We start from the raw sequence: 288358 nt of genomic DNA on the forward strand, positions 1-288358 counted from the left end.
CCTTTGCTTGGGATAGTGGGAGCAGAGACTCTTAATTTCACCAAGGATGGACTTTGCATTTCTCATGTATATTCTCCTTGGATTATATGGGTTTTAGGACAGAAAGGGTGGCAGAAAACATTGTTATACTATATTAAATGGAAACCTAGAAGATTTAAAGTTTTTGAAGGTTTAATAGCTTTGATACAATTTCAACTGAAAAGAGTGAATTCTGTAGTCACGTCAAAAATTAGTAAACTACATTTATAAGAAGGCATCTGAGCTTATGATTGGCATTTAATTAGAATTAAATGACATGTTATCAAGTGTAATATTCTTCCTTTTGATCAAAGTCTAGTGCCTGTTTTGATGAAGCCTAGGCTGGCAGGGGAAGCCAGGAGAGGGGGCAGCTGGGACCAAGAACCATGTTGGGTCAAGTCAGACTGAAAGGATGCACGATGGTACTACATCTGCCTCCTAAACAAAGTGAAAACTTAATGGAGAATTGAAAACCAAAACCAGACCGAGGCCTGACTACTCAGCAGCTCATCCTCACATAGACTTTTTTTTTTTATACTTTAAGTTCTAGGGTACATGTGCACAATGTGCAGGTTTGTTACATATGTATACATGTGCCATGTTGGTGTGCTGCACCCATTAACTTGTCATTTACATTAGGTATGTCTCCTAATGCTATCCCTTCCCCCTCCCCCCATGCCCTGGTGTGTGATGTTCCCCTTCCTGTGTCCAAGTGTTCTCATTTTTCAGTTCTCACCTATGAGTGACAACATTCAGTGTTTGTTTTTTTGTCCTTGCGATAGTTTGCTGAGAATGATGGTTTCCAGCTTCATCCATGTCCCTACAAAGGACATGAACTCATCCTTTTTTATGGCTGCATAGTATTCCATGGTGTATATGTGCCACATTTTCTTAATCCACTCTATCATTGATAGGCATTTGGGTTGGTTCCAAGTCTTGCTATTGTGAATAGTGCCGCAATAAGCATATGTGTGCATGTGTCTTTATAGCAGCATGATTTATAATCCTTTGGGCATATACCCAGTAACGGGATGGCTGGGTCAAACGGTATTTCTAGTTCTAGATCCTTGCATTCTCACATAGACTTTTATGGCTTGGTCACTTGGGACAATCATTTTACCTTCAGAACAACAGAGTTTTTCAGAATTGAACTGTTTGGTAAATAGAAGAATCATTGTATGTCTTCATTATATATGTAAAGAAAATGAAGTGAAGATTCTGGTCTCGGTAGAAGTATTTTTCACAGAATTCAGTTTATTTTTGTTTCTTAAGAACAGCTAACCTAAATTTAAAAGTTTATTCAACTGGTATACAGCTTTCTGGGAGCATATCACTTGACGTAGCATATGTGAGCAGCGCCTTGCATGGCTGGAGGGGAAAGAGCAGACCCAGGCCCTGTGAGATTAAGGGGTGGGGTTGGGGGCAGTGGAGGGGTGTCCCAAAGGGTGAGGGGCCTCCCCGAGACACTCAGAGCTGATTGGTGCTTACAGAATCGCTCACGTCTGAGACAGTCATTTCCCCCACACTCTTCCTCCTCTACCAATGTGCAAAAAAATATGGCTGTTGTCTTATGTCAGCAGTCCTGAACCTGGCTGACCACAAGATCCCAGAAATGTGTGCTTTTTAAAGTATTCTTGGGGGATTTTAGTGCTCAGACAAGTGTGAGAACCACTGTTGTAGGTGAGTCCTTTTTATTTACTGCCCTTCTGTGTCTCAAACCCAAAAAAGTCCACCCTGCTGAGTCTGCCACCTAAAAGCGCTTAAGGCAGAGCCATTCCCAGGACCATGATATGTAGACTCTATCCTGCTGCTCCTTAATTTCTTCATTAGTTTATTTTCACACTCCTACCCCAATGATCTCCTCCTGCTTCCTTTTGTGTCCAACTTCCTTTCTTCCTTCAAACCTCAACTCAAGGGTGAGTCAAATCCTCTGCAGAGTGAACTGACGCCCTGCTCTAATGTAGACATCTCTCATCTACATTCCCATCGCATCTTGCAAAACCTTTCTAGAGGACTGGGCTGCACCACGTGGACTACTTCTTCTTCCTCTTTTTCTTTTTTTTGGAGATGGAGTCTGGCTCTGTCACCCAGGCTAGAGGGCAGTGACGTGATCTTGGCTCACTGCAACCTCCACCTCCCAGGTTCAAGCGATTTTCCTGCCTCAGCTTCTCTAGTAGCTGGGACTACAGGTGCGCATCACCACACCCAGCTAATTTTTGTGTTTTTAGTGGAGATGGGGTTTCACCATGTTGGCCAGGCTGGTCTCAAACTTCTGACCTTAGGTGATCTGCCCGCCTTGGCCTCCCAAAGTGCTGGGATTACAGGCATGAGCCACCGTGCCCGGCCACATGGACTTCTTCTCTCCAGGGTCACCCCTGTGTCTAGTAGGCGGTCACTAAATGGTTGTTGGATAAGAAGTTGAATGGGTGCTTCAGTGGGTAGACATCCTTGTCAGCTGAAGAGGACGGGAGGAGCTGTGTGGAAAACATGGGTTCTGAGTGAGTTCTGCTGAAAGAAAGGGGAAGATGGCCACGTGGGAGAAAAGGAATTGAGTGTTAGGAAGTTTTGTCCCTGGGAAGAAGCAAAAATAGAGCATGCTCTAGTTTTTGACATTCAGGCCATCCTGATCAGTCTGGAGAGTTTATAGAGGCTGGAGAGCATTGAGAGAGGAAATAATTTGACATTGCAAGGCAGTGTGGAGTCCTGAAGTGCAGCACAATGGTGGGCACTCTTGGTGCTCCATCTAGACGCCCTTCTGACCCCATTCTCTTCGCCAGGGCTGTGTACGCATCCCCTGTATGTGTTTGGTTTATAGCAAATAAGGCTGCCAGGGTTAGCAAATAAAAATATAGGAGGCCCATTTAAATTTAAATTGCAGAGATATAATAAAGACATTTTAGTATACGTGTTTTCCATCCAATATTTGGAATATATATATATATGTGTATATATATATGTATATATGAAAACATTATTCATTGTTTATCTGAAATTTAAATTTAACTAGGCATTCTGCATTTTATCTGGCATTCTCACTGCAAGCAGCCCACAGCTGTGACATCCTTATGAGGATGGTTCTTTGACTAGGGGCTGCCTGCTGCCTGGCCTTGTAGAGACCAGAGGTGTCTGAGGGTTTACATCCCCTTGGGGTCAGCCAGAGCCAGTGACTCATTGGTAAGGCAAGTACGAAAGCTTAGCATGGCTTCAGAAAGGGACGAAATCTTTTTTTTCCATGTTAAGATAGTTAACTAACTTTAAAACATTTTATGTATGTATGTATGTATGTATGTATGTATGTATGTATGTATGTATGTATGTATTTGAGACGGAGTCTCGCTCTGTCACCAGGCTGGAGTACAGTGGTGCCATCTTGGCTCACTGCAACCTCCGACTCCCTGGTTCAAGCGATTTTCCTGCCTCAGCCTCCTGAGTAGCTGGGATTACAGGCACATGCTACCATGTCCAGCTATTTTTTGTATTTTTAGTAGAGATGGGTTTCACTATTTTTTATTTATTTATATGAATTTATGAGGTACAAGTATCATTTTGTGACATGCACAGATTTCAGGGCTTTTAGGGTATCCATCATCCACCAGAACATTGTACCCCCATTAAGTAATCTCTCATCATCCACCCTCACCACCCCTACTTTTGAGTCTCCAGTGTCTATTATTCCACACTCTATGTCCACGTGTGCACATTATTTAGCTCCCACTTATAAGTGATAACATGTAGTATTTGTCTGTGTCTGATTTGTTTCATTTAAGGTAATGGACTTCAGTTTAATACATGTTGTTGGAAAATACATAATTTTATTCTTTTTATGGATCAATAGTATTCCATTTTCTATATATGCCACATTTTCTTTACCCTGTTTTCTGATCATGGGCATGTAGGTTGATATTCATAAAGATATTCACAATATCTTTGCTATTGTGAATAGTGCTACAACAAACGTATGGATGTAGGTAGCTTTTTTACATACTGATTTCTTTTCCTTTGGGCAGATACCCAGTAGTAGAAGTGCTGGATTGCGTGGCAGTTCTATTTTTAGTTCTTTGGGAAATCTCCATACCACTTTCCATAAAGGTTGTACTTATTTTCATTCTCACCAACAGTGTAGAAGAGTTCCCTTTTTTTCTACATCCTCACCTATATCTGTTATGTTTGGTCTTTTTATTAAAAGCCATTCTAACTGGTGTGGTTTTAACTTGTGTTTCTCTGATGATTAATGATGTTGACCATTTTTTTCATATGTCTGTTGGCTATCTGTATGTCTTATCTAGAAAAATGCCTATTCATATTCTTTGCCCACTTTTTAATGAGATGATTATTGTTATTTTTTAGTTTAGTTGTTTGAGTTCCTTGTAAATTCTGGATATTAATCCTCTATTTGATGCATAGTTTGCAAATATTTTCTCCCATTTTTCAGGTTTGCTGTCCACTCTGTTGATTATTTATTTGGTGGTGGAGAGCTTTTTAGTTTAATTAAGTTCAAGATGGGAAAAAATCTGAAATGCATTTATATATCAGGGCTCCCTGTGGCCTCAGACGGAGGCTGTGACTTTCCCTGGAAATTTCCTCCATGGCCTGCCTGGTTCCCATTCCTCTCCCTCCTTGTTCCACCCCCTTAGTGGTCTGTCCTGCAGGCACTTCCCTAATAAATCATGTGTGCCAAAGTCCCCAGCTCAGGGTCTACTTCTGGGGGATCTCAACTAAGACATAGCAGAGTGCAGCAGGAAAGAGTTTTGGGATTCAAGTCTGAAGATCTAAGATGCCCCATTATTTAATAATCATATGTCTTGGGCAAATATTTCTCAACATTTTTGAAACAAGGCTAATATATCCATTTTTAAAATCACCTCCTCTTCACACTGTGCTGAGGCAGGGATTCTTCCCCTAGGGTTATGGGGATGGTGAAACACACAGCACCCAACACTGGACAGATGAGATTGACAGCACATTATCAATCACATAGACTCACAGCCCAGGGGAAGGCAGTGCCACATGCCATGAGGGCCACACAGTGATTGTGCTTGGGAACAGGATGAACAAGCAGGGGATGTAGGAGGCAGGCTTTGTGGTAACAAGAGGGTGAGGTGTGCCTGGCTCCTGCAGGAGGCTGAGGCTGGCTTGTCTGAATAATTGCACAGGCTGGCAGGGAACTGACACCTGCCACTCCTGGATAGGCAGGGCCTGTGCCAGGCCCTTGTGACAGGGAGGGTTGTTTGGCTCCGGGATCTTAGCTGTAGGAGTCGAGTGCGTGGGGAACTTGGAGCTAGGCCATTTGGGGCCTCCCAGTTTCACCAGATGACCCGTCAGCACCTAATCTTGAATCTTCATTTCAGACCTTAAGTTACTGCCATCCCCTCCTCAGAAGGTTGTGATAATGACAGAGATGGGATCACAATGTAAAATCAGAAAGCACTTCATGAGCAGAGAATGTTGTAAGGAGGAGAGCTGGAAGCTTTCAGGGATAACTTACTTTCTTTCCATACCTCAAATCTGAAATTTTGATGTTGCTTTACAGCTATACATGAATGTTTTAAGTCTGCCACTGTGAGTGTGGGTGAAGCAGAAACCTTCAGGGTCATTGCTCATCTGTAATTCAGCTGTGTCCTGCTGCCTACCTGCCAAGCTGCACCAGGCTGAGCCCCTGACAGCATGAAAGAGAATTTCTTACTTAGGTTGTTCTCTTTTTTTCTTTAAAAGAAAAAAAAATCCCTAAATAAACAACAACAACAAAAAATCCCTCCCCCCAAATATTCCCAAAGAACTGGGGGGAAAGTCACGTTAGTACCAGATGTAAAAAATAGGGGCCAAATACAGTATCACCTTTTAATTAAAAAATCATTTTTATGTTCAACTGTCACAACCCTTTTCCTTATTTAAACATTTTAAATGAAAACTAGAGTGTGAGTCTACTCCCCAGATCCGATGGCACTCATAACCCTCCAGAGAGTAATAGCCACGATCAATTACATGGTCGACTTGCTGGGCGTAATGGGAGGAATCTACCCAGGTAGTGGAGCATGGGGAATGTGAAATGTAAGCGCTGGTGAAGCATTTTACTCGGGCTGAAATAGAAGCAATTCAGAGCTTCGGGTGGAATCTTTACTCTTGATTTATAAGGGGAGATTAAAGAAAGAAGCCATGAAGTAATGCTTTATGGATTCGTAGATGAGGGCATGGAGCAGAATACAAAATGGAAAAAAAGTTTAGCCCATAGTCACAAGGCCTAGATTTGAGTCCTGACTTTATCAATTACTAACTCTGCAAATTTAAGCTGGTCATTTATCCTCCTTGGGCCCCAGTTTCTTTCTTTTGAGATGGAGTTTCGTTCTTGTCACCTAGGCTGGAGTGCAGTGGCACAACCTTGGCTCACTGCAATCTCTGCCTCTCGGGTTCAAGTGATTCTCTTCCCTCAGCCTCCCGAGTAGCTGGGATTATGGGTGCATACCACCAGGCCCATTAATTTTGTGTTTTTAGTAGAGATGGGGTTTCACCGTGTTGGCCAGGATGGTTTCAAACTTGAACTCTTGACCTCAAGTGATCGGCTCGCTTCGGCCGCCCAAAGTGCTGGGATTATGGGCATGAGCCGCTGCTATGGGTCCAGCCCCCAGTTCCTTTACTTATAAAATGGGTACATTTTTATTTGATATTAATAGGGAATCCCTATTACTCTCACTGGATTGGGAGGGTCAAATGATACAAGATAAGAAAAAATATTGTGGCTTTTTTTTTTTTTTTTTTTTTTGAGATGGAGTCTCACTCTGTTACCCAGGCTGGAGTGCAGTGGCACAATCTCGGCTCACTGCAAGCTCCACCTCCCGGGTTCACACCATTCTTCTGCCTTAGCCTTCCGAGTAGCTGGGACTACAGGCGCCTGCCACCATGCCCAGCTAATTTTTTTTTATTTTTAATAGAGATGGGGTTTCACCGTGTTAGCCAGGATGGTCTCCATCTCCTGACCTTGTGACCTGCCCACCTCGGCCTCCCAAAGTGCTGGGATTACAGGCGTGAGCCACCGCACCCGGCCAGAAAAAAATATTGTTTTAAGAACTGTACATGCATTATCTCTTTTTGTTCTGTTATCCTCAGTGGTAGCTGTGGTAGTTTGGGAGATGGGAGTTCCGTTCATATGAGAATCTGGGGAGGGATGTGAGGTATATGTTTTAGACTTCTTCTCAGCCTAAAGAGTATCCAACATTGACACATCGCCAAACTGAATTATTTTCCTAAAGAAACTTGAAGTCGCCATGGAGGAGGAGGCAGCTGGAGACCACTCAGCCACACTGCCGCGCAGCAGGGCGGAGGTGATTCCTACAGCGTGCATTATAGATTAAGGAGCTGGGCGTCTTGGGGAGTTGCTAAACAAGGGTTAGCCAGGGAGAAGGTTTAGCTGCCTCTCATCTCTTACCCCTGTGCAGAGGTCAGGGGAATCCCCAGGCCAGGGGAATGCCTCTGTCCAGGGGTAAGAGATGTGAGGCAGCTTACCTGTTTTCTGCTTGAAAAGGGAAAAAATTGCAAACAAAAAAAACCCTAACCCCAACCCCAACCCCAACCTGAACATGCCGTGAGCAACTTTCCAGAGAGGAGCTGCCTCTGCTCTCCCTTCTTATAGGGCAGCCCAGAGCAACCTTATAAGTAGGAGGAAAGAATGACCAGGTGGCCATTCAGCAGCTGGATTAAATGACAGATGTTTACAGGAGAAATCTGAAAGAAACAGCTGTCCAAAGCCCTTCGTGCCGGGCGGGGAGCTATGGGTCTCTCAGGAAGCTGAGGTGCAGTCCATGCTGCTAGGAACGAGGTCCCCAGCTCAGTCCCCTGAGGTGGCCCTGCCTTGTCAAGGCAGCTGTGAATCAGCTCCCCGGGCCGACCTCCAGTAGCACCGTGTGCCACTGCCAAGTGCTCATGGGTGTGCTGGGAGCTGGCGTTGCTCACGGGGAGCAGGTGAAGCTGCTGCTGGAGCCGTCTCTGGGCACTCGGGTCAGCCCTTTCTCCAAAGCGCACTGGCACGGGATGTGCAGCAGCCGCAATGGAGACTCACCTGGAAAACATCTATTACTACCCTATAGGAGGCTGTTCTTGCCTTGCTACTAAGCAATACCTGAGGCTGGGCAATTTATGAAGAAAGGAGGTTTAATCGGCTCCCAGTTCTGCAGGCTGTGCAGGGAGTGTGGCGCCAGCATCTGCTCTGCTTCCCGGGGTGAGTCAGGAAGCTTACAGTCGTTGGGGGAGACAAAGGGGAAGCTGGCGGATCACATGGCAAAAGCAGGAGCAAGCAAGGAGGGGAAAGAGGCCACACGCTTTTTAAACAGCCAGATCCTGTGAGAACCCACTATGGAGAGGGCAGCCCCAAGGGGATGGTACTAAACCATCCATAAGAAATACACCCCCAGGATCCAGTCACCTCCCACCAGCCCCATCTCCAGCATGGGGGGTTACAGTTCAACATGAGATTTAGAGGGACAAATATCCAAATTATATCATGCCCCCAGTTCACGGAGCTGTGAGCAGGGCTGTGGGCTCAAAGGTAAGCTCAAGAATGGCCTCATGTTGAGAAAGAGAATCCCCAGGTGCCGGGATCCCCCCCCCACCACTCCACAGCCAGGTGAGAACAGGAAGGTGCCTCTGCCCCTTCCACAGCCCCTGGTGTACCTCTGTTGGATGTAGGGCCTCCCTGGAGAGCTGCTTTTTCAGAGGCCAAGCAGAGCAAGAAGGATTTGTGTCTGTGTTTTCCTTTCTGAAACATCGGGCATGTCAGCAGCAGCGGGTGCAGTGAAGCGGAGCTGCCTAAGAGACTTTGATGGGGCGATCGCCTGTGCGGGCCTAGGGAGGGCTCTCCTCCCAGGGCAGGGGCACTCACTTGCACAGCCCAGAGCCACCCCACACTTGATCTCCAGCTTAAACTTAAAGCACATGCAGTCAACACAGTTGTTAGGTTTTGCAAAATAACCCACACACCATGGGCCTGACACTCTTATTTGTTCTGTACCATCCTCTTTTTTTTTTTTTTTGAGGCGGAGTCTTGCACTGTTGACCGGGCTGGAGTGCAATGGTATGATCTCAGCTCACTGCAACCTCTGCCTCCTGGGTTCAAGCGATTCTCCTGCCTCAGCCTCCGGAGTAGCTGGGATCACAGTCCCCCACCACCACACCCAGCTAATTTTTTGTATTTTTAGCAGAGACAGGGTTTCACTATGTTGGCCAGGCTGGTCTTGAACTCCTGACCTCATGATCTGCCCACCTTGGCCCCCCAAATTGTTGGGATTACAGGTGTGAGCCACCGCACCCGGCCTGTTCTGTACCTTCTTACTGAGTGACTGATGTGTGAAAAGCCGTGCATCTTTAATACATACAACTTGATGCATCTGGGGATATGTGCACAACCATGAAACCCTCACCACCATCAAGGCCATAAACATATCCATCACCTCCCAGAGTTTCCTCCTGGTCCCTTTATTATTATTATCACCAATGTTATTATTACTTTTTGTGGTAACAGCAGCCTTGAACAACATTGTGGTAGACCTCATGGATCTAACATATTTGCAGAACACTCCATCCAACAGCAGCAGGAGACACATTCTTCACAAGTGCACATGGAACAGTCTCCAGGGCAGATCAAATGTTAGGCCACAAAACCAGTCTTAGTAAGTTTAAGATTAAAATCATATCAAGTATCTTTTTTGACCACAATGGTATGAAACTAGAAATCAATACCAGGAGCAATTTTGGAAAAGTCACCAACATATGAAATGAAACGAAACACTTCTTCACAACCAATGGTTCAAACCACAACCGATGGGTCAAACAAGAAATCAAAAAGGAAATAAAAAATTATCTTCAGGCAAAGGAAGGTGTTATGTAGCTTTTTAATAGGACCTTCTGGGTGGTGTGAACCCCTCAGTTACACACCTAGATTTCTAAAAACTAATGGCATTGAGAGGGGAGAGAAGGCGCACAATTGACTTCAGTGTGAAAGTGTTCTGGGGAGCAGAAAGGCAGAGAAACGAGTCATAATGTCAGGTTGTCCGAGGCCGGCAAGGCTTTATCTTCCAAGGGATCACACAGTGCTAAGAAAATGAGAAAAGGGAAGGAGTTTCTGAATGAGTCTGCTGACTTGCCGAAACCTGAGCTACGAACACTTGGGGTCAGGAATAATAACTCCTGTGCTGGGATATTGGGTTTTCCGTCTCTCCTAGCTTCAAGGATAAGGTAGTGGAGTTAAGTTAACCCGAGGTCTTAATTTTATTAAATGATCACTGCGGTGCAGTGGGTTGAATATGGGATTCAGAAATAGAAGGTTTGGCTTCATTTGGTCCACAAATAGTCATTGCTGTGTTCACAGATTGGTACACAGTGATGTATAATAGCGGAGACAGACAGATTGCAAGCTCTGTGACAGCGATGACGAACGTGGGACGTGAAAAAGCATGGTGGGATGATCCCGGGCAGGAGATGCTATTTGCTTAGTCATTTGTTTATTCATTCATTCAAATATCTATGCACTTACCAGGATGTGCAGGTACCATTTTGGGCATTGGAAACACAGCAGTGGGCAAAACAGACAAAAAAAAAAAAGTGCCTTTATGGTGTCGATGATAAAAAATAAAACAGTAAATGAGATGGATTTTGCTTAGTTGTGTCATGGAGAATAACTACGCGGGAAAGGAGAGAGGGAGTATGGCAGAGATGGGAGGGTGGCATTTTAAATAGGGTGGTTAGGGGAGAAGGAAAGGGTGGCCAGGGGCACCTGACCTGTCACTGGGCAGGGAGGAGCTGAGGACGCCGGGGCTGTGACCTCGGCCTGCTCCTCTGACCTTGTGCAGCCTCCTTTCCTCCACACCTGCAGTGGTGGCCTTACCTCCTTCGCCAGCCCCAAGGGCGTGAGACAACCAGAGGCCTGGAGGATGAGCATGCGCTATTGGAATGCCAGTTATCACCAGAGCACGACTTTGACATTTGATGGGAATAAATGAAAATGTTGAAAGGCTGTGACAGATACTGGAGGCTTTTCTGAATATTTGAGTAGAAGTAAAATAACAGAGCCCCGCGGAAAGTTCACACCAGCAATCAGATAAGGCAAAAGTCAGCAACTAATACATAATTCCAAATTAAACTGTCCGCTTGAAGGGGGCCTAGGCAGGTTAGGCCCGGAGGCAGTGTTAGCCTTAGAGATGGGATTCCGTAAGAAAGGTTAAAGATGTCAACACAGCAAGCGTTACTGAGAGCTCATCCAGCTCTGTGCTGTGGAAGATTCAAACAAAGCAAGATCAGGTAAGAGTCTAGAATCTTAGGAGATAAATGTGACTCAATAGCTTTAGAGAAAAACAGAATAATTCAAGACTTCTGTCTGAACTCTAAGATTGGGGCTTGGGGGATAATTCCCGAGCACACAAGGCTAGAGCTTGATGACTTACATAAGTCCACGTGTGATCACCCAAATACTTTTGGGGCGGATATTAATCTTTGAGTCTGTATGGATATGAATTCAAATATAGATAAGGCCTGTCCAGCTCTTTCAACTATATTCGAAAGCTTGAATTCAGGAAATGAATATAAGCTGGGGGCAGAACACTAGGCAATGTAAAGTACTGTTATCCCTCAGTGTTCATGGGGGATGGGTTCCAGGACCCCCATGGACCCCAGAATCCACAGATGCTCAAGTCCTTTCTAGAAAATGGGTGTAGTATTTGTGTGTAACTATGCACATTCTTCCATGTCCTTTAAATCATCTCTAGATTACATATAACACCCAATACAATGTAAATGCTATGGACAGAATTGTTATGCTGTATTGTTTAGGTAATAATGACTAGAAAAAATGTCTGTATGTGTTAGCACAGATGCAACCATCCATTTTTCCCCCGGTATTTTTAATCCTTGGTTGGTTGAATCTGTGAATATGGAGCCCACTGATAATAACATAAAAAACAAGATTCTTATTCATGATTTCATAATTTTTAGGACCAGCTTATTAACGTTCAATCTTAGGTTCCTGAATTTTGGCAGTCTGCCAATTGGGTGATTCACACTGGCCGGTGGATGGGATTTACACTCTGCACTGGGGGCTGCAGAGGACCTAGAGGAGAAGGGAGGAAAAGGACCAGCCATGGGGGAGATTTTGGGGGTCTGCGCTTAGAGGGTCAGTGCAGGTTTGGAGGAGAAGGGGGGGTGAGGGTCTTGGGGTGAGTGGTAGGAAGGCCAATGAGTCAGGTGCACAGGCTGCACGCTGTTCTGTCCCCCTAGCCCTCCAGGCTCGGCACTGTGGACGCTGTGCTCCCTGAACATGCAGTTCAGAACATGACTTCTCCAGTTTGATAAAGAATCAATCATTGGTCCAGACCCAGCCACCTTCAGCCATCACCAAGAGGCAGGGCAGTTGAGGAAATGGGGTGGGGTGGAGGGGAGGGAGAGGTGGGCACAACAGCACTAGCTGCTTTCAAAACTCATATAAGGCCCCTCGTGGTCCTCAAAGCCACTGTGTCACGCTGAGGGAGAGCAGGTGGGGAAGTGGAGGCGGGAGAAGGGCAGGACCGTCCTGAGTGGCAGGGCTGCCCGAGGTCATCAAGTGCATCTGCAGCAGCCAGTTTGCTAAGCTTTGCTAAGTGCTCTGCCACGTGCTGCCAGTATAGACGCAGAGAACTCATCCGGGAGGAGACACCAGGCCTGCGAGAGAGCGATCCACTAAGATCATGCAGGTGTTGCCCAGTACTGCCCCGGGAGCTGTGTGGCTCTGAATTGATGGGTGTTGTTGGAAGGAAGCCTATGTGGGAAAAAGTCACGAGGGTGGGTAGGGGGCTTAGGCTGAGCAGGGAGGGGGTGGGACATACACAGACAAAAGGAAGGGGTGACTTAGAGCCTCCTGGATGAGGACAGGTGAGGAGGCCCACCGTCCAGAGGGAACAGGTGGCAGGCAGGACTGCAGCCAGATTCTATAAGACATGGTCATACAGAGCCCCGGCTTTGGTTTCTGATCTGCAGACAAAGGGGAACCACGTGAGATATTGAGCCTTTACATGGCGCAGGTAAGTGATTCCAGGAAAATCCCCCTGAGAGCAGATTGAAGGGTATTTCAAAGAAAAGAGAAGATAAGGGGAACCAGATAGGAGGCCATGCAGCAGCCCCGAGTGACGTAAGTCAAGCCAGGAAGGGGAAGTGCTGAGTGATGGTGCACAGGTGCCTCTGAAGGACTTGGTGGCCCTTTGTCCAATCCTGAGAGTAAAGGAGGTGGAGCAGAGAGCCCTCTGGGGTTTCAAGGCTAGGAGAAAGGCTGTCCATTAAATGAAATGGGATCTTTAAAAAGTCTGGATCTTGGCCAGGCACGGTGGCTCACACCTGTAATCCTAGCACTTTGGGAGGCCTAGGTGGGTGGATCACTTGAGGCCATGAGTTCAAAATCAGCCTGGCCAATATGGCCAAACCCCATTTCTACTAAAAATACAAAAATTAGCTGGGCGTATTGGCACACGTCTGTAGTCCCAGCTACTTGGGAGGCTGAGGCATGAGAATCCCTTGAACCCAGGAAGTGGAGGCTGCAGTGAGCCGAGATTGTGCCACTGCACTCCAGCCTGGGCAACAGAGCGAGATTCCGTCTCAAAAAAAAAAAAGTAAAAAAGTCTGGATCTTAAAATGATAAAATAAGGATTAAAAAATAAATAACATTGCAGTGTTTTATCAACCTAAACAACAAACAGAGGCTCTCTAAAAGAAATTTGTTTGGAAATAGAGCATTTGCTATGGGAATCCACATGCGACAGTAAAGGGCGTGTGTATTCAGGGAGGTAAAAGAAGACAATGGTTTTTAAAGGAGAAAATGAGATTCCATAATTGTTTTGAAATAATTATCCTTGGCTGCAAAGATCAGTAACAAGGACAACATTGGTCTGAGGCTGGACAGGCAGTTGCAGGGCAGATGGTCCTGGAGAAGTGTTTTTTTTGTGTAAGGTTTTGATGTGCGAGGTTATGGTTTTTGCAGTCTTTTGTGATAGTTTTCGTTATCAGACATATATGCATGAGAACCCTCTCTTCATGGTCTTCCCCGGCTCTATTTGCCAGGTTTTTCCTAACATTAGTGACTTCATTTTGATTCTGACAACATTCACAGTTTGTGATTACTTGATTGATATTATTAACGGCTTATCTTGACTTGCTATTCATGTTCACAAAATTAGATAACTTGGATTGTCACTGTTTCCTCCTTCTAATTTCAAATGACAATTCTGCAAAATCTGTTAGTTTTCCTGGAGAGGTCAGGAAACTGCCACCCTCTGAGGAGATTTCACCAACAGAACTATTTTGATTGGATTGGAATAGGGTTTTGTTTAACTGAGTAATATAGGAATGCTTTATTTAGGAAGGCATGCACACACAGTTGGCCAAAATCCTGCCATTCTTATGAAAGGACACCAGCCTGTTCATTCGTTACCTGTCAAGGGCATTTGGCTCCAAATCCTGGTCTAATAATGTATTCGTACAGCTGTGGAAGATTCCCCTCTGTAATCATTTGATCTCTGCCTCAGCACCCATAGTGGACATTGTTGGCTGGTCCCCAGCAGTAACTTTCCCTTTTCCATTCCTAAAAGAAACTCAGGTTTTGTTCAGGTGTTTTCACCTCTTCCTCTCACAGTCCATGTGCAGCAGGGAACCATGGTCCCCACGCTAGATATGGGCCCTTTTTAATCTATGCCTGATTGTGCTTCTCCTCTTTGCCCATGATTGGTTGAGGAAAGGACATGTGATCTAATTCTGGCCAATGGGGCATGAGGAAGGGTTTCTAGAGCCTTCTGGAAAAGGAAGTCCCTCACTTGTCTTGGAAAAGCTGCTGGAAGCCACCGAAGTCTCTCTTTATAGCTATTCTGAAGAAGCGCTGAGCACACATGTGTCTGTGGGGGAACCAGCCTCCCCTTTATAAACAGGGGAGAAACAGAGAACCAGTATTTTTGATACCATCATTGAGCTGCTGAATTAACCAGTTTGGACATCTGCCCTACCTGTAGACATCCAATTACAGGGCCAAATAATTTTCTTATTGTTCCTTTCATTTTAATTCAGTTTGAGTTCACTCATTCTATTTACAGTCAAAAGTATACTAATGTCCATCACGCCTTTTCAAGAAATCAGTAGTTTCTTGTGCTCCATACCTAAAATACTCCAAAACACTTTTTTTCCTTGTCATATGAAAGGTACAGAAGAATAAATGATAGTTTGTATATTTTCATTCACTTCCCGAAACATGGCACAGAATTAGACATAATGTAAATGACCAGCCACAGGGAGGCACAAGAGCTCTCTGTTACAACATGTCCTTTCTAGGAACAACAGGAAAAGAAAATTAAAATCCCTCTGGCTTGGGGAAAAAAGGAGGAATCATTATATTTTTAATGGTGTCATTGAAGGTCTTCCAAAATACTAGATGAAACTATTAACAACCTGACTTTTACATTTCCACCAGTAGTTTCTGAAGCAATATTAAAACCTCTAAATTAAAACTAGGAGTGATGAAGAGATAGAGACAGAGATAGATTTAATAATCCGTGCAACTGAAATTAGGGCGTTTGCAAACCCTAAAATGTTGGGAATGTCTAACAATGATTTGAAAATTAGATAGTGGCCTGGTTGATTTCATAAAGTCCTTTGCCTTCCTATAGCCTTCCCAACTGAATATATTAATTTATAGAATAAAAAGCAGATTTGGAAGCTCTCAAAGCTGCACACGGTCATTCTTTCTAGTGCAAAGACTCTTCCTCCAGTGGATAATCTGAGTCAACGTGGTGGTAGGCACAAGTCTTTGTGAAGATAAAATTAGATTTTCCTGTGACCGCTCCTAAAAATGGCAGATCATATTGTTTCATTTTCTTCGTCACAGAGTCCAAGAGTAGATAGCTGCAATCCTGAAAAACGCAAGCAGCATTTTTAACATTTTAGATATTCCTGAAACGCAGGTGCAGATGTGAGCGAGCAGGCGCTGAGCAAGGCAGGAGATGACTCAAGACTGCCGCGTGGTTCTTTCTGCAATTTGCTGCCGTTGCAGGCTCTGACTCTCTGCTACCCTGGGCAGAAGCATGCGATGAATCGATCTCAGTGGTAATTTCAGCCACAGAGCTGGGTGCGCAAGTGACAGAATTGTGCAGGTGGACAGGCCCACTGCGAATACAGAAAGGAGAACCAGCAAGAGCCTGTTTGACTCGGGAAAGACAGCGTCCTGAGGCTTGCACAGCCTGTGGGACTGGGGAAATCTCTCCACTCTCAGGACAGACCAACCCCCACCAGGTCCTGCATGCCGAAAGATGCAGACCCCCCTTGGCCTTTGGGCTACGAGGGCAAGTAAAACCACACGCGAATGCTACAGCCCCCATGGTCCGTTACCTGTGCCCCAAGAGCTTCTCTCCCCTCACTAACTCTTACTCCAGACTTAGAGCAGGGTCTAAAATGGAAATTTTTCCATGGATGCTGACTTTTGTCAAAAGCATATTTGAAAGGAACTTCACGTTTGGGTTTCCTTTAATCTCTCATTGTATACAATACAAAGAATGGCTGTGTTCAATTCTGTTAGTGTTTATTTCCAGTTCCATGGCAGAAACCGTTAACATTTGGAATTACTGCTTAATCATAAATCCCTGAAGAAGGCTTTAATCCAAAATTCAATCAAAGCAAGAAAGCTCCCTGTACATATGGCCTTTCTGCCAATCTTTTCTTCTGTATACATTACTCGGGAAATGCAATGTGAAGGAGAGATGCAGCATCGATTAGAAATGAAGCAGGTGATCTGGGATGATGTGCACTTGAAGCCATTCATCTCTCCGATTCAAGAAAGGATTTTACATTAGAAGCAAAGATGCGAAGAGTGAACAAAATGTTAGAATACATGTGTCGGAAGATGTGATTAAAGTTACATCCTTGTTTAACCAATATATTAGATTTAATCAATCCCTTAATTCCCCAATATTGTAAACATTACTATATTCAGAAATAATTAAGCTCTACAAAGGACAAAAATATTTAATATTTTTGAAGACTACCAAAAAAACAAAATAAAAGCAGAGGTGCCACAGGAATTTGGCAAAGACAATTACATCTCAGGTGCAGGCGAGAATAGGTCATTCTTCTGTTGCCCTCAATATATGTCTCTGAAAGATGGAAACCTGCGTTTAGCTTTTTTTTTTTCTTCTGAGATGGCGTCTTGGTCTGTCACCCAGGCTGGGGTGCAATGGTGCGATCTCGGCTCACTACAACCTCTGCCTCCCGGGTTCAAGCAATTATCCCGCCTCAGCCTCCTGAGTAGCTGGGACTACAGGCACCTACCATGCCCGGCTAATCTTTGTAATTTTAGTAGAGACAGGGTTTCGCCATGTTGGTCAGGCTGGTCTCAAACTCCTGACCTCAGGTGATCCACATGCCTCAGCTTCCCAAAGTGCTGGGATTACAGGTGTGAGCCACGGCACCCAGCCTGTATTTAGCTTTTAATAGTAAATACACATTATTTGACTTTACAGTACATGAAACAAAAACAAGACATTTAGGAAGAAGAGGAAAAAGTTGGGGTTAAGGTTTTTTTTTTTTTTTTTTTTTTTAGGGTAATCAGGTCCTAGAGACAGAGGGAAATTTGAGATGGATACAGAGGAGTACACCCAGGAAATGAGCTTCTCATTGCTTCCATTACATCAGGGCCAAGGCACCTGGATATAGAGTGGGCTTTTGGATTCTCACAGCTGTTTTTTTCTGGTCAGTGGGAGAGTAGACCCACTTCCTATCAGCCTCCAGTCAATACTCTACCCAATGTCATTCTTCTTTGGTCTGGCCAATGCCTGTGCTGTTCATGAGACTTTGCTCAGAGTCCTAGATTCCAAATACATCATGGTACCCTTTGGTCTGGAATGCTACTTCCAAATAGATTTCATTAGAGGAAAAATTTTAGGGCTGGGCCTGGTGGCTCACTTCTGTAATCTCAGCACTTTGGGAGGCTGAAGCTGGCAGATCACCTGAGGTCAGGAGTTTGAGACCAGCCTGGCCAACATGGTAAAACCCCGACTCTACTAAAAATACAAAAATTAGCTGCGTGTAGTGGTGCGCCCCTGTCATCCCAGCTACTTGGGAGGCTGAGGCACGAGAATCACTTGAACCCAGGAGGCAGAGACTGAAGTGAGCTGAGATCGCACCATTGCACTCCAGCCTGGGTGACAGAGCAAGACTCCATCTCAGAAATACATAAATGAATAAAATAAGAAAATAAAATTTTATGAAGGAGTTCCAGTCTTCTTCCTGTTAATTCCTCAAGACCTAGTTTTTGAAGTAGGAGATACAGTATTCCCTAACCCACTCTACACACACACAGTCTGCTAAAAGACCTGCCAGTGGTCACCCAATTAATGCAGCATGGCAGATAGAAGACCTCTCTCATCACTCTCAAACGCCCTTACATCCGACTTTTATTAATGGTTCTCCTAACCTATATGCATGATCCTTCTGCCTAAAATGTCACAAGCACCACTTTCTCCAATGCAGCCCCTTCCAGATCCCATCAGATAAACTACAGAACCTTCCTTGGTCCCCAGTGGTCCCTTCGTAAGCATCCATCATAGCGTGGCTATGTGTTAACTGCTCTCGTTTGTGTGTCTGAATCCTTCTCCTGGATACTAAACCTCTCTAGCACAGATGCTGTTTATTTTCATCACACTGTCCCTGGGGTGCTGTCCAGAGTCAGGCACATAAGCAGTTCTTCACTGTGCTCTGATGCTTGAAGGTTGCCTTGTAGGGTTACATCTTCCTCAGCATGAATGGGGAGCAGTGACACAGGTGCCTCCAGCCCTCTGGTGTCCTAGAGAAATCCCAGATAATGAAAATCGGCAGCAAATCTCTTCTTTTGATACTGATTGTACCTAAAAGATCTCCCTCCTAACCTAAAAGATCTCCTTATAGTTTTTCATAAATGACACATGCCTTAGGACTAAACATGTAAAAAACTTTAAAAGAATCCTAAAAATGGCTTTTCCCCTTGTATTTTTCTGAACACCTAAATCTTTAAGCCACTGGTGAGGTGGAGCACACTGGTGTCTGTGCTGGCAGTGGGGCAGTGGGCTACAGTAGCACAGAGCATGGTGTCAGAATCCTAGCAGGGTGGGGGATCCTGGTGAGGGGCCTGGCATGGGGTGTTGGAGCTTGAGGGGGTGAGGAGGGTGTCTATCCAGAGGAGGGAGTACAGGCTGATGTGGGAGACTGATTGCATTCAAGGGGACTGATCAGTGAAGTAAACACATTAAAGATATGAGAAGCCAGATTTCTTACTGGAGAAGGGGGTTGCCAAAATGGAGCTACAGATATGGAAATGTGTATTAGTCTGTTTTCATGCTTCTGCTAAAGACATATCCAAGACTGGGTGAATTACAAAGAAAAAGAGGTTTAATGCGCTCACAGTTCTACGTTGCTGGGGAGGCCTCACAGTCACGGCAGAAGGAGAAAGGCACATCTTACATGGCGGCAGGCAAGAGAGAAAATGAGAGCCAAGCAAAAGGGGAAACCCTGGAAAAAATCATCAGATCTCATGAGACTTATTCACTCCCACAACAGTGTGGGAGAACCATCAGCATGATTCAGTTATCTCCCACTGGCTCCCTTCCACAAGTGGGAATTATCAGAGCTACAGCTGAAGATGAGATTTGGGTGGTGACACAGCCAAACCATATCAGAAGGGAAATAGCTGGGATGAATATTGCAATGTTGGATTGACATTGGAGGTATTTGTGCAAACAAATAATTTGTATGTATGAAATGATTTTATATAAAGAATATATAACCTATCCATATGTATGAAAATATGGACATACGAATAGTTAAAGGAATAAATACAGATGTAAACGTGTATGTTGTACGCATAGACACACAGATATTCCCTAGTTCTGTCCACTGAGAGGAACTGGGAGCAGTGACACTCCTGCTGCAATGAGCACTCCAAATGCCCAAATTTGGCTTCTAAATATTATTCTCCACAACAACGAGCTACGGCTTTTTGGAGAAATGGCTGATACCAGGACTGGAGAAGAGAAAGTAAAGGTGAGAATGGACCCTCCTGTTTGGCCAGCAAACAAGAAAGTGCTCAAAGAATGATGGGGATAAGCCAAAGGGACACAGAAGCCATGTAGAGGACCTCCCACTGCCCACATCAGAGGGGATCTGAAGGTCAAATAGGTAATGATAGTGACAGATGTTAAACCATTGAGTAAAATAGAAAGCCAGGAGTTCATACCAATATAAATAGACAAATAAATAGATTGAAAATGTGATGAGGCATGGATATTTACACAGTTTCAGAGTATCTCCCCACAAAATATTTATTAATTACAAAAAAAGGAAAGAATAACTTTACATGAAGAAGCCTGGAAGATACCATCCTGTCCACATGGTCAGAGTGAAATCTCCAGCAATGGAAGAAATCCAAGTCACGCGGCACCTGAGGGATGCAATGAGGAGAGCACAGGGTCATGTCTGAGCTGCTGCGGCCACAGATGTGTCACCAGGATGTAACCACAAGAAAATGCCAGGCAAATCCAAACTGAGGGCCATTCTACCAAATAATTAGCCTGCAATCTTCAAAAGGATCCCGTTCATGAAAGTCAAGGAAAGACCTGAAAATTGTTTTAATTAAGCATACATAAAGATCAATGATAACGAAATATAACGTGTGATGTTTGAACATTTACATTACTCTTGTTGTAAAAAATGTATCAAGGCAGCTGGCAAAACTTGAGGGGAGTCAAAGAATTAGATGTTGGTGACGTATCACTGCAAGTTTCCTGATTTTGATGGTTGAATTATGGTTATGTAAGAGACCATCCTAGGTTGTAGAAAATACCCACTAAACCATTAGGATGGCAACATACTCTCAAATGGCTCAGAGAAGAAAAGAGGTTTTTTCTTGGTACTGTGTTGCAGTACAAAAAGTTTGTATGGCAAACTTTCTGTAAGGTTTAGGTGGTTTAAAAAATCAAGAAGGAGAATTTAAGTCTATGAAATGCTTTTACATTTATTATGTCTTGAAATTTTTGCAACAACTCTTTTGACAAAAAACAAAATGCTATCATTATTGTTTCAGACATCAGAAAAGAGGGTTCATGAAGTCAGTTAAGTGGCACATTCAAGGCAAAATCAGATCCTCAACCTGGGTCTCATAACCCCACATCCATTCCTTCTAACTGCATATTCTTTACTCTCGGTCCAAGGGATGCTCCCAAGGACCAGGCTAGGACAAGACACGTTAGGGTAATCACTCTGTCGGGTAATGGCTCTCAAACTTTTCTATGTTTGTAAGTCATGCAGGGAAGCTGTTTAAAATGCCTATTTGTAGTTATCACCCTTAAAGATTCTGATTCAGTAGTTTTGGAGTAAGAACCAGAAAATGTTTTTTTTTTTTTTTTCTTTTCTAACAAGCATTCCAAATGATTCTGACATAGGTCATCCCTGGGCCAGACTTTGAGGAACACTGAACTTGATTAATGGTCTTCAGTGGCTACTGAAATAAATTTAAATCAAATGCTGTGCCTGAGGTGTCATGATGGAGCCACATGTATTCAGAGCTAGGAGGTGAGGTGCACCTTCCGACTAACTGCAATACAGTCTTCACTTCATTTTAAACACACGAGAATTAGCAACATATAATGAAGTCATAGCACGCAGGCATTCTAAGACTTTAGGCGGGCTTGTCTTGCATCCTAGACAAGAGAGTTCTGCAGGAGACAGAAGAGTTAGGAGCTTAGAATCAGAGAAGTCCCTGTGAAAACCACCTTAGAAGTATTTCTTTACCTTGGAAAATCCATGTTGTTTATCCTCTTTGGAAGTGAGAACAATGATTATTCAGAGCTTTTTATCCTTCTGCTCAATGCCGGCTAAAGTATTCCCCCTTTAAGTCTTTGCATGCAGTAGAAGGTGGTCTTCAAAGGAAGCATCGTCTGCTGAAGACACTTCCAGGAAGAAGGAAGATTGTTTTTACCAAGGAAAATCAGCTTGAAATGTTTTAAAAATATGCAGAATGTCTGGGAGTTCTTCCAATACGCTTATGTTTAAGGTAAGCACAGCATGAATAAAATTACACTTCAGGAAAAGAAAAAAACTCCAAAAGTTTCTAAAGTATTTAGTGGAGGAAACACTTTCTTACTGAGAGAGAGAGAGGGGAAGGGAGGATGACGTTTGATGGAGGAGAAGCGGCAGCACCTTTGCCCTTACCCTCTTAATAGTTTGAGAACATGACGGTTTTCTGGTTTGGCGATGGTCCCAGGTTGAGCCTCATCTGTACTCATTGCTGGGAGTTGAACATGACCATGCATGTCTGCAGAACTGTTCTATAGGTTGGGCTATCAGGAGCCTATCTGCACAGTGCAGAGAGGAGAGTACTTTGCAACCATAAAAAAGGATGAGTTCATGTCCTTTGCAGGGACAAGGATGAAGCTGGAAACCATCATTCTCAGCAAACTAACACAGGAACAGAAAACCAAACACCGCATGTTCTCACTCATAAGTGGGAGCTGTACAATGAGAAGACATGGACACAGGGAGGGGATGATCACACCCTGGGGCCTGTCAGGGGGTGGGCGGCTAGGGGAAGGATAGCATTAGGAGAAATACTTAATGTAGATGACAGGTTGATGGGTGCAGCAAACCACCATGGCACATGTATACCTATGTAACAAACCTGCATGTTCTGCACATGTATCCTCACCATGCAGGTGAGACCCCCCCACACAGAAGGAAGATAGGGTTGCTGTTGTGTAAGACCAGGAAGGGAACATGGGACTCCAGTGTGGGCGTCCAGTGTGGGACTCCAGCGATCCACTTGGCACCCCTGGGTACTCCCTTGTCTGATTGTGGTTGCGAATTGACAAGAATAGCAACCCTGGCCTAAACTATGAATGATCCTCAGGGGCTCCCACCCCTTTAAGCAGGACTGGATCATGTTTAGTTCCTCAGGCTGCTGTAACAAAGTACTCAGACTGGGAGGCTTCAAACCACAGAACTTCATTTTTTCTAGAAGTCTGAAAACACACTGTCAGCAGGGCCACTCCCTCTGAAACATGCTGGAGAGAATCCTTCCTTCCCTCTTCCTGTTTGGGGAGCTCCTGGAAATCCTCGACTTATGGATGCATCTCTCTAATTGCTACCTCTGTCTTCACATTGGCCGTCTTCCCGCTGTTTCTGTGTCTTCTTTTCTTATATGGATGCCAGTCATTTGGAATCAGAGCCTACTCTTCTCCAGTTTGGCATCATCTTAACTAATTACATCTGCCAAGACTCTATTTCTAAATAAAGTCACATTCACAGGTACTTGGGTTGAGAACCTCAGCATATCTTTCTGGGGGACACAATGCAAATCCAAAACACCAGGTAAGCCATTGAGAGCAGTAGAGGTGATGACAACCGAGGAAGAAGGGAATTTATAAAGTGTAGTGAAGGAGGAAGATGATGAGGATGAGCTGCAGTTGCATGACAGGGCACAGCTGGTGCCATTGACCCCCATTTCTCAAGCTCCCCTCAGAAGGGGAGGCTCAGGGGAACTTTGGGGAATCTTCTCCATGTACATGTATGGAGGTGCGTTGGGTGGACATAGCCACCATGGAAGTGTGCCCCCCACACAGACCTCAGCCACCATGGAGGCGAACCCCACACAGACCTCAGCCACAATGGAGGTGAACTCCACACACAGACCTCAGCCACCATGGAAGTGAACCCCACACACAGACCTCAGCCATCACGGAGGTGAACCCCACACATAGACCTCAGCCACCATGGAGGTGAACTCCACGCAGACCTCAGCCACCATGGCAGTGTGCCCTACACACAGGTGTCAGCCACCGTGCAGGTGTGCCCCACGCATAGACCTCAGCCACCATGCAGAATTTATTCAGCTGCAAGAAGTGCAGTCAACTCACGACGTCCAGTTGTCAGCACATTCAGAGTCCACCTTGCCTTTCAAAATGAGGCTGCGCTCAACCTGAGGGGCCCCAGGCCATTGCTGAGCTCCACGGTGAGAGGAGTAGAGTCTCACCACTTCTGCCCAGAACCTCCGATGGGCAATTTTTGCCCCGAAGCCCCCCATTGAGTTTGCAGAGACTTTATCAGTGCTGTTCCACAGTATGAGATGATATTCCATCTTTCTTCTTCTCTCTTTATCTTTCGCAGGCACTCTCCCCTACTCACCACTCCATAAATCTCTGTCACTCCTACCTCCATCTCAGCATGTGCTTCTCAGGGGCACAAGCGTGACACAGTGTGTCAGGTGAGAATGATGGGTTGGGGCGGGGATGGAGCTGCCTGCTTCACATGTGGCTCCTTATTTCCCTCCCAGCTTCTGTCTCTGGGTATACAAATCTCTTTACTGTGTCTTTCCAGTTACTCAGCTCTCTTTCCCCCTCTCTCATTTCTCTCTACCTGGGATTCTATGTCCCATGACATGGAAAGATACACTACCAAATACAATCATTCAGTTGAAGTTTATGACCACTGAAGGCAGAGTAGGTAGAAGTCTGTGTCACACAAACATGAAGCTCAAACATATCCTAAGCACTGCTTGAAATGATTACTTGGCAAACATGTATCCCCTGGGGAGCTACCTCATTCAGTTAAGAATTTTCTTTCCTTGGATACAAACCTGCCTACAAGGAATAAAGAATTATACTTCTGTTATTATTAATGCATATTTAGTGTGAATATGAGTTTAATCCAGAGATTAAAAACTTGGAGCCATAAAGTAAATCTTGTAGAAGACAGAATATGCTGACATTTTAGTGAATGTTAATTCTGTTTTAGATGGGTGAGGTTTTGAAACAGTTGATTTGATTACCAACATGCTACTATTAGGTTGGTGCAAAAGTAATTGCGGGCCAGGCATGGTGGCTCATGCCTGTAATCTCAGCACTTTTGGAAGCTGAGGCAGGTGGATCACTTGAGGCCAGGAGTTCAAGACTAGCCTGGCTAACATGGCGAAACATCGTCTCCTACTAAAAATACAAAAATTAGCCGGGCGTGGTGGCGCGCACCTGTAATCCCAGCTAGGCAGGAGAATCGCTTGAACCCAGGAGGCACAGGTTGCAGTGAGTCGAAATTGTGCCACTCCATTCCAGCCTGGGCGATAGAGCAAGACTGCCTCAAAAAACAAAATACAAAAACAAAAAGTAATTGCAGTTTTTGCCATTTTTTAAATGACAAAACCGCAATTACTTTTGCACCAAACTAATACTATTTGTTGGATGCATCGATCGCTACTTAGGAACTGAACTGAACTGGATGGAACTGCACCATGAACATCCTGTAGACATTCACTGTTGGTGGTGAAACGAACAATCACAACATTCCATCAGTCATACTCATTGTCTTCTTAGCTGTCACTCATTAGATCCCTGCTGTGTGTGAGATATGCTAAGAAAAGTAAAATATGTTGTAAAAACAACAATGCAATTACTGAAATAACAGCTAGCACAAACTCCAGTGAGAATAAGATAATATGATATTTCATCACTATCCAGTAATTTATGCATGGGAATTACAATAATATGAATTGATCAGTATGACCAATTTAATTGTATCATTTCTGATCCTACATTGGGATAGGCTTAGCAGCAGAGGGGAACCCTAAGGTTAGTTTCCTGATCTGTGAGTCCTATGGTTTGAATGCATGTCCCTGCCAAATGTTGAACTGTGATCCCCAATGCTGGAAGTGGGGCCTGGTGGCAGATGTTTGGATCATTCATGTGGGCAGATCCCTCATGAATAGCTTGGGTCAACCCCTTGGTGATAAGTGGGCTCTTGCTCTGGGTTCACATGAGATCTTGTCATCTAAAAGTGTGTGCCCCCCGTTTCTCTTTCTCTCTTGCTCCCGTTCTCACCGTGCGATGTCCCTGTTCCCGCTTTGCCTTCTGTCATAATTGGAAGATTCCTGAGGCCTCCCCAGTAGCAGATGCTGCTACGCTTCCTGTACAGCCTGCAACGCTGTGAGCCAATTAAACATCTCTTCTTATAAATCACTCAGTCTCAGGTATTTCTTTATAGCAGTGCAAGAACAGCCCAATACAGTGAGGTAAGGGCCTTTATGGTAGGAAGGGACAAGGGGAAGCTTCTGAAACCCACTCACGTTTGGAGTCATTACAGAGATTAGTATCACCAAAAATAAAGGATGCTGGATGGTGGTTTCAATCATATGCCCAATTAATTCACCAGCCAGGCTTCTGTAAAAACAGGATGCATCATGGCAGGTGATAGTAGACAATGATTAGTACCTAGGTTGTAGCTCCAGTCACAGCTGCCACGCTGGCTCTGGGTCTTACTAGGGGGGCATCTTCACTGGAGTGGACCAACACAGCCTCTGCTGTTTGATACGTGGTTACTGACTTGCAAATGTTTTCTTCTTCTCTTCCTTTTTATTCTATCTCCTCCTCCTCCTCTTTTTCTCCTCCTCCTCTGCCTCCTCTTTCTCCTTCTTCGTTAAGACTAGCTCTGTTAAGATACAATTCACATATTATATCATTTATCCACTTAAAGTGTACAATTCAATGGCTGTGAGTATATTCCATATATGTGCAACCATCACCACAGTCAGTTTTAGAAAGATTTAATCATTACAATAATATGAATTGATCAATATGATCAATTAAATTGTATCATTTCTGATTCTACATTGGGATAGACTTAGCAGCAGAGTGAACCATAAGGTTAGTTTCCTGATCTGTGAGTGATATGGTTTGAATGCATGTAAAAAAGAAACCCTGTATCCTTTATCCCCCTATCTCCCTAGCCCCTCCCTGCAAGTCCTAAGAAACTACTATTCCAAGTTCTGCCTCTATAGAGTTCCCTGTTTTCATTTCTCTTAGGTAATTACCTAGAAGTGAAATCAAATGCTTTCTTCTTGGTAGTAATCAATAAGGAAGATCAAAATCAGTTCATCTTCAGAAAGGAGAAACAGTTTCTCATTCTCTGTCTTGCCCTATGGCTATGTGAACTTTTAGCTGTTTGTTATCATATATTCCAGAGAGACCTTGAACATCTCAACATTTCACACACTGCCACACTAATCCATAGTATTGATGACAATCTGCTAATTGAATCTGATAAAACCGAAAGTAGCAGGTATCCTAAATGCTTTAGTAATTCGTAAGTGAGAGCATGGCAGTGAAAACCCCGGGAATATTTGGGAGGCTGCCATATCAGTGAAGTTAGTAGGGGTCTGATGGTTTGGGACATGCTGGGATATCCCCTGTAAGGGGAATGAGAAGTTATTAAACTTGACCCTCTTACTGATAAGAAAGAGGTGTGTGTTTGGTGCGCCTCTTCAGATTTTGGAGGTAGCATAAGCACTTTGGAGAATATTGCCCTGACCCACTTATGGGCAAATGGGAAAGCTGTCAGTGTTTGGAAAGACAGAACAAGAGGGCTCAGTGGACAGTTCAAGGCAGGTGCAAGCTGCCCTAATGCTCAAGCATCTTAAACTAGGAGGTATGGCGGTGCTTGGAACGTCCACATTGGGTCGGAATGCTCTGAAGTCGGGAGAGGAGCTGTAGACAGAACTCTAGGCTTCTGGAGCAGGGCTGTGCCTGGGGCAACAGCGAGCTACTGTCTATTGGAGGAACAGCTCCCATGTGTGAATTCGGTGTAAACTTACTATAGCCCTGCCCCTTGAATCAACTGGTTGGATGAGTGCCTAAGCCAAAGACAAACCTACATGCGAGTCACTAAGCTGTGTATCAGAACAAAGGGGAAATGGTTGCCGGGCAGACCAACAGCCAGTGTCTACTACCAGCAGCCCCTGGTGGCAGCTGTACCGTTAAGAAGGCAAATTAATAACAGTACCTGGGGTGGGAGGATGCTCATCTTACTCAATAAAAACTGCATTCAGGTAGGACTTTTTGACACTAATCAGTTTGCTAATTATAATTATTTTCATTAAAGCAGGTGCTCAAAAACTTTCCACTTAGCAATGCGTTGTTGATGGTCTGAGTGACTGTATGTGGCTGGGGGCTTTTTAAGTTCAATTTCCTGATGAGCCTTTGATCAATAATTTGAAGCAATTAGGGTCAAGTTCTATCTGGATGTAGTTGTGCTCTGCCTCCATTCCTTTTCATTCTGTTGTTCTGTGAACATGAAGCTGCCCAGCAGCTGCCTTAAGGAAGCTGTGCTGGGCTTGCATCAGAGTGGCCTCTTAATAATTTGCTCGTAAGGAATTTAAAATCTGTGAATCTTCCTTGACTTATTAGTAAAGTGGGGGTAGTACCTAATGCCTAGGGATACTGAAGGTTCCATGAGAGTGGGAAGCACCTGCCTTGTGTCAAGTTATGGTGGGAACTTAAATTCGATTGGCCTGAACCTAACCGCTGTGGGGTCAACATGGGAGAAGTGGGCAAGGCTCAGTGCTATTCAGTGCCTGTCTTCCACTAGGATATTAAGACTCGGACAGTGTGACTCTTGATCTAAGACGAGTACAGTATGTCTGCAAGCACGAGACACCAGGGGGAGGTATGTTCCTACCTAAACATAAGACAAATTGTTAGCATAAAAAGAATTCACTTGTTTAGTGAGGTTTGAGATTGATCTCAGTCAATTGTATACTGGAGCCATGAAAAGGAGACAATGGCTCCCTAAGAGGCTGAGCCTCTTCATGTTGTCATCGTCTCTGTTTCTAAGCCCAGCTATAACAAGTCAAGTGTGTGCGACTGGGAGGGTGCACAAATGCCCCTCCCCTGCTGGCCAATGATTGCTCCTCTCACTGCAGCACCCTTGGCTGTTTAAGGAACCCTGGGCTCAGATAAGGTGTCCAGCTAAGTATTTTTGGATTTATTCTCCAAGAATCCAGACAAAGTCCTTAACAGGTAAGGTGAGTACAGATTGTGGGGCACATTCCCACGTTTTTATGGAGTCCCCTGACACCAAGCGGAATTTTGAATTCGGTAGCACCCTCCATTTTCTGATTAAGTTGGAACTTGGAGGTTGCAACTTGCTTAAGTTCACTTGGCAAGTCATCAGCACAACTTGGACTTGACTTCTGGCCTGACTTCAAGCCTACCCCAGTCCATGATGATCTTACCATAGCAGCGTGCTCTGAGGGACAGCGCTCAATTCCTACCCTGGGCTCAATTCCTACTCCCTGGGTGCAGAGGGTGTAAAGTGGGAAGCCTCTAAAATTACGACTCTTGACTTTCCTGATCTACAAGATTCATGCCATCCATTGCACTTTTAAAATGTAGTGTTTACTTTTGAACAAAGAGATGCACATATATGTTTTAAAGAGTGAAATTATTTTACAAAGCCAGTTATGAGAGAGAATATTTCTCCTCCTCCAGTATTCTCCCCAGAAGCTATCACTTTGAACTCTTCCAGCATATTTTATTGGTATTTACATCTATAACTCCAATTATCATGCTTATATTTCTGCTTTCTAAATGTTTCAGCTTTAGGCATTATCTTGTTTTCCCGTTAAGAAAGCTGAGGATTTAGCCTTTTTTCATCCAATTTCTCCACTACTCTATATACACACATTTGTTCTGTTTCTATCTTCCCAATATGCTATTAGTATAATTTTAGTTAAATCACATGTTGGTGTTTGTATTACTATGACTATGTAAATCTTATTAGAGCTGGGCTCTGTAGCATACTATGATTTCTTTTCTTTTTGATACAGCATAGCTTCTTTCCTTGCTTCCCTCCTTTGTTCCTCCCTTCTTTACCCCTTCCCTCTCCCTCCCTCTCTTTTTCCTTTTCTTCCTTCCCTCCCCTCCCCTTCCTTCCCCTCCCCTCCCCTTCCCTTTTCCCTTCCCTCTCCTCCCCTTCCCTTTTCCCTTCCCTTCCCTTCCTCCCTGCTCTCCCTTCCCCTCCTCTCTCTTTTCCTTTCTTCCCCCCGGCCCCGCCCACTGCCACATTCTCCCCTTCCTGCTCCCTTCTCCTCTTGTTCTTCTTTCCTTAATATTCTGGGTACTGATCATTCATTCAATCCCCAGTTCTCTCCCTGTTGTGCAAATCTCCTCTCAAGACATTCACATACATTAGGCAGAACATCGCTTTCATCTTCTTGAATAGATGTCTCCTGCAGCCTTCTCCAGCTGGGTGGCATCATCCTCCTTTTGCTGATAAGAACCAGGAAGAGAATGATTCAGAGCCACCGGGCCAGCCAGTGAGTGGCTGTGGCTCTTATCCAAGTCCCTGAAACACACACATTTATGCCAGAAGTCAACTTTGTGTTGCATCGGCCCATTTGTTCCATTATTTGTCCTTTCCTATAAGCCAGCGTGTCTCTAAGCATATCAATATCTGGCGTCCTGTTAGTCCAAATCCCCATTGGCTTTATTTGCATCTGCTGCTTGAGGGTTGGGGATATAAATACCGACCACAAAGTGCCTTCTCAATCTTCGAAGATAAATTTCATCAGTATCCAGTAATTTATGAGTGGGAAATAAGATATTTATTTGTCTTTTTCTGGTACATTTGTAATGAATGTGTATGGAAATTTGATATCAGAATATTTAATTTCCAAACATGTCTCACTCTTTAAACATCCTAACTGCAGGTGGGAAAAGGAGATATTATGCATAAAAGTTAATAACTTAAGAAATCTTATTACAATGCTTTATTCTATTCAGAACTCTTTCACTTATAAAATTGCACTTGCTTATCACAAGCCTCTATAAGTTAGATAAGAAGGGATGTATTATTCTTTACACCCAGAGATATGAACTAGTTCAAATTCAAGTTTATTCAGTGACTAAGATCACACTACTTACACTTTCAGGATTTTGGCCTCAAAGATTCCCCTATGTGAATACTGGCCCTAAAAATACAAAAATATCTGGATGTGGTGGCGTGTGCCTATAATCCCAGCTACTCAGGAGGCTGAGGCAGGAGAATCACTTGAACCCAGGAGGCAGATGTTGCAGTGAGCCGAGATTGCGCCCCTACACTCCAGCCTGGGCAATGGAGTGAGACTCCGTCTCAAAAGAAAAAAAAGCTAGAATAGAAACTCATAATATACGACCTCTTCTTTTCTCCTGGCTCTATCACTCCCATGGCAGTCTATCATGGGGGAGGGAGGGAGACCAGAGGCTGCTGGAGAACGTTGGAACCCTTTTGGTGGAGGGAAGTTAAGCACAGTGGGATGCGGACAGCTGAGCTTGGGGGATTTCTATTTCAGAAAGTGTTGGCTGAACATGGCTATTTTTTACTGAGGTGAAATTTATGCAACATAAAATTAACCCCTTTAAGTGTACAATTCACTGGCATTCAGTACATTCAAATGTTGTGCAACCACCGGTTCTGTGTAGTTCCAAAACACTTTCCTCACCCCAAAATAAAATCCTGTGTCCAGCTACCCCCATCCCCGCAACCTGCTAGCTCCGGGGAAATGCCAATTTGCTTTCTGTCCCTGTGATTGATCCATTTTGGATATTTCATACAAATGGAATCATATAATATCGGTCTTTCACTGGGGCCTGTATCAGAACTTTATTCCTTTTTATGGCTGAATAATATCCCATTGCATGAATATAAACAATTTGTTCATCCACTCATGCACTGATAAATATTTGGGTTGCTTCCACTCTTTGACTATTGTGAAGAGTGCACCATGCACACTCACATATTTTTTGAGTCACTTATATATTTTCAGTTCTTTGGGGTACATATTAGGAGTGGAATTGCTGGTTCATATGACAATTGTATAGTTAACTTTTGAGGAACTGCCAAACTGTTTTCCACAGCAGCCACACCACTTCAAACTCCCACCAGCAACGTCTAAGGGCTCCAGTTTCCCCAAATTCTTTCCAACACTGCTATTTTCTGATTGTTTATTATTGCCATCCCCATGGGTATGAAGCGGCATTTCAGTGTGACTTTGATTTGCATTTCTCTAATGACTAATGGTGTTGAACATCTTTTCATGCGTTACTGGCTGTTTGCACATCTTCTGAATGTAAACTTTTAACAAAAGGTATTTTGTCATCTTGTAACCATTTTAGGCAATATTTTCAGGATTTAGGAAATTCAACAAAGCCTCAATAATGTGCATTCCCCCCATAACCTGTAAGTAGACATAGGATCAGGGTGGGATGGGATGGCTGGAAATAAAAGACCTACGCTCTGATGTTCTCCTCCACTTCCACCCTGCTGACTTCTTGCCGGGCAGGCTGTTTTGAAAACATTATCGTGCACTGAGCAGGAAACCTTAGCTTTTCTACAGTTCACACATTATTTTCTCTGGCTCTTTGTATATCTAGTATCCTTCCAAATAGGTGTATGTTTAGGACAGAGCTGGGCACAGCTGTGCAGAGTAATGAAGCTGGGGTCCCTTGAGCTGCCCGTGATATTGCTTCAATAAAGAGAACTCGGAATGCAGGCTGTGGCATTACACTGCATCCCATTTAGTCTCCTCATGGGAAACTCCACTGCTATTTAGCTCTTCCCGAATCTTGAGCTAACAATTTTAGACAAACCATGAATTTGCTGGGGGTCAGGAGGATGGTGTATTCTCAGCTTCAGATAGGCAGTAGATATAAAATAAGTTAGCTCCTACCTTCTTCTCAGTAGTCACTGAGAGCATGACATGCCCCTACTTAAACACCTCCCCTGGCTGCCCCGCTCACGGAATGAAATCTGTTTAGCATCCTGCAGGCCCCACGTGGCTGCCCCAGCCCTCCCTCCCACGGTGTCTAATACTCAAACTGCCCCCTCCAGGCTCCAGTCACATCAGCACAGTTTATCTTTTACATATTTATTTTATTTTATTTTTTGAGATAGGGTCTAGCTCTGTTGCCCAGGCTGGAGTGCAGTGGCACAACTCTGCTCACTGCAACCTCTGCCTTCCAGGCTCAAGTGGTCCTTCCACCTCAGCCTCCTGAGTAGCTGGGACTATAGGCGCCTGCCACCATGCCTGGCTAATTTTTTGTGCTTTATGTAGAGATGGGATCTTGCTATGTTGCCCAGGCTGGTCTCAAACTCCTGGGCTCAAGTGATCCACTTGCCTTGGCTTTCTAAAGTGCTGGGATTACAGGTATGCACCACTGTGCCCGGCCCCACTTTCTATTTTAAACCTGCCAAGGTGTTCTGCCCCAGAACCCTGAATATGAAACTGTGAAAACACAGCCTTGGCCAGCACATGCCCCTGTTCGTTCTGGGTGCGGAACACCCTTTCCTTCATTCTTCTCCTCCAGGTCTAACCAAGTGACATCCCACCTTTGAGAGGCCTCACCTTACCCTCCACATCAAAAATAGCATGCCTCTTCCCTTGACTCACAGTCCCATCGCCCTGTTTTCTGAATTGCGTTGATCACACTATATAGTACAATGCTTTAATGATGATGTCTTTGTTATTGCTTGTTTTGTCTTCCCCAGTAAAGCAAAAGCCCCTGAAGGCACAGACTCTGCTCCTTACGGCTCTGTCCTCTGTGTCTAGAATAGTGCTTGCCCACAGGAGGCTACCAATGAGTGTGTGCTCAAAGAAAGGCTGGGTCACGGAAAGTTGTCCAGCAGTAACACCAACATGGAATTTGGGCCCTTTCTTGCACATAGCACATGTAAACAGAAAATAGAGCAGGGCTGTGGTGGGATTCTGGAATAAGTAGACCTTGATCTACCCATCAGTCTTGGCATCTTACCCTCCTGGTACCTGGAGACATTGCTGGGGTCCCCGTCATCCCATCCTCCATGGCCCAAGGGACTCCTTGGTAGGTAGGACTTCTCCTGTAGCTCAGGGATCCTGGCAGTGACTTCAAAAGGTTGCTTTTCCACCTCAGACTTTGTGCTGACACTTCCTACCTCCCTGCTGTTTTAGTGGCAGCCTTGGGACTTCACAGCAACTCAAAGAGACTCGCCGAGAAGACTTTGAGGACCCTATCATAGTGCACAGTGGGCACAGATGGCAGCGTTGGAGCAAGTGTATATGGGCAGCTGAGGCTCTATCCACAACACTGTCAGTGTTGTGTTTTGTAGCTTAATAGTCAAGGCTTCCTATAGGAAACTATTTTCCAGCACTGTCAGGAATGGGATTCCCATGAGTGTGGGTTGTACATCCCATGGTTGTTCTTGGCATCCAGACTTATGCAGATGCCTCTGTGCACGCCACCTGGGTACGGACTAACACAATGTCAGCTGGAGTGCCGAGGCTGTGTGTGACGGTGGAGGATACGGGCTGTGGCTCTCAGCAGTGCTTTGAGATGCTGGTCCCCTGAAACACATTAAAAACCCTGCAGCAGCCTACAGGATTTACTTTTGATGTTAGCATACGGCTGGCAAAAATTTCATAGTCAGCGAATGATTTTTTTGGCAGTGTGAATGTACACAGTGTGTGACACTCAATTTACTAAACTAGTTTATGAAACTTTTATTTTGGTCTTCATGATGCCACATCCTTGTTTCATGAAATAATGACTTTTAAAGTGGTTGCTTTAGTGTCATAGAGAGAACTTGAGTGTGCATATTAATCTTTTTTTCAAATAAAGGAGAGTAAAACATCGTAGCTGGTTTTAGTAATTGTTGAGTATATCAAATAAAATGCAAACATTTGTGGAGAAATAAATGAGAGGCAGATTTCTTTTTTCTTTTTTTTTTCTTTTTTTGAGATGAAGTCTCACTGTATCACCCAGGCTGGAGTGCAGTGGTGCAATCTCGGCTCTCTGCAACCTCCGCCTCCTGGGTTCAAGTGATTCTTGTGCCTCAGCCTCCTGAGTAGCTGGGATTACAGGCGCCCACCACCACACCTGGCAAATTTTTGTATTTTTAGTAGAGACGGGGTTTCACCATGTTGGCCAGGCTGGTCTTCAACTCCTGATGTAAGGTGATCCGCCCGCCTCGGCCTCCCAAACTGCTGGGATTACAGGTGTGAGCCACTGCACCCAGCTGAGAGGAAGATTTGTAACACAGCCGCTCACTGTGTGAACTTGGGAAAGTTACTCAACTTTGTCTTAGTGTTTATCTGTCAAGTGGGTCAATTTCTGTTTAATCACCTTGCAAGATTTTTGTGAAGTTCCTGCTAGAGAAAATTCAGAGAGGAACTACCTTGTTTATGGCTGCACAGCTGGTTAGTGGCAAAGCCCGCATCTAGCTGAGGTCTGTCTGGATGTGAACTCTCTCCAGCTCACACCAGCATGTGCCCTACACATCCGGTGCTCAGGAGGGAGGCTGTTGGGTTTCATTTAATGGTCAGAGGAGAAAACCAGGTGACAGCCGGTTTCAAGACAGCGGAGCTTCAGGCAAGGTTTGATATGCAGGTGCTACAGGCTGTGCTATCCCAGGGCAGAAAGCGATGGAGAGGGCAGGGAGCAAGGGTGGGGAAGAAGTCCAGGTCCATGTGAGGGCATTGGCCCTGCTTTCCTTGGAGCTGCTGGGAGACACACTGGGTCACTGTGCTTGTGCCCTTGCTTGGCCACATGGAAGAAACCCCATGCTTTGCAACAGTCAGTTTGGGAGAAGGGAGAGCAAGTTTCTGTGCCCTGTCTGCCCTTGGCCTCGTGATATTGACCTGCCCTGCCTCCTGGGGTATCAGCTGCTCCTTGAGCTGCCACAGGGAAGGCCAGATCCTGTGATGTGGCGTTTCACTTGCATTGTGGACGTGAAAGATGGTCAGAGACTCTGTGTGTTCTGCTGGTGGCTGGGAAGATGCACTGGTTCTGGCCAAAACCCTGGCCCCTCTGAGGAGGGCATTGAACAGGAAGGAGGGATGAGGTGCAGGATGCACTGGCCTTCAGTGTCATTAGGCTGAGATGTTAGCTAAGACAGGTAAGCAGCCCGGATCCAGGGGACAGAGGAGGCGCAGGGAACCTGAGAGCTGCCCAAGGCTCACCTTTCAAGCTGCCTGAGGGTTGGCATTGGCATCGGTGAGTATCGGACACACCATATCCTGATGCTGTCTGATAAGGTTTAGACCAGGCAGTAAAAATCCTGTCCTTGCGGCAGCCGGAGAGTTCCAGCTTCAAGTCTCAAGAGTCTGATGTCTGTACTTTAAAGTAACTTTTAAAAGGCTAAAAAAAAGGACTCTGCTCATGCCTGTAATTCCAGCACTTTGGGACGCTAAGGCGGGCGGATGACGAGGTCAGGAGATCGAGACCATCCTGGCTAACACGGTGAAACCCCGTCTCTACTAAAAATACAAAAAATTAGCTGGGCGTGGTGGTGGGCGCCTGTAGTCCCAGCTACTCGGGAGGCTGAGGCAGGAGAATGGCGTGAACCCAGGAGGTGGAGCTTGCAGTGAGCTGAGATCGTGCCACTGCACTCTAGCCTGGGTGACAGAGCGAGACTCCGTCTCAAAAAAAAAAAAAAAAAAAAGGACTCTGGCACTTTTGAGAGATGGGAAAGGAGCTGCTAAGGTCAAATGCAGTCTGTGACTGGGCCATACACATAGTCAGACTCACATGACATACAGAAAATTGGGCCAAAGCATGCCCTTCATTAAACAGCTTTCTCATCCACCCTCCAGAATTCCAAAAATACCTCCCCTGGACATTGAGTTGAGGCAAACTTGGTGTCTGTAGCAGCTGCCATTGTCCAGTGGACGACCTTCCTTTGCTTTAAGATGTAATATCTTAGACTTGAGGCGCTGTACTAGACACTGGACATGGCAAGGAGGATACAAGAGCACATGATATGTAGGCCTTGTTTCTGTGAAATTCCAACTTGGTTATCAGCAGTGTTAGTGGGCTGTCAGGTTAGCTTCACCCTCCAGCTATATATATATGTGTGTGTGTATATATATGTATGTGTATATATGTATATATGTATATACACACACACATACATATATGTATATATGTATACATGTATATACACACATACATATATGTATACATACATATATGTATATATGTATCTATATTTACACACATACACATATGTATATATATGTACACATACACATATGTATATATATGTACACATACACATATGTATATATATGTACACATACACATATGTATATATATGTACACATACACATATGTATATATGTACACATACACATATGTATATATGTACACATACACATATGTATATATGTACACATACATATATGTATATATATGTACACACATGTGTATATGTACACACACATGTGTATATGTACACGTACACACATGTGTATATGTACACGTACACACATGTGTATATGTACACGTACACACATGTGTATATGTACACGTACACACATGTGTATATGTACACGTACACACATGTGTATATGTACACGTACACACATGTGTATATGTACACGTACACACATGTGTATATGTACACGTACATATATGTGTATATGTATACACACGTACATATATGTATATATATTTTATATATAAAAATACATATGAGAAATATATATTTTTTGAGATAGAGTCTCACTCTATCACCCAGGCTGAAGTGCAGTGGTACGATCTCAGCTCACTGCAACCTCTGCCTCCTGGCTCAAGCCGATTCTCTTGTTTCAGCCCCCAAGTAGCTGGGATTATAGGCATGCGGCACTGTGCACAGCTAATTTTTGTAATTTTAGTAGAGACGGAGTTTCGCCATGTTGGCCAGGCTGGTCTCGAACTCCTGACCTCAGGTGATCTTCCCACCTCAGCCTCCCAAAGTGCTGGGATTACAGGAATGAGCCACTGCGCCTGTCCAGATGAGGAATATTTGATGGGAAAGAGGATGGGCGCTCAGGAAGCGGCGTGTAGATTGGTCTTTAACAGATAGGGGGCAGCAGAGAAGGGTTTGGCACCTGGTGATGGGGAAATCCTCTGCAGGAAGATTGAGGCATGAACAACCAGCTTTTACGTCCGGGTTTTGTTGTGGGCTCTTTGACTGTGGGTCGTAGGCTTCCTGCGTTTGTGGTCTTTTCCAGACAGACAAGGTAGATTTTTATCGTGGGAAGAGTTTGGCATCTGGTGTCAGAAAACCTTGGTTTGAGCACTGGCTTCACCCTTGACCTGCTCCGCATCCTTGGTCACATGGTCCAACCCGAGTCTTTCTCTTACATCGTGAAGTCGTAAGGAGTGAAGGAATGTATGGAAGAATGTTTGTCAAGATCTTATTATTGTTTTTGTTATTGGAATTATTCTCTTATCTCCAACTGGGACCATATCTTTTCCTGTCTGCATTCCCCAAAGTACAGTCTGCCTTAAAGCTTAGTAGATGCTAAATAAACACTTTCTGGCCGGTTGATGGAACAGGATCCCTCCCTTTGCTCCCCAGATTTTCAGGAATATGCCCTGGCCTGTTGGTGTCACTTCCCAGTGAAGTGCTAGGGTGCTCCGAGGTCACAGAGTGTTGCTCCTGTGGAAGCCTTCCCCTTTCATCTTGCAGAGAGGAGATGTCTCTTCATTTCAGTGGACTCTCACTCTCAGATTCTGGGAGAATTTTGTTCTCGTCATAGTGAGTTAGCTGACTTGCGTGATTCATATAGAAAAAAACTCACTCTGAATTTAACGTGATAGGCTTGTTAAATGACAACAAAGTGGTCACCAAAAGTGCTGTGCTGTAACTTAACCAGAGTAAACCTGATGGATGGAGGCAGCACCTCCAACTAAGCTGAACTCTATGACTTCCTTGTTTATTCAGTCTGGATGATAGAATTCATATCCTCCCAGTGCTCCAAAGAATACTACATGGGAGGAGGCTCCCTGGCTACATCAGGGACGGTAAGGCTCATGATTCTAGCAGAAACACCTGGATGCCAGAACTATTGTTTTCCACTGGCTTTGTGTATTAGCATTATCTCCATAACCTTTCTGTAAACTCTTTGAAGACAGGAATGCTGGCTGCTGGGAAGGATGGAGAAAAAGAATTAACACAAATGGAACACTTGCTTATTGAAAGAAACACACGTGGTCACCCAGAGAGGATATAATCATTCAAAGAAGAAAGTGGGAAATGAGAGAGAATTCTTAGGATACATGTAAAGCACACGCCAGTATTCAAAAGCCACAATACTAGTATTCCAATCAGGATCAATTTCCTTTTGATGTGTTAATGCAAGAAAACCTTAGAATGGAAAACATAAATGCTTCAAAGAGCTGCTCAAAATAGTGGAAGTAGAAAAGGTCCTATTTTCCCCCACCCCACTATCTATATTTGTGTGATATGAAAATGCTTTCCAACTATATTTAATAACACTGTACTGTATAAATAAAATTTGCTAAGAGTAGAACTTGTGTTCTCACTACACACACACACACACACACACACACACACACACACACGGTCATTATGTGAATTGATGATTATATTAATTCGCTTGACTATAGTAATCGGTTTACTATGTATATGTATATCAAAACATCACACTATACACCATAAATGTATACCATTTCAATAACATTTTTTAAAACCCAGAAATAAAAAATAACACGTAGTATGGTTGTATATAATTTATTTAACTAGCCCCATAGATTATTTCAATTATTTCCAAACATTGTATAGCTAAAAGACATAGTTATTAATATATAATTCCACACAAGTGTAAGGATAAATTTCTAGAAATGGAATTTTCAGGTAAAAGAAATTTGCATTTGCAAGATTGATAGATCCTACCAGATTTCTTTCCTTAGAAAATATACTGGCTTACTCTTTTATCTACAGTATACTTATGTTTTCACATTCTTGCAAACACAGTGTTATCTTAATTTTTTTTTGCAGTATAACAAAAGGATTTGTTATCTTAAAAAATATTAACTTTGACATGCTTGTTAGACATGGAGATGTCTGGTAAGCACTTATAAATAAGTTCCAGGAGCTCAGGAAGAAAGTTAGACTTGCAGATATAAATGTGGTTGTATATAGATAGTAATGAAAACCATAGGACCAGATGAGGTCACCCAGCACCTGAGTATAGTTAGAGAAGAGGGTACCTGGACCTGCAGTGGCTTCTTTCATAGACTTCAGTGAGCAAGTCCTTGGTCCTTTTATGAGCTAATTGTGTTTCATTGATTTGGTGTTTATCTATGTGCCAAAAACACATGTTTCATTTATTATAAATTCATTACGTCTTTCTGTAGGGTTTGCCCACCTGTGATGTTTGTATGTTGATAAGAAATACCCAATCAATAGAGATAATTTGATAAGAAAGAAGAAAAAGGGAATAGTTGCAGGATTAAAGTTCATGAGTAGATGAGAGAGGGTGGGATCCATTACCTTTGCCAGTGCAAGGATTGACTCTAGGTAGCGGAGGTGTTCATTTCTTAGATGAGAAAGAGGAACATTTGAGCACAGATTTCTCTTATATTTCGTTTATCTATTTTGATAGAATTACATTGAATGTATACATTAATTTGAAAGAAATTAATGTAATTAGTACATTGTATCTATTCATCCATGAACAAGGTATACCTCTAATCTGTTTTTTCTTATCTTATTGCACTTGCCATAAGACTTGGCATAAAAGACTGCCAATGTATTTTACTGGACTTTATTGGAGATATTTGATGGAGATATACTCAATAAGTATGTTTTTCAGAGATTTCAGGTTAGGGAAGTTCCTTCTATTCTTGCTAAAACATTTTTTTAAAGTTAATTTTTTTAAACAGCTTTAATGAAGTGTAATTTACATATCACAAAATTTGCCCACTGTAAATGTACAATTCAGTGATTCTTAATACCTTTATAGAATTGTACTGGCATCACCACCAGCTAGACTTAGAATATTTTCATTTCCCAGCAAGTTCCCTCATGCTGTTTGCGTAAAACATTTTTCTGATTGTGAGTTAATGTTGAATTGTTTTTCTGCATTAAAATGAAAATAAAAGAAAAAATGCTTTTCAAGCAACAACTTTTCTCATATACTAGAAACTAAAAATAAGAGTCGACTTGATAATTCTAAAAATAGCATGGGAAAATGTAAACTCATTATGGCAGGGAGGACAGCAAGCCATTCACGAGGGATCCAACCTGATGGCCCAAACACCTCCTACTAGGCCCCAACTTTAACGATGGGATCACATTTCAATATGAGATTTAGAGGGGACAAACATCCAAACCATAACAATACCCAATAGAAAGTTAAATGTTAAATAATAGGGAAGATAATGAGCATCTTTTCCCTCCGCTCTCTGTTAAGGGAGATGTGCCTAGTGTTTCTGCATTATGTAGGATGCTGGTTTTGGACTGAGGTATATACACATTTCCATGTGAAGGAAGTATCTATTGATTCCTATTTTATTAATGTACTTACCAGGACTAAATGTTGATTTTGTGGGCTTTTGTTGGCATTTGATCTTTTCTATACCTATTAAAAATAAACATATGATATTTTTCTTCTTAGATCTTGAAAGGTGAATTACACATGCAGATTTCTCATTATAGAGCCATCCTTGCATTCCTGGAATATATCCTATATAGTCATGATTTCTCTTTTTTTATCTTTCTTTTTTTTATTATACTTAAAGTTCTAGGGTACACGTGCACAACGTGCAGGTTTGTTACTTATGTATACATCTGCCATGTTGGTGTGCTGCACCCATTAACTCGTCATTTACATTAGGTATATCTCCTAATGCTATCCCTTCCCCCTCCCCCGACTCCACGACAGGCCCTGGTGTGTGATGTTCCCCTTCCTGTGTCCAAGTGTTCTTACTGTTCAATTCCCACCTATCAGTGAGAACATGCAGTGTTTGGTTTTTCGTCCTTGAGATAGTTTGCTGAGAATGATGGTTTCCAGCTTCATCCATGTCCCTACAAAGGACATGAACTCATCATTTTTTATGGCTGCATAGTATTCCATGGTGTATATATGCCACATTTTCTTAATCCAGTCTATCATTGTTGGACATTTGGGTTGGTTCCAACTCTTTGCTGTTGTGAGTAGTGCCGCAATAAACATACGTGTGCATGAGTCTTTATAGCAGCATGATTTATAATCCTCTGGGTATATACCCAGTAATGGGATGGCTGGGTCAAAGGGTATTTCTAGTTCTAGATCCTTGAGAAATCGCCACACTGTCTTCCACAATGGTTGAACTAGTTTACAGTCCCACCAACAGTGTAAAAGTGTTCCTATTTCTCCACATCCTCTCCAGCACCTGTTGTTTCCTGACTTTTTAATGATCGCCATTCTAATTGGTGTGAGATGGTATCTCATTGTGGTTTTGATTTGCATTTCTCTGATGACCAGTGATGATGAGCATTTTTTCATGTGTCTGCTGGCTGCATAAATGTCTTCTTTTGAGAAGTGTCTGTTCATATCCTTCGCCCACTTTTTGATGGGGTTGTTTTTTTCTTGTAAATTTGTTTGAGTTCATTGTAGATTCTGGATATTAGCCCTTTGTCCGATGAGTAGACTGCAAAAATTTTCTCCCATTCTGTAGGTTGCCTGTTCACTCTGATGGTAGTTTCTTTTGCTGTGCAGAAGCTCTTTAGTTTAATTAGATCCCACTTGTCAATTTTGACTTTTGTTGCCATTGCTTTTGGTGTTTTAGACATGAAGTCCTTGCCCATGCCTATGTCCTGAATGGTATTGCCTAGGTTTTCTTCTAGGGTTTTTATGGTTTTAGGTCTAACATGTAAGTCTTTAATCCATCTTGAATTAATTTTTGTGTAAGGTGTAAGGAAGGGATCCAGTTTCAGCTTTCTACATATGGCTAGCCAGTTTTCCCAGCACCATTTATTAAATAGGGAATCGTTTCCCCATTTCTTGTTTTTGTCAGGTTTGTCAAAGATCAGGTGGTTGTAGATGTGTGGTATTATTTCTGAGGGCTCCGTTCTGTTCCATTGGTCTATGTCTCTGTTTTGGTACAAGTACCATGCTGTTTTGGTTACTGTAGCCTTGTAGTATAGTTTGAAATCAGGTAGCATGATGACTCCAGCTTTGTTCTTTTGGCTTAGGATTGTCTTGGCAATGCAGGCCCTTTTTTGGTTCCATATGAACTTTAAAGTAGTTTTTTCCAATTCTTTGAAGAAAGTCGTTGGTAGCTTGATGGGGATGGCATTGAATCTATAAATTACCTCGGGCAGTACAGCCATTTTCACGATATTGATTCTTCCTATCCATGAGCGTGGAATGTTCTTCCATTTGTTTGTGTCCTCTTTTATTTCGTTGAGCAGTGGTTTGTAGTTCTCCTTGAAGAGGTCCTTCACATCCCTTGTAAGTTGGGTTCCTAGGTATTTTATTCTCTTTGAAGCAATTGTGAATGGGAGTTCACTCATGATTTGGCTCTCTGTTTGTCTGTTATTGGTGTATAAGAATACTTGTGATTTTTGCACATTGATTTTGTATCCTGAGACTTTGCTGAAGTTGCTTAGCAGCTTAAGAAGATTTTAGGCTGAGACAATGGGGTTTTCTAGATATACAGTCATGTTATCTGCAAACAGGGACAATTTGACTTCCTCTTTTCCTAATTGAATACCCTTTATTTCTTTCTCCTGCCTGATTGCCCTGGCCAGAACTTCCAACACTATGTTGGATAGGAGTGGTGAGAGAGGGCATCCGTCTTGTGCCAGTTTTCAAAGGGAATGCTTCCAGTTTTTGCCCATTCAGTATGATATTGGCTGTGGGTTTGTCATAAATAGCTCTTATTATTTTGAGATACGTCCCATCAATAACTAATTCATTGAGAGTTTTTAGCATGAAGGGCTGTTGAATTTTGTCAAAGGCCTTTTCTGCATCTATTGAGATAATCATGTGCTTTTTGTCTTTGGTTCTGTTTATATGCTGGATTACATTTATTGATTTGTGTATGTTGAACCAGCCTTGCATCCCAGGGAGGAAGCCCACTTGATCATGGTGGATAAGCTTTTTGATGTGCTGCTGGATTCAGTTTGCCAGTATTTTATTGAGGATTTTTGCATCGATGTTCATCAGGGATATTGGTCTAAAATTCTCTTTTTTTGTTGTGTCTCTGCCAGGCTTTGATATCAGGATGATGCTGGGCTCATAAAATGAGTTAGGGAGGATTCCCTCTTTTTCTATTGATTGGAATAGTTTCAGAAGGAATGGTAGCAGCTCCTCTTTGTACCTCTGGTAGAATTCAGCTGTGAATCCATCTGGTCCTGGACTTTTTTGGTTGGTAAGCTATTAATTATTGCCTCAATTTCAGAACCTGTTATTGGTGTATTCAGAGATTCAACTTCTTCCTGGTTTAGTCTTGGGAGGGTGTGTGTGTCAAGGAATTTATCCATTTCTTCTAGATTTTCTAGTTTATTTGCATAGAGGTGTTTATAGTATTCTCTGATGGTAGTTTGTGTTTCTGTGGGATCGGTGGTGATATCCCCTTTATCATTTTTTATTGTGTCTATTTGATTCTTCTCTCTCTTCTTCTTTATTAATCTTGCTAGCGGTCTATCAATTTTGTTGATCTTTTAAAAAAAACCAGCTCCTGGATTCATTGATTTTTTTGAAGGGTTTTTTGTGTCTCTATTTCCTTCAGTTCTGCTCTGATCTTAGTTATTTCTTGCTTTCTGCTAGCTTTTGAGTGTGTTTGCTCTTGCTTCTCTACTTCTTTTAATTGTGATGTTAGGGTGTCAATTTTAGATCTTTCCTGCTTTCTCTTGTGGGCATTTAGTGCTATAAATTTCCCTCTACACACTGCTTTAAATGTGTCCCAGAGATTCTGGTTTGTTATGTCTTTGTTCTCATTGGTTTCAAAGAACATCTTTATTTCTGCCTTCATTTTGTTATGTACCCAGTAGTCATTCAGGAGCAGGTTGTTCAGTTTCCATGTAGTTGAGCGGTTTTGAGTGAGTTTCTTAACTCTCAGTTCTAGTTTGATTGCACTGTGGTCTGAGAGACAGTTTGTTATAATTTCTGTTCTTTTACATTTGCTGGGGAGTGCTTTACTTCCAACTACGTGGTCAATTTTGGAATAAGTGTGATGTGATGCTGAGAAGAATGTATATTCTGTTGATTTGGGGTGGAGAGTTCTGTAGATGTTGATTAGGTCTGCTTGGTGCAGAGCTGAGTTCAATTCCTGGATATCCTTGTTAGCTTTCTGTCTCGTTGATCTGTCTAATGTTGACAGTGCGGTGTTAGAGTCTTCCATTATTATTTTGTGGGAGTCTAAGTCTCTTTGTAAGTCTCTAAGGACTTGCTTTATGAATCTGGGTGCTCCTGTATTGGGTGCATATATATTTAGGATAGTTAGCTGTTCTTGTTGAATTGATCCCTTCACCATTATGTAATGGCCTTGTTTGTCTCTTTTGATCTTTGTTGGTTTAAAGTCTGTTTTTATCAGAGACTAGGATTGCAACCCCTGCCTTTTTTTTGTTTTCCATTTGCTTGGTAGATCTTCCTCCATCCCTTTATTTTGAGCCTATGTGTGTCTCTGCATGTGAGATGGGTCTCCTGAATACAGCATACTGATGGGTCTTGACTCTTTATCCAATTTGCCAGTCTGTGTCTTTTAATTGGAGCATTTAGCCCATTTACATTTAAGGTTAATATTGTTATGTGTGAATTTGATCCTGTCATTATGATGTTAGCTGGTTATTTTGCTCGTTAGTTGATGCAGTTTCTTCCTAGCCTTGATGGTCTTTACAATTTGGCATGTTTTTGCAGTGGCTGGTACCAGTTGTTCCTTTCCATGTTTAGTGCTTCCTTCAGGAGCTCTTCTAGGGCAGGCCTGGTGGTGACAAAATCTCTCAGCATTTGCTTGTCTGTACAGTATTTTATTTCTCCTTCACTTATGAAGCTTAGTTTGGCTGGATATGAAATTCTGGGTTGAAAATTCTTTTCTTTAAGAATGTTGAATATTGGCCCCCACTCTCTTCTGGCTTGTAGAGTTTCTGCTGAGAGATCTGCTGTTAGTCTGATGGGCTTCCCTTTGTGGGTAACCCGACCTTTCTCTCTGGCTGCCCTTAACATTTTTTCCTTCATTTCAATTTTGGTGAATCTGACAATTATGTGTCTTGGAGTTGCTCTTCTCGAGGAGTATCTTTGTGGCATTCTCTGTATTTCCTGAATTTGAATGTTGGCCTGCCTTGCTAGATTGGGGAAGTTCTCCTGGATAATATCCTGCAGGGTGTTTTCCAACTTGGTTCCATTCTCCCCATCACTTTCAGGTACACCAATCAGACGTAGATTTGGTCTTTTCACATAGTCCCATATTTCTTGGAGGCTTTTTTCATTTCTTTTTACTTTTTTTTCTCTAAACTTCTCTTCTTGCTTCATTTCATTCATTTGATCTTCCATCACTGATACCCTTTCTTCCAGTTGATCAAGTTGGCTACTGAAGCTTGTGCGTTCATCACGTGGTTCTCTTGCCATGGTTTTCAGCTCCATCAGGTCATTTAAGGACTTCTCTACGCTGGTTATTCTAGTTAGCCATTCGTCTAATCTTTTTTCAAGGTTTTTAGCTTCTTTGCGATGGGTTCAAACTTCCTCCTTTAGCTCGGAGAAGTTTGATCATCTGAAGCCTTCTTCTCTCAACTCGTCAAAGTCATTCTCCAACCAGCTTTGTTCCATCGCTGGCAGGGAGCTGTGTTCCTTTGGAGGGGGAGAGGTGCTCGATTTTTAGAATTTTCAGCTTTTCTGCTCTGTTTTTTCCCCATCTTTGTGGTTTTATCTACCTTTGGTCTTTGATGATGGTGACGTACAGATGGGGTTTTGGTGTGGATGTCCTTTCTCTTGGTTCGTTTTCCTTCTAACAGTCAGGATCCTCAGCTGCAGGTCTGCTGGAGTTTGCTAAAGGTCCACTCCAGACCCTGTTTGCCTGGGTATCAGCAGTGGAGGCTGCAAAACAGCGAATATTGGTGAACAGCAAATGTTGCTGCCTGATAGTTCCTCTGGAAGCTTCATCTCAGAGGGGTACTGGCCATGTGAGGTGTTAGTCTGCCCCTACTGGAGGGTGCCTCGCAGTTAGGCTACTCGGGATTCAGGGATCCACTTGAGGAGGCAGTCTGTCTGTTCTCAGATCTCAAACTCCGTGCTGGGAGAATGACTACTCTCTTCAAAGCTCAGTTGGAAATGCAGAAATCACCCTCTTCTGCGTCGCTCACGCTGGGAGCTGTAGACTGGAGCTGTTCCTATTCGGCCATCTTGGAACCACCCCCCAGTCATGATTTCTTAATATTAGGAATGTCATTGATTTTTTGCCATTATTTTATTTTAGATTTTTACATTGATAGCTGTAGATGAGATTGGTCTGTAGAATTTTGTTTTGGTTCAATCTTTAGGAGAATGAAATATCAAAGGTACATGCAATTCTTAAAGAATTTGTGAGTTTTCTTCCTTTTTCTGTTGTGCTCTAAAATAATTTAATAGGCATTAGGATAATGTATTTTTATAGATTTCTCCGTGAAATCATTTAGGCCTAATGTTTTGAGGGATATAACTTTTAAATAATTTTTTCTATTTCTTTTCTGGAAATTAATATTAACTTTTTCTCAATGTAGTATATCTCTTTTGGTATTCAATTCTCCCAATATTACGTTCTCTTTTGTTAAATAAACAAGTGTAAGCTGGGTGCGGTGGCTCATGCCTGTAGTTCCAGCACTTTGGGAGGCTGAGGTGGGTGGATCACGAGATCAGGAGATTGAGACCATCCTGGATAACACGGTGAAGCCCTGTCTCTACTAAAAATATAAAAAATTAGCTGGGCATGGCTAATTTCACAGGCACATGTGCCTGTGATCCCAGATACTTGGGAGGCTGAGGCAGGAGAATTGCTTGAACCCGGGAGGCGGAGGTTGCAGTGAGCCGAGATCCCGCCACTGCACTCCAGCCTGGGTGACAAAGTGCGACTCTGTCACAAACAAACAAACAAACAAACACAAAACAAGTGTAGAATTTTTCCAGTGTAGAATTGTAATTATATTACCATTTCCTTTAATATATGTTTTTTGAGGCATTTTCTTAGTGATTGTCCTGGGGGTTATCATTAATCTCTTAATTTGTAAAAACCTAGTTCAGGTTAATACCAATTTCACTACAATAGACATAAAACTTTACTCCTATGTAGCTCTGTACCCCTTTTATGCTATTATTTTCACAAATTTCACTTTAATATATCATGTGCCTATCAAGTTAGATTTATAATTATTGCATTATGTAGTTGGGTTTTAAAATAGATTTTAAAAAACGAATTGTGAACAAAAAACTACATTAACACCGACTTTTATGTTCACTCCTGTGGCCATCTTTTTTGTTTTTGAGACTGAGTCTCATTTTTGTCACCCAGGCTGGAGTGCTCCCTGCAACCTCCACCTCCTGGTTTAAGCGATTCTCCTGCCTCAGCCTCCTGAGTAGCTGGGATTACAGGTGCACAACACCATGCCCAGCTTATTTTGTATTTTAGTAGAGGATGGGTTTTACCATGTTGACCATGCTGGTCTCACACTCTTGACCTCAGATAATGCACCTGCCTTGGCCTCCCAAAGTGCTGGGATTACAGGCATGAGCCACCATGCCTGGCCCATGTGGCTATCTTAACTGGTGCTCTTTATTTCTTTGTGTGGACTCACGTTACTGTTAGTGTCCTTTTCTTTCAGACTAAAGGACTCCCATTAGTATTTCTTGAAGGGCTGATCTGATAGCAACAAACTCATTAACTTTCTTTTTGGGGGAAATGTCTTAAATTTCCCTCCACTGTAAAAGCAGCTCTATTGAGATATATTTCACATATCCCCCAGTTTCCCCATTAAAGGCATAACATTCAGTGGTTTTTAGGATATTCACAAATATGTGCCACCATTGCCACAGTCACTTTTAGAATGGTTTCATGATCTCAAAGGGGAACGATTTATCCTTTAGCCATCAGACTCCTAAATACAGTCTATACAGTTTGGGAACAATTGATTTGGAACTCTGATCTGAGTTTTGTGTGATGATTGGGCTTAGATTAAAAAGGGTTGTGTAAAATTCTGATAATATTTCCTATGTTTCCTGAAACTCTGCTAAGAGAAACTTGTCACAACTGGTATTGTGAGTAAAACAACACCCATCGGGCGGCCCCCTTGTCTGTCCTCTTTCTTGGATGATAAAGCTTTTGTCTTCACTGAGGTCCAAGCGAGCAGGAAGAAGAGCATTTGGCCAGGAGACTACTTGGCTGAGTTAAGTGGGAGTGGCTGCAAGGTCATCCTGGTGTTTGTCAGTGGGATGCTATTGCATTTTGGGTAAGACGACTCTCATTGGGTTGGTCTACCGTGTGTATTTCAAAGTGTTAGGCATCTCTGCCCCCTCTCTCCTAACATCAAGTTTTCCCCCATGCATTTGCTCCACAGCAGTACTCTAAGATTTCCACATGTCCTTTGGGGGTTGGTACTATCATCTAGCAAGTCCTTTATGTCAACCTCTAGAAGACACTCCTGAGCTTGGAATGTGATGTTACACACACACACACACACACACACACACACGTATATTTTCTGGGATCAAAGCTTGGCAGCTTTTTGAGATTTGTGTACGGCTCCCTCTTCCATGCACCTGGGTCTCTGAGTTTGCCTTAGGATTATAAGTGATCTGGCAATGCATTGACTTCGTTCCATCATTTGGAGTTAGAAATTGTTAAATCTGGACTTTGAATCTTGAGATACCTACCATTTTATTATTCATTCCCACACCAACTCCTACCTTCTCCCAAATAAATGTCTGTGCCTCACATTTGCTTTTAATTGCAATGGTCTTGAAAAATTCAGAAATCCCTGAGGGTAGAAATTTTTCATGTGGGATGGTGACATCAACTCAAGACCTTTTGTAATATGAATGCTTTCAAAGTAATGAAGTCTTGAATGTTTTTGCTTTCAATAAACCAACCACTGAAACAGCATATAATGTCTCCAAAGTTTGTCCTTCTGTCAGTGAGGCTATAGCAACTCAGTAATACTGAATATCTATTAATTCACTTGTGTTGAGGCCTAGAAAGAACTTTACGTGTTCATACCTTCATGTCTTTGGTTAAGCTGATAATGTGTCACTCCCACCTCCCATGGACAGAACTACCTTGAGAAGAAGTAACTTACAGAAGGTCATATATTTGCAATAGGGCCAGAGTTAAACACTGACCCCCACCTTGTCCTCTGGCAGCCAGGTGACTCTTGGAGAATTAGAGAATTCTCTTCTTGTTGCTGCTCACAGAACAGCCAGCCCATCACTGAGTCATTGGGGTAGCATGCCAGGATTATCATATAACTTACCCGGTTGAAAAATACTCACTTGGTCTCCTAGGGCACAACTCACTCCAAAAGACATACTTCAAACCAACGCATTTTACAAATATATGTAAACACATCTTAGCAGTTAGTAAGTACATAGAATGCATCCAAGACCAGTTGGTTTCAGTTCCAACCTCTGAGCCTTTGTTAGGCTATTCTTCTTGCCTAAAAGCTGCTTTTAGAAAATCAGTGACCACTCGGTAGATGATATGATATTGTTTGAATGCTCTTGTTTTTTCTTTCTTATTTAAAATATTTCCAACTCCTATTTCAAAGTGTGACTTAAATTCTACTTCTCTCATTAAACCCTGTCTGATTATGACACCCTCTAACGAGCTCTTTTCCTGAGTGTGTTTACTATATTTAACATCTTTTCCATCTACTTGAGCACTTAAAACAGCGCCTTACACGACAGCATCTCTCTAAGCAGCTGGCGGGCAGAATGGTTTCCATATTCCTTGTAGAACTTGCAAAGGAGACATGAAGTACTCAGGTGAGATTTGTGTGAAATTCCAGAAAGAATTCTACCTTTCTGTGCCGGAATTCAAGTTTGCTTACTTTGTTTTTTAAGTGAATTCCTTAATACATATCTACGATAGTGTCTTCTTAAGCATCCCAGGACAGGGGTCGGTATCATGGCTGTGAAGTGCAGTTTTGCCTTTTGAAGCAGAGGAGCATTTCTGCCTGCTCACTATCACAGATGTGTTTGCCTGCCCCCTTTTATCTATGGTCTTCATTTTAATTTGTTTTTAATTGCCTATTTGACACACCTAGCAATTAAGGTGAAATGGGCTCTTTGACAAATGTGAGAGCTTTTAAATTAGTGCTAATTGCTTTTGTTAATTAAAAATAATGCTTTATATGGTGTTATTGGTATTCTCTTACATGAAACTGGATTAATGACTTCCAATCAATCCCACTACAAAGACCTTTCTTTGTAATCACTGGGACTTTAGGGCATGAAGCTCCTGCAGCACGAGAAAAGATGGCTAGAACTTCAGGACGAGTGAGAAGGGAGATGGGTGAATGACAGCACAAGGCTGGTTCCGTTGCTGGCTCTGCCCACGCCCATGCCCACTAATTTGGAAGTTCACTGAAAGCCACTGTCTAGGGGGTGGTGTGGGCTGCTGCATCAGTCAGGTTTCCCACAGGAAACAGGTGACAGACTGGAAGCAGGATGATTTGAGGGGGATTTGATAATGGGACTATTTACAAAGTTCTGGGCTGATTAAAAAGGGCAGCAATGGAAAGAGCTGTCACCAACCTTAGGTCAGAGCAGGGAGGGGAGGGGAAGATCACCGGAGCCTGGTACCTGGAACAATAGCCTCATGTAGCAAAAGCTGCTTTTAGAAAATCAGTGACCACTGGTGGACAGTATGATATCGTTTGGTGTTTGTCCCTTGCTACGTTTGTTGTTTGTCCCTTGCCACGTTTGGTGTTTGTCCCTTGCCATGGGAAATCATTTCTATCACAACAAACACACGCTGCTTTCTGGATCCAGCACCCTCTGGAGTGTTCCCACCTGCACTCGCCCCACTCCTGGCAGTACTGGTTGTCTTCCCTGATTCTAAGGGCAGCTCTTGGTCTGGGATGGCCCTTGGCGTTACTGTGAAATGGGGTGAAGGCAGGCCTTAATTTTCCTTCAAAAATCGGGCATGGAATACCACCCCCCACCCTCATGGCATTGGGCTGGTGGCTGTCTCCAGCCAAGGGCAGAGGGTTTGAAGAGCAACTCTATCTGGCCTCCCAGGAGTGAGCATCTCCGTCAGCTGGGATGGTTGCTGGCCAGCACTCCCTGCATCCACTTCACTTGTTTATGTAGATAACTTGGTAAACATAGACAAGAATACGATCCCACACATAATCTCAATAGCTAGAGAGAGGCATATTTTGCTTATTATCTCTCCCCACATGCAGACTGTATATAAATGCAATCCTCTCACGCGGTTCTCCATCTGCCCTCACCTTCTTCCCTCCCTTCTAATGCGCTCTGTGTCATGGGGACCACAGTTTTCAGGATGCCTTTAGCATTGATCTCCATCCTGGTTAGGCCACCGGGAGACACGGGGTAAGACTGGAGGGCAGGAGGAAGGCAGGCTGCAAGGTATTATTCTCCCTCACCTTGGCACAGGCAGTGGCACCTGCTCTGAGGTCTGGTTCTGCCCCACCTCCTGGTCTCCCAGAACAGCCCACTACCATGGAACTGTGGGCTTTGCCTGCTGTTGCTAGCCTTGGGTTGCCTCACCATTCCCTGATAAATTACCTAGAGATGGACTTGCTGGAAACCAATTTCTTGTAATGCATGTCCTCTGTCTAAAACATTTAGAATGATTTTAACCAATACCCAGATTTAGGATCTGAAGGTTGTTTCTTACAAGGAGCACTGAGCCACGACTGTCCTTTGTACCAACTCTCCGTGCATGTCCATGGTTATTTTGTAAAGCTAAATTCCCAGAGGCAGAGGAATTGCTGGCTCCAAAGGTTTAACATTTTTGTTCACCTATGGCTATGTTTTCTTCCAGAAAGTTTTCACTGGCTTATACTCCCATTGCTGATCTTTTCTTGGTCACTAACTGTAATTGAAGCCCTCACTGGGTTCTCTGATTTGCAGCATTGTACATCAGACTGTGCAAGGCTGCAGACAGTGCCCCGTGATGTGAACCCTGGTCCTCAGCACCGTGCTTTGTACAATCTGCACAACTGTTCCCAGCAGTCCTGCTGATCCGAACACGTGGAACATGATGGGATCAGGCCCTGCCTACCATGCAAGAGCCGCTGAAAGTCAGAGTGCTGCACAGATGGAAAGGCTGTGGCCGAATTGCCTCTCGCTGCCCATGTGTGCATAACTGTTCCTCTGCCATCTCTCATGTCCCAGTCCTGATGGGGTCTCCCTGGTCCCAGTTCCTCCTCTTCCTAGAAGCTGTCTTTGACTTTATCTAGACACTTTCTCAGGTAACCTCCTATGTGCTTGCCCTGTTTCATGTACCCATGTCTTGCTGTTCCGTCTCCAGGCTCACTTTCTCAGCTGGGACACGCCTGACTTCCCCCAACGCCACTGTCTTCACTCTTCCTCTCGAAGTGCTTATAATAATGCTGTTATGGCAGGCTTGCTTGAAAAACCTATTCCTTTTTCTAGGATTCTGGTGATTATTCTTCCTCCAGAGTCCGATAGCCTACTCTTTTCTTGAGGCCCAGCGTATTTTAAAAATAGCTTTATTGAGGTGTGATCGATATATGAAAAACTTTTCATATTTAATGTATGCAATTTGATGGGTTTGAATATATGCATACACTTGGGAAACCATCATTACAATCAAAGTAATAAAAATGTCCATCACCTCTAAAGTTTCTTCCTGCCCCCACCTCCCCTTTTGTGGTAAGGACACTTAACCTGAGACCATTTCTCTTAACCACCTTTTTAAGTACTGTTAACAATAGGTGCACTGGTGTACCTTAGAGCTCCAGGACTTATTCATCTTGTATAACTAAAACTTTATACACCTTAGTCCACAATTCCTCTTTTTCCTGTCCCATAGCGTTGGCAGCCACCATTCTACTCTCTGCTTCTTTAAGTTTGACTATTTTAGATATGTCATACAAATGGAATCATGCAGTATTTGTCCTTCTGTGACTGGTTTATTTCACTTAGTATAATGTCTTCAAGGTTCATTCATCTTGTTGCAAGTGGCAGGATTTCCTTCTTCTTAAAGGCTGAATAATATTCCATTGCATCCATATGCCATACTTTCTTGATCTAATTATCTATTAATGAACATTTATGTTGTTGCTACATTTTGACTCTTGTGAATAATGCTGCAATGAGCACAGGAGTGCAAGTATCTCTTCAAGATTCTGATTTCAATTTTTTTTGGATACGTACCCAGAACTAGGATTGCTAGATCATATGGTAGTTCTACTTTTAAGTTTTTAAGGAACTGGAGACCCAGTGTATTAATCATGTTTTCAATTTTCTGTATCTTATGATGTTTGATATCTTAAAAATCTTACAGACCAAGGAAGAGACTGCCTCTCCCAGGAGTAGCCATTTTTTACAAGTAACAGAGGCTTGGTCCCAGATCATGACTTTCCTATGCAAACCAACCAACCCAACTGCCTCCTTACCAAACTTTCATACACCAAGCCATTTTTCCACCTGCCCTAAATCACCCAGGGCCAGGTATCAGGCAACCAGAAACCACCCTACAGCCCCAAGTTATTCAAACTTGCCCAACTTTGCCAGGTATAGCAAATAAAAATACAGGCCACCCAGTTAAATGTGAATTTCAGATCAATAACAAATATATTTTTATTGTCAGTCTTTCCCATGCCATATTTTGGGCATGCCTATGCTAACATTTATTTGTTGTTTATGCAGAAGTCAAATTTAACTAGGCATCTTATGTTTTATTTGGCAACCCTACAGCAAAAAACATTGTATTGTTTTCCTGCAGTGTAGATAATGCCAAGGGGCAGTGTGCTGTCGTTAGTAACCATTGTCATGTGAATTTATGGAAAACAATTGTTATCTTAAAGTAACTTACCAATCTACCGTGGCTTCCCCCACCCACCCCCAGCCATCTTCCCACTTCCTTCTCTCCTTTCCCCCCCATCTCACCTCCATTTCTCTCTTTATTTTCTTTAATCCTCTCACTGTTCCTCTGAGGGTTTGAAGGAAGTCTTCACAGCATCCTAAACCACATGCACAATGACTCTAGAGTGAATCTAGCAAAAGACACGTTTTTAAAGGCAATCTTTTCTGAAATGTCTTTATTAAGATATAATTCACAGACCGTAAAGTCCACCCATTTAAAGTGTACAAGTCTTTGATTTTAAGGATATTCACAGAATTGTGCAACCAGCCCCCAAATCTAAGTTTAGAATAGTTTTACTCCCCCAAGGTTACTGTACACATTAGCAGTCACCCCTCACCCTCCCTTCTCACCTAACACCTAGGCAACCGTTTCCTATCTCTATAGATTTACGCATTCTGGATATTTCCTATATGAACAGTCACATAATATGTGATCTTTTGTGACTGGCTTCTTTTACTTATTATGATGTTTTAAAGATTCATCCTGTAGTTGGCTGTGTCAACACTTAATTCTGTTTTATTGCCAAACAGTATTTGATTGCATGGATATACCATATTTTTAATCCATTCATCACTTTATGGCCATTTAGATTGATTTTGGCTATTACGAATAATGCTCCTATCAACACTTGCGTGCAAGTGTTTGTGTGGACATACATTTTCTTTATCTTGAGTGTATTGCTAAGAATAGAATTTCTGAATAATGTGATAACTCCATGTTTAATATTTTGATAAACTTGCAAACTGTTTTCACACTCCCACCAGTATGAGAATTTTGATTTTACACATCCTCACCAAATCTTGTTATTATCTGTTTTTTTTTTATTATAGCCTAGAAAGTGTGAAGTGGTATCTCGTTGTGGTTGCAATTTGCATTTCCTGATAGCTGACAATATTAAGCACTCTTTTATGGGCTTATTGACCATATTTATATTTTTGGAGAATTATCTATTCATACCCCTTGCCCATTTTAAAATTAGGTTATCTGTCTTTTTGTTGTGAAATTTCTTTGTGTATTCTGGATATAAATCCTTGTCAAATATATAATTAAAAATGCTTTCTGCCATTTTGTGGATTCTCTTTTCACTTTCTTGATAGCGTTCTTTGGTGCACAAGTTTTTAATTTTGATGAAGTTTAGCTTATCTAATTTTCTTTGGTTGCTTATGCTTTTGGTGTTATATCTAAGAAACTATTGTCTAATCTAAGGTCACAAAGAATTGCACCTATGTTTTCTTCTAAGAGTTTTGTAGTTTTAGCTCTACATTTAGGACTTTGGTCCATCTTGAGTTAATTTTTGTATGCGTTGTGAGGTAGAGTCCAAATGTATTCTTTTGTATGTATATATACAGTTTTCCTAGTATCATTTATTGAAGAGACTATTCTTTCTCCATTTAATTGTCCTCTAACCCTTGTTAAAAATCAATCAATCGTAAATGTGAGGCTTTGTTTCTGGATTCTTGGTTCTATCCCATAGATCTATATATCTATCCCTATGCTAGGACCATGCAGTCTTGCTTACTGTAGCTTTGTAATAGTTTTATTTTTTTATTTTTATTTTTTGAGACAGGGTCTCACTCTTTCATCCAGGCTGGAGTGTGGTGGTGTGATCACTGCTCACTGCAGCCTCGAATACCTGAGCTCAGTTGATTTTCCCACCTTAGCCTCCTGAGTAGCTGGGACTACAGGTACGTGCATCACTATGCCCGGCTAATTTTTTGTACTTTTTATAGAGATGGGGTTTCACTATTTTGCCCAGACTGGTCTCAAACTCCTGGTCTCAAGCGATCTGCCTGCCTCAGCCTGCCATGGTGCTGGGATTACAGGCGTGAGCCACCATGCACAGCCCTGTAATAGGTTTTGAAATCAGGAAGTGTGAGTCCTCCAACTGTTATTTTTAAACACTGTTTTGCTTATATTGGGGATATTGTAATTATATTTCCATATGAATTTTAGAATCAGATGGTCAGTTTCTATAAAAAAAAAGGCAGCTAGGATTTTGACAGTGATTAAATCTGTACGTGAATTTGGGAATATTGTCATGTTAATGTTAACTCTTTCAAGGCATGATCACAGAATATCTTTCAATTTATTTAGATCTTTAGTTTATTTTAAAAATATTTTGTAGCTTTCAGCGTACAAGTCTTGCACTTTTTTGATTAATTTTATTCCAAAGTATTTTACTCTTTTTTTGGTGCTATTAAAATGAAACTATTTTCCTAATTTAAATTTGAGATTGTTCACTGTTAGTGTATAGAAGCACAATTGATTTTTATTTTCTTATACAGAAAGAGGTTTATTTGGCTCACAGTTCTGCAGGCTGTACAAGAAGCATGGAACCAGCATTTGCTTCTGGTGAGGGCTTCAGGTTGCTTGCACTCCTGGTGGAAGGGGAAGGGAAGCCAGCATGTGCAGACGTTAGTGGTGAGAGAGGAAGCCAGAGAGAGAAAGGGAGGGAGGACATGTCAGACTCGTCTTAATAGCAGGCTTTCATGGGAACTAATAGGGCAAGAACTCACTCATTACTGTGATGATGGCGCCGAGCCACTGATGAGGGATCTGCCCTCGTGACCCAAACACCTCCCATTAGGCCCCCAACTCCAACATTGGGATCAAATTTTTTTTTAAACATTTTAAAACATTTTAAAATTTTAAGTTCTGTGGTGCATGTGCGGGATGTGGAGGTTTGTTACATAGGTAAACGTGTGCCATGGTGGCTTGCTGCATCCATCAACCCGTCACCTAGGTATTATGCCCAACATGCATTAGCTATTTTTCCTGATATTCTCCCTCTCCCTGACCCTCTACCGACAGGCCCCGGTGTGTGTTATATCCCTCCCTATGTCCATGTGTTCTCATTGTTCAGCTTCCACTTATAAGTGAGAACGTGTGGTGTTTGGTTTTCTGTTCTTGTGTTAGTTTGCTGAGGATAATGGCTTCCATCTCCATGCATGTCTCTGAAAAGGACATGATTTCATTCATTTTTATGGCTGCATAGTATTCCATGATGTATATGTACCACATTTTCTTTATCCAGTCTATCACTGATGGGCATTTGGGTTGATTCCACGTCTTTGCTATTGTGAATAGTGCTGCAGTGAACATACACATGCATGTGTGTCTTTATGCTAGAATAATTTATATTCCTTTGGATATATATTCAGTAATAGCATTGCTGGGTCAAATGATATTTCTGGTTCTAGATTTTTGAAGAGTTGTCACACCGTCTTCCACAGTGATTGAAATGATTTACATTTCCACTAACAGTGTAAGTGTTCCTATTTATCTGCAACTTTGCCAGCATCTGTTGTTTCTTGACTTTTTAATAATTACCATTCTGACTGGTGTGAGATAGTATCTCATTGTGGTTTTGATTTGCATTTCTCTAATGATCAGTGGTGTTGAGCTTTGTTTCATGTTCATTGGCCACATGTATGTCTTCTTTGGAGAAGTGTCTGTTTATGTCCTTTGCCCACTTTTTAAAAAATTATTACTTCAACTTTATTTATCTTTAAATTTTTTATTTCCATAGGTTTTTGGGGAATAGGCGGTTTTTTGTTACATTAATAACTTGTTTAGCGGTGATTTGTGAGATTTTGGTGCACCCACCACCTGAGCAGTATACGCTGTACCCAGTGTGTAGTCTTTTATCCCTCACCCCATTCCCATACTTTTTTTCGAGTCTCTAAAGTCCGTTGTATCATTCTTATGCTTTTGCGTCTTCATAGCTGAGCTCCCACTTGTAAGTGAGAACATACAATGTTTGCTTTTCTATTCCTGAGTTATTTCACTTAGAATGACAGTCTCCAATCCCATCCAGGTTGCTGCAAATGTCATTAATTCATTCCCTTTTGTGGCTGAGTAGTATTCCCTCATATATACACACCACAGTGTCTTTATCCACTCATCGATTGATGGGGATTTGGGCTGGCTCCACATTTTTGCAATTGTGAATTGTGCTGCTGTAAACATGTGTGTGCAAGTATCTTTTTTGTATACTGATTTCTTTTTCTTTGAATAGATACCCAGTAGTGAGATTGCTGGATCAAATGGTAGATCTACTTTTAGTTCTTTAAGGAATCTCCACACTGTTTTCCATAGTGGTTGTACTAGTTTACATTCCTACCAGCAGTGTAGAAGTGTTCCCTTTTCACCGCATCCATGCCAACATCTATTATTTTTTGATTTTCTGATAATAGTCATTCTTGCCAGTGGTAAGGTGGTATCACATTATGGTTTTGATTTGCATTTCCCTGATCATTAGTGATGTTGAGCATTTTATCATATGTTTGTTGGCCATTTGTTTATATTCTTTTGAAAATTGTCTATTCATGTCCTTAGCCCACTTTTTGATGTGATTGTTTGCTTTTTTCTTACTGATTTTTTTGAGTTCATTGTACAGTCTGGATATTAGTCCTTTGTCAGATGTATAGATTGTGAAGATTTTCTCCCACTCTGTGGGTTGTGTGTTTACTTTGCTGACTGTTCCTTTTGCCCTGCAAAAAGCTTTTTAGTTTAATTAATTCCCATCTATTTATCTTTGTTTTTGTTGCATTTGCTTTTGGGTTCTTAGTTATGAAGTCTTTGCCTAAGCCAGTGTCTAGAAGGGTTTTTACGATGTTACCTTCTAGAATTTTTGTGGTTTCACATCTTAGATTTAAGTCCTTGATACACTTTGAGTTGACTTTTGTATAAGGTGAAAAATAAGGATCCAGTTTCATTCTCCTACATGTGGCTAGCCAATTATTCCAGCACCATTTGTTGAATAGGGTGTCCTTTCCCCACTTTATGTTTTTGTTTGCTTTATTAAAGATCAGTTGGCTGTAAATATTTGGGTTTATTTCTGGGTTCTCTATTCTGTTCCATTGGCCTATGTGCCTATTTTTATACCAGTACCAGGCTGTTTTGGTGACTGTGGCCTTATAGTACAGTTTGAAATCAGGTAATGTGATGCCTCCAGATTTGTTCTTTTTGTTTAGTCTTGCTTTGGCTATGTGGGCTCTTTTCTGGTTTTATATGAATTTTAGAATTTTTTTCAAGTTCTGTGAAGAATAATAGTGGTATTTTGGTGGAAATTGCATTGAATTTGTACATTGCTTTTGGCAGTATGGTCATTTTTACAATATTGATTCTACTTATCCATGATCATGGGATTTGTTTCCATTTGTTTGTGACATTGATAATTTCTTTAAGCAGGGTTTTGTAGTTTTCGTTGTAGAGGTCTTTCACCTCCTTGGTTAGGTATATTCCTAAGTATTTTATTGTTTTCTGCAGCTATTGTAAAAGTGGTTGAGTTCTTGATTTGATTCTCAGCTTGGTCACTGTTGGTGTATAGCAGAGCTACTGATGTGTGTACATTAATTTTGTATCCTGAAACTTTGCTGAATTTATTTATCAGCTTTAGGAGCTTTTTGGAGGAGTCTTTAGGGTTTTCTAGGTATACTATCATATCATCAGCAAATAGTGACAGTTTGACTTCCTCTTTACTGATTTGGATGACCTTTATTTCTTTCTCTTGTCTGATTGCTCTGGCTAGGATTTCCAGGAATATGTTGAAGACTAGTGGTGAGAGTGGGCATCCTTGTCTTGTTCCAGTTCTTAGAGGGAATTCTTTCAACTTTTCCCCATTCAGTATTATGTTGGCTGTGGGTTTATCACAGATGGCTTTTATCACATTGAGACATGTCCCTTTTATGCCAATTTTGCTGAGGGTTTAAATCATAAAGGATGCTGGCTTTTTTCAGATACTTTTTCTGCATCTATTGAGATGATCATGAGATTTTTGTTTCTAATTCTCTTTATGTGGTGTACCACATTTATTGACTTGCATATGTTAAACCATCCCTGCATCTTTGGTATGAAATCTACTTGATCATGGTGGATTATCTTTCTGATACGCTGTTGGATTTGGTTAGCTAGTATTTTGTTAAGGATTTTTGCATCTATGTTCGTCAGGGATATTGGTCTGTAGTTTTCTTTTTTGGTTATGTCCTTTCCTGGTTTTGTATTAGGGTGATACTGGCTTCATAGAATGATTTAGGGAGGATTTCCTCTATCTTGTGGAATAGTGTCAACAGGATTAATACCAATTCTTCTTTGAATGTCTGGTAGAATTCAGCTGTGAATCCTTCTGGTCCTGGGCTGTTTTCTGTTGTTAATTTTTTAAATTACCATTTCAGTCTTGCTATTTGTTATTGGCCTGTTCAGGGTATCTAATTCTTCCTGATTTATGCTAGGAGGGTTGTATCTTTCCAGGAATTTATCCATCTCCTCTAGGTTTTCTAGTTTATGCATGTAAAGGTGTTCATAGTAACCTTGAATGATCTTTTGTATTTCTGAGGTGGCAATTGTAATATCTCCTGTTTCATTTCTAATTGAGCTTATTTGGATCTTCTCTCTTCTTTTCTTGGTTAATCTTGCTAATGGTCTATTAATTTTATGTTTTCAAAGAACCAGCTTTTTGCTTCATTTCTCTTTTGTATTTTGTTGTTGTTGTCATTTCAATTTCACTTAATTCTTCTCCGATCTTGGTTATTTCTTTTCCTCTGCTGGGTTTGGGTTTGGTTTGTTCATGTTTCTCTAGTTCCTTGAGGTGTGATCTTAGATTGTCTATTTGTGCTCTTTCAGACTTTCTGATGTAGGCATTTAAGACTATGAACTTTCCTTTTAGCACTGCCTTTTTTGAATCCCAGAAGTTTTGATAGGTTGTGTCACTAATATTGTTCAGTTCAAAGAATTTCTAAATTTCTATCTTGATTTCATTGTTGACCTAATGATTATTCAGGAGCAGGTTATTTAATTTCCATGTATTTGCATGGTTTTGAAGGTTCTTTTTGGAGTTGATTTACAGTTTTATTTCACTGTGGTCTGACAAAGTACTTGATATAACTTCAATTAAATTTATTGACACTTGTTTTGTGGCCTATCATATGGTCTATCTTGGAGAAAGTTCCATGTGCTGGTGAATAGAATGTATATTCTGTGGTTGTGGGGTAGAATGTTCTGTAAATATCTAAGTTCACTTGTTCCAAGGCATAGTTTAAATCTATTGTTTCTTTGTTGACTCTCTGTCTTGATGACCTGTCTAGTGCTGTCAGTGGAGTAGTGAAGTCTTTGACTATTATTGTGTTGCTGTCTATCTAATTACTTAGGTCTAGCAGTAATTGTTTATAAATTTGGGAGTTCCAGTGTTAGGTGCATATATATATAGGACTGTGATATTTTCCTGTTGGACCAAGCCTTTTAACATTATATAATATCCCTCTTTGTCTTTTTTAAATGCTGTTGCTTTAAAGATTGTTTTGTCTGATATAAGAATAGCTACTCCTGCTTGCTTTTGGTGCCCATTTACATGGAATATCTTTTTCCATCCCTTTACCTTAAGTTTATGTGAGTCCTTATATATTAGGTGAATCTCCTGAAGGCAGCAAATACTTGGTTGGTGAATTCTTAATCCTTCTGCAATTCTATATCTTTTAAGTGGAGCATTTAGGTCATTTACATTCAACATTAGTATTGAGATGTGAGGTACTACTATTCCATTCATCCTGCTATTTGTTGCCTGTATACCCTGGGTTTTTTTATTTTTATTTTTGTTTTATAGGTCCTGTGAGATTTATGCTTTAAGCAGGTTCTGTTTCAATGTGTTTCCAGTATTTGTTTCAAGATTATGAGCTCCTTTTAGCAGTTCTTGTAGTGCTGGCTTGGCAGTGCTGAATTCTCTCAACATTTGTTTATCTGAAAAAGACTGTTCTTTCTTTCATTGATGAAGCTTAGTCTTGCTGGATACAAAAATCTTGGCTGATAATTGTTTTGTTTAAGGAGGCTGAGTTAGGGCCACAGTGCTTCTGGCTTGCAGGGTTTCTGCTGAGAAATATGCTATGAATCTGATAGGTTTTCCTTTACAGGTTACCAATTCTTTCCTTTGTCTTAACTTTAGATAACCTGATGACAATTTGCCTAGGCAATAATCTTTTTGCGATGAATTTCCCAGGTTTTCTTTGAGCTTCTTGTATTTGGATGTCTAGGTCTCTAGCAAGTTTTCCTTGATTATTCACCCTGAATATGTTTTCCATACTTTTAGATTTTTCTTCTTCCTCAGGAACACCAATTATTCTTAGGTTTGGTCACTTAACATAATCCCAAATTTCTTGGAGATTTTGTTCATTCTTTAATTCTTTTTTTCTTTGTCTTTGTTGGACTGGGTTAATTCAAAAACCTTGTCTTTGAGCTCTGAAGTTCTTTCTTCTGCTTGTTTGATTCAGTTGCTGAGACTTTCTAGAACATTTTGCATTTCTTTGTGTCCTTTATTTCCTGAAATTGTGATTGTCTTTGATTTATGCTGTCTATTTCACTGAAGTTTTCTCACCTTGTTTCTTTTATCATTTTTTTTATTTCCTTAAATTAGACTTCACGTTTCTCTTGTGCCTCCTTGATTTGCTTAATAATCAACCTTCTGAACCCTTTTTTAGGTAAATCAGGGATTTCTTCTTGTTTTGGATCCATTGCTGGTGAGCTAGTGTGATTTTTGGGGAGTGCTAAAGAAACATGTTTTGTCATATTACCAGAATTGTTTTTCTGGTTCTTTCTCATTTGGGTAGGCTATGTCAGAGGGAAGATCTGGGGCTCAAGGCAACTATTCAGATTCAGTTGTCTCATGGAGTGTTCCCTTGATGTAGTTACTCCCTCTTTTCCTAGGGATGTGGCTTCCTGAAAGCCCAGATGTAGTGATTGTTACTGCTCTTCTGGATCTAGCCACCCAGCAGGGCTACCAGGCTCCAGGCTCGTACTGGGGGCTGTCTGCACAGAGTCCTTTGATGTGAACTGTCTTCAGATCTCTGTCACGGGTACCAGCACCTGCTCCAGTGGAGGTGGCAGGGGAGTGAAAAGGACTCTGTGAGGGTCCTAGTTTTGGTTGTTTAATGCACTGTTTTTGTGATCTCCTGCCAGGAGGTGACACTTTCAAGACGGCACCAGCTGTAGTGTGTAGGGAGGATCACGAGGTGAGTGGGGCCTTAGAACTCCCAAGAGAATATGCCCTTTGTCTTCAGTTACCAGGGTGGGTAGGGAAGGACCATCAGATGGGGGCAGGGTTAGGCATGTCTGAGCTCAGGCTCTCCTTGGGAGGGGCTTGCTGTGGCTGCTGTGTTGGCTAGAGGTGTGGTTTCCAGGTCAATGGAGTTATGTTCCCAGAAGGATTATGGCTGCCTCTGTTGTGTCATGCAGGTTGTCAGGGATGTCGGGGAGAGCCGGCAGTTACAGGCCTCACCCAGTTCCCAAGCAAACCAAAAGGCTAGTCTCACTCCCAACATGTCCACCACCCCCAGCAGCACCGAGTTTGTTTCTAGGCAGTGGGTGAGCAGGGCTGAGAATCTGCCCTTGGCTACCACCTATCCCCTGAGAAAGCAAGCAGGCCTTTTGTGCCTCTCCATCTGTTGAGTCTGCACACCGAATTCACACCCCCACCCCATGTTCTGGCCAAGAGACTTCACATTCAGTTGGAATTATCACAAAGTTCAGCTGGAGGTTTCCTTTTCCCTGTGGTCTTTTCTCAGTTCCTCTGGCAGCCCTCCCCAAAGATCTCTGTGAGACAAGGCAGAAACAGCTTCCCAGGGTACCTAGAGAGCCCAGAGGGCTTTTCCTGCTGCTTCGTCTACTCCTGTATTTCTCTAGGCTCTGTAATTTGACCCAGCTCCAGGTAAGGTCTAGACCTTTAGGTTCCCCAGTGAAGGTGTGTGTCCAGGGGCAATGATCCCCCTTTCCCACTTTCACAGCTTGGACACTCACAGTGTTTGGGGGGTGTCTTCTGGGTCCTGCAGGAGCAATCTGCTTCCATCAGAGGGTCTGTGGATTCTCTCAGCTTTCCTGGTATATTCCTACAATAGTTCTGGAGCAAAAGTTCACGATGTGGGTCTCCACACGCTGCTCTCCTGTCCGAGTGGGAGTTGCAATCTAGTCCTGCCTCCTATTTCATTGCCCACTTTTTAATGGGGTTGCTTATGTTTTTTCTTGTCAGTTTGTTTAAGTTCCTTGTAGACTCTGGATATTAGACCTTTGTCAGATGGATAGATTGCAAAAATTTTCTCCCATTCTGTAGGTTGTCTGTTCACTTCGATGATAGTTTCTTTTGTTGTGTAGAAGCTCTTTCGTTTAATTAGATCCCATTTGTCAATTTTTGCTTTTGTTGCAATTGCTTTTGGTGTTTTCATCATGAAATCGTTGCTCATGCCTATGTCCTGAATGATATTGCCTAGATTTTCTTGTAGGGTCTTTATAGCTTTGGGTTTTACATTTAAGTCTTTAATCCATCCTGAGTTAATTCTTGTATAAGGTGTAAAAAAGTGGTCTAGTTTCAATTTTCTGTATATGGCTAGCCAGTTCTCCCAGCACCATTTATTAATTAGGAAATCCTTTCTCCATTGCTTGTTTTTGTCAGGTTTATCAAAGAGCAGATGGTTGTAGATGTGCAGTCTTATTTCTGAGTTCTCTATTCTGTTCCATTGGTCTATGTGTCTGTTTTTGGTACCAGTACCATACTGTTTACAGTTGGTTACTGTAGCCTTTTAGTATAGTTTGAGGTTGGGTAGCATGATGCCTCCAGCTTTGTTCTTTTTGCTTCAGACTATCTTGGCTATCTGGGCTCTTTTTTGGTTCCATATGAATTTTAAAATGGTTTTTTCTAATTCTGTGAAGATTGTCAATAAAGGAAGTGAAGGACTTCTTCAAGGAGAATTGTAAACCACTGCTTAAGGAAATCAGAGAGGACACAAACAAATGGAAAAACATTCCATGTTCATGGATAGGAAGAATCAATATTGTGAAAATGACTACACTGCCCGAAGTAATTTATAGATACAGTTGATTTTTAAATACCGACTTCATATCCTATAACATTGCTGAACCGATTTATTAATTCTAGTAATTTTTTGTGCATTCCATAGAGTTTTCTATGTATAAGATCATGTCCTCTACAAATAGAGATAATTTTAATTCTTTCTTTCCAATCTAGATACTACTTACTTCTTCTTCTTTTTTTTTTTTTTTTGTGGGGGGGGGGGGGGGCCTGGCTAGAACCTCCAGAACAGTAATGAATTGAAGTGGTAATAGTGAACATTTGTGTCTTATTCCAAATCTTAGGAAGCATTCAGTCTATAACATTTAAGTAGGATGTTATCTATGGGCTTTTTATAGATGCCCTTTATCAGCTTAACAAAATTTACTTCCATTCCTAGTTTATTGATTAATTTTATATGAAAATATATTGAATTTTGTCAAACCTTTTTTGTGTCTATTGAGATGATCATGTGTTTTTTGTTCTTTATTCTATTAATATGGCATTATATTTATTAGTTTTTGGATGTTAAACTGATATTAAATGCCTGGTATAAATCCCACTTGATCATAGTGTATAATTCTTTATATATTTGCTGGATTTAGTTTTCTAGTATTTTGTTGAGAATTTTTGCATGTATAATGATAAAATGTATTAGTCTATAGTTTTCTTGTGATATCTTTATTTGGTTTTGATATCAGTGTAATAATGAAATGAGATGAAAAGTATTATTTCATCTTATTCAGAAGGGTTTGCAAAGAATTATTATTAATTATTCTTTTACTATTTGATAGAATTCACTAAGAAAGCCATCTGGGCTTTTCTGAGAGGAAATTTAAAAAATTACTAATTTAGTGTCTTTACCTGTTATAGGTCTATATAGATTTTCTGTTTATGCTTGAGTCAGTTTCATTAGTTTTTCTTTCCAGATATACGTCCATTTCATCTAAATTCTCAAATTATTTGGCATACAATTACTTATAATATTTCTTTATAATCCTTTTTATTTTTGAAAGGATAGCATGATGTTCCCACTTGTTTAAATGTATATGTTGGATATGGTATGGTAAAGCTGGTGTGACCACAGGAGGAAATGAGAACCGGTCTTGAAGGAAAGAAGGTTATTACACTCCCAGGGAGGGAGTGACTGCATAGGATGCAGAGCTACACAGGAATACAACCACTAGTGTGGTCAACAAAATGGGTGGAGGAGAGAGAGAGAGAGAGAGAGAGAGAGAGAGACAAAGAGACAGAGAGAGTGAGTGAGAGAGCACTTGTGGGCCAAAATCTTTATTGGAGTAATCTGGGGTGTGGTTGAGATTTATCAAAACCAGGGAATTTCACTGGGTGGTTTGAAAGGAAGCCAAGCACATGAAGAAAGGAGAATAGAGTACAGCAGTTGGGTTTGTTTTCAAAGAGCATCAGTGGGTGTGGGTTCACAATTAGAGCAGTGAGGAAGATGCTGAAGCACCAAAGTTTGAACTCAAAATGGAGGTGTTTTCGAACACATTACTTTAATTCCTGATTGTAGTAATTTGAATCTAAGGTCAGCAGTAATGTCTCTACTCTCATGCTTGATTGTAGTAATTTGAGTTTTCCCTCATTTTCTTGGTTAGTCTAGCTAAAAGTTTGTTAATTTTATTTTTTCATAGAACTTTTAGTTTTGTCGACTTTGTTGATCATTTTCTATTCTTTTTAAAAACTTATATCCTTCTAATCTTTACAGTTTGTTTCATTTTCTTTGGGTTTGGTTTACTCTTCTTTTTCTAGTTTTTAAGGTAGGAGGTGGTTAGGTTTTCATTTGAAATCTTTCTTCATTCTTAATATAGGTGTTTACAGCTATAAGTTTGCCTCTGAGCATGGCTTTAGCTGCATCCCCTATATTTTGGTATGATATATTTTTGTTTTTACTTATGTCAAGATATTTCCTCATTCATTTGTGGTCAGAGAACATACTTTGTATGACATATGACTTTAATACTTTTAACTTTCTTTTTTTTTTTTTTTTTTCTGAGATGGAGTCGCACTCTGTTGCCCAGGCTGGAGTGCAGGATCTCGGCTCACTGCAACCTCCACTTCCTGGGTTCAAGCTATTCTCCTGCCTCAGCCTCCCGAGTAGCTGGTACTACAGGTATGCACCACCATGCCCAGCTAATTTTTGTATTTTTAGTAGAGACAGTACACCCTACTGGCCATGTTGGTCAGGCTGGTCTCAAACTCTTGACCTCAGGTGATCCACCCACCTCAGCCTCCCAAAGTGCTGGAATTATAGGCATGAGCCACTGCACCTGGCCTTAACTTTCTTAAAACTTGTTATGACATAAAATATAGTCTGTGCTGGAGAATGTCCTATGTGGACTTAAAAAGAATATGTATTCTGCTATGTTTGGCTAGAGTGTCCTATAGAGGTCTATTAGGTCTGTTTGTTTTATAGTGTTGTTCAAGTCCTTTATTGCATTGTTTATTTCTTCTTTCAATTCTGTCAGTTTCACATATTTTGCAGCTTTGTTGTTAGATGGAAATATATGTATATATATTTTCATTTTAAATAAGAAGCTTATTTAAAGAACAAGATGCTTGACTTGAAGGGAAAACTAATTAGGATTTTTTTTTAAGAGTAATTTATCCCTGCCTAAAGACAGATTGACCTACATGTAACAGCTACATGCAAAAAGTTATAAAATTGTCTTTGGTTTTACAACGATATATGAAAAACATTAAAATTCTCCAACTGAACAAAGTATGCAGGAATTTGTATGCTTTTTTTGTTGTTAAAACGGTGAGAGCAAAATAACTTACTGGAATATAAAGATAAGAGCTGAATGAGCATGCCGCTAATGGAGAAAGGGGGTATTTTCACAGAATCAGTATTTTTCCCCATCCTGTCTCCACTTGATGTCAACCAAAATATACCATTCGCTGTTTAATTAAAAAAAATGCAATATGCTTGTGCACATATACCAGCTACTTTATGTATAATAAAGGAATGGAGAAGGGGGAAATGAAAGAATAGAGAAAACTATACTGTAGCAGTCAGGATGTGGTGGAACCAAACTGCAGTTTTCTAACTGAGAATGTCATCTTGGTCTGTAAAGAACAGAGTTCTGGAGGAAAGAAGTAGGCTGCCTTCTCAGTAGACACTCCCGTCTGCTGTTGGAACACATCAATTGTACCTTCATCCTCCATTTCCAACTGCGCAGTTACATGTGTTTCATTGATTGGTTACCAGTCAAATTGGAATCTGATCCGCCTCGTTGACAATCCCTGTCATTCACAGTAGGCGTTCATTAATTTACTAAGTGGCGTATGCCTCTTAATCTTAAACTGCACCACAGAATCATCCTGTCCCACCACCTTCAAATTAATATGATCGTTGTTTTCAGTCTTAACTCCTTCGTTGGAATTTTTGTTGGCCATGACGAGCACCAGAGTCTCCTCAGCTTAAAAGAGGTACCAGGTCCACACTGAGCGAGCATAGCAGTGGCAGCCATATGTGTTTATAATGGTTATTATTTACTGGTAGACTGACCCTTTTATTATCATAAAATGTCCTTCATTTCTAACAGCCTTTTCTGTTTTAATGTCTATTTAGTCTGATCCTAATATAAGCACTCCACCTCTCTCATGAATGCTGTTAGCACACTATTTTTCCATCCTTTCATTTTAACCCTTGTGTATCACTGAATCTAAAATGTTTCTCTTGTAGATAGCATATCCTTTGTTCTTCTTTTAAAATTCAGTCTGATAATCTCTGTTTTGATTGGCTTATTTAATCCATTCATATTCTACTCTGCTTCTCTTGGAGTGACATGCCTGCCCTACAAGAGTAGCATTTGGTCTTCTGGGCTTGTCCCTCCTGGTGTGGAATCTCTGCCCTATCAGCAAGTTTTGATGGAATCAATCAGAGCCTCAGTATTGTCAGCCTGCTGTGCCTGGGGTAGACATTTAGACATTCTGCCCTACATGGAAGAGCAATTGGGGGAATGGAACTTCATCCTTTGAGCCACGCCTGCCTGAAATTCCAGGGAGCATGGGAAATGCCGGTTGCCTACCCCTCTCAAAATGAAACTGTAACCCTAAATGGAAAGCCAGGTAGAGAGAGAGCACCTGTCTTGTCTGCACCTGCCCAGGGCAGAACACACGTAGTCAAGTTACACAGAACTGGGGTGGGCGAGCAGCTTAAATGCTTCAGACTCAGGCTGTTCTTACTGAGATTTCCTAGTTTTCTTAAATGAATATTTCTCCATTTGCTAAATGCCCTTAGAACAATTTGTAGACATTTTAGGTAATTGTTTAAAAAATGATTTTTCACTAGTTAAGTGGTTTATTTTTTTTCTGGGGAGAGAGTTACTATGCTCTTTCTGCTGCCATTCTAGAATTACACCTCTAAAGACAACACTGAACTATTTAGAATAAAGCATTTTTTTTCAATTGCCTGCCCTTGTGAGCTAAAAATTACAATTTTTATTCAATGTAAAGTTCTAGCTCAAGTATCTTTATTTGTGACAAATGATACTGAGTCCCTCGATGTTATTAAATATTTGGAATTCTACATTTTTGTTATAACGTCTTGATTCAGAGAAGAAAGTAAGTTATATGGCTGCAGTTCTTGTTCCATGAATATTTAGCTCAACGATTTGTGAGTTTTTATTAACAAAATGCCTTTGGACCAATAGTCCTGTAATAAACTTAAACCCTCAATTTAGTCTTAGCGACAAATTTGTCATTTTGTATTTGTTCCCTAAAGGGAAATTTAGTCTAGCTAGAGTATATCGGGGGTTTTATGACAAGACACCAAAGCTGTGTAGCTCCTTAAATACTTAATCATGTGTGTATTCTATTCAAATACTTTAAGATTTTTATGTTTGCTGGATAATTTATCTAATCTTTTTTATCCCCGCTGTTAATGGTAAACCAATAACTGAAAGAAATCAAGGCTAAGAGCCAAGTTACCTTTATGCTGTGCTATATTCTTTGATCTTTGCTGAAATTGAGTGGGGCAGGGATACATTTTTCCCTTGGCCCTTTAAAGATTACTTATAAAAATTGTTAGTATCTTTCATATATCTAACATACACACTGGATGTGTGTATTTCCCATATAATCTCTGAATCATTGAAACTTATGGATAATCCATTTAAACTACACTTACTAAGTAAGTGGTCTGCTGAAAACACATTCATGTGGGCCGTAGCTTTTAAGCAGGTTTTAGTTTAATCATTTAGGCTCATAAGAAGCCAGCTAATTACTCCTTCCCTTTCCTCCATAAACCAACAAGCTTATTGAAGACTTACTGTGGGTTATACTCCAAGTGGGATCGTAGGGATACACAGAAAGATTAAACTGAGCTTTGCCTGCAGGGATCATTGTCTCAGGCAGGCTAAGTTGCATGCGTTAAATTATTAAGTAAATGAAAGTTTGTTGTTGTGTTTCTGATTTTCTCTTTCCTTTCTACTGGGTTACCTCTTTCTCTTATCAAGTATGATCTGCCCTCTTTTCTTGCTCTTCTTTTCATGCTTTCAAACACTGATTTAGAAAGGCATGCTCACTACATGAATCTAAGTTGATGCCTGTCTTCTGAAGGAATCTGTGGGGCCAGGAATTATGGTTGTACCGGCAGTGCCCTATGCAAGAGCACCTGGCCAAGGGGGCAACTGGCTGGGCTGAATCCAGGCCACTCTCCACTTGCCAAGTCCTGAATCTCTGTGGATGTTTTAAGGAAATAGGGGTGCCATTTATAACTTCTGTGCCTCATGGAGTGCCTTTGACTCATTCTTGTGAAGGTGCTGTATGCGCAAGCTGACATCCTGAATATCTTAGTTTTAAGAAAAGGCTCTGTCCTTTATTATTGGGTTTTAAAAAGTCAGGGAGAAGATAGACTATTTGGGGATTCAAGGGCCATCCTTGTGATTATAAACTCCTAGAATGAAGCTTGATGTCTACTGTACTTCTAGGTAAAGCAGATTTAATGTCTACCACTTCCATATCCTGTATATTTGTGAGATAATGAGACTAGCTCCTCCCATATTAGTTAAGAGGTAAGACTAAAAACCAGTAATAGGCTTTTTAAGTTAAGGTTTCAGTTATAGATATTCCTGCAAGAGAAAAGACAATGAATTGAATAGTCGTAAAAAACCGTAACTTAGGTGGGTGCTTAATGTCAGTGATCTTGGCCAAGATAGGGACAGGGGAACCCAGCCTTGGGACACTGGAAAGAATGAAGCCAGGTACAGATGATCACTCATCAAAACAGAGGACATGGAGTTCAAATTTTAGATTAAAAGTATGCGAACTACTAAGGTTTGAATGTTTGTGCCCTCCAAAATCATGTTGAAATTTAATTGCCATTCTAACAGTATTAAGAGGGAGACCTTAAAGAGGTGACCAGGCCATGAGGACTCCTGTCTCATGGGATGAATCCCATTATGAGGGTGAATTAGATCCCCTGTTGTCTCTTTGCTCTTCTGCCTTCTGCCACGGGACAATGCAGCAAGAAAGCCCTCACCAAATGCCAGTGCCTGGATTTTGGACTTCCCAGCCTCCAGAACTGTAAGAAAATATAGTTCTGTTCTTTATCAATTACCCGTCTCAGGTATTCTGCTGTAGAAGCACAAAACGGGGCATGACATCAACTTAAGTATCCTGCTGGAACCTGAATGAGGAGGCACAGTGATCTAAATCATAGTCAGACTTCCCCGCAAGGTAGGTCTAAACCATTCAAATTCGAGGTGAAATTAGAATTGGAGAAAACTACTGTGGAACCAGAAAGGCACATGGCAAACTAGGATCTTTGATGGAAACTTGGAATCTTGGAATGGGAGCCTGCCTTTTAACTTAAGGAGAAAGGAAAAAGACAAGAAGAGAACTTGTGCTCTTTCTAGAGTCAGAGGCAAAGCCTGGGGTAGAGGAGTTGAGGGATAAACATGGTGTTGGGAATGACCATACAAATAGTGCCCCTGTCCTCAGCACACACATGGGCAGTGCCTCCTAGTTGGCTTAGCGTTCCCTTGGGAACCCATGGCCAGAGAGTGTCAGTGTGTTTCAGGTCCAAGATTTTCTCCTTCCCACCTGTGTCTTGATGCCAGAAAAGACTGAGAGAGAGAGAGAGAGAGAGAGAGAGAAAGAGAAAGAGAAAGAGAAAGAGAACACACTACCATTGATTTTGTTTGAGTTTTGGTGGAAAATTTACATATGATTAGCTGCAACATTTTGAGAGAGCCAATTAATTTTGTAACCTTGTAATATTTAGTAGGATTTATTTGGTCTCTTAATTCTATAACTTTTGAAGGAGTTTGAAGATGTTTGCTTGGCTTCTATTTTGTTGGAGAGAGCATACTATGTATGTAAATTGAAATTAATGTCATAGAAAGATCTTCTTTCTAATTAGAATGTTAAAAAATAATTTATTAATGGCTAGGTATTACAAAGTTATATGTTTGCATTCAACAAGAGCAGCAGGCACTTAGCCACTAATGATCAAATTATCATAAAAAACCTGGAGAATCATTTCTTCACTTTCTCCCTATGTTATGAGCCTTCCTATTTATTACAATAATTAAAATAGTTAACAATGACTCTAAAATATTTGTATTGTAAATTTTATTTACAAAGCAATGACTTCATTTTTGAGTGATTTTTAATTTATACAAAAGAGAAAAGAGGTTGATATTGCTGTGAGTGCCAACAATGCATTGAACTATGATTTAAGTTCACCCAACCTCATGATATACCTAGTGCATGTAGTATAACATTAAAGTTGAGACTTTCTCATTGGCAAAACTGTCCTAAGTGCTTTCACGTGTAGAGTATTTTCTGAATGTGTGTGTGTGTTAGGATATTTCTTAGGTTTTTGATAGTTGCCATGATTGGCATGTGGTTTTAGAAATTGCCATTGTCCCCACTGCCCCCCACTGATACAAGAGATCTTCATGGAAAAAGTAGACTTTCCAGAGCTTTTAGGACAGAAAAAAACAAGCCAGGAAAAGGAATATCTTCCAGGTTTAGGACTATATTTGTCTATTATAATGGGGTTATGATATATCTCAAGCTCGACTCTTTAGCAGACTTATCTAGAGAACTTGTTAAAAAGCAGATGCCTGCACCTAACCCTGGGGAGTCTGTTATATATGCCTGTGGTGGGCTCAGGCATTTTTTATAAGCGCCTCAGAAAACCCTGATATACATACCATATTTGCAAGTAAACCACTGTGTTATTCCATTTGCATTTCTATAAAGGAATACCTGAGGCTGGGTAATTTATAAAGAAAAGAGGTTTATGTGGCTCATGGTTCTTCAGGCTGTACACAAAGCCTAGTGCCTACATCTGCTTCTGGTGATGGCCTCAGGAAACTTGCAATCGTGGCAGAAGGGGAAGGGGAACCAGGACATCACATGGGAAGAGAGGGAGCAAGAGAGACACCAGGCTCTTTTCAACAACCAGATCTCACATGAACTCACAGAGTGAGAACTCACTCATTACCATGAGGATGACGCCAAGCCATTCATAAAAGATCCACCCCCATGACCCAACACCTGCTACTAGGCCCTACGGCCAACATTGGGGATCACATTTCAACATGAGATTTGGAGGGGACCAAACATCCAAACCATATCAACAACATGTATTCTGTTACAGTAATTTTCTTTTCTTTTTTTTTTTTTTTTTTTTTTTTTTGAGACAGAGTCTCGCTCTGTCACCCAGGCTGGAGTGCAGTGGCACGATCTCAGCCCACTGCAAGCTCTGCCTCCTGGGTTCAGCCATTCTCCTGCCTCAGCCTCTCCAAGTAGCTGGGACTACAGGCGCCCGCCACCACACCCGGCAAATTTTTTATATTTTTAGTAGAGACGGGGTTTCACCGTGGTCTCGATCTCCTGACCTCGTGATCCACCCGCCTCCGCCTTCCAAAGTGCTGGGATTACAAGCGTGAGCCACCGCGCCCGGCCCTGTTACAGTAATTTTCAAAGAGCCACTGAACACTTTTATTATGAAAATTGATGAGTCTACCGATTTTTTTTTATACTGGATTGTTTTCTTTCATTGTAAATTGCAAAGGACAGTAAAGCTTGGTGTAACTTATTAGAGTTTAAAGTAGAAATTAATAATTCTGCTTCACAACGCAATTTATAAATTCCACAATAGACTAAATACTTTAATAAATGTTAACAGATTTTGTTGACTGAAACTTAGATATGCTATAACATGGTTCAATAACTATTACTGGTAGGATTCTGGTTGGATCAATGCAGCTGAGAGTGCCCCTCATGTGCTGGTTCAACCCTGTGCTAAAAAGATTTTTGGGCCCTAGGAAAAACGATCTCAAAGAATGAACCTACTCAAGAAAGTGTAATTGAGAGTTTTGGATTATATTCATCGATTTTGGAAACTTGGCTTTTGTTAGAGTAAAATCAGTTTTAAGTATTTTTGAAAAAGGATTATGAAGGATTTGCATTTGTTTAATATGAACTAAAATTCTGCAAGTTGCCTGAAATGTTACCATTATAGATTTAATTCTTTAATAAGTGGCCTGTGGTATGTCTGTCACAGCAAAAATGTTATTTGGTGTCATTGGTCCATTATACTTTAGAGGTATTTCAAGGTAGTGAAAAGGCTACCACAGTTGAAACGGTAAGATTTGCTTTTATTAACTTTGTGATCTTGGCCAAGGCATCTGGCCTGTCTGAGCTCAACGTAGAGTCAGAACTAAGGAGTTTTACAATATCTCTTCTCAATGTTCCCCCCTGCCCCATCCTAACAAAAAAGTGAATCCATTATTAGACATCAGAAGTGGAACACTTCTCAGGAATGTAGACACCCAGTTTTTCTCTAGAGCTGGCCCTTGATGGGCTACAACACCAGATTGGTAAATTTGGAGTAGGCAGTGTTGCCTGTGTCAAGACTTGCATTCTCCTCTTTTCTAGTGTCTCAACATCTTTTTCCTTTCTCCTTGTCTTTTCCCCTAGTCCTGTTGTGCAGCTCAGGGCTAGGCATTGTGAGATTCCCATGGCACCTGGATCACCCTTGAAGTGGACATAGTGATAGCTGTTTTCTTCTGTCAAAATTGGCTGCCACATTTATATGCTGGTTTTGTTCTCATCTATGCCAATCTCTGAGAAACCTTTGAACTGTCATTTTTTATTAAGAATATAGTTCTCCTGCTTAGCAATTAATATTTAGGGTAAAAAAATCCCCCAAGTTGGAAGAGAATGAAAAGACACAGTTGCGGAAATGAATATGGCATTGTGAACCCCCAAAATCTGAGACAGGTCTCAGTTAATGTAGAAAGTTTATTTTGCCAAGGTTTAGGACCTGTGCCCATGACACAGCCTCAGGAGGTTCTGAAGACATGAGCCCAAGGTGGTCAGAGCACAGTTTAGTTTTACACATTTTAGGGAGACATGAGACATCAATCAACGTATCTAAGATGAACATTGGTTTGGTCTGGAAAGGCAGGACAACTCTAAGCAGGGAGGGGGCTTCCAGGTTATAGGTAGGTGAGAGACAAAGGGTTGCATTCTTTTTGAATTTGTGATTCACCTTTCCAAAAAAGGCAATCATATATGCATTTATCTCAGTGAGCAGAGGGATGACTTTGAATAGAGTGGGAGGCAGGTTTGCCCTAAGCAGTTCCCAGCTTGACTTTTCCCTTTAGTTTAGTGATCTTGGGTCCCAGAGATTTATTTTCCTTTCACAGCATGAATGGGAGAGAGTGAGAAGTCTGGCCTTATCGAAGGAGGTAGGACTAAATTCTAGGGGCCTTGAAAGCCAGTTTAAGGCCAGGTGCGGTGACTCACGCTGTAATCCACTTAAGGCCAGGTGCAGTGACTCACGCTGTAATCCATGCACTTTGGGAGGCCAAGGTGGGCAGATCACTTCACGTAGGAGTTCGAAACCAGCCTGGCCAACATGGTGAAACCCCGTCTCTATTAAAAATTAGCTGGATTTGGTGGTACATGCCTGGAATCCCAGCTACTTGAGAGTCTGAGGCACGAGAATTGTTTGAACCTGAAGGGCGGAGGTTGCAGTGAGCTGAGATCGTGCCACTGCACTCCAGCCTGGGCGAGAGAGCAAGACTCTGTCTCTGAGAAAAAAAAAAAAAAAAAAAAAGCCAGTTTAAATTGGAAGGGAAAGGGATAATGGAGTCAGGCACACTCCGAGATGGAGACTGAAGTGCAGGAATTTTAGCAGGAAGCGTTTTCCAGACTGGCACCTGTGGAAAGCAGGATTGAGCAGAGGTAAACATGGCATTGATTCAGTCTCAAAAAGGCCTCAGCCAGCTCCACTGGGAGCCCTGAAGCTGGGTGGGCTTTTAGGGTCATCTCTTGGCTGATGGGACCTGGCCTTTTTATCCCATATTGGACAATCTTAGGTGTTGGCTTCCCTTGGCCCTTGGAGTGACAGGTTATCTTCATGGGGGGATTTGCAGAAGGCAACATCTTAGGCATGTTGGCCAGACCAGTCTCAGGAGCTGAGGAAAAATCCTTCAGCCCTGGGGAGAATCTGGATGGCACATCATGACCTTCATTTTGGGAGGTCATTGCTGTTTCCTGTGCAATCTGTTGTTAGTGGCAAAATGGTCACTTGGAAGTGGTTAGGTACTGTTGAAAGAATAACTGACTAGTCTTTTAAGCTCTAAGATAGGAAGCAAACTCATAGGCTGTAAGGTTTACAGTACAACTCTCTGGAGGGGTGAATGGCATAAATACAAATCATTATTGGACCTAATAGACCTAATAGCATTTGCTTCCATACATTTCGCACGTGAATGGCACTGTAGCAATGTTTAACCATGCCTGATTGCTTCACGTTCTTGCAACCACTGCTGCTGGTAGGCTGTGTTTCATTACCATTCTGCTGGCTGTCAGCATTTCCATGATACAATTAGAGGCATGTAATTCCCAGAACAAATGAGCTATTTCGAATATTGTGAGATGTGTAATTCAATATTATATGGGCCTGTAGAATAAATGAGTTTAGAGAAACAAATATGCAGGAGTTTGGGCTGAACAACCTGTCAGATGAATGACCTGCCGGTCCCCTTGCCTTCTGATGCAATCACGGGTGGGGACGTGGCATATAAGGAGAGTGACTATTAAAACACAACAGATACCTGCTGTTCCTTTGATGCCGTGTGAATGCTGTACTTGCCTATTAAGAACTAGGATTTCATTTCTCCCTTGCAACTTTGGACAGTAGAATTCAAATAAGTGAGAACTGTAAATGTAAACTCTGACTTGAATAAAGAACTTTTTGGTAAATAAATTATTTTGTTCTTCTATTTTCCTGTGACATAGATTCATCCAGAACTGAAAATTATTCACGTTTTTTTCAAGAACACACACATGGCTTTGAACCTTTAGTTTCTATATTTAAATTTAACTAATCAAACTGCTTTTACTTATTCTTCAAGTTGTCTGCTAATACAGGGGATGTATGTAATTGCTGGTAGAGATATGTAATAACAGGGCCAATCCCCTATAGGGGATATACAGCTGGAAGGGGACTTGAGAACCCAAACCTCTACTGAACAAAGAGAAGGCCTTTTATGTATGGTTGCATCAATCTGGGCAGAGCTCATACTACACCCGGGCTTCCCAATATCCCATTACCTGTAACCACCCAATGAATTCATTTGGCCCACTGCCCAGATAGAGCCAACTTATCAAGACAGAGGATTGCAACAGAGGAAGAATTTAATTCACACAGAGCCGGCTGAATTGGAGGCTGGAGTTTTATTACTCAAATCAGTCTCCATGAAAATTTGGAAGCTAGGGTTTTCAAGGGGTAGTTTGGCAGGCTAGGGAATGGATGTTGCTGATTTGTTGGGGTGCAATCATAGGAGTGTGGAAAATGGTCCTCTTGTGGGCTCAGTCTTCTTCTGGGTGGAACCATCTGTCATCAGAAATGCAAAAATCTGAAAAGACACCTCACAAGGCCAATCTTAGCTTCTACAAGTGTGATGTTATTTGCAGGAGTAATTGGGGAACTTGCAAATCCTGTGACCTCTAGAATAATGGCTGGATATCATTTATGTCTACACCTTACCAGAATTCAGGCTCCTTATCCTCCAAACCTGGTGCTCTGTCCTCAGTTTTACAAACATGGTTTAGTTTGGAGGAAGGGCTATTATCATTTAAACTATAGACTAAATGTCTCCTGAAGTTAGCTTGGCTCAAGGCCAGGAAGGATTAAGGGCAGTTTGGAGGTTAAAGACAAGATGGGGACTGGTCAGATCAGATCGTTTTAACTATCATCATTTTCTCACTGTTATAATTTTTGCAAAGGTGATTTCACACTGATCCTGCTAAGCTGCATATGGTCACCCAAGGTCACTTTGTATGGGGCCTGGTGAGAGATGCCTGTTGCAGCTGTACCCTTCCTGAGGTCAAGGGCAAATGCCTCCCTGTGTTCCTCTGATCTTGTCTCACCTCTTCCATTTCCCCATTCTTGATTTCTTACCCACAACCTTTTTCATTTTTCCTCAATGGGTTCATCTATTAAGGACCCCAATTCATAACTTATTCAAGTGTGTGTACCTGTTTATTTAGTTTGCAGATAGCACAATACACTATATGGTGAGTTCTAACATGTTCTAGAAGCCTGAAAACTATCTCTCTGTAATACTGGTGTTTCTTTAAAGCCTTTCTACCTTGGATTGTCTCCACCTCATCTCTGAGGTGGCAGAGGTAGAACATTCCTTCTTAGAGCTCCCAAGATGGGGCAGGCTGCTCCCAAGATGGTGGCAAGCCTCGTGTTCTCTGACCTGGGGTTCCTGGCCTCACGGATTCCAAGGAATGAAACCTTGGGCCATAGGGTGAGTGTTATAGCTATATTAGAAGCCGTGGGTCACGGAAGAGAACCATGGAACCCAGCGACTAGTGTTTAGCTCAGTTAGGACAAACCTGGGCACTTAGCCGTGCAGGAACAATGGCGAGCCTTTAGCCCAATTGGGAGCAGCAATGGGCACCTCACTGGATGGGGAGCACAGCGGACACCCTGCCAAATCCAGAGGGGTGGAAGTCAGTGGTGGGTCTGCGACCGCAGCAAACAGCAGTGGTGGATGGCAAGCGAAAGCTCAGCTCGAGCCGTAATAAACACGGACCAGAAAAGTGTGCAGTTGCAAGATTTAATAGAGTGAAAACAGAGCTCCCATACAATGGGAGGGGACCCAAAGGGGGTTGCCACTCCCTGTTGAATGCTTGAATGCCTGGGTTTATATCCTGATCATTGTCCCTTCCCCTCTGCTCTCAGGCGATATATGATTTGACTATTTCGTTACCTCCTGCTTTAGCCTAATTTGTATTTTAGTGAGCCCTCTGTAGTACCTGACTGGTTGGGTGTGAGCCAAGTTACAAGCCCCGTGTTTAAAGGTAGGTGTGGTCACCTTCCCCAGCTAGGCTTAGGAATTCTTAGTTGGCCTAGGAAATCCAGCTAGTCCTGTCTCTCAAGGGTACCAAATTAGAAAGAATTAAGCAACAGAAATGTCCCAAGCATAGGGGAATGGTTGACACATGGTACATCTATATAATGGAATATTTTAAAACCATTAACTAAGTTTTCAAACAAGTACTTACTGACTGTAATGACTTTGGGAAATGCTCACAATAAACCATTCAGGGATAAGCAGAAAGTACTTTTGTGGAATTTCAGTAAATTTCAGATTGATGCAATCTTAGGCAAAAGGACTTCTCTTTGTTCAGTAGGGGTTTGGGTTCTCTAGTCCCCTTCCAGTTGTACATGGGGTATTCTAGAATTCATGGTTTCAGCTCTTCATGAGTAACGCCGAGGGTCCAGCCATGTTGTAATGTTACTGAGGGAGATACCTGAATCCGCAGCCTCTGAGTCTATTCCACAGAGAAGGGTGGTCACTTAGGCAAAGGGGAAGCCAGCGGCCACTGTGTCTGGACATTCCCATGGCCACACAGTTCGTTGTTTTCTACTTTCAGGTGCTCACTCACTGACTTAGTGATCAATTCCATTTCTGTAGAAAATGTGCCCCTCCCAGCCAAGGGCATCAACAGTGAGTGCAGCTGATAAAAATGAAACCGTTAAAAAAGCCAATGGTTCTTAGAAGATTTAACTCACTTCAAAAGTGCAGAATGCCAAATTCAGTAATGACTTTAAATTGTGAAGTGACTGAGGCTGCCATACATTTTGTTCTTGTATGTAAACAAGAACAAGCCATTTGAGGAATTGCTGTGAGAATTCTAAGCTGTGCAAAAATTGTTCAAGTGAAAATAAATTTTGATGAGAGCTGAAAAAGGTGGTTAGCTGGCAGTTTAGAGATGTACACAAAAGCAAGTTCCTCTCACATGAAATATGAATGACTTGTTAGAACCCCAGGAGTTTGTGCAAACAATCCTCTGACCCTACAGTCGAAGAAGTCATTGATATTACTGTTCAACCCATCACCTATCATAGGCAAGTAGGAGGAGAGGCTGTTCCCATCCATAGAGACGTATTTCCTCCAGAGCAGAAGGGCTGCTGGAGGAGCCTGGGAGGATGTGCTTTCAGGATATACCAAACCTTGTGAGGTAGGAGGCAGAACTCAACTCCAGAGGTGGGGATTGCACAAAGGACCACATTGAGGACTAGCTAAAACAGGTCCAGGGCAGAAGCTCCTCCCCATAAGACATGCCCACCAGTGTGTTATGTCAGTCTACCATTGCCATGGCAACACCCAGAAGTTACCATTCCTTTCCGTGGCAACTACCTGACAGCCTGCAAGTTACCACCTGTATTAGTCCATTTTCACGCTGCTGATAAAGACATACCCAAGACTGCGAAGAAAAAGAGGTTTAATTGGACTTATAGTTCCGCATGGCTGGGGAGGCCTCAGGACCATGGCAGGAGGTGAAAGGCACTTCTTACCTGGCAGCGGCAAGAGAAAATGAGGAAGATGCAAAAGCAGAAACTCCTGATAAAACCATCAGATCTCGTGAGACTTATTCACTACCACGAGAACTGTATGGGGGAAACGGCCCCCATGATTCAAATTATCTCCCATCAGATCCCTCCCACAACACGTGGGAATTATAGGACTAAAATTCAAGATGAGATTTGGGTGAGGACACAGAGCCAAACCATATCACCACCCTCATTGTAGAAATTTCTGCATAAACCGCCCCTTAATTTGCATGTAATTAAAAGTGGGTATAAATATGAGTGCAGAATTACCTCTGAGCTGCTACTCTGGGCTCCCTGCCTATGGGGCAGCCCTACTCTGCAAGGAGCAGTACCTCTGCTGCCGTACACTGCTGCTTCAATAAAAGTTGCTGCCTAACACCACCAGCTTGCCCTTGAATTCTTTCCTGGATGAAGCCAAGAATCCTCCCTGCTATACCTCAGTTTTGAGGCTTGCCCGTTCTGCATCGCTTGCACAGTATTCAAAGAAAAGCCTCCACCAACGAGGCTTAAAGGCAGCCAAGGCCAAATGCCCTTCCAGCTTTGAGCGACGAGGCAGGCTCCACGACTGGGGAGCTACTTTTTAAATGAAGTCCAAAATGTTAAGCGGAAAGATTAAAACATTTCTGACTGGTTTTGTAGGTCTGTTTTGTCAGAGTGCTATTTATGGATTTGGGGACAGGTGAATTGTATTTAATGATATGAATAAGATTTTAATGTTCATGGGAGATTTGTCAATGTTCAATTTATCTGTGATTTGTCTGTGTCAAACACATGTATGCACATAGACAAATATATAGAAGAATGAAGGGGAAGCGAGGGTGGGAGAAGGAAAGGAAATAAAGAAGGAAAGTCACAAAGACCGGATTGTAAGAGAGTTTTGCTTGTGCTCATCATGAAGCATCAGGCATTAGACTAGCCTCCCCATTTGTTCTAAGACTGGACACAATCTATAAAACAACTGTTTTCAAATGTTAGCAGCACTGGCCTGCAATCTAAGAAAGAAGGAAGAACCAAGGCGAACCGTGCATTCACCTTGCTCTCTGACTGGAAGCCGTTTCTGCAGGGGAGAGAAAACAATGTCTTTTCTTTCCTTTTTTAGGTTCTTAGTTGAGACACTTTCCTGAAAACAAAAGTCAGATTAACACAATAAAGACAAGCACAAGTTTGTACCCAGCACATGGGAGAGGCCTCAGTTCACAAGTATTTCTCTCTTAAGGCTTATGGGCTTTGCTTACGGAGTATTTTAACAAACAGTCATAAATCCTACACAGTGACAAGACAAAGGAGAGGGCAGCTCCGGTCTTTTAAAAGGAGGGAACCTGTGGGAAGTCAGTGAGATCTGCGCCCAGATTCCCCTGGTGCTGGCTGGGGCCCTCTCTGGGCTGATGAGCAGGTGCCATCCCCAGGAAGGAAGGATGGATGTCCTGGTGTATGGCAAACAGGGGCAGAGGTGGAGAGCTCCCTATGTTTTCAGTGTCTTTAACTTAGCAATTCTCAATACTTTGGGGAGAACTATTTTGGTTTCCTCCATTTCTGAGCCATGATGTAGGGAGAAGGAGGGAAACTGAGCACACCTGTCTTGCTGAACTAGGGACAGAGATGGGGGTTGGGGGCTGGTGAGGGTTGATGGATTTTGCAGGGTAGAGTGCTGGAGAGGAGGGATCTATGTAGAAAAAGAGCTCCATGAATCTGCAAAGCGATTCTGTTGTCTGAATACTAAGCAGTATTTTCACTAGGTGAGATTCAATGTGATCAAGAAATGAACCACCCCTAGGGAGCTGTGGGCTCCACAGAGCTCCTGGCTCTTTCACAGGCTGAGAAGGTGTTGAAGTTTGACCATCCGAGGCAGAGATACCATGTTGAGCTCTCTGGGCCCTCCACGGTCACCTCTAGAATGCCATGATTTGGGAGTAGGCCTTAATTAGCCCTACAGTAATGGCTACTACAAAACACGTTTCTCAACCTTGCATTATTAATGTTCTGGGCCTGACAATCCTTTGTTGGAGAGGGGTCTGTACCATGCAATATGGAATATTTACCAGCATCCCTGGCCTCTACCCACTATATGCCACTAGCAGGTTCCAGTTGTGAAAATTAAAAAAAAAAAAAATTGACCCCCAGTTAGAACCACTACTCTAGATTCTTCATAACAAAACTCATAATAAATTTCAAAAAGACAAGGATGATTTGCAAGTAAATTAACTGTGGCAAAGCAAACCTTGATGTTCTTGAAAGAAAGATAACAAAATCCATACTGCAAACAAGGCTGAATTCATAATGTTCAGCATGCAAACCACAGTGAATAGTGTGTGTGTGATACAGATTGCTTGATAAAGAGCTTACGTCCCTAGTTGCTGTGATTGCTTTTGGCAGGCAGCCTTCAGTTGTTAGGCTCCTTAAGGGTTTGTCTCAGTAAAAAGAGTTGCCTTGTCTCAGGCCACATCTCCTTACTGGAGTAGCCTACACCTCACCCAGTGACTGATTGACAGAGGGGTATAAAGGCCTGATTTCCTTGCTTCAAGCTGGGAAATCTCTGCAAAGCCACACCGACTCCAGAGCTTATGGTGGGGTCAACTGGTGCTTTCTTTGGGACTATACGGCAGCTTAATTTCTCCTATCCATTCTTACTTTCTTTCCCTCCTTTCTGCAGGTGTTGGTTGTAAAGTTCTCCCTAATAAGTGTGCTACATTATAATCTCCATCTCAGAGTCATATTTCAGGGGAATTCAATGTGCAACACAAGAAAAAAGTCATTAGATGTGTGAAAAAGCAGCAGGAACCTGTAACCAAGAATCAAGAGAAAAATTAGTCAGTAGAACAGAAACAGAAATGACAGATCTGATGTAATTAGAGGAAACATACTTCAAAACAGCAGTCATAAATATGCTCAAAGATTTAAAGGAAACCAGAGGTATAATGAGGAAAGATCTTAACAGAGAAATAAAAGCTATAAAAATGAACCAAATGGTGATGATACACTGAAAGACATAATATATAAAATAAAAAATTAGCTGGGTGCTCTTAACAACAGATTAGGCGCTACAGGTAAATGGTCAGTAAAGTAGAAAACTGGATAATAAAAGCTATTCAAAATAAAACACTGAGAGGAAACTTACTGGAAAAGAATTGAACAGAGCCTCAGTGTCCTGTGAGACAATATCAAGTAGAATAATGTGTCATTTGAGTTGCAAAAGAAGAAAAAAGATTTTGAGGGCCCAAAGAATATTTGAAGTAACAATAGCTGGGAATTTTCAATATCTGATGAGAAATAGAAATTCATAGGTCCCAGAAACTCAAAAAAATTAAAGCAGAATAAATGAAACCACATAAAAGCATATCATAATCAAATTCTAAAAGCAAATGATGAAACTAAAAATTTAGAAGCATCCAAAGAAAAAGGGCACATTATACAAAGGACAACTGTGACAGTAATTTTACTGACTTCTTAAATTAAACAATACAAGACAGAAGAAAATGGAATTGTCTTTAAAATACTTAAAGGAAAAAAAATCTGTCAATGTAGAATTGTATATCCAGGAAAAATATCCTTCACAAATGAAGTTTTAATAAAAAACTTTTAGATAAATAAAAGGTGACAAAAGTTGTCTATAACAAGCCCATTCTATAAGAAATATTTTAGAAAGTTATTCATCCTGAAGGAAAATGATACCAGAAGGAAATTTGGCTCTGTAAGATAATGTATAGCACCAGGAATGGCAAATATGTGGGTAAACATAGAATACTTTTTCTTGTTTCATTATTTATTTAAAAGATAACTTATTGTTTAAAATAAAATTAACAACAATGTATTGTGGGGCTCATAATATACAAATGATTAAAACGTATAATAACAATAGCACAAAGGGCGGGCTAAGTGGAAGTATGCTAGTTGTAAGTTTCTTAGATTGTATGTGAAGTGGTATAATTGGACGTTAGACTGTGGTAAGTTAAAGATACATATTGTCATCCCCAAAGAAGCCAGTAAACTTAAAAAAAACTAGTAAGGGTGATAACACTGATTTAGAAGTATTAAAAAATTAAAAAAACTAACCAACCAACCAATCCAACAGGAAAGAATATGGGAGAAAAGGAAACAACAGACAGGCCAGTAGAAAACATGTAACAATATGATATACTTAGCCCAACCATATCAAGCATTATATTAAATAGAAATGTACTAAATACTCCAGTTTAAAGGCAAAAATTATATGCTAGGAGAACCAGCATGTCTTTATCTATTTTGTGTTCTATAATAGAATATCTGAGACTGTGTAATTTATAATGAACAGGAATGTATTTATTATAGTTCTGGAGGCTGAGAAGTCCAAGAGCATGGAACCAGCATCTGTGAAGGCCTTCCTGCTGTGTCATAACATGGCAGAGTGCATCACAGTGCATCACATGGTGAAAGGGCAAGACTGTGCCAGCTTGGGTCTCTCTTCCTCTTCTTTTCTTTTCTTTTTTTTTTAAATTTGAGGTGGAGTCTCACTCTGTTGTCCAGGCTGGAGTGCAGTGGCGTGATCTCGGCCCACTGCAGCCTCTGCCTCCCAAGTTCAAGTGATTCTTGTGTCTCAGCCTCCAGACTAGCTGTGATTATAGGCGTGCACCACCATTTTTGTATTTTTAGTACAGACGGGGTTTCACCACATTGGCCAGGCTGGTCGCGAACTTCTGGCCTCAAGCAATCCACCTGTCTTGGCCTCTCGAAGTGCTGGGACTATAGGCGTGAGCCACCGCACCCGGTCTTTTCCTATTTTTATAAAGCCATCCATTTCATCATAGGGACCCCACCATGAAGAGCTTATCTAATCCTTTTTACCTTCCAAAGGCCCCACCTCCAAATACAATTAGCATATGAATTTGGTGATTGAGTTTCTAACACATTAAATTTGGGAAACACATTTAAACCATAGCACAGTAAGGCTATATACAATTTTCTATGAGATGTACTTTAAAGGCTATATACCATTTATATGAGATGCACATTAAACATGAAGAAAAAATAGGTTAGATATAAAAAAGACAAAGGAGGAGGTATCATGCACATATTAATCATGAGAAAGCTGCTGTTATGGACACAATTGTATTCCCTCCATATTCATGTGTTGCAGTCCTAACCTCCACTTCCACACTGTGACTATATTTGGAGATAGGGCCTTTAAGAAGGTAATTAGATTAAATGAGGCCATAAGGGTGGGGTCCTGCATTGGTTCGCTTTGCATTCCTATAAAGGAATACCTTAGGCTGGGTAATTTATAAGGAAAAAAGATTTATTTGGCTCATCGTTCTGCAGGCTGTACAAGAAGCATGATACTGGCATCTGCTCAGCTTTTGGTGAGGGCCTCAGAAAGATTTTACTCATGGTGGAAGGCAGAGGCGAAGTAGGCAAGTCATGTGATGAGACAGAGAGCTAGAGTGTGGGGTGGGGAGGTCCCACACTCTTTAACAATCAGCTCTTGCATGACCTAATAGAGCAAGAACTCATTTGTTTCTTTGGGGAGGGCCTGAAGCCATTCATGAAGGATCTGCCCCCGTGGCCCAAACACCTCCCACTAGGTTCCACCTCCAACACTGGGGATCACATTTCAACATTAGATTTGTAGGTCACAAGCATTAAAACTATATCAGGACCTGAACTAATAGGACTGCTGTCCTTATAACAAGAGGAAGAGAAACCATCATGCTCTCTCTCTCTCTTTGCCTGCCTGCCCAGAGAAAAGGCCATGTGAGGACACAGCAAAAAGGGGGCCATTTGTGAGCCAGGAAGAGACACATGGCGAGAAATTAGTTATGCTGCACTCTGGTCTTGAACTTCCAGCCTTCAGAACTGTAAGAAAATTAATTTCTGTTGTTTAAGCTACTCACACTGTGGTATTCTGTTATGGCAGCCCAACTAGACTACTATGGCTGGAATGGCTCTGTTGATATCAGACAAATTAGACTTTGGAACAAGGAATCTAACCAGAGATAAGAAGAAGATTTCATAATGATCAAGTATCAATTCATCAGGAGGAAAATCTTAGATATGGAGAGGTTTCCCCATATCTCCCTCCAAAGAAGGACCTCCTGCCCAGCTGTAAGGAGTGTAGTCAGTAAATGGACTGCCAGGTCTGCCCCTTCAGGGCCTACCTTAACTCTAGAGAGCTGGCTAAAGCAAAGTCACACCCTCCCTAGGGCAATCCACATCTCGAGTGAGGTGGGCTATAAAGACCCAGATATTTTGGCCTGATGTGAGATCTTAGGATGGGCAATTCTCACTCCAGAGCTCTCCATGAATGGTCAAACGTTTTATCTCTGCTAAAATTCTGTCATTGATTTTCAAATCTAGAAATTCTATGCAGGAGAAGATATAGTCTTACTCTGAAATATTAGAGGTCTATACTGAGACTCTCCTATTGGGGTTTTTCAGATACTTATTTACTTTTATACCCCCAGTGTCCTGGATCTGCTGTGCATATGGACCAATGGGGAGGCAATTGAGTTTGCTACAGAACTCTCTTCTGCTCTGGAACATACTTGAAACTAGATTTTGGAAATAGCATATGTTATACTTGGGAATAGTACTCCACTTATTGTCAGTTGACTTGGAGGGCTGCTGAAGAGGCCCACTAAGAAGTGGGTCTTTTTAGTCATGGGAATACAAGGTACAACAACTTATCCTTTACTATAGAGGTTATTTACTTGTTATTTATTTTTATTTTTAAAATTTTAGATTTATGGTAGACATGCAGGTTTGTTACATGAATATAATGTATAATGTTGGGATTTGAGCTTCTAGTGTACCCATCACCCAAATAGTCAACACTGTACCCAAGAGGTAATTTTAAAATCCATATCTCCCTCTCACTTGCCTTCTTTTGGAGTCCCCAGTGGCTATTATTTTGATCTTTATGTCCATGTCTACCCATTGTTTAGCTCTCACTTATGAGTGAGAACATGTGGTGTTTGATTTCATTTCTTTGGTTATTTCACATAGGATAATCGCCTCCAGCTTCATCCATGTTGCTGTGAAGAATGTGACCTTTTTTTTTTTTTTTTTTTTTTTTTGCTATGGAGTCTCATTCTATTGCCAGGCTAGAGTACAGTGGCTTGATCTTGGCTCACTGCAACCTCTGCCTCCTGGGTTCAAGCAATTCTCCTGCCTCAGCCCCCCAAGTAGCTGGGACTACAGGTGTGCACCACCACGCCCAGCTAATTGTATTTTTAGTAGAGATGGGGTTCCACCATGTTGGCCAGGATGGTCTTGATCTCTTGACCTCATGATCCACCCGCCTTGGCCTCCCAAAGTGCTGGGATTACAGGTGTGAGCCACCTCACCTGGCCCGATCTCATTGTTTTTTATGACTGCATAGTATTCCATGGTGTATATATACCACATTTTCTTTATCCAATTAACTGCTGATGAAGACATAGGTTGATTCCATGACTTTGAAATCGTGACTAGTACTGCAAAAAACATGAATGCAGGTATCTTATTATATGATGATTTATTTTCCTTTGGGTAGATGCCCAGTACTGAAATTGCTAGGTTGAATGGTAGGTCTATTTTTAATTGTTTGAGAAAGCTCCATACTGTTTTCCATAGTGGTTGTATTAATTTACATTCTCATCAATAGTGTATAAACATTCCCTTTTCTCCACATTCATACCAACATCTGTTGTTTTCTGACCTTAACAATAGCCATTCTGACTGGTGTAAGATGGTATCTTATTGTGGTTTTAATACTTATTTCTCTGATGATCAGTGATGTTGAGCATTTCTTCATATGTTTTTTGGCCACTTGTTTGTCTTCTTTTGAAAAATGTGTATTCATAAGAGAAACTCTTCTTGACATTGATCTTTGCTCACTTTTTAAAGGTGCTGTTTGTTTCTTACTGAGTTGTTTTGAGTTCCTTATAGATTCTGGCTATTAGTCCTGTGTCAGAGACATAATATGCACATGTTTTCTTCCATTTTGTAGGTTGTCTGTTTGTTCTGTTGATTATTACCTCTTTCACTGTGCAGAAGCTCTTTGGTTTAATTGGGTCCCAGATATTAATTTGTGTTTTTGTTGGATTTGCTTTGGGGGTGTTAGTCATAAATTCTTGGCTGAAGTCAATGTCTAGGAGAGTTTTTTCTAGCCTTTCTTCTAGAATCAGTTTCAGGTATTAAGTCTTTAATTCATCTTGAGTTAATTTTTGTATATGGTGATAGGGGTCCAGCTTCATTCTTCTGCATATGGTTAGCCAATTTTCCCAGGACCATTTATTGAATAGGGTGTCCTATCCCCACTGTTTCTTTTTGTCAGCTTTGTCAAAAATCAGTTCATTGAAGGTATGTGGCTTGATTTCTGTGTTCTCTATTCTGTTCGCATTATTCTATGTGTCTATTTTTGTACTAGTACTATGTTGTTTTAGTCACTATAGCCTTGTAGTATAATTTGAAGTCAGGTAATGTGATGCCTCCAGCTTTGTTCTTTTTGCTTAGAATTGCTTTGGTTATTTGGGCTCTTTTTTGGTTCCATATGAACTTTAGGATTTTTTTTTCTAATTCTGTGAACAATGATGTTGGTAATTTCATTGGTGTTGAATCGAATCTATAAATTGCTTTGGGAAGTATGCTCATTTTAATGGTATTAATTCTTCCAATCCATGAGCATAAAATTTTTTTCCATTTGTTTGTGTCATCTATAATTTCTTTCATTAGTGTTTCGTAATTCTCCTTATAGAGTTATTTCACCTCCTTGGCTAATTGTATTCCTACGTATGTTATTTTTTTCTGTGGCTAATGGACATGGGATTGAGTTCCTGATTTGGTTCTAAGTTTGAATGTTGTTGGTGTATAAAAATGCTACTGATTATTGTATGTTGGTTTTACATCCTGAAACTTTACTGAAGTTGTTTATCAGGTCTAGGAGTCTTTTGGGTTTTCTAGGTATAAGATCATGTCATCAGCAAACAGAGATAATTTGACTTCTTTTTTAATTTGGATGCTTTTTATTTCTTTCTCTTGCCTAATTGCTCTAGCTAGGATTGCCAGTCCTATGTTGAATAGGAATGATGAGAATGAACATCCTTGTCTTGTTCCAGTTCTTAGGGGATTACTTTCAACTTTTTCCTGTTCAACTATTCCTTTTTCAGTATGATATTGGCTAATTCTATTAAACCAGTATCACCCTGATACCAAATTCAGGCAAAGGCACAACAAATAAAGAAAACTACAGACCAGTATCCCTGATGAACATAGATGCAAAAATCCTCAACAAAATACTAGCAAACCAAATCCATAGATGGCTTGTCATAGATGGCTTTTATTATTTTGAGGTATGTTCCTTCAAAGCTTAGTTTGTTGAGGGTCTTTATCATGAAGGAATGTTGAATTTTATAAAATGTTTTCTCTGCAACTATTGAGATGTCATATCATTTTTTTTAAATTCTGTTTATGTGGTGGATCACGTTTGTTGATTTGCAAATGTTGAACCATCCTTGCATCTCTAGAATAAAACCCACTTGATTGTGTTGAATTATCTGTTTGATGTGCTCTCTGATTTGGTTTGCTAGTATTTCGTTGAGGATTTTTGCATCTGTGTTCATCAGAGATACTGGTCTGTAGTTTTCTTTACTTGTTGTGTCTTTGCCTGATTTTGGTATCAGGGTGATACTGGTTTAATAGAATGAGTTAGGGAGGAATCCCTCTTCTCAATATTTTGGAATACTTTCAGTAATATTGGTATCGACTGTTCCTCATACATCTGGTGAGATTCAGCCATGAATCTATCTGGTCCTGGGATTTTTTTGTTGCAAGATTTTTAATTACTGATTCAATTTCATTAGTCATTATTGGTCTGTTCAGAATTTCTGTTTCTTCCTGGTTCAATCTTGGGAGGTTGTATGTTTCCAGGAATTTATTCATTTCCCGAAGGTTTTCTAGTTTGTGTGCATAGAGCCATTCATAATAATCTCTGATTATCTTTTGTATTTTTGTGATATCAGTTGTCATTTATCATTTTCTGATTGTGCTTACTTGAATCTTCTGATTTTTTTTTTTTTTTGGTTAAACTAGCCAACTTTGTTTATCCTTTCAAATAACCAGCTTTTTGTTTCATTTTATCATTTTTTTGAGTTTCATCTTATTTAGTTCTGCTCTGATCTTTGCTATTTCTTTTTTTCTGCTAGCTTTGGGTTTGATTTCTTCTTGTCTTTCTGGTTCCTTAAGTTGTGACATTAGTTTGTTAATTTGAGTTCTATCTTTTTGATGTAGCCATTTAATGCTATAAACTTTCCTCTTAGCACTGCTTTTGCTGTATCCCAGAGGTCTTGGTATGTTGTGTCTCTATTTTCATTCATTTCAAAAATTTTTTTATTTCTGCTTTAATTTCATTGTGTACCCAAAAATCATTCAGGAGCAAGTTGATTAGGATCCCCTTACCTGTGTAGTTTTGAGAGTTTCTCTGGGTATTGCTTTCTAACTTTATTCCACAGAGGTCTGAGAAGACAGTATGATTTCAATTTTTTTTTAGTTTATTGAGGCTTGCTTTATGGCCAAGAATATGGTCAATTTTAGAGAATGTTCCATGTACAGATGAGAAAAATGTATATTCTGCAGTTGTTGGGTAGAATGTTCTGTAAATGTCTATTCAATCTTTTTGATATATAGTCCAGTTTAAGTCCAGAGTTCATTTGACTTTCTGCCTTGAAGACCTGTTTAGTACTGCTGTGGAGGTGTTGAACTCCCCCACTATTGTTATATTGCTGTCAATCTCTTTTCTCAGGTCTGGTAGTATTTGTTTTATGAATCTAGGTGCTCTAATATTGGTATGTATATATTTAGGATAGTTAAAACTTGTACAAAACCCTTCATTATTACATAATGGCCTTCGCCTTTTTTTTTTTTACTGTTGTTGGTTTAAAGTCTGTTATATCTGATATAAGAAAGGCTATGACTGCTTTATTATGTTTTGCATTTGCATATGTCTTTTTTCACCCCTTTACTTTGAGATTGTAGGTGTCTCTAGCCATTAGGTAGGTCTCTTGTAGGCAGTAGAGGGTTGTCTCTTGTTTTTCTAAATCCAATTTTTCAGTCTATATTTTTTAATTGGAGCATTTAGGCCATTTATGTTCAAGGTTAATATTGATATGTGAGGTTTTGTTTCTGTCATAGTTTTATTAGTTAGTTGCCTTAAAGTCTCAATTGTCTAATTGCTTTATAGGATCTTTGAGCTTTCTAGTTAAACGTGCTTTTATGATGGTGAGTAATATCTGTTCATTTCCATTTTTAGAATTCCTCTGAGCATTTCTTGTAGGGCCAGTCTAGTGGTGATGAGTTCCCTTAGGACTTGCTTGTCTAGGAAATACTTTATTTCTTCTTTATTTATGAAGCTTAGTTTGGCAGCATACAAAATTCTTGACTGGCATATTTTTTCTTTAAGGAGGCTAAAAATAGGTCCCCAATCTCTTTTGGCTTATAAAGTTTCACCTGATAAGCCTCTTGTTTGTCAGATGGGATTTCTTTTATTGGTGATTTGACACTTCTCTTTAGCTGCTTTTAACATTTATTTTTTCACATTGACCCTGTATAGTCTGGTAACTATATGCCTTGGTGATGTTCATTTATATGGCATCTTTCAGGTGTTTTCTGAATTTCTTGCATTTGTATGTCTATGTCTCTATCAAAATCAGGAAAATTTTCCTGAATTATTTCCTCAAATATATTTTCCAGGCTTCCTACTTTTTCTTCTTCTCTCTCAGGAATGCCAATAAGTTGTAGGTTTGGTTGCCTTACGTAATCCTATATCTATTGAAGTTTTTGTTCATTTAAAAAATTTCCTTTGTATTTTTATCTGACTGGGTTAATTTAAAGGACCAGTCTTCAAGCTCTGAAATTCTTCAAGTTCTGAAATTCTTTTTTCTGCTTGGTCTAGTCTATTGTTGTAGCTACTAACTGTGTTTTAAAATTTCTTCAGTGAATTTCTCATTTTCAGAAGTTCTGTGTGATGGATGATTGGACTGAATGATGCAAAGCATTGATCCTGGGTGTATCTGTGAGAGTGTTGCCAAAAGAGATTAACATTTGAGTCAGTGGGCTGGGAAAGGTGGACCTACCCTTAATCTGGGTGGGCACCATCTAATCAGCTACCAGAGCGGCTAGAATATAAAGCAGGCAGAAAAACATGAAAAAGACTTGATCGCCTAGCTTCCCATCCTACATCTTTCTCCTATGCTGGATACTTCTTGCCCTCGATCCTCAGACTCCAAGTTCTTCAGTTTTGGAACTCGGACTGGCTCTCCTTGCTCCTCAGCTTGCAGATGGTCTATTGTGGGGCCTTGTGATCATGTGAGTTAATACTTAGTAAACTCCCCTTTATATATATATATATATATATATATATATATATATATATATATATATATATATATATATATCCAGTTAGTTCTGTCCCTCTCAAGAACCCTGATTAATACATTCTGTTTACTTGTTTGCTGTCATTGTTTCAACGTTTCCCTCATCTTTCATTTCCTGAACTGTTTTTCTGGTTTCTTTGTGTTGATTTTCAGCTTTCTCTTGGATCTCATTGACCTTCCTTACAATTCATATTTTGAATTATTTATCTGTCATTTCAAAATTTCATTTTGGTTATGATTCATTGCTACAGAGACAGTGTGGTCCTTTGGGGTGGTCTCGACATTCTGTTTCTTCATGGTACTGGAGTTCTTGTGCTGGTTCCTTCTCATCTATAGAAGCTGCCACTGCTTATTTTTGAATTTACTTTTGTTTGGGTGGGATGTCCCCCTACCCCAAGGATGTAACTATTACAGAATGTTGAGTACAGTCTTTTGGCTTTGCCTTTATCACCCTGTGAACTTCTGTTGTCATGTTTTCCATTGGGTTCTGCAGCTTGAGGTACAGGCCAATAGGATGTGCTTCAAGGTAAGAGCCAGCTGATGTGCTTCAATGTAAAAGCCAGCTGTGGCAATAGCAGATGGGCACGTACTTGATCTCTGTTTACTGTGAGATGCTCTCTGTTCTTTCAAATTCCAGGGTTGGACCCTGGAATTTCCAGTGCCCTGAACTTCCTGTTCAGTGGTGGTGTGAGAGTGGGACATAGCTGGGCACATCTTGACCATCTGGCTTGCCCACAAATACCTCAATGATGAGCGTGGGCACCAGCTCTGATGGGAGTGTTTGGGGGAGCTCCAGTGGAACACACAAAGGTCTCTGCAAGGGGTGAGGAGGGACGCACTGGCTCCATGTCCTAGATAGGCAGGAATGAGATCTGTTGCCCTGTCACATTCTGTCCTGGGGCTCACGACTCTCAGTTCAGACCTGCACTCTTGTCTTTCTCTAGGCCACAGTGTAGCTGACAGCCATGAAAGATGTCTGTCTTGTGGTTCTTTGTAGGAGTCGTTTCGGGGTGGAAGCTCCTCACTCAGCCTGCTATAGACAGCTTTGTGGCTTTGTGGCCTGCCTGTTCTCCAATGTGTAATGCTGCTGCTTTGTGTAGAGATGGGGAGGGGCTCCACTTTTCAGCATGTTCAAATGAGTGTCAGCTGTGGTGGTGTTGGCTGATGGGGTTGGTCTGAACTCAGACCCTGGTGGGGAGTGGTCAGATGCCCACATTAGTAGATGGGGCTAGGTAAACCCCCAACCCCCAGGCCCCTAGATGGCCCACTGGATGGTATGTATGAGTCCTGAGGGACTGAACTGGGACCGAGACTGGGCCAGTGGGCTTATTCTCAGGTCCCCAGAATTCAGGTGCTGGTCGTTAGGGGGTGGGCTGGTCTGGAGGTCATCAGCAAAACTCTCAGGCAGGGGCAGGCAGAATGCACAGGCAGTGGCTGATGCTCAGGCAATGGGAGCCCCAAGGCAGATCATAGGCCTGTGGGGCTGGGATCTCAAAAGGGCTCTGAGCGGCAGCTGGAATGGCTGCGTGGGGAGCAGCGTAGCTGAGCTGCGGGCTTTTCACTGGAGAAGGCAGGCCCCTTCAGCTGGAGCAATGGAGGATGGGAGCTTGGGGCATGTGGCTTGCTGACACTTCCCTCCTACTGGAGCAGCACCGGATTTTGCTGTTAGGGGCATGTTAAGGTGCCCGGTTTCTTCACCCCCTCCCTGTCCTGGAGTGTCAGGGGCCGCAGCGGCAGTGGTGGCAGCGGCAGTGGTGGCAGCAGCCACTGCTGTGGGAGTCAAAGAGGGGGTCACCAGCCCCTGCGGGTTGGGTTCTCAGAGGAACCTCGGCTGCAGCTAAAATGCATATTAGAGGGCATGGCGGCTGCATTGTGGACCTGATGCAGAAGAAGGCAGGTCCTGTTTAGCAGGGAGCTGCTGGGGCAGGCAGTTGTATGAGGCGTAGTCTGGCTGTTACTCCATACCATGGCTGCAGTATCTTTCAGGCACATAAAAGAGCCCAGCCTCCCTGTTCTGTGAAAGGATATGTTGATGCACTCTGGACCACTGGACGTATAAAACTTCACCATTATGGCAAGATGGCGAGCTCCAGCAACTGGCCAGAATAGGTCTCACTACGACATCTAGACATGACATGACTTGCAACATTTAATGTTTTACAATGCTGGTAGTGATTTGGAAATACCACTGGAATCAACAGCTTAGGAGTCTAAATTATTTTTCTTGTGTTCAAGCTACCAATATATTTCCTTTTCATTTGAATTGTTATTCTGGAAACTTTTGAAGCCAGCAGAGGTGAAGCAAAGATATTGGTCTACATTTCCTACATTTTAGCTTTCAGCTACAGTTCCCTCTTTACTATGGCTGAACATATATCTCCTTAGGGTGTCTCTACTGTTCACGGATTTTGAATCTCTGAAAGAGAAATATCTTTGGGGAATGTGAAGAGAACCACACTTGTACTACATCTGCGGGCTCTCTTTTCCGCAGTAATTCCATAATAATAAACATGTTTAAAAATCCATTACAATGGTAAATCTGGAGATGGTGGATTGTTTTGAATTTGTATCAGTAGCATAAACAATTTCACACTTCAAATGGAATTTCTACTAAAACACTCATACTAGAACATAATGTAAAACAGATAGATTTGCACAAATAAGATATTGCTACTTTGTTTTAAGATATTGCTGCTTTGTTTTAAAATATTGGCATAGATAAAAATGTATTATTCATATCAACTCTTTTCATTGCTTTGAAACTGAAAATTACTTATGTTGCCAGCTCTGAATAAATATGTGTTTGTGCCTTGGCAACCATGATATGTTCATCTAGTTTGGTGTGAAATGTGGAACTATCTCATGCTTCACAGTTTTACCTTCTATTCTTTAGGGTCTTTTTGCCTTGTCCTCTTTATATGTCTATTTTTGGGGGGCTGGGGTGAGGCTGGTGGCTTCATAGAGTTCTTCTTTGTCTGAGTCCTACAGATCATCTTGTGGCAGGGATCTGGGCTGGGTTGAGGGATGGGCATGAGTTTGGGCTGGTAGAGGCTATAAGTCCAATTGTCCAAAAATAAAGTTCAAGGACATATCAGTCTATGTTCATACTGCTATAAAGAACTGCCTGAGACTGGGTAATTTTTAAAGAAAAGAGGCTTAATTGACTCACAGTTCAGCATGGCTGGGGAGGCCTCAGGAAACTTACAATCATGGCAGAAGGCGAAGGGGAATCAGGGCACCTTCTTCACAAGGTGGCAGGAAGGAGGAGTGCTGAGTGAAGGGGGAAGAGCCCCTTATAAAACCATCATATCTCATGAGAACTCACTATCATGAGAACAGCATGGGCGAAACTGCCACCATGATCCAGTTACCTCCACCTGGGCCTGCTCTTGATGCATGGGGATTATGGGGATTATGGAGATTACAATTCAGGATGAGATTTTGGGTGGGGACACAGCCAAACCACATCAAAAGAGTTTCAGCCAAGGCAGGGCAATAAATCAGGCACGGTCGATCAGGGAACACTGGTTTCAGAGTGTAGGATACCAAATAGCAACATCAACTAAAAGACTGAACGATGAAATGTCAAGAATCCAGGCCAAACTGCCTAGAGAATGAGAAGCCAGAATTAAGGTAACAAATATGACAATGCCTGGATGGGGAGCAAAGATATTGGTGGGCAGGGATTCTTTTTTTTCTTTTGAGGGATTTGTGATTGAGGTCATTTACATATCAATATTAAGGACATGTGTAAAATTAGTGCTTGTTGCTATCATTGGCAACAAATACATTTGTGTATAGGGAATTAGGTTTTACTTACATTGTGAAGTATAATTAAATTATAGACTTTTACAGTAAATGTGAATCTCAGATCACAAATTTTAAAAATATCTGAACTTAATTTGTATTCAGGCCCTCATTCTACCAGTCTCAATAATTTTTGGTTTCCCTTTCTTCCTTTCCTCAAGATTACTACCAATTTCTGGGGGCAAGCATTGACTAGGGTTGCTCTTCCCTGTCATCACTCTAGGCACATTGCTGAGGATCAGTCCTCACTGCCTCTCTCAATGTCTTTCCCAAGCCAGAGTCTTCTGCTGCCTCTGACCCTCTCTAGAACATGGGGAAATTATGTTGTTCTCAACACATCCAATTCTATGGGGTTTTTAAGGTTTCTCATCATTTCTGTGCTAATCTCTCAGGGTTGAGTATTGGTCTACATTTCCTGCACCACGAGGGATGCATCAGAAGTCAGGGTTCTCCAGTGAAATATAACCAATATGATGTTTATTGACATTGATATGGTTTGAATCTGTGTCCCCACCAAAAGCTTATGTTGAATTGTAATCCCCAGTATTGGAGGTGAGGCCTGGTGGGAGGTGATTGGATGATGGGGTGGATCCTTCATGAATGGTTTAGCACCATCCTTTTGGTGCTGTCTTGTGATAGGGCTCTCATGAAATCTTGTTGTTTGAAAGTGTGTGGCACCTCCCTCTCTCTCTCTTCTTCCTGCTCTGGCCATTTAAGACATCCCTGCTTCTCTTTCACCTTCCACCATGACTGTAAGTTTCCTGAGGCCTCCTCAGAAACAGAAGCCACTGTGTTTCCTGAACGGCCTGCAGAACCGTGAGCCAATTAAACGTCTTTCTTTATAAACTACCCAGTCTCAGTATTTCTTTATAGCTATGTGAGAATGGACTAATACGAAATAAAGCTTAATTAGTTTTACACTTTAGATATACAGTCATGTATTGCTTAATGCCAGGGGTACGTTCTGAGGAATGTGCTAGTAAGTAAGGTCATGGTAACACAATGGTAAGTATTTGTGTATCTAAGCATATACTTCCATAGTGAAGGTACAGTAAAAACATAGTATAAAAGATAAAAATGGTACACTTTTATAGGGCATTTACCACAAGTGGAGCTTGCAGGGCTGGAAGTTGCTCTAGGTGAGTCAGTGAATGAGTGCTGAGTGGATGTGAAGGCCTAGACATTACTGTAAACCACTGTAGACTTTATAAATACTGTACACTTAGGCTACACTACATTTCTTTTTTTGAGACACAGCTAGAGTGTAATGGCACAGTCTCAGCTCACAGCAACCTCCGCCTCCCGGGTTCAAGTGATTCTTCTGCCTCAGCCTCCTGAGTAGCTTGGATTACACGTGCCCACCACCACACCTGGCTAATTTTTTTTATTTTTTATTTTTAGTAGAGATGGGGTTTCACCATATTGGCCAGGCTAGTCTTGAACTACTGACCTTGTGATCCACCCACCTTGGCCTCCCAAAGTGCTGGTATTACAGGCGTGAGCCATTGCACCCAGCCAGGCTACACTAAATGTATAGAAAAATATTATAAATTAATCGTAGCTTACTGTAACTTTTTAACTCTCTTGTAATAATATCACGTAGCTTACAATACATTGTACAGCCGTACAAAAGTGTTTTCTTTATACCCTTATTCCATAAGCTTCTATTTTTAAAATTTTATCTTTTTTTTTTTAACTTTTTAAACTTTTTTTGTTGTTGTTAAAAATGAAGACAAAAATGCACACATAACCTGGGCCTACACATGGTTAGGATCATCAATGTCACTGTTTTCCGCCCCTTTATCTTGTCCCATGGGAAGGTCTTCAGGGACAATAACATGCATGGGGCTGTCCTCTCCTATGACACCAGTGCTTTTTCTGGGATCCCTCCTGAAGGACCTGCCGAGCCTGTTTTCCAGTTACATTTTTTTTTTTTTGTAAGTAGGAGTACACTCTAAAATAGTGATAAAAGTACAGTAAATATATAAACCAGCAACATATTTATTGTAACTATCAAGTACTAGGTACTGCATAATTCTATGTGCTAGAGGTACTTTTATGTAATTGGCAGTGCAGTAGGGTTTGTTTACACCTGCATCACCACAGACATGTGAGTAATGAGCTGGGGTTATGACTTTATAATGATTATGGCATCACTAGGTGACAGGAATTTTTCAGCTTCATTATAATCTTATGGTACCACTCTTGTATACATGGTTCATCATGGACAGAAATGTCTTTATGTGCTATGTAACCCTCTGTGTGTGTGTGTGTGTGTGTGTGTGTGTGTGTGTATGTGTGTGTGGGGCCGTGGATTTAAAATAATTGCTTTGTTCTAAAATATTGGCATAGATAAATGTAAAAATGTATTATTCCTGAGCAATTAAGCAGTAGGTTCCTGCAATTGCAGGGATGGCAAGTCTGCCCTCCGTAGGGCAGCCCAGCAGACTGGAAACTCCAGCAAGAGCAGATGCTGCGGTCTTGAGTCAGAACTCCACAGGGAAAACTGGCAGGCTGGAAACCAGGCAGGACTTCTATGTTGCAGTCTTCAGGCAGAATTTCTTCGTTTCCAGGAATTTTCAGTTTTTGCTCTTAAGGCCTTCAGCTGGTTGGATGAGGCCCACTCATAGAATGGAAGGTCATTTTCTCTACTTAAAGTCAATTGACTGTGCATTTTAATCACATCTACAAAATATCGTCACAACATGTAGAACAGTGTTTGGCCAAGCAACTGGACACCATAGCCTGGCCAAGTTGATACATGAAATTAGCCATCACACAGGCTCTGGATTCCGTGGTTCCATCTACCCAGTTACACGTGAGAGCACTGCCCAGGAGCTCTGCTGCTTGCTGCCTCCTGTGATTCACTGAGGCAAGGGGAGCAGGTTCCTCCCAGGTGCGGACTCTCCTGTCCGTTCTGAGTTTCCATTTTGTGTCCCGCATTTCCCCAAACCCAAGGATCTGAGCTCTGCCAAACCTAAGCTCTTGTTCCCTCCCCAGACTGTCCTTCTCTCCCAGACACGTGTCAGGGACAGGAAACTTTTCACTTAATCCGTATTTTTCTGCCAGATCAATTTTCTTTGCAGAAGTCTTTTTAGTTCCTGTGAGTCCCTGGCTTATGCCATTTAAAATATAAGACTTGGTTGTCTTTGCCTTTTTTCCCTTCTGTTAGTCTTTGCTTCAGTGGTAATGAATGCAAAATGGCCTATCTGACAATTGGAGAAGGCCCAAGTAATGCTACAAAATGGGGGAAATATTAAAAAATACTGTTTAGCCCTTATAAGTTATTACATGCCTTCAAAGAAAATTTACTTTCCATCCTCCCCTAAACCTACCAGGATGGGACCTGCTTCTGACTCCCAGACTGCATTCTTCGAGGTGCTTATCACCCACACAGCCATGGGAAAGGATGGAAGCAGAGCTTGCTTTGGGCTGACATAAGCCTGCAATCTGTACATATACCTGAGGGATGAGACACTCTTTCTTATTTACAGGCATTAGGTAATGTGAGCTGGTTCCCCAATGTGACTCTCCAGCCGTGGCCTCTCATTCAGATTCACGTCCAGTCTCTATGTCTTGACTGCCTTGAAGTGAGGGGGAGAGAGACCAGCCTCTCCCAGGACCAATGGATACTTTCCTTGGCTCCCACTGGCTTTCTGAGACATCCCAACTCCCAAGAAGGGCACCCTAGCTTCCACTAGCAGCTGTGTGCACAAATACCTTGATGTTTGCTTTTCTTACAGGTAAAGCAGAACAACCACAATCACAACACAACTATAGGGCCTCAGGAGCTCTCCCAGAAACCTTCTCCCTCTGCAGTTGGGCAGTGCTTTCTGACTGGGAGGGCGTGCAGCCTTCTCCAAGCACAACCTCTTTGTGTGTTCCCAGGCCTTAAATATAAATGGCAGTTGAATGGGTGTATCATTTGCTGGAAGTTGGGATTTCAGTGCCTTAGTGGCTGGAGCTGGTGGTGCAGGAGTTACTCTTGACTTTGCAGTACTTGGAGGAGGTCTGAGACCAGGGTAGAAGTTGTATATCTCGTTTTATACACTTTTCTTTTTTGAAGTGTTCTTCTGGTACTCAAAGAATTTAATCTATCAGGAAGCTTCAGCAAGGCTACATTCTTTCTTCTTCTTCTTCTTCTTCTTTTTTTTTTTGAAGCGAGTCTCGCTCTGTTGCCCAGGCTGGAGTGCGGGAGCGTGATCTCAGCTCACTGCAAGCTCTGCCTCCTGGATTCAAGCGATTCGCGATTCTCCTGCCTCAGCCTCCTGAGTAGCAGGAACTACAGGCGACCGCCACCACACCCGGCTAATTTTTTGTATTTTTAGTAGAGATGGAGTTTCACTGTGTCAGCCAGGACGGTCTCAATCTCCTGACCTCATGATCCACCCGCTTTGGCCTCCCAAAGTGCTAGCATTACAGGCATGAGCCACCGTGCCCGGCCTCCTTTCCTCTTTTTCTAATGCTCAATCTGCATCCACCCAGGATATTTAAAACATTTTGTCATATTTGTTCAATTGCAGCTTCGTTACAGTTCATGATTTTGCAAGTCGTCCATGATGCCTGAGGGTCTAACTCACTATTCCTTCCGGGGGTCATAGTCACTGCCTCCAGTTGCCTTGGTTCTATTTGTAGGGCTTTAAACAATTTATGACTGTATTAGGATTTCTAGAGATTCTAGATAAATCTCATGTATTGGATTCAAATTTCTATTCACAAATTAGGTGTCTAGAAAATGCAACTTATATTTCCAAAATTTAACATCTAATTTGAAGCACCATTTCTATCTGTTGGGGTGATAGAAATTTCATATTGGGGGTGGGGCACGGTGGCTCATGCCTGTAATCCCAGCACTTTGGGAGGCCAGGGCAGGCAGGTCACTTGAGGTCAGGAGTTTGAGACCAGCCTGGGTAACATGGTGAAACCCTGTCTTTACTAAAAATACAAAAATTAGCTGGGTGTAGTGGCCGGTGCCTATAACCCCAGCTACTCGGGAGGCCGAGGCAGGAGAATCACTAGAACCCGGGCAGTGGAGGTTGCAGTGAGCTGAGATTGTGCCACTGCACTCCAGCCTGGGCGACAAAGCGAGACTCCATCTCAAAAAAAAAAAAAAAAGAAATTTCATATGAATCTGGGGTTCTTCCTTCCCCATTTCCCTAGGGTAGCATCTAAGTTCTAAAGGCACGTGGTGACAAGGTATCGGTGGGGAGGGCTCTGCATCTGTGATTCTCAGAATCAGTGGTAGCCAGCTACAAGGTTCACAGACCTCTCTGGCCTTTGGTTAAGTCAATACTGAAGTGTCTGTACTTGAACATGTAAACTGGTTTGATATGGTTTGGCTGTGTCTCCACCCAAATTACCCAGTCTCCAGTATGTCTTTATCAGCAGCATGAAAACGGACTAATACATGGTTCCATTCCCTTTATGCCTGTGGCAATCTAAGGACATTTTAACCTATACATGAACACTGATGGCTTCGTTGTTCTAATAATATGGATTACAAATACAGAGAAAAATAATAAAGATATTGTTTAGGTTAGAGAATCAGGCTTTGGAATAAGAAAATAAATATTTGTATCAAAGCATCTGCCATAGTGTAGTCTTAGTGCTCTTGGGGCCTCCATATGGGCTGCTCCCAGGATAAGAATTGTAGCCATACATAGTTTACGTTCAGGAAAGGGTACTAATGAAGAAGCCCATTGTTTAACCATTCTCCTGCTGCTCAAAAAGATAAGTACAACCTCAAGACCTTGAACATCTAGGTCAAATCTTAACACAACAGAGCTGGGGGAGGGACACTCGGTAGTAAGCCCACCGGGCAGATTATGACACCTGCTTTACAGACCACCACTCACAGATTCAAGGGGAGGCTTCCATGGAAAATGTAATGGTAAGAGATGATCTTCCTTGCTTCCCTTGTCCCCTGGGTCTCAGAGTTAGGAAGGAGGCTGTGCAGGGGGAGTATAAGATGAATTTTTGTTTTCTCTAAGAAAGATTATGTGATTAAGAATCATCCTTTTGAGAGTCTTAGTCACTTTAAGTAAAACTGATCTCTTAAAGGGGGTACTTCTTTTCTAAAATATAAATGAAATGACTTAACAATGGGTAGTAACTATATAGAAGGCATTGGTCTGCTGAAGTCTGATGTCATTCAAACATGGATTAATTTAGCAGAGTTTTAAAATATTTGTTACTGAAGGATTTTCAGCATTGTAAAAGTGTTATATTAGAAACTGTCCCTTAGTAAACTCAGGCAATTCCATTGCATGGTAGTAGCTGCATGAGCACCCTTTAGTGAACGGCTCCATAGAACATTTATGTCAGTTTGTGAGTCTGAACAAGTAAATTAATTTTCTAAACAGAAGACCCAGGAAATAAATCATTTTGTAAATCCCTAGAGGTTTATTTTCACTCATTTTTTTTTCATATCCTTAATGATAAGCTGTGCATTCTGGCATTGGGGGCAGGACATGCATTCAACAGAGGCTTCCATGCATTCGACAGAGGTTTGAGCATCTAATAAGTACGAGACACTGTGGTAGGCACTGGAGATACTAAAAGATGTGAGAATGGCCCCTGGCTGTAAGAACATCCAAGGATAAGTGGAGAAGAGATGCTCATTCACAGTTAAAATACAACATTATGAGCTCTAAAACAGCACAACACTGAGGGGTTCATGAAAATCTCCTCCAAGGAGGTGAGCACCTGGCTATTTTTCTCTTTGTTTGTCTGGGACAGGGTCTCTTTCTGTCACCCAGGCTGGAGTGCAGTGGGACAATCACAGCTCACTGCAGCTTTGAACTCCTGGGCTCAACAGATCCTCCCACCTTAGTCTCTTGAATAGGTGGGACCACAGGCATGCACAACCATACTTGTCTAATTAAAATTTTTTGTTTGTTTGTTTTGTAGAGACAGGGTCTCACTGTGTTGCCCAGATTGATCTTGAACTCCTGGGCTCAAGAGATCCTCCCACTTCAGCCACCCAAAATGTTGGGATTACAGATGTGAGCCACGTGCCTGGTTCTGGCTGTGTTTTTAAAAATAACAAACAAGAGCTGCTTCTTTTAGAAATTGAGAAATCACCCCTCTTGTGATCCAAACAAACAAGAGTAAAACTTAGGAAGTATGGTATTGGCCAGTCAAAATATTCTTGTTTAAAGTAGCACAGCAGAGGTTATAGACAAAAAGAGTAAAATATATAATATTTCTTCTAAGTTTAGTTGTTTAAACAACTAATTGTGCAAATTTAATTTTGGTAATATGTATGCTGCACTGTGTTGGCAGTGAAGTATTGTTTGATTCTTCCTGCGTATTGATTCCAAAAGCTTCTTTTTTGAGATACAGCCTCGCCCTGTCACCCAGGCTGCAGTGCAGTAGCGTGATCTCAGCTCACTGCAACATCCACCTACTGGGTTCAAGTGATTCTCCTGCCTCAGCCTCCCGAGTAGCTGCGATTACAGGCATGTGCCACCATGCCCGGCTAATTTTTTGTATCTTTAGTAGAGTTGGGATTTCACCGTGTTGGCTGGGCTGGTCTCAAACTCCTGACCTCATGATCCGCCCGCCTTGGCCTCCCAAAGTGCTGGGATTACAGGCCTGAGCCACCACACCTGGCCCAAAAGCTTCTTAAAATGCAAACTTCAGGACTTTCAATTATCCTTTCATACTTGACAAAAATTCAGAATGTACTAAACCTTATGACACATATAACTTTTTGTGTTGTTCTTCCTTGAAAATGGGGGCAAAAGTTCCAGCTAGCTTGGTGTGAGATGTCATTTTCTTTGCCTTGAAGATAGAAGAGGTAGTAAGCCTTCCAGGCAGATTATGACACGTGCTTTACAGACCACTACTCACAGGTTCAAGGAGGGGCTTCCATGAAAATGTAGCAGTAAGATGATCTCCCTGCCTCCTTCTTCTCCTGGGTCTCAGGGTCAGAAAGGAGGCTGTGCAGGAGAGCATAAGACAAAGAATGATGATTCTAAATAACAACTAACAGTGATTTTTACTTCCTTTGGTGGGTTGTCTAAAATTTAATTTCCTAGTCTCTAAAAATGAGGGATTTGGGTTAGAAGACCTCTAAGAATCCTGAGGACATATTGTAAGTATGACTCTACGTTTGGTAAAGCAAAACATTTAGATGAAATAGTTACTCTGGTAATGCAAGTGCCAACAAGACTCAAATTCCTGAATTTTCTTGATGCTGTCAGTAGGTCAGTTTTTAAATGCAATTTAAAAATTAGTCCTGAGTAATTGAGAAGGCATAAAATAGCGACCAGTTTATCCAATTTGTCGTTACTGGTTTACCACATATCTAAAGAGATAGAGGTGTTATAAATCAGCCCTGTAGTTTTTATCTGTGGTCCTGAAACTTGGTACTGCTACTCTGGGCTTCTTACATCACTGACTTTTCACAGATTTCCTGAAAATAAAACCTCTATATTCAAGGGTTGAAATTTGGCTCTCTCATAGATATTGTCCAGGAACATCCTTGTCCATGAGATTTGTGGGCTTTCAGGAAGACTACTGTGGACGTGGAGCACATTACATCTCAAGGAATCGAGGAATCCATCAAAAGGCACTCATTGCTTGCTGCAATGATTGTCCTTCTCTGTCCTCCAGGCTCCCAGCACCCACTGTGTGGAATACAACTACACCATGGCCAGATATCCCATCTTTCATAAGATAACTTTAGATTTAGGTATGAATTTGTTCAACATTTTTCTCTTAATAAGGCAAAAACATGCTATAGGTTTAGGGAGAGAATCCTGGAAGGGGTGGACCAGTCAAGGCTCTGAGCCAGAATGAGGGAGGCAAGCCAAGTTCAGGACAGAGAGGGGTAAGGACAAGGTCAATGGTGGGTTGGAGCCAATTAGGCAGCTGGACTGTCATAGATAGAATCTGCCACGCAGAGATGGACATGAGTTGAGTCCTGTCCCTTGGCACTAGCTGCAGACTTTCAGTTAGTTCCCTAATGCCTTTGTGTGTATTTCCATGGGAAATAAAATAGTGTCTGCATCATGAGCTTATTTGAGGGATAAAATAAGAAAGTAAACAGACCATGAATGTGCCTAGCAAATAATGGTTTCTCAATTAAAAGTAATTCTTTTTGGTTTGCACTCAGTGTGGAAATGCAGGGCGGATGCAGATACTGGGCAAAAGTCTAAACACATAGCTCTGTGATGTCTCCAAGAAAAGAGGAGGCAGAGAATGACTTGTAGGGCAACAAATATTTGTCAAGATCCTCTGTGCTGCTGGGCCCTCCTGAGGCTACTGTAACCACCCGATGGGTTCTTCCTGCCTACTGCACAGACAAAACCAATTCACTGAGACCATGGCATTAAAATAAAGAGTTTAGTAGACATGAGGCTGGCCAGGCCATGTGGGAGATGGAGGAATTACTCAAATCAATCTCCCAGAAAATTCAGAGGCTATGGTTTTTCAAAGATAGTTTGGTGGGCCAGGGAGTCCACTTCTGGAAGTGGCCAAAGGACTGGTCAGCAGAGGTTTGGCAGGTCTGGGTGGAGCCACTGGTCAGAAATGCAAATACCTGGACAGACAACTCAAAAAGCCAATCTTAGTTCTGCAGTAGTGATAGTATCTGCAGGAGTCATGGGGGAGTTGCAAATCTTGTGACCTCCAGAATAGTGGCTGGTAATTGTTTATATCTACACCTTAGCAAAATTCAGCCTCCTCATCTTCCTAACCTGGTGGTCTTTCATTAGCTTCATAAAGGTGGTTTAGTTTTGGGGAAGGGCTATTATCAGTTAAACTATAAACTAAATGTCTCCCAAAGCTAGTTTGGCCTAAGCCCAGGAATGATTAAGGGCAGTTTGGAGGTTAAAGGCAAAGTAGGGGTTGTTAGATCAGATCTGTTTGACTGTCATATTTTTCTCAAGTTACAATTTTTGCAAAGGTGTTTTCACTACTTCTTTGGAATTTGTTTACCTTCTTTATTTAAGGGTCCTGCATTAGTCCATTTTTACACTGCTAACAAGAACTGCCTGAGACTGGGTAATTTACAAAGGAAACAGGTTTAATTGACTTACAGTTTTGCATGGCTGGGGAGGCCTCAGGAATTTACAATCATGGTGGAAGGCAAAGGAGAAGCAAGTACCTCCTTCACAAGATGTCAAGAGACAGAATGAAAGGGAAGTGCCACACTTTTAAACCATCAGATCTCATGAGAATTCACTCACTATCACGTGAACAGAATTGAGGAAACCGCCCCCATAATCCAATCACCTCCCACCAGGTCCCTCCTTCAACCTGTGGGGATTACAACTTGAAATAAGATTTGGATGGGGACACATAGCGAAACCATATCAGGTCTTAATCAAACACAAATCCTGGGCCTGATTTGAAGCAGGTCATGAGAGAGTGGAGTACAATGGCAACTGCAGTGGCATGAGCAGAGAGGGGACAGGAGGATGGCTCCCACATGGCAGAAGGATTGTCCTCAGGCACCTTTTACACATGGGACATCCCAGTGCATTTACATATATCAATGTATCTATTGGAGTTAGGTTTATAGGGAGCTTTTAGGAATGCAGCTACTGTATGAAGGCTGCCTTAAGGCTTTTGGGAGAGGAAAGGCAAGGCATGAATGAAAAGAACAAAACCTAGGCCGGGCGCGGTGGCTCACACCTGTAATCCCATCACTTTGGGAGGCCGAGGCAGGCGGATCATGAGGTCAGGAGATCGAGACCATCCTGGCTAACATGGCGAAACCCCATCTCTACTAAATATACAAAAAAGTAGCTGGGCGAGGTGGCAGACACCTGTAGTCCCAGCTACTCGGGAGGCTGAGGGAGGAGAAAGGCGTGAACCCGGGAGGAGGAGCTTGCAGTGAGCCTAGATCACACCACTGCACTCCAGCCTGGGCGACAGAGCGAGACTCTGTCTCAAAAAAATAAAAAATAAAAAAAGGAAAAGAACAAAACCTGTAATAAAAAGTAAAAAGATGCCATTCGTTAGTGAAGCTTTACAGATATCACTTGCCTTCAGTTTCAGACACAAGCAATTTTCCTTCACTGGTGTGCTGGCTTGAGGTTACTGCTGCTCAAAAGCAATTTCCTTACTTTTGTTGTTAAGCTGTATATTCCCCCTAAGCACTCTGGTGTTTTCCATAGCTGACAGTCTCATGATTTGAATTGTAGGTTTTGTTTATTTGGGAACCTTTCGTATATTTTATTCTGAACCAATAAACATTTCTAGCCCTTGAGGAGGACAGCTGAAGAAGAGCAAGTGATGCCAAATGGTGTGGCTTGTCCAAGAGCAAGGGCTTCAGAATTGTGTTAGCAGAGCAGGAGGACACTGGTCATGACTCTGAACCTGGCAGGGGGTCTGGCACAAGGACTGATTTGGATTATTGATAAAGGAAGCAAGGTCAGAACCAGAATGCTCTCCCTTGACCCTTCTGAGAAAGAACTTCTAATCCTTGGTAGTTGTGTTAGGCTCTTCTTGCATTGCTGTAAAGAAATATCTGAGACTGGGTAATTTATAAAGAAGAGAGGTTTAATTGGCTCACAGTTCTGCAGGTTTTACAAGGAGCATGGTGCCAACATCTGCTTAGCTTCCTGGGGGGCGGTGGCGGGCCTCAGGAAGCTTACAATCATGGCAGAAGGCGAAGTGGGAGCAGGCACATCACATGGTGAAAACAAACAAGAAAGAGAATGCAGGGAGTGGTGGTGGGGGGAGGTGCCACACACTTTTAAATGATCAGGTCTCACAAGAACTCACTCACTATCATGAAGACAACAAAAAGCCATGAGGGATCCACCCCCATGACCAAAACATCTCTCACTAGGCCCCACCTCCAGCATTAGGGATTAAAATTCTACATAAGATTTGGGTAGGGACAAATATCCAAACTATATCCTTCTGCTTCTGGCTCCTGCCAAATCTCATGTCCCTCTCACATTGAAAAATACAATTATGCTTACCCAACAGTTCCCTAAAGTCTTAACTCATTCCAGCATTAACTCAAAAAGTTCCAAATCCCAAGCCCAAAGTCTCCTCTACAGATAAGTTCCTTCCATCTGTGTACCTGTAAGATCAAAACAAGTTATTTACTCCCAAGATGCAATGGAAGTATAGGCATTGTGTAAACATTCCCATCCCAAAAAGAAGAAATCAACAAAAAGAAAGGGGCTAGAGGCCCCATGCAAGTTCAAAACCCAACAGGGCAGTTGTTAAATCCTAAACTTCTAAAATAATCTCCTTTGACTTTATGTCCTACATCCAGGGCACATTGGTGCAAGGGGTGGGCTCTCAATGCCCTGGGCAGCTTTGCCTCTGTGGCTTTGTAGGGTAAGGCCCCTGTGGCTGCTCTCAGGTTGTTGAGTGCTTGCAGCTTTTCCAGGTGTAGAGTGCAAGTTGCTGGTGGATTCTACCAATTCTGGGGTCTGGAGGATGCTGGCTCCCTTCTCATAGCTTCACTAGGCAGTGCCCCAGTGGGGTCTCTCTGTGGGGCCTCCAACCTTACATTCCTCCTCTGCACTGCCTTCATAGAGGTTCTTCGTGGGGGCTCTGCTCCTGCAGCAGGCTTCTTCCTGGGTACCCAGGCTTTCTCATACAGCCTCTGAAATCTAGGTGGAAGCTGCCAAGCCTCGTTTACTCTTGCACTCTGCATGTCTGTATGCTTAATACCACATGGAAGCCACCAAGGCTTATAGCTTGTGCCCTCTGGAGCAGTGGCCTGAGCTATATATGCATACCTTTGAGCCATGGCTGGAGCTGCAGTGGCCAGGATGTTGGGGGCAGTGTCCTGAGATTGTGCAGGGCAGTGGGGCTCTGGGCCTAGCCTACAAAACCAATTCCCTCCTAGACCTCTGGGCCTGTGATGGGAAGGGCTGCCTTAAAAGTCTCTGAAATGCCTTTGAGGGCTTTTCTCCACTGTGTTGGATAGTAGCACTTGGCTCCCTTTTAGTTATGCAAATATCTCTAGCAAGTAATTGTTACACAGCCTGCTTAAATTCCTCTCTTGAAAAAGCTTTTTCTTTCTCTCCTACATAGCCAGGCCACAAATTTTGCAACCTTTTTTACACTCTGCTTTTCTTTTAAATGTGTTTTAACTTATTCCTTTGCTTCTACACCTAAGCATAGGCTTTTAGAAGCAGCCACAACACTTCTTGAACACTTTGCTGCTTAGAAATTTCTTCTGCCAGGTACCCTAAGCCATCACTCTGAAATTCAACCTTCCACAGATCCCTAGGACATTAATCCCTAGGAATTACCATCCTGGAATGCTCTATTTATCTTGTGAACATGATTGGTAATTTTCCATAATACATTCTGTGAATTGTCAGTGGATAAGGCCTTTAATGTAAAAAGAAAAGTCTACAGAATTGCTTGTCATTTGCCTAAGAGAATCTATAATAGATCCCTAGGACATAAACAGAATGCAGCCAAGTTCTTTGATAAGGCATAACAAGGGTGACATTCACTCAATTTCTCAATAAACTCCTCATTTCCATCTGAGACCTCCTCAGCTTGGACTTCGCTATCCATATCACTATCAGCATTTTGGTCACAACAAGCTAACTAGTCTATAAGAAGTTCCAAACTTTCCCTCATCTTCCTGTCTTCTTCTGAGCCTTCCAAACTCTTTCAACCTCTGCCCATTACCCACTTCCAAAGCTGCTTCCACATTTTCAGGTATCTTTATAGCAATGCCTCACTCCTGGTACCAATTTTTTCTGTGTTAGACTGTTCTTGTATTTCTATAAAGATATACCTAAGATTGGGAAATTTATAAAGAAAAGAGATTATATTGTCTCATGGTTGTTCAGGCTTTTCAGGAAGCCTGGTGCCAACATTTGTTCAGCTTCTGGGGAGGCCTCAGGAAGCTTACAATCATGGCAGAAGGTGAAGGGGGAGCAGACATATCACATGAAAGCAGGAGCAAGAGAGAGACAGAGTGTGTGTGTTTTAGGGGTGCCATACACTTTTAAATGGCCAGATCTCACAAGAACTCATTCACTACCACAAACACAGCACCAAGCCATGAGGGATCTGCTGCCATGATCCAAACAACACCCACCAGGCCCCACCTCCAGTATTAGGGATTACAGTTCCACATGAGATTTGGGTGGGGACAAATATCCCAACTATATCAGTAGAATTAGCATCTGGGGGCAGGAAACTTTTTTCTCCTGACAAGTTGCAAATTGATCCATTGGTTCTCTTAGGCAAATGACAGGCAATTCTGTAGACTTTTCTTTTTACATTAAAGGCCTTATCCACTGACAATTCACAGAATGTATTATGGAAAATTACCAATCATGTTCACAAGATAAATAGAGCATTCCAGGATGGTAATTCAATGATCACCTAAGAAGACTGTGTCTTGCTAAGGTCACCACATGCGTCTATGTGTGTGCCCACACAGATACATCCTTTATCTGCAAGCAGATATGTTATTGGTGTCTCATTTGAGTTTCCTTGAGTTGGTCATGGGCTTTAATTGCTGCTGTTTGATTATAAATTACAATTTGTTTAGCTTCAACTGATTGGTTACCTCTTCAAAATAGAGTGACTGATCTGTATTTGAGTCAACAGTAATTTTTGACTTAAGCTTTTCCAAAATTTAAAATTTAAAATGTGTATATACTATGGTATAAATAGGAATTGGCCATTCTCCTATTGCATAATAGATACATAGAATGCCCCATTCTGCAATTTTTGAGTATGATATATCTTCAACTTTGATGGGCCTGTGAATTTGTGCTATTTAAATAACCTGCACCTTATGATCAAGGTAAGTCTTTTAAAATCACTGAATTATTTTTAACATTTATAATGGGTTATACCCCTTTGTATTTTTCTGTTATGAAATAAATCATAAGCAAGTCATCAAATTGGAACTTGACAGTTTATAATAGCATTTTTTTCTGTTATACTCCTTTCAATTCTTTATGAAAAAATTTTTTTCGATTGCAGTGTGTGTGGGTGATAGGCTCTGGGATCTTCTGCCTATCTGCAGTGCTCTGAGATTCAAAAAGTACAATTCCAACTCTTTAGAGATCAGCTTATGTCTTACCTCCTCGTGAATCCTGCTCTGAGTCATCTAGGACGGAGCTCTCTATCTTAGGGATAATCTGTCTTCCTCTTGAGTTATGCATATTTTCTTGGGTTTGCAGTGGAATTTTTCAGTTCTTTACAGGTTAGGACCATTATCCAATAAACTTTATTTATATTTCCCAGAGTTACCAAACACTTGAGGGCACATACTGGACAATCCATAGAGAGTTCTCAGCTGGGGTCCTTCTTGTCATCAATAGTGCATGACAGGTAAGAAAAGTGTGGGAGGATCACTTTGAGAATGGGAATACTTAGATTTATGAAAAAAAAAGTGATAAATGAATGATCTGTTTCAAACAAAGGTCATATTTGAGCCAAGTCACACAAAGTACAGGCATGCCAGAGTGTCAGTGTTAGGCAGACAAAGCGGGAGAAGGAGCTATGTCTTACTTCTCAAGTCATGCTTTAGTGCACCCCCCGGTTGACTCATCTCACTGCTTCCCACTGGTGCCCGCATGCAATATGTTCTCCTCACCAGTCAGTGACTTTTTAAAAATGCAAATCAGATGACATTGCTCTGTGCAATACCCTTTAATAGCTTCCTATTGCAGTCCTAATGAAATCCAAAGTCCTGCCATGGCCTCCAGAGTCCTGCCTATCTGGCCTCATCTTCTACTACCTTATCTCCCTACTCCAGCCATGCTGGCCCTTTCCATCCTCTTGGACTGGCCTAAGCTTGTGCTTGCCTTGTGCTTTTGCCTGATGTGCTCTCCCTCTGGATCTTTGTGTGGCTGGCATCTTCATGTAATTCTGATCTCATCTCCAATATCAACTCTTCAGGAAAGCCTTTGCTGACCCTCCATTCTAAATTTATGTGCCCACTGCTGCATTGTATTAATCATGTTTTTATTTTCTGTGCTTTATGATGTTTTGACATCTTGGGGCTTTGCTCATCCTGGAGAAACTGCCCCTCCAGGGCTGGCTCCTAGGGATAGGAAACAACTTGCCTGCAAGAATGCCCTTTTCTTGTCTTTCCTTTCCTTTCCTTTTCTTTTCTTTTCTTTTCTTTTCTTTTCTTTTCTTTTCTTTTCTTTTTTTTTCTTTTCTTTTCCTTTCCTTTTCATTCCATTCCATTCCTTTCCTTTCCTCTTTTCTCTTTTCTTTTCCTTTCTTTCAGATGGAGTCTTGCTCTGTTGCCCACGCTGGATTGCAAGTGGCACAATCTTGATCTCGGCTCACTGCAACCTCCACCTCCTGGATTCAAGTGAGTCTCGCGCCTCAGACTCCCAAGTAGCTGGAATTACAGGCATGTGCCACCATGCCTGGCTAATTTTTGTGTTTTTAGTAGTGATGGGGTTTCACCATGTTAAGCATGCCTTTCACATGCAAACCAACCAATCCAAAGCCCACGCCTCAACACCTTCCTTTATCTCACTCACACACCAAGCCAATATTCCTCCTGCCCTAAATCATCCCAGGGCCAGGTACCAGACAACTCAGGACTGTTGCTATAGTCAAAAGCCCACTGAAATTAGCCAAAGTATCCAATCCTAAACTTGCACTGCCTGCCCGGTCTGCCCCCCTCATTCTTTCCTGTGAAATCTAAAATAATGGCTCTTGCCCATGCTTTCTCCTTGCTTGCACTGCCTCCTGGCCAACCCTGGTGCTTCCCCATGTGGCACTGCAGGGCATGGTATCCCCCTCCTGTAGGGAACTGTGAGTATAAACTCTTTTTTCAAGGCAGTTGTCTCCATGTCTGTCATCTTGCCACACTGATTAAAACAAAATCCCAAGAACATTTAAACACATACTTTACCCCATGTGGCCTTATCCTCCGTCATTTCATCCTAGTTTTGTTTTTCGGGACTCTTAGCCCCTGAAACTTGCAAATATAAGCTGCTTTTCCTTGGATACAGGAAAAATGAGTGCAGGGGTCTTTTTTCTGTTCACCACTACAGCCCTAGCGCTCAGACCAGAGCCTGGCAAAATGGGAAATCAGCTAATATTTCCCGACTGAAGCTTATAGACACTGAGAGAAGAGCACTAAGAAAATCAAATGAAAGAATGAGAAATCATTTTGAAAGTTCTGAAGTACTACACAATTAAAATGGTTTACTGATATATTCCCCTGGTCTCTCAAATTAATTTTAAATAACATCACTGGCAGGTTCTGGAAAGGCATTATGGAAGTACTTTTACACATTTTTTCTGCACAGAAGTCCAGGATATCCATAGTGGCCTCAGAAAAATTTACTAGGGAAAATTATACCAAAGTGACCCTGTGACTTCTTCTGAGACTGCCTTGTGTTGGCTCCCTCTTCCTGGGCAGTCGGACTACATCTCCCAGAATCCCTTGCAGTTGGGTCTGGTCATTATGACTGCTCTCTAGCCAATAGAATGCAAGTGAAATTACCATGCGCCACTTCTGGGCCTGGCCCATCCAAGCATCCCCTGGGCAATTATTCGTGTTCTTTTACCTTCCCAGGTGAATTCTGAAACTGTGGGTGGTAACTGAAAGTGACATAGAATGGAAGGAATCTTGATTTATAAAGTATCACTTCAAGCAACGTCACTCAATGACCGGCAACATTCCTTTTGGACTTTACCTGGGTGAGAAACTTTTAATGAGTTAGACCACTGAAGTTTCATGGGTGAGCTGCTTAGCAGCTGCTGTTGTCTTAATTAACATAGGTACCTCTGGGGCCAGGTGAAATATAACTGGTTCCAAACTCTGGTGATGACAAGGGATTGAAAGCCCTCTTCACACAGGGAGATGTACTTCTTGAAGACCCAAGGTCGTGAAAGTAGAGCAAACTCTTTCTGATTAGGCTTGGCGTCCACTTCGTGTATGGTCCAGGTCCACTGCTCTGTGCTCCTCTCTGCAAATGCTGCGATTCAGGTTCTGCCATGACTCAGCATCTTCCCTTGATTGGGTTAGAAAGGGCAATCCTGAAGAAAAGAAATTCATATCTGTCAATTTGGTGGAGTTTGCAAAAGTCTGCTAAAATGAAATTGTCTGATATTAATTCTCTGGGCCACAGGCAAATGGCCAGAAGGTAGACATCTGATTTCCTCCCAAGACAGGACTTGCTGCCTGAGGCCTGGCTGTCAGCAAAAGGTAAAGGCCTGGAACTCACCTGCCACTGTGCAGTGTTCATCCCTTTTCTAACCATCTGTTCTCCATCCTGGGAGGCAGGACTTCTGTGCTTTCCCATCATTGAAGCCACTCTTCTGCATAACCCCTTATCCCTCCCTCTGCCCTCTGGGTAGATGAATTCCCTCCTTCACCCTCAGAATTGCCCCTCTGAGCCCTTCCCTCAGAGCTGTAGTTTGTCCTCAGCTGTTTCAAGGTCTCCATAGTGATCCAGTGATGGAGAAGAATAGGAAAATTTGGGGCTGTTGTCAGGTGGCAGAGGCTTTTCTCCACAGATTCACCGAAGGCAAAGACCAAAGGGAAGGAATGCCTGTAAGTTTCCTTTTCTGTGTCTGGGAGGGTGCGGCAGTAAGAACCCAGGCTGGGTTTCTGGAGACCTTAAAAAAAGACCTGTAGGTGGCCAGGTGCGGTGGCTCATGCCTGTAATCCCAGCACTTTGGGAGGCTGAGGCAGGCAGATCACGACATCAAGAGTTCAAGACCAGCCTGGCCAAGATGGTGAAACCCCGTCTCTGCTAAAAAAACTACAAAAATTAGCCAGGTGCGGTGGCAAGCGCCTGTAATCCTAGCTACTCAGGAGGCTGAGGCAGAATAATCGCTTGAACCTGGGTGGCAGAGGTTGCAGTGAACCAAGATTGCATCACTGCACTCCAGCCTGGGCGAGAGAGAGAGAGACTCTCTCTAAAAAAAAAAAAAAAGAAAAAAGACTTGTGGGTACTTTCCTTTATGGCATGATTCCTCCTTTTATGGTTTCAGCTTTTAGCTAAACTTGGAGAAAGTGACAATGCTGTTTCATGCCCCACAAAGAAAAAAAACCTTGATCTCTGGCATGAAGAGTCCATTGAAACAAGGTATTGAGACATCAGATATTTAGGATGAAGGTTTCGTGAGGAACCAGGTAAGTAACTTGGATTCTAATCCTGGTTCTGCCCTAACTAGTCATGTGTCTTTTGGGAGGTCATTATTTCTGGATCCCTTTTCCCATTTACAACATGGTAGTGGGTTTCTCAGTGCTTCTGGATCTGCCATTGAGAGGTCTTAGGTGCCCCTGGGCTCATACTCCCTTCCCCTCCTGCTTCCCACCACATTTATGTTCCTTACATGTTTGGGTTGCAATATAAGCTTCTATTTAAAGAAAAGCTCCTTGGCTAGATGATCTAATTATGATGACAGCTGCCATTTTGAATGTTTGTGCTATTGGTTAAGCCTGTGTCATATACAAATCTTTATTTTTCATTCAAAAGAAAAAAGTTAATGCAGTCACTCTTTCCCTTGGTTCTTACATTCTGATTGTTTAAAATGAGACAGGAGTTGAGCCTGGCCTTTCCTGGTGCATGCTTTTGCAACACAGCACACATCAGTGGCAATACCAGGAGAAAAACCCATTGCAGCCTCTATCCTAGTAGTCAAAGAAAGGCTGCCTTGAGATCCCCTTCCTCAAGGTGAATGTCATGCTGGGCAGGTGAGCGCCATCTGCGAAGAAGCGCTCTGTAGGGCGATCATGCAGCCACAGGAGGAGACCCGTAAGCCTGGGTATGTGTAGTTACGGGATTCCCCTGCGTTCGGGGCCTCTCAGCTATCTCCCACCCTTCTGGTGGTTTATCAATCACAAAGAATAAGCCAGTGATTACTATCCAAACTAGTTTTCCTCTTGGAAGCAGTTGTAGGAGATGAATGTCCCAAGGGTAGACAGTGTGGTGCGTCGATCATTCCTGGAGAGGAGCTTGGGTGAGGACACACCAGGTGTTTTCCAAGCATGAGCCTGCTTTCCGCAGGGTCCTGCTGAGCTCACAGGGCCCACAAGGTGGCGCGTGAGCCGCAGAGATGGCGAGGAGCCCCGCGGGCGAAGAGGCTGGGCGGCGGGGTGAGGAGGAACCCTGGAGCCCACCCTGGAGTGTCTCCCTCAGGCCACACCCTCCTCGCAGGTGCTATCCACACCTCACAGTTCTGTGCTTGAATATCCTTGGTCTAATGTCTGTCTCTAGATTTTGCTTCTGTGAAAGCCAGGCCCTGGCTTTCTGCTGGTTCCCTGATGAAGTGCACGGTGAGTGTTTACATTCCTGATACATTTAATTCCATGAGCTACAACATGATGGAATTTCATTTTTAAAGCCCTTACCAGCTCCAAGTATTACAGACAAGCATCCAAGTCTGTGGGTAATCACGTGTTCTACAAAGGACTTGAATCTAGAGTATATAGGAAACTCTCCACTCTCAAAAAATTAACATTCTGTTAGAAAATGGACAAAACACAGACTGATATTTCATGACGGGAGAAGATATCCAACTTCATTAATCATTAGGGAATGCAAACTAAAACCACAATGAGGCTGGACCCCGTGGCTCACGCCTGTAATCCCAGCACTTTGGGAGGCCAAGGCAAGTGGATGACCTGAGGTCAGGTGTTCGAGACCATCCTGGCCATCATGGCGAAACCCCAACTCTACTAAAAATACAAAAATTAGCCAGGCATGGTGGTGGGTGCCTGTAACCTCAGCTACTCAGGAGGCTGAGGCAGGAGAATCGCTTGAACCTGGGAGGTGAAGGTTGCAGTGAGCCAAGATTGCGCCACTGCACTCCAGTCTGGGCAACACAGTGAGACTCCGTCTCAAAAAAAAAAAAACAAAAAACCACAGTGAGACGTTACCACATACCTGTTAGAAAGGATAAAGTGAAAAATAATGATAACACCAAATGCTGGTCAAGGGTGCAGAGAAACTGGGTCATTTGCACATTGCTGCTAGGAATGTAAGCTGGTACAGCTGCTCTGAAAATCGTTTGGCAGTTCTTCATAAACCTTCATAAAATGGACTTGCCATACAACCTAGCAGTTGCATACTTGGCCATTTATTTCAGAGAAATGAAAACTTATTTTCATGGAGAAACTTGTACTTGAATGTTGATAGCCGCTTTATTTTCAAGAGCCCCCAGCTAAAAACCACCAAATGTTCTTTAATGGATGTATGGCTAAACAAACTGGCACAACCATACCATGAAATACTATTCAGCAATAAATGGGAGTGAGCTATTGATCCCTGCAGTAACTTGGATTAATTTCCAGGGAATGATGCTGGGTGAAAAATGTCAACCTCAAAAGAGTATATGCTACGTGATATTTAAAATATGACATTGGTCATATAATTATGAATATTGAAATGAATTACAAATACTGAGAAACATAATTACAGAAACAGAGAGCAAATTAGTGGTTGTCAGGGGTTAAGGATGAAGGGGAGGGAGTAGGTGTGGCTATAAAAGGGCTAGCTGAGGAAGCATTGTGATGATGTTGGAAATCCTGATTGTGGTGGTGGCCACATGGAGCCACACATGTCATAAAATGTCATTGAGTTATGTGAACACACACGAATGAGTGCATGCATAACTGGTGAAATCTGAATAAGCTCTGTGGATTATATCAATTTCAGCTTCCTGGTTTTGGTATTCTAGGGTAGTTAGGCAAGATGTTACCCTTGGGGGAAACTGGGCGAAGGGTACATAGGATTCCCCTATATGTTTCTTGGAACAGCCCACGAATCTTTTCTTCAGTTGTATATATTCAAGTCATACAATGTGATGTTTTGATATATATACATATACACACACACACATAGTGAAATGATTATTACCCTCAAGCCAATTAACATATTTATTATTTCACATAGTTAATTTGTGTTTCTGTGTGGTAAGAACACCTAAAAGCTACTCTCTTAGCTTTTCAGTCTACAATATTATTAACTACCATCCTCATGCTGTGCATTAGATGTTTAGACTTATTCATTGAATATAACTCAACTTTGTACCGTTTGACCTGTGAATCTTTTTTCAAAATAGAAAGTTAAAAAAATAGTGTACTCTAAAGTACAATTGAGACAAAAATGGAAATAAGTAATGTTTACCAAAAAAATTATGGGACAGTGGAAAGAACACTGGTGTAGACCTAAAAGGCTGGATTCAGGTCTTGTTTTGTCCTTGCTAGCGTGGCAATCCTGGGTCAATGCACTCAAGACTCATGAGTTTTGATTGCCTATTGATACTGTGGGAATTATAAGAACTTATCTGCTTATTTCAAAAGGCTATTGTAAAGATTCAATGAGATATTATATATAAAACACCTTTCATAGTGCCTAGAACATAGTAAGTGCTCAATAAATGTTAGTTGTTTTAATAGTATACTTTATAATAATTATATTAAGTATGTGCAAATAGAATGGAAAGTACTGATTGTCTTTGCAGAGAAGCTGGCTGTGTTTTCAGGTTTTATAGTTGACAGACTGTTTGGAAGACCCCTACGCAAGTGTAATTGTGTTCCTAGAGTCTATTGGCAATGGTATTTGTGTGTCTGTATGTGTGTATACTGCTAAATACAGGAAAAATAATTACTAGTTAGAACTTTACCATATCAGTAGTTAGACCAAAGGCAATTTGCATCTTCCTGTTTCTGATGTCTGTTTTCTGCAGGGAACCCAGCAACATCAGGGATTCTTCCAGGTCACTAAGTGACCATTTTAATAGAACTTATTTGCTTTACCCACAGGCTATCAGTGAACAAATTTCCAGAAAATTCTTAGTTGAGCCATAGCATTTAATAACTTTATCATATAATTTGTGATTGTCTTGATAATAATGTTTGAACAAGTAGATGGATATGTTGATGGTGTGGTTTCCACTGCGTATCAAACATTAACTGGCTACTGTGTTATTGGCCTGTTGTTAAAGAGTTTCTGAAAAATAGCTAGTCAGGTCCCTAACGTTGGTTCTCTTTGTCTTTCATGGGAGATACAGAAATGACTTACATTTTGCAGATCCAAACTCAGTTTTCATTAGTTCTACCTTTCTAGTTATTCAGACAGATAGTGGGTCAGTGGTTGGATGGATATTTCTTTGACGTTTAATTTTCCTGCTTCATTGACTTACCTGATCTAGTTGTAGCATAGTTTCTCTTACATTTCTTATTTAAACCCGCATTCTCATTTTGAATTTGTCTTTGGAGTTCTAGACTTATGCAGGGTCTCAGAATTATAGAAGCTTCCATGTATTTGTAGAACAGCCTTCCATTCTAAGGAAGGGCAGAGGGAAGGAAGATCTGCCTTGTTACTGCGTCTTCACTGACCAAGGATGCGGACGTGGACACAAAGTCTGCTCCATTATGTGTGGACCCCTATTCCCAGTATTCTTTGTGGAAAGCACTGGACTTGGGATGCTTGATTACTACAATCCCTCTCCCCTACTCATAGATGTCTGTAACTACCTGTAGTTGTGAAATTCTCTATTTCCACACCTGTGGCATGGTGGCCATCCCAATTCTTTCTTGGTATTTTTGAATCCAACCTCCTCTGAGACACAAAGCTATTACACTTCCCCCCCCCGCTCACTGGAAACATTTGCTGGTTGTAAAAGATTTTGAAAATCATAGATTCCAAACAAAGACAATTGATTTGCTCTTTATTTTCTAGAATTCCCTCCAATTCTCTACTGTTCCTTTTTACATCTCCATGCTCATTTGCATCAAAATTTTTACTTTCACTGCTTGACCCTGATTCCCACCCTAATACTTTGCAGAAGTGTGTGCACATATCTGTGGAGCAGATTGTGCAATGGGTGGGATTTGTGGGCTATTTACCCAGTGAGACAACAAAGCTCCATTCAGACAGAGAGCTCTACCCACGAATTATTCACATAATGTGAAGAATAAATGGGGCTGTTAAAGTTGATGCTATTAGCATGTTAACTCACTTTAAAACCATTTTATTCACGATTAAGTAACAATTGGATGCCGCATTATCAAGGGATCTCTAAATTGCTGTGTATGTTGGCTGGTTCTTCAATTGGCTAATTTCTGAGGGTAGGGCAGGAAGGCAGGAGATGGTGAGGTTTAGCTTCTGAAAGTTGTTAACAGAGTCGTTTTTAACATTGTATAACTACATTTATAAAAAGTAACTTTTAAAAGATTATTGGGCCTTATGAACTGATTCCCTTGACTAAATAATTCAACTAGTCTTAATTAAATATTCTAACTGAGGTTTTTTTAAAATTTAGTTTTTAGTGTACCAGATTGCAAAGTTAATAAGCATTTTTTAAAAACACAGCTGATATCTCTTATCTGTCAGATAGCTTTTTAAGTTATACTAGAAGTAGAGACTTCCTAACTTAAATTGATATTGGACTTGGATTAACTGTTTCTATTCTGTATCAACTCAAGAAATTTGAGACACATTCTGAGTCCAGATCTGCATCACCAATATTAATATCCCAAGACATAAAAATATGTTGTTAAAATAAGAATATCAAAGAATGATGCTTGTCTTGAATACTCAGCAGAAATTAATGTGTAGGATGCATGCAACCCCTTTCTCTTTTGCTATCCTTACCCTGCGTAGACCAGATGCTTTATAATATAGGAGGTTTTTTAATCCTATGGCATATTTTTGAGGTTGTTGTATCCATTCCTGTGTGACAGATGGGGAAGCTGAGGCCAAGAACATTGAAATAACCTTCTGGAGATCACTGATCATATTGAGTTTCTCAGCACGTAGTCCCTGGAATACGTGTGTCAGAATCACTTGTTGTACTGAAATGCAGATTAGGGGCCTCACCTAGAACTTCTAAATGTTTGAAGTTGGAGCACATACATTTTATTTTTTTAAACTGGCCCCCTAGGTTATTTGTGTAAACCCCAAAGTTAGATGATTGTGTCTTACAGCATTGCTACTTCTTGACACACTTGACTTGGCTTATGCACAAGGACTGCATTGCGTAAGTGAATCAGTCTAGAAATGGAGACAGTGGAAGCAATATTTTCTATTTGAAGAATTCGGCCTGAAAGTATTTTGATAATTTTTGTCTTTAGTCATCTACTTTTGCAGTTGGAGCTACTTATGTGCCCCTGTGAAGTTCTACTTACTTTTGACTCTAATGATAGCTGTTTTGGATATCTGGGCCTGATTCTATTACATTCATGTTTTTGAGAGGGAATTTACTACCATGTATTAGTTCAAACCCACGGAAGCAGAAACCACTCTATATCTTTGAACAGAGGGAATTCAATATAGGGAACTGTGTCCATCGATGACAAAAGACTGGAAAAGTCAAGTAGGACACTAAGGCAATAGATGGATTAGGAACAGCAGGAAAACATTGCCTTGTCTGTGAGTGAAGGAACAATTGAAGGAGGTAGTGTGACCATAATAGAGGATCTGGAGCCTTTTGTCAGGTTCTGCAAGATCTAGGGAGAAGATTTTGGTGAGAGCTATTGATGGAGAAGTTGGAAATCGGCCTGAGGCAGTGGAGGGACATAGTAAATCCTGGCTCCCTTCCTCCTTTTCCTTCCTCCTCAGTCTTCCACATGCACCTCTCATTGGCCAAAATCACCAGAAAGCCAGTTGGCATGGGAGCCTGGAAAATGGAATGTCCTGAACACACAGCAAATAGGGGAAGTGGAGGTAATGGATGTGAGAGCAAGGAGGCAAGTGATCAATGAATGCTTCCCTGGGGGAAGGACTGTCTGGTCTGATTGGCCACTAGTTCACTCTCTACCCATGCGAGGAAGAGTAACTAGTTTGTTAAGTATGGCTAAACTGGTTTCATCTGGTACCTGTTGAACTCTGGTTAGCAGGAGCAGGGCCCTTTGCTCCCCACCTCTCTTGCCTCTTAAGTCTTTTCATGCCTGTGTAGCAAGTGAGCATGCAAGCTCTGAGTTCATATGCCCAGGCGGGGCACCCTCATGATCTCATGCAGCGGGGGACAGGCAGCCCTGGACTTCTAGCTTCAGAGAGGGAGGTGACAGGTCCAGTCATATACTCTGTGGTAGCAAGATAACGTCCATGTCCTTACTCTTGGAACCTGTGGATATATTAGGTTGCATGGAAAAGGGGAATTAAGGATACAGATGGAATTGAGTTGTTTATTAGCTGATTTTAAAATAGAGATTATCCTGTAATTGTCAAGCCACAGATAGAAGAATGAGACGATCCTCATCTCTCAGCTTATACAAAAATCAAGTTTAGATGGATCAAGGACTTAAATCTAAGACCTGAAACCATAAAAGCTCTAGGAGATAACATCAGAAAAACCCTTCTAGACACTGGCTTAGGCAAAGACTTCATGACCAAGAACCCAAAAGCAAATGCAATAAAAACAAAGATAAATTGATGGGACTTAATTAAACTAAAAAGCTTCTATGTAGCAAAAGAAACAATCAGCAGAATAAACAGACAACCCACAGAGTGGGAGAAAGCCTTCACAATCTATACATCCAACAAAGGACTAATATCCAGAATCTAGAAGGAACTCAAACAAATTAGCAAGAAAAAAACAAACAATTCGATCAAAAAGTGGGCTAAGGACATGAATAGACAATTCTCAGAAGAAGATACACAAATGGCCAACAAACATATGAAAAAATGCTCAACATCACTAATTATCAGGGAAATGCAAATCAAAACCACAATGTGATACCACCTCACTCCCCTGCAGGAATGGCCATAATAAAAAAATAATAGATGTTGGCATGGATGCGGTGAAAAGAGAACACTTCTACACTGCCAGTGGGAATGTAAACTAGTACAACCACTATGAAAAACAGTGTGGAGATTCCTTAAAGAACTAAAAGTAGATCTACCATTTGATCCAGCAACCCCATTCCTGGGTATCTACCCAGAGGAAAATGAGTAATTATATGAAAAAGATTCTTGCACACACATGTTTATAGCAGTACAACTTGCAATTGCAAAAATATGATACCAGCCCAAATATGCATCAATCAATGAGTGAATAAAGAAATTGTGGTTTATATATATATATATATACCATGGAATACTACTCAGCCATAAAAAGGATGAAATAACGGCATTCACAGTGACCTGGATGGAATTGGAGACCATTATTCCAAGGGAAGAAACTCAGGAATGGAAAACCAAACATCATATGTTCTCACTCATAAGTGGGAGCTAAGCTATGAGGATGCAAAGGCATAAGAATGATACAATGGACTTTGAAGACTCGGGGAGAAAGATGGGAGGGGGTGAGGGATAAAAGACTACACATTGGGTACAGTGCATACTGCTCAGGTGATGGTGCACCAAAATCTCAGAAATCACCACTAAAGAACTTATTCATGTAACCAAACACCACCTGTTCCCCAAAAACCTATGGAAATAAAAAATAAAAAATAAAGAATAAAGAATAAATGATGCCCCTACTACTAATGACAACAATAAGTAAATAAATAAACACATACATACATACATTCATACATAAAACAGATAAAATAGAGATGATCCTGGATTACCTGGGTGGACCCAGTGTAATTACAAGAGTCCTTAAAAGTGGATGACAGCCAGGTGTGGTGGCTCACGCCTGTAATCCCAGCATTTTGGGAGGCTGAGGCGGGCAGATCACCTGAGGTTGGGAGTTCAAGACCAGCCTGACCAACTAAAGCTGGTCTTTTAGTAGAGACCAGCCCGTCTCTACTAAAAATACAAAATTAGCTGGGTGTGGTGGCGCATGCCTGTAATTCCAGCTACTCGGGAGGCTGAGGCAGGAGAATCGATTGAACCTGGGAGGTGGAGGTTGCAGTGAGCCGAGATCATGCCACTGCACTCCAGCCTGGGCAACAAGAGCAAAACTCCATCTCAAAAAAAAAAAAAAAAAAAAAAAAATGGACAAGGGAGGGAGAATGAGCCAGAGGGAGCTGTCACTACAGAATTAAATATGCTATCAAGATTGCTGTCCACATCAAAGGGGAAAGGAACCCCACTTGATCCATCTGGCATAACTGGCTTCTTAGAGGAAGCAACTAGACCTCTTATACCAATCATACACAAAATAAATTTCAAACATACTAAAGATAAAAATATAAGTGACTTAAAACAAGAAATTTGAGGATAATAGTTTGGTAATGTGGGCTGAGGAGGAGTATCTGCTTGAGTAAGACAGAAACATAGAAAGAAAAAGACTCACAGTCCTAGCCACATAAAAATTTAAAATCTCTGTATGTGTAAAGACACCAGAAAAGAAAATTAACATAGGAGCAAAAATCTGAAAGAAAGCGCGGGCAACACAGATAACAAAGGGTGGATTTCCCTCCATGTATAGATGAGAAGGCAACAACTGGGTAGAAAAGGGATACAGGCAATTAACTGTCAGGCAAGTTATAGACAAATGCACACAGTCGTCCAATGTGGAAAGCTGTTGATTTTGGCCTGTAAGCCTCTTTTTTCTTTAAACTCACCTGAGGTTTGCAATTTTTATTTTGATTTCTTCTTTTGTCCAAAAGATTTGAGTATTTTATATTTTCTATATGCTTAGATTTATTTTGACTATCCTATTCTTCACTCTTCTAGTTTCGTTGAGTAATGCTCAAAAAGCATGTTCTGTGTGATTTCTACTTTAGGAAGAATATATGAAGATTATGTTTATTAACTAATAAAATTCTTATTTAATATCCTGTTAGTCCTTTAAAATGCTTATTCTGGTTTTGGGTGTAAAATTTTATAGTTAGTCAATATTATACCAAATTTGTTAGTCTTGTTAATCAAATTCTAAAATCTCATTTTAAAAATTGAATTTATTTTTGAGAAATGTGTTTCTGCTTTTCCAGTTTCTCCTTGAATTTATGTATCTTTTGCTGTAGATATTTTGGTGGTTTGTTATATGCCTGAAGATTTGTGACTGTTGTATTTTCTTTGTGAATTATCTCTTTAATCAATATGAAATTCTTTCTGCTATTTAAGAATGTTTGCTTTGAAATCATATTAGTATTGCTACACGTGTTTCCTTTGTTAGCATTTTCTCCGTGTATCTCATCTATTACTTTATTTATTTTTTTCTTGTGCCATCTGATTTTGGATAAGTCTGTTGTAAACAGCATGCACTTACACTCTCACAATATGCCTTTTAATAGGAAATTTAACCTATTAAGATAACTGATATATCTCAATGATCATCTTTTTAGGTCTCTCTTTAAATTTTCAAGGAAAACCACTTGTCAATGGAAATAAGGTATAAAACTAAATTACTACAGGAAAAAAAGAGAAAAGTTTCTACCAACCAAAGAAGGCTAGAGAGAGGCAATCACCTACACAGAAGGCAGCTTATGCACAAAATCTCCAGCTACCTCCTCATGGCCTTCTGCACGCTCTCCATTCTCCCCAGTCATTCTGTAAAGATTTTTATGACTCCTTTTGAATTTTAGTTATTGATGATTTTTCCTTTTATTAACCTTAATTAGAAGTCAATTCTTCAATATTGCATTAAAGGTAATGATGATATTCACTTAACTGAAAATTTGCTGGCTCTGCCTAAAAAGTAAAAGGCACCAGACATAGCCATGAAATTGCTTGCTGTGCTATTGCTGTGGGGTTGCAGGATTTATACTGCCATCATAGTGGACTTCTATATTTCTCAGTTTTCTGGGAGATGGAAGCAAATTGTCTTGGTGATGAAGAAGTTTTTTGGAATTTGTAAAATTTTTGAAATTAGTTCCCTGTTTGTGGCTGTTTATTCTAATAGCTGGTGATTATTCATTGCCTGTTAATGTTTCTTTACACTTTATGGCAGGTCCTGATTAATCAATGGGAGTGAAGTATCTGAGAACTCTAAGGCTCAGCATTCATTTCCTTAGGGTACCCCTCACCCTGCCAGGGAGGAGGTACCTATAAGAGGCCTTCCCCTCGAGAACAGTTAGGCAATGGTTCCTGTTGAGGATTCGAGGGTCCGTGCCTCCCGTTATCCTGCCTAGGTCTTAGCTGATGCACCTTATGTGCAGAGAAAAAGCTAGTAGAACAGAGAGAACTTTATCTAAAGCGACAAGAGTGTCCTGTAAGCCCTAAAAGGCAAGTCCTGCCTATTAAAACTGTTTTGAAGTATGTACTTTTCTGAATAATTATATTTCCATTAAGAAAAAAACTGGATTGAAGATTGGCACTTGCCTTCAAGGTAGCTGGGATCTGCCTCAAACTCAAGACTTAATCTGATGAATCCATCCTTAGAATTGATGCATCCTGAGTTGATAAATCTGTCTTTGTTACAAGCAGAGATGCTGGAAGAGAGAAGTGCTACCTTCAGATGGCCTGTGTACCTGGGCAGAAGCAGAGGGAGCAAGGAGTGAAGGTGGCAGAGGCATAGGCATCTGTCACACCTGCACAGGGGACAAGCACTTGGCCCATTCTTGCTTTTGAGACCCAGTGAAATAGGAGCCTCAGGTCCTAACCAGTTACACGATTGCATCTTCCTTCCTTGGAGAGGAAACAGAAAAGACTTAAGTAAGCTCTTGCTGGAGGGAGAGGGAAGAATGGGAATCTCACCTGAGAGGGGCAAGGAAAAAGCGCTGGAAGGGCAGAGCACTTCTCACTTCACTCACCCCTTCTGCCGCTGTTGTCCTGGCCGCTTTGTCTACATCCTCGTAGCTGCTATTGTGCTGGGGCTGGTTTGTCTGCATTCTCATTGTGGGAGTCCGTTGCCTATTCACACCCAGTTGTCCACATCCATCGTCTTTCTACTATGTGGAAGTTCCCCAAATATTATTTTTCCTGTTTGCACTCTTTTTGTTTTCTAATGACCTGTAGATTGTTCTTGTCTCTTTTGTTTCTGTGGAAATTTAGGGAGGAGGAGATATAAACATGCGGACTTTATCCACCTTCTTGAAATAAAAAGGTGACGGGTGAGGAGAGGGATTCCAGGGAGAGGTCAAGGGGAGACAAGGGACGTGAAGCCAACTGCTGAACAACACCTTGAGAACTGAGAGGCTTGGGACAAGATGAAGTAGAGCCATTCCTACCTTCAAAGATTTTATAATGTTGAGGTGGAGACAACATCAGCTCTGGAGTAATTGGAGAGACCCAGAGCATGAGTGGTGTGCAGAGGCAAGCCATGCTCTGGCACAAGGTTATGTCTCTGTTCTTCATTTCAGCCTCTACACGCCTATGGCTGCCATTCTAGAATTCCTGTATTCTCCTTTTCAGTTTAATTCTTCTCCTCTTTCAAAAGCAGGAACCCATTCATGTGCTCCGTGGAAACCCCTTCAGACCATTCTCATCAACAATGGAAATCAGTCCAGTCCATGTCTTTTGAATCAACACCTTTTGTGCGCTGAGATGCAGAGGTGAATGCTCCAGCCTGTCTTCTGAGGAGCATATGCATCTCTCCTTCTTGGGGATGGCTTCAGGGCTTACTGTTTCTACTGCTCTTTCACCCTTACAGCACCCTTTAAAGCATGTGTATCTTATGCATTCCTTGATGCTGTCACTAATTCATACTAATTAATTCCTTGGGAAATTGTCATATGCTCTTTGTATCTTAAGGAGTATTTGTGGGAGTCAGTTGCCTATTCACCATCTTTGTGTGCTCTGCCGTGGATAACAGCTACATCTCTTAGCCTCCCCTGCCCTCTGCCAATGGACACTCTAGTGTAAGACAGGAGGGTGGAATGAGGGAAGTCAGGGCTTTTTCACCTGCTTTCTATCGCAGGCAGCACCTCCTCGGTGCTTTGGCTCTTGTAGGGGCAGCCCTTTCCCTTCTCTCTGTACTCCTGACTGTGGTCAGGCAGCTCCCCTGTGCTTATCCAGCTCTTAGCCCTGGGAGACCTGCCTCATACCCAGGACTCGGAATGGCACCTGCTGTTGCTAGAATCTAGCTTGCCTCATTGTCTCTTTAGGCATCCCCATCTTCTGATACCTGCATAAGCTGTTCCCCATATTAAATTCCCTTTGTGTGAAATCCTAGCCTGGTTTCTGTTTTCTGACCAGACCCTGACTGATACAGTATTCCTCTAATCTCTCAATACTTGATTTATTGATTAAAAGAATTGTGCTGCCTCTACATGCCAGGCACTGTGCTAGATGCCACGGATTGAAAAATCAAAAGAGAAATCACTGAATAAACATCTGTTGTCTTGAAATTTGATGACTGGAAAAAAAAGTGTGTGAGAGGCATCATCCCTGCCTTGAGCCCCTGCCATGCCCTTGGGCACTGAATATTTTGTACATTTGTATGTTTTGACTGAAGATTGAAAGAGTACTCCCAAGGAAGGATATTTCAGAATATAGACAGCTGTGTTTCCACTAGTAGTTAAATGTCATGTTCCTGATTGGAAGTGAGCTCTGACTCTGTAGTGACCAAATATGGTGGTGGCAGCTGAGGAGTTAAACTTGAATTTTAGATGAGGTTGAAATTTCACATCCGACCCATTCACGGTGGCTTGCAAGGAGTGCACTGCTGCTCGGCGGGTATAGAGAACCAATTTATGCTTCACCTCTGGCACTTTGAAGAGCACAAATGTCCTAAAATTCCTTTATATTCTTGGAACAAGCATATTCACTATCATTGCCGAACATTTCTAGCAGCCTTTGCCCAAGTATTCAAAGTGGAGTGAAACCCTTGGGATAGCACTGACCCAATCAGAATGCCGAGTACCACTTATAAGCCAGCCACCATATCTTACCCACAGCAGGAGTTCTTGATGGGAACTGATTTCAGAAATTGAATTAGGAGGACCCTCGTCAGATAGTGCTTTGTGCTTGAGCTACAATTCTTTAGGTATAGCACAGTGTGGCTTCCCGCTCAAGCTCTGCACTGTCCTCATACAATTTGATGGATCGTTTAGCATTTATCAGCCTCTGAAGCTCCATGCCCAGAAGTGACATTTCCCTGGATTCAAAGTCTTTAAAAGCTTAGAGGAGTGCTAGATGAGATGGGTGGGTGATTTATTAGGCTGCTGGGCTATTTGGAGTTTCTTTGACTGTGGAGCAAATGTTGCTTAGTGCCCTGGATGATGATAAATGATGCTCTCATAGGAGCTTGATCTCAGAGAAAGTCTCTCTCAGTTTGGTGAGCTGTATAATTTCTTTGGTGTAGGGCAAAGTTCTTAATATTTCAGTTTTTGAGGGGGAGTCATGGACCCCTTAAAAATTTGTTAAAAGCTTTAGACTCTTTCACTAGAAAAATGCATTTGCACATAATTTTGGATATAGTCTCATATAGTCCCTCTTAAATCCTTAAGTCCAGGGGCTCTAGATTAATACTTATGAACATAGAATTTGAACAATAATGCATGTTAGAGAAACTGGTAGGCACCCTGTGCCTAAGAGGCTTGTCATATGATGCAGTTCCATGCCCGGCTTCTGGCCTTTTGGAGCATACATTCCACTGATACTGGAGAGGTGGCAAAGGCTGTGTATTCATGGTCACAGCAAGTCAAAGTTTGTGCTTGGGCAAAAGGCCTGAGAATTTTCTCCTCTGTGGTATAGCTAGGTGATATCTGGTGTTTTTTATTTTGTTGCAAACATTTCCCTGTGGCTTCTATTTCTGTCACTGTATAGAAACCAGTCTTGTCAAATTTATCCACAACCTCAGTCTTTCCAAACCTGACATTTTATTCTTCCTCTCACTTGGCAGCTTAGCAGCGTCTGACATGGTTCCTTCCTTGAAAATCTTCTCATTCTTAGCTTCAAACAGGGTTTCCTGCTACTTCTCTGGCCTCTTCTCCTCAGTCTCCTCTGTAGGCTTCTCCCAAACTGCCTGCATCGTAAATGCTGGGGTGTCCCAGGGCTTTGATCTGAGATCTTATTTCATCTCTGTCTTCATTTATTCTTTCAATGGTTCTATCCAGTTCTATTGCTGTGAAAATCTCCTGGATGCTGGTGCTTCCAGTCCTGACCACTAAGCTGAGTTCTGACTTATGTGTCCAACCACTTACTTGAAACCACTACTTGGGTGAATACACATCTCAAAATTCATTTGTCCAAGTAAAGTTCATGGCTGCCATTTTTCTGAAGTGGGGGAGGCTGGAAGAGAACCATTTGGGGTTCAAGTGGAGAGGTGACAGGTTACTGGCTAAACATTTACAGAACACCCTTCACTTGATATCTTTTACCTTACCTTGACCGTCTGGTTCATCTGCAAACGCAGTCAGACCTTCATCTCCAACATAGATCACCATTGCATTGGCTTTCTCCATTTTTGTTACTGTAGACCACATTGCCTTTGCTTTTCTTCTGGTGTAAGACAAAAGCTTCCTTGAAGGTCTCTCTGCTTCCTCTTTCACCCATTCCAGTCATTCTTCCACTGGCAACTACAGTGACTTTTCAAGCCTTCATTTGCCTCCTAAGACCTATCAGGGGAGTCTGATTGTCAGAATGAATAGGCTTCTTGTCATCTGTGGCCCGTCATTGACTCCCTGTCTCTTACCCTCACACTCTGCACTATGTTGTAGCTAGGCTCAATGATTTTCTTTCTATTTTTTAAACATGTGAGGCTCTTCTCCTTCTTTGGGATTATAGAGAAAATATGACACAAATTAATTAATTTTCACATTATGATGCCTTATCTGAATCAGATTTCAAGCTCCTTGAGAGCAAAGACCCAATGTAATGCTGTCTCCAACATCCCTACCTTTCCCTCTGGCCTCTTCCCTTTGTCTGTGTCTAGGACAGTGATTTGTACCATTTCATTTGACAGTTTGTTTTCTGGGCATCTACTATGTGTCAGGTTACAATTACGTGCTCGGAGCTTAGTAGATGTTAGATGTTGAGGTTGTTTCTCTCTTACTTTAGAACACATGCCATTGCAGGATGAGGATGGGAGTAAGGAGACACCCATGGTGATAAATAAGGGGAGTGTCAGTGCAGATTTTCAACTTCGGTAGAACTTCATTATTCTAATGAATTTTGAAAACTATCATGAGCTAACTTTATTGCTTTGGATCAGTAATTGACTAAATAGTGCCTTAGTTGTTTGCGAGAGTAAATATAATTTCCCAAAGTGCTAAATTCACTCCTAGGCTGTAGCTGAGAGACTCACACTTAATGGAAAATAATGATATCCCTAACTAGAGTAGACAACAGGCAAGGTAAACCCTTGCTTATCTTCCTTTCCTCTGATAAACATCTTCTACTAAGAATTTTGTCTGAAACACAGCAGAACAGTAAATCAAAGCACGTTAAAGAGGGAAATATTACTCTTTCAGCAAAAGACTACCTTCAGACGTAAACACAACAACTACAAAATGTTAGGTGTAAGGCCATGTCTGTTCAGGTGTTATACTTGGATGTGGAGAATGTACCTTATATCTTTGCTTCAAGGCTTTGTCTTAAAACAAATACATTTAAAGCAAGTCTTGCTAGGTCATCACCAAAAGCTTCCTTGCTAATGCAAGTGGAATTAGCTACCAGGTATAAACATTGCATAGAAGCTTAGCTCTCGGAGTTTAGTAAGCAAGCTTAAGCATTTCCCGTAAATTTTAAGCTGTTAGTTATAAAAGAGCAGAGCAGCTTGGCATCTTAGGTGGAATGAGGATATTCCATTCTGGTTAAAAATCATAAGGGGCTTATGGAAATGAGTGGCGTGGTGTTAGTTATCTTGAAAAATGTAAGTATATATTTTCATTTTCTGCTCAAATAAAATTGGAATCAGAGAAGAGGAAACTTAGGCAAACCCGAGGGATTTTTTTCTTCTTTTCTGTCAGAAGAGTGAAGTCTGCGGTGTAAGCCTGTATCCAGGACCTTTTATTCCCCACAATTTTTTTTTATTGTGGTAAAATATCACATAACATAAAGTTTATTATCTTAGCCATTTTAAATTTACAGTTCATTGGCATTAAATACATTTATAATGTTGCACAACCATCACCACCATCTGTCTCCACGTCTCTTTTCATCTCACAGAACTGAAACTCTGTACCCGCCAAACAGTAGCTCCCCATTCCCTTCTACCCCAGCCCCTGGTAACCACCATTCTACTTTGTCTCTGATTCTAATGTAAATATCTCATGTAAGTGGAATCATAAAGCATTTGTCTTTTTGTGATTGGATTATTGCACGTAGCATAATGTCTTCAAGTTTCATCCGTGTAGTACATGTGGCAGGCTTTTCTTTCTTTGTAGGGCTAACAATCCATTCTCTGGGTAGACCGCATTTTGCTTATCCATTCATCTGTTAATGGACACTGGGGTTACTTCCACATTTAGATATTGGGAGTAATACAGCTATAAACAAGGTTGTACACGTATCTTTTGGAGATGCTGTTTTCCATTCTTTTAAGTATATACCCAGAAGTGTAATTGCTGGATCACATAGTAATTATATTTTTAATTTTTTCGGGAAACAACGTACTGTTTTCTACAGTGGCTGCAACAGTTTACATTCCCATCAACCATGCAAAAGGGTTCCAATTTCCCCACATCCTTGCCAATACTTGTTATTTTCTGTTTTTATTTTATTTTATGGAAGCCATCCTAATGGGTGTGAAGTAGTATCTCATTGTAGTTTTGATTTACATTTCCCTAATAATTAGTGATGATGAACATTTTATCATGTGCTTATTGGCCATTTTATATATTCTATGGAGAAATGTCTATTTAAGTCCTTTGCCCATTTTTGAATTGAATTGTTGTTTATTGTTGTTGAGTTTTAGGAGTTCTTTATATATTCTGGATATTAATCTCGTAATAAATATATTATTTGCAAATATTTTCTCCCATTCTGTGGGTTGCCTTTTTACTTTGTTGATATTGCATTTAGATGCACAAAATTTGTAATTTTCATGAAGTCCAATTTGTCTATTTTTTATTTCGTTGCCTGTATTTTTAGTGTCATAATCAAGAAATCATTGCCAAGTGCAATGTCATGAAGCTTTTGTCCTATGTTTTCTTCTATGAGTTTTATACTTTTAGGTCTTACATTTAAGTCTTCGATCCATTCTGACTTTGTATATGGTGTTAGGTAAAGAGCCAACTTTATTCTTTTGCATGTGGATATTTAGTTTTCCAAGCACTATATGTTGAAAAAATCATCTTTTCCCCATTATATGGTCTTGGCACCCTTGTTGAAAGTCATTTGATCATATTATATGAGTATGTATTTCTGGGCTTTCTATTCTATTCCAGTGGTCAATATGTCTGTCTTTATGCCAGTATCACACTGTTTTGATTACTGTAACTCTGTAGTAAGTTTTGAGATCAGAAAGTGTGAATCTTACAACTTTGTTTTCTTTGCAAGATTGTTGTGGTTACTTAGGGTTCCTTGAGATTCCATATTAATTTTAGAATAGATTTTTCTACCTCTGCAAACAATCATTGTGGTTTTGATAGGAACAGCATAAATCTGTAAGTTGCTTTCAATAGTTTTGTCATCTTAACAGTATTGTCTTCCAATCCATGAACATGGGGTATGTTTCCATGTGTTTGTGTCCTCTTTAGTTTCTCTATATTAGCAATGTTTTACTGTGTTCATTATACAAGTCTTTCACCTCCTTGGTCAAATTAATTTCTAATTATTTTATTCTTTTAGATGTTATTTTAAATGGAATTGTTTTTGTAAATTCCCATTCATATTGTTAATTGTTAGTGAATATAAATGCAACTGATTTTTATGTGTTGACTCTGTACCTTGCTTCTTTGCTAAACCTATTAATTCTAACAGTTTTTTTTGGGCGGGGTGGGGAGCGGGAATCTTTAGAGTTTCCAATATGTAAGATCATACCGTCTCTGAATAGAGATCATTTTACTTCTTCCTTCTCAATTTAAATACATTTTATATATTTTTCATGTCTAATTTCTCTGGCTAGAATATCCAGTATGATGTTGAATAGAAATGATGCAAGTGAGCATCTTTGCCTTGTCCCTGATCTTGGAGGAAAAGCTTTCAGTCTTTCCTCCATTGAGTATACACTGTTTGCTGTGGGTTTCTCATATGTGGCTTTTTATTATGTTGAGGTAATTTCCTTCTATTTCTGGTTTCTTGAGTGTAATTTTGTCAAGTGCTTTTTCTGCATCTCTTAAGATAATCACTTGGCTTTTCCCCTTCATTCTATTAATGGATTGTGTTACACTGACCAATTTTTGTATGTTGCACCATACTTGCAACTTAGGAATAAATCCTACTTTGTCATAGTGTATGATTCTTTTAATATGCTGTTGAATTTGATTTGCTAGTAGTTGCTTGAGAATTTTTACATCAATGTGCATAAGAGATATAGTTTTCTTTTCAATGGTATCTTTGTTTGGCTTTGATTTCAGGGTAATGCTGGCCTAACAGAATGAGTGAGGAAGTGTTCCTTCCTCTTCAATTTTTTGGAAAAGTTTGAGAAAAATTGGTGTTAGTTCTTTAAATGTTTGGTAAAATTCACCAGTTAAGCCATTAGTTCCAGGGTGTTTCTTTTTTAGGAGATTTTTGATTACTGAATCAATCTCTTTATTAGTTATAGGTCTATTCAGATTTTCCGTTTCTTTGCAATTTAGTCTTGGTAGGTCTTGTTATTCTAGAAATTTGTCCAAATTAGGTTATTCAATTTTTGTTGTACTATTGTACATAGTACTCTCTTATAATTCTTTTTATTTCTGTAGAACCAGTAGCAATGTCCCTGCTTTCATTTCTGATTTTAATAATTTGAGTATTCTCTCTTTTTAAATTTGAATTCATCTAGCTAAAAGTTTCTCAATTTTGTTGATCTTTTCAAAGAACCAGCTTTGGTTTTATTGGTTTTCTCTATTGTTTTTGTATTCTCTATTTCACTTACCTCTGTTCTAATCTTTATTATTACCTTCCTTCTGCTAGGTTTGGGTTTAGTTTGTTGTTCTTTTTCTGGTTTCTAAAGTTGTCAAGTTAGGTTGTTAATTTGAAATCTTTTTTTTTAATGTAAGTGTTTATAGCTATAAAATTTCTTCTTAGTAGTGCTTTCATTGCATTCCATAAATTTTGGTATGCTGTGTTTTTGTTTTCATTTATGTCTAAGTATTATTTTCTAGTTTCCCTTGTAATATCTTCTTTGAGCTATTGGTTGTTTAAGAGTGTGTTATTTAATTTCCACAAATTTGTGAGTGTTTAGTTTTATTCCTGTTATTTATTTTTAACTTCATCTGTTGTGGTTGGAGAAGATATGTTGCATGAAATCTATCTTTTAAAATCTACAGGGCTTAATTGGTGGGCCAGCATATGGCATATCCTGGAAAATGTCCCATGCGCACTTACGAGGAATGTGTATGTTGTCACTATTGGGCAGAGTGTTCTGTATATGTGTGTTATATTTAGTTGGTTTATTGTATTGTTTAAGTCCTCTCTTTCCTTATTTATCCTCTGTATGTTGTTCTATCCATTACTGGGGGGGGAGCATTGAAGTCTTCAACTATTATTATAGAACTATTTTGCCTTCAATTATGTCAGTTTTGTTTTGTCTGTTTTAATAGTCTGTAATTAAGTGTTTAAATATTTATAATTGTTATAATTTCTTGTTTTTTTGAGATAGGGTCTCACTCTGTTGCCCAGGCTGGAGTGCAGTGGCACGATCATAGCTCACTGCAGTCTCTACTTCAAGGCTCAAACAATCCTCCCTTCTCAGTCTCCCAAATAGCTGTGACTACTGGCACACACTACCACACCTGGATTTTTTTTAAAACTTTTGGTAGAGATGGGGCCTCACTATGTTGTCCAGAGTGGTCTGGAACTTCTGAGCGCAAGTGATTCTCTCATGTTGGCCCCCCAAAGTGCTGAGATTACAGGCTTGAGCCACCATGCCTGGCCTATAATTATAACTTCTTACTCTATTGACATTTTTATTAATATATGTCTTTCCTTGTCTTTTGTAAATTTTTAAAAATCTGCAACTTTTTGGGCAATCATATGATGCCCAAAGGAAATGCTCATTGGAGCATTTTAGATTCTGAACTTTTGAATTTGGGATGCTGAATCAGTAACTGTAATGCAAATATTTTAAAATAAAAAATCTAAAATTTAAAACGCTTCTGGTCCCAAGTATTTTAGATAAGAGACATTGAACCTTTATAGCCATCCCTGCTCTCTTTTGGTGAGTATTTGCATGAGTTCTTCAACCTTTTTCCATCCCTTCACTTTCACCCTATTTGTGTCTTTGGATCTAAAGTGAGCCTCCTGTAGTCCTCATATAATTAGATCATGTATTTTTATGCATTCTGCTACTCTTTGTCTTTTAATTGGACAACGATAAGAAAGGACTTACTTTTGTCATTTTACTACCTGTTTTCCATACATCTTATGGCTTTTTTGTTTCTCATTTCTTACATCACTGTCTTTTTTTGTGTTTGTTTGATTTTTTTGGTATTGAAATGTTTTATCATTTCGTTTTGTGTATGTTCTATAGCTATTTTCTTTACGGATATCATAGGGATTACATTTAACATCCTAAGGTTGTAATACTCTAATTTAAATTTATATTAGTTTAGGCCGGGCGCAGTGGCTCACACCTGTAATCCCAGCACTTTGGGAGGCTGAGGGGGCGGATCACAAGTTCAGAAGATCGAGACCATCCTGGCTAACATGGTGAAACCCCATCTCTACTAAAAATACAAAAAATTAGTCGGGTGTAGTGGCAGACGCTTATAGTCTCCCAGCTACTTGGGAGGCTGAGGCAGGAGAATGGCGTGAACCCAGGAGGCGGAGTTTGCAGTGAGCTGAGATCGTGCCACTGCACTCCAGCCTGGGCGACAGAGCAAGACTCCATCTCAAAAAAAAGATAATAATAAATTTATATTAGTTTAACTTTAACAACATACAAATATTCTGCTTTTTTACAGCTCCATCCCCACTCCTTTTAGTTGTTGATGTCACAAAATTATATCCTTTTATAAGCATACCTAATTTTTTTGTCTTTATTGACCTTCTTTATTGCCCTTTGTCTTGAATTTTTTACAAATTGATGGTTTGCAGGAACCCTGTGTTGAGGAAGTCTATTGGCATGATTTGTTTTCAACAGCATGTGCTTACCTCATTAGCATTTTAAGAAATACAATATTTTTAAATTGAAGTATGTGCATTTTAAAGACATAATGCTATTATATACATAATAGACAACAGAATGGTATTAACATAACTTTTATATGCACTTGGAAACCAAAAAATGTGTGTGACTTTCTTTATTACGATATTTGCTTTATTGTGGTAGTCTGGACCTGAACCCATGATATTTCTGATGTAGGTTTATACATAGTGTGTCTCAAAACATAAGCTAATAATTCTTTAAAATGCATTAGTCTCTTAAATTATGTAGAAAACAAAATGTGGAGTTACAAAACAAAGTTATAATCATACTAGCTTTTAGATTAATAATTGTTATTCTTTCAATGTATTAGTCTATGCTCTAATCTTTATTTCCTTCTGCTGTTTGGGCTTACTTTGATCTTTTTCTACTTCCTTGAGGTTTAACTTTAGGTTGTTTATTTGAGATAGTCTTCTTTTTGATGTAAGTGTTTATTACTATAAAATTCCCTCTCAGAATTGCTTTTGCTGCATCCCATAAATTTCTGTATGTTGCATTTTCATTTTAGCTTGTCTCAAGATATTTTTACATTTCTCTTTTAATTTCTTGCTTGACCCATTGGTTTTTCAGAAGCAAGCTGTTTAATTTCCATTTATTTGCAAGTTTCCCAATATTTCTCCTGTCACTGATTTCTCTTAAATCACATAGAAAATAGACTGTTGTTATAACAAAACTAGCTTTTAAAATCGTCCATGTACTTACCGTTGTTGGGATCTTTACTTTTTCTCAAACTCCTGACCTTGTGATCCACCCGTCTCGGCCTCCTGAAGTGTTGGGATTACAGGCATGAGCCACCGCACCCAGTCTTATTTTTTTATATAGCTTGGAATTACTGTCTAGTGTCCTTTCATTTCACCCTGCAGGACTCTGTTGAGCATTTCTTGTAGGGAAGGTCTAGTAGTTATGAACCCCTCAGCCTTTTTTTTATCTGTGAATGTCTTAATTTCTCCCTCACTTTTGAAAACATGGTTTTGCTGGATATAGGATTCTTGGTTGACAAGGTTTTTTTTGTTTTTTTTGTTTTTAAACACTTTGCAGGTATTGGTCCACTGCCTCATGGCTTCCAAACTTTTGCATGATAAATCTATTGTTAATCTTAGTGACAGTCACTTACATGTGATGAGTTTCTTGTCTCTTGCTGTTTTTGAGACTCTGTTTTTAAACGTTTGATTATATTGTGTGGATCTTTTTGAGTTTTTCTTACTTGAAATTTGTTGAGCTTCTTGAATTTTATATTCATGTCTTCCATCAAGTTTGGGAAGTTTTCAGTGATTATTTTAAAAATATTTTCTCTTCCCCTTTCTCTCTCTCTTCTCCTTCTGGTATTCCCACAATGCATGTGTTGGTTCCCATGATGAAGTCTCACATGTCTCTTTGGCTCTATTTGCTTTTATCCAATTATTTTTTCTTTCTATTGCTCAGACTTGATAATTCCTATTGTCCTATTTTCAAGTTCTCTGATTCTTTCTTATCCTTGCTCAAATCTGCCTTTGAATCCCTCTCTAGTAAATTTTAAATTTTAGTTATTGTACTTTTCAGCTCCAAGATTTCTTTTTGTTTGTTTTTAAGCTTTCTTTCTCTTTATTGATATTTCCATTTTGTTCATACATCATTTTACTGACTTTTTCTTTATCTTCCTTTAGTTCTTCAAACATCTCTAAGATGGTTATTTAAAACTTTTTGTCTAGCAGATCAGTCATCAGATCTTTTTCAGGGACAGTTTCTGTTGGATAATTTTTTCCTTTGAATGTGCCATGTTTTGCTGTTTCTTCATATGCTTTACAGTTTTTGTTGTTGTTGTTAAAGGCTGGACATTTGAATCTAATAATGTGGGAGCTCTGGAAAGCAGATTCTCCCCCTTCCCTAGAGTTTGCTGTTTTTGTTATTGTTTTTGTTTATTGTTTTCATTTTTTGACTATTGTAGTCTTTCTCTGTGCCAAGGAAAAATACCAATTCCAGCTTTGACAACTGTAAGATGATCCCAGTGTCATGCCAGGTCCTTCCGTATTTCGTACGCTCCAGAAAACATCATGATGAGAGTGAGTCAGCCATTAAAAACAAAACGAGGAACATCCAAGCTGGCACCTTGCCGAGTTGCTGGCAAACCCTGTGCTTTCCTGCCCCGCTGCTCTGCATGCGGCCACATCACCCTTTTTTTTTCTATCATATTATGATTCCAATGTCTGGGTAGATCATCTCAATTGGGGGAACATTCCACCTGCAAGCTAAATCAGTGTGGATTTGTTTTCCCTCACTATCCATCTTTCAGTTCAATCATTTAGCAGTAAGAATATCAATAATGAACATATTATGGGGAGGACTTGGCAATCTACTGTCAGTGCGAGGCCTTCAGAAGCTGGATGCCACCCCTCGGCCAGCTCGTAAATCCTGCTTTGGTGCATTCCCTGTCCAGCCTCCTGAGTGAGTGCTGACATTACTAGCACTGCAACTTACCAGTGACTAAGGGGTGTCATTTTAAATAAAAAAGCCCTCTGGGTGCGGTGGCTCACGCGTGTAATCTCAGCACTTTGGGAGGCCGAGGTGGGTGGATCACCTGAGGTCAGGAGTTTGATACCAGCGTGGCCAACATGGCAAAACCCCGTCTGTACTAAAAATATAAAAATTAGCCAGGTGTCATGGCCAGCAAGTGTAATCCCAGCTACTCGGGAGGCTGATGCGGGAGAATGGCTTGAACCCAGGAGGTAGAGTTTGCAGTGAGCCAAGATAGCACCACTGCACTCCAGCCTGGGTGACAGAGCAAGACCCTGTCTCAAAAAATAAAATAAAATAACATTAAAATAAAAATAAAAAAATAAAAAAGCCAGGCAAGCTTTCCAAACTGCAAGCTCCCTCCTGCTTGGCCATCTGTCTTTCCCTCCCTGCACCCAACTCTTCTCACTCTGCGCATAATGGTTTCTCATCTGGATGGAAGTTGGCTCTTGGCAGCTCTCATGCACGGTTACCTGCGGAGCCAGCCTTCTGCACCGCTGATGAAACATCATGAGCTGATGATGAAACATCATGAGCGGCTGCATCCACAGCGAAGGGGGTTCTCTCTGTCCTGGACTCGCTCTCAGTGTGGTGCTGATAGCCTACTCCCAGTTCGTCACAAGGGGGCTGGCTTCACAAGTCCAGTTTTAAATTTTTACAAAACCTGTAACTCATGAAGATTTTCCTGCCCACAATGTTGGAAGTCCCTTGTGATTGTAACTGGAAAGTTTCAATATTGGTGATGATTTAAGATACGAATGTTAGGGGGTTGTAAGCAATACATAAATAAGTTATTACATGTGAATGGCTTCAAACGGTGCCTGATCCGTGGTAAGCACTACATGTGTGTTCGTAACGTACCACTGTTTGCATCCAGAATCATCACTAATGGGGGAACTCTGCAGTCACAACACAGGTGGACAGGTTCCACACACTCCCTATCTAAAGCCCTTCAGACCAGATGTGGTTTGAATAAATCTTTTCCTATCTTTTTATGCTGCCTATACCACATATAGTGTTACATCCTCAGCAGCACCTTATTATTAAACATGTTACCATTTTCTCAAAGCAGTATATGAATATTTATGATTAGTCAGGAAAGCCTAGACTATAAATTGTCTAATTTTAGTTCAGGTCAAAGTGATGCTGAAAAGTTATGAAACCACATTTCTCGAGCTTCTTGTGTTTTCGAATTGTGAATATGGGATTATGGACCTGTGTTAGTCAAGGTTCTCCAGAGAAACATCACACACACACACACACACACACACACACACAATGGAAATTGGATCATGTGATTGTGGAGGCCAAGAAGTCCCACAATCTGCTTTCTGCAAACTGGATAACCATGCCAGGTGTGGTGGCTCATGCCTGTAATCCAAGCACTTTGGGAGGCTGAGGCCAGCAGATTACTGGAGTCCAGAAGTTCGTGACCAGCCTGGGCAACATGGCAAAACCCCATCTCTACCAAAAATACAAAAGTTAGCCGGGCACAGTGGCACACACCTGTAGTCCCAGCAACTCGAGAGAGGGTGTCCCACTGAGATAGGAGCATCACTTGAACCTGGGAGACAGAGGTTGCAGTGAGCCGAGATTGCAGCACTGCATCCCAGCCTGAGCAACAGAGCCATACCTTGTCTTAAAACAAACAAAAAACAAACAACAAAAATACCTGGAGAACCAGAACAGCCAGTGGCTTCAGACTCAGTTTGAGTCTGAATACTTGAGAACAGGAGTGCCGGTGTCCGAGGGCAGGAGAAGATGGATGTCCTGGGTCCAGAAGAGAGAGCACATTCATACTTCTGCTGCCTTTTGGTTCTATTTGGGCCTTCGAGGGATGGGCTGGTGCCCACCCACGTTGGTGAGGGGAGATCTCCCTTACACAGTCTGCTGATTCAAATGCTAATCTCTTCTACAAACACCTTCACAGGCACACCCAGAAATAATGTCTCACCAGCTACCTGGGCATCCTTTCATCCAGTCAGACCGACACTTAAAATTAACCATCATAGGACCTGTGTTAGTGTCCCTGGTCTACAGAAGAGGAACCTGAAGCAACCAGAGGTACCAAACCTCACCCAAAGTCAGAGCAGGACTTTGGATGCAGACAGTGGTCCCAGGCTTCCACTCTTACCTAATGTGCAGCAGAAGCTGTCTGGTAAGACTGTGTTGATATGGAGCTCAACTAGGGCTTATGCCTTTGTTGTTTTCTTTGTATTGAAGATGCAATTGTGGAAGGATTGAGATTGTTTGCAGAGTGGCTGTGTGCAGAAGGAGAGCAACCTTTAGGGGACCCTTGAATTTGACTGCCTTATTTGGGACAGAGGCAGCCTCAGCTTTGCCCTTTCTTGTGATTCTTTGCCTCTTTCTCTGTCTTCTGCCCAATTTGTCTTGCCACATGCCTGTGCCCTGACTGCCACTTGGTGTCCTACTCAGATCCCCTGTCCTGCCCCCAGAGACCCAGGGAATGGCCCTGCATGACAAAGACTCCCTGTGCCTCTGCCTCCTCTCGACCTATGAGGGATGGGAGATTATGGACAAATATGCCAGCAGCCTCGGCCCTCAATAGGAAGGTTCAGAGGGGCGTTGGATCCTCACTTTCTCACAGCAGTAAACCACTCATGAATGCACTGTTATTGCCTTTGCTGTCTTCCCTGTCTCACTTCCCTGCTCCTAGTAGGCATTGCATGCTGTGACCATGGGTCATCAAATGCTGTGTGACTGGAGCTGCCCGTCAAGAACTGGGCATTGTCAGATCCACCGAGTCCTGAGGTTTAGCAGGCACCACAACAGGACCACTTTCTTCCTACCCAGCAGTAAAGGACATTCTTTGTCATCTTTCCTTACCTCTGCAGTAAAACCACCTTCATACAGAATTTTGGCTCCTGTTACTCAGAATTTCATGCCCAGTGATGAGTAATTGTCAGGGGTCCATCTGGGACAGTTCTATTGAATTTCAAAGGCAAGATTTACTGATAATTTTTTCCTCATCTCACCTGTGAAAGGATGCTCCACTGCAGTGGTGATGATTGTCCCTGTGTGGGAACAATTTTGCTTTCTCTCCTTTTTCATCAGTGTATTTTACACATACAGCAAAATGATGTTTTACAATATTGATTTATGACTCATTCCTTTTTCCTCCCACAATTTCCCCTTATCCATTCACCCATATGATCAAGGAGCAGGCTTAATATTTCGTGTCAAGAAAGTAAGTGTGTGGGAGAGTTTAAGGTAAAGTGGTGTGTATGACCCATCCTCCCTGCTGAGAGCTTATGAGAATTTGGGGCAAATTAGGAAGATCTTGCAGAAGCAAGGGAGGGACCAGTACTGAGACCAAAACTGACTTTTGGCTCCTGTTACTCAGAATTTCTGCTAGAGATGCAGCCAGAGACCAGAGGGAGCCGCAGCCAGAGACCAGAGGGGGCCGTAGCCAGAGACCAGAGGGAGCCGTAGCCAGAGACCAGAGGGGGCCGTAGCCAGAGATCAGAGGGAGCCGTAGCCAGAGACCAGAGGATGCTGGTTGCACAGAACCTCTGGAAGGACGGGACTGACAGTGTTTCTGAAGATGCTGGTGGTCCACTTACAGGAGGGAGGGGCCCTGTGGACACCTCGGGAGCAAGCTGTGTGGGCTGGTGGCTGAGGACTGATTCTCCTCCACAAATGCCTGGGCACTTTGGAGATGGGAAAATCCTAATCAGAACAGAGTTCTGGTGGAATGGGGACCTCAGTATGTAATGAAGATGGTGGACAAAAGGAATATTGTTGTTGCTGTTGTTTATCTCTCTTGAATTTTTGGGCTGAGCATCACAGCTACTATAGGAGGTAACCAAGTCTAGAATCAACAAACATACTTGTGAGTTGCTTATAACATGGATAGAGTACAGCCCTTTGAATCCAAGCCAATTCTTTTTCAAAACAATACCAGTAATACTCTTGCAAAATAGGTGGAGAGAGGTGAGTTGTCTTCTCAAAATTCCTGTTGAATTAGGAAATGCCAGTAGCCTCTGATGACACTGTGAAAAGAAAATAAAAACTTGGGATTTCCAATTCACTCTGCCAAAAGAAAAAATTAAGCTGAAAGCCAAGTCATGCAAGAAACTGCCTTTCCTTTTGTTCTTAAGCAAAGAGCTACAAACAAAAAGTTAAATTTCCCTCCAAGTACCTACTATATGTTCACCTTATCTTGTGTAAAGTGCCGATGTGCTGAGTGTGAGAAGATGAATGCATAAAGTTCCCCTACCTCCTCCTTTTTTTCTTGCATCACGTGGATTCAGTAATGTGACCATACCCTCCCTCTTTCCTCTCCAGCCTGCTTTGCCCCATTGGTCATTGAAGTTCTCAGAATCATCTTTAAAGAAAGGCAGTAAGTTCCCCCTCAGGCATGTCTTTAACCTTGGCAAAATAAACTTCTGCATTGATTGAGACCTGTCTCAGATGCTTTTTGATTTACAGCAGTGAGTTGAAGAGTACTTCTATGTGCTGGCCAGCTCCTGGACAGACACCTGGTGATCAACACAGGAGAAGAGAGAGGGAGAAAGAGGGCAGGTGCAGCCTTGTTAGCATTGGCTGATAAGATTAGATTATCTACAGATTTCATGAGAAGCTTATCATGATGTTTAAGACCCTTATGTTGGACTCTGAGTTTGTGAGATGGAAACTATTCGTAGAGAGTGAAGGTGAATCCACTAGCTCTAACCCAAACTCTGCTGTCCATCCAGGATAAACAAGGACCATCACAGCAGCTTCAAGGCACAGCTGATGCATTGTAGGCTTTTGGGAAGACAAACGAGTCATTTCTGCAGGCTCTGAGACAAGGCAAAGGATGCTGGAGCCCCTCCAGATGGGCATGCCCCTCAATAGAGACACAGACGCAGAAGAGTTGTGCCTTGGAGTACTGCAGACTCCATAAGAGCTGGGGGAGCTCTTTTGAGCCTTGTTGTGGGACCATTTCTAAAGTTACCACTAAAAGATTACACAAGCTCACATGTTCAGTATTTTGGTTTTTCTTTGAGGCAATATGACTGTTTCATGATAGATTAATCCCCAAAGAAACCACACTCCTAGTAATGCAGAATCCAAGGTGTATTGGAGGCTTGGTAGGTTGAGTATGGAGGTAGGATGGGACAGACATCACAGGAGACAGAGGAATGAGAGAACGGAGTCCATTTGGTTTTGCAAGAGTCAGCATTTGCTTTTATCCAAAAGACAGGTAATAACAAGTCCTGGAGAGGATGTGGAGAAAACGGAACTATTGTATACAGTTGGTGAGAATGTAAATTAGTATGACCACTATGGAGGACAGTTTGGTGGTTTCTCCAGAACAAAAAATAGAGCTACCATAGGATCCAGCAATCCCACTGCTGGGTATATACAAGGAAAATAGCAGGGGAAAGAAGGGAAATTACTACATTGAAGAGATATCTCCACTCCCATGTTTATTGTAGCACTGTTCACAATAGCTGAGATTTGGAAGTAACTTAAGTGTCCATCAGCAGATGAATGGGTAAAAAAAACGTGGTACATGCACACAATGGAGTACTATTCAGCCATAAAAAGAATGAGAGCCTGTCATTTGGAACGACATGGATGGAACTGGAGGTCATTATGTTAAGTGAAATAAGCCACGCACAGGAAAACATTGCATGTTCTCACTTATTTGTGGGGTGTAAAAACCAGAACAATTGAATTCATGGAGATAGAGGGAAAAATAATGGTTAACAGAGGCTGGGAAGGGTATAGTGGATGTTGGGGAGGTGGAGATGGTTAAATGAGTACAAAAAAAGTTAGAAAGAATGAATAAAACTAGTATTTGATAGCAAAACAGGGTTACTATAGTCAAAATAATTTACTTACACATGAAAAAATAAAAGAGTGTAATTGGATAGTTTGTAACACACAGGATAAATGCTTGAGGGGATGGATATTCCCATTCTCCATGATGTGATTATTATGCACTGTGTGCCCATAACAAGTATCTCATATACTCCATAAATACATACACGTACTATGTACCCACGAAATTTAAAAACTAAAATTTTTTTAAAAAAAGAGTTGATGTTTATTCCACTGCAGGGTTCCAAGAACAGAGGAGCCTGCCCTGCTTCCTGGCATGGAGGCCAAGACACAGCATGTGGTGGAAGCAGCGCTCCTGTGATAACAGAGTTAATCCACTCACCAGGGTGGGCCCTCAAGACCCAAAGCCTCACCGCTCCACACCGCCACAACGGCAACCAAGTTTCCAACACACGAACCTTCAGGGACCACATTTAAACCCAAGCAGAGGTTGATGTGATTGATAGGAAGGTGCCCATAGACAATCTTAGGATGCAAGATGACTTGAATGAAAAGGTTACAGAAATGTGTGAAGATAACTGGGGAAAGGTTATGAATTAATGGCTTCTTATATCTTCAGACCTCACCACTTAGAGGGCAATAAACAATGCCCCTCATGTGGAAAGAGGATTGCATCAGGTAAAAAATTCAGCCTTTATAATGAGAGTTTAATGTCCTCTAGGTCTTATGTTGCTTCTGGATGAAGTGGCAATGGTCAGTTTCCAAATAGCATCCCTTAGTAGGCCAATTTCAGACTGATCTGAGTTCTTATTTTTTATTTTTAATTATTATTATTATTATTATTATTTTTGAGACAGAGTCTCTTACTCTGTCACCCAGGCTGGAGTGCAGTGGCATGATCTCTGCCTACTGCAACATCTGCCTCCGGGTTCAAGTCATTCTCCTGCCTCAGCCTCCCGAGTAGCCAGGATTACAGATGCCTGCCACCATGTCCAGCTAATTTTTGTGTTTTTAGTAGAGGATGGGGTTTCACCATATTGGCCAGGCTGGTCTCAAACTCCTGACCTCAGATGATCCGCCCGCCTCGGCCTCCCAAAGTGCTGGGATTGCAGGCGTGAGTCACCGTGTCTGGCCCTGTTCTGAGTTCTATTTCTGCCCTAGTCAAACTGGCACCTCAGTGTTTTATTTTATTTTTACATTAAAAGGGTCACAGACGATACTCAAGTTTCAGGAATATTGCTGAATATGATATCTGCAGTTTGAAGATTCATTATGCAAACCAGCTTACTGGCGCTCAGAGTGTTTTTACGTAGGGAAATTATGTTAGCTTTACTGAATATTATCATTCCAGATGTATATAGACTCAGAACACATTTTTATTAGAGCATATTGTTGATTTTATCTGGTCCAGTTTCTCCAGTAGCTCTGGATTAGGTAAATCCTAAGTCCTCCAACTCATTCAATTCCATCCACAGTCAGGCACACAAATCAATCCAATCTTCTCCACCACTGCTTTTCCAAAATAAATAATCACTAATAAATCATCAGATGGGGGAAAGGATTGTCTCATTTTCCTGCAGCTCCCCCTGTCACCATCTTTTGCACATGTAGCAGGCCCACAGATCACTCCTACATCTTTACTCATGCTGTAACTCTCCTAGGAACCCCTTTCAGCATTATCACCTAGGTTTTAATGTACACATTAAGCCCTGATACTCTATGAAGCCCTTCCTAATTTCTTTCATTATTTTGTTAATAATAATGGCTAATACTTTGTGAACATTTGCTACGCATCATAAACTCTAATGAAAGCCCTTTTTATGCATTATTTCACATAGCTATTAGTATTCAGTGAGAGTGGGTATGTGATTAACTCTCTAGACCTCAGCTTCCTGATCTGTAAAATGAGCATAAAAATCCTTACTGAGACAGCACAGCTGGTGAGTAGCAGGGCTATGATTCAAACTCACTGCTGACCGACTCCAGAGCCTGCCTTCTTAAACACTATGCCATAGCCTGTCTCTCAAAATTCATTCTCATATCCAAATTCCTGTAAAGTTTTTTATTAGACCAGTTTTAGAATTTAGTTATTTATCATCTATTTTAACATTCACTGCTGTATAAATGGCTTCTTTTTAATTAAGTTGTAAATTTAGAGCATAAGTTAAGACTATACAGATCTCTAAAAAAAGTACTTGTTTTCTTCTAGGTACTTGAGGACAATGATAGCTGCCTAAATCTACCACACCACAATGCAGAAGACTGCACAAGGGAAGAACCTTGAGAACCACATAAAACTCAGGCTCTGCTGCAAGCCTTTCTTGCAGGCAAAGGCAGTCTAATAAACATTTTTTAAAAATCTTGCATAGAAGAGAGAAGAAGGGAGTGAGCAGCAGATCTAAAATCTTTCTGAAACCACCACTAGGATGATAAAGTTATCCTAACTGTGAAAATACGGAAAAAAAGTGCATTACTGCATCACAGTGCTGATTACAGGGAAGAGACTTATAATACATGTGCTTTGAAGTGGCAGTCTTCAAAAGGTACAGCTTCTGAGAGAAAAAGATGAAAAACTAAGAGGGAGGCACTGCAGTGACTGGGTGGTAAAAAATAAAAGAAGTGGAAGGAAAAGTTACAGTCTTACAAGGCAAAGGGTAACATGAAAGTCAGAGGGTACATAACCACTTCCTGCATCAACAGAAATCTCATCCCTGAAAAAATGTAGACTGTTGCTATACAGACAGAGGAGGATGACAAGCCATTAAACTAGAAATCTTGTAAACCACCACTCATATGCAAAACGAATAGTATTGAGAGGTGAAGCTAGCAGGGCTTCTTGGTCGAGTGTGGACTTGGAGAACTTTTCTGTCTAGCTAGAGGATTGTAAACGCACCAATCAGCACTCTGCATCTAACTAAAGGATTGTAAATGCACCAATCAGCACTCTGTAAAATGGACCAATCAGCACTCTGTAAAGTGGAAGAATCAGTGCTCTGTAAAATGCACCAATCAGCAGGATGTGGGTGGGGCCAAATAAGGTTATAAAAGCTGGCCACCGGAGCCTGCAGGAACAACCCAATTGGGTCCTTTTCCATCCTGTGGAAGCTTTCTTCTTTCACTCTTCACAATAAATCTTGCTGATGCTCACTCTTTATGAGCTGTAACACTCACCAGAGGGTCTGTGGCTTCATTCCTGAAGTCAGTGAGACCACGAACCCACCAACCCACGGGGAGGAACAAACAACTCCAGATGCACTGCCTTTAAGGGCTGTAACACTCACTGCAAAGGTCTGCGGCTTCACTCCTGAAGTAAATGAAACCACGAACCCACTGGAAGGAAGAAACTCGGGACACATCTGAACGTCTGAAGGAACAAACTCCGGGCACACCATCTTTAAGAACTGTAACAGCTCACCACGAGGGTCCACGGCTTCGTTCTTGAAGTCAGCGAGACCAAGAACCCACCAGAAGGAACCAATTCTGGACACAGGGTGAAATGGAATAAGTCTATGCAAAGTTACCACAAAGACACAAAAAGTGAGAATTAACACATTTCAGCTGGATGAAACTTCTCACCAGAAACAACCATGAAGAAAAATAAACATGTAAGAAATGATTCAAAATGAGTTAAATATACTAAAATCTCAAATCTGAAGAGCCACTTTGAATTAGAAATCTGAAAACTGAAAGCAAAAATAGAAAAAGCAGAAAAAAATGAACAGAGTTGATTGAACTTAGCAAAGAAATGATAAAAAGAAGACAAAATCATCTCAGAGTGAAGAAGACCGAAATGGAAGATAATAAAGTGAATTGACGGAACGCAAGAAAATAATCTGCAAATGAATATAAGGTAAAGGAAGATGTAAAAAGGCCCAGTAGAGACTGGTTGACTAGAGGATAAATAAGAAACAACATACATAAAATTGAAGTTATTGATGTAGAAAACCAAACAATAGAACAGAATTAATATTTAAATCTAATCCAGAAAACTTTCCAGTAATAAAATAACACAAATTTACATAATGAAGGAGATCACAGAATACCCGGGAAAATAAAGCAGGAATGACTGACGAACTTCAAGACATACTCTAGTAAAATCATTAGACTTCCAAGATAAAACAAGCACTTTTTTTATTAGACCAGTTTTAGAATTTAGTTATTTATTGTCTTTTAAAATTCACTGCTATATAAATGTCTTCTTTTTAACTAAGTTTTAAATTTAGAGCACAAGTCTAATCCCAATACTTTCAGGTAAAAACATTAAGTAACATATGAGAGAAAAATAAGCTGTAATTAGAATTCTTAGAAACAACATAAAAAGAAAGGCAAAGCAACAGTGGAACAGAATAAAAAAAATCCATGTGAAAGGAAATGTGGGAAAGGATCTTTATTTCCAGTCAAACTGTCTAAGTGCCAAGATTACAGAAAGCCATTTTAGACATACAGCAACACAGGGAATTGTGTGTCTAACGGGGGGTGAGCTTCATTGGAATAAGAGATGATTATAAAAATTTCAGCAAAACGACCAGTCGTCTGCATAACAATATAATTGTACATACAAGGCTAAAACAAAGGCAGAGGCAGGGAAGAAAGACTAGCATACAAATGTTACGTGTTATGAAAAACGGAAATAATATGACTTTAACAAAGAGAGGAAAAGATAGAGGGAAAGGAAAAATGAACCACCCGTTGTCTTTTAGAAAGTAGGTGGGGGTTGTAGTATATCACTAAATATTGATATATCAGATAGGAAAAAGTTAAATAAGAAAACAGCTGGTGCTACTGAAAAAAAAAACATAGGTACAAAGACAAACACTACGACAAAAATACAAAATTCCTAAGTACAAAAGAGTAAAGGTTTTAAAAATAAAGAGCAAAACACAAATGCCATGCAGAGAAAAGAACAAAGCAAAAATAACATAATACTTAAAATATTATGACCAAGTTACTATTTGGAGTAGTAGTCATATTGACAATTATGAATGCACTGTTAAAATACAAAGATTTTAATTTGTTATGCAATGGAAGACTTATCTAACAAGAGATACACCTGCAATGAAATACTTCAGAAAGGTTAAATATAAAGAGATGAAGAAGTATACCAGGCGAGTGAAAACAATGTGAGAAGAGATTGCTAATCCAAATATTACAATTGAAGTCTAAAAGTATTAAATGTGACAAATAAGGATGTTTTAAAATGCTAAACATAATTTTTAATGGAGATACAGTGGTAATAAACTTGTCTATACCACTTCACACTGTAACCATGTTTATGAAATAAAAATTACAGGAGATGTAACAGAAACACAAAGGAGATATCAACACATCAGTTTCAGTACAGGACAGATCATGTTGAAAAAAATCAGTGAGGATATGGAAGACCTAAGTAATATTATAAAGATAATCTGTGGATACATACCAAACTAGATATTCTCATAACAGAGAATATGCCTTATTCTCAAGTTTACATGGAATATTTACAAAAATTAACTGTATATTAACAAATAGAGTTCCAAGGAGTAAAATACTGTAAACAAATTTTTATTTTACAATACAATAAAACTCGAGATTATTAACAAAATCCTGAAAGAAAAAAGACCTCTCCATCTAGTAAAATTTTATTAAATAACCCTTGGTAAAAGGGGAAATGCAAATTGATATTAAAGAATTTCTAAAAACTAATGATAGTGGAAACGACCTATCAAATCTATGTGATGTATTTAAAGCAGTGATTAGAAGAAAATTCATAGGACTAAACACTGATCAATAGAAATGAAAATAAATGAGTGAAGTATCAGTTCAAAAAACTAGGGATCCAAAGGAAACAAAGCAAACCAAAAGAAAGCACACAGAAGGAAATACTAACGTTAAAATCAGAGAATAAGAATGTAGAAAAGAGTGTACCAAATACATAAATTGAAACCTTTCCTTTTTTTTTTTTTCAAAAGTTAACAAACATCACAAAGCACCAGCTCCTTTAATTGAGAAAAGAAGAAAGCACGATGTACAAAATAATGACAAGGGGGACTAACCACTGAAACGGTAAGGAAGTAGGGTATGCAGGATTGGGCAGAGGGAAAAACTGAACTGCAGTGTGGTTGCAACTGTGGCTCCAGCCAGTTCTGCCTGGAGTGCGGATGTATCTTCGAATTTCTCCCAGTTTGAAGCAAAGGGCTCTTCCTTTGTATCCCTGAATTGATAAGTCCTGACAGGTCATAACTGTGGCTGATGCTGTTCCACGTGGCTGAGGGTAATTCCAGTGGGAAGTGCAGCTGTGAGCTCTCAGCCCATATTCTCAGCAGCTGGATTTGAGTGCAATGGCCCTGAGAAGGGGGTGTTGGTGAGCACAGTAATCTATGATTATCTTTGTGTTAAAGGACTGAATCTTTGTTCTTTAGTGCTCAAGCACATTAATTTTTTTACCACATAATTTTTGTTTATTTTTGACCCTTCACAGCAATACATTTTGAAAATGTAACTTCCAAATGCTGAATGACTGATTTGAGAATTTTCTTTTTTTAAAAAAATGTACTTTAAGTTCTGGAATGCGTGTGCAGAACATGTAGGTTTGTTATATAGGTATACATGTGTCATGGAAGTTTGCTGCACCCATCAAACTGTAATCTACATTAGGCATTTCTCCTAATCATATCCCTCCCCTACCTCCCCTTCCACCAACAGGCCCCAGTGTGGGATGTTCCCCTCCCTGTGTCCATGTATTCTCGTTGTTCAGCTCCCACTCATGAGTGAGAACATGCAGTGTTTGGTTTACTGTCCTGTGTTAGTTTGCTGAGAATGATGGTTTCCAGCTTCATCCATGTCTCTGCAAAGGAAATGAACTCATCCTTTTTTATGGCTACAGAGTATTCCATGGTGTATATGTGCCACATTTTCTTTATCCAGCCTATCATTGATAGGCATTTAGGTTGGTTCCAAGTCTTTGTTATTGTGAATAGTGCCACAATAAACATACATGTGCATGTGTCTTTACAGTAGAATGATTTATAATCCTTTGGGAATATACCCAGTAATGGGATTGCTGGGTCAAATGGTATTTCTGGTTCTAGATCCTTGAGGAATCACCACACTGTCTTCCACAATGGTTGAACTAATTTATACTCCCACCAACAGTGTAAAAGTGTTCCTATTTCTCCACATCCTCTCCAGCATCTGTTGTTTCCTGATTTTTTAATGATCCCCATTCTAACTGGTGTGAGATGATATCTTATTGTGGTTTTGATTTGCATTTCTCTGATGACCAGGGATGATGAGCTTTTGTTAATATGTTTCTTGGCCACATAAATGTCTTCTTTTGAGAAGTGTCTGTTCATATCCTTTGCCCACTTTTTGATGGGGTTGTTTTTTTCTTGTAAATTTAAGTTCCTTGTAGATTCTAGATATTAGCCCTTCATCAGATGGATAGATTGCAAAAATTTTCTTCCATTCTTTAGGTTGCCTGTACTCTCTGGTGATAGTTTCTTTTGCTGTGCAGAAGCTCTTTAGTTTAATTAGATCCCATTTGTCAATTTTGGCTTTTGTTGTCCTTGCTTTTGGTGTTTTAGTCACAAAGTCTTTGCCCATGCCTATGTCCTGAATGGTATTGCCTAGGTTTTCTTCTAGGGTTTTTATGGCTTTAGGTCTTACATTTAAGTCTTTAATCCATCTTGAGTTAATTTTTGTATAAGGTGTAAGGAAGGGGTCCAGTTACAGTTTTCTGTATATGGCTAGCCAGTTTTCCCAACACCATTTATTAAATAGGGAATCCTTTCCCTATTGCTTATTTTTGTCAGGTTTATCAAAGATCAGGTGGTTGTAGATGTGTGGCGTTATTTCTGAGGCCTGTGTTCTGTTCCATTGGTCTGTATATCTGTTTTGGTACCAGTACCATGCTGTTTTGGTTACTGTAGACTTGTAGTATAGTTTGAAGTCAGGTAGCGTGATGCCTCCAGCTTTATTCTTTTTGCTTAGGATTGTCTTGGCTATACAGGCTCTTTTTTGGTTCCATATAAAATTTAAAGTAGTTTTTTCCTAATTCTGTGAATAAAGTCAATGGTAGCTTGATGGGGATAGCATTGAGTCAGTAAATTACTTTGGGCAGTATGGCCATTTTCACGATATCAATTTATCCTATCCATGAGCATGGATTGTTTTTCTATTTGTTTGTGTCTTCTCTTATTTCCTTGAGCAGTGGTTTGTAGTTCTCCTTGAAGAGGTCCCTCACATTGCTTGTAAATTGTATTCCTAGGTATTTTATTCTCTTTGTAGCAATTGTGAATGGGAGTTCACTCATGATTTGGCTCTTTGTTTGTCTATTATTGGTCTAGGAATGCTAGTGATTTTCACACATTGATTTTGTATCCTGAGACTTTGCTGAAGTTACCTATCAGCTTAAGGAGATTTGGGGCTGAGATGATGGGATTTTCTAAATACACAATCATGTCATCTGCAAACAGAGACAGTTGGACTTCCTCTCTTCCTATTCGAATACCCTTTATTTCTTTCTCTTGCTTAATTGCCCTGGACCGAACTTCCCATACTATGTTGGATAGGAATGGTGAGAGAGGGCATCCTTGTCTTGTGCCAGTTTTCAAAGGGAATACTTCCAGCTTTTGCCCATTCAGTATGATATTGGCTGTGGGTTTGTCATAAATAGCTCTTATTATTTTGAGATAGGTTCCATCAATACCTAGTTTATTGAGAGTTTTTAGCATGAAGAGATGTTGAATTGTATCAAAGGCCTTTTCTGCATCTGTTGAGATAATCATGTGGTTTTTGTCATTGGTTCTGTTTATATGATGGATTATGTTTATTGATTTGTGTATGTTGAACCATCCTTGCATGCCAGGGATGAAACCGATTTGATAGTGGTGGGTAAGCTTTTTGATGTGCTGCCGGATTCACTTTGCCAGTATTTTATTGAGGATTTTTGCATTGATGTTCATCAGGGATATTGGCCCAAAATTTTCTTTTTTTGTTGTATCTCTGACAGGTTTTGGTATCAGGATGATGTTGGCCTCATAAAATGCATTAGGAAGGAGGCCCTCTTTTTCTATTTTTTGGAATAGTTTCAGAAGGAATGGTACTAGCTCCTCTTTCTACCTTTGGTAGAATTCAGCTGTGAATCCGTCTGGTCCTGGGCTTTTTTTTTTTGGTTGGCAGGTTGTTAATTACTGCCTCAATTTCAGAACTTGTTATTGGCCTATTCAGGGATTCAATTTCTTCTTGGTTTAGACTTGGGAGGGTGTGTGTGTCCAGGAATTTATTCATTTCTTCTAGATTTTCTAGTTTATTTGCATAGAGGTGTTTATAGTATTTTCTGATGATAGTTTGCATTTCTGTGGGATCAGTGGTGAAATCCCCTTTATCATTTTTATTGTGTCCATTTGATTCTTCCCTCTTTTCTTCTTTATTAGTCTGGCTAGCAGTCTATCTATTTTGTTAATCTTTTCAAAAAAGCAGCTCTTGGATTCATTGATTTTTTGAGGGTTTTTTTTGTGTCTCTATCTCCTTCAGTTCTGCTCTGATCTTAGTTATTTCTTGTTTTCTGCTGGCTTTTGAATTTGTTTGTTCTTGCTTCTCTAGTTCTTTTAATTGTGATGTTAGGGTGTCAATTTTATCTTTCCTGCTTTCTCCTGTGGGTATTTAGTGCTATAAATTTCTCTGTAAACACTACTTTAGCTGTTTCCCAGAGGTTCTGGTACATTGTGTCTTTGTTCTCACTTGTTTCAAGGAATTATTTATGTCTACCTTAATTTTGTTATTTACCCAATAGTCTTTCAGGAGCAGATTGTTTAGTTTCCATGTAATTGTGCGGTTTTGAGTGAGTTTCTTAATCCTGAGTTCTAATTTGATTGCACTGTGGTCTGAGAGACTGTTTGTTATGATTTCTGTTCTTTTGCCTTTGCTGAGGAGTGTTTTACTTCCAATTATATGGTCAAGTTTAGAATAAGTGTGATGTGGTGCTGAGAATAACGTATATTCTGTTGATTTTGGGTGGAGAGTTCTGTAGATGTCTGTTAGGTCCTCTTGGTCCAGAGCTGAGTTCAAATCCTGAATATCCTTGTTAATTTTCTGTCTCATTGATCTGTCTAATATTGACATGGGGTGTTAAAGTCTCCCACTATTATTGTGTGGGAGTCTAAGTCTCTTTGTAGGTCTCTAGGAACTTGCTTGATGAATCTGGGTGCATGTATATTTAGGATAGTTAGCTCTTCTTGTTGCATTGATCCGTTTATCATTATGTAATGCCCTTCTTTGTCTTTTTTGATCTTTGTTGGTTTAAAGTCTGTTTTATCAGGGACTAGGATTAGAACCCCTGCTTTTTTTTTTTTTTTTTTTTTTGGCTTTCCATTTGCTTGGTAAATATTCCTCCATCCCTTTATTTTGAGCGTATGTGTGTCTTTGCATGTGAGATTGGTCTCCTGAATACAGCACACCAATGGGTCTTGCCTCTTTATCCAATTTGCCAGTCTGTGTCTTTTAATTGGGGCATTTAGCCCATTTTTATTTAAGGTTAGTACTGTTATGTGTGAATTTGATCCTGTCATTATGATGCTAGCTGGTTATTTTGCCCATTAGTTGATGCAGTTTCTTCATAGTGTCGATGGTCTTTGCAATTTGGTATCTTTAGTGGCGGGTACTGGTTTTTCCTTTCCATGTTTAATGCTTCCTTCAGGAGCTCTTGTAAGGCAGGCCTGGTGGTGACAAAATCTCTCAGCATTTGCTTGTCTGTAAAGGATTTTATTTCTCCTTCACTTCTAAGGCTTAGTTTGGCTGGATATGAAATTCTGGGTTGAAAATTCTTTTCTTTAAGAATGTTGAATATTGGCCCTCATTCTCTTCTGGCTTGTGCAGTTTCTGCAGAGAGATCCACTGTTAGTCTGATAGGCTTCCCTTTGTGGGTAACCTGATGTTTCTCTCTGGCTGCTCTTAACATTTTTTTCCTTCATTTCACCCTTGGCGAATCTGATGATTATGTGTCTTGGGGTTGCTCTCCTTGTGGAGTATCTTTGTGGTGTTCTCTGTACTTCCTGAATTTGAATGTTGGCCTGTCTTGCTAGGTTGGGGAATTTCTCCAGGATAATATCCTGATGAGTGTTTTCCAACTTGGTTCCAATCTCCCTGTCACTTTCAGGTCCACTAATCAAATGTAGGTTTGGACTTTTCACACAGTCCCGTATTTCTTGGAGGCTTTTTCATTCTTTTTTCTCTAATCTTGTCTTCACACTTTATTTCATTAAGTTGATCTTCAGTCTCTGATATCCTTTCCTCCACTTGATGAATTTGGCTATTGATACTTGTGTGTGCTTCATGAAGTCCTTGTGCTGTATTTTTCAGCTCCATGAGGTCATTTATGTCCTTCTCTAAACTGGTTATTCTAGTTAGCAGTTCCTGTAACCTTTTATCAAGGTTCTTAGCTTCCTTGTATTGGGTTAGAACGTGATCCTTTAGCTTGGAGGAGTTTGTTATTACCTACCTTCTGAAGCCTACTTCTGTCAATTCGTCAAACTCATTCTCCATCCAGTTTTGTTCCCTTGCTGGCAAGGAGTTGTGATCTTTTAGAGGAGAAGAAGTATTCTGGTTTGGGGAATTTTCAGCCTTTTTGCGCTGTTTTTTCCCTATCTTGTGGATTTATCTATTTTTGGTCTTTGATGCTGGTGACCTTTGGGTGGGGTTTTTGTGTGGACATTCTTTTTGTTGATGTTGATGCTATTCCTTTCTGTTAGTTTTCCTTCTAAAAGTCAGGCTCCTCTGCTGCAGGTCTGCTGGAGTTTGCTGGAGGTCCACTCCAGATCTGGTTTTCCTGGGTATCACCAGCGGAGGCTGCAGAACAGCAAAGATTGCTGCCTGTTCCTTCCTCTGGTAGCTTCATCCCAGAGGGGCACCTGCTAGTTGCCAGCTGGAGCTCTCCTGTATGAGGTGTCTGTCGACCCCTGCTGGGAGGTGTCTTCCAGTCAGGAGTCATGGGGGTCAGGGACCCACTTGAGGAGGCAGTCTGTCCCTTAGCAGAGCTCGAGTGCTGTGCTGGGAGAGCTGCTGCTCTCTTCAGAGCCGGCAGGCACAAACATTTATGTCTGCTGAGGCTGCACCCACAGCTGCCCCTTCCCCTAGGTGCACTGTCCCAGGGAGATGGGACTTTTATCTATAAGCCCCTGACTGGGCTGCTGCCTTTCTTTCAGAGATGCCCTGACCAGAGAGAAGAAATATAGAGAGGCAGTCTGGCTACAGTGGCTTTGCTGAGCTGTGGTGGGCTCCGCCCAGTTTGAACTTCCCTGCGGCTTTGTTTACACTGTGAGGGGGAAAATGCCTACTCAAGCCTCAGTAATGGTGGACGCCCCTCCACCCACCAAGCTCGAGTGTCTCTGGTCAAATTCAGAGTGCTGGATCTTCAGACTGGATCTTCAGACTGCCAGTGGATCTTAGTTTGCTGGGCTCTGTGGGGATGGGATCTGCTGAGCTAGACCACTTGGGTCCCTGGCTTCAGCCCTTTATCCAGAGGAGTGAACAGTTCTGTCTCACTGGCATTCCAGGTACCACTGGGGTATGAAAAAAAACTCCTGCAGCTAGCTTGGTGTCTGCCTAAATGGCTGCCCAGTTTTGTGCTTGAAACCCAGGGCCCTGATGGTGTAGCCACCAGAGGGAATCTCCTGGTCTGCGGGTTGTGAATACCATAGGAAAACCATAGCATCTGCACCTGATAGCACTGTTCCTCATGGCACAGTCCCTCAGGGCTTCCCTTGGCTAGGGGAGGGAGTTCCCGACTCCTTGCACTTCCCAGGTGAGGCGATGCCCCACCCTGCTTCAGCTCACCCTCTGTGGGCTGCTCCTACTGTCTAACCAGTCCCAATGAGATGAGCCGTGTACCTCAGTTGGAAATGCATAAATCACCTGCTTTCTGCATCAGTCTTGCTGGGAGCTGCAGACTGGAGCTGTTCCTATTCAGCTATCGTAAACACATTAATTTTTCACACAGCAAACTGCTCTGTTCCCAGTAAAAATGTCCTAACCTTGTACTACCCTCCAAATGAGCTTGTTAATGAGGAATACAGATGAAAATGTCTCAGTCTCTGAAATCCTGAAGGCCATCTGTATTAACTGTTGTGGCACTACAGTGTAGCCCAAATCTTAGCAGCTTAAAATTATGAACAGGCTTGCTGGGCACGATGGCTCATGCCTATAATCCCAGCACTTTGGGAGGCCCAGGCGGATGGATCACCTGAGGTCAGGAGTTGAAGACCAGCCTGACCAACATGGTGAAACCCTGTCTCTACTAAAAATACAAAAAATTAGTCAGGCGTGGTGGTGGGCACCTGTAATCCCAGCTACTTGGGAGGCTGAGGCAGAAGAATTGCTTGAACTCAGGAGGTGGAGGTTGCAGTGAGCTGAGATTGTGCCATTGCATGCCAGCCTGGGCAACAAGAGCAAAACTCTGTCTCAAAAAAAAAAATTATGAACAGGCTTGACTTAGCTGGGTGGATCTGGCTCAAGGTCTCTCTCGAGGTTGCAGTCAAGCTGTTGGCCAGGGCTATGACCATCGCAATGGGGGATGGAGGTCCTGTGCCCAAGCTCACTTATGTGACTTGGCAGGAGGCTTCATTGCCTCACCATGTGGGCCTTTCCATGGGGCTGCTCATGACACAACTTCCCCTAGAATAGACGATCCAAATGGGCAAGAGAGAGACCTAAATAGAAGTGCAGTTCCTGTCAGCCTGGGAACTCCAGAAGGGAAGGAGTTTGCATTAGTGTCCTTGGGTTCTGGTAACAAAGCAGAACTGAGTGGCTCAACCACAGGAAAAGGTTGTCTTATGGTTCTGCAGGCTGGAGGTCTCAGACAGAAATGTTGGCGGGGGGGTTCCTTCTGGGGACTGTGAGGGAGAATCTGTTTTGTGCCTCTTCCCTATCTTCTAGTGGTTTTCTATCACTGGTGTTTTTTGGCATCTAGATGCATCATCCCAATCTCTGCCTTTATCTTCATATGGCGTTCTCCCTGTGTCATGTCTGTTTCTGTGTCCAGATTTCCCCTTTGTATAAGAACAACAGTTATATTGGATTACGGTTCACCATAATGATCTTATTTTAACTTGATTACCTCAGTAAAGACTTTATTTCCAAATAAGGTCACTTTCCCAGGTCTTGGAGATTGGGACTTCAGCATATTTTGTGGGAGACAAAATTAAGCCCAATAACAGAGTGAAAACCTGAGGTCTGAGATTAGGGTGGGTGAGTAGATGCTCTTGAGAAACTTCAGCATCCAGCATCTCTCGTATTGCTCGTCCTAAAGAAGTGGCCTATTCCATCTTGCTAAAAGATGGCTCCTTGCTTGAAGATTATGCAGAGGTTTCAAAAGAGTCAAGTTTCTTAAAAGACAATGCCTTCCCCTTCAGGGTGTTTCTGGCAGCAATCTAATAACAAGTGTCAAATCCCAGCAGAGCCCAAAGAGGGTCATGCTGAGCTGCCAAGTGAGGAGGAGGCTCATAATCCGAAGTCCTCCAGGGTCTGCTAGCAGGCATGGGAGTTGTCCCAAGGGTGCTGGATCAAGGAGGGGCAGAACATAGAATTGGGTGAAGGAGAGGTTATGGACGTGGAAGCAATACCTTACAATAGAAGATATAACAACTGGCAAGGACCATGGGAATGGGGCTGATATGTTGCCAGGATGGCTCTTGAAATTCTTGAGAAAATCAATGGCCCAGAGTAAGTGAAGCAGAAATGCCAGAGTTGTCATGACAGATGGTAGAAGAAAGGATCAAAAGGACCAGATAATTGCACATACTAAGCCATGATTAACACAGTTTCCTCTCTTAGGTATGCATCTGAGGAGATGGCGAAGACATTTTTAACATCTTTATCAGGTAGGTGGATCAAAAACAGCTTATGTTTATGTGAAAAGCACAACAGTAAATGTTTAGAGTCTTTCTCTGCGGTTATGTTACCTCTCCCACCATCTGTCATTTTATAGTCTGAAGATCCCTGGACCATCTAGGAATTGTCTATGATACTACATGGGTACACTCTATCTATGGCACCATGTTAATCATGCTGGATGAACAAGAAATGGCAAATATGTTAGAGAACTTGATAAGGCATATGTTCACATTCTTCACAGGATGGAAAAATAAATGTTATGAAGGTTCAGGGATCTGTCACAGTCACAAAATTTGTAGGTGTCTGGAAGTCTGGGACTTGCTGGGACATCCCCTCTAAATAAAGGATGAATTGTTGAATCTAGTATTGCCCACAGTCAAGAAAGATGAGAAGAATTTGGCAGGCACCCAGGATTATGGAGTCAACATCTTTGGCACTTGGGAATACTGATTGTACCCATTTAGAGGAGACATGGAGGGTATGCATTTTTAAGTGGAACCTGAGCCCAGGCTGGCATCTACATCGTTTCCAGGCTGCAGCACAGCTGGTCCTTCCATTTTTGTCATTTGACCTGACAGATGTATGACCCTGTAGGTATCAAAAAGGTGGGAAAAGATGCTGTGTGGAACATTTGGCAAGCTTCAACTGGATAATCAGAATGTATCTCTTTAGGATCTACTGGGAGCAAGGACATTACCAACCACAGGAGATAACTATAAAGCATTCCAAAAGTAGCTCCTGTCATGCCCTGTCCTGGGTTCTGCTAGAGGCACAGTGTTTGACCATGGAGCATCAAGTGACCAAGTGACCAGTGCCCCGTCATGAGCTGCATCGGGTCACACCCACAAAGACATAGGCAAGTGAGCCCAGAAGAAATTCATCATAAAACAGAAATGGTGCATGTAGGTTTAGGCAAGAACAAATCCAGCAGGTACAAGTAAGCTACATGAGCAGGTGGCCCAGACCACATATCTTCTATTATTGTGTTGGCACCTCTCCCCCAACTCATCCCTCTAGCCACATTAGCTTAAAGTTGATGCTGCTTATTGGCTGGGAGTCCAACAGGGTGATCAACTGGAGCCCTCACTGTGGCTTCTCCGTGTGGCTTGGGCTTCTCATAGCCTCATGGCTTATTCCAAGAGGGATGATCCCAAGTGCAAACATTCCAGGCCTAGCTGCAAGGTTTCTTATGACCCAGCCTTGAAAGTCATGTGGTATCACTTCGGTAGCACACTACTAACCACAGAAGTCACAGACCTGGCCCAGATTCAGGAGGAGGGGAAATAGACTTTCCCTCTCAATGACATCTCAGTGGGACCAGTAGCAAAAAAATCTGTAGCCATTTTAAATTTACCACAGGTGCTGTTTTCCAGGGCAGCATAGACAGCCTAAATCAATGACTATTATATGACACAGCTGTGTCTTCATTTGGTGTAAGGAATGGAAAATAGAGATGACACCACGTTCTCCATGGCTCTCTTCGACTCACTTGAAATTTCTGCTCTGGTCCCTGCAGTTTCATGCTGTACCTGTTAAGAGGTCCTGGCTTCCAGAAGGAAATTACTTCCACCAGTGGACATGGTAAGAGTCTCATTGAACTTTCAGCTATGGCTGCTGCTTGATCACTTGGTGCCAATAAACCATCCAGAAGAGAAAAGTCACAACCTGCAGGGAAAATTGACTCATTACCAGTGGGAGGTAGGCCTGCTGCCACACAGTGGACATAGGGAAGAATCTCTTTGGTGCTCAGTGATCCCAGTGCTATACTCAAATGAGACAAACTTAATGTAAAAAGCAAGTTGATCTGTGAAGTGGAAGGGATTAACTTTAATGAAGACTGTGGTGCTTTGCCAAGATCCTTTCTTTAGAGATGATTTACCCATAGCCTGGTGGCTGGTGGCTCCCAGGTGCACCCTGTTCTATCATCATTATTCACCATGTTGGTGGAGGAAGAATACCCAACCCCTTCAATCGCACAAGGTAGCTGAACACATGACACCTTGTGCTGGACAGATGTGATCAACAGCAGTTTATTAGTTACATATACCCACAGCCTGCCTGGGGAAGATGACGCCACACACCACGCAGGGCCACACGAGGGATGCACTCAAGAACAGAGTGGACCAGAGGGGCATGGAGGCAGGCTTTGTAGAAACAAGGGGGTGTGGTGGCCCCTGGTGCCTGTGGGAGGATGTTATTGGCTTGTTTGTTTCATGGAGTAGCAGGGGATGGAGACACGTGAGATTGGAGACTGATGGGGGACACTGGTCCAGCCAACGGGAACAAGCAAGGCAGGGAGCAGGGGAACTCATAGGGCTCCTTTGGGGCCTGGAAGCCTCAAAGATGGCAAAATAACACTTGAAATTGTTTCTTCTTCACATTTGCATCCACCTGTGTAGGTGTTTCCAGTATTCAAATCCATCCTAACTAAAGGAAGAATTGTCATTGCAATGAACGCATTCCATAGGTAAATTCTGAGGAGGGCATCCCCAAAATACAATGAACATTGTGTAGTCTCTTAAGGGAACTATAGTCAAATTAAAAAGCCTCAAAATCAAGAGGTGACTTTCTACCATGTCACTTTATAATCAGGAAGGAGATTTAGAAGGAAGAGAAAGATATACGCAGTAGACATAGAATAAAATAATTCATTAAAATCACCTTTATACATTCATTTATGAAGTTCAAAGTTACATGATAGACCGGTGTTGGCAAGTTTTTTTTTTTTAAATACAGAGCTAGATAGTAAATATTTTAGGCTTTGTGGGCCATATGGTCTCTGATGACTCAGCTCTGCTGTTGTGCAAAAGCAGCCATGGATAAATAGTAAACAAATGGGCATGGTTGTCCTTCAATAAGACTTTACCTACACAAGCCGGTGGCAGGCTGGGCTGGGCCCAATGGTGTAGTTTATCAACCCATGTCATAGAGCATCTGGCCTCAAAAACATATTTCTTAGGTTTGTATATTGCCTTATTTTCCAAGCTTCCCTTGAAATGATCAATTCGTGAGGTATCCAGGCAATATTCTCTCATTTTACAGACCAGAAAACTGAGGTACAGGAACTTTCCTGGGAAAAACTGTGATGAGTAGCAAGCCAAGACTAGAAATCAGATTTCCTGACTATCCTCTCCCACACCCTGACTGTTGCTCAACCCAGCTGATTCACTAGACTCTGGTCACCAATATCAAGTTTCTATCAGATGGGTCAATTTTACTTATTTATTTATTTAATAAAGATTAGCTAAGACATACTTATTTTTTTTATTTTAGTTAACAATAGCAAGGATTTTTGTCCTGATTAAAATATTAAATAATACTACCTTTTTAAAGTTTTTTTTTATTTCAATAGGTTTTTGGGGAACAGGTGGTGTTTGATTACATGAATAAGTTCTTTAGTGGTGATCTCTGAGTTTTTGGTGCACCCATCACCTGAACAGTGTACACTGTACCCAATGTGTAGTCTTTTATCCCTTGCCACCTCCCCCACCCTTTCTCCCGAGTCCCCAAAGTCCAATGTACCATTTTTATGCCTTTGTGTCCTTACAGTTTAGCTCCCACTTATGAGTGTGTATTAGTTTGTTCTCACACTGCTGATAAAGACATACCCATGACTGGGTAGTTTATAAAGGAAAGAGTTTAATTGACTCACAGTTCCACATGGCTGGGGAGGCCTCACAATCATGGAAGAAGGCGAGAGGCATGTCTTACATGGTGGCAGGCAAGAGAGAATGAGAACCAAGTGAAAGGGGTTTCCCCTTATAAAACTGTCAGATCTTGTGAGACTTATTCACTACCATGAGAACATTATGGGGGAAACAGCCTCCATAATTCAATTATCTCCAACCAGGTCCCTCCCACAACACATGGAAATTATGGGAGCTGCAATTCAAGATGAGATTTTGGTGGGGACACAGCCAAACCATATCAGAGTGAAAACATATGATGTTTGGTTTTCCAGTCCTGAGTTACTTCACTTAGAATAATAGTCTCCACTTCCATCCAGGTTGCTGCAAATGCCATTATTTCATTCCTTTTTATGGCTGAGTAGTATTCCATGGTGTGTGTGTATGTGTGTGTGTGTGTGTGTGTGTGTGTGTGTGTGTGTGTGTGTGTATATATATATATATATATATATATATATATATATATATATATATATATAAAAAACATTTTATTTATCCACTCGTTGATTGATGGGCATTTGGGCTGGTTGCATATTTTTGCAATTGCAAATTGTGCTGCTAGAAACATGCATGTGCAAGTATCTTTTTCATATAATGACTTCTTTTCCTCTGGGTTGGAACCTAGTAGTGGGATTGCTGGATCAACAGTAGATCTACTTTAAGTTCTTTAAGGAATCTTCACACTGTTTTTCATCGTGGTTGTACTAGTTTATGTTCCCACCAACAGTGTAAAAGTGTTCTTTTTTCACCACATCCATGCCAACATCTATTATTTTTTGATTTTTTGATTTTTTGATTATGGCCATTCTTGCAGGAGTGAGGTGGTATTGCATTGTCGTTTTGATTTACATTTCCCTGAATAATTAGTGATGTTGAGCATTTTTTCATATATTTGTTGGCCATTTGTATATTTTCTTTTGAGAACTGTCTATTCATGTCCTTAGTACACTTTTTGGTGGGATTGTTGGTTTTATTCTTGCTGATTTGTTTGAGTTCTTTTCAGATTCTGGATATTAGTTCTTTGTTGGATATATAGATTGTGAAGATTCTCTCCCACTCTGTGGGTTGTCTCTTAACTCTGCTGATTATTTCTTTTGCTGTGCAGAAGCTTTTTAGTTAATTAAGTCCCGTCTATTTATCTTTGTTTTTGTTGCATTTGCTTTTGGGTTCTTGGTCATGAAGTCTTTGCCTAAGCCAATGTCTAGAAGAGTTTTTCTGATGTTATCTTCTAGAATCTTTAGAGTTTTAGGTCTTAGATTTAAGTCTTTGATCGATCTTGAGTTTATTTTTGTATAAGGTGAGAGATGGGGATCTAGTTTTATTCTTCTACATGTAGCTTGCCAATTTTTCCAGCATCATTTATTGAATAGGGTGTCCTTTCCCCACTTTGTGTTTTTGTTTGCTTTGTCAAAGATCAGTTGGCTGTAAGTATTTGGCTTAATTTCTGGGTTCTCTATCTGTTACATTGGTGTATGTGCCTATTTTTATACCAGTACCATGCTGTTTTGCTGACTGTGGTCTTATAGTACATGTTGAAGTCAGTTAATGTGATGCTTCCAGATTTGTTCTTTTTGCTTAGTCTTGCTTTGGCTATGTGGGCTCCTTTTTGGTTTCATATGAATTTTAAGATTGCTTTTTTCAGTTCTGTGAAGAATGATGATGGTATTTTGATGGGAATTGCACTGAGTTCGTAGATTGCTTTTGGCAATCTGGTCATTTTCACAATATTGATTCTATATCTATGAGCATGGGGTGTATTTCCATTGGTTTGTGTCGTCGATGATTTCTTTCAGCAGTGTTTTGTAGCTTTCCTTGTAGAGGTCTTTCATGTCCTTGGTTAGGTATATTACTAAGTATTTTATTTTTTTTCAGCTATTGTGAAAGGAGTTGATTTCTTGATTTGATTCTCAGCTTGGTTGCTGTTGGTGTATAGCAGAGCTACTGATTTGTGTACATTAATTTTGTATCCTAAAACTTTTCTGAATTTATTTGCCAGTTCTAGGAGCTTTTTGGATGAGTCTTTAGAGTTTTCTAAGTATATGATCATATCATCAGCAAACAGAGACAGTTTGACTTCCTGTTTACTGATTTGGATGACCTTTATTTCTTTCTCTTGTCGGATTGCTTTGGCTAGGACTTCAGATGTGTCCATTTTAAATAATAGGGAAAAAACAGAAAAGAAAATTAGATAACTACTTTATAGCAAGCTGGATTTTATTCATTGTTAGATGGACCTTTTCTTTGTATTTGCTTCAGTCTGTGAATCCTGTTTCTTCCATGTTGCCCTCAGGTGCCTTTCAATGCTTTTCCTTTCCTTTTTCTTCATCCCCTTTGCTTTTGTGACCATGTTTAATATGCACCCGGCTGCACACTTCAGTGAGAGGCCTCCACCCCCATAGTTTGGGGATGCCTCACTGCTTTTGATAAGTTTCCAAAGCATTCCACTCGTTTCTCCTTTCTGCATCTTAATTTTCCACAGACCTCTGGGAGAATATTTTTGTTAATTGAGGGGGCAGATGTGACATTTCCTATTCTCTCTTATTTCTTCTCGGGTTGCAGAGTAATTGTTGACTAGCTATGTAATTGAACAAAAACTTTTATCACAATTCTCTCATGCATTTTGACTTGGAAAAAAGTTCAAATCTCAGGCAAGATTATAAAATTAGTGAACATTGTATATAGCACTTTTTAAAGGGGATCACTTTTCAGAGTTCTCTTTTTAAATTTTTACTTCACTTCCATCTTGCTGGGCCCATATCTCTGTCTTCTAGGGAGATGATAATGGAATCTCATGAAAAGGCAAGGGACATGATTTGTTGGGCCTCCCGTGATTTGTTGTGCTTGTATATTGAAAGTTGCTACAATGAAAAGGCAATAACTAATCCTGTATGTATTTATTCAACAAATATTCATAGACCATCTATTATGTGCTAGATACCAGAGATATAAATGTGATAATATTGGACACAATTTTGGAATAAAATTAGACTCATTTTCTGTCTGGGAGGAGATTTAGACATGGAAAGGGCAATTTCAATGAAGGGTAAAACATATTAAAATACAGAAACAACAGAATATTATGGTAACACAGAGAAGGGCATTGAAATCAGATGTGGGAGAGTCATCAGAGACTTCTTAGAGTACTCAACAAGGTCATGGAGAGAAGGGGAGAAAAAGTCCAGGGAAGAATAAAATATATTTAGGGAAATGAAAAATGGTCAGTTCAGTATGATTGAAGAGAATGATATAATAAAATTAAGTTGTACAGGTGGACAGGCCAGATCTTGAAGGGCGTTGGAAACCACATGAGCATATTATCTTTTCACTTTATCTTATGATCAATGGAACATCGTTGAAGAGTGTTAATCAGGGTAGTGGCAGAATCTGATTTGCATTTTTACCCACAGGTGGAGGAGAGTGGAGGGGAGTAAGATTAGAAGCAAGGATACCAGTAGGATGCAGTTACAGCAATCCAGGTGGCTGTGCTACAATTGTAATAACATCAGATCTGTGCTGGGTAAGTATGGAAAGTGAGGTCATCTTGTTCACATCTGTATCCAACAGTGCCTCACCCATTGGGATGCTCTATTGACATTTTGTGAAGGAGTGAATAAATGCATAAGTGGATTTATTGTGGGATCTGGCCAGCAGCCCACAATGCAGTGGGGCTCTTTCTTTGTTCCCAGGTGGATCGGCAAGTTGAGAAATAATAGACACGCACAAGATAGTGAAAGCTGGGTCCAGGGTGGTCGCTGCCTTTGGTCCCACGGTGCCAACAATGTACTGGATATACCAGCATTTATTATTAAGTTTAGTGAGGGCGGGGGTAGGTTAGTGAGAGATTTAGGGTCATTTGATTATGAGGTGAGATGGTCACATGGGGATGAAGTAATTCTTTAACATAACATCTGTATGCAGTAGTACAGTATACAGAGATAAGAATTTACAATATAGTGTGTGCATCAGTAATTTCTAACAGAGCCTTCAAATGGAAACACAGTCTTTCCATAACCTATGATTAGCAAGATATTAATCAGCAGTTAACAGTTGCAGCAAAAGCTGGTTACAAGCAATCCATAGAAACAGGACGTGAAGCTAGACAACCGGTTAGACCAGAAATTCTCAGAAGGGAGTATGCCTTAACCCTAAAGAGGCCTAGAAGAGCTGTGGCAAGATGAGGGCGTTTATAGCCCTATCTTATCCATGTGAACAGTTGCCCGTCATGCATCCATTTATAGGCTCTCCACAAGGGTCGCATTCCATTCCCACAGCTATGAACATCTGCTTTTCTGGGATAGGAGTGTTGGTAATGTGAAACCTCCCTGACTGCACATCTGTTCATAGGCTCTCTGCAGGGGAAAGCACATCACACGCCGTTGGCTCATTCTGGCAGCCCAACCTGGCATTGTCTTTACACAATCCTGCATGCAATTTTGTATTTACAATAATCAGGAGCATTTTATCTTTTATTCTGTAGCAATAGTTTCAGGGGGTCTTCCTACATGGATTCACATAGAAGTGGTCAGTTAAGAACAGTATTTCCCCCGGTGGGTTCCACAGAACAGCATGTTATGTGAAAGAAAACAGGCTGAGGTCAAATGAATCAGGGAAACAACAGGCAAAACATTACTAAACTTTCTGTTTAGGACAATCTCTCAAGGCCTTTAACAAGCTAATATGTCATGTTGTTCTCCAAAATGCAGGAGTAGCAAGCAAGGTGAACTGGGCTTCTGTTTGCCCCTCCAGACCCACTCTCCACCACTCTCCACCCTGCTCTGTTCCCTGGCAGCCTAGTCTTTTCTGATTCCATAACAAGCCCCCTTTGCTCTCCTTTCCAGTTGGGTTTGGACAGTGGGGACTTAGTAGGTAAGAGGGAAAGAGTAGAGAATAGTCAAGTATTTCCTCCCCTGGCTCCCGCCTGTGGGTGGCTGACAGCTGATTGTATACCTTGACTGACAGCCACAGCTGTTGTCAGGGCCTTCTTTGCACAGCCTTCTGTCTGTTTTGGTGACTGCTCACTCCCCTTGCAGCAAACTGCAAATAGCACCCACAGACTGCACTATCTTGTGATTTTCATGTATGTGGTCTACACCTTATGGCACTCATTTCAAAATACCTAATTTGACCATTCTCTCTGTTTCCTGCTGGGACCTTGACTAATTCACAGTTTCTCAAACTTCATTGATTGTAGAGTCATTTTTCCATGAAGCATTTTGTATGACTAAGGTTTCACATAATACAGTTTGGCTAATAAGGGTTGAGTGTTAGCACAAGTAAAAGTGAACCCCACTTCTTTAACTCTGCTCACCTTGTAGATCGGCTTCTCATATGGGGTTTAATCACTGGTTCCGTAACTAAGTAGTTTCTAATCTTAAATGCACATGGTGGTATCAATCAATACTTGTAAAAATATCCATGCTTATCTCATTCTGTTAGGGAGTTGTATTGGTCCTGCCTCTTAGGCTCTCTGGAGCTAGGAAGCATGCAGCTGCAAAATTTTCTCCAGAGAAACTGGAATTCAGACATTTTCTTTTATATTTCTGCACTTCCGAGATTTCTTGCCTACATAAGGATTAATCATATCTTGTCTGGGAATAGGTTCCTGGCCACACTGGGGAGCAATTATGTATCTTGCCTAGGTCCTGTGACTTTTGGCAATGTTACCAACATCAGCCTTAATTAAGAAGTCTACTGAGGTCCATAAACTATAAAGTTTTATTAAACATGATGAAATAAAATATCGACTGCTATTTTTAAAGAAGTGCTGATGAAAAAGGGACTAAACATCAAGGCGTTAACAAATGTGGTTAGATATTTTATGACTTTTTTCTTTACAAATAAAGTGGAACTCTTTGTATCCCCACAAAATGTGTATGTTGGAACCTAATCTCCAATGCAATACTATTAAGAAGTGGGGCTTCAGGAGGTGATTACTTATGAGGCGTAGCCCTCATGAATGGGATATGTGCCCTTATAAATGAGGCCTAAGGGATTTCATTCACCCCTTCTGCCATGTGAGGACACAGCTAGAAGGCACCGTCTTTGAAGCAGAGGGTGAGCCCTCACCAGACACTGAATCTGCTGGTGCCCTGCTCTTGGACTTTCCAGTTCTAAATGTAGAACTGTGAGCTATTCATTTATGGTTTTTATAAATTACCCAGTCTAAGGTATTTTATTACAGCTGCCTGAATGGACTAAGGCACTGACCAGTGACTTCTGTGTGAAATCTTTATAAACGATTGAAATTGTAGGGTTGAGAAGCTGTTAGGCCAGGCATGGTGGCCATGCCTGTAATCCCAGCACTTTGGGAGGTCGAGGTGGATGAATCGCTTGAGGCCAGGAGTTTGAGACCAGCCTGGTCAATCAATATGGTGAAACTCTGTCTTTACTAAAAATACAAAAATTAGCTGGGTGTGGTGGCACGCTATGTAATCCCAGCTATTCGGGAGGCTGAGGCATGAGAATTGTTTGAACCCAGGAGGCAGAAGTTGTAGTGAGCCCAGATGGTGCCGCTGCACTCCAGCCTGGGTGACAGAGCAAGACTCCATCTCAAAAAAAACAAACAAACAAACAAAAAAAAACCAGAAAGAAGCTATTAATAATATTTTTTTTCGTGTGTTTGCATTGGAGAATTTCAAAGAACTTCTCAATATTGGTGCCATTATTGCTGCTGTTACTCTCACTTGCTGTGGATCAATGTTTTGTATGTTGTACTATTTGAATTTATAGATGGGCTTCATAGGCAGCAATGGTGAGCCAGTTGACCTTGATTAAAGAACTGCATGAATATCGGCAAGTGAAAGCTTATGACTTTTATAATGAAGTCAGCCTGTGGCTATCTTTATATCTCTTATATCTGTATATCTCAAAAACCTTCTGCCGGCATTCCAACAAAGACCAGTGAGCCACATACATGTTCTTGAATGGGACAAAGGCATTCTGTAAGAAACTTAGAAGACATACTTTGGCTGTCCTTCATACTAAGCAGAATAACTAGAAAGGATTTATCAGCTTTGTGCCTGCAATAAGTATATGGGTTCATACAGAAGCAATCCTTCATGGCTGAGCCACATTCTTTAAGTCCGCAGTCATAGCGTTTCTAATCACTCTGGGTTATCTCTTATAAAAGGCCATTGCAATCTTAAGGACATTATCTAGACACTGTGTTTGTCTGCTGCTGGTTAGGCAAATGGCAAACCAAAGTGCCTGCTCAGGGAAATTACCACTCTCATTTGTCACCAGCCTGCACAGCAAAAGCACGGGTTCTGTTTCTTGCTGATTGACTAATGGTTTTGAGAAAGAAAAGTGATAGGTAGAATGCTTCTCCTAGAAGGGAAAACTGATAAAAGGAATTGACTACCCAAATCTTTTTCATTTCAATGAGATGTTCTTTTTGCTCAATTTAAATGAGCTTGTCAAAATAAATAAGCAAGCATGGTCACCATGGATGGTAAAGCCAGGTATTCAGTAGAGGAAATCAGTCTGGAGGTGGGGGTTGGTTTCTCACTCTGCTCCAGGCAGGAAAGTCTCCAATCTCATTCACTTCTTGTTCTTGTTTAGCATGCCCCCATTTCCCTCTGCGTTTGATGCAAACCATACACATCTTTTGAGGCCAACTTTAATCTCTTCTCCTCTTGGAAGTCAGAGTATTCTTTTCAGAATTCATAACGTTTTCAGTCTGTGCTGTGCAAGTTGGCACATAGTTAAATTCTTCTTTTTTATACTGTCCTCGCACTGTTCCATGACTGTTAGCCTTACCATTTAAACAGCCTGAGCTTCTCACAGAGTAGAGAAATGTTCTTGAGAACATCATTGAAACACTAGATCAAGGCATGCCTGTGGACTTTGCAATTTCCAGAACCAATAAAAGTATCTTTATTATTTAAGCTGGTTTGAATCATGTTTTTGTTATGAGTAACAAGATGGATATAGGAGATACTTGGTAAATATTTCCATAGAACTTACAGTCATCCCTATTTATCTCAATATTTTATCTCTACTCAGATCAGATGTCATTTCAAACAGAATCATATTTGAACTGCTTCCTTTTTTAAATACCAATATTCAGTTACTTTTAGATGGAGAATACTGCAACATTCCTTCAACCTGTAGGGAAAACTATGAATTAAGGAGAAGAAGTAAAAAGGAAAATTTCCTACTCCCAAACTTTCTCCCTTTATGGAAGGTTTATTGGAACTTCTGAGGAATATGGAGAAAGAGCAGCAGTTGAGGAGGGGATGACTCCACATTAATTTTCAACCTTTTCAGGTTATTCACCTCACTACTCAACTGCTCCATGGCTTGAGTCCAAGAAGGATCATTTCTAACCTTTTCTTGCAAAGTTTTCCATTCTTTTTTCTGTCTCTACCCTTTACCCCATTCATGTGCCAAATATATACCCTTCACACCATTTCTTATGACACACAGTGATTCTCTGCAACAGCAAGGTTTCTCAGTCGGAGAACTACCGACAATTTTGGTAGATAATTCTTTGTTGTGAGGGACTGTCCTGTGCATTGTACGATGTTTAGCAGCATCACTGGCTTCCACCCACCAGATGCCAGTAGCTCCCCTTCCCAGGCTGTGACAACCAAAAGTGTTTACAGATAATAGCCATTCTAGCAGGTGTGAGGTGATAGCTCATTGTGGTTTTAATTTGCATTTCCCCAACGATTAATGATGTTGAACTTTTCTTGACGAAACTGTTGGCCATTTATATGTCTTCTTTTGAGAAATGTCTGTCCAGGTCCTGTGCCTATTTTCAAATTGGGTTATTTGTTTTCTTGCTGTTGAGTTGTTTGAATTCCTTATATGTTTTGGACATTACCCCCTTAGTTAATAATTATATATTATATATTTCAAAGCTAATGAGAGTAAATTTTGAATGTCTCACCACAAAAAATAAGTGAGGTGATAAATATATTATTTGAGCTTGATTTAATCATTCCACATTGCATACATATAGCAAAACATCACTTCTACCCCATAAATGTATGCAATTGAAAAAACAAAATATTTACAGACATTGCCAAATGTCCCCTGGGAGTCAGAATTGATGCCTCCTCCCTTTGAGAACCTTGGCTGGGTCTGTGGGCAGTAGACCAGGTGTAATTTGGGAAAATGACTCACCTCCACTGTTTCCTCTTTGGAGACTCTGATCTATGCCATTAGCTTGCTGAATACATTCACTCAGGATCTCCATCCTGAAGTGACAAAAGAATCAAGATCCTTGGAGCTCTCAAAATAGAATTTATACTAGTTTCTTTCAAGCCAAATCCTCAGCAATCACTGTTCTATCAGATTATCTCACTCTCCAGTAAAAAATTGGGCCAGGTGTGGTGGCTCACACCTGTAATCCCAGCATTTTGGGAGGCTGAGGCAGGCGGATCATGAGGTCAACCTGGCCAACATGGTGAAACCCCATCTCTACTAAAAATACAAAAATTGGCTGGGCATAGTGGCGTGCACCTATAGTCCCAGCTATTTGGGAGCCTAGGCAGGAGAATCACTTGAACCTGGGAGGTGGAGGGTGCAGTGAGCTGAAATTGTGCTACTGCACTCCAATCTGACAACAGAGTGAGACTCTGTCTCAAAAAAACACGTTTTTTCTCAAACATAAACATAAAATAAATGAAAAAAATCAAGATACCTTGCACTCTGATCCCTTGGTTAATCTGTCTTATCTCAGCATTGCCATGGTTTTTATATCATGTGACCTTTCCTCAATTTGATACTGTGTTTTCATCATGATCAAGTGCCCTTTATTCACTAATAGACATCTTCATTTAACTTTCCCCAATTCAATTATCTCTTATGAGTGTGCAGAGCATTTACTGCTGAGTACTGATCTGATACCCTGACCTTCACCTGGTCTCACAATAAATAGTCAACCATGTGAAGCATTACTTATAATAGCTAAGACATGGAAACAAATGAAGTGTGTGCCCACAGATGAACGGATAAAGACAATGTGGTATATATACACAATGGAATACTATTCAGCCTTAAAAAGGAGATACTACCAATTGCAACATGGATGAACCTGGAGGGCATTAGGCTAAGTGAAATAAGCCAGCAGAGAAAGACAAACACCTTGTGATCTCACTGATAGGTAGAGTCAAAAAAAAGTCGAACTCATAGTAACAGAACAGAACGATGGTTACCAGGATCTGGGGGGTTGGGGAGAGCTGGGAGATGTTGGTCACAGAGTCCAAACCTTCAGTTATAAGATGAGTAAGTTCTAGGAGTCTGATATGCAGCACAGTGACTGTAGTTAATGATAAATGTATGTGTGAAGTTTGCTTAGAGAGTAGCTCTTTAGAGTTCTTATCACACACAAAAAAAATGGTAACAAGGTTGGGGGTAAATATGGTAATTAGCTAGACTGTGGGAATTGTTTCACAATGTATAGGTGTATCAAAACATTACATTGTTCACTCTAAATGGAGTCAAGTTTTATTTGCCAATCATAGCTCAACAGAGTTGGAAAACAAAAACAAAATCCCCCAAAACTGATGTGCTGGGGTTGCTACCCATAGCTTTCCCTGGATTTGCAGGTGGAATCATAGCCTGAATCCCCAGAAGAGTTGGGAAGGGACAAGAGGGTAAAACTTGCCCTCATAATGGGAGTGGAGACGGGCTTCTAGCTTGCTTGGACAGGATCTTCACTCTGATCTGGGTGCTCTCTTGGTTGGCGGGAGGAAGCTTGTTGCCGTGTCAGAAAGATGCTGCGCGTTTCTGGAAATGGGCAAAGACAGCACTTACCTGCACGGAGGTGGGCATTGCAGCCCCAGGCACACCCCCCAGCACCACGTGAGTGACATCACACACTTTCGCCTTGTAGCCTTGCAGCATTCAATACGTATTTGTAGACTGTAGTTTTGAAAATTAATTAAAAATGTATCTTTCCAGGTCCTTGCAGTCTAATAGGAAAACCCACAACCCCTAACTCAGTGACCGGCACATGTGACATGCTCAGGTGCCTGTGCCGTTGTTTCCGTTTGTTGAAGAGAATATAATCATATATTAGATAAAATCACACGTGGCAGTGCTGAGGTGAGGCAGATTAACCAAGGGATCAGAGTGCGCATATCTTAATTTCTTTGTTTATTTGGTTATTATATGTTTGCATTTGAGAGCAAAGACATTTTCATCTGGATAATAAGGCTTCATCTGACTAAGGTAGAGAATTATGGAGGATTTTGTCCTAATAGTAATTTCCCAGTGTCTTGATTGATTTATTATCCAAAAGATAGCAAGTAAGAAAATGGAATAAAGCTCTCGAGAGGACCGGTACTGAGCTGGGATCAAGAGATCTGGCTTCCTGTCCTCATCTATGGATGGCCTGGGATAAAGTCTGACTTTACCTTCCCAGGTATCATTCTGTATGTTTATGTATTTCTTATATAAACAGGAAGTGTGGACTAGATAATTCAGATGATTTCTGACATTCTATGATTGGATTACAGAAGTTCTGACTTTCTGAGCAGCAGGTTTTAAAACCCATTGTTTTCACTCTTCTTCCATCTCTTAGACCCATGAGTCTCCTGGGGATGGTTATTGATAGACATATTGTACCTTAAATATTTTTGATGTGTGTGATGGTTAATTGTATATGTCAATTTGATTGGGCCACAGGATGCCTAGGTGGTAGCTGGTTAAACACTATTTCTGGGTGTTTCTGCGAGGGTGTTTCCAAAAGGGATGAGCATTTGAATTGCTGGACTCAGTAAAACCCATGGCACTCCCCAGCATGGGCGGGTGTTATCCTGTCCGTTCAAGGCTGGAATACAGCAAAAAGCCAGAGGAAGGCTGAATTCACTCTCCCTCTATGGGACTGCTTGAACTGAGGCATGAATCTTCTTCCCTGGGAAGTCCTGGTTCCTAGGCCTTCAGGCTTGGACTGGGATGTATACCATTGGCTCTCAGGCTCTCAGGCCTTTGAACGACACTACTGGCCTTCCCAGGTCTCCAGCCTGCAGAGGGCAGATTGTGGGATTTCTCAATCTCTATAATCATGTGAGCCAATACCTTTTAATACCTTACCCCCTACCCACTCTCTGTGCCTACACACACACACACGCACAAAAATACAGACAGACACACCCACACCCACACACACACAAGCATTCACAAAAAGACAGACACACACACGCAGACACACACACGCAAGCACACACATTCATGCATGTATTTGTTTTGCTTAGTTTCTCTGGAGCATACTAACACATGCAGTGTGCTTCTGCAGTCCTCTGCGTGCCTGTCCCAGGTAGACAGCACCTGTGCTCCCTCTCATCCCTGCACTGCCACAGTTTGCTACCCTGCCTCTCAGGGCCTTTCCTTTGATATAAATGTGTAGGTGTGGGCTGCATACAGACCTAGTGGGCAGCTGTGTGTTCTCATTCACTCCCCATTCCCTGGGAGGCTATCATAGCTCCAACTGGAAATCCAGATGGGTCATAGTCCCCCATTGGCCTTAGCTGTTAAAGTTGTTAAAGTCAGTTTGTGAAAGTCCTCTGAGGATTCTAGCAACAGAACAGCAGGAAAGGCCTTTGTGTTCTAACTATTTCTGGCTTTACCTTCGTTTTCTTTTCCTACATTCATTTTTCTTTTCTCTCAATTTCTTTATTAACATTTCTGTTTTATTTTTAAAGTCTTGTCTATGAACACCTCCACTCCTTCTCCTCAAGCTTAATGAGAGTACCTGGGATTCTAATGTTTGTTTGTTTATTTTTATTTGTACAAACTTACGGGGTACATTTGCAATTTTGTTACATGCATAGATTTTATAGTAGCCAAATAGAATTTTTAGGGTGTCCATCACAAAAAAAGGCACATTGTACATAATAAGTAATTTCTTATTATAATGTTTAATTCACACTTCTGGGCTTGAGCAAATATACGTGAACAGTAAATCTGAGTCAATGCAAATAGGCTATCTGGGAGGAACACAGTTAGCACAAATGACCCCATCCATAGCTGTGATTCAGAAAGTAGGATGTCAAGGAAAGGAGACAGGTGCAGGTGACTACTGAAGTGTTTTGGTGTGGAGGGACAGGGAGGGAGTGTGCCGTGGCACAGAAGCAGAGCAGGACAGCCTCTCTGAGAGTGTGCTGCAGATATCTGGGGTGGAGGGTGAGGGGTGGTGCATGGCAGGAGCTGGGTGAGGACGTCACCTCTTACCTCTGAGGTACGACAGCAGGAAGAGGATCAGCGCCAACACAGTGGCAAACTTACCTTGGTCCTGATTCTGCATGCAAGAGATCTTTTCGCCAGGCCATTGAGTAGACTGGACAGCCTTTAAAGAATCCAGGCCATCGTTAAAAACACAGAAATATTAGTAACTTCAATGCCCAGGGCTGAAAAAAAACAGCCCAGCTTATTCCATTATGCTGACCTACTGCTACACATACGAGATGATTCTAGAAACAAAAACACAAACCTTTAGCTTCTTGGCTTTAAGATGAGTCATAAGTGATCCCATGTGGGCAACTAAGCTACTCACTGACAAAACTTAATTATGTTATGTATTTTGGAAAATGGTATGATTCAGCCACAGGGACTCAATACCCCTCAGAAGCGATCAGCATTTTAGCAGTCTTTTAGATCTAATTTTCAAATGGAAAGTAATCGTGAGGGGACACATATTATTTAACACTCATCACCATATATAAGTGTGCTTGCTGCTGTTTCTGGATTGAATAAGCCAAGAGCTCATCTGGGCATTCTGTGGGACATGAAAATTCACTTGTGGTTTTTCTTTCAAGAATTGCAGCAGGATTGTAGGAAGTTAAAATTGATTTGTAATCATTTGAGAGATGATGATCTGGAAAGGAAAATAATCTGTAGGTCAACAGTGATAAATTTAAGCAATTTCATAGCAATTTTCAAGTTCTTGGGACATGCCTTGCTTATTTCCAATTTCAAGTGTTCGTTGTGGCTTAAAAGCCCTGCCTCCCTTCTCTATTTTCCAAGTCTAGGCTGACCATGGTCTGAGCCACCAGCCAAAAGCCACCAGGATTGTATCTGAATTGAATGAGTTGGAATTGACCTTTTGTTAAATGAGCTGAATCTCCCGAAAAGAAGAAGCCCATGATGGAGAACTGTGGAGTACCAGCATCTCTGTTGGAGAGTGTTAGAAAGGACTTACTACAGGAGCCTGGGCCTCGTGTGAGGTGAGCCGGGGGATGGTCCCAGGAAGTGGAGCTTTGCTGTGGACTGGTTATTATCAGGAAGCAGGGCTAATTCTCTAGTTGGGTAGCTCCATAGATCACACTGAGAAGACAGGAAGACTAGACTGAGGCCAATCATTCTAACTGATGAAGTGACAGGAACTCCCATCAGCTAGGATGGTGGTATGTTTGCTCACAATGATGCTCTGTGTCCAGACATAATTACAGAGGGTCTTGTTTTTGCCTTGATCCATCACGATCACAGAGCAGCCTTGTCTAGTGTTGATGTTGTGTACATTGTTGATTTCAGCAGCAGGATACAAGGCTGTCTTCTGGAGGTCAGGAGCTGCTTTTCTGTTTCTCACCATTGAACTTACATTATCCAAATTGGGACACTTCAAGAGTGAATGGGGGTGCCATTGATAGTGGCAGAGGCAGACAAATGCCTAGGCAGATGGGGCAGGTGCCCAGTGAAACTCCACCTCCAAGCCGAAGACAGCTTAAAGCCTGAAAGCCAAGCTACAAGTCAAATCCATGGACTGGACTGAGAACCTGTCCTACCATGTGGCGTGCTTTCCTCTGATTGATCCTCACCCTTCACCTATTTTACATATACCTACCCTTTCTTAATGGGTTTTCTACACTGCTGTGCCCACCTTTGAGTGGTGCCTTTGCTTCAGCCTTTCTTTGCATACGCACAAACCAATCATCATGCACTCTCCTATTCTGAGCCTATAAAATCTCAGCCACACCAGGAGAGTAAACAACGGACTGTGGTGGTGGGGGACCACCCCACGTCCCCTCTCTGCTGAGAGCTGTTCCATCGCTGAATAAAATTCTTCTCTGCCCTCCTCACCCTTCAATTGTCAGCATATCCTCATTCTTCTTGGACGTGGAATAAGAGCTTGGAAACCACTGAATGTGGGTACAAGATACAACACAGGTGGACTGGGGCTCCACACCTGGCCCAGCTGTGGGCTGAGCTGGTGCACAAGCCAGACTTGACTGAGTGCCTCCTGCAACAGGTAGGGTCCCTTCTGCAGCAGGTAGAGTGCCTGAGTTAGGCCTCAGTCAGGGCATCACCAGCCAGAGGTCCCCAGCTGGCAAAGTGACTGAGAAAAATCCTGCATCACTGTTAATCATTTTGCAGGATTGACAGGTGTAAACTGTGACTGCTGTCAAGAAACGGGCTGGGGCAATGTTCACACTGAAATCTTGCCCTTCCAATTCAGCTGCCCCTTCCAAAGGTCCCCTTTGCACTGTTTTTATCATATTAATTAGTATCATTGGAGCTCCCAGTACAATGTTTCTCTTTCATACTACATTTTGTGCTTCATCAGGTAGGATCTTGTCAGGAAACAGAATTGTACCCAGAGGTTGTAGCTGCAGAAACCCAACAAAGGCATTGATTACTGAGGACTGTGCTTTAAGGTTTAGGGATGCAGCAGGGAGAGCTGAAGCTAGCCACACACTGCAGAAGGCTTTGCTGCTGGGCAAGAAGGAAATGGTGGTGGGGCTGCAGCCCTGAAGGGGCCTCTGGCAGGAGCTGTGGTTAGGAGGGCAGCAGTCTCTCTGCCTGGGGCAGGGGGAAGCTGGGAGGGAGCAGTCAACCAGACCCAGCTAGCAAGGGAGGTGGGCAGGACAGGATGGCGAGGAAGGGGTAGGGGAGTAGTCCGCAGCTCAGCACGGGAGACTCTGTGCACTTACGAGTACACCACTTCTGCATTGTTCTAACAACCTTTAGAGGGAGGCCTAGTAGGTCGAGTGTGCTCATTGCTCATTTTACAGAGAAGGAGAGTGGGCCCAGGGTCAGATGTGTCCATGGTGATGTGGCTGGACAGCCACAGGGACTGGCAATATAGCTCCTGACTTCCAGTTCAGTTGATAGCAAAACAGGGGGCAGGGAGTGTGGAAAAGACCTCACAACTGCCAGGGTGTGAGTGGAGCAGGAGACCTGGTCAGAGAGGAAGGAGGTGATTTGTGTGGTATGTTCTCACTCAGCTATATGCAGCTGCAATGAAGGGAAGGTTTTCTGAGAGTCATAGTGGCATTCGGGAGAATCCAAATGGTTTTGACAAGCAGCAGAGCAGGACGCAGTCACTGTTACCAGCACCTGATGGTTTTCTCCCTTGCTTGCTTTCTTTCCACTCTATTAATTTGTTTGGATGTTGAAGACCAAGGGCCTATAATTCTGTAACATTTGTTGAAATCTCATAGAGCTGTCTGAGTGAAATCAAATGAAGATGGATAAAGGGAATGGGGGTGGGATTGACTTGATCTACTGTGAGGAGTGAGGGAAATTTGGATTGGGTCAGATGGGAGAACACAGAACTCCAGAGGAAGAATGGAAGACTCTGGAGTCAGAAGGATGTGCCTTGCACCCATGCTTGTGTGTGCATGTGTGCACATTATGTGTGAGTGTGCATGTGTGCCCCTGCATGTGTACCGTGCGTATGTGTGAGTATGTGTGCATGTGTTTGGCAGGCTGGGAAAACCAGGTGTAGGTAGCTCTCAGGACTAGTAGATGACCAGCCTGAGAAGTGATCATATTGAGGACACAGCATGTGAGGTGAGTTGGTGTCAGATCCTGAATGACAAGAAAAGTGATTTGGATATGGTCAAACAGTAGGGCAACATGTGTCCAGATTTGTCCTGGACAGGTTTTGTTCTGCGGTAATTAGTATCACCAGCATGCCCTTTGGCCTGCAGAAGTATCTCCAACAAATTATTTGGTCATCCTTTCTGATAGGAAGTGGGAAACCATTGTAGGCTCAAATGTTCCAAGCTGGACTACGGATTCTAGTTAATTATCCTTGTCTTCTGTTCCTGGTCCTATCCACAAGTGCAAGGCTGGACATGACTCTTCACTCTGTCTTTGACTCTGAGTTCAATTCTTGATTTTGACAGAAGGTGTTTTTTGTATCTCTTTCCCAGACCTTCTGCTGAGGATATATGGCTCTGAGTTTGCAGAAGATCAAAACTTTAAATAAAAATCGGTTAACTATGTGAGGTGATGGATATGCTGATTTGCTTGACTGTAATAATCATTTCCCAATGTATATGTATATCAAACCATCAAATTGTATAAATTGTATTTCAATAAAACTGTTTTTGTTTTGTTTTGTTTTGTTTGAGATGGAGTTTTTTGCTCTTGTTGCCCAGGCTGGAGTACAATGGCATGATCTTGGCTTACCGCAACCTCTGCCTCCCGGGTTCAAGCGATTCTCTTGCCTCAGCCTCCTGAGTAGCTGGAATTACAGGCATGTGCCACCACGCCTGGCTAATTTTGTATTTTTAGTAGAGACAGGGTTTCTCCATGTTGGTCAGGCTGGTCTCGAACTCCTGACCTCAGGTGATCCACCTGCCTCAGCTTCCTAAAGTGCTGGGATTACAGGCATGAGCCACCACGCCCATCCAAAACTTTTCTTTTTTAAAAAAATCAAAACTTTTCTCTGGCCCAGTTTTCAGGGCATGGGTGTTTCCTGTGATTTAATTGTTCATTATCTTTACTTGTGGCAAAAGAGCACGCGCGTCTCCTCCTTCAGAGCACGTACAATAAGCGACCTTAGCAGAAGGAGAGAACTAGCAGGAGAACAAGGGAGGGAGTTAAGGTCGTTTTCCAGCAATTGTGTATTCAGGAAGTGTGAGGGCACATTGTTGTTTTACATTCATATGCAAATAGCTCTGTGTCTTGACTGGCTTCAAGGAAAGCTTTGAAAACATCAAAACAGAACTCTGTCTGAAAATGTTCTTACAGCACTGTCTCCAAAACATTCATGCCTTAAGTGATGAATACCTAAACATCTCTCAGTCAGAATGGCTTTCTTTCCTCTCTTCCCTGATATGCATAACAATGACTAAGTGTGGACTTCTGATTTCTTTTTCACACAATGGTAGCCCATGCAGTGACCCTCATACTTCTACAAACTTAGGACACTCTTGGAGTAGGTACTTTGGTGACTGGCTTACAATACTGCACGTCGCAATCTGAGGGCATTGAATGAAGCCTCTATGATCATGAGGATGTTAGAAGGCCAGCCATCCAGGATCCTGGAGACTTGAGATGGAATCAAAGAGGCATAAAAGGTGATTAAAGCGAGAAAACCTGAGAGGCACATCTACCGTACAGCTACTCTCAGAGTTTTTCCATACAATGTGCTATAAGAAAAAAATGACTAACATGTGCATTGAAACTTTGTTCAAAATACAAAATTCAAGCTGGCATTCTATGTTTGCCAAATTCTGACCCATGTGTCTTTCCAGCTTTATCCTCTGCTATTCCTCTATGCAAATATGATGGTGTATCTAAACTAACCTTGTGTCTCCTGCATATGTACACTTGCTTCTAGAAAATGTATGCACACTGCTTCATCTGCAGTGCCCTCTTTCACCTCTTTTTTTGTTTTTTTGAGACGGAGTCTTGCTCTGTTGCCAGACTGGAGTGCAGTGATGCGATCTCGGCTCACTACAACCTCCGCCTCCTGGGTTAAAGTGATTCTCCTGCCTCAGCCTCCTGAGTAGCTGGGATGACAAGCGTGTGCCACCACACCTGGCTAATTTTTTGTATTTTAGTAGAGATGGGGTTTCATCATATTTGCCAGGATGGTCTTGATCTCCTGACCTCATGATCTGCCTGCCTTGGCCTCCCAAAGTGCTGGGATCACAGGCATGAGCCACTGTACCCAGCCACTTCTTTTCATATCTAGGTTGCACCTCCTTTTCTCTATGAGCCATTGTGTCTGCTCCAGTCTGGAGTGATTTGCTATACCTCTGAGCACCCACCTACTTGCACTGGTGTTGGTTATTTAGTAATTGCTAGTAGCAAGAGCATAACCCTGTTGTCCTAGTCCATTTTCTGTTGTTATTACTGAGTATCTGAGACTGGGTAATTTATATAGAAAATATATTTACATTACTTCCTACATTGCTGGAGGCTGGGAAGTTTAAGGTTGAGGGGCTGCATCTGGTGAGGGCCGTCTTGCTGGTGGAGTCCCAAGGCGGGACAGGGCATCACATGGTTAGCGTGCTCATGAGAGACAGCCAAACTAGATTTTATAGTAGACTAGCTCTTATGATAAGTAACCCCCACCATGATAACTCATTAATCCATTAATCCATTAATCCATGAATGAATTAATCCATTCATGGCAGAGACCTCTTGACTCAGTTATTTCCTAAAAGTCCCACCTCTCAACACTACTGCATTGGAGATAAAGTTTCCAACAGATGAACTTATGGGGGACACATTCAGACCATAGCACCTGCATTCAGAGTTGAGTCTTCCTTCATACTCATCTTCCATGTAGCAGTTGGATAGTCTTGGGTGAAAACTTCATATGTTTGAACCTAGTTTTTTCATGTGTAAATTGTTGGGGAAGGAGCAAGGAATGTGGTTTATGGCCAAGTTTACCGGCTGCCTAGTAGGTTGGGTCCCCAAGGCACACAGGTCAGAGAAATTGCTCAGAATCCCAGTTTGGTTGAGGTGTTCCCTTTGGATTGACGCATTCTTCTTGTCCTCCTTGCTCCACCCCAAGTCCATGTCTCCAGTGTTTCACTGGCCAACGTTCATCAACATGACCTATCAGGGAGCCTGGATTCCTTTGCTCTTTTAGAAACCAAGATGCCAGTAGCTTGCGCCTGTATGAGTTTTTCATTGCTTTCTCTGTCTCCAGGGTTTTTTCCTACAAGATTTATTTCTGAGTTAAGGAGTGTTTTACAGCTATATTTCTGGAAACCAAACAGAAAAATAAACCACTCAAACATCTGTACTTGGTCCTGTTGACTGTCTAGAAAACTCCTATTAGCCTTTCTTAATGAGTTGTATATGCTTTATTTGAGAGATTTTTCTGCCCATTGTCCTGGCCTGGCCCATTCTGCTGCTGAGGGATTGCAACTGAATATTGTGCTAGTTTAGGGGAGTTTGTGACATCATTGATTTTAAGGGGTGAAGCCCTACAGTTTTCCAGAGACTTACTTGAGGGGGGGCATTGCAAAATTATAGGCAGTGAATGCTGTTCCTACAGTAGGCTATAAGGAGTAATTGTACTATCATGTCCTTTAATTTCTGTCTTTCAGAGTAGAATAGACCATTCTGGGAGGTCAAGGGGAGTTCTTCCAAAAAATCAAGGCATACCCCATATTTGATAGAACTCAATATCCAGCACCTAAAAACTGATCACAGTCACTTTTTACTTTATACACCTTCACATTTTTAAAATTTGGTAAAGATACATTACTTTCTCTAATAAAGTAAGTGACAAAGGAAAACCCCTAGTTTCCAGGGAAAATCACTGTAAACAGGTTTCATGTGCTTTGAAAAAGCATGAGTGAAAAGATAGATACCAAAATCAAGATGATTATTTTCTATATATATATGTATTATGCAATTTGTTTTTTTCTGGCAATTTGCTGTAACAGTATATCATAAAAATGTACCTGATACATTTGCTGGATCTTCTTAGATTTCCTTGTTTGCTTCCTGAATCCACAAATGCTTACCACACTTCACTGCCCACAATTGCTTGGACCCACATGGTTCTGCTGTGTGGGCTGACCAGTTACCCTCCCCATGGGAGCTGCCAGGGAGCTGGGCCAAATTCTGCATGCCCAGAATTTCTGGCTCTTCCTGTCATTTCTAGTATCTTGAATGTATGCAGAAGGGATCAGATAATGAACAAGTGTACGCAGGGGTATTAACTCCCCAGTAGATCAGATCCCACCAATTGGAAACAGAGGATGGAAGGAAACAAAGAGGACAGACTTCTCCTTCCTCCTTTCCTGCTCTAAGACGTGGTGTCTGTGGCCTGCTTGTCCCAGCAGCATGACCTGCGGCTGGGCGAACCGTCATGGCAAGTGACCTGCTGTGTCATCCCATCACTCGTTATAAAACAATGCCCAGTGAAGTAATGTCTCACCTGGCATAGTTTCCCATCCTCTGTTACCTGTAGAGGGTCCAAGGTATTTGGGGGCCTAACATAAAATAAAGTGTGATCACAAGGTGACACATGCAACTTTATTTAAGTGATGCTTTCATGGGTTCACATGAAAAGGAAGGAAGTCCTCTATAGCAGGAGACCTTCCAGAGCTACAGGATGCAGCCACTACTCAGAAGGAAAGGCTGGAAGGGAATCCCAGGGGGTGAGGGGACTAGAGGGGGGTTCAGATGAGTGGGTGAAGTTGCTCAGCAGCCTGGTGGGGAGTCTGGGTCAGAGAACTCCAAAGGGCAGCAGTAGTTGGCATCTTTATAGCCCTGAGTTTATCTTATATATGGTTAGCACATGTTGGGCACAGTTTTGTGGGCATACAATGGAGGTAGGCTCTAAATGGCTAAAAATATGCATATTTGATCTGTGTCTAAAACAGTTAATATGGAACATTTTGAGTTTGGTGCTAGGAGGATTTTGAACAAATAGGTCTCAGCCTTCTGTGAAGAAGTAAACAACCTAGAGGCCAATTTGCAGGGGCAGTCCTTGGCTCATTTATACAACACTATTTCACAGCTTCTTTCCCTCACTCTTGCTGCCCTTGGTTCATTTATACAACACCATCTCACGTCTCCTTTCCCATCCAGGCTAAAGTGACATCAATGAAAATCAATACAATTGAGCCTTGAACAACATGAGTTTGAACTGTGTAGCTTCACTGATACATAGATTTTTTTTTTATAAAAGTTGCACCAATTGTGCCTGCCTCTCCTTCCACCTCCACCTCTTCTGCCTCTGCCACCTGTGAGACAGCATGACCAACTCCTCCTTTTCTTTCTCCTCCTCCACAGCCTACTCAGTGTGAAGAGGGCAAGGATGAAGACCATGATAATTCACTTCTAATTAAGGAATAGTAAATATATTTTCTCTTCCTCATGATTTTTTAGTAACATTTCTTTACTCCAGCTTACTTTATTGTAAAAATATAGTACATAATACATAGAAGATACAAAATATGTGTTAACTGTTTGTTATTAGTAAGGCTTCTGGTCAACAGTAGGCTATTAGTTGAGTTTTGGAAGAGTCAAAAGTTATACTTGGATTATGGACTGCATACAAGTTGGGGCCCTTAACCCCTGCATTGTTTAGGGATCACCTGTACATGTAAAGTTAGCCTATTTTTTTGAAATGGCAATTGTGTATTGTACTTGTGAATTAGTCTGTTCTCACATTGCCAATAAAGATGTACCCGAGACTGAGTAACTTATAAAGGAAAGAGGTTTAATGGACTCACAGTTCCACATGGCTAGGGAGGCCTCACAATCATGGCAGAAGGTGAATGAGAAGCAAAGTCACATCTTACTTAGCAGCAGGCAAGAGAGAGTGTGTGCAAGGGAACTTCCCTTTATAAAACCATCGTATCTCATGAGACTTATTCACTATCATAAGAACAGCACAGGAATGACCCACTTCCATGATTCAATTACCTCCCACTGGGTCCCTCCCACCACACATGGGAATTATGGGAGCTAGCATTCAAGATAAGATTTGGGTGGGGAGACAGCCAAACCATATCATCCCACCTCTGGCCCCTCCCAAATGCCATGTCTTCTCATTTTAAAATCAATCATGCCTTCTCAACAGTCCCCCAAAGTCTTAACTTATTTCAGCATTAACTCAAAAGTCCACAGTCCAAAGTCTTATCTGAGACAAGGCAAGTCCCTTCTGCCTATGACCCTGTAAAATCAAAAGCAAGTTAGTTAATTCCTAGATACAATGGGGGTACAGGCATTGGGTAAATACACCTGTTCCAAATGGGAGAAATTGGCCAAAATGAGAGGACTACAGGCCCCATGCAAATCCAAAATCCGGTGGGGCAGTCAGATCTTAAAGCTCAAAAATGATCTCCTTTTTTTTTCATGTGTCACATCCAAGTCATGCTGATGCAAGAGGTGGGTTTGCATGGTCTTTGGCAGCTCTACCCCTGTGGCTTTGCAGGGTACAGCCTCCCTCCTTGCTGCTTTCATGGGCTGGCGTTGAGTGTCTGTGGCTTTTCCAGGCACACAGTGTAAGCTGTTGGTGGATCTACCATTCTGGGGTCTAGAGGATGGTGGTCGTCTTCTCATGCCTGCACTAGGCAATGTCCCAGTGAGGATTCTGGCAGGGCCTCCAACCCCACATTTTCCTTCTGCACTGCCCTAGCAGAGATTCTCCATGTGGGCCTACCACAGCTGCAAACTTATGCCTGGACATCCAGGTGTTGCCATACATCCTCTGAAATTTAGGAAGGGGTTCCCAAACCTCAATTCTTGACTTCTGTGCACCCACATGCTCAACACGATGTGGAAGCTGCTAAGGCTTGGGGCTCACGCCCTCTGAAGCCACAGCCTGAGCTGTACCTTGGGCCCTTTTATCCATGACCGGAGCAGCTGGAATGCAGGGCACCAAGTCCCTAGGCTGCACATAGCAGGGGGATCCTGGACCTGGCCCAAGAAGCCATTCTTTCCTCCTAGGCCTCCAGGCGTGTGATGGGAGGAGCTGCCTTGAAGCATGCCTCTGACATGCCCTGGGGACATTTTCCCCATTGTCTTGGTGATTAACATTGGGCTTCTTGTTACTTATGCAGATTACTGCAACTGGCTTGAATTTCTTCCCAGAAAATAGGTTTTTTTCTATCACATCGTCGGCTGCAGATTTTCTAAACTTTTATGCTCTGCTTCCTCTTGAATGCTTTGCCACTTAGATATTTCTTCTTCCAGATACCCCAAAGCATCTCAGTCAAGTTCAAAGTTCCACATACCTCTATGACAGGGGCAAAAAGCCACCAGTCTCTTTGCTAAAGCACAGCAGGAGTCACCTTTGCTCCAGTTCTCAACAAGTTCCTAATTTCCATCTGTGACTACCTCAGCCTGGAGTTCATTGTCCATATCACTATCAGCATTTTGGTCAAAGCTATTCAATGAGTCTCTAGGGAGTTCCAAACTTTCCCATATCTTTCTGTCTTCTGAGCCCTCCAAGTCTCTAGGAAGTTCCAAACATTCCCACATTTTTCTGTTTTCTTCAGAGCCCTCCAAATTGTTCCAACCTCTACCTGTTACCCAGTTCCAAAGTCACTTCCACATTTTTGGGTATCTTTTCAGCAGCACACCACTCTGCTGGTACCCATTTACTATATTAGTCTGTTCTCATGCTGCTAATAAAGACATACCTGAGATGGGGTAATTTATAAAGGAAAGAGGTTTAACTGACTCAAAGTTCCACATGGCTGGGGAGGCCTCAATATCATTGCTGAAGGCAAAGAAGGAGCAAAGGCACATCTTACATGGTGGCAGGCAAGAGAGAGTGTGCAGGGGAACTCCCCTTTATAAAACCATCAGATCTTGTGAGACTTATTCACAATCACAACAACAGCATGGAAAACACCTGCCTCCATGATTCAATTACCTTCCACTGGGTTCCTCCCACCACACATGGGAATTATGGGAGCTGCAACTCAAGATAAGATTTGGGTGGGGACATGGCCAAACTACATCAATTTGCATGGATTTTCTCTAATTTCTGTGATGATTCTCTTGTTTATGAACTTTTACTTTGTTCTTTAACTTTTCTTATCAGAAAGCAGTACTTTGTTGACCATCTTTGTCTACATATCATTACATACCTCAGGAAGCTGAATTTTGGATTAAAAGTCTTTGATTTTTAGTTTCTGATATTACTGCCAATTCCCTTTAAAAACATTATTTCAGTTTATATTTCCACCAGTAATTATATCAAATCACTTCTCTCTTCATATTCTGGATGTTATCATTCAACTCCTTAACAACCTAATAGGTTAAAATTTGATAGCCTATATGTTTTTCTGATCTTTGATGAGGTTGGTTTTTTGGTATGCTAATTATATGGAGCTCCCACTCCAGTTTCCAGAAAGATGCCCATTACTACATCTCTCAGATCTTTAGGAAAGTTCCCTGTGGGCCTGTCTCACATGTATTCAAACCAGCATCTTGGGATTTTCTGCTCCTTGTTTGGTCGTTTATCCCTAGGCTGCCTCTCCCACTGATGATCTTGCAGTTCATGCAGCTGTCCTCTGCTAGTGACTATAATTATTATTGTCTTCTGGTATCAGGGAGGGGCACCTTGCTACCTTGTGGCTCTGTTGTATCACTCGTAGGTTCTCCTTTAATTTCCTACAGCAAAGTTGAATCTTAGTTATAAATGTTAACAAAAATTAACTAAAGATTTGAAGATAATTGAATAAGTGTACCAAATAGAAACTAAAATAAAATTTTCATGCAAGGGCAGAGCTGAGCTTTGGTCCCTTTCTGGCCTGAAAATGAAAAGAAATCTTAACCTCCCACCAGGATACCTCAGTGAAATTTAGGGCCATAAAACCATTGACATGGCAAGTTGATCCTTACTTTTTGTCTTTTTATGTCTTGTTACTGATGCATTGCTACTTAATAGGCAATTTAACATATTATCTCCCCTGCTTTATGCATACACACGCAGATTTTTAAAATTATCATGGTAAGAACACTTCATAATACTGCAGAATGTGGTATTTTTGACTGTACAATGTTGTACAACAGATCTCTAGAACTTATGTATCTTGTGTAAGTGAGCCTTTTTGCCCATTGAACCCTGTTTCCCCTTCCCCCTAGTCCCTGGCACCACCATTGTATTCCCTGCTTCTCTAAGTTTGACTATTTTAGATACTTCATATAAGTGGAGTCATGAAGTATTTGTCCTACTTGTTACTGGTTTATTTCACTCAGCATAATACCTTCAAGTTTCATCCATGTTGTTGCATAAGGCAGGACATTTTTTAAGGCTGAATTCTATTCCAGTGTATCTATATACAATATTTTCTGTATCCACTCATCCATTGATGGACTTTTAAGTTGTTTCCATACGTTGGCTGCTGTGAATAAGCTGCAGTGAACATAGGAGGGCAAATATCTCTTTGAAATACTGATCTCTATTCTTTTGGATAAACACCCAAGAGAAGGATTGCTGGATTATATAGTAGTTCTAATGTTAATTTTTTTGAGGAATCCTAATACTATTTTCTGTAGCAGCTGCATCATTCTACATTCCCACCATCAGCATGCAGGGGGTTCGAATTTCTCCACATCTTCACCAACACTTGTCATTTATTTTATTTGTTTGAAAATGGTTTTTTTTTTTAACAGCAGGCCACTATTTCAACTTTCTTTCAGGTTTTGTTCTCTGATTTTCGCCATTTAAAAAAACCTTCCACAACAAAACAATTGGGGTGAGCTGCAGTCCTACCCTGAGACAAGAGGGTCCTCTGCCCTGGTCCCCATGTCTGGGAGCACTTGGCTCTGGTCCTCCAGTTGCTCTGTCCATGGAGGTGAGGGGTCCCTGGGCCCAGGTTATGTGTCCACTCAGAGCCTGTACCCCATCTGCCTATTTTCATACCATGTTCCAGGCACCCAGGGCCTTGGCATTCTCTGCACACCTGCCCCAAGGCAGGGTTCAGCACCTGCAAGGGTCTCCTTTCCAGGTGATTCTCTTGAAGACAGATGATGCCTCTGGAGTGAACAGCCCTAGACATAAGTGGTGGCCAGGCAGGTGCTGTATGCTATGGGGTTGTGGAAGGAGTATGGACTGAGCTGGGACATGCAGCTTGCGACTGCTACACAGATGAGCTTGAGACTCTCCTTGTGAGGAGAATTTTAATGCCAGCACAGAATTTTAATGATTTTGATAACTCTAAATTTAAACCTGGAGTTCTAGGCCATTAAGGAGATATGTTTTCCAATGAAAATGATGAAATGAAATTTGAAGTTGCCAATAAAATGAAATTTCGGTTTGCCAATGAGATGAAAATATAAATCAACCAAATTTATTTGTAAATACATTACCTTGGGGCATGTGATATATGGGTCTCCATTTTTACTTATTCCTGGGTCCTGGAAATGTTAGTGGCAGCCTGGTAAGCTATACCTGATATGAAGTTTAAGGGACATAGGTCTGAAGTTACTGGATATGTTAAATACAATTGTTTTGTATTCTTGCGTCTTACAATTTCCCACAATCCTGATTTATGCATTTATGGAAAGGATTCTATGGACAGTGATATCTTCCCTGCCCTTTGGCATAGTTCTTGGTTGCTGGTATATGCACAATAAATATTGGACAAATTAATACATGTTATATGAAATCTTCTGGTCTTCTTTTGCACTTGGTTTTACATCTTACCATTATTTGCAATGCAATATTTTTAGCATTTCTTTTGTCTTGGATTTCTTTTGTGTGTTTGTGCTGTCCTGAATGTAAAGCTGTAGCATGGGCATTTGACAATTTGATTCTCTTACAACTCATACATTAGTTACAAAGGAATTTCAAATTCCAGGTGTAGATCAGAAACGAGAAGATTTGGCCGATGGGTTTTTTTTCCATACACTGCAAATTATGCCATGTTCGATTAAAGTGGAATTGCACAATCAACTTATACCTAGGAAGGTCCTAAAGGAGACTGTGTACTCTTGTCAGGATCCCCACTGTGGTCTGTGTTGGCCTAAAGCAAGTTCTACCTACACTCTTCCTCTGAAAGTGACAATAGTGAGACTTCCCTGTGGGCTCCAAGCAGACACTGGAGTTCCTGCTTCCTGTCTGACCCTTTGCCTCCTCCACCCATCAAATATAAATGAATTAAGGACTAACTGTAGCACTATTTAAAAATTTCAAAAAGAAAGTATGTAGTGTCTTTTTGAAAGAGGAAGACATATCCTTGAGGAAGGATTTTTTTTTAAAACAAAGAAAAAAGTGTTCACCATAAAATAAAATAATAGTACATTTAATTATTTTAACATATAGTGTTTATATCCACAAAAAGATAACTATAAAAGATGATGAATATGATCATTTGTTTGACAGTAGTAATCATTTCCCTATGTATATGCATATCAAAACATTATGTTCTATATTTTAAATTTATACAATAAAAATAATTTAAAAAGAATTTTTATTCATGTAAAGACATCATAAAAATACAAATTCAAAAACTGAGAGAAGATAAACAGAACACACATAACTAATAAAGTATTGTTAGAATATATATTAAAATGTCTACAAAACAAGAAAAAGATAAAAATATAAAAATGGGCATAAGATGTAAGTGGACATTTTACTACAGATTGAAAAATCAAATGGACAATAAATATATGATTATATATTGCATTTCATCATTGATTATTGGAAGAATTAAAGAACTTGATAATATTAAATGGTGGAAAGGATGATCACAGGAAGAACTTGTACTCATTGCTGATGGGAACATTAACTGGGATAATTTTTTTTTTAGAAAAGATTCATGTTACGTTCCATCGATACCTAATTTATTGAGACTTTTAAGCATGAAGGGTTGTTGAATTTTGTCAAAGGCCTTTTCTGCATCTATTGAGATAATCATATGGTTTTTGTCATTGGTTCTGTTTATATGCTGGATTATGTTTATTGATTTGTGTATGTGGAACCAGCCTTGCATCCCAGGGATGAAGCCCACTTGATCATGGTGGATAAGCTTTTTGATGTGCTGCTGGATTCAGTTTGCCAGTATTTTATTGAGGATTTTTGCATCAATGTTCATCAGGGATATTGGTCTAAAATTCTCTTTTTTTGTTGTGTCTCTGCCAGGCTTGGGTATCAGGATGATGCTGGCCTCATAAAATGAATTAGGGAGGATTCCCTCTTTCTCTATTGGTTGGAATAGTTTCAGAAGGAATGGTACCAGCTCCTCCTTGTACCTCTGGTAGAATTCAGCTGTGAATCCATCTGGTCCTGGACTTTTTTTGGTTGGTAAGGTATTAATTATTGCCTCAATTTCAGAGCCTGTCATTGGTCTATTCAGAGATTCAACTTCTTCCTGCTTTAGTCTTGGGAGGGTGTATGTGTTGAAGAATTTATCCATTTCTTCTAGATTTTCTAGTTTATTTGTGTAGAGGTGTTTATAGTATTCTCTGATGATAGTTTGGCTATCTATGACAAACCCACAGCCAATATCATACTGAATGGGCAAAAACTGGAAGCATTCCCTTTGAAAACTGGCACAAGACAGGGATGCCCTCTCTCACCACTCCTATTCCACACAGTGTTGGAAGTTCTGGCCAGGGTGATCAGGCAGGAGAAGGAAATAAAGGGTATTCAATTAGGAAAAGAGGAAGTCAAATTGTCCTTGTTTGCAGATGACACGATTGTCTATCTAGAAAACCCCATTGTCTCAGCCCAAAATCTCCTTAAGCTGACAGGCAACTTCAGCAAAGTCTCAGGATACAAAATCAATGTGCAAATATCACAAGCATTCTTATACACCAATAACAGACAAACAGAGAGCCAAATCATGAGTGAACTCCCAGTCACCATTGCTTCAAAGAGAATAAAATACCTAGGAATCCAACTTACAAGGGATGTGAAGGACCTCTTCAAGGAGAACTACAAACCACTGCTCAATGAAATAAAAGAGGATACAAAGAAATGGAAGAACATTCCATGCTCATGGGTAGGAAGAATCAATATCGTGAAAATGGCCATACTGCCCAAGGTAATTTATAGATTCAATGCCATCCCCATCAAGCTACCAATGACTTTCTTCAAAGAATTGGAAAAAACTACTTGAAAGTTCATATGGAACCAAAAAAGAGCCCACATTGCCAAGTCAATCCTAAGCCAAAAGAACAAAGCTGGAGGCATCACGCTACCTGACTTCAAACTATACTACAAGGCTACAGTAACCAAAACAGCATGGTACTGGTACCAAAACAGAGATATAAACCAATGGAACAGAACAGAGCCCTCAGAAATAATGCCACATATCTACAACCATCTGATCTTTGACAAACCTGACAAAAACAAGAAATGGGGAAAGGATTCCCTATTTAATAAATGGTGCTGGGAAAACTGGCTAGCCATATGTAGAAAGCTGAAACTGGATCCCTTCCTTGTACCTTATACAAAAATTAATTCAAGATGGATTAAAGACTGAAATGTTAGACTGAAAACCATAAAAACCCTAGAAGAAAACCTAGGCAATACCATTCAGGACATAGGCATGGGCAAGGACATCATGTCTAAAACATAAAAAGCAATGGCAACAAAAGCCAAAATTGACAAATGGGATCTAATTAAACTAAAGAGCTTCTGCACAGCAAAAGAAACTCCCATAAGATGGGATGGGAACCTACAGAATGGGAGAAAATTTTTGCAATCTACTCATCTGACAAAGGGCTAATATCCAGAATCTACAATGAACTCAAACAAATTTACAAGAAAAAACAAACAACCCTATCAAAAAGTGGGCGAAGGATATGAACAGACACTTCTCAAAAGAAGACTTTTATGCAGCCAAAAGACACATGAAAATATGTTCATCATCACTGGCCATCAGAGAAATGCAAATCAAAACCACAATGAGATACCATCTCACACCAGTTAGAATGGCGATCATTAAAAAGTCAGAAACAACAGGTGCTGGAGAGGATGTGGAGAAATAGGAACACTTTTACACTGTTGGTGGGACTGTCAACTAATTCAACCATTGTGGAAGACAGTGTGGTGATTCCTCAAGGATCTAGAACTAGAAATACCATTTGACCCAGCCATCCCATTACTGGGTATATACTCAAAGGATTATAAATCATGCTGCTATAAAGACACAGGCACATGTATGTTTATAGCGGCACTATTCACAATAGCGAAGACTTGGAACCAACCCAAATGTCCAACAATGATAGACTGGATTAAGAAAATGTGGCACATATACACCATGGAATACTATGCAGCCATAAAAAAGGATGAGTTCATGTCCTTTGTAGGGACATGGATGAAGCTGGAAACCATCATTCTCAGCAAACTATCACAAGGACAAAAAGCCAAACACCGCATGTTCTTACTCATAGGTGGGAATTGAACAATGAGAACACATGGACACAGGAAGGGGAACATCACACACCGGGGCCTGTTGTGGGGTTGGGGGAGGGGGGAGGAATAGCATTAGGAGATATACCTAATGTAAATGACGAGTTAATGGGTGCAGCACACCAACATGGCACATGTATACATATGGAACAAACCTGCACTTTGTGCACATGTACCCTAAAACTTAAAGTATAATTTAAAAAAAATGAAAAAAAATTCATGTTTTCGTGTAAGTTGAACATTTGCATATCTTGAGATCAAGAGGTATCCCACTCCTAGGTATATATACAAGAAAAATTATTTGACATGTGCACCAGGAGAGATGTACAATAATATTTATAGCACTCTACTTATAATATGAAAAAACTGGAAACAATCCAAATTCCTATTGATAAAAGAATAGAGTATTATTTGACCTGCAGAGAGAGAATTCATGCTTTGAGAGAGGGTTTCAAGAATGGGAATCACACATCTATGGTAGCTATGATTTTAGATGCCATATGTTAAAGGGATGAATGATCTTATCCACTGTCAAATCCCTGAAAAGACCATCAGTAAAACATGTTGAGCAAGAAAAGCTAAGTTTATTAGATTTATGGAAGTAAGGAAAAGCACCGCCATGACAGAATATTAGTAGTGTCTCAGAAGGAAAAAGTCAAGAGAGGCTATTTATGAAATTTTAGTACCTTTCTAGTCACCTCGGCTAGATGACTTCAAGGTGGGTCTACTATGCAGGATGATAACTGGCTTTGGGAAAAGTTTATATTATAGTAGTTTTAATTGGTGGGCACAGAGAGAGGAAGATCTTGAAGAGGGTATTAATGAGTCAGTTGTGAGTCTTCAGAAGTAGAGATTTTTTTTTTTTCTTTTGTTGGTTTATGGTGTTAGCTTTCTGGAGCAACGATTCCTTGGAGCAAGTATCTGAGATATTTTTGCTTGCCCCCAATAAATTATTTAGCAAAAACCAGGAAAAGATGTTTGTTCCAGAGTTTTGAGGCCATGGAAAGTAAGATACGTTTGATTTTGGAATTAACACAAGAATAGGAAAGCATGTTGGTTTCAGTTATTGCCAACTTCCCTTGATAATTCTTCAATCACATTTAAAGGATAGACCATTGCCTTCTGGGGACATGATCAATTCTGATCTTCACCACTGTTTACCATCTTTGGTCACATGTGGAGTTTCTGATGTTTGTTATTCCAACTTTTATACGTGTCAGAGTTTGTTGTGCTTTTTGTTGAAAGATTATTTGTTGGGTCCTTTGATGGAACAGGGGCTGAATAGCAGCACTAAACACTGCGGATGACACAACTGAGCAGTACAACACATAAAATACTATGAGAAGAATTATGGTCCAAGTTTATAGTCCACAGCTAAGCCAAATTAAATAAAAACATGCATATTAAACAAAAATAAAATGTATCACCCCCAATCTGAAGAGATACATAACCGTATTAGCTCAATTATCTAATTTCATGTTATCTTTGTTTCCCAGATTTTTTTGTCATATTAAACATCCAAGAGAGATCTGTAGATGTTTGAGTACAATATTCTTCCCATAAGGCAGCACATGCTCCACCTTGCAAAGGATATACATTATCTACTCAGCTGTGTTCTGAACCACCACCTGCTCCCTTTCATAGAATTCCTCTTAAGTGAGGACTATTTGAAGACAAGTAATGTACAGAGAAAACAGATTGCTGTAAAATTTTCAGGTCATAGCCTGTTGCATCACAAATCCAAAATCCATTATTAGGGACAATCTAATTAAACTTTGGCCCAAGCAGGTCTGACGATATATTGCCGTGGTATAATATAGTAATGTTTTGATCCCACTCATCAAATGTGGTTCTGTGTCAGGTGACAGTCGGTTTAGAATAGATATCATCAGGTGGATTTAAAGCAAGAGAGCTTAGCATTGAGCCTAAGCAGTTCTTCTTTCTTACAATGTCTGTAAAAATGAGACAACTTCCAAATAGCAACTGTTTTTCTAACTCTTTTAGAAACTTTCTTACCATAAAAGTTCTGTTACAAAAGGCATTTCCTGTGAAAGGCACTTGAAACTGTTTCTGTGGAGATAGAAAACCCTCTTAGTATATACAATCCGATAGGGGATTTTTGATTTCTGGCTGGCTCTGCTGTTGAGTGGCTTTCAACCTAAAAAATGCTTTCTACTAGAGTCTAATTACCAAGGAATCCAACTGACTTGTTAAAAGAATGTGTTATCAAAGAAAGCAAAGTGGCACACAAAGAAAAATGAATGCAAAAAATGGTTTATTTGTTTATATATTTTGCCAAGCCATTAATAATAAGTTACATTTTGGTATTGGACTCATACCAAGCAGTGTCTAAGAATAAAAAAAATATGTTTATCATGAGGACAGTATGAGTACCATAACTAATAGATAAAAATGTTTCTTAATAACCCAGAACCTTACAGTAAGTAAAGAGAAAAGAAGCTACCTAAGAATATAGCAAACAAAGCATGAAAATTAAAACATGAGAATCTGTGACTCCAGTTATCTAGATGATGTTCTATGGGTTGTGGGTTGAATTTCTCTACTTCATGCAGATGTCTACTTGCTCTGAAAGCCTTTGATGGGAACTGTTTTCTTCCAATAACTGTTCACTCTTGGAGAATACCAATTTTTAGCTTCATGTCTCCATCTAGGACAAATTTTCAATGGCTGAAAAATGCCTTTATGTCTTTGGGGTCCTGGCTGGAGTAGTGGGGATAGTGTGTACTGAAGGACAAAACTCTTGAGATTTTCTTACTGTGCAACTTAACAGTATCTGATAAGATCATGCCCATCAGGTTTTGGGGGCCATCTTTCTCAGAAGTCTGTTTAGGAGAATTATTTTTCCAGGTTTTAGGTTATGCAAGGTTGCTTAGGAGGATGTTGAGCAAACGGTGCTCATGCCAGTGGATGCTCAGGCTGTTATCTCTTGTATTAGTCCCTTGTAGTATTTTTCCAACTCCACTTACCAGAGGACACAATCTAGAATCAGAGATGCAATTACTACAGCCATGGGATGACCTGCTACTAACTTATAGTGGGAGAGTTAGTGAATCCCAGAAGAAGTTGATTGCATTGTTATTAAAACTAAGATAATACCTTAGGTGATAGAAGCAAAGGGTCATTGAAAACTATGCTAATTTTAGCTGAAGAATACTATTTGTTCTTTCAATATTTTCTTAAGATTAGGGGTAGTATGGGCCGTGAAATTTCTGAGTAAGTGGTAAGGGTTTGCAAAACCTTTCCTGTGACAGGGTCACACATTTTAAAGGATTTTCATTAGCACTAGTTTGGAATTCCCCAGATTGAAAACAAAGAATTAAGCAATACTTCTGCTACTATCAGAGGTATAGCTCTTTGGTAAGGAAAAGCATCAATCCATTCCACTAATAAGTAAGTAATCACTAGAGAATAGTTAAGACCGACTGAGGAAGATGGCCATATGAAAGGCACTTAAACATACTCAGACACCCTGATTCTTGGACCCTTGTTCTTGTCCTGTTTTTCATAGATTTGTCTGGTTAATGGTGGTGATAAGTGAGACAGACACCACAGATGATCGCCAATCTTGGCTGAATACAGTGGCCAATTTGTCCTTGCTGTAATTTTATGTGATTTAAGCCAGTTGCTTACTAAATAAATAAGATCAAACAACAATACCAAGCACTGGAGAGGAATAAAGGAACAAGAATCCTGAGTTGCTGCAATATATTATTTAAATGCTCATTTTTAATTAAAAAAATCCACAAAACTGTGAGACATGCAGAGAAAAAGGAATACATGTCCCATACACGGTGGGGGATGGTGGGGTGACACAGGTAACAGAAACTGCCTGTGAAAGGGACCAGATGTCAGATTTAACAAAGATTTTAAAGCAGCCATTACAAATATATTTAAAGAACTGAAGGAAATAATGTATGATGACAATGCTTAATCAAATAGAGAATATCAATAGCCAGAAATTATAAAAGAAAACCAAATAAAAATTCAGTATTTGAAATGTACAATGACTGAAATGAAGAATTCACAAATGGGCTCAACAATTGATTACAATCTATTTCAACTGACAGAAGAAAGAATTACCAAAGTTGAAGATAGGCTGCTAGCAATGATACAATCTGAAGGACAAGAGGAAAAAAAAAAACAACAATATACAAACAGAGCCTCAGAGACATGTAGAATATCACAAGTGCAGCAACATATTCATAATAAAAATGCCAGAAGGAGGAGAGAGAGAGAGTGGAACAAAAATTTATTCAGAAAAATAATGGCAAAAAATTCCCCAGTTTGATGAAAAACATGCATCTATACCCTCAAGAAACTCAACAAACTCTAAGCAGGAAAAACTCAAAAAGATCTACACCTTGACATATGAGAGTCAAATTTTCCAAAGCCAAATTAAAAAAAAAAAAGAATCTTGAAAACAACAAAAGAAGAATGACTTGTCACTTACAAGGAAACCCCAATAAGATGAACATCTGTATTATCATTAGAAACAATGGAGGCCAGAAAACAATGGAACGACAAATTGAAAGTGGTGAAAGAACAATCTGCCAACCAAGAATCCTATATTTAGCAAAACCATCTTTCAGTAAGGAAGGTAAAATAATTGACATTCCCAGATTTTTAAAAAACGGATAGAATTTGTTGTTAGTAGACCTACTTTAGAAGCAATAAAAGTGGAGTTTTTCAGGTTAAAAGCAAGTGACCCTAGGCAGTAATTCAAACACATGGATACATACACACACACACACACACACACACACACACGCACACACACCCCCAATGGTAAAAGCAGTTATGTAATTATAAATGACACTATAAATACATGTCTCTTTCCTCCTTTTAACTGGATTTAAAAAGCAATCATATAATACAAGTGCATGTAATTGTATTGTTGAGCCTGTAACATATAGAAATGTAATAAATTTGCCAATAGTAGCAGAACAAAAGTGGGTAGGAACAAAGCTATATTAGAGTAAGAAAATGACACCAGATGGTAATTCTAAACCTCAGGGACAGATGAAGAAAACCAGAGATTGTAAACAAAATTAATACAAGAAGCTGTTTACATATGTTCCGCTTTCTTCTCTCAGCTTCTTAAATATACATAAAATTATATGAAATAATATTTATAGCAATGAATTATTGGGATATACCTATATATGTATGTTAATATATGTTTGTATATTACATAAATGTATTTATGTATTATATATTTGTTGAGAAATATATATATTATATAATATATACATTTATATATTATATATTTATTTTTGGCATATAACAACATATCCCAATAAATATTATATATTTATTGTTGAGATATAAAATATTTCCCCCAATATATCTAATATAAATTCATATCTGTTGATAACATATAAAATATATATTAATATATGTTAGGCATAATGTTAGGTTCAACAATAGTAGCACAGAAAAGGGAAGACAGAAATAGAGCTGTATAGCAGTGACATTTCTGTATCTCATTGGAATTAAGTTAGTATAAATTTGGAGTAGATTCTGCCCAGTTAAGATGTACATGGTAAACCCTAAAGTAAGTAACCACTAAGAAAATAATTCAAACAGTATAGTTAAAAATTATTGAAGGAATTACAATGTTACACTAGAATATATTCACTTTACATAAAAGAAATACATGAAAGAAGTATATAGAAACAAAAAGACATGAGACATATCAAAAAAAGTTAATTGGATATAAATCCAATTACACCCATAATAACATTAAGTGTAAGTGGATTAAGCAATCCAATCAAAAGACAGAGACTGTCACACCAACTATAAAGACAAAATTGAATTATAGGCCAGGCGCGGTGGCTCACGCCTGTAATCCCAGCACTTTGGGAGGCTGAGGCGGGTGGATCATGAGGTCAGGAGATCGAGACCATCCTGGCTAACAAGGTGAAACCCCGTCTCTACTAAAAATACAAAAAATTAGCCGGGTGCGGTGGCGGGCGCCTGTAGTCCCAGCTACTCGGGAGGCTGAGGCAGGAGAATGGCGTGAACCCGGGAAGTGGAGCTTGCAGTGAGCTGAGATTGCGCCACTGCAGTCCGCAGTCTGGCCTGGGCGACAGAGCGAGACTCCGTCTCAAAAAAAAAAAAAAAAAAAATTGAATTATATGTTGTGCACAGGAGACATTTTTAATTCAAAGACACAAATAGGCTAAAATTAAGGGGTAAGAAAAGATAGATCATGCAAACAGCAATGATAGGAAAGCAGAATGGCTATACTAATGTGAGATGAAATAAAAAAAAAAAAAAAAAAAAAAAAAAAATGAGGTCAGGAGTTCAAGATCAGCCTGGCCAAAATGATGAAACCCCATCTCTACTAAAAATACAAAAATAAGCCAGGTGTGGTGGCGGGTGCCTGTAGTCCCAGCTACTTGGGAGGCTGAGGCAGGAGAATCACTTGAACCTGGGAGGCGGAGGCTGCAGTGAGCCGGGATCATACCACTGGACTCCAGCCTGGTGACAGAGCGAGACTCCATCTCAAAAAACAAAACCAAACCAAAAACAAAAAAAACCCCTCACAATTGAAGGAAGAAATAGACATTTTGACAATAATGGTTGAAATCTTCAATACCTCAGTTTCAATAATGAAGAGAACAACTAGGCAGAAGATCAATAAGAAAATAGAAGACTCGAACAAAACTATAAACCAGCTAGGCCTAGCAGATAGCTGCGGAAAACCCAATGATATCAGAGTATACATTCTTCTCAAGTGCACATAAAATGTTCTCTGTGACATACTAAGCTAGGTCATATAGAAAGCCACAATAAATTCAAAAGAATCGAAATCATACAAAGTATGTTCCCAACAACAATCAAATGTAATGAGAAATTAATAACAGAAAGTTTAAAAATGTAGAAATTAAAAACACAGATCTAAATAACTACCACAAAAAATATAAAATAATTTCAAATAAATGAAAGTAAGTGGGACGCAGCATGACAAAACTTATGGCATGCAACTAAAGCAGCACTTACAGAGACTTTCATAGCTGTAGGGGAGAGGTCTATATTACATTAGAAGAAAGACCGCAAATCAATAACTTGGATATACAATTTAAGACAATTATAAAAGAACAAACTAAACCTAATTAAGCAGAAGGAAATAAATATCAGTTAGAATGAAAATTAATAACATGGAGAAGAGAAAACAGAGAAAAATTAACAAAAACACACCTGGCTTTTTGAAATCAATAAAGTTGACAAATCCTTAGCCAGACTGACAAAGAAAGAAGAAAACTCAAATTAATAAACATGAATGAAGAGGGGACGTTATTATAGACCTTACAGAAATAGAGAAGTATAAGGAATACTATGAACAATTGTATGCCAGTAGTAGAAAAATATCCTAGAAAGGCTCAGACTATAGAAACTGACTCAGAAGAATTAAAAAATCTGTAAAGATCTATAATAAAAAAAGATTAAATTCATAATTTAAAACTTGAAAAGCCTAGTCCCAGAATTCTACAAAACGTATAGGAAATTAATGTCAATTCTTCACAAACTCTCTAAAAAATAGAAGAGGAGAGAACACTCCTCAATTTATTTTATGAGGCCAGGATTACCCTGATTCCAAAACCAGACAAATATATCACATGAAAAGACAACTACAAACCAATATTTCTTATTAATATAGACTAATATAGGTGACCTGAGTAATCTGTTGAAGTTTTTCTGTAAGATTGTGCCAACCTTCTATACCAGCCTTGGAGCCAATAGCAAAGGTAAATTTATCACCCCATGCCTTATAAATTTCTCTTCCCCATAAATTTCCCCTTACAGACTTACAATAGAAGTAACAAAAATAGAGAGACAGAGGTAAGAACAGATTAACAAGACATGCTCTGCCAAAAATAAGAGTTTTAAATTTTGACGAGGTAATCTAAGGATTCCAAAAGAGGGTTACCCATCCCTAGGGAACAAAGTAAACTTGGTGTTTGGGAGCTTGACAAAAAGAGATCACAGCTCAGGCCCCTGAGTGTGCAGTTCAGGAGGCCTCGGAGGAGCTCTGTGCAGTTGAGTTGTGTTTATTGGGCCACAGTAGCAAGAGGGTCTTGATGAATCCTGGCACAATCTGCAAGATTATCAGTTGTCAATTTCTGCAAAAGACCACCGTGCAATGTGTTGAATAAGCAGAACTAAATGTATTAGACTTACTGAAGGAAGAGAGAATACCATGTTTACAGAGTCTTCATAGTATCTCAGCAGAGAGAAGCTGGGTGTATATTTACAAGGCTGAGGCCTGGGCTGAATGATTTAAGGAGGGCAACTGTTTGGTATTGGAGAGGCTATGATAGCTTTGGATAAGTGGGCACGGTAGGATGGAATTCTTGAAATGAATATCGATGAGTGAGGTGTTTGTTTCAATTAGTAAGTGATCTAAGTTGGTTCTGAGCCTTAGCTATTTTTCTCAGAAAATACTTGCTTCTGGAAGACAAGTTATTTTTGCCACATCTAAGTATTGCTTAACACAGAATAAGAAAAGATGCATTTTCCTAGAATTGTTTGGCACATTGCAGAAATAAACAAAGACCGCCCACCCAAATGAGAACAAACAGAGGCTATTTATTCAGGGCTTGGTACAGCAAGGAAGTCAATTGTCATCACCTTGGCCTGTCTAATACTCAAGGGCAGGCAGTGGAGCAGGACAGATTTATGGTAAAAGAAGAGACGGCTTCAGAAATGCTCTGATTGGAGGTTGTTGGCCTGGGAAAGCTGAAAGTCCACTCACTTAGAAACATGGTATCTTATGTAACTGGTTTTGGCGCCATATTTGGCTTTCTCTGGTTGGTCTGGAGTAGGAAGCAGGAGAACAAATAGGGAAGCTAACAGTCACCTAGCAAGTCCTGACCATTCTGGACCAATTGCTGCAGAGGTTGTGGGTAAAACTTCTAAAACCATAAATCCTGGCCATTGTCATTTGTGTATTAAATCCTGTAACATGGACAGGAAAGCATGTTGGCCTCAGCTCTCAATTGCAATTGGCCCCAAAATGTCTACCTGTAATGAAAACTATGTTTTGAAATTGTGAAACTATTAATAGAAGTGGTCTGAGGCTCTGAATCTCTGAGAATGATTACAGTGTTTTATGAAGCAAACTTAGAGAAGATGAACTTCTTAGCCAGAATTCTTTAAAAGTTTGTAGGATTTTTCATATATAAGAGAGAAGCAGGTGAGTAGGTAGGCTTAATTATATGCAAGCGGGAGACTGCATTATCTTCAGGTGGTGTTAGGTTAGCCATCTGCAAGTGAAGAGATTATTTTCCAAATCTCCTTAGAGTTCCAGATGGAAGTTAGCAATAGAGAGGAAGGTGAGGTGTAGTTAAGCATCCTTGATTAGGTGTGTCCTGATGACTACATGAGTCCAGACGATGATTTCCCCCTGATTTTAGTTCCCTTAATCATAGGCTTCTGTGTTGTTGCACAGTTTCTCCTCCTGCATTTGGCTTTCCTAAGTTAAAATACAATTAGCCCCCTTATTCATCCTGCAAGTTCTCAGAAGTTTTAGTAAAGCCTGTCCTTTTACTCTCTCTAAAATATTAAAGATTAAGCTTCTTTTCTGGATTATACAAATTGAAGGAGCAGATCAAGATTTTCTATTTATTTTCAGATTGCTGAACTCAAACTCATTCATTAAAAAATGAAATATTTCTTCAAAAGGTTTTTACACTGTGAAATTTTGTTCAACTTAAGTCTTGGTTCAATGACAGTGTTACAAATATGCATGACTTATAACTGAAAATTATGAAGACATCAAAAATTATATCTTTACATGATGAGGCTTCTGACTGGCCTAGGATGGTCTTGGAATCCTTTCTGTGCACCCCAAATAATGTGGGATGTACAGGGAATTGCTACATCATTTCTAGCCTGAGTTTTCTCCCTGTACTGTTTCAATCTTCACTGTCCTCAGAACTGCACTATGTCTGGCTTCAGTGGAAGCCTTCAGTCGACGTTTGCATGAGGCAGTTTATACTGTGTGAAGTTTCCACACTGCACAGGCATACCTGCTTGTCTTATATCCCAATGGGTTTTTGAATCTCCAATGGGTCCTTCCTACTCCTCACTGGCTCCTCCCCAGTATGGACTTACCTTTGTCTGTGAGAGATATTTCCAAGCTGTCATCTTCCATTACGAGGAGTGTTATTTGTCATGCCTGGGTATGCGTGTGGGGCCATTGCGCAGCTTAGACTGCTGTGTATCATCCAGTCTGCTTGTGGGTGGCTGCTTTTCATCTATTTTTCATCCAGTTCTCTTCAAAAGAGGGAGCTGCCATTTCCCTGATGACATGGAGCCTCCTTGGCTGTCGTCTTATGCTTGACTCACTCTTCTTTTTTAGGCTGTCAGAGGGTATTCACACTCTACAACAGTATTTATGCCTTCGTCAAAACAGAATCTCTCCTTCAAAAAAGTTACCATTTGGATAAAAAAAAAAAAAAAAAAAAAAAAAAAAAAATTTTTTTTTTTTTTTTTTTTTTTTTTTTTTGAGACGGGGTCTCGCTCTGTTGCCCAGGCTGGAGTGCAGTGGCGCAATCTCGGCTCACTGCAAACTCCACCTCCTGGGTTCACGCCATTCTCCTGCCTCAGCCTCCCAAGTAGCTGGGACTACAGGCACCTGCCATTACGCCTGGCTAATTTTTTTGTATTTTTAGTAGAGATGGGGTTTCACTGTGTGTTAGCCAGGATGGTCTCGATCTCCTGATCTCGTGATCCGCCCGTCTTGGCCTCCCAAAGTGCTGGGATTACAGGTGTGAGCCACCGTACCCGGCCTGGATATATTTTCTTTCTGGATCTTTGATTATACTTATGTTAGAGATTTTGATCATGTCCAATATATATAATATGGCCATTTATGTCTTTTCAATTCCTTTCTTCCCGCAGCTTTAATGAGGTAAAATTGACAAATAAAATTATATATATTCATAGTGTGCAAGGTGATGATTTGATATATATACACATTGTGAACTGTTGACCATAATCAAGCTAATTAAACATATCCATCACTTCACATAGTATTTTTTTTTCTGGTAAGAACATTTAAAATCTACTCTCTTACAAATTTCATGTATTCAATAGAGGATAATTAACTATAGCCACCATGCTGTACATCAGATCTGCAGAATTTATTCGCCCTGCCTAAATGAAATTTTCTACCCTTTGATCAACATCTCCCCATTTTCCCCAATCCCTTTGTCTTTTTGTGCTTTAGTTTGTATATTTTCTAGTGAAAGTAGAAAATATACTTTTCTACTATATATATAGATAAGTATATATACTCTATATCTATATATACATATATACTATATATAATCTATATCTGTATATAATCTATAGCTATATTATAGATATAGATTATATATATAAAATCTCTCTATATGTACACAATCTGTCTATATATCATCTATTGAGTTTTAATTAATTTTAAAATTAATTAAATTAATTAATTAGTACCTTTCAGTGCTAGAGTTTCCATTAGACTATTTCTTTACCTAATTAATTTTAGACCCCAAGTTTCTGGTGAAATTTTGCACCCTTTCCTCTAATTTATTGAACATAATAGTTTTGTTTACATGAAATAACCTGTTTGAGAACTCTGGTATCTGTATCGCCTGTGGGTCTGTTGCTGCTGTCATGGTTTTATACCTGGTTTTTAGTTTTGTAATCGAATACCATAAATGTGTGACTGATGTGAGACATTGTGAAATAAAATTAGCAGAGATCCAGAATAATACTATTTTTTTCTCTGAAGAAGGTTAAGTTTCCCTTCATTAGGCAGATAGTGTATGGACTGATTTATTTCAGTTTTTTCTTTTGCTTGCTTTTTAATTTCCAGAGCTGTCCTAATACAGGGTTCTTACTCCTGGGGTGTGGCTCTTCTGGTCTCAGCTGAGCCTGAGACAGTCAACAGGGCTTCTCCACTTAGGGGCTTAGTGTCTGCAGCGTTGTCCAGCTCTCCACTCTGTGGCCATCCATTGTTTCTTCCGAGAAGTCAGCTGCCAATCTTATTGCTGTTCCTTTGAAGGAAATGCACTTATTTGTTCTCCTGCTGCCTTAATTTTTTTTAACTTTGATTTTCAGGTGTTTACTATAATGGAACTAAGCATTGTAGAGATGTATCTATATCTGTATCTACATCTGTATCCTGCTTGAGATCTGTAGCGCTTCTTAAATCAGTTGGAGTATTTTGTTAGTTTCTAAAAATTCTTGTTGATATCTCCTCTAATATTGTGTCCCCATCTCTCCTTTTTCAATTGAGACCCTAATTACAAGTATGATGTCATTTTTTACCATGTACTATACATTACTTATGCTTTACATCTGTATTTGCCCTCCTCTTATTTTCTCCAACCTTCATTCTCCACACTAAAATTCTACTTACCTGTCCTTCAGCTAGACAAACTCCTCCCTATGTCTAATCCCTTATTACACCCATTTGTATGCTTCTTAATTTATATTATTGCAATGTTCAATTCTGTAATTCCAATTTGAACTCCTTTCCTCTGGTACAGATTAAGGTAGGTGAATTATTTTCTTAATAATTCAAGTTATACAGACAATCCACTGAAATTCCAGGCTGTCTTTGGTAAAACTTTAGCCAAATCTTCAATATGTGGTATCACTGGCACCATAACATTTGTACATATAAAAAGTTGGAAAATGACCTGGGGCTTCACCAGATCATTGGTGATCACCAGATCACATATTCAAATGATGAGGACAAACAATAGAAAAAAATCAGCCCCTAAGAATCTCAGCACTAAACCTCTACATCATCTCTCAGAAACCAATGTTTCTCACTGAGGAAAGGTGAATGGCTTACGTGTCCCTTCAGTATAAGGGAACAGAGAATTGAATTGGTCATATGGGACTCACTTGGCTGACCAATCACTGGGACTCTGGGGAGGTAAGATGTCAGAGGCTCTTTAGGGTGCTGGATACTTGAATGCAGCCCGGTCTGAGCAGCAGGGGGTTCCATCCCGATCTGAGTCGTGGTACCAAAAGCAGTTCAGAAAATCCACCAGAACATCATTATTCGTAAGTCTTGATTTAGAATTTTGCATATGGGGCACAAGAACAATTCTGATGAAGTATTCTAAGTTGGGGTGGGTTGGGGGAGGTGGAGTTTTTATAGAGCTTTAATAAGAGATGCCAGCCAAAGTTCTGCAACTTTTAGGACAGTAGTTGGTTAAAAACAGTTATTCAGAGGAGGAACCCATTGTTCTTGTGGGTTAGCAGCCGCTGGTCAGGTAGGTTAGGGTTAGGGAGAGGGGTGGGAGGAGCAGTTGGTTGGGCTACTGGGGTAGGGGGAGGAACAGGGGAGCCACCGCAGTTACCTGAGCACCTTGGCAGGGACCGTCTGTCGTCCTCCGCATCTCTCGCATCTTCCTCTCCAGTACCTACCACCACCTCATGCATGATGCATTTCATTTTTGTTTAATTTATTACCTGCTTCCTCTGCCCCATAAAAATGTCGGCTACATAGGGTAGAGGTCTTTATCCATTTGGGTCATTGCTGCATCCCCAGCCCCTGTTCCATGCCCAGAACATCACAGATATACAATCCTATTGAATGAATAAAGGAGGAAGAATGGCAGTGCATGGGGAATCTTGTAACGTGGGGGACTCACAATGCTTCCTCCAGAAAGCCTGCCGCATTCTCCCCTCCCCCTTATAATATCACATCTATGCTCTGTGGTCAGGGCAGACGCAGGCCAAGCTGCTCATCAGAAGCTGTGTTATTAGGTTGTTCTAAGCTCTCTGTAAAAGGCCGTTTTCATTTATGTCAGTAGAATTAGGCTACAGGTTATACTTGCAAATGAGATAAAATCACTAGAGAAATCCAAATTTCAACTTGGTATTATTTTAATATATGTAAGAGTTGTATGATTCCAACAATAAAAAAGTATAATTTCCTTCAAATTCAAAGGGCTTGAGAAGATATTTTCATATGAGCAGCCAACGGAATGCAAAATGGAACTAAATGATAAACTTAGATGGAAAGGGCAGCCTTCTGTGAGTAGACAAGTGGACAGGCATCTCCTTTCTACAACGAATCAGTTCCTGAACATCAGAGTTTCTGTGCAAAAATGTCAAATAATGAGAAATAAGCTCCCAATAAATGTACAAAATTAAAACACATTATTAGTCAACTCCCGTAGCTAAAACACAGTCAAATAATTATATATAGGGAACAAACTATTATGTAGAAAGAAAAATGTTACTACCGGATTATGAATTCATACAGTTGTCTTCAGAGAACTGCTTATTAGAACTTCTCATAGTAACATAAAAATCGGAAGCATGTATTCCTTTCCAAAACATCTATATGTGATTCCAATCTTCTAACCACTGTATTTGGAGTGAAACTTGAGACTGTTCCCAAACTCATTTGATAAAAATATCGTATTGGGTTTTGGTTACGTACGTGGCAATGTTTCTTATGTAAGTCTAGGCCCCCAAACTTTGTATTGTGAGATATCGTTGAGCAAGTAACACAGGTTACCACCTCCAGGGCAGAAGTCCCACTGCAGGGAAGAGAGCAAGAGCCCAATAAGGCCGGGGACCAGGAGCAGCAGTCCCAGGTTGAGCCCACTACGTGATTTGCTGGTGTCAGGGTCACCAAGAAAGACACAACTCACACAGGCACTGGATGGAACAGCATTTTGCTCACATAGGGAAAAGACAGAGCAAGATCAGCTTTGATAGTCAGTATTGGTCCCCCGAGGCCTGCAAGTCTCACCCCACAGCCTGAGCAGGAGCTGGTCGGCATGCACCACACCCATCTCGTGCAACAGGCACAAGACCCGTCCCCCGTCCCCCACCCGCAACGCTGTATGACACATGCATGTTTAAACAGAGCAAAGTGCACATCGCTCGTGGAACAGGGAAAGTCATTCCCAAACAAGGCCATGTGCACAGCATGGGCTGAGGCCTCTTGCTCTCCACGTAAGGAAATGTTCCAGGTCCACGGCACACCCTCATGCAGCTGTGTCGGGTCTGCAGGCTGTGCACGACTGTCTTTCTCAACAGGTACTTTACATTCTATGATGCCCAGGTATTAGGAGCCAAAGGTTAGCTGTTGGGAAATGTTAAGCAGAAAGAAGCTCTGTAGTATTGAATTATGTCTCCCTCTTGAAGTAACTGAGTCGTTAATGTAACCACTCCAAACAGATAAGAATTAAATTGACCTTTTCTCAAATCCCTTTGTCCTTACGCAACCTTGAGAAGGTCATGGTCATCCTCTATGGCTCAACATCTTTCATGTCTCGAAGATTTGGAATTAAGTATAATAATATTTTAAATATTATGAACTAATTATACTATTTTATGTTAAGGTAACTTCATGTTTAAATTTGTTTTTACGTGTACTGTTTTGGAGAAGTTGGTCTTTAGAGTGGCAGTCTAAAGTATCCTATTGAAAATCTCACAAGAACATAAATCATATTAGGATAATTAGGAAAATATTATGTTCATTGTGGTTTTAAGCTTAATTGAAATTTTAAGAATTACTTAAGAACCGGGAGGTTTGTCAGACACCTGGAATCCCCAAAAATTTATGAATTCACTTTTAAATGTTCGAAGGTGTTAATTAATGTTTGCAAATAGGAATGAATGTTATTCAGAGGCCCTCTTGGGAGTAATTTTTAGCATTTCTAGACTTAGAATGACAAGACGTAGAAGTTAAATGTAAAAAACTTAAGAACTAGAATTCTGAAATGATAACTCCTGTAAATTAAATAAGTCAAAGCAAACGCTGGATGACTGTTAGGTGTGCAACCCCCCTGAGGCCGTTTGTTTACTGTGATTCTCCTCCCCTTCACTCCTCTTGGATTCTATGCCATCGAGATCTGTTGCCACCTCCTTGAGAATCCTGAGGGGAATGAGTGGGATATGGGCCCAGTGAGAAGATGATTGCTCTGTTGACCTCTTGGGCCTCTTATTGCCTGCAACCCTGCCACCAAATGGAATACATGCAATGTTTAGAAGTTCTCTGTTCTTTAGCCTCTGTGGCTTGAGATGAGGAAGAATAACTTTAACTGTACTAAGTCATTTTCCTTGTTTTGTTTTTGTTTTCTTTGTATTTGGAGGCAGAAGTTTCTTATATGTTTAAGTTTTTCCAGTGATGTCAGAGGCCCTGCTCCCTGATGTCATGCTTTGCGAGAGCTTGCTTCCCTGGCTGTATTAAGGGATTTGAATCTCTTGATTGTTACATATTTGACTTTGAATGTATAACCATGGCATTTTTTTTTAGAAAAATACTTACACATAAGATAATTGTTTTGAAGAACACTGCAGGTTGTTATTCTGTTATGACTGCAGACTTTGTTTTGCTCAAAGCAAATCCACTTGGGCATTACAGAAAAAGAAGAGCATGATGAATGTCCTGTAAGAATCTGTGTTATCTGCCTCTGTGTGAATGCAAAACAACTTGCTTTCCTACCAGGGCTTGTACTTATTCATTGGATTCTTCCTCATTACCTGAGCTGCTAGGTGAATGTTTGGCTGTTGCTTATTTATTTTATAGGATTTTCATTAAGTCTTTGTATATTTCTTAATACAACAATAGAGATTGTAGGTGAGTTTAAAATTATCTGTAATGTTATTTAACAGAATGCATTAAGTTTGAGACAATGACATTATGTAAATATATTGAATGAGTTCTAATCTAGAGTGTGGGGTGCAAATCTCTATGGAAGCAAAATGGAATTTCATGTTGACAGCAGCAGTGCGTTTCCTTTACTTTTATGTGCTGAATTCTGGCTATTTCCAGAATGAGTGCAAAGCAGGTAATTAAAGTTAAAAGTAAAGGTTTGACAATGATGCAAGGATTTTTATGAAACCTCTATACAGTGGCAAGAATCTTCCCTGTAAAGTTTGTATGTTTTGGCACTAGATAAACCTTATTTTTAAAATATTTTAAATTAATTTTAATCTCCCCCCTTTTGTTTTAGTGAATATGTTGGGCATCAGATTAAAATGACATTCTGAAAAATATTCCTTCAGCCATAAGACCCTCGCTGGTTCTAAGAAACCCTCAATGTGTTGTTAAATAAAAACTGCACTGGACAAGATGAGCAAATAGAAGTTGGTTTTATTCCCACACTATGAAGAGCAGCAGGGGAGAGAACACAGACCAAGCCCAGATACTCAGATTTGCTGAAACAAAGGGCAGGGAAATTTTTAAGAGCTGGGGTGGGGCTTGTAGGCCATCTGTGTTTCTAGTTTGCTTCACTCCAAGGGAAAGTAAACTTTCTCCTGTCTTCATGACAGCAGGTAGTTTTACAACTCGGAGCACATTAGGCACCCACCTCCTATGGAGACTGGGAGACAGAGCACCATCTTCCTTGATAATTGCATCTCAAAGGGACAGCTCCCAGGTCCTTGAAAAAGACAGTTCTGGGTTTAGAACTGGCAAGAGGACTTTTGAAAAGATTCACATCTCAAAAGGGAAGAGAAATAACTTACAATTATGACTTCTCTAAAGTAAATGCTCTCAGTAAAGGAAGGTCGGGGCAAGGGTCAGGAAGAAGTCTTCTGAAGTCGTGACCAGCTGAGGGACTGTGAGGGCCACCTTGGTGGGAAGTTTTACTTCTGAACCTCCAGGTTGGTCCTCGACACCCCTAATTTCAGTGTTGCAGACACCAGATGCGAGACAATAGGAAGAGCTGACTGGGTGGTTCAGGACCTGCCACTGGGGACAGTTTCTTCGTCCACCTTTGGTCTTGGGTCCATGCTTCCATGTCCTTCTTGCTCACGGCTGTGACAGGCCACCTGCACTGCTTATGAGGTGATACTCTCCCAGCTGTGCACCAGTCTCTTCCCTGATGCTGGGTCTGGGATTCTGCGAGCCACGTTTCTACATTTCTGCTTTGTCAGTGAGTTCCCAGCGAATGGGGAAGTATCTTCCAGTGGGAGGCCTGGAGGGAGACCGCAGTCCTGAGGAGGAGGGGGGGAGGGGGAGGAGGGGGTCGGGGGAGGGGGAAGAGGAGGGCGGGGGAGGAGGAGGAGGGGGAGGAGGAGGAGTGGGAAGAGGAGGGGGAGGAGGAGGGGGAGGAGGAGGGGGAGGAGGAGGAGGAAGGGCAGCACTGGCTGCGCTCTTCCTGGGGGCTTTCTGTCTGGCTCCCACTCCTGTGAGCATCCACCATCAACACTTTCTCACCCTGGCCACACCAGGAGAACAGATTCCCTCCCTCATCCCCAGTTCAGCAGAAACAGGAAATATCAGTGCAAGGACTGTGCTGTTATCTCGAAAATAGATTTTTGTTGTTGCTGTTGTTACATTAACCTAAAATCTCATCATGTAGAACAGAGCAGTTTCTTTGAGATTCTGCTCAGGTTTCCCTTGAGATTCTGCCTCTTTTACAGATTGCATAAAAAACATCCAGCCATTTGAAAGGGTAAATTTGCCAACTGGAGGGAAGATGATATCTAGTGTGTCCAGGGCACCGCTCCTTGTGACCTGTCAGTCAAGAAATTGTGTGTGTTTTGACACTTCTAACCTCAGCCTTATATTTTGTTTATTAAACTAAATTCATCATAGCATCTTTTTATACCAAAAAGATTTAAAACTAAGCATGAAAGTGTTGGAAACCGTTTTTCACTTAGTCAAGCTCAATACATGCCAATGTCAGCCCCTAAAGAGGAGAGCATTTGCCGTCAGCAGACAAACACTTGGGTAGAATACCAAGCGACTGCAAGTAGATTCTTCTAATTTATAGATGGTTGGTAGACAATTTCTGACAGTCCCCCCACCTCTAAATATATTACTGTTTGTCTATACCTGGAGACTATTCTGTTCTGATTAGTTGGGGGACAACTTAGCCCTCTTGCATCTAAATTCTTGGAAAACCAAATGCGAGTTGAAATTTTAAAAACTGGTTTAAATAAGACATATCCTTCCTGTCACATCAAATTGTGTGAGCTCAAATATATTTCTGTGATTCACTTATGTTTTCTGTCTATCAAATCAAACTCCCAACTGCTTCATTATCAAGCGTTTTTGACCTCTTCAGGAAATGGTTCCATATAACCCTCTAGATTTTTTTTAATGTGAGATGTGGTCGTAGATTTCTGACATTTAATAAGATGGATATGAGTTTGAAAAGGAAGGAAGCTAAAAATGACAAATGCTGTTTTCTAGTGCTGGGACTGAATCATTATTGACGATCATTCCCTTGCATAACATTTCTAAAATGGTACCAAACCAAGAGGCACATATATCAAATGTTAGGGCTAAAATGGATGTTAAAGACTAATCAGTGGCTTTGTAAATGATAAAGGTCATTTTGGATGAAATGATAATTTCGTGTGTGGGCGTTGCAGTGTGGGTTAGAATTATAGAGCTGTTGGCTGCAGCGGCTCTGCAATGTGACGGAAGGAGCAACAAGCTCGAAGGGAGACACCTTGGGCTTGAGTCCTGGCTCTGCCATTGGTAGCTGCGGGAGCCCAGGCAGATATTTAACTTGGCCTCTTGTGCTTCATCTGTTAAATGAGGGTAATGACATCTACTGGATTTGTTATGAGCATGACCAATAAGAGATTCAAAGCACCCGGTACAATTGGTGTCTGGACTATGCAAGTGCTCTAGAAATGGAATTAGGTAAAGTGAAGGAATCACTACTAAGAAATAGCTATGAGGCTGCAAAAAAAATACAGAAAATGGTTTCAAGCATATATATAAAGAATCAACTAATAAAAGAGGAGTTCGAAGAATGATTGTATCAGGAGACTTAAGCAAAAGAAAAATAATTGAAATAAATTTCATCTTTATGGATACCAAGTAAAAGTTATAGATTTCTTACTATTTAATAAAAGTGTAATATGACATAGCCAAAGAGACTAAAAAATCCTCAAATTTCAAACTAAAGAGTAGTTTTGAGTCTTTATGTTAAAGCAATTGAAAATCCAAATTAAGGACAAGCAACGGTTAAGGGAATGTGAAAAATAAACCATGTACTAGACTCAAAATGAGTTTCCACAGGAAAGATTTGAGTCTCAGCCTCCTAAGAAAAAGAATAGGAGGCCAGGCGCGGTGGCTCACTCCGGTAATCCCAGCACTTTGGGAGGCCGAGGCGGGTAGATCACGAGGTTGGGAGTTCGAGACCAGCCTGGCCAACATAGTGGAACCCCCGTCTCTACTAAAAATACAAAAAAATTAGCCAGGCATGGTGGCGTGTGCCTGTAATCCCAGCTACTCTTGAGGCTGAGGCAGGAGAATTGCTTGAACCCAGAAGGTGGAGGTTGCAGTGAGCTGAGATCGCACCATTGCACTCCAGCCTGGGAAACAAGAGTGAAACTCCGTCTCAAAAAAAAAAGAATAGGAATACGGAAATGAAAGTCCTCTACAGACATCTATTAGCCTCTGCTTGCCTTTTCTTCCCAAAGTCATGGGGTCTGAATGAGGGCAGTAATTTTAATTGTCTTAGCCTATATAGGCAGTAATTTTAATTGTCTTACCCTATATGGCACTATTCTTCTCTTAAAGAACGTGAACTGTAGCACAGAGCAGCTCAATCTTTCAAGCTTTTTGGTTAACCTAATTATTCTAAACCTACTCCTATAGTTGTTGAAAGGACTAAGATTTTATCTGAGTGACATTCTCTGTAGTGTTCCAATGGGACTGACACTTAAGGGTTTTAGTTAAAGGGACAGATTTGACAAAATGGACCTTGTGAAACATATACATCTATAACGCCATTGTTACTTTTAAAAACATTTTGATATATAGAATTTCATTTTATTCTTACATCCTACCCATTTTGTAGATGAGGGATATAAAAAGGAAAGGACAGAGAGGTTGGTTCTGTGATTTGAGTTTCTGCCAGTTTTCTCCACACCGATGAGCTATTTTCTTAACTTCTATATGACCAAGAATTCCCACTCCTAGGTATGTGACCAAATTTACTGAAAATATTTATTCAGACAACACTTGTATGTGAATGTTCATAGCAGAACTATTCACAATGGCCAAAAAAGTGGAAATAACCCAATATCCATCAATAGAGGAGTAAATCTGATCTTAGCCAAGGTCCTTATTTGCTTTCTTTTCTCCAGAGACCACTGTCTTCCTTTTTCTCTCAATGCCCAATGCCTGGAAAAGGTTGTGTCCTGTGTGTTATTCATTCATTACCTGCCCCAGTGTTAACTAAGATACCAGCAGAAAAAGGCTGCAAGTGGTTATAACTCCAAGATATGTTTGCATTTTTGTATGAACTTGAACTTCCTAGAGTTCCTAGGGCAGGTGTTGACATCTCAACCTCAAGTGTTCTTTAGTGTTTCTTATTCATGATGGCCACTTGAGTTCACGTCTTTATCTCCCTTCTCCATCAAAATCACTTTAAAGTTACCATAAAGAAGTACAAAAATAACTTCTAATGAGAGCCTTATCAGAAGATCAGAAATTTTGGGAAATTCCTTAAAGATGGGAAGAGGATGGGATCCTACTTGTAGGTAAACAAAGCCAAGGAAGCTCCAGTATGAGCAAGCTGGAGAAAGCCACAGGGAAGGAGGGAGCTGGTCTCGCTGGGAGGACTCTGGGCACGTTACAAGCATGGAATCAACAGGTCTATAGAGGTGAGTGGGGAAGGGGAAATTCACACTGAATAGTTAGACTTCCTCCTGCAGAGCAGCTGTGCCACTGACTTACCCCAAACCCATTGAGACCTGGTAGTAAGCACTTAGACCCAGGCACAAACCAGTGACACCATTTCTGAAGACGTGGGACCTCTTCCTAGAGTTCCTAGGATGGGTGTTGGCATCTCAATGTAAAGTGTCCTTATTTTGCCATTGACAGTGAGATTGTCCTAATTGCCTGGTGCCCTAAAGTGGAACCTGCCATATAACACACCTCGCCGGTAACACACAAAGCTCAGTCACTCTCATTAAGGCAAGGATCAGTAGCAGATGGAATCCGCTCCGGTTACCTATATGAACTGTCTTAGTCATTTAGTGTTGCTATAAAGGAACATCTGAGGCTGGGTAATTTATAAGGAAAAGAGGTTTATTTGGCTCATGGTTCTGCAGGCTGTACAAGAAGCATGGCACCAGCTTCTGCTTCAGGTGAGGGCCTCAGGAAGCTCACAATCACAGTAGAAGATGAAGAGGAAGCAGCATGTACAGAGATCACATGGTGAGAGAGGACGCAGAGGGGAAGGTGCCAGGCTCTTTTTAACAACAAGCTCTTGCAAGAACTAATGAGTGAGAACCCACTAATTACTTGGAAAGCACCAAGACATTGATGAGTGATCCACCCTCATGACCCAAACACCTGTTATTAAGACCCACGACCAACACTGAGAGTCAAAATTTTAATGTGAGGTTTTGGTGGAGGACAAACATTCAAACTGTAGCACTAACTGATCAGATCAGTAGTTAATACATATGAACAGACAATCTTCATTTCTTTTGTGATGTTTATTTTACTCAGAGAACAATTAACTACGGGCAAAAATTAATCTTTTGGAGGACACTATCAACAATATGTTTTTAAATGTTTTCTATTGCCTGAATTTGCTTTGAGAAAATATTGCATTTGGCACAAAAGACTCCCTATGAAAAAGGAAAAATGTCTTGTCTTGTATAAATATGATTGCCAAAATGAGCAATTCAGAGCAAGAGGTGAAAGAAAATGTGATGAACAATTTTCAGAGCATAGAGCAGAAAAGGCTGAGAGATGGAGGATATGATAGCAAAGTCAAGGTCCTGGTAAACTAATCCATGGGATCAATCATATAATGGGAGTTCAAGAAAGAGAGAAGAGAATGAATATAGGAGAGGAAATGTAAAACAGTAAAACTTCCCTACATTGAGAAAAGGTGAAAGGCTTCTATTAAAAGGACCCAGGATGCTGACAATGTGAATGGAAAGGAATCTGATAGCTAGATATATCATAATTAAAATGTAAGAAACCAGGCACAAATAAAACATCCTAAAAGCTCCAGAGAGAATCAAATTAAGCACACACACCATTTTCTGCAAAGAATAAGAATATGATTATCAGAACTGTTGTGAAGAAATGAGACAAGTACTTTTTTTTTTTTTTTTTTTTTGAGACGGAGTCTTGCTCTCTTACCCAGGCTGGAGTGCACACTTTTTTTTGATACAATACAACTTTATTTACAACAGAGGGCCACATTTGGCCCATAGGCTATTGGTTTCTGGCCTCTGCTCTTGGCTGTGAACATTCTTTTTAAAAAAATTTTAGTTGACTCATAATAATTGTACTGATTTATGAGATACAGAGTGATATTTTGATACATGTATATAGTGTGTAATGATCTAATTAAGGTAGTTAGCATACCCTTCACCTTGAACACTTACCATTTCTTTGTGTTGTGAACATTCAAAATCCTCTCTTCTAGCTTTTTGGAAATATCCATTAAATTATTATTAATCATATTCCCCATACAGTGCTACAGAACACTAGAATTTATGCCTCACGTCTAGCTGTAACTTGAGACAAATACTTTTAAACCTAGGGGAAATGATTTAAAATACAGAATTCTTTACCAGTCAAAACAGCCAGTGATAAGGCAAAATAAAGCATTTCCCATATGTAAAGATTCGGAAAAGTTATTTCTCACTTTGTCCTCTGGGAAACAAACCAACCGACCAAGAGTGTGCTCATGCAAAATGCCAAGTGATACAACAGTAAATCTAACTGAGGTCTGCAGAGGGAGAGAGGTCCCAGGAACAGGGGAGTGAAGTGGACCTAGAAGATGCCTAGTCCAGATTAGAGCAGGAAGACAAGGGATTTGGAGGGAAAAGGTAAAAGAGTGAAGCAAAGAGTTTGGTTAGGAAAGCGGTGATCTATGGAATGGTGATGTCATATCTTCTTTTGTACCAAAAATCCTAGAAAAAAAATAACAGCTTTCTAAGGAAGTTAGAGCCTAGGTTAAAGCAAACTAAAACATAGCAAGATTTTGAGCACGTTGTGGGTGTAAGAAAATAAAATCTCTTTTATCTGTGTTTTTGGAACAATTTATTTTGTATGACACTTTTAATAGCACAGATTACATTTCCTCCTTGATAAGGCCAGTTTAACTACTTGATTCTATGGTAGCCAGTCTTTGCACTATCAATATTATAAATAATATAATCAATATTATAAATAATGCTGTGTTGATTTTTCATAATTGGAAACAATTTACAGAGAAAGCCTGAGAGATTTAATATTTACACATTATTTTGTATCTCCAGTTGTTAATCTTTACACTAAATATAGTTATAACACTGTATGTTTTTGGGAAGTAAAATGAATGAAGGGAGCTGGAAGAGCCTGTACAGGCACTGAGTTTCTTATTTTATATAACAGAGAATCAAGAGACAATCAAATTGAGGGCCCCAAAATAGAAGTTTAAGTGTTTTTTAAAGCTCTATAAATAATCAGTGATAGAATTGAAACTAATAAGATGTAAAAATTAGAAGGAACAGGAAGGGGAAAATGAGGAGTAGTGGGGAGTAAACAGATGTTACTAAAATGCATAAATCATAAGTATATGATGGCCACATATTGAGAGGCTGTAGACAAAGTGGTTCCAGACAGACTCTGGAGCCAGACTTCCTGCGTTCGAGTCCTACCCTACCCAATGATTATTGTGCCACCTTACGGGGTTTTTGTGAGGACTAATATACTACTGTATATAAATGCATGTGTTATGTAATACACATAAAATATGTAATAAATGTTCACTATTATTAGGTAGCATTGTAAAGATTATGCCAGAGGCAGTCTAATGGTACATAATCTTTGTAATATCAAATAGTAATTATTTGAGCAATTACTTTTAAAATATGGAAGGCAGATGGGAAAGTGGGGTCTATGGCAGAGGATATTGATCCTTTAACTTTTCTCTCCTGTTTGAATTTTCATTATATGCATGTATTATTGTAACGAAAATATTTCTTTGGGTCTTAAGGACATTCAGCTATAATATTGTGGGTATTGCAAAAGTCAGTATTCACTGATACTGGATATTTAGAAGCAGAAAGAGATTACTCATCTTGCAAGAAATAACTGGCAAGGCAGTAGAGGGCCTGTGAAAAAGAAGCATTTTATTTCTCTGAGACCAGACAAATGACAAGACAAAGAGAGAGGTCAAGATGGCAGAGTGTCTGGCTTCTTTACTCATGAATGTGAGGCATTTTCTCCGTCATGCACTGAACGTGGAGAGAATGGCCCTGGGCAGAAATCAAAACACGTGGCAGTTCCGGTAGCTCCAGGCTTTGGCAGTCTGGATGATGACACATCCTTTGAAACACCCGTAACCATACACTTGGCTTGACCTGAGAGTTGCAGGACTGGGGCTTGTTTGAGAATCAAATGTATGAGATACCCTGAGAACTACCCGAAATACTTGTGCAGGTTGACCAGAGAGCTCCGACATTGCTGAGCTCTCACATAATCTAAGTAGTGCCATGGACCGTGGGTGTAAATGCTCATATGATCTTCAGTGGACCTGCAGGTTCGTGAGGCCAGGGAAAATGCATGTTCCTTTCCTAACACCATCACTGTCTCCTCTTGGATTATTCCTGAGGGCGATTAATCTGTCTTTCTCTCTCCAGACTCATCCAACAGATCCTGTCCTCAGAATTGGAGCGAGAGCATCTTCCTAAAATGCACCTCTGAAAATGCACCTCTGCATCATTTTCAGAGGTGCATTTTTCAGAAGTGCATTTCAGAGGTGCATATATATGTATTAGAAGATGCTATGTTTTCAGTATTTGCAGGAAAATTCCTTTAATGAAAAAGACTGATCTTAGTTGAGAATATGTCTTGATAAGTCCACTGTGTGGAAGCAGTACCTTTGTGTGCGTGTGTGTGTGCGTGTGTCTGTGTGTTTGTGTGTGTGTGAGTGTATGTGTATGTGAGTGTGTGTATGTGTGAGAGTGTGTGAGTGTAGAAGTGTGTGCATGTTTGTGCGTGTGTGTGTGTGTATAAGAGAAGGAATGAATGAAGAAGGAGTAGGGAAAGTGAGCATGGGGTGGGAGAGTGGAACTACCACTCTTTAGGTTTCACAGTAGGAGAAATTTTTGTTTTCTCCAAAATTTTCTCAGTATTTGTTGAAAAATGATAAAAATCAATATTTTGATCACAAGATTCTTGCTGACTGGCTTTTCGATAAATGAAATATAATTGTCAGTCACCCCTTGTTCTTCCTTATAAGGCTGGTCCTTCTGGGAAGACAGGTGGTCACATTCCTGCACTCACAGCGCCATTCATGAGATTAGTAGCAACACTGTTTCCTCTGCAAATGCCCCTGGTGCTTCCCACGGAGCCCCTGTTGACTTGGGCAGAGATTCTCTAGTAGGGGAAGTGAGGGGAGGGGAAGTCAAACATACCATCGCAGCAGATGGGCACCTTTGTGTCCAGACCTGGTGTCCTGTAAGGTTGATGTTGAGGACACTGAGTTGCACCCCACCTGTACAAGGTGCTTCAGAGATTTTCTTCTATCCCATTTCACTTACATCACCCTGGCTCCGGAAGGCATGCTAATCTGAGTGTGGTGACCTCAGTTACACTTTTGCCCTCTAACAGCTTAGTTGAGAAACTAATTAGTTTTTCAGGTTAGTGAACTTGCAGCTTGCTGACTGTCATGAAATATGACACAGAATAAGTAAATGGAGAGGGAAGAGGATGAAATGTGAGCTGCAACTTTCCTTACAGCGGCTTTAGTAAGGGGACCAGAAGTATTGCAATGATGTGGAAATGTGTAGTTACCAAGTCCTTCTGTCTTCTATTTATCCTGAATCACCTGATTTTAACCCCACTGACAAATAGCCCAGGGCCTCTAAGATTGAAACCAGGAGTCTTCAATTCAATCCAGTTCAATTCAATTCAATTCAGCACAATCTTAGAACAAACAAAATCTGTTTTTGACCTCCAGCTCAAAGCCAGTCAGTGAGAAACTCAGGGACCTCTGGTGGGTTACTATGCATGGTGTCTGCATGTGGCAATAACTGGGTAACCTAGAGCACAGGTCTTGGGTCTGAGACCTCAGCAACCTGGCTGGTGTGGAGTAGAATGGGGATGGGGAGACCAACCCAGTTGCAAGTCTAATCCCATTATGCACAGTTAGGCAATCTGGTGAACAGCATTTGATGTATTGGCAAACTGAGCTATGATCCAGGTAGGTGCTAATATCAGAGACAGCCAAATCCACAGGCAGAATATGGCAACAGGGAGAACCTCAGCATCGGGGGGAACCTGAGCAGGAGGGAGATCCTGGGCAGGGGGAGAACCCGAGCAGGAGGGGAACCCAAGCAGTGGGGACAGCCTGAGCAGCAGGGAGAAACCAGGCAGCGGGGAGAACCCAGGAAGCGGGGAGAACCCAGGAAGTGGGGAGAACCCAGGAAGTGGGGAGAACCCAGGAAGCGGGGAGAACCGGGGCAGTGGGGAGAACCGGGGCATGGGGGAGAACCTGGGCAGTGGGGAGAACTCAGGCAGGGGGTAGAACATGGGCAAGGGGGTAGAACACAGGCAGCGGAGAGAAGCTGAAGTCAGGTGGCCAGGGCTCGATGCTGCCAGGTGGTCAGCAGGCTCCTGGCACAGTCCTGGTCTGGCCCTCGAGCTGTGAGAGCACTGTCTTTTGAAAAGGCTTATACACTGGACTGGGCATGGTGGCTCACGTCTGTAATCCCAGCACTTTGGGATGCCGAGGCAGGTGGATCACCTGAGGTCAGGAGTTCAAGACCAGCCTGGCCAACATGGTGAAAACCTGTCTCTACTAAAAACACAAAAAACCAGCTGGGTGTGGTGGCACACACCTGTAGTCCCAGCTACTCGGGAGGCTGAGGCAGGAGAACCACTTGAACCCGGGAGGTAGTGGTTGCAATGATCTGAGATCGTGCCATTGCACTCCAGCCTGGCAACAGAGCAAGACTCCAACTCAAAAAAACAAAACAAAACAAACAAAAAAGCAAAGGCTTATACTCTGCTGCCAGTCATTGTGGGTTGTCTTTGCAGTAGACAGAAACAAAAGTACCAACCCCCAAACCTTTGTTTTTGTAGAGGAGATCTATTAGACTTATTGAAATAATATATGGTAGATATAAATGTTTATAATGTGGTAGTATGGACATTTTTGGATGTCCCCCTCCCTTGTCTTTGAGGCATTGGAAAAATGGAATGCAAACATTTCCTTTTGCCTCATGAGGTGGCCTGAACCCTGAGGCCTTTCTGATTTGGAGAAAAAATAGCCTAGATTTTTTTTTTCTAGTTCCAGGGTTGATGAGCCATCAGAGTCTACTGTGAAAGAATAGGCATAGAGAGGCTAGGGTTTAATGGATACAAATATGCTTGGAAAAGCAGGAGATAGAGAGAGCTGGAGTCCTGAGACAAGGGGAAAGGCCGGCACTGTGACTGGACTCTGCCTTCCGAGAAGAGGAGGAGGAGGAAACACCAAAGGTGCGGGCTTGCCATTCTTGTCACAGACTTCTGTGCCCAGACATGACACAGGAGCAGGTCCATGTTAGGGGAACTTGAGCCATCATTAAGGGGCAAGAAAAGTCAGCCACCGGCTGCCATTATAATGACTATTTTGTGCCGGCAGGAGCAGTGGACATCTCCGGAGGGAGCCACCTGAACAGATGCTGGCTGTCTCGTGCCGAGGCCCCGCGCCAGATCACAGAACTGTGAAGTGATCCTGGGCAGAGGTGAACAAGAATGGCTGACGTTGACTTGTGTTTCATACCATTTCAGAAAGATGGGAGCTCATCATTGAAATTAAGTTAAATTGTAGAAAATAAGGAATTTTGGAACTTCTTAGACAAGATGCAATAATTATACTGTTTCCTGGTGGAGGTCTTGCCCTTCTCCTCCCTTCCTTTATTTTTATTGCTGTAGCGTGGATTTGGACCTATTTTTCTTTTAGTCTGTGGTCACAGAGGGTTCAGAAGTGTAGCTGTGCTTGTGAAGACACATGCATTCCAGACTTCCTAATTAGATGCTTTCTTGTCACACTTTAAAACCCCTGCACTATTGGGAAGTGCCTGCCGAAAGGTCAGCCCATCACTCCTTGGTTACCTTCCGCAGTGACATGATATTTCTTTCACTGGCAACGAATGAGAAAGGGGTGGTGCAGTCAGATATTAAGGGAACCAGAGCTATCTTCAAGGAGCAGGAAAAGTCAGCCATTGGCTGCCGTTATAGCTTGGGAAATGACTGGACGAGGAAAGTCTATTTCAAACAGATGATTACAAAACCTCACTAAAGCCAGTGCACGCTGGTGTGCGTCACAAATTGGCCTAGGAACAGCACTGGGGCATATACATTGTGGAAGTCAAGAAGTGAAGATTACACGTGATCTGATTTCCCATAAAAAGACTCTCTTAGTTCTACACATTTAGAACCAAGATCTGTTTTCCTCACCTGCTCTTTTGCCAGATGCAAAGACCCCTCGGCCACTCCCCAGCCTCTGTGTGTGTGTGTTTAGCATTTGTGAACCTCTCTGACCTCTTATCTTTTCAGGCTAATGAATTGAATACCTCTTTGAGGGCAGGATAGAGAAGAAGGCTGAATTGGGGAGCCTTGTAAACTGAAGGGAGACAGCTTGGTCTGGAAGGAAAACGGGTATTAAAATGTCAACCAGTATCCAGTGTCCAATGGGCAGGGGCTGGGCCTTGCCTGCTTTTGTGTCATGCATGGGTAAAGTCGTATCTAAATATTTAATCTCTTTTGGCTTTTACTCCTTCCCCCTCCAATCCCACTTCCTTTAATTTAATTTTTATTTATTTAGTTTTTAGCTTTTAGGATCCCAGGGTAAATAAGTTCCATACCTTGGGAAATTGCATAACAGAAAGAACACACTTAGCGTGATCACTGTTTCATTGTGTTCAGTTGTATTTAGGACCAAGACATCTGACAGCATCACTGGGCCTTCTTTCAGAGAACAATTGGCACACTTGAATGCAACGGAGTGGATAGGTGACAGCTCCTTCCCACGGCAGCTGTGGCAGCTCCAGCTTTCTGTCTAATCAAATTAGTTCCTCTCTGCACTCAAACAAGTCAGAAGCAATCATCTCCGAATCCACGCGCAGTGAGCAAATGCAAACACTGTCATGGTGTGACGCTAGTAGGACAAGAGGTGAAGGCTGCTAATAAATACAGACATACCATGTGGCTATAATAAGCCACTTAGAAAAATAGTGGATATAGATTTTCTGTCTTTTACTTAATCTATTTTCTTTCCCACAAGGGAGAGACCAGGCAGCTATCGAGGGAGGATAAATGCACTTGCGTTGTGGACGCTCTGCTTCTCTGCTATTCCCATTGTTTTCCCGGTGGAGATGGCACCAGTCTCTAGCCATTACTGGGCCTATTGTCTCCCCATAGGTTTCCTAGAGTCACTAGCTCTGGATAGCCCATTTAGCAGTATCACCAATGCCACTTGGCTTCTGTATGATGAGAGCAGGGAGTCAGCTACGATAAAGGAAGCCTGTTTTGAGAGACTTCTCCTAATATTAACAAGTACAAAGGAATAATGGATTTGAGAAGCAGAAACATGACCCATTGGAATTTGACCTTGAATGCAATTTAGGGTTAGTTGGAACTAGTGTTATTTAAAAATAAACTATTCTTTCTCCAAGGTAGTATGAGAAAAGTTAGGTTGGAGTTTGGAAATAAAGCAAGGCATTTTTTTAATTAAAAAAAGCTTTATTGAGATATAAGTCATATATCATACAATTTGCCCTTTTAAATCAACATTCAATGGTTTTTAGTGTGTTCAGAGTTGTACAATCATTACCATAAGCAATTTTAGACCATTTTCATCACCCAAAACAGTAATTCCATAACCATTAGTATTATTCCCCATTTCTCTTCTCCTACCCTACCTATCCCACTACTGGGTATATATCCAAAGAAAAGGAAATCAGTATGTTAAAGAGATGTTTGCACTCCTGTGTTTATTGTAGTACTATTCACCATAGCCAAGAAATGGGGTCAACATACGCGTCCATCAGTGGATGGGTGAATAAAGAAAATGTGGTGGCGGGGTTCGGTGGCTCACGCCGGTAATCCCAGCACTTTGGGGGGCCAAGGCAGGCAGATCATGAGGTCAAGAGATCGAGACTATCCTGGCCAACATGGTAAAACCCAGTCTCTACTAAAAATACAAAAATTAGCTGGGCTTGGTGGCACATGCCTGTAGTCCCAGCTACTCGGGAGGGTGAGGCAGGAGAATTGCTTGAACCCAGGAGGCAGAGGTTGCAGTGAGCCGAGATTGGGCCATTGCACTCCAGCCTGGGTGACAGAGTGAGACTCCATCTCAAAAAAAAAAAAAAAAAAAAAAAGAACAAAATCCTTTATTGTAGAAATCTTTTGTTACAACACGGGTAAACATGGAGGACATTAAGTAATATAAGCCAGAGACAGAAAGCAGGGCATTTTTGAAATAAGAAAACCAAATAAGAGGAAGCAAAGAAACACTGGAAAAAATAAAATCAGTGATAGTTTTCTCTAATACTTGTATTTATTTAACAAAGCTTAATTTATTAAGTGAGTCTATGCCAAGCAAGGCACTTTAAATGAATAAATCAATGGCCAAGTTAGCAAGCAGTGCTTTAGAAAAAAGGAGTAATGAAAACAATTGTTTCTATTTCCATTGAAGTAGTAAATGTTAATGAGATGTTGTGCAGCAGATTATCTTATACTAATTTCTTCACTCTCTTATCCTGGCAAGTAGCCTTCTGTGAGCTGGAATGGGGAGAGTTTATTTCTTTGCCCTATAAAGGTTGGGCTTGACCATGTGACTTGGCTTGGCCAATACAATTTTAATGAACTTGGTGTGAGAGCTTAAATGTGCTTGAGTAGGACTTTTTTTTTTGCTTCTCTCTGTCACTATTTATAGAATTTTTTAACATAAATATATCATGTTATGTTATGATCTACTACCTAGAAAACCCAAAAGACTCCTTGAAAAGACTCCTAGATTTGATAAATGAATTCAATAAAATTTCAGGATCCAAAATCAACATACTTCAGTAGTTTGACTTGGCCTCTTGCACTCCTGTGATCCATCGTTAGAAGAACATGACCCAGATAGCTGCTGGTCCAAAGAGAATGTGGAGACAAGTGGGATATAACAGAACTCAATAAAAAGCCTAGAGCCATGTCCAGTTGACTCATGGCCAAAAACAGAGTTGCGCTAGGTGGCCAATTGTCTCATGAGCAAGAAAAAATATAAATGCATGTTGCAAGCACTTAAGTTTTGCAGTGGTTTGTTACACAGCACTAGTGCAGTGATAGCTGACTAATACACCTTTCAAATTAAAGTTAATCAAATGGTCAGCATAATATTAAAAAGATTAAGTTTTGAGACAAGCATGTGGCTGATGCATTGTTGGTCTTTACTGACAAAAACTGTAATTTTAGTTTTGAAATCATTGGAAAGCCTTTTATAGCTATTAGGTTGGTGCAAATGTAATTGCAGTTTTTGCCATTAAAGATCAAAAAAGACAAAGAAGGGCATTACATAATGGAAAGGGGTCAATTCAACAAGGAGAAAGAAGAGCTAACTATCCTAAATATATATGCACCCAATACAGGAGAACCCAGATACATAAAGCAAGTCCTTAGAGACCGGCAAAGAGACTTAGACTTCCACACAATAATAATGGGAGACCTTAACATCCCACTGTCAATATTAGATCAATGAGACAGAAGGTTAACAAAGATATCCAGGACTTGAGCTCAGCTCTGCACCAAGTGGACCTAATAGACATCTACAGAACTCTCCATGCCAAGTCAATAGAGTATACATTCTTCTCAGCACCACATTGCACTTATTCTAAAATTGAACACATAATTGGAAGTAAAGCACTCCTCAGCAAATGTAAAAGAACAGAAATCACAACAAATCGTCTCTCAGACCACAGTGCAATCAAATTAGAACTCAGGATTAAGAAACTCACTCAAAACCGGACAACTACATGGAAACTGAACAACGTGCTCCTGAATGACTACTGGGTACATAACGAAATGAAGGCAGAAATGAAGATGTCCTTTGAAACCAATGAGAACAAAGACACAGTGTACCAGAATCTCTGGGACACATTTAAAGCAGTGTGCAGATGAAAATTTATAGCACTAAATGCCCACAAGAGAAAGCAGGAAAGATCTAAAATTGACACCCTAACATCACAATTAAAAGAACTAGAGAAGCAAGAGCAAACACATTCAAAAGCTAGCAGAAGGCAAGAAATAACTAAGATCAGAGCAGAACTGAAGGAGATAGAGACACAAAAAACCCTTCAAAAAAATCAATGACTCCAGGAGCTGGTTTTTCGAAAAGAGCAGCAAAATTGATAGACCACTAGCAAGACTAATAAAGAAGAAAGGAGAGAAGACTCAAATAGACATAATAAAAAATGATAAAGGGGATATCACCACCGATCCCACAGAAATACAAACTACCATCAGAGAATACTATAAACACCTCTATGCAAATAAACTAGAAAATCTAGAAGAAATGGATAAATTCCTGGACACATACACCCTCCCATGACTAAACCAGGAAGAAGTTGAATCTCTGAATAGACCAATAACAGGCTGTGAAATTGAGGCAATAATTAATAGCCTACCAACCAAAAAAAGTTCAGGACCAGATGGATTCACAGCCGAATTCTACCAGAGGTACAAAGAGGAGCTGGTACCATTCCTTCTGCAACTATTCCAATGAATAGAAAAAGAGGGAATCCTCCCTAACTCATTTTATGAGGTCAGCATCATCCTGATACCCAAGCCTGGCAGAGACACAATAAAAAAAGAGAATTTTAGACCAATATCCCTGATGAACATGGATGCAAAAATCCTCAATAAAATACTGGCAAACCAAATCTAGTAGCACATCGAAAAGCTTGTCTACCACGATCAAGTCGGCTTCATCCCTGGGATGCAAGGGTGGTTCAAGGATACGCAAATCAATAAATGTAATCCATCACATAAACAGATCCAATGACAAAACCACATGATTATCTCGATGCAGAAAAGGCCTTCAGCAAAATTCAACAGCCCTTCATGCTAAAAACTCTTAATAAACTAAGTATTGATGGAATATATAAAAAAATAATAAGAGCTATTTATGACAAACCCACAGCCAATATCATACTGAATGGGCAAAAACTGGAAGCATTCCCTTTGAAAACTGGCACAAGACAAGGGCGCCCTCTCTCACCACTCCTATTCAACATAGTGGTGGAAGCTCTGGCTAGGGCAATCAGGCAGGAGAAAGGAATAAAGAGTATTCAATTAGGAAAAGAGGAAGTCAAATTGTCCCTATTTGCAAATGACATGATTGAATATTTAGAAAACCCCATCATCTCAGCTCAAAACCTCCTTAAGCTGATAAGCAACTTCAGAAAAGCCTCAGGATACAAAATCAATATGCAAAAATCACAAGCATTCTTATACACCAATAACAGACAAACAGAGAGCCAAATCATGAGTGAACTCCCAGTCACAATTGCTTCAAAGAGAATAAAATACCTAGGAATCCAACTTACAAGGCATGTGAAGGACCTCTTCAAGGAGAACTACAAACCACTGCTCAATGAAATAAAAGAGGATACAAAGAAATGGAAGAACATTCCATGCTCATGGGTAGGAAGAATCAATATCATGAAAATGGCCATACTGCCCAAGGTAATTTATAGATTCAATGCCATCCCCATCAAACTACCAATGACTTTCTTCACAGAATTGGAGAATACTTTAAAGTTCATAGGGAACCAAAAAAGAGCCCGCATTGCCAAGACAATCTAAGCCAAAAGAACAAAGCTGGAGGCATCATGCTACCTGACTTCAAACTATACTACAAGGCTACAGTAACCAAAACAGCATGGTACTGGTACCAAAACAGAGACATAAACCAATGGAACAGAACAGAGGCCTCAGAAATAACACCACACATCTACAACCATCTGAGCTTTGACAAACCTGACAAAAACAAGAAATGGGGAAAGGATTCCCTACTTAATAAATGGTGCTGGGAAAACTGGCTAGCCATATGTAGAAAGCTGAAACTGGATCCCTTCCTTGTACCTTATACAAAAATTAATTCAAGATGGATTAAAGACTTACGTGTTAGACCTCATACCACAAAAACCCTATAAGAAAACCTAGGCAATACCATTCAGGACATAGGCATGGCCAAGGACTTCAAGTCTAAAACACCAAAAGCAATGGCAACAAAAGCCAAAATTGACAAATGGGATCTAATTAAGCTAAAGAGCTTCTGCACAGCAAAAGAAACTACCATCAGAGTGAACAGGCAACCTACAGAATGGGAGAAAATTTTTGCAATCTACCCATATGACAAAGGGCTAATATCCAGAATCTACAAATAACTTAAACAAATTTACAAGAAAAAAAAAACCCATCAAAAAGTGGGCAAAGGATAGGAACAGATACTTCTCAAAAGGAGACATTTATGCAGCCAACAGACACATGAAAAAATGCTCATCATCACTGGCCATCAGAGAAATGCAAATCAAAACCACAATGAGATACCATCTCACGCCAGTTAGAATGGCGATCATTAAAAAGTCAGGAAACAACAGATGCTGGAGAGGATGTGGAGAAATAGGAACACTTTTACACTGTTGGTGGGACTGTCAACTAGTTCAACCATTGTGGAAGACAGACTGGCGATTCCTCAAGGATCTAGAACTAGAAATACCATTTGACCCAGCCATCCCATTACTAGGTATACACCAAAGGATTATAAATCAAGCTAGTATAAAGACACATGCACACGTATGTTTATTGTGGCACTATTCACAATAGCAAAGACTTGGAACCAACCCAAATGTCCAACAATGATAGACTGGATTAAGAAAATGTGGCACATATACACCATGGAATACTATGCAGCCATAAAAAAGGATGAGTTCATGTCCTTTGTAGGGACATGGATGAAGCTGGAAACCATCATTCTCAGCAAAGTATCACAAGGACAGAAAACCAAACACCATGTTTTCTCACTCAAAGGTGGGAATCGAACAATGAGAACTCTTGGACACAGGGCGGGGAACATCACACACTGGAGCCTGTCGGGGGGTGGGGGGCTGGGAGAGGGATAGCATTAGGAGAAATACCTAATGTAAATGATGAGCTGATGGGTGCAGCACAGCAACATGGTACATGTATACATACGTAACCTGCACGTTGTGCACACATACCCTAGAACTTAAAGTATAATAATTAAAAATAAATAAATAAAAGTAGCAAAACCACAATTACTTTTGCACCAACCTAATAAAAAATACAGGAACAAAGAAGAAACTTCTCTAAAGAGGCCAGTTTCACCTGTCCAAGAGATGTTACAGCAGGAATCAGTTATGTATCCCTGGGATTCTCATGTGTTTCACAAAGTTTCCTTGGCTGTCCTACATCATTCCCAATTCTCCCTTTGCTGCTCTGGCTTGCTGTGGTAATACTTCCCATTGCTGCATTGCCAGGTCAGCGTCTGTGCCACCAATTGTCATTGGAGGTGCTGCTGCCATCATTCAAAGAAGCTGCCTATGCCAGATGCCAAGGGGTTCATGTCTACACTGAGGGTACTTCCTCATGTCATTGCCAAACCTGCTACAATCAATTCTGCAGACATCCTTTGCTTTTTTAGCAAACTGCTCTTCCAGTTCTCTGTTGGATATTCCTGGCAGTCATTTCGTCCTGGGATGCTTTATGTCAATCGGGGCTGTGATGAATAATTGAAGAGACAGACATTGCATTGTAGTCGGATTCTTTTTCCCGTTTCTGGCAATGCCCACTGTCTGCGTACTCAGCTTGAGAATTCTGACTTTGTTCTCAAGATCAGTTCTCTGCTAGGAATCTCCTTAGTACACCTCTGGGAGGTGTGAGGACACCTCTGGAAGGCTACTTCATCAGCATCTAGCTATGCCAAGGGCTCTCAGAGTGCCAGCCCCAAGCTGCAATCCCAGCTGTATATGGGTTTCTACACATTTTGATTTTCTGTAATAGAGGACAAAACTAGGACAAGCTGATGGAGATTTAATGGCCTAGAATAATGAACATCAAAACAAGGAAAGGACCACAGAGATATGGGAGAAATGCTGGAAGGCCTAGGATATTTTGAGATTATTCTGAGATATCTCAGATAATCAGACGCCTCCTTGGCAGGAGATTCCTGCTTTAAATCCCATAACTATATGGAGTAAATTGTGAGTTTGGTTTGTGCTGAGAGTGAAGGGGGGAGTCTGAAGTCAATACCAAATGGCCCAAAGTTTTTAAAAAGCTGACCAACTGGGACCCAGAAGGAAGCAGGGCCACAGGTCACAGGAGGACAGCAACCTGGGGAGCAGCGCTGGGATCTGGAGCTGTGAAATGCATGAGAGAACAGTGATATTGGCAGAAACTGTTGAGGCTCTGAATCCTCTGGTTAATGCTCCTAGTACATAGTTTAATGAGATGGTTTCTAAGGATCCTGTACCTGTTACTTTACAGGACTCTCTCTACACGTTTAATGGAAACTTTCCATTGCTCTCCTAAAGCTGCTGCCGCATGTCTGCCTTTTTAATGGGCTTGTGTTATGTCCTGGGGATGCAGAGGAGACAGAAACAAATTATCCTGACTTCCTTGCAGTCCATCGGTTGAGGAAGAAAGAAAGTGACATGAAATCACGAGAGAGAGTTTGGAAAATTTTCCTACTCTATGGGAAAGGAAGGGCGACTGAGCTAAAATAACGAGCAGGGACTGTCTTTCTGTAGCTCTGGAATACATGCAAGAAGCAGGGAGGAAGAGCTTCTGGAGAGACCCGTGTATCTGGGGTGTGAAAAAAATGTGGACTCGGATTTCACATATTTTGCCTATATTAGCGATCATTATTGCATCTGCCCCACTTTGCTAAATTCCAATATTTGTTTTATTCACAGAGCTCATCCTCCCATTATTTTTAGAGAGTAAAGCTGATTATAAAAACTTTATTCTTCATTGTTTGACTTAATTCCCTCGTGTTAAAAAATACAGTATAATCTCATCAATTCAGACCAGTTGCTTTAAATCATTTTGCAAGCAAGTAAGTTCCCTTATTCTTCAGAATCTCTTAATTTGTGATTCATGGACTAGAAGCTAGTCTATGAATCTTTGTTTCTTCTGAAGAAGGAGCTGTGAAAAGCCAGTTAATACTCAAATTGAGACTACAAAGGTCCTGCTCAGTCTACTTGATAAGGTAAATTGAAAGGGTCATGGTAAATTTCTTTTTTTTTTATTGCACTTTAAGTTTTAGGGTACATGTGCAAAACGTGCAGGTTTGTTACATATGTGTACATGTGCCATGTTGGTGTGCTGCACCCACTAACTCGTCATTTAACATTAGGTATATCTCCTAATGCTATCCCTCCCCACTCCCCTCACCCCACAACAGGCCCCGGTGTGTGATGTTCCCCTTCCTGTGTCCAAGTGTCCTCATTGTTCAATTCCCACCTATGAGTGAGAACATGCGGTGTTTGGTTTTTTGTCCTTGCGATAGTTTGCTGAGAATCATGGTTTCCAGCTTCATCCATGTCCCTACAAAGGACATGAACTCATCCTTTTTTATGGCTGCATAGTATTCCATGGTGTATATGTGCCACATTTTCTTAATCCAGTCTATCATTGTTGGACATTTGGGTTGGTTCCAAGTCTTCGCTATTGTGAATAGTGCCACTATAAACATACATGTGCCTGTGTCTTTATAGCAGCATGATTTATAATCCTTTGAGTATATACCCAGTAATGGGATGGCTGGGTCAAATGGTATTTCTAGTTCTAGATCCTTGAGGAATCACCACACTGTCTTCCACAATGGTTGAATTAGTTGACAGTCCCACCAACAGTGTAAAAGCGTTCCTATTTCTCCACATCCTCTCCAGCACCTGTTGTTTCCTGACTTTTTAATGATCGCCATTCTAACTGGTGTGAGATGGTATCTCATTGTGGTTTTGATTTGCATTTCTCTAATGGCCAGTGATGATGAGCATTTTTTCATGTGTCTGTTGGCTGCATAAATGTCTCCTTTTGAGAAGTGTCTGTTCGTATCCTTTGCCCACTTGTTGATGGAGTTGTTTGTTTTTTTCTTGTAAATTTGTTTGAGTTCATTGTAGATTCTGGATATTAGCCCTTTGTCCGATGAGTAGACTGCAAAAATTTTCTCCCATTCTGTAGGTTGCCTGTTCACTCTGATGGTAGTTTCTTTTGCTGTGCAGAAGCTCTTTAGTTTAATTAGATCCCATTTGTCAATTTTGGCTTTTGTTGCCATTGCTTTTGCTGTTTTAGACTTGAAGTCCTTGGCCATGCCTATGTCCTGAATGGTATTGCCTAGGTTTTCTTATAGGGTTTTTGTGGTATGAGGTCTAACACGTAAGTCTTTAATCCATCTTGAATTAATTTTTGTATAAGGTGTAAGGAAGGGATCCAGTTTCAGCTTTCTACATATGGCTAGCCAGTTTTCCCAGCACCATTTATTAAGTAGGGAATCCTTTCCCCATTTCTTGTTTTTGTCAGGTTTGTCAAAGATCAGGTGGTTGTAGATACGTGGAATTATTTCTGAGGGCTCTGTTCTGTTACATTGGTCTATATCTATGTTTTGGTACCAGTACCATGCTGTTTTGGATACTGTAGCCTTGTAGTATAGTTTGAAGTCAGGTAGCGTGATGCCTCCAGCTTTGCTCTTTTGGCTTAGGATTGACTTGGCGATGCAGGCTCTTTTTTGGTTCCATATGAACTTTAAGGTAGTTTTTTCCAATTCTGTGAAGAAAGTCATTGGTAGCTTGATGGGGGTGGCCTTGAATCTATAAATTACCTTGGGCAGTATGGCCATTTTCACGATATTGATTCTTCCTACCCATGAGCATGGAATGTTCTTCCATTTCTTTGTATCCTCTTTTATTTCATTGAGCAGTGGTTTGTAGTTCTCCTTGAAGAGGTCCTTCACATGCCTTGTAAGTTGGATTCCTAGGTATTTTATTCTCTTTGAAGCAATTGTGACTGGGAGTTCACTCATGATTTGGCTCTCTGTTTGTCTGTTATTGGTGTATAAGAATGCTTGTGATTTTTGCATATTGATTTTGTATCCTGAGGCTTTTCTGAAGTTGCTTATCAGCTTAAGGAGGTTTTGAGCTGAGATGATGGGGTTTTCTAAATATTCAATCATGTCATTTGCAAATAGGGACAATTTGACTTCCTCTTTTCCTAATTGAATACCGTTTATTCCTTTCTCCTGCCTGATTGCCCTGGCCAGAGCTTCCACCACTATGTTGAATAGGAGTAGTGAGAGAGGGTGCCCTTGTCTTGTGCCAATTTTCAAATGGAATGCTTCCAGTTTTTGCCCATTCAGTATGATATTGTCTGTGGGTCTGTCATAAATAGCTCTTATTATTTTTATATATATTCCATCAATACTTAGTTTATTAAGAGTTTTTAGCATGAAGGGCTGTTGAATTTTGCTGAAGGCCTTTTCTGCATCTATTGAGATAATCATGTGGTTTTTGTTGTTGGCTCTGTTTGTATGCTGGATTATGTTTATTGATTTGCGTATGTTGAAGCAGCCTTGCATCCCGGGGATGAAGCACACTTGATCATGGTCGATAAGCTTTTTGAGGTGCTGCTGGATTCGGTTTGCCAGTATTTTATTGAGGATTTTCGCATCAATGTTTATCAGGGATATTGGTCTAAAATTCTCTTTTTTTGTTGTGTCTCTGCCAGGCTTTGGTATCAGGATGATGCTGGCCTCATAAAATGAGTTAGGGAGGATTCCTTCTTTTTCTATTGATGGGAATAGTTTCAGAAGGAATGGTACCAGCTCCTCCTTGTACCTCTGGTAGAATTCGGCTGTGAATCCATCTGGTCTTGGACTTTTTTTGGTTGGTAAGCTATTAATTATTGCCTCAATTTCAGGGCCTGTTATTGGTCTATTCAGAGATTCAACTTCTTCCTGGCTTAGTCTTGGGAGGGTGTATGTGTCCAGGAATTTATCCATTTCTTCTAGATTTTCTAGTTTATTTGCATAGAGGTGTTTATAGTATTCTCTGATGGTAGTTTGTATTTCTGTGGGATCGGTGGTGATATCCCCTTTATCATTTTTTATTATGTCTATTTGAGTCTTCTCTCTTTTCTTCTTTATTAGTCTTACTAGTGGTCTATCAATTTTGCTCATCTTTTCAAAAAACCAGCTCCTGGATTCATTGATTTTTTGAAGGGCTTTTTGTATCTCTATTTCCTTCAATTCTGCTCTGATCTTAGTTATTTCTTGCCTTCTGCTAGCTTTTGAATGTGTTTGCTCTTGCTTCTCTAGTTCTTTTAATTGTGATGTTAGGGTGTCAATTTTAGATCTTTCCTGCTTTCTCTTGTGGGCATTTAGTGCTATAAATTTCCCTCTACACACTGCTTTGAATGTGTCCCAGAGATTCTGGTATGTTGTATCTTTGTTCTCGTTGGTTTCAAAGGACATCTTTATTTCTGCCTTCATTTCGTTATGTACCCAGTAGTCATTCAGGAGCAGGTTGTTCAGTTTCCATGTAGTTGAGTGGTTTTGAGTGAGTTTCTTAATCCTAAGTTCTAGTTTGATTGCACTGTGGTCTGAGAGACAGTTTGTTATAATTTCTGTTCTTTTACATTTGCTGAGGAGTGTTTTACTTCCAACTATGTGGTCAGTTTTGGAATAGGTGTGGTGTGGTGCTGAAAAGAATGTATATTCTGTTGATTTGGGGTGGAGATTTCTGTAGATGTCTATTAGGTCCACTTGGTGCAGAGCTAAGTTCGATTCCTGGATATCCTTGTTAGCTTTCTGTCTCTTTGATCTGTCTAATGTTGACAGTGGGATGTTAAAGTCTCCCATTATTACTGTATGGGAGTCTAAGTCTCTTTTTTTTTTTTTTATTGTCCCCCTGGCAAATCTTTTTTTCTTTTTTCTTTTTTTTGTATTTATTTATTTATTTTATTGATCATTCTTGGGTGTTTCTCGCAGAGGGGGATTTGGCAGGGTCATAGGACAATAGTGGAGGGAATGTCAGCAGATAAACAAGTGAACAAAGGTCTCTGGTTTTCCTAGGCAGAGGACCCTGCGGCCTTTCGCAGTGTTTGTGTCCCTGGGTACTTAAGGTTAGGGAGTGGTGATGACTCTTAACGAGCATGCTGCCTTCAAGCATCTGTTTAACAAAGCACATCTTGCACCGCCCTTAATCCATTTAACCCTGAGTGGACACAGCACATGTTTCAGAGAGCACAGGGTTGGGGGTAAGGTCACAGATCAACAGGATCCCAAGGCAGAAGAATTTTTCTTAGTACAGAACAAAATGAAAAGTCTCCCATGTCTACTTCTCTCTACACAGACACGGCAACCATCCGATTTCTCAATCTTTTCCCCACCTTTCCCGTCTTTCTATTCCACAAAACCGCCATTGTCATCTTGGCCTGTTCTCAATGAGCTGTTGGGTACACCTCCCAGACGGGGTCGTGGCCGGGCAGAGGGGCTCCTCAATTCCCAGTAGGGGTGGCTGGGCAGAGGCGCCCCTCGCCTCCCGGACAGGGCGGCTGGCCGGGCGGGGGGCTGACCCCCCCACCTCCCTCCCGGACGGGGTGGCTGGCTGGGCAGAGGGGCTCCTCACTTCCCAGTAGGGGCAGCCGGGCAGAGGCGCCCCTCACCTCCTGGACAGGGCGGCTGGCCAGGCAAGGGGCTGACCCCCCCCCCACCCACCTCCCTCCCGGACGGGGCGGCTGGCCGGGCGGGGGGCTGAACCCCCACCTCCCTCCCGGACGGGGCGGCTGGCCGGGCAGAGGGGCTCCTCAATTCCCAGTAGGGGTGGCCGGGCAGAGGCGCCCCTCGCCTCCCGGACGGGGCGGCTGGCCGGATGGGGTGGCTGGCCGGGCGGGGGGCTGACCCCCCCACCTCCCTCCCGGACGGGGCGGCTGGCCGGGCAGAGGGGCTCCTCACTTCCCAGTAGGGGCGGCCAGGCAGAGGCGCCCCTCACCTCCCGGACAGGGCGGCTGGCCGGGCGGGGGGCTGACCCCCCCCCACCTCCCTCCCAGACGGGGCGGCTGGCCGGGCAGAGGGGCTCCTCACTTCCCAGTAGGGGCGGCCGGGCAGAGGCGCCCCTCACCTCCCGTCCGGGAGGCTGGCCGGGTGGGGGGCTGACCCCCCCACCTCCCTCCCGGACGGGGCGGCTGGCCTGGCGGGGGCTGACCCCCACCTCCCTCCCGGACGGGGTGGCTGCCAGGCAGAGATGCTCCTCACCTCCCAGACCGGGTGGCTGCCGGACGGAGGGGCTCCTCACCTCTCAGACAGGGCGGTTGCCAGGCAGAGGGTCTCCTCACTTATCAGACGGGGCAGCCGGGCAGAGACGCTCCTCACCTCCCAGACGGGGTCGCGGCCGGGCAGAGGTGCTCCTCACATACCAGACGGGGCGGCGGGGCAGAGGCGCTCCCCACATCCCAGACGATGGGCGGCCGGGCAGAGACGCTCCTCACTTCCTAGATGGGATGGCGGGGGGGAAGAGGCGCTCCTCATTTCCTAGATGGGATGGCGGCCGGGCAGAGACGCTCCTCACTTTCCAGACTGGGCAGCCAGGCAGAGGGGCTCCTCACATCCCAGACGATGGGCGGCCAGGCAGAGACGCTCCTCACTTCCCAGACGGGGTGGCGGCTGGGCAGAGGCTGCAATCTCCGCTCTTTGGGAGGCCAAGGCAGGCGGCTGGGAGGTGGTTGTAGCAAGCCGAGATCACGCCACTGAACTCCAGCCTGGGCACCATTGAGCACTGAGTGAACGAGACTCCGTCTGCAATCCCGGCACCTCGGGAGGCCGAGGCTGGCGGATCACTCGCGGTTAGGAGCTGGAGACCAGCCCGGCCAACACAGCGAAACCCCGTCTCCACCAAAAAAATACGAAAACCAGTCAGGCGTGGCGGCGCGCGCCTGCAATCGCAGGCACTCGGCAGGCTGAGGCAGGAGAATCAGGCAGGGAGGTTGCAGTGAGCCGAGATGGCAGCAGTACAGTCCAGCTTTGGCTCGGCATCAGAGGGAGTACAGTCCAGCTTTGGCTCAGCATCAGAGGGAGACCGTGGAAAGAGAGGGAGAGGGAGACCGTGGGGAGAGGGAGAGGGAGAGGGAGAGGTCTAAGTCTCTTTGTAGCTTTCTAAGGACTTGATTTATGAATCTGGGTGCTCCTGTATTGGGTGCATATATATTTAGGATAGTTAGCTCTTCTTGTTGAATTGATCCCTTTACCATTATGTAATGGCCTGGTTTGTCTCTTTTGATCTTTGTTGGTTTAAAGTCTGCTTTATCAGAGACTAGGATTGCAACCCCTGCCTTTTTTTGTTTTCCATTTGCTTGGTAGATCTTCCTCCATCCCTTTATTTTGAGCCTATGTGTGTCTCTGCACGTGAGAGGGTTTCCTGAGTACAGCACACTGATGGGTCTTGACTCTTTATCCAATTTGCCAGTCTGTGTCTTTTAATTGGAGCATTTAGCCCATTTACATTTAAGGTTAATATTGTTATGTGTGAATCTGATCCTGTCATTATGATGTTAGCTGGTTATTTTGCTTGTTAGTTGATGCAGTTTCTTCCTACCCTTGATGGTCTTTACAATTTGGCATGTTTTTGCAGTGGCTGGTACCAGTTATTCCTTTCCATGTTTAGCGCTTCCTTCAGGAGCTCCTGTAGGGCAGGCCTGGTGGTGACAAAATCTCTCAGCATTTGCTTGTCTGTACAGTATTTTATTTCTCCTTCCCTTTTGAAGCTTAGTTTGGCTGGATATGAAATTCTGGGTTGAAAATTCTTTTCTTTAAGAATGTTGAATATTGGCCCCCACTCTCTTCTGGCTTGTAGAGTTTCTGCCAAGAGATCAGCTGTTAGTCTGATGGGCTTCCTTGGTGGGTAACCCGACCTTTCTCTCTGGCTGCCCTTAATATTTTTTCCTTCATTTCAACTTTGGTGAATCTGACAATTATGTGTCTTGGAGTTGCTCTTCTCGAGGAGTATCTTTGTGGCATTCTCTGTATTTCCTGAATTTGAATGTTGGCCTGCCTTGCTAGGTTGGGGAAGTTCTCCTGGATAATATCCTGCAGAGTGTTTTCCAGCTTGATTCCATTCTCCCTGTCACTTTCAGGTACACCAATCAGACATAGATTTGGTCTTTTCACATAGTCCCATATTTCTTGGAGGCTTTGTTCATTTCTTTTTATTCTTTTTTCTCTAAACTTCTCTTCTCGCTTCATTTCATTGATTTGATCTTCCATCACTGATACCCTTTCTTCCAGTTGATCAAATCAGCTACTGAGGCTTCTGCATTTGCCACGTAGTTCTCGTGCCATGGTGTTCAGCTCCATCAGGTCCTTTAAGGACTTCTCTGCATTGGTTATTCTAGTTAGCCATTCGTCTAATCTTTTTTCAAGGTTTTTAACTTCTTTGCCATGGGTTCGAACTTCCTCCTTTACCTCAGAGTAGTTTGATCATCTGAAGCCTTCTTCTCTCAACTCGTCAAAGTCATTTTCCATCCAGCTTTGTTCTGTTGCTGGTGAGGAGCTGTGTTCCTTTGGAGAAGGAGAGGCATTCTGATTTTTAGAATTTTCAGTTTTTCTGCTCTGTTTTTTACCCCATCTTTGTGGTTTTATCTACCTTTGGTCTTTGATGATGGTGATGTACAGATGGGGTTTTGGTGTGGATGTCCTTTCCGTTTTTTAGTTTTCCTTCTAACAGTCAGGACTCTCAGCTGCAGGTCTGTTGGAGTTTGCTGGCGGTCCACTCCATACCCTGTTTGCCTGGGTATCAGCATCAGAGTCTGCAGAACAGTGGATATTGGTGAACAGCAAATGTTGCTGCCTGATCGTTCCTCTGGAAGTTTTGTCTCAGAGGAGTACCTGGCCGTGTGAGGTGTCAGTCTGCCCCTACTTGGGGGGTGCCTCCCAGTTGGGCTACTCAGGGGTCAGGGACCCACTTGGGGAGGCAGTCTGTCTGTTCTCAGATCTCCAGCTGTGTGCTGGGAGAACCACTACTCTCTTCAAAGCTGTCAGACGGGGACATTTAAGTCTGCAGAGGTTTCTGCTGCCTTTTGTTTGGCTATGCCCTGCCCCCAGAGGTGGAGTCTACAGAGGCAGGCAGGCCTCCTTGAGCTGCAGTGGGCTCCGCCCAGTTCAAGCTTCCCAGCCACTTTATTTACCTACTCAAGCCTCAGCAATGGCGGGCGCCCCTCTGCCAGCCTCGCTGCTGCCTTGCAGTTTGATCTCAGACTGCTGTGCTAGCAATGAGCGAGGCTCCGTGGGCATAGGACCCTCCGAGCCAGGCGCGGGATACAATCTCCTGGTGTGCCGTTTGCTAAGACCGTTGGAAAAGCGCAGTATTAGGGTGGGAGTGACTCGATTTTCCAGGTGCCGTCTGTCACCCCTTTCCTTGGCTAGGAAAGGGAATTCCCTGACCCCTTGCGCTTCCCGGGTGAGGCGATGCCTCACCCTGCTTCAGCTCATGCTCGGTGCACTGCATCCACTGTCCTGCTCCCACTCTCTGACAGTCCCCAGTGAGATGAACCCGGTACCTCAGTTGGAAATGCAGAAATCATTTGTCTTCTGCATCGCTCACGCTGGGAGCTGTAGACTGGAGCTGTTCCTATTCGGCCATCTTGGCTGCACCCCCAGGTCATGGTAAATTTCTTAAACATTCTCTTTGGAACACCAAAAGAATGTCCACACATTATTATTTTTTTTTAACCCAAAAACTATAGAAACCCCCAAACTCTTATCTCCTCCAAATTGCAGGCACAGAAACTCTCTAAATTGTCACTTTCCTTAATAATGGGTTACCTTATTCAATGTGGTAAAATGTAATATTACTTCTCCTTTAAAATGGTTCATAGCTTGTTGTTGTTGTTGTTATTTAGAATGACACTTGCTCTTCATCCCTTAATCAATGAGTCAATATTTATTGAGATGAAGTTCTGCCAGAATTGTACTCATTGGGGAATAAAAGAGGTACAACAAGGTTTGTCCTGAAGAGATTAAAATATGGCTGAAGAAAAGTTACTTCATACTTATTTACATGTGAAAATGTGGCTACCAATAAAAGACAGTATAAAGGAAAATGAGTCCTTGGTTTCTACCCTGCTTAGGAGGGACAAAGTAAATAATAAATTTCCTCCCTGCAAACAACTGAAAGAAAATACAGAATCCAGGTGCCTTCTCCCAACAGTGCTCTTTTTACAAGCACTGAAATGTGAATGACAGGCGGGAAGACCAGCCTTCCTGGTTCCCAGGTGAGGCTCTTCCCACCTGGAAGTCTGCAAGGTTTCTCTTTTATCATTATTATTATTATTATTTATCTTACTTTAAGTTATGGGATACATGTGTAGAACGTGCAGGTTTGTTACATAGGTACACATGTGCCATGGTGGTTTCCTGCGACCATCAACCTGTCATCTAGGTTTTAAGCCCCACATGCATTAGGTATTTGTCCTAATACTCTCCCCTGCCTTGCCCCCATTCCCTGACAGGCCATGTACAACCCAGTGTGTGATGTTCCCCTCCCTGTGCCCACGTGTTGTCATTGTTCAACTCCCACTTATGAGTGAGAACATGTGGTATTTTGTTTTCTGTTCCTGTGTTAGTTTGCTGAGAATAATGGTTTCCAGCTTCATCCATGTCCCTGCAAAGGACATGGACTCATTCTTTCTATGACTACACTATTCCATGGTGTATATGTGTCATATTTTCTTTTCCAGTCTATTATTGATGGGTATTTGGGTTGGTTCCAAGTCTTTGCTATTGTAAATAGTGCTGTAAGGTTTCTCTTTCATCATTCCTCAGGGGTCCTGCCTTGTAATTCCCTTGCAGGGCCTGCCCTCTCTGGCATTGGACCAGTATCAGTCTCTTTGCTGCAGGTCTTCTCTTTCTAGCTCCCTGTGCTGCTCGTTGAGGGCTAATCAGTCTAAGAGTAAAAAGCCCTTGGAAAGAGAGCAGAGGTAGGAGGAGGCTGAGGTCAGGCTACGTATTCCATTGGCTCCCTCTCTGTGGGTCTAGCTGTGCCCCTGTACTGAAATATCCAATCCTTTCATGAAGGTTTGCCCTGCAGGATTTCTTGCCTTCTAGAACTCAGTAACCTCTTCTTCAACTTGTTCCAACTGGCTCAGGACGAGGACTGATACACAGCTGCTAGCCCTGGGTTCCTTCCTCTTCTGCTTTCCTTACACTCTGTCCGTGCCTTTGTAATTAGTCCCTTTGCAAATGAACACTCTACAAATTTTCCAAGATTCATTTCCAAGATTTTGACAGGGACCCTGCCAGGTACAAGGATCTCCTTGTTAAATTCTTTAACCTAAAGAAACAACACAAATTGTGGGATTTCAGGCACCACGGCAGTCAGGGCAGAGTCATATTTTTGATGAATCCCCTTTTGTTTATGTCATTAGGCAATCATCTGACTTATTTATTCCTTACTGCAAACTTTGAATTGTTGAAATCCAGTGCAATGCTTAAATAAAAATTAATTTGTGTCCAGCAAATGGAATAGATTTTAAAAGGAGCTGCTCGAGGTGATTTAGTGAATTGTCAGGTTTCTATTTCACAAATAACAAAATAGAAATTAAGGGCATGTCAGAATGAATTAGGACTGGAACATACATAAAAGTGATTTTATTAGAACATACATAAAAGTGATTTTATTATGCTTACTTAATTCACATTGTCATGAATGGCACTTTGCTGTATATTCTGTGGATTTTTCACTCTCTACTTGTGTTATCGTTCAGTAAGACAAACACATTGGGAAAGTGATATAATAGGAATGGAATTACGAGTGAATCAATCTTGTTTTGCTGTTTCATACGCTAGTGTTTGGCTCTCCTGCTGACATATTAGGGCAGGGCTTAGTGGAAATGGGCAATGAATGCATGCGCTCTCTCTCTTCCTCTCTCTCTCTCTCTCTTCCTTTCTCTCTCTCTCTCTCTTCCTCTCTCTCTCTCTCTCTCTTTAAGGTCAAGTGTGGAAAAGAAAACTAGGAGTCTTTCAATGAACTTTAGAGGCTAGACTAAAGGCAACTTGCCCTTTAGCTAGATGGTTTTGGCCCGCCTGATATCTTAGCTTCTGGGCAGAGGAAGTCTCTGATCCTGCTCTGCACGTTGCAGAGATGGCCACCAGGAATCTGGTCATGTCACGCCGGCCAAGTCTCGAGGCCCTGCAAGCAAGCATTGGCCAGGAAGCGAACGTGAATCGACCCCATTCCCGTTAATGTGTAATCTAGATTGGGGGATTAGACCAACACACATATGAAATTGCAAATAACACTAAAGGTCACACGAGACCAGAGGCAAAGCCGGGCAGGAGGTGTCTGAGAAGCTCAGACCTGCAGAGTGAACTCGAGTTGGGTCCTAGAAGGGCATGCCCAAATGGAGATCTTTATCTGCCTCTTCTGCTTGACAAGGACAGTCCCTAACAACTTCATGGCCCCCCACCCAAATGCTGGGTTATCTTCCACTCTTGACACAAAGTACTCCACTTCAGGACTCAGTGACCTTCCTGAGGGTTCTTCACCTGCTGATCCTCCATTCATCCGATGGTGTCTCAGGATGCTTCGTCTTTCCTCTTCTCCCTCAAAAACACCTCTATTTTGTTCTGTTGTATAGCCTTCTGTCTGCTAGGTGATAATGGGATAAAAATAATCCATATGCAATAGTTAAAGTTACTTCTTCCAGGGGGTGTAACGCCTCAACCCAGCGAGAATGCTCTGAAGCAGGTGCCTCCAGCCATTGGGAAGTGGGGAAATGACTGCTTTGGAACCCTTCAAGCCCTCGCATGTGGGTGTGAGCCCCCCACCCAGGAATGCCATGCCTTCCCGAGACTTCAAGATCTCTGTCCTGAAGGCTATTCTGAGCCCATGCTCTCTCCTCACATCCAGACTTGGCTGTGTCTGCCAGGGCAGTGGTATAGGAACCCCCTTTAATCACACTTCGGAAAGTACATACCTATCTGAATATTTTACATTTGATCCCCAAAATTTCAAAGGAAGAATTTTTTTCATTGACAGTTGGGGGAAATGAGGCTGTGAGGAGGAGTGACTTGCCCAAGGTCAACGGTAACAGAACAGAGCCTAGGACTCGGGCGCCCCGACACTCAGCACAGCGTTTTTCTTGCTCCGTGCTGTGTTCCAAAGGTATGGCTCAAGTGTGTTTGATTTTTCCAGATATCTAGGTATGAAGCTCTGAAACACAGACAGGAGAGGGTCAAGCTCTGGTGAATGGGCCAAGTGTGGTAGTTATTCCAGTGTCATTTACTGGAAGAGCCAGAAGTCCACTTCTTGGGGTAGTAATGAGTGACAGCCAATGTTTGGTGCTTTATTAAAATTTAGTAAACCCATTCTCCATATATTTGTTTAATTACTTCCACTTTACAAATGAAATTGTGGTTTAAAGGCACCAAGTCACGTGTTCAGATTGAGTCTACTGGTCTTATGCGGCCAGGTTTTCTGACCCGTTTCTGATTCTGACATGCAATGCTCCCTGTCTGGCTTGGATGACAAAGGAAAAAAGGAATTCAAATGATAACAGCACGTCCATGTAATATGTAATTACTACATCTTTTAGAAATTTAAAATCATATATAGGAAAAGCCATTATACATGTTTGTCAGGTGAGTCTGGTATTAATACCACAGTGCATCTCCATACTTAAGCATAGTTGGTTGCTTTGAAAATGTGGCAAATACACCAAGAATTACTTTCTGGGTCAGTGAGGGTGGCCTCCTCACCTGAGAAGGATCGATGCATTTAGAGGCAGTGCATAAGAAAACCTGGGCAGTGTATACAGAGGCCCTTGTCTTGGTGTAGATATTTAGACATTTCAGGGACTTTTGTTTTGTTTCGTTTTCCCACTCATTCAGCAAACTTGATTGAGCGTTTCATCCGGGCAGACGCTGAGCTAAAGGACACAAGATGAGCAGCAGCCTCTTGCTCTCCCAGACTGCGTGTCATTTGGAGAACATATTAGACTACTCCCACGCTGCCACAGAGCCCTGCACAGTGTTGGGGAGGCCACTTCTCAGGGGACTCACTGAGGAGGGAAAGGAATGAAGCGCAAATCCAAATAGCCTCAGGCATCCCAGTTGAGTGTTCACGGATCCCTCTGATTGAGGGATTGCCCCCTCCCTCAGCCCACGCGTTCTCCGTTGAGGGTTCCTGCCATAGTGAGCTGTGCCTGTTGAGTGTGACCAGCCAGATAAAAAGGCTGGGAATCATTAGCGTAGATGGAAAAATGAAAGATGAGCTAATTTAAATGGAAGAAGTCCTACTTAAGCTTCATTCACGTATTGGAAATTGGTACTGCCATTTATCCTCAAATAATACCCTGGGCATTATCTGCTCACAATAACTTTGGCAAAGTGTTGACTCAATGCCCTTAGGTGAAATAAGCTTCTAGCCACTGCCTGAGAGCTTATCGTCAATGAATTCTGCTTGGTGTATACTGACAGTCTGCACGAAGCAGACCAAATAAGTCTATTAATATTCAGCCAAATACCAATAAAGTCAATGTGATTTATTTATCATATTGATCTACCCTTCCAAAGCCAAGACAAGATTAAATGAGCATTGGCTTGTGTTGTCTTGAAAATGCAGGACAGATAAAAATCAAAGTGTTATCTTCCATGCACTCGGAAGATTAATTGGCCACTCTATTCTTTTGGTGCTCAATGTAATGTGCTAACCAGTTCTTTGGGGGAAATCATAGCCTTTGTATAGCACAGCAGCATTTCTCAGAAGGTGTTTCTGCATTCACAAAATGTCTAATTAACAATTCTGCTTGAGTTTTTTCCTTCATCTAAAAATAATGTCAACAAATCGCTACCATTTCCCAAATATCTGCTTATGTCTTATTTTACCAGCCAATTCATGTATTACTGGGAGTTTACGATATGCATACCTCAAAAATAAATGCCTCTCCTGCAAACTGGTGAAGAGACTCACACACAATAGCACGAGGCCAGAGGTTTGTATAGAGCTGAGTTGTGTAAAAGTCTCATGAAAACTCACCAATCCATATTTCTGGGCTGAAAACTTTAGAGTTTCTTTAACCTTTCCATCCACCATATATTTTTACGGACTTTGAAAAATTGCTGTCTTAATGGTCAAGTGTGGGGCTGTAAGGAGATGATAGCCTCAGAGAAGTGGCAGCAGGAGATGACTCCAGAGTTCGCTGTCCAGCACTGTCTCACCGCAGTGAAGAAAACTGCATGCAGAGAAGCAAGCGAATGACTGAGTGACAGGGCTGCAAGCTCAGTGTGCTGAGCACCAGGGCAGGGCTGCTGAAGCATCCCAGCTCATGTGACCTGAACACCTACTTCATCCAGGTGCTGTCTAGGTACAGTGGGCATCAGAGACAAAAACACACCGACCCACCTGCCTGCCTCCCTCCCCCTCTATGGAGCTCTGTATATTAGATCGTAGCCCAGGAATGAATTAAAGGTAAAATAGCTCTTTTCTGTTCATTTTCTTATTTATTCAGGGAAACTGTGAAGCAGGTGAAGTTTGGCATTAGGCCCTTGCACTTTCATTTTTGTGTTTCTTTCACATTTGCTGGAAAACCATGTCTCCTATTGCTGGTGCCCACGGCCCCCCAGAAAACCATGTCTCCTGTCCCTGGTGCCCACGGTCCCCCAGGCTGCCCTTTGGTGTGTGGGCTTCACATTGTGCAGCCTCCCCTCCACACACACACTCGCATACATACACACACTCACACCCTTGCACACACTCACACCAACACACGCACACCTGCCCTCTCTTGCTCTGTTCCAAACTCAGTCATTAATTTCTTCTCTCTTAAAGTGACAACTTGGAGATGAAGGAAAACCCATCCATCTTAAGTCTTCATGTCACTTAGGGCTATTCCTACGTTTTAGAGAATATGCTTTAGCTTATGTCACTTATAAATCCAAATTTGAGAGGCAACTGGTGGCCTGGTACCCTGGTGGCCTAAGAAGTCCCCGGGTACCTGGGGAGACTGAGAGGACTCAGAGGTGGGTGGGAAGGTGGCTACATCCTTGGGATTTGGCCTTCAAGGCTTTTCACTGATTTGGGTAACAAGGTGTTGGCCTCACTGCAAAGCATAGTAGGGCAGAAAGATACGGGGCCAAGTTAGGATGTGGACTCATTCCACCACCAAGGTAGGTAAAGTTATTTTAGGCTGTGAAAGGCAGACACTTCCGTGTGATTTATTTAGCAGCAGAAAGATTCCTCTCTATGAATTTTAAAGCTCCTACTCTGCCTGCTACCAGCCTGGGATTGGAGGGGAGGGCAATATACAACTGGATTCCAAATTCATTGTGCTGTAGAATACTGATTCTTTGGTATTTTCTAAGAGTTGCTTCTTTGCCTCCCCAGTACATGATCACTTTTAAAACTGTTCTATGCATGCCAGGAAATAACTTTTAGGTGCGGCATTCCACACTTGTCCTTTACAACAACCTTCAAATATTCCTGTTCAAATCCTCTGCATCCTTAACAACTTAAATTGACTCATTATTGAAATAGATATAAAATCAGTATCACTTTAGATTTATCACATTTCCCTTCCAATTTTTTTTGGCAATTTCTTTTTATTATTATTATTATTATACTTTAAGTTTTAGGGTACATGTGCAAAACGTGCAGGTTTGTTACATATGTGTACATGTGCCATGTTTTTGTGCTGCACCCATTAACTCATCATTTAACATTAGGTTTATCGCCTAATGCTATCCCTTCCCCCTCCCTCCACCCCACAACAGTCCCCGGTGTGTGATGTTCCCCTTCCTGTGTCCATGTGTTCTCATTGTTCAATTCCCACCTATGAGTGAGAACATGCGGTGTTTGGTTTTTTGTCCTTGTGATAGTTTGCTGAGAATGATGGTTTCCAGCTTCATCCATGTCCCTACAAAGGAAATGAACTCATCGTTTTTTATGGCTGCATAGTATTCCATGGTGTATATGTGCCACATTTTCTTAATCCAGTCTATCATTGTTGGACATTTGGGTTGGTTCCAAGTCTTTGCTATTGTGAATAGTGCTGCAATAAACATACGTGTGCATGTGTCTTTATAGCAGCATGATTTATAATCCTTTGAGTATATACCCAGTAATGGGATGGCTGGGTCAAATGGTATTTCTAGTTCTAGATCCCTGAGGAATCACCACACCGACTTCCACAATGGTTGAACTAGTTGACAGTTCCACCAACAGTGTAAAAGTGTTCCTATTTCTCCACATCCTCTCCAGCACCTGTTGTTTCCTGACTTTTTAATGATCACCATTCTACCTGGTGTGAGATGGTATCTCATTGTGGTTTTGATCTACATTCCTCTGATGGCCAGTGATGATGAGAATTTTTTCATGTGTTTTTTTCTTCCAATTTTTAATAGATTCAATTTGAAGCCATATTAGCTTATACCAGTTCCAAACTGTTGTAGCTGACTGGCAACTTGTCTGTTCTATAGTTTCGTCGTGTACATACACTACGCCAGGCATACTTCGCTGATACTAATGGTGCAGCAGCAACTCTCCCCGTTAGTCTCTGTCTGCTACAGATTTTCTTCTTGTATTATTTCCAACCTCAGAATTTAGAAATGACTCTTCATATTATCACCTAGCTAAATGTTAGTTGTTTCATACCAAGTAAAAATATATCTGATATCTGGGAAGCTTAATCCAATGACGTTGCTTGTGTGTACTTATTTATACAATTACATTTCTTGTGCATATTGATTTATTTATATCTACAACCTAATTTTGCGCCTGTTTGCTATATTTTGCTTGTTTGTTTTGCTTTCCTCCTCTTCTTTACTATTTTCTTGAAAACCCGTGAAGCAATAATCTGTGATTTATCTCTACTGGTTTGGAAGTTATAAATTGTATTTCTATTCATTTTAGTGGTTAAGCTTAATTTGTAGTTAAGAGAAATTTGAAACAATCTCAAACTTACTGAAAAGTTGCAATTAGAGTACAAAGAACATTGATGCAACCTCTCTGTCTGATACTTTTTTTTTTTTTTGAGAAGGAGTCTCCCTCTGTCTCCTAGGCTGGAGGGCTGCAGTGCAGTGGCGCGATCTCGGCTCACTGCAAGCTCCACCTCCCGGGTTCACGCTGATCTCCTGCCTCAGCCTCCCAAGTAACTGGGACTACAGGTGCCCGCCACCATGCCCGGCTAATTTTTTATGTATTTTTAGTAGAGATGGGGTTTCACCATGTGAGCCAGGATGGTCTCTATCTCCTGACCTCGTGATCCGCCCGCCTCGGCCTCCCAAAGTGCTGGGATTACAGGCATGACCCACCACGCCCGACTCTTGTCTGATACTTTCATGTGTATTTCCTACAAACAAGAACGTGCTCCTACCTAACCGCAATGCAACCATCAAATCCTGGAAGCACCGTTCCTCCTGCATTAGCACCATCTCATGCGAAGGCCTCATTCTCATCTCAACAAATGTTCCAATAATTTCCTTTAGAGAGAAGGGTCCAACTTAGAATCACACATTCTTTATGTTGCCATATTTCTTTAACCTTTTTACATCTGGAAAAATTCTACATTCTGTCCTTGACTTTTATGTCCTTTGACACTTTTGAAGATCATAGGCCAGTTATTTCCCGAAATGTCCTTCGGTGTGGGTTTGCACGGCGTTTTCCTAATTCCTGTCAGGATTCACACTCTGGATCTAACCCTATCACGGCGATGCCTTGTGTTCACTTCATTGCACCCTCTCAGGAGAGGCACAGTTTTGTTTTGTCTCTTATGAATGCTGTTCAGCTTGATCACGTGATGAAGGCTGATGTGCCAGATTCTCCACTGTAAAGTTGCTTGTATTCTCTTTATAATTAAGGAGCACTTTGTGACGAGGGACTTTGAAACTATGAAAATATCTTGTTTTTCTACAAATTTTCAATGTATTATGTTCATGTAGGCCCATGGTTTCCTGTTTTATTTGATAAGTCATAAACTCGCACTACCATTATTTATTTTCATGTTCAAATTGTTCCAAATTTTGTCAGTGGGAGCCTCTTTAAGCAGGCTCCTGTCTTGTGACATGTCCCATCATGTGTTTGCTCACTTCCTTGTGTTTTGGGAGATGGCAAAAGATGTTATCTATGATGGTTAATACTAAGTGCCAACTTGATTGGATTGAAGGATTCAAAGTATTAATCCTGAGTGTGTCTGTGTAGGTGTTGCCAAAAGAGATTCACATTTGAGTCAGTGGGCTGGGGAAGGGAGATCCACCCTTAATCTGGTGGGCACAATCTAATCAGCTTCCAGAGAATATAAAGCAGGCAGAAAAATGTGAGAAGGAGAGATGGGCCTAGACTCCCAGCCTACATCTTTCTCCCAAGCTGGATGCTTCCTGCCCTCGAACATTGGACTCCAAGTTCTTCAGTTTTGGGATTTGGACTGACTCTCCTTGCTCTTCAGCTTGCAGGCAGCCTATTGTGGGACCTTGTGGTAGTGTAAGTTAATACTTAATAAACTTATATATATATATCCCATCTCTCCTTTTCACATTTTCTGCCTATTTTATATATATATATATATATATATATATATATATATATATATATTATATATAGGAGATATACATACATATATAGGATATATATGATATATACATATATATCCTATAGTTCTGTCCCTCTAAAAGAACCCTGACTAATACATCATCTTAAACTTTTCTGCTGAAACCTGGACTCTGTCACATGTGCAAGGAATCCCGACTTCTTCTGGTGGAGAATATTTAGAAGCCAAGGCCTGGGCACTAGGTGTACTGCTTGGTACTGGGTCATCACACATGCATGTGCAAACACACACACAAAATACACATTTATGTCTGTATTTTTATCTGTATTGATCTATAGACACATTGAAAACCATGAGTTCACGCTGATTCCTCCAACTCTAAGCCAATATTTTCAGAGAGTTTGTTTTAGTATCTTTCCCTTCGCAGATTTCTCTCTTCCTCAGTGGTGGGAAACCTGACTCCACTGGGTCTACACAATACCGCATGGAGCCTGCTGCACCCACCACATGCCATGTCCCCATGGCGCCCAGGCCACATGCCCTGCAGGGCTCCCTTCCTTCATGGTCCCCTCTGTCTGCACCCACCCCATCCTTACATGGGGTGCTGTGACCTCCTCGGCCTGAGCAGACACAGCTCACAGTCCAGCTGCCACCTTCCAATTCTCTGTGTTTTAGGTCCTTGAGATTCAGAATATATATATATAGATATATATCTATATCTATATATAGATATATATCTATATCTATATATAGATATATATATAGATATATAGATATAGATATATCTATATATCTATATCTATATCTATATATATATATATATATAGATAGATATATCTATATATATATATATATATATAGATAGATATATCTATATATATATATTTTTTTTAAAGACAGGGTCTCCCTCTGTCCCCCAGGCTGGAGTACAGTGGTGCAATCTTGGCTCACTGCAACCTTGACCTCCTGGACTGAAGTGATTCTGTTGCCTCAGCCTCCCGAGCAGCTGGGATTACAGGTGCCCGCCACCAAGCCTGGCTAAGTTTTGTATTTTTAGTACAGAGGGGGTTTCACCATGTTGGCCAGGCTGGTCTTGAACTCGTGGCCTCAAGCAATCTGCCTGCCTCAGACTCCCAAAGTGCTAGGATTATAGGCATGAGCCACTGAGCCCAGCTGAGATTCAGCTTTATTTTTTTTAAATGTACTTTCACCTGCATATTTCTGGCCTATTTGTTATCATTTTATCCAGTATTTCTAAATGTTTGTAGAAGGAGGCTTTTCATATTATTTACCCATAATATTTTTGAAAACAAGATTCCATTTGGATCATTCTAAAATGTGCCCATATTATAAGTCTTCCCATAAGGACTTCCTTCAGGTCTACGTCATAAATGCCTAAAAGCCTTCCTTAAAGTTACCTTCTTCATCCAGGGCAAGCTTGACCTGTGACCATAGACTGAGAGGAGGGGGTCTGGGACTCGGTGAATTAGGCTGAGTTTTTTTTTTTAAATGACAGTATAGCTTAACATAATTTTGAGATTTAAAAATAAGACAAAAATAAAACATACATGTAAGAGAATATAATTTTTGAAGAATATTTTAGAACTTTTAAACTTGCAGAATTTTAGGACATAGAGACTTCCAAAGCAACCTGATGATACAGATCATCAGCCACCGAGCTGGGATGAAATCCTGGATGTCCCAGTTCCCATCCAGGGCCAGCCCCTTGGAGCAAACACCTTGGCAGCTCTATGTCTGCCGCCATGACACGTTGCCCTCACCTGGAACCCTCAAGATCCTTCTTTTGAAGCCAATGGTCACATGTCCCCTTTTCTGTGAATATCCCTCTGGACAACCACCTTGCTTTGTTGCTCTTATGACTGCTACTCTAATTATTTACCTGCCTCTGTGGTATCCATGCCAAGTGCAGGTATGGTGACAATGTCAGTGAGGCAGCCTGGGGCTTGTGTGTGTGTTGGGGAGCTGGCTCAGGGAGCTCTGGGGGTGGCCCACACAGAGACACACGGGGAGTCTCAGCTATCCTGGCCTCAGCCATCCTGGCACATCACAGCAAGGCATAGGCTGCATTTAGCCTGATCCTGGGATAACAGGTCAAGGTAGGAGACAAAACGTATACTTCGCAAAGCAAACCAGGCAGATGTGAGCCAAGGGACAGTGCTGAGATCCTAGAACAGCATGATTGGGCTTGACCGTGCAACCCTGACTATGGACACAAACATGAAATGTGTCTCCCTTACCATCGTTGCTAACACTGCACTGGGGGAACACCCTCTCCTCCCACACAGTGGCTCCCTTGAACACCTAACTCGCTTCACAACATTTTCAGTCACCTTCATCATTAAAACAGCTGTGTGCCGTTTCTTGGGACATAGTCTTGCTTATTTGTAAATGGTTTTTTCAATTAATTGCATTTTATTGGTACATAATAATTGTACGTATTTGCGAGGTTCATGCGATATTTTGATACATACACACAATGTGTAATGAGCAAATCAGGGTAACTGGGGCATCCATCGCTGCAAACATTTATCATTTCTACAGGAATCTGTCTATCTACAGGGTAGATTCCTGTAGAAATGACATGCTGTGTGGGATTGTCTGCCCAACCAAGGCTGAAATCAGTGGGAGGCCGAGAGGATTAAAGTTAGGACCCTGGAGGCCTGGAGCACACCTAGCCTCTTCTCTCTATGCCTCCCAATTCTCTGGGCTCACTGCCCTGGGGCTGGGGCAAGGAGAGGGAAAGGGAAATGGTGTTTGCTTAGCATTTCTGCCAGTAGTGAGTTTCTGCTTCCATGTTGTTTGTGATCCTAGCCAGAGTGGGTGTATGTGTGATGGTTACATTTATGTGTCCACTTGGCTGGGCCGTGGTGCCCAGGTATGTGGGCGAGCATCATTCTGGATATTTCTGTGAGGGTGTTTTTGAGTCCATAAACTTTAAGTAAAGCAGATGGCTCTCCCCAATGCAGGTGGGCCTCATCTAATCAGTTGAAGGTCTGAGTAGAACAAAAGACTGACCTCCCTAGAGTAAGAGGGAATTCTGCAGCAAGTGAATGAACTGCAGCATCAGCTCTTCACTGAGTCTCCAGTCTGCTGGCCCACCCTGCAGAATTTGGACTTGCCAGCTCCCGTAATCACATGAGCCACTTCCTTAATTTAAACCTCCTATATGTATACACATCATGTTGGGTCTTTAGGGTGTGTGCCCTCCTGAATCCTGAGAGGATTTAGTTCCAAAGACACATCTAGGTATTGCTGTCCCCAAGGAGACTCATGCTCATTGTCCTATGGGGCCACTGCTAGGACACAAGGAGCCCCAGTTCTGAGCCTGTGTGTGGGCAGAATGACCTCCTGGACCCCATGACACTGGAGGCTGAGGGTCCTCTGCCCTCTCTCCATGGCTGCAGCTTCATGTTTCCTCTCCCCAGTGTCCACATCACCAGCAGTGGCTCCTCCCCGTAGCTCAGCGAGCTGGGACTGAGCAGATACCCCAGAGACATGCAGTTACCACCAGGTCCATGGTCTTCTCTTCCCTCAGCTCCAGGGAGAAGAATTATTTAAACACCACTCCCCTTCACAAGGAGTTTGGGGCCAGTCTTTCTCTGTGAGCCCCAAATCCCCGCAAAGAGAATTCCTCACACACCCAGTCCCGTCTTACATCTCTGATTGTCTGACCTTACTCATTTATGGAGACACAGAAAGTCTCACTCTAAGGAAGGAAACTTCTTAGAACTCAGTTCTGGAAAATTTAGTTTAAAAAGTTTCAGAAACAAAAGATCTAAACCGGAATCATGCATCTTTCTGTGCACTGGAATGCAGGATTCAGGCCCAACTAAGTCCCATAAACTTGCAGTTTCTATAAACTGTGCTTGTTTTCACTTTTAAAATATCCGTAATATATATGTAGCACCATCTCCCTGTAGTAGTCCCATCTCACGTTGCTATAAAGAAATATCTGAGACTAGATAATTTATAAAGAGGTTTAATTGGCTTGGGGTTCTGCAGGCTGTACAGGAAGCATGGTGCCGGCATCTGCTCAGCTTCTTGGGAGGCCTCAGGAAGCTTCCAATCATGGCAGAAGGCAAAGGGGGAGCAGATATGTCACATGGCTGGAGCAGGAGCAAGAGAGGGAGAGAGAGAGAGAGACAGTGGGGAGGGAGGTGCCATACACTTTGAAAATGACCAGATCTCCTGAGAACTCTGCATCACAAAGAAAGCACCAAGCCATGAGGGATTTGCCCCCATGATCCAGGCACCTCTGACCAGCCCCCACCTCCAGAATTGGGGATTACAATTCAACATGACATTTGGGTGGGGACAGATATCCAAACTATAACAGACATCTCATAACAAGTAGTGAGGACTATCACCAAGAAAGGCAGAAGAGGGAAGCGTTTACATTTTTCCTATGGATTTAATTTGATACAAACATCTTCACAAGGTGTTGACATCTAGCAGTATAGAGCACTTCTCCATTGTCTCCCTTGTGTGGCAAGATGTCAGGTTCATAGAGAAGGCAGAGGCCAGTCTAGCTTACAGAATTCTAGTGGGTACCATACTGACACTACAGGGACAGCAGGGTTACTTGGCACAGGGGTGAGGGGTCCCTTAGGGTCTCTCTAGGCATCTAGAAAAATGCAAGGTATCTTTCAGAACAGTAAATTGAAAGCTCTCCTTGTATGGGGGCATTTTCCAGTTCAATCCTAATTCACCTGCTTGGCTTGGGATGAAGTTTATGCAGGAAGGCTGAACACATCACCTGGGGACATCTAACAGTGGGAGATATGATTGTGTGAAACCCAGGAGCATATAGTATTTGGAGATTGAGACATGAAGGGAGCTGGCCTCAGGGCCAATGGGGCCCTGGATGAATGGGTGAAACTCAAGGCAAAAACTTATTCCCCAAAAGAGAAATGCCAGGCAGGAGTCCAACCTTAGGGAGGCATGTGATCTTGAGACAGTTTAGAAAAGGACTCAAATTGGGGAATTGGAAGGAAGTAAGGACCCTGTTACCAGAACTGGGATACTGTAGAAAGACGACCTTGTAAAACAAACAGTGGCCAAGCTCGGGTCCGGTGTTCTACCTGGTAATCCTGGTTTCTCTACTCTCTGGCTGTCTCATCTTGGGCAAATGGTTAACCTCTCCTTTTCCAGTAGCTCCCCTGTAAAATAGGGATCACAAAACAACCACACTGTAGGGCTCTGATGAGGATTAAATGAGATAATACATGTAGAGTTTCCAGGACAGCAGCAAACATCAACGGGCCCGTAGATATTAGACATTTTTACTTAAGACAAAGCAGTAGCCCAGTAATTAGAATCAAGGTTAAGGTCAGTTAGGCTAATTTAGCAGCAAGTTTGACTCAGTCTTGTTACTTGAATATTAAGCTTGATTTTCATTAATCCTTGCTATGAATGAACTTAGTCCAAAGTGTTGAATAGAGACAGGCTGGCAGGAGACTGTAGGCTGGGGAGCAAAGAGATATCAAGTCAGAGGATTTGGTGCAGATGTGGCAGCTGGAGTGTGAAGTGGGGTGAAGACTAATGCTGCTTTTAGAGCAACATTTCTGGTGCATTGGGTACTGCCATTTGTAAGTCGGTGCAGTTTGCGTTAATTCCAATCATACCTTGTGTATGACTTAGGGAGCTACTGGGTTTCCTATGTCTTTGCAGGCTGATGAGAGAAACACAAACATGGCTGCTACTCTCTGCCTCCAAGAGCATTTTCCTCCCCTCCCTGCCTCTCCTCCCAAAAGCACTGGAGTGAAGGGAGAGAGTGTAAATTGAAAAGCAAACCCATCGTTCAAGTACATAAAAAAGATCAAATGCAAGGGGAGAGGAGGAGAGGTGTGATGCAGACCAAACATCCCTGCTGTAAAGAGACTTAAGAGGAATAATAGGACTGAGCCATAAAATGTTTATGGTGTCCCAGGAATAATTGAATATTTCCTGGTTTGTTGTGCTGAGATTTTATGAGCCAAACAGGGGATCTTTAAAGCTTATTGTCTTTTGCTCTTCAAAGGTTTAATTAAGGTTGGACTTGAGGCTTAAAGTTGTTTGAAAACTTGGAATTTAAAGTGAAACAGCCCAAGAAACCTATATAACCAGTGAAGCAGGTGTCTGTGCAAGGACTGGATCGGCTGTATGGGTGCCCCGAATGGGAGAATCATTTGGCACCTTCCCAAAAGCAAAATTTCTAATGCTTTTACCTGCTAGTCATTCAGAATGTGCTGAAATAAAATGTTCTATTAGTACAATTTGCATACATATTTTTTAAAATTCCTGACCTTAAATGGGTTGCTTGCTGGTCCTCTTATTTAGCAATAAGGCCAAATCTTAAATCTTTCCCCTATCCCACCCCTCTAGATACAGCTCCCTTTATTGTGTAGGGAATTCATTTCCTTTCTCACTTCCATCTGGCCTGAGACCTTGCTTAGCCATCAGAAACATTCACCACTTAATACATTTTCAATCAGCATTAAATCACAGGTCATTATATTAAGAAAAAGTATTTTTATAGCAATAAAACAATAATATATTTTTTAGATAATAATACCCTTAAGGAGGGATTATATCCAAGTACAAAATAGAGAATTCAGCATATGTTCGGATTAAAACCAGAACAATTTTGTGTTTTACTAATCAGGTATCTTATCACCTTTTGTAGAAACTGAGATTAACTACCATGATATTTGGGGAACATCACACCCCGCGGCCTATTGTGGGGTGGGGGGAGGGGGGAGGGATAGCATTAGGAGATATACCTAATGTTAAATGACGAGTTAATGGGTGCAGCACACCAACATGGCACATGTATACATATGTAACAAACCTGCACGTTGTGCACATGTACCCTAAAACTTAAAGTATAATAATAAAAAAAATTTATAGATTTTTTTTTGCAGGAGTTTTAGATTCACAGAAAAACTGAGCAGAAAGTACAGAGAGTTTCCAAAAACTCTCTGCCCCACACTTGCATAGACTTCTCCATTATCGGCATCCTGTACGGGAGTGGTACGTTTGTCACAATTGACGAATGTGAACACAATCACCAAAGTCCACAGTTTACATTAGGATTCACTCTTGCTGTTGGACATTCCATGCATTTGGACAAATGCGCAATGACATGTATCCACCATTAGAGCATCATACAGACTAGTTTCACTGCCCTACAAATCCTCTGTGCCCCATCTATTTATCCCTCCCTCCCTCCCACCCCGTGGTGACCACTGATCTCTTACTGTCTCCATGGTTTTGCCTTTTTCCAGAATGTCCCATAATGACATACGAAATATAGCTTTTTCATAGACTCATACAACATATAGCTTTTTCAGTCTTTCACTTAGTAATATGAATTTTTCTCTATGTCTTTTTTAAAAAATAGCCTTTATTTTGGGGCGCAGCAGTACTTACTTTTCATTTCAGTGATGATTTGGAGTGGCTTCTAATTGGTAACTCCATCATTCTCTTATCAAAAGTGGTCCGTGCACAGCCTCTTCCTTTAAGAACACGCAGATATGGTCTGACGTTGCTGAAAGCCAGGAGTGGTGGAAATTCAGTTTCCATGTCAGTGGACGTGAAATTACCTTTTGTCACTGTGTGACTTCAGGAGAAATGCTTCTCCTGGTGCAAAGGCTTTGCTAGAAATGAGAAAGTGGAAAAAGATGATGGTGTCTTTAGATACATGCCCAGAGAATGGGCATCGTCCCCTGATTGCTTTTCCATGTTGAGCATGACCTTCCCTTTTATGACCTTTTTTCTTGAAGGGGTTTTCATTAGTTCTTGTTTTTTAACCACCAGAGTTTCTCACTGAGAGAGAACAGATGATAGATTGAAATCTCAGTGTGATGTAGAATTGAGTGCGTCTCTTCCTCTGGTCCTAACACTTATCCCAGGCCATGGTTACCCATCTTCCATTGTACTGTAAGTACAGGAGAGGGCAGAGGGTTGGATGTCCCTAAAGCCTAGTGTGCTTCCTACCTCAGTGCTAAAGGAAAGTCTAAAGCAAACTAATCTCCACCTTACCCCTATATTTCCTTTGAGTTGGAGTTCATTTACCATCTCATGGGTCAATCTAGTACTTCCCTTCCCTGTACACCTGCCTCACCAGAAGCACACTTCTAGTATGTTCAAATGAGCTATGGGCTTATAATCAAATGCTAGGGATAAAAGCAGACACAAGGATATTCTCATTTCTCCAAAGGCAGAAATGACTACCAGGAAGATTCAATCCATCAGGCTCTAGATGAGCCTGCCCTGTCTTTGATTGATGGCAAAGACATTTGGTGCTCAATAAGGCAGCTGAAGTTGCTTCTGCCACAACCATTTCTTTCTTTCTTTATGGTATTTCACCAAGAATCCAAGAAAAATAAGTAACTACATCTCAGTTTAATGTCTTTTCTTCTCTATAGCCACTTGTGTTTTATTAGTCCTCAGCTCTCCGTCCAAATTTCATCTCATCAGAAGGTGTGTGGGCTGATTAACCTCCTGCAATCTTTTAGACATGCCATTTAAAGGTTCTTGTGACACCATCCATTACAGTCACTGGCATCACCTTGTTTGATGAGCAGCAAGAAATTGTCGACACTTTCTAGTTCAAGTTCCTCATTTGCTCGATGAGAAAAGTGAGGTACAAAGAATACTGTAACCTATGCAAGCTACTCCATTTGCTCCCAAAAAAGCTGAGACTAGAAAGTGGCTCTCCTTAATCTCACTCCTACTTTCTTTTCATATGTGTCATTGCTGTATGTTTTTCAAGTTTTATTGAGGTATAATAGATATAAAAGTTTACACATATTTAAAGTATACATTTTCATGATTTTGGATATGTACACACACATGCACATACAACACATACCACACACACACATACACACACACACACACACACACACACACACACACATCCATGATACCATCAGGAACTAAATGTATTTATCACTTTCAAAAATTGCCTTGTGTTCTTTTGTGGTGTTTTGTTTGTTCATGGTAAAGGAACTTAGCATGAGAACTCTTAACATATTTTGAAGTGCACAATACCATATTGTTATACTGTGTTATACCGCAAATCTCAAGAACTCATGTATCCAGCATAACTGAAGCGTCATACTCATCAAGTGACAACTTCTCACTTCCTCCTCCCCTCAGCCTCTGGCAACCACCATTCTGCTTATGCCTATTTTGGATACCTTAGATACCTTGGAAAATGTGTTATACGCTTACAATGCAATATTATTTCAGGCTTAGAAAGAGAAGGAAATTCTATTATTTGCCACAACATGGATGAATGTTGAGGACATGGTGCAAGTGAAATAAGCCAGGCACAGAGAACAGCAACTTCATGATTCCATTCATATGAAGTATTTAAAATCATCAGACTCAGGGAAGCTGTTATGTTTATATTTATTTCAATAAGCAGAGACATGCAGCACTAAAATTTGTGCCAGGCACCATGACAGCAATTATTAGCACTATGAAGTCAGTGATACTGTTATGCCCACTTCACAGAGGGGGAAACTGAAAGAGGTTCTAACTTGCTCGAGGTCACAGAGTATGTGAGTGGTTGTGCCTGATGAGAACACAAGCAGATCTGACTCCAGAGTCCACGTCCCCCCTACCTTCCCATAGCACCACCGCCCCTTGATGGTATGCCCTGATCACAGATTCTGTATGAGATACGGTATCTCCATCTGGAAAGACAGATCTTAGTCAATGATCAATAACAAATCCAGGTTTAACTATGAATCTGTTCTAAAGTTACTTCTTAGGAAAAATTTTCAAATTTTAAAATTCTTTGAGGATCTCAAAAAGTAATCATTTCTCCATACTCATTGCTGCCTGGAGGCTTGAAGAAATGTTAATGTATTTATCTTATGTGTCTTAATTATTCAAAGCATTATGGAAAGAGAACTAGGCTGTTTTCCCTTGCAAATCTCAGCTAGGTTAGTTCTTTTTTCCCCTTTGATATAAAAAGTGATGCCCAGAAACATAATAATTCTGAAAGATGTATTTTATCCCACTGCACCTGCTAAGATTCCTGTGTTATGGGCAAGTATCAACAACTGCCAGGTGCTTTGGCTGCTTTTAGCTTTCTCAGCTATTTTGTGATAGAATGGAGGGAACTGATGTGAAGAAAGACATTGTATTTGATTTTGGAGTGAAGGATAAGTGTTTTTCTTAAATCATTAAGAAAAATCCTACACTTCCTTAGGGCTCAATGGGCACTGCTAATGAAAACGTGAGGCACACGCAGAGAACAGATTGGTATTTCTGAAGTTTAATCTGGGATGTACTCCAGGTTCAACCACCCTTTATGCAAACTTGAGCACATCACAGAAGTTTTTGGTATAGATTCTAGGAAAAGGGCTATTCTGTATGCACACGCTTATGTTGCATGATTGATGTAGAGGTCAAATGTGTGATTCCTGGGTGACAGAGGCATGCATGTTGAGGAGAAGGTAGCAGTGGGCTGCGTGTGGGAAGGAAGACTCTGCTGGATAACTGTAGGTGGCTCACAAGGTGCATGGTAGATCAGAGGGCTTGGCACAGGCAGAGGCCATTCTCAGCCTGGAGAAGAAAGGGGCTGTCATTTCAACACAGAGTCAATCTCTGGGACTTTGGAAGAGGAGAGTGTGAGACATTTATGTTTCTGAATCTGGCCATGAGAGGGTAACTGAAAGCCATGAACAAAATCAGCCAACTATATTCATGAATCCTTGAGAAAATGCCATTTGTGGAAAGCTAATGATGCACAATGTAAAAAAAAGTTATTTTAGACAATTTGGTTACCATTTAAAATGTATCTTTCTAATCAAACTAAAAAATTCAGCCACAAATAGGAATGAGAGGTACAGGAGAAAGAAAGGTGAAGAGTGGAGAGGGATGGCAAAAGGAAATGGGGAGAGGTTGGGGAAGAGGGTCACATCAAGGGAAGCTGGTAAATTGAAAACCTGAGTAATAAGGTCCTTGAGTTGAGCTTCAGCGCACCTGCAAAGTGGAATTTTGTCTTGAAATGAATTCAGGAGAAAAGGCTCAGGCGTGCTGGAGAGCATCAGGGTGATTTTCATGAGCAGGTCAAGGTGAAAGTCTCTGCTTATTCTCTCCAAGAATGAAACCCCAGTGTGTGAGTTTGCTCAGGCTACTGTAACAAATACCACAGGCTGGGGGGCTTCAACAAGAGAAATTAATTTTCTTACAATTATGGAGTCTGGAAGCCCACTAGCCAGATATTGGCAGGTTTTATTTCTTCTGAGGTCTCTCTCCCTGACTTGCAGATGGCCGTCTTCTTGCTGTTCCTCACATGGTTTTCCTTCTGTGCAAGGGCTCTCCTGGTGTTTCTTTGTCCAAGTTTTCTCTTCTTATAAGGACACCAGTCTGATTGCATTAGGGCCCACACCAGAAGCATCGTTTTACTTTCATCACCTTTCAAAGGCCTTGTCTCCAAATACAGTCATATTTTGAGGTACCAGTGGATAGCGCTTCAATATTTGAATTTAGGGATGGGGAGGAGAGACAGAATTCAGCCCATCACGCCCAGGAGGGAGGGAGAACATAGCCCAGTGAGGAAGGTACTGCAATGTATTTAGCATCCCGGTGAAGGAGGCGGGCTTGTGATCTGTACTGAAGGAGCACAAATATGAAATATGAAAAATACAAGACATACAACACCAAAGCACCTTCAACAATACAGTTCTCTGATTATTACCAATGCTACTCTTGGCTCTGTGCACCTTCACAATGGATTCTGATCATGAAAATCCACTGTCTTAGTCTCCTTGTGTTTCTAGAAAAGAAATACTGGAGGCTGGGTCATTTATAAAGAAAAGAGGCTCATTTGGCTCACGGTTCTGCAGACTGCACAAGAAGGATGGTGCCAGCAACTGCTTCTGGTGAGGACCTCAGCCTGCTTCCACTCATGGAGGAAGGCAAAGGGAAACCCCTGTGTGCAGAGGTCACATGGCAAGAGAGGAAGCAAGAGAGAGAGGGAGGGGTGTGCCAGGCTCTTTTTTTTTTTTTTTGAGATGGAGTCTTGCTCAGTTGCCCAGGCTGGAGTGCAGTGGCACGATCTCGGCCCACTGCAAGCTCTGCCTCCCGGGTTCACGCCATTCTCCTGCCTCAGCCTCCCAAGTAGCTGGGACTACAGGCACCAGCCACCACGCCCGGCTAATTTTTTTTGTATTTTTAGTAGAGATGGGGTTTCACTGTGTTAGCTAGAATGGTCTTGATCTCCTGACCTCGTGATCTGCCTGTCTCGGCCTCCCAAAGTGCTGGGATTACAGGCGTGAGCCACCGCACCCGGCCACCAGGCTCTTTTTAACAGCCAGTTCTCAAAGTAGCTGTAATGAGAACTCAGTCACACCACCCCCCCACCCCTGCCGCCAACAAAGGAGGGCAGTAATCTATTCATGAGGGATCTGCTCCCAGGACCCAAACACCTCCCACTAAGCCCCAGCCCCAACATTGGGGCTCAAATTTCAACAGGCAATTTGGAGGGGTCAGACGAAACAATCTATAGCACCCAGGAAGCACCTCAAATATTGACTTTAATCAACACTGCTCTGATTGCCCACTTAGCTACCAGAGAAGACATCCCTACTCTACACGACAGGTAGGCATCTTGTCGTCAAAAAATATTTGTGCTGTGCTGTAAAAATATTAAGGGACTACATCTTAGGATTTGTGTTAGTTAGACCAGAATTATTGCATCTCGAGGTTGTGCTTTGGTGACATCTCGCTAGCTGAGTCAAAACTTAAATGGCAAATGTTATACAGACAAAATACTCATAATAAACCCCTGTTATCAAGTCACTCTCCAGGATGCTGTTGCATGACCAAGGCCTGAACATCTCAATTATTTATAAGTATGAGGAGCCCCTTGCTGTAGCCTGGAGTCTCTATTACACAAATTCTTTTTGTAAGGAATGTTTGCAAACAGGCGCACATTCAGGATATTTATTTGTTCACGTTGTGGCTCTTTAGCTATATTTGGATAGATAGGGTCAAAACTTGCCTTGAGAAACTCACCTGTTATCCTTTCAGCAGGACTGAGTTGTTCTGTTATAGGCAACATGCTCAGTCTTCTTTGCACCTGCCGTCTAACTGTATCTTGGACAAGCCTCAGTCATACCCAGTCTTCCTGAAGCCTGAACACTTGTTAGAAGTAGGTGAAGTAGGGAGGTGATTGCTTAAATAAGGTTTCTGTGCCTGCCTTCCTTAAACGTAGCTAAGGTCAACAGGACGGTAGCCAGAAATTTCTGGCAATTGCTATTTTGCAAATATTTAGAGTGACAGTTACTGTGAGGAGAGAGGATGTAAATGCAACTAAAACTTCTCAATATATTACTAAGGTAGCCTCCTTAATAGTAAAGATCCTTTCCTAGGAAATCAAGGTTCTTTGTTCACCTAACATTTACGGTCCTTTGTCACTTTCCTTTTTTTTTTTCCTTTTTTTAATTTTTAAAAATAAGTATCATTTTGAGCATCTGTTTTCTTGAAAATGGTTCCTGGATATGTCACACATGGCATGGTGAATTATGACAAGAAGAGGTAGCAGAATGGCCAAGGTGAAGATTGTGGGAGCAAATTAGATTTTTTTTCCTCCAGGTTAACACTAGTTTTGTAAATTATAAGCAATTATTGAGCTCGAAACCTCCATCAGGCATGTACGTTTTTCTCTATGTATGCTGCACTTCACTAAAAATATTAGAAGAATTGTAGTTTGCTGAAATTTCCTTGATTCAATGTCTCTGAAAGTATGGGGAGCTATCATTAATAGAATAGTTTTTAAAGAAGGAGCTGCTGTAACCTCCATCAGCCTTACCTAGGTCAATGGAAAAATTTTTGACTTACCCTATTTTGGAGCCCAGATATTTGCACAGAAAGCAGAACATCTATTCTTTGCTCTTCTGCAAATCCTGGACGCCTTTTGTAGAAGTATCTGAGATTCTGTTCTCTTATTTCTTCTGAAGTTCACATCACAATATTTATTTTCTAAAGGGTCTCTATTATTTCTTTTGTATTTTTTAGTTCTCCACCCAAGAGGAGAAACATTTTTGATTGGCACGCCACAGCATTTTTCCTTTTGGCCCACACTGAGAAGGTGTATCGAAACAGAAGTCTATTGATCCCGGTTAGTCCTACATTTTCTAATGTAGGGCACTTCCTAAATCCTCCATTTGGCAAGACCTGTCAGGTTATGTGCTCAGAAAAGGAAGAATCTTGGGGCTCTCAAAAGTGCACTTTGCTTTAGAAGACAAAAGTAAATTTATAAGCAGAATGAGCTTCTGCCATTTTTTAAAAGCAGAGATTTATATGCTAAGGGCAACCAGATAGCCATTGGGGTGGGTTAGTGGATCTGGGCCTCAATGACACACAAGCAAATTCCCTGGATTTTTAGAACAATTGGGCACAGTGTTAGATGAGGATGAACAGACAGCAATATTTGCTTCTGTGGATAAACACAGAACACAAAGCTGAGCCGCAGACTGACCCTGACTGGGCAAAGCCTGTGAAGACCCGGTCCTGAGTAGGGCACATCGTTCAGGGAGCTCTGGAGCCTCATTTCTCCCAACTCAGGTCCTTTCTTCATTCCCACTTTCTCTTTTGGGGCGATTGTGGGAGGTTTCCTTTGTGATTTCAAAGTCTAGTAGTCCTGTCTCCTTTCTCTTCTGCTCTTTTTCCCCTCACCGTGTTCCCCATCTCAGTGTCGGGTATTGGAGCTCCAGGGAGCTGAGAAGCTCCCACGCTTAGACACGTGGTGGCAGGTTGCTACCGACAGATGTGGATTTGATAAGTAAATATATGGAGGACAAGAGGAGCCAGGAGTCTCACTACCAGAGAAGGCAGCTGCACACGTGGAAAGAGAGAATGCTCGAGCAGACCCCGTGGTGCTGGACTGGAATTGAAGGTATTGGTGTGAGCCTGAGAGGGCGTGAGAGCAGAAAACCTAACTAGCAACGAGCACACGGGGCTCCCAGGTCTTGGCTTCTCTAAACCATTCTCCACTAGAAAGATCTAGAGCTCCTTGGGGAAGTGGCCAAATCCAGGACTGGAACAGGGAAGCCAAAGATGAGACTGGAACATTCTATTGTGCTAGCATGTGAGAAAGTGCCATCATCACAGAATGGTGGGGACATGCCAGATGGACACAGAAGCCAATCTGGGGGAACCCTGACTGGCCGGACCTGGGACAATATGATAAAAAAAAAGAAGGTAAAGATAGTAACAGATCAGAACCCTATTTTACACAAATAGGAATGAGTCCCTATGGATGCAGTTGAATAAATGAATAAATAAATGTGGGGAAAAGAAAGATTTTCCTTAGAGTAGAATGCCATCTAATAAATGTAAATAAAATGAGAAATTAGAAAATCATTATAATTAGAAAATGGTAGTAATAGTTCAGCAAGAAATGTCGATGAATGCTATAATGCTAGTAGTGAATGTTTGATGAGGAATAAAATATTTGCAGTGTTGGAGTACCTCCTCAGAAAATACTATTAAGGACAAAGGGACATACAGTAAACTTTACAGCAGAGAACTATACAGACACCACCATAACTAAATGATCAAGTTAGCAACATGATTAATGGTGCAAGTCAAAATTGTGTATCACTGCAGAAAGACAAACACTGTATGATCGCATTTGACTAGGATTTACATTTATTAGGTGGCATTCTACTAGAAGGAAAAGCTTTCTTTTCACTACATTTATTCACTTGCATCCATAGGGACTCAATCCTAATTGTGTAAAATAGGGTTATGATCTGTTACTATTTTTACTTTTTTTCTTGATCATATTGTTCCAGTGTTGTCCCAGGTCCAGCCAGTCAGGGTTCCCCTGGTTGGATTCTTTTTTTTTTTTTTTTTTGAGACGGAGTCTCTCTCTGTCCCCCAGGCTGGAGTGCAGTAGCGTGATCTCAGCTCACTGCAAACTCCACCTCCTGGGTTCACGCCATTCTCCTGCCTCAGCCTCCGAGTAGCTGGGACTACAGGCGCCCGCCACCACGCCCGGCTAATTTTTTGTATTTTTAGTAGAGATGGGGTTTCACCGTGTTAGCCAGGATGGTCTCGATCTCCTGACCTTGTAATCCACCCGCCTCGGCCTCCCACAGTGCTGGGATTACAGGCGTAAGCCAACAAGCCCGGCCTCCGGGTTGGCTTCTGTGTCCATCTGGCATGTCCCCACCATTCTATGGTAATGGGACTTTCTCATATGCTAGCACAGTACAATGTTCCAGTCTCATCTTTTGCTTTCCTGTTGCAGTCCTGGATTTGGCCACTTCTCCAGGGTACCCTGTTCTTTCTAGTGGAGAATGGTTTGTAGAAGTCATTTTTTGTAGAGACAAAAAATAAAAATAAAAAAATTAGCTAGGCATGGTGGCATGCACCTGTGTCACTATGTCACCCAGGCTGGCCTTTAACTCCTGGGCGCCGGTGATCCTCCTGCCTTGGCCTTCCAAGGTGCTGGAATTATAGGTGTGAGCCACTGTACCAGGCCCATAGATTTAGTTTTAATAGGTCAGTCAAATGGTTTTCCAAAGTGTTTGTAGCAATTTACACTCTAACCAGCAATATATAAGATGTTTGTTTTCTCGACATCCTTAACACTTGGTATTTTTAGTTGTTTCTAGCAGGAAAGGCGTGGTATTGAACTTTGAGGGCTAGTGAAGTTGGCACATTTTTCTGTTGATTGGTATTTGAAGCCCTTCTTTTGTGCAGCATCTGCTCAAGTCATTTGTCAATTTTTATCACATGCTTTATCTTTTTCTTAATGATTTCTAAGTGTCCTTTATATATTCTAGATATGAATTCTTTGTTAGATATACTTACGATTATCTTCTTCCACCCTTTGAGTTGCATTTTTTTTTTTTTTTTTTGAGACAGAGTCTTGCCCTGTTGCCCAGGCTGGAGTGCAATGGCGTGATCTCGACTCACTACAACCTCCGACCTCCTGGGTTCAAATGATTCTCCTGCCTCAGACCCCTGAGTAGCTGAGATTACAAGCGCCTGCCACCATGCCCAGCTAATTTTTGTATTTTTGGTAGAGGTGGAGTTTCACCATGTTGGCCAGGCTGGTTTCGAACTGCTGACCTCGTGATCTGCCCACCTCGACCTCCCAAACAGCTGGGATTACAGGCATAAGCCACTGTACCGGCACTGGATTGAATTTTACTCTTGCTGAGGTCTTTTGATGAACAGAAGTTGTTAATTTTAATATGAGTTTTTAACAACTTTTTTTCTTTTACCCTTAGCTTTTTGTTTGCTCTTTTTAAGAAATCTTGCTTGTTCCAAGGTCATGAAGATGTTCTCTATAGTTTTCTCTAAAAGCTTGTTACATCATTTGCATTTAGACATGCAAACCATCTGCTATTGATTTTTTTGTATTGTGTGCTGGGGGTTAGTATATTTCTTTCATATGGATTTAAAATTGGCTTAGCACTGCTTATTGAAAACATCATGTTTTCCCTCACTGCGCTGAAGTCTCATCTTTGTCATAAATCAGACGAATGTGCATGTATGCTTGGGTGTACTTTGGACACCCAAGTTAAAAACCTTTGGTTTTTAATGCACAAGCCTCAGAGAACACACATCTCTCATTATGGAAGGTCTTTTTTTTGGCCAATATTTATATAGGAAAAACTATCTATTTATGTTCCTGAAACTCAATATATATTTTAACAAAATGTGCAGCAAAAGCCTCAATTGCGTCCCAAATGTAATTGGTAGAATGTGCAAATCACTGTGGATGTCGTTAAAAAGTGCTGAGTGTTAAAGGCATTGTGCTTCTCAAATGTTCTTGCTTTTATCTAAGACCCTTTGCGGCATCCAAAACAACGGGTAACAGTCGTGTTGGTGGTTACAGTTTTAACTTGACAGTTTGTTATTTACATGTGGGTGTTTTGCAGTGTTTTAGTGATCTTCAAGAAAATTAGGGGGAGGTATTTTTGTTTCTATGATTTGCCTTAAATACAGTAGAAAATAGGATCTTGGTTTTTATGAAGATGTCTGATTTTCAAGGGATTCTTCTGTTAAGCAGTAGATGCCTGCATTTTGCTCACCAGCTCTCAGTTCTATGTGGACTTAAGGATACCAATGCAGAATTTATTTGCAAGCAATTTAGGACTCTGATTTTGCAACTACGCAAGTGTCCTTTTCAATTCCTTTATTCAAAACAGGATGTGTTAATTTTGGAAAAATAATAGTTAAATGTGTAAGTTTATGAAACCCTAAGCTTAAATTCTGGTTAGACACACCCTGGTTTCCTGTACCTTTTTTTCATTACATATATTTATAATTTTTTCATTTTATATTTATATGCATTTTGAAATTTTACAATAGTTTTAGGTTTACAGAACGTTTGTGAAGATAATATAGAATTCTCATGTAACAGATACCCAGTTTGGGTGATTACTATTTTATATTAGTATGGTCATAATTGTATTGTATATTGTACATAATTGTATGTTAGTATTTGTCATAATTGATGAACCGATATTGACAGGATATGACTAGCTGAAGCCCATACTTTATTCACATTTCCTTAGATTTACCTAATGCCCCCCTTTTTTGCTCTAGGATCACATGAAGGATGCCACATTACATGGAGTGGCCCCATTTCCTTAGGCTTCTGTCAGCTGCGACACTGTCTCAGACCCCTTGTTCTTGATGACCTTGACAGTGTTGAGGAGTATTGATCAGATATTTTGTAGAATGTCCCTTAATTAAAATTTGCCTGATATTTTTCTCATAATTAGACTGGGGTAGTGGGTTTTTTGGAGGAAGACCACAGAGGTAAAGTGCTGTTTTCCTCATATTGTGAAGGGTACATATTGTTAATTATGATTCATGACTGTTAATGTTCGCCTTGATGATTTAGCCGAGGTAGTGTTGGTCAGGTTTTTCCATCGTAGACTGGCTCTTTTTCCCCTTTACCTGCTGTAGTTTTTGGAAGGAAGTCCTTAGTTGTAGTCCACTCTTACGAAGTAGAGAGTTACACACTCTCTTCCTTGAGTAACTACGTAAGTAACTACGTAAATTATTTGGAATTCTTCCACATGAGAGATGCCTCTTTTCCTTCACTATCTATGTATTGGATCATTTATTTATACCAGCATTAATTTTATTTATGATTACTTTATACTTTGGGTGATAATATAATACAACTTTATCTTGTTCAAATCGCTCCAGCTTTGGCCAGTGGAAGCTCTTTCAGTTGGCTTCTGTGCCCTTTTAACGTGCCCCTATTCATGTAGGTTTTGGTGGGGGCTCTTTCTTACTTTTTGGCACTAAAAGAGGCTCCAGGATCATCTTACATATATCTTCTCCTTCAATCCTAGATTCAGTCATTTCTTCAAGGAACTCTGGTTTCTTTTGTTGAAGGTTGATGTTAGAAATCAAGATCTGTATGCTATATGTGTTCACTGCTACTGGAGTGTCATTTCTTTCAGACATTCTCACATGACAACATGAAATATAGTGTTAATGCTAACATATATATTCTATATGTTACCATCTGTATCTAGGTAAAGCTAAACATAAGCTCATCCTGAGGTCACCAACTTTAATCCACTACCACATAGATCATTTTAGCCTCCCCCTTTGCTTAACTGTAACCTCCCACTCCAATAGTAAGAAATCTGACTCTCATTTACTTAATAGTTCGATTAGAGTATAAATGTGTAGCAGTTTCAGAACCTTGAGCCCCTTCCCCCATATGAAACAACTGTATCAACTAGGGAATAGTGCTTATGTGTAGTTCCTTTTGCCTTTAGTCTTACAGACTCCACTCATTTCCAAAGTTACTTGTCTACACATTTCTCCTAACCTCTTCAGTAAAGTATATTCATACTTTTGTAATGCCAGGTATGGGGGAATAATACAGGTCAATTCTTTGGTCACAATATGCATTCCATCCTGGGAAATATAACTTCCTAAATGATTCTTTTAAAATGTAAATACATTAAGGTTCACTTTTCGTGCTGTCTATGGGTTTTGATAAATGCATATTATCATGTAGCCACCATTACAGTATCATAGAAAATAGTTTCATCATCCTAAAAAAAAACCCTATGCTTCATCTTTTTGAGGGCCACCTCAAATCCTCTAGAGTCATTGATCTGCATTGCCAGTGGTTTTCCAGATGGTGTATAAATGGAATCCTATAATATGTAGACCTGGACAATATGCATTTGAAATTTATTCACGTCTTTTCCTAGATTGATACCTCATTTTTTTTTAGCAGTGAATAACAGTCATAGTGTGGATATGGCACAGTTTATTGATTTACCTATTGAAGGACATCTTGGCTACTTCTAGGTTTTGGTGATTATGAATGAACATGTGCTGTAATATGTACATGCATGTTCAGGTTTTTTTGGTGTGGACACGTATTTTCAAATTGGTTGGGTAAATACCTAGGAGAGTCATTGCTGGATCATACATGGCAAGACTGTGTTTAGCTTTGTAAGAAACTGTCAGTCTTCCAACATGGCTGTACCATTTTGCATTTCCACCAGAAATGGATGAGAATTACTGTTGCTCTACATCCTTGCCACCTTTTTGTTTAATTTATTCTTTCTTTTGCTTTCCTGTTTTCAATTGCATTGATTACTGCTCTGATAATTATTATGTCCTTCCTTTGCTAGCTTTGAGTATATTTTGTTCTTCTTTTTTATAGATTCTGTGGGCAGAAAGTTATGTGACTGATTTAAGACTTTTCCTTATTTCCAGCGTAGGGATTTTGGTGCCACAAATTTTCCTTTCAGCATGGCTTCGGTTGTGTTCCAAAATTTTTGATTTGTTCCATTATTGTTTTTCTTCAGTTAATGCCTTTTTTATAATATTTCTTGAGGCCTATTATTTTACTCATGGATTATTTAGAAGTGTGTTCTTTAGTTTTAAATATTTGGAGATTTTCCTATTATCTTTCTTTTTTTGTCCTGGTTTAATTGTAATCAGGAACATACTCTATGATGTCAATTTTTTAAAATTTTATTAAGGTTTATCTCATGCCCAGGGATGTAGTCTATTTTCATATTTTTTTGTGAGAACTTGAAAGAAGATGTATTCTGCTGTTGTTAGTTAGAGTGTCTTATAAATGTTGATTGAATCCTGTTGGTTGATAGTGTTGTTGAGTTCTTCTATATCCTTGTTGATTTTCTGTCTAGTTCTGTCAATTGTTAAGAAAGAGGTGTCGAAGCCTCCAACTATAATTGTGGATTTGTTTATTTCTCCTTCTGATTGTATCAATTTTTGCTTCTCATATTTTGCAACTCTGTTGTTTGGTCCATATGCATCATTTATTGAGCTTCGTATTCCATTACTATAATATTCAATTCTAAAATTACCATTTTTTAAATTTATACCATCTATTTCTTCACTGAGACATCATATTTTTGTTTAGGCTTTCTAGTTTTAAGTTTGTTTTTATTTTTTTTAAGCATATTTGTAATCGCCCTTTGAAACATTTTTATTACACTGCTTTAGAATCACACTAATTCTAACATCTCTGTTATCTGGTGTTGGCATCTATTGATTTTATTTTTGCATTCAGTTTAAGATGACCCTGATTCTCAGTGTAATGAGTAATTTTCATTTGAAACTTGAACATTTTTGTATTACATTCTGAGACTATGGATCTTCTTTAAGCCTTCTGTTTTACCTAGCTTTCTTTGACATTTCTCTGACAGAGGGTGGGGCAGGGGCACCACCTCCTTGCTGCCAAGTAGGGGTGAAGTTTAGGGTTTCCAACTCTGCCTCCACTGGTGACCGAGGGTGAGCCCCTCATTCCTGCCTTGTGGGTTTGGGAGTTCTGGTTCCCTGCGCCGTCTTCCATGACACTGCTGTGGGGACACCTGGTTACTACTGGGTGATGGTGAAAGTCCTGACTTTCCACTAGGTCTACTTGACACCAACCCAGTAGTGAGGAAGAGGGACTCCTGTTTACTGCCAGGTATGAGTGTAAGTCCAGGTTCTTCATATGGTCTCCACTGACAGAGTGGTAGTGGGTGGACACTCCCTACCAGATGGTGGGATGAAAGTACTGGCTACCTATTTGATCTTCTCTGACATTACCCCAGCGGGAATGTTGTCGTGTCTTGTAACATCTTTGCAAGGATGGAAATTTAGGCTTCCTCATCCAACCTTTGCTGATATTGAGTAGAGGTGAGGCCACAGATTTGCTGTGTGTTGGCTAGAGTAGAGCAGTCATTGCCTGAAGATTTTCTGTTTTTCCAAAAAGATTTTTCCTTTGTCCTTTGGCATTTCTGGGGTGTCAGTTTCTTTAGCTTCTAGTCTGGAATTTATGAAACACAAAGAAAATCCAGGGAACTCAGCACTACGTTATTCTGCAGAGCCCATGCCTTAGTCAGGCTGCCTTCTCCCCTCTACCTTTCAGAGTCTTCTTGGGTTTTTAGATGTACTTAGTGGAAAAATAGGGGAAAGTACACTAACTTTATCTTCTTCAGAAGCAGAAATTCCTTGATCTAATTTTTATTATTTCTTTTATTTCTACTTGATTTAGGCTTATGTTTGATTTCAGTTTCTTAAGGTGAAAGCTTAGATTATTGGTTTGAGATATTTCTTCTTTAATAATATATGAATTTAATGCTAGAAGTTTCCTTCCAAGCACATGCTTTCACTACTTCCCACAAAGTTTAGTAATTTGTATTTAATTTTTATTTAGTTCCAAATAAATTTTGATTTCTCTTGAGACATCTTTTACTCATGGATTATTTAGAAGCATACTGTATAATTTCCAAATATTTTGGGATTTCCTGGTATCTGTTACGGATATTTAGTTTAATTTCATTGTGCTCTGAGAACATACAGGTATACCTTGCTGGATGGCACTTTGCAGATACTGAGTTCTTTACAAATTGAAGGTTTGTGGCAATCCTGCATTGAGTGAGACCGTTGGCACCATTCTTTCAATAGTGGGTGCTTGTGTTGTGTCTCAGTGTAATATTTAGTAATTCTTACACTATTTCAAACTTTTTCATTATTATTATATCTGTTATAGTGATCTGTGATCATTGATCTTTGATGTTACTATTGTAGTTGTTTTGGGTGTCATGAGCTCTGACCATATAAGATGGCAAACTTAATTGATAAGTGTGGTGTGTATTCTGACTGCTCTACTGACCAACCATTTTTCTGTCCCTCTCTCTCTCTATCTCTTTGGGCCTTGCTATTCTCTGAGACATAACAATATTAAAATTAGGCCAATTAATAACCCTACGATGACCTCTAACTGTTCAAGTGAAAGTAGAGTCACACATCTCTCACTTTAAATAAAAAGCTAGAAATGATTAAGTTTAATGAAGAAGGCTTGTTGAAAGCTGAGATGGGCCAGAAGCTAGGCCACTGTGCCAAACAGTTAGACAAGTTGTAAGTGAAAAAAAAGTTCTTGAAGGAAATTGAAAGTGCTACACCAGTCAATGCATGAATGATAAAAAAAAGTGACACAGCCTTATTGCTGATGTGGAGAAAGTTTGAGTGGTTTGGATAGAAGATCAAACCAGCCACAGCATTCCCTTAAGACAAAGCCCAATCCGGAGCGAGGCCCTAACTCTCTTTATTTCTATGAAGACTGACAGAGGTGAGGAAACTGCAAAAGAAAAGTTGGAAGCAAGTAGAGGTTGGTTCAGGAGGAAAGATGCTGTCTCCATAACATAAAAGTGGAAGGTGAAGCAGTAAGTGCTGATGTAGAAGCTGCACAAGTTGTCCAGAAGATCTAACTAACATAATTGATGAAGGTGGCTGCACCAAACAACAGATTTTTCAATGTTAATGAAACAGCCTTATTTTGGAAGATGCCATCTAGGACTTTGACAGCTAGAGAGGAGTCCATGCCTGGCTTCTAAGCCTCAAAAGACAAGCTGACTTTTTTTTAGGGGCGGATACAGCTGGTTACTTTAAGTTGAAAGCAATGCTCATTTACCATCTCATAAATCCTAGAGTCCTTAACAATTACACTAAATGTACTCTTCCTGTGTTGTCTACATAGAACAACAAAGCCTGGATGACTGCACATCTGTTTACAGCATGGTTTGCTGAATATTTTAAGCTTACTATTGAGACCTGCTGTTCAGAAAAAGATTCCTTCCAAAATATTATTGCTCATTGACAATGCACCTGGTCACCCAATAGCTTTGCTGGAGATGTACAAGGAGATGAATGTTGTTTTTATGCCTGCTGTCACAACATCCATTCTACCACCCATGGACCAAGGACTAATTTCAACTTTCAAGTCTTATTATTTAGGAAATACATTGCATAAGGCTATAGCTGCCATAGATAGTGATTTCCTGGTGGATCTTGGCAAAGTAAAGTGAAAACTTTCTGGAAAGGATTCATCATTTGGGATGTCATCAAGAACATCCATAATTCATAAGAGGAAGTCGATGTTTCAGTATTAACAGGAGTTTGGAAGAAGTTGATTCCAACCCTTGTGAATGACTTTGAGTGGCCAAAGACTTCAGTGGAGGAAATTGCTTCAAATGTGGTAGAAATAGCAAAAGAACTAGAATTATAAGTGGAGTCTGAAGATGTGACTGAATTGCTGTGATCTCATAACAAAACTTGAACATATGAGGAGCTGCTTCTTAGACATGAGAAAAGAAAGTGGTTTCTTGAGATGGAAACTACTCCTGGTGAAAATGTTGTGAACATTGTTGAAATGACAACATAAACTTGGTTGATAAAGCAGCAGCAGGGTTTGCGAAGATTGACTCTAATTTTGGAAGAAGTTCTACTGTGTGTAAAATGCTATCAAATAGCATTGCATGCTACAGAGAAATCATTTGTGAAAAGCAGGGTCAATTGACAAAGCAAACTTTATTATTGTCTTATTTTAAGAAATTGCCACAGCCACTTCAGCAACTACCACCCTGATTAGTCAGCAGCCATCAACATCAAGGCAAAACCCTCCACCAGCTAAAAGATTCTGACTTTCTGAAAGTTCAGATGATCATTAGCATTTTTTAGCAAGAAAATATTTTTAAATTAATGTATATACTTTTTTTTCCAGACCTAATGATATTACACACTTAATATATTACAGTATGGTATAAATACAATTTTTATATGCACTAGAAACCAAGAAATTTGTGTGACTCGTATTATTGCAGTATTCACTTTATTGTGATGGTCTGAAACCAGACTCACAGTATCTCCAATGTATGCCTATACTTTGTATGATTTCTATTCTTTTAAACTTGTTAAAGTGTTTTTTATGGCTCAGCATATGGTCTATCTTGGTGAATGTTCCACCCAAGCATGAGATAAACCTGCTGTTTTGGATGGCATATCCTATAAATTAGATGAGGCTGATTAATAGTGGTATTCAGGTCATCTATATCCTTATTGATTTTCTGTCTGCTTGGTCTATCAATTACTGACAGATGTTTACAGAAGTCTCTAATAAGGTTTGGCTCTGTGTCCCCACCCAAATCTCATCTCAAATCGTAATCCCCACGTGTTGAAGGAGGGGCCTGGTGGGAGGCGATGGAATCATGGGGGCAAACTTTCCCCTTGCTATTCTCATAGTAGAGATCTCATGAGATCTAGTTGATTGCAAGTATGTAGCACTTCCCCTTTCACCCTCTCTTCTTCCCGCTGCAGCCATATAGGACATGCTGACTTCCCCTTTGTCTTCTGCCATGATTGTAAGTTTTCTAAGGCCTCCCCAACCATGCTTCCTGTACAGCCTGTGGAACTGTGAGTCAATTATGTATTTATAGCATTATGAGAATTATGTCTTTATACAGTCTCCAATTATAATGGTAGATTTGTCTATCTCTCCGTTAAGCAGTGGCAGTTTTTTTTGAGTCACGTGTTTTGATGCTTTTTTATTAGATGCATACATCTTAAGGATTGTTATATCTCTTGGATAATTTACCTCTTTATCATTAAGTAATGCCCTCTTTTATCCCTAGTAATAGTCCTTGTTTTGAAGTCTGCATTGTCTGTAATTAATATGCCTACTGTAGCTTTCTTTCGTTAGTATTAGTATGGCAAAGATTATTCTATTCTTTTGTTTTTAACCTGAGTTGCCATATTTGAAATGGGTTTCTTATAGATAACATTTAGTTTGTTCTGTTTGTTTTTTAAGTGGCTGAAAATCTGTTGATTGGTATATTTAAACTATTTATGTTAAATTAATTATTGACATACTTGGATTAATATGTGCCACTTTTTAAACTTTATATTTGATGCCTTTGTTTTGTGTTTTATTTCCTCATTTATCTGCCTTCTGATTTTTAATTAAATATTTCATATAAGTCCATTTTACTTCCTTTCTTAGCATATCAATTATATGTCTTTTTACAAATTTTTGTGGTTGCCCTAGAGGTTGTAATATAATTTTTAACTAATATTTATCCTTCTTCCACCTCCTTCCAATAACATTATACTATTCCTCACGTAGTGCAGGTGCCTTACAAGAGAGTATTTCCAATTTCTTATTCCTTGAGATATTGCTCTTATTCATTTTATTAATCCATGTGCTTAATCACTCAATACATCATTATTACTCATGCTTTGGACAAACTATTATCTTTTATATAAATTAAGATGAATTAATTACTTTATTACCTTTATTTCCTCTGTGTTGCTCTTTTTTCTTTATGTAGATCCATGTTTCTTCGACTTATATCACTTTCCTTCTGCCTGAAAAACTTTTATCATTTCTTTCAAGGCAGGTCTGCTGGTGTTTTTTTTTTTTTTTTCCTGTTTTTGTTCATCTGAGAAAGCATTTATTTCTTCTTCATGTTTGAAAGATAGTTTCACCAAATATAGAATTCTAATTCTGGTTTTATGTTGTTTTCTGTCAATCCTTTAAGAATTTCACTCACTCTCTTCTTTCTTGCATGGTTTCTAATGAGAAGTTTGCTGTAATTCTTATCCTTGTTCCTATACAGGTAACATCTTTTATCCCTCTCTGGCTTTTCAGAAGATTTTCTGTCCTTGATTTAAAATTTTTGATTATTATATACCTAGTTTCATTTTGTTTTAGTTTAGTTTAATTTGTTTGTTGCATTTATTCTGGTTTGTGATCTTTGAGCTTCAGGAACTGTGATTTGATGTCTTCCATTAATTTTGGAAAGTTCTGTGACATTATTACTTCAACTATTTCTTCTGCTCAGATATCTCTTCTTCCTCTGGTATTCCACTTACATGTACTTTTTCCCTAGTAGGTGAGAAAGGAAACTAGAGGGTGTTGGAGTGGAAAGAGATCCCTTCTACCTGCTGGATAAATTTCTGGCAAAATATTTTCCTCTAGAAAGCAGGCTTGTGTTGTGGAAACTACTCTGGGCATATTATATAGTTTATCTCTCTGCCAGAGTCATATGTGCATTTTTCCCAGATCTTCATCATGTGAACTTGGTGGAGTTCTCAGAAGTAAAGCTCAAGGAAGTGTGGCTGCATTCCACCTCCAATAGTGTGGTTTCAAGACGTTTATTATTCTTATGCTCGTCATACTCAGCATCCAGCTTGATTAATGGATTCATCAAAATGTTTAAGTGTTGAATTTAAGTGTGTTTGCCAGTTTTAACTTCTGCTCCAGGTAACAGATTTCAGCTGTGACTCCCTATATGTTTCTCCAGAATCTGGGGAGAGGTTGCCCTACTATCTCACTTCTCTAATAAGTTCAGTAAGAGTCATTGATTTTCACTTTGTCCAGATTTTTCCTGCTGTAAGAAAAAGAGCGATGACTTCCAAGCTCTTCACATGCTGGAGGTGAAACTGGAAATCTTTCACACTACATTTTCATCGTCATTTATTTGAGTTCATTACAGAAAGAGACTGTATCTTCAAGATCTAGAATGCTAAGTGAAAAAAGATTCAATTATGATCATTGGTTAAATATAGTAAGTGCTCATTAAAAATAGCTATTATTATTACCATTTAAAAATATTGAAGCCTCCCCAAAGATTAAGCAAATTAACTTATTAATCAATAAGCGGAAGATGTTATCCCAGGAACTTTGATCCAAATGTCATATTCTTCTGGTCTGGTGTGGTGGCTCACGCCTGTAATCCAAGTACTTTAGGAGGCTGAGGCAGGCAGATCACTTGAGGTCAGGAGTTGAAGATCAGCATGGCCAACATAGTCAAACCCTGTCTCCACTAAAAATACAAAAAATTAGCCAGGCATGGTGGCACACGCCTGTAATCCCAGCTACTCGGTAGGCTGAAGCAGGAGACTCACTTGAACCCAGGAGACAGAGGTTGCAGTGAGCCGAGATCGTGCCACTGCACTCCAGCCTGGGCAACACAGCCAGATTGAATCTGAAAAAAAAAATCATATTCTTCCTATAAAACAGAAAACAATAAAATTCTTTTTAGTTTAGTGTATATTATGCTGCATTTACTAAGTGATACATATAACTGAAAAGAGAGGAAAATAATAAGTGCTGAAGTAACGGTGGCTAAATTTATACAAGTTATTTTTAGAATATATATACAGGGTAAGACTCACTTGGTTGAAGGAGAGAGTGTACTTTAGATGTTTTATAGAAAGCAGAGTAAGCAAAATGAGTAGTATTGTTTGATGGGACATGAACTATCATATGACATGAAGCTAGGGAGTAATATGGAACTAAGATTCCTATTTAAAAATAAAAATAATTCCATCTTGTGATTTATAAATCCTGACAAGTAGTTCTCTTTTTCACATAAGAATGACCAGGCCATTAACTCTTTGATGTGCCATAGCCATGGCATTTATTACTGATGGTGCCATCCTGTCTTTGTCTGAGCATTTGTCTTCCCTCCTACACTGTGAGGTCCTGGACATTGGGAACCAAGACTTAGAAAGGGCACGTGGAGAGAATGGATGCATGCAGGCTATGCAGGGTGGCAGGCCTGTTTCTGCCTGGAGATGGGTGCGTCAATACTCAACAGCTCCTAAGGATGAGCTAACATACATGTGCCAATTGAAATTACAAACTGAAGAAGGGCAATGCTAACCAAGAGAAGCATGATGCAGCAAAATGATTTCACCATGAATGACCCAGCTAAGTCATTGCATTAAGTAATGACGTGAAAGCTTCCCTGAGATGTGCCTTTAGTAAAACCACTCAAATGTGCTTTGGGCTTGCAGAGTCCTCCTCATCCTATGATCAAAGCCTGGGAGCTAGAGATGGACTTGTTTTCCTCATCTATAACCTGATATACAAAAGATACCCAGAGAGGAGATGCCACTTGCTTGAACTAGACATGTTGTTCCTCTTTGTCGGCCCATAATTGTGCTTCTCTCAACTCCTCTGGACTGTCAGCTTGAAGATGAGTTAGCCTGTGGGGTGTGGTTTGAGAGGCCGTCATCGGATGGCCTTGAAAATTTGGGGTATAGTCTTTGATCCAGCTCTTTTCCATGGCATTCTCTGAAGTGAATTCCTTTTGTCCCCCAAACTCGTAATTTCTTTCTCATCTTAAAGAGTCACCTTCTGCCTCAGACCCTAAAATAATGTAGATCTTAAGCCTCCCAAGTGTGGCTATGAGGTAAATATAGACGTAGGATTTAGATAAAACCATAGATTGATAAAACAATTAGATTTATTAAACAATAGTGCAAGATATTTAATAGGCCATCCCTAGAGGTTGTGTACTCTCAAATGTTTTCCACTGTTAGAGGCCTTCTCAAGCACCCATGATGGAGATCTAACCTCAACTTGAATTGTTTCCTCTTCTTGATTTACAAGTCACCTTAGTAATATTGTGAAGTACCTGGAGTGGTTAGAAGTTCCTGGGGAATGAGTCTGCCTCAATAGAAGAAAGAACTTGCTACATTTCCTTAAGGGGAGGTAGGAATGGCTGGGGCTACCAACTCTGATATTGGACATTGATGTTAGGGAATAAAAGGATGTTTCAGACAAATAGTCTCTTGCAGCCTCTTTCAGAGATACTAGACTCAGTAGCCCTAGGCTCACGAACAAGGTGATGAAGAATAAGCTCAAACTTCGAAAATAAAGGCTAGGACTGGGCATAATGGACAGGAAGAAGACAAGAAGTGGGACATGGAAATCAGGATTAAGGCAAAACAGTGCAGCAAAGCCAGCCAGGCATTCAGGAACAGCGACTTTGTTAAGATCTACCTTAATCTCCTAGTTGGCTCTGATCCACTGGGACATTTATTCCGGCTTTATTATGTGGCCATGTGACTGTGGGAGCTTAAGGTAGGTAAAAAGATTTACTCTGTTTAGGCAAGCCATGGCAGATGAAAAAGAGATTCATTCCTCCTAGAAACATATAATCTTGCTTCAGTCGACTTAAGGAAAGGAAAATGTTTTCTCCTGGAAATGTAATTACTGTGGCTATTCCATCATACATTTATACTTTCACTTTTTCCCTAAAGACTTTTTTCTCCTGCTTGGAGATGTTGCAGAATCCATTAATTTGATATGATGCAGGTTGTTATAAGTAATCTTTCTTTCTGTCATAACTTGATGGAAAATGTTAAATTTTATATATTAGATTTGGGAAAACCACTTTCTCATCTTCTTCAACTAATTGCACATGATAATGTGTTAACTATGAATATAAATAGAATGTCAAGACAATTCAGGAAAAAATGCAATTATTTTTAGAGTAAAACTGAGAATCTATTTGTGTTATCAGGGTTGGTTTTTTCTGTGGTGTCTCTTTTCTCAGGCAGGATCTCTAGGTTGTCCACTCTAGATATTGAATGCTTACGGAGGAGAGAGAAATCCGAGGCCACCTAGGGTAGATAAGAGCTTAGCCTTATTTCCATCTGTTTGACACACAACCAACTGGAGGAAATAGCAGAACACCCCTTTTCCTCTCTTTTGCATCAATGATTTCCATATATTCTCATTATGTTTAGCAAACTTCTTAAGCAGTTTTCTTTTTAATTTTTTTTTTAATTTCAATAGTTTTGGGGGTACAGGTGGTTTTTGGTGACCTGAATAAGTTTTTCGGTGGTGATTTCTGAGATTTCACAGGAGCTGTCACCTGAGCAGTGTACACTGTACCCAATATGTCGTTTTTTTGTTTTTGTTTTTGTTTTGAGACAGAGTCTCGCTCTGAAACCAGGCTGGAGTGCAGTGGCGCAATCTCAGCTCACTGCAACCTCTGCCTCCTGGGTTCAAGTGATTCTCCTGCCTCAGCCTCCCAAGTAGCTAGGACTACAGGTGCCCGCCACCACTCCTGGCTTTTTTTTTTGTATTTTTATTAGAGACAGGATTTCACCGTGTTGGCCAGGATGGTCTCGATCTCTTGACCTCGTGATCCACCCGCCTCGGCCTCCTAAAATGTTGAGATTACAGGTGTGAGCCACCGCGCCCGGCCTATGTTGTCTTTTATCCCCCTCCCTAACCTTTTCCCCACTGCCCAGTGTCCGAAGTCCTCATAGCTTCTTAAGCAGTTTTCAAGTTTGGAGTTTGCTTTTGCTTATTGGGCTACAGCTGCAGCATCCTAATATTCTTTTTCTGTTATCACTGAGTTTCAGTCTTCCCCTCTAAATGCATCTGGACAGGCTCAGAGCTGGAGAAACAGGAAGTCCAGAAGGGCAGAAGGTGACATTTCTGGGCTGCAACTTAAACAACCCAGCCTTGGCCATAACTTTATTTCTTCACCTACCCTTGGTATCAAATATCCAGCCAAACATTAATATATATGACACATCTGTCTTCCTTTTTTTTAACCTTTTAAGCAAATATTTATCAAAATCCTACTATGCTGGGCTCTGTGCTAGCTACTGGTGCAGAAAAAGAAACGGACAGAAACCTAACCAATGTGGATAAGAACAGTCGGTCGTGAAACAGGGCTTGAGGCAGCCCGAGAGCCTCACCTTGGGAGATCAGGTCCCGAGACTTGGGTGTCCACAGTCCCCTTGCCAGGATCAGAGGCACAGCTAGAGCATTTTCTTTCTTTTTCTTTTTCTTTGAGGCGGGGTCTCTGTGGCCCAGGCTAGAGTGCAGTGGCACAATCACAGCTCACTGCAGCCTTAACCTCCTGCGCCCAGGTGATCCTCCCACCTCAGCCTCTGGAGTAGCTGAGACTACAGGTGCATGCCACCACACCTGGCTAATTTTTTGTATTTTTTTGTAGAGATGGGGGTTTACCATGTTTTCCAGGCTGGCAGAGCATTTTCTAGTAGTAGAAATGAGCCAGATGTTGGATATATAGAAACAGCACTAGTCCGAGTATGGGGTCTTTCCTCTTATTGCTAGGCATTAGCAGTGCAATTTAGGGAAGATGCTTAAAATTATCTCCAGGCTCAGTGTTCTCATCCAGCAAATGAAGGGGCTTAAATATAACTTAGCAAATTCAGCTCCAAAATTTTACCACATACATAACAATGTACATATGTGTGTGTATTTGGTCTGTAATTATTATAAATATGAAGTTAAAATATACAGTGAACTCTCTCACCTGTTGTTTTGGGCCTGCTGCATTGCCTTCTCATTTTTCCACCATTTTTTTTTTTCTGCTTTCCCTCTGTTGAGGTTCATCTCACCATCATAACAAAACTGCTTCACTTTGCTTAAAGTTAGTCCTCCTTTTAAACTTTGATTTCTGCTACTCATTTTTCCTTTTTTTTTTTCCTAAACAGGGGGTCAAGAAAGGAAGAAATCAACAGAGCAAAATTATACATTTTGGTCAATAGGTTTCTTTTAATTGTGTTTGTTAAAGTCCAGCCTCCTTATATCCTATTTAATATATTCCATTGAGATCATTTTCAATCTTGAAGTTCCTTCTCATTTTTTCCATTAAAGAAAAGGTGAAGCTAATTTCTTGCTTTTAAAAAAATTAATAGCAACGATTATTATTGGAATTACAGTAAAGGCAAAATGGAGAGTTATTATGAATTGCTGACATAAATCTCTTTTGGGGAAAATGTACAAAAAAACTAAGACAATGGGTGTTTTGTTTTGTTTTTTTTTTTTGAGACGGAGTCTCGCTCTGTCGCCCAGGCTGGAGTGCAGTGGCGGGATCTCGGCTCACTGCAAGCTCCGCCTCCCGGGTTCACGCCATTCTCCTGCCTCAGCCTCCCGAGTAGCTGGGACTACAGGAGCCCGCCACTACGCCCGGCTAATTTTTTGTATTTTTAGTAGAGACGGGGTTTCACCGTTTTAGCCGGGATGGTCTCGATCTCCTGACCTCGTGATCCGCCCGCCTCGGCCTCCCGACAATGTGTTTTTTTGTGTGTGTGAGACAGAGTCTCGCTCTGTCACCCAGGCTGAAGTGCAGTGGCGTGATCTCAGCTCACTGCAGCCTCCACCTCCCCGATTCAAGTGATTCTCCTGCCTTATTCTAGTCACACTGGAAGCTGATTAGAAGGTGCCCACCCAGATTGAGGGTGGGTCTGCCTCTCCTGGTCCACTGACTCAAATGTTAATCTCCTTTGGCAATACCCTGAGACACACCCAGGAGAGATACTTTGCATCCTTCAATCCGATCAAGTTGACACTCAGTATTAATCATCACACTTCACCTATTCTATGATTTTAATGGCTTAGTCATTGCCTCAGAAGATGCAATTCTCATTTCTCTTTTGTATATTTTCTATTCTTTCATAATCAGCACCTACTAATTTTTAAGAATTTTTTGACTCTAACTTCTTGCAGGCTTTCTTTTCTACATATATTTTTAATGTTTATTTAAAACACAGCTGAGACCATATTATTGAGGGTACAGCTTTTATATTTTGTAAACTGTTGGTTTGATGGCTATGTTATGAAATATATATGAAATATCTTTTCTTTTGCACTGACTTTCAGAATTCTTTAAGGGCTGTTTTGTTTGCGTTAAGTCCTAGTTACCATCTGTGGGCTTCCAGATCCATGAAGATTTCTGTGGGGGGAAACTGTTATATTTACCTCCTTAGTGAGAAATACAAAATGATTTAAACATCCCCTTTGGCCTTAGAGGGAAGATAAGAAATGGCAGCAAAAGATGCATGGATGTGTAGGTTCACCCTGGCGTCTCTGGAGTCAGAGGGAAGCTCTCCTCTGTTCTACCCAATGTGACCCCTGTCCTCTTCCACTCCTTGGGAGGCAGAGCTGTCTCTGTTTGGTAGTGGAGAATAGTTCAAACTTGGGTGTGAGACAGCCCAGATTTGAATCTTCACTTCCCCATTTATCAGCCATGTCTCTAACTTCCCTCAGGCTCAGTTTCCTTATCTATAAAAGGGCATAATCATACGAGCCACCTTGTGGATTTATTCAAGGATATGTGATAGCATGAAACACTTCGCTCAATGCGTGGTACCCATTAAGAGTTCAATAACATTAAAAACTATTTGGCAGCTGCTATCCTTATTTGTTTTATTTCATTATCATTATCATGATGTTTTTTGTGTCTCAAAGCCTGTCTTTGAATAGGCTTTTTCAGTTCTTGGGATTCCTGGCAGGTGGATGACCCAGTGTTTCACTTGGACATCATATTTTAGCCGCAGCTCAGAGCAGACACTGAGAAGGCTCCTGGTGGCTGCTGCGCACCACCTGAGGAAGACACTTTTTTCATGGGCGATATGGTTTGGCTCTGTGTCCCCACCCAAATCTCATTTTGAATTGTAATTCCCACATGTGGAGGGAGGGACCTGGTGGGAAGTGACTGGATTATGAGGGCAGATTTCCTCCTTGCTGTTGTAGTGATAGTGAGGGAGTTTTCTCAAGATCTGGTTGTTTGATAAGTGTCTAGCACTTCTCTTCTCACTAGCTCTCTCCTGTCACCTTGTGAAGAAGGTGCTTGCTTCCCCTTCACCTTCCGCCTTGGTTGTAAATTTCCCGAGGCTCCCCCCATGCCATGCAGAACTGTGAATCAACTGAACCTCTTTTGTTTATAAATTACCTAGTCTCAGGCAGTATCTTTATAGTAATGTGAAAACTGACTAATACAATGGGAGAGTTCTTTTAATGTACACCTCTGTGTCCCAGTAGTGTTGTTTTAGAAGTCAAAAGTGCTGGTCAGACCAGAGATAGGGTGCTGGCCAGTCAACTCCCCTTTTACCAAAGGCACTTTCCCAGTCATTCCCATCTATCAGCAATGCACTTTTGAGAAGTAGCACTGTGGAAGTACATTGCTAGTATTTTATTCTGAAACAAGATTATAGGACATACCTCGAAGCCGAAGACTCACACATAACCTTTGGGTCAAGTGTGTCAAGACTGGTTTACAGCAAGTCAGAAAGGTATAATATACACAGCTGCCCTGTTTAAATCTGAAGCCAACAATCCAATTTCCTCTGGCCTTCTCTTCCTGAGTTCAAATTGGAGCCAATTTCCTTCACCTTTTCCCCAGTGGCATGATTTCCAGTCTTCTCACTGCTCAGATTTTCTAATTAGTCTTTACTCCAGATGTGATCTGAGCAAAATAGAGTGCATGACCTCCTTCCATTATTTGGGAA

General features: G+C 41.2%; 1 long non-coding RNA gene and 1 pseudogene across 1 annotated transcript, besides 9 other annotated features; one reads left to right on the plus strand and one right to left on the minus strand.

Moving 5' to 3' along the window:
- Positions 7437 to 8285: an enhancer, noted in NCBI's record as "H3K27ac-H3K4me1 hESC enhancer chr7:152780188-152781036 (GRCh37/hg19 assembly coordinates)". NCBI's record gives its function as "activates a minimal SCP1, AML or CMV promoter by ChIP-STARR-seq in primed H9 embryonic stem cells {active_cell/tissue: H9 hESC(primed)}" and the evidence as "EXISTENCE:reporter gene assay evidence [ECO:0000049][PMID:30033119]".
- Positions 8286 to 9132: an enhancer, noted in NCBI's record as "H3K27ac-H3K4me1 hESC enhancer chr7:152781037-152781883 (GRCh37/hg19 assembly coordinates)". NCBI's record gives its function as "activates a minimal SCP1, AML or CMV promoter by ChIP-STARR-seq in primed H9 embryonic stem cells {active_cell/tissue: H9 hESC(primed)}" and the evidence as "EXISTENCE:reporter gene assay evidence [ECO:0000049][PMID:30033119]".
- Positions 23260 to 23761: an enhancer, noted in NCBI's record as "H3K4me1 hESC enhancer chr7:152796011-152796512 (GRCh37/hg19 assembly coordinates)". NCBI's record gives its function as "activates a minimal SCP1, AML or CMV promoter by ChIP-STARR-seq in primed H9 embryonic stem cells {active_cell/tissue: H9 hESC(primed)}" and the evidence as "EXISTENCE:reporter gene assay evidence [ECO:0000049][PMID:30033119]".
- On the minus strand, positions 68539 to 68922 carry LOC124901802 (small ubiquitin-related modifier 2-like; annotated as a pseudogene).
- A 37154-nt stretch (positions 68923 to 106076) lies between these two features.
- Positions 106077 to 227331, plus strand: LOC102723686 (uncharacterized). The gene is made up of 10 exons (XR_007060599.1): positions 106077 to 106294; positions 112801 to 112887; positions 116527 to 116668; positions 149042 to 150682; positions 152781 to 152874; positions 161638 to 161684; positions 163214 to 163278; positions 168791 to 168900; positions 179358 to 179557; positions 225015 to 227331. It is a non-coding gene; the product is annotated as an uncharacterized LOC102723686 (long non-coding RNA).
- Positions 115225 to 116424: an enhancer, noted in NCBI's record as "MED14-independent group 3 enhancer chr7:152887976-152889175 (GRCh37/hg19 assembly coordinates)". NCBI's record gives its function as "activates an origin of replication core promoter dependent on BRD2, BRD4, P300/CBP and CDK7 cofactors, and independent of MED14, by STARR-seq in HCT116 cells {active_cell/tissue: HCT116}" and the evidence as "EXISTENCE:reporter gene assay evidence [ECO:0000049][PMID:35650434]".
- Positions 117636 to 118136: an enhancer, noted in NCBI's record as "H3K4me1 hESC enhancer chr7:152890387-152890887 (GRCh37/hg19 assembly coordinates)". NCBI's record gives its function as "activates a minimal SCP1, AML or CMV promoter by ChIP-STARR-seq in primed H9 embryonic stem cells {active_cell/tissue: H9 hESC(primed)}" and the evidence as "EXISTENCE:reporter gene assay evidence [ECO:0000049][PMID:30033119]".
- Positions 127539 to 128738: an enhancer, noted in NCBI's record as "BRD4-independent group 4 enhancer chr7:152900290-152901489 (GRCh37/hg19 assembly coordinates)". NCBI's record gives its function as "activates an origin of replication core promoter dependent on BRD2, P300/CBP, MED14 and CDK7 cofactors, and independent of BRD4, by STARR-seq in HCT116 cells {active_cell/tissue: HCT116}" and the evidence as "EXISTENCE:reporter gene assay evidence [ECO:0000049][PMID:35650434]".
- Positions 182958 to 183471: an enhancer, noted in NCBI's record as "OCT4-NANOG-H3K27ac hESC enhancer chr7:152955709-152956222 (GRCh37/hg19 assembly coordinates)". NCBI's record gives its function as "activates a minimal SCP1, AML or CMV promoter by ChIP-STARR-seq in primed H9 embryonic stem cells {active_cell/tissue: H9 hESC(primed)}" and the evidence as "EXISTENCE:reporter gene assay evidence [ECO:0000049][PMID:30033119]".
- Positions 211178 to 211472: an enhancer, noted in NCBI's record as "tiled region #3392; HepG2 Activating DNase matched - State 9:DNaseU". NCBI's record gives its function as "activates a minimal TATA promoter and a strong SV40 promoter by Sharpr-MPRA in HepG2 cells {active_cell/tissue: HepG2}" and the evidence as "EXISTENCE:reporter gene assay evidence [ECO:0000049][PMID:27701403]".
- Positions 211178 to 211472: a silencer, noted in NCBI's record as "tiled region #3392; K562 Repressive non-DNase unmatched - State 21:Repr". NCBI's record gives its function as "represses a minimal TATA promoter and a strong SV40 promoter by Sharpr-MPRA in K562 cells {active_cell/tissue: K562}" and the evidence as "EXISTENCE:reporter gene assay evidence [ECO:0000049][PMID:27701403]".
- Positions 227332 to 288358: the final 61027 nt, after the last annotated feature.

Source organism: Homo sapiens, chromosome 7 (assembly GCF_000001405.40).
Source record: "Homo sapiens chromosome 7, GRCh38.p14 Primary Assembly".
NCBI classification, from domain to species: Eukaryota; Metazoa; Chordata; class Mammalia; order Primates; family Hominidae; genus Homo; species Homo sapiens.